Below are 281,421 nucleotides of genomic sequence, written 5' to 3'. Positions count from 1 at the left end.
GAGTAAAAGAGCAAGACAATTTAAAACCCCGGGGCATGTCTGTCAAATGGATCCTCCTGGGCTGCCACATCCTCCTAATTGATGTAGGGCTGCCACTGACTGGCTAAGAAGGAAATCTGTGTTAGCTCCAACCCTGAAAAACACGTGCTGTAGACATCAATTTAATGTCAGCAGGTGCTCTGCTGGATTGGGGCTGGTTTCCTTCACCATGGGAGAAACAAAACCAAGCAAAAAAAAAAAAAAAAAAAAAAAAAAAAAAAAAAATCCAAGCCCAAAACCCCAACAAGCAGGGATATTAGGAGCAGGGTAAAGCAAAGTAAGGAGAACCCCTCGTGGCCCTCACAGCCTGGGACTTTGGGTGGTGCTTGAGCCTGGCTTGCAGGATAGCCTGGAAGCTCTGCCCTTGATTAACTCCTTCCAAAAAGTCACTTCAAAGCAGGGACAGGGAGCAGCAGGAGGGAGGCAGAACGAGCAGATCTCAGAATTGTTTAAAACTTGGCAGCTGGGCCAGCCTTTGATAATGAAACTCCCACCACTTCACTCTCAAATCGTGACTGAGAGAAACAATGCTTATCTTCAAACCTGCCCTGCAGCCCTGATAAGGGCTTTGTGGAGCACACTTCGGGACACCAGGAGGAGGTTAAACAGAAAAAATAACCTTAAACTGCCGTTTTCTGTTATTCTTATAAGGATAGGAAAAAAAAAATAGACACAAGCTGGTTCAGGTTGGCTCCAGGCTTGCCCCAGTTGCTCGATGTGGGGTCTGGAGTGTGTTGGAGGAGCACCTGAAGGGGAGGACCTGGGCTGTTTGCCTTTGACTGGCAGCCAAGGCTTTCCTGAGGTGGCCCCCTCCCAGAAGCAGCACAAGGCTTCCAGTCTCAGCTGCAGCCCTGGTGGAGGGCAGCCTGCTGGATGGGATCCTGTGGATAGATTCCCAGATCAATCTGTCCCACAGCCAGGCTCTCCACAGCCCTCTCTTCCCTCTGGCAGCCCCTCTCCAACAGCCCTGGGCTGAGTCTGAACCCTAAACCTGACCCTAACCCCACCTCAGCAGCAGTACATGGCTGAGCTTTGGATGCTACCCAGCATCACCAGGGCTTGGGAATCCTGGCACTGCTCTTTGGGAAGGTCCCACAGGGTGTGGGAAAGGGAGAAATTCAAATATTGCTCGCTTCAGTGTTTGGGAGGAAACAAAGAGAACAGCATTTCAGAGGAGTGGGCAATGCACCCCTGCCCCAGCTCAGCCCTGTGAGGGAGCACCTTGTTGCTTTTATAGTGGCTGGAATGCCTGGAAGACTTCCCCAGGGACCAGCAAGGAATTTATGGCAGGCACTGCCGAGATGGAGATGGATCCTGCACCCTGCACCAGGGGAGAGGAGCAGGAGAACGGGAGTTAATGTTGGTAAGTGTGATAATCCTCCAGAAATGATGTCTATTGTCTGGAGGCCCTGCAAAGAGGAGCATTTGCATGGGGGTTAGGAAGAAAAAACTAAATTAATTTTTCAGATGCTTGGAGGGAATTCTCCCTCAAATCAACCAATATGCACTTATTAAGCAGGAACTCTCACACTAAAAGCAACCCTGCTCAGGTCAAGATCCACCCGAGTAGAAAAGAGCTCACAGCAATAACGCAGCCACAAAAAAGCAGCTAGATCAATGTAATTTAGTATATTAATATATAATTTCAGCTATCATCTGAATCACAAACCACATTTGTCTCAGTAACCTGAGGCCTTGCACAGCCAGGCTGCCTTGAAAGGGAATGATTTCAGCCTCAGCCCTCCCAGCAAGTGATGGCCCCTGGCAAGTGCTCCTGAATCCAAATATCTCCTGTCACCAAAGCCTGAAAAATCCCTCCGTGGTACATTGTGTCTCTGTGTGCCTCTGGCTGGCTTCTCCAAGCTGTCTGTGATTTCTGCTTCAGATCCTCATCCTTTCCTGGATTTGACAGGTGTGATACAGGCACGATGACGCCTTTTGCTGATTCTGCACTTGACAGGAGCATCAGGATTGCTCTCTGTGGGCTGGGGGCTTTTGTTATTTACAGTGGCACCTTTTGCCTTGGAGGAGGAAGGGTGACAATTCCACCAGCTTGCTGCTATTCACTGTTTGGGTTCTTTTAATGGCAGGTGAAGGTGGGGGCTCTGATATTTTCAGATGCGGGAGAGCAGGGCCTGGCTGGAGGCAGCCCAAGCATTAATGCTGGCAAAGGTTTCATTCCCAACAGCTCCCTGGGGAAGGGGTTGCTGTGTGGTCCCCTTCAAGACAAGGAGGTGTTAAGCTGCTGCATGTGAAAGGTTATTTTGGACAGCACGGTGTGGCAGGAGAAAGGTCAGAAGCCACCTTCAGAGCCGATTTTACGGTGCTCCCCCTCTTAGCATCAGATGTGGAAAAGTAATTTTCTTCATGCTCAGCACAGGGATTTTCATACCAAATGGATGCTCCTCTATATATAGGTATGTCATGATGCTTGTAGGACATGTTGGCATTACACATCCCACTTGACGTGCCCTATCAACGTGGGCTGAGCAATTTCAGGTTGTGTTTAAATAATAGCGACTGTATTTCTCCTGCGAGCACAAGTCAGTTAAAAATATCCCGTGGTTACTGCTTTGAAAATGCCTTCCAACCAAGTTACTCCTGTCAGGGCGATGTGACAGCCACGCTCCAACACTCAGCTGCACAGCCAGCTTGTCAATGCCAGCAGCCCTTGCCATCAGGAGGGGTGGGGGGCCTTTCCCTGGCCACCACTGCCACCAGGAGCTGCCCCTGCTTCTTCCTGGACTCCTGGCAAGGCATGGCCAGTGATAGCAGAGACTACACACCGGGCAGATTCTGCCTGTAGACATTGTGTGTGTGTGTATATATATTTATTTATGTAAATATTTATGTATATATTTATGTATATATTTATTTTTTGATATAATTTTATAAATTTATAATTTCTAGTGATATATATTTCATATTTTTACTGTTTATATTTTATATTTAGATATATACATATTTATGTGTTTTATATATTTATACTTGATATATTTTATACAGCTATACATTTATATGTATATATTTTATATTTGTAGTTTAGTATTTTAATAGTTTATATATATATATTTATATTTTTGTATTCTATACTATTTGTATATGTATGAAGTCCTCCTCTGGCTGACAATGAATGTACAGCCCGTCAATTGTATTTCCTGCCCTGGAACAGCTCCACCACGCACAACCAGCAGAAGTGGAGCTTGTTCCTGCCGTGCCCATGGTCACAGTCACACCCTGGGGTTTTGCCCCTCCTGTTGTGAGCACAGTCAGCTGCAGCCCCAGCGCCAGCCCTGCTCTGGGGGCTGTGTGGCTCCTCCTGAGCCCAGAGCAGGAAAGAGGGGCAGCAGAACCCTGCTTTTCCCCGGGGGCTGAGTGCCTTTGTGTCCCCAGATCCAGCCGTGCTCCCAGCTGCAGGGAAACAAGAGCCTGGCACCCCAGCTGTGTCCTGGGGCTCTCCTTGGACCCCTCTGCTCAGGCTGAGGGTGTGAGCCCAGCTCCACTGAAAAGAAACCTCAAACCTCCAAAAGCAAGGCCCAGGTGTTTTTGGGGAGGCTCGGGGGGAAGCACCAAGGTCACTGAGCAGTCCCTGACGTTGGGCTGCATCCCCTGGCGGGCTGTGTCCCCTGCAGAGATCAAGGAGAGGGATAAAGGTCCATCCATGCAGGGGATGTGAGGGTAGAGGACAGAGAGGAGGATTCCTGTGCCCTGAGGATCAGAGGTGACCCACAGCTGGCTGTGCCAGGGCAGATCTCACAGAGGGAAAATGGCACACAGCAGAGCAGCAGCTCCATGAAAACCAAACCTGAGCTTTTCCATCCATCAGGGAGCTCAGGCGAGGTGGGGGCCTGGGCTGGACAGGAGTTCCTTTGAGCTGATGCCATCAGGAGCCACGGATGGTTCATTCTGTCCCTCTGGAGTGGGCAAGGAGCGCAGAGCTCGGGGCACGCCCTGGCAGCTGAGCTGGAGGTTACATCCGCATCCTGGCAGCTCTGCAAGCCTGTCCCACACAAAGGATGACTAGCAGCTCTTAAAAAAATCACAGGAGTGGTCAAAGCCCCTCATGTCTTTGTATTTCCACACACACACACACTGGCAATTTGCACCGGACCGATTGCTTTTGACTGGCTGATTTCACTGCTTTGAGACAGCACACATATGGAATTATTCAGGAGGCTGCTGTGTGTAACACTGGGCTGGAATAATTGTTCCATTCAGCTTTATTCCCTATGCTTACAAAATCTTTGAGGAACTTAAAATACTCCTAACATTTGTATGGGCACGTTGGCATGCTCGGTTTGTGCATCTGAATGACAGAGAAAAAAATGAATGTAACGCTATACCAAAGGCAGATTCCACACAGAGGAGTCAGGAGAATCCAGATTTAATACTCTGGCAGCATTGTTCATATGCTGAAGGTATAGGTCTCCTTAAGATCCACATTTGATAACCTCATTTGGATTCAGCAGCACTTTGCTTGCAGAGTTAAGGGCTTGCTGTAGATACCAAGGGCTACATCCTGCCCACTTTGTCTGTCAAAGAGTTAAGGAAAAAAAAAAACAATGATGGTTTAATAGACAATGATGCAAAACTCAGCTTATTTATAGAAGAACAGGAAGAGGAAAATACACACAGACCATCTCTCCCGTGGCGAATTGGGATTAGGTTGTGCACAGTTGAAGAGGAAGGAAAAGGGTGTTTGCTCTTGCTGTAGATTTCATGTGCTGAATGAAGATGATGTCAGGCTGTTTGTTTGGGGTGTGTGTGTATGTGTGTGGAGGGAAGACAGAGCTCTCTTACCCTGCTTGGAATTGTTGGAGTTCCCCAATTTGTTTGCTCTTTCTTTGGGGCCCAGGGAAATGTGTCTGATCCCCAGCCTTCATTGTGGAGGGAGAAAAACTGTAAATAGCGGGACACCTCAAAAAGTAGTGTCCTGAATTTGCCAGAAAGGCCAGCAGCCGAGAGCAAAGGCTGTCCATGACAAATCCACTGGCATTTTCAGCACCCAGCACTCACTGTCACTGCAGCATTTGGCTGGGAAAGGCCTGCCCACCATCCCACCTCTAAAAACAGCCCAAGCCAAAAGGCTGGGGTATTTTTAGTTGGACAATAAAGAAGGAATGTCTGTGAAGTCTCTTAGGAGGTGTAAATTGTTCCAGTTCCTTCAGCTGCCGTGCCAAGGGAGAATGTGCCAAAACTTTGTTGGAGTTTTAACTGTCCATCACCACTGGTGCTCTGGATGCTTTTGCTCATCCAGAAGTACCCAGTTGTTCCGAGGGGTGACACGTGTCTGTGGTGGAAAGGAACTCACAAAAGGCCAGGGAAGGTCCCTTGTGCCACCAGCCCATCGCCCCCGTGCCGGTTCAGCTGCATCTGGGTTGGGAACCAGAGCAAAACCATTATTTGGTGCAAAGTGCATTCCTCATCAAAACCTCATCACCAGAACAGAAGCCAAGCGCTCCACAGCCTCCTCACAGCTGGTGGGCTCTCCCACTGCCATCTGATGAAGTACAGGAAAAGGAATTATCCCTTTTCTCCCCGCTTCTATTTCGAAAGGATTTGATTAACATTTAAATAGCAAGTTTAGCAATTGCCCCGTGTTGTGCATCATGCACATCTGCAACCGCCTCCTGTGCGAGGCTGTGGACTGTTCAACCTTTTGCCTTTCTTTTTATAGATCTCTTGGTAGCTTCCTTACCTCATTAGGCTTTTGAATCCTGAAACAAAAACTCGATGCCTGACTCCTCTGTCCCACGTCTGTTCGTAAAGCCCCTTTTGAGGACATTAAATCAAGATCAGGGCCAATAACATTCTGGTTTAGGAGCACACAGTGACTATTTAAGGTGTTTGGGACCTCCATGTGATCGTTTATCACAACATTATCCCAGTTCAAATGTTTAATTATGGCATATTTTCAAATCCCTTTTCAGGAGCTCTATAAATACCTCAGCAACATCTAAAGACCAATTTAGCTGCCAACACCTAAAACTATCTTTTTTTTTTCACCCAGCCTGGCCTATGCTTTCTCTGCTGCTGAAGGAGATTCTGTTTACATCTGTGTTCTGGGAGCCCATAAATGTTGTGTCCTTTCTCTGGCTGCTGCTTGCTGGCTGCCAGGGGCTGAATATTTTGTTTTGCGGACGTGGCTCTGTGGTTTTGCTCTTCCAGGGGGGAAAACAAAGGTCCTCCAAGGCAGATGAAGGTGTCAATCGAAGGCTTCCCACATCCAAGCTATGATCTCCACATATGCTTGGTCTTACTTGTTTTCACTGCTCAGAGCGTGGGAAAACAACTTATAAATAGGCATCTAACACATTGGCTAAGTGATATTCAGAAGATTCTGTGCTAGACGGGGGCAGAGCCATGTATATGTATTATAAAATAGTAAATTCATTGAAAAATGTGGCCTTAGTCTTTCTGGAATCATCAGTGTCTTCAGAACTGTCTGTGCCGGTACATTTATTTGGGGAAAATCCATTTATTTCAGAAAAAGATTCCTAAAATTGCTTGAAGGTTGGGAGATGGGAGGCAATTCTGCTCAAGCAAAAAAAAAAAAAAGAACTAAATTTACCCACATCCCAAAGAGTCCTTGCAATCCTGAAATGGGGAACATTTCTTATTGCAGATTTTAATGGCCTAGTTTTCCTTTTTGGTTTTTTTTCCTTTCACAAGGCCAGAAATCAGCATTTTGCTCAAGCTGAAGGCCTTTTTTTGTGCAGAAAATAATGCCTTTTTGAGGGGGTTGAGTTGTTTTTCCCCCTCGTGGAAGAAATGATTTTGAAATCTTTGATAACTTCATTCACTTCAGAGGGATTTTGAGCTGATTTGCTTTGTTTGGCAGATGTACTGAAAGATCCCTTTTATTTTCTCAGCCCTAAGCAGCATCCAGTCAGCTCTTCTGAAATGCTCTGCATCTAATCTTGATATTTGTGATAAAATCCCAGAATGGTTTGGGTTGGAAAGAACCTTAAAGTTCATCTCATCCCACCCCTGCCATGGCAGGGACACCTCCCACTGTCCCAGGTGCTCCAAGCCCTGTCCAGCCTGGCCTTGGGCACTGCCAGGGATCCAGGGGCAGCCACAGCTGCTCTGGGCACCCTGTGCCAGGGCCTCACCAACTCACAAGGAATTCCTTCCCAAAATCCCATCTATCCCTGCCTCCTGGCAGTGAGAAGCCATTCCCCCTTGCCCTGTCCCTATAATTTAAACTCTTCATGTTTACATTTTTCCCAATCTGGAAATGAAAGTGGAGACAATTTTGGTAATGAGATAACATAAAAGGGGATCTTTAATGAAGGCCCTCAGAGGCAGTTTTGGAAAGCTAAACTCAGGGGTGAGGATATTTTATATGTTTTAGGAAATCAGTATAATTGATAAAAGCCCCAATTAGGAGGACAGGTGGTGATGCAAATCCCCCCCAGGTCAAGCCCCTTCTCTGGAGCCCCACTTCAGCACTGGCTGTGCTTTGTCCATGAAATATAACTCAAAGAGCTGTTTTCTTCCTTGGTTCCCAGGAAGAACCAAGACAGCACAAGGGCCATGTATCCCACAGGTCTTGGAGCTTTGGAATTTGTTTTGTCTTTCTGCCTAGGGAAAAGCCATGGAAAAGCAGTGGGAAAACTAGTCACTAATACAGCAGGCCACAGAGCCACAAATACATGTGTGAAGAATACAGGGAAAATGTAAAAGGAAAAAAGGTAAAACATAAACAACATCATTTAAAATGGTTTTTTCAACCCCATGGTAAAATTGAGTGGGAGGCCCAGCTGGAAATCCATGGACTGGGAACAGCCCTGGGAAGAGCGATACAGCTCAACTCAGCTGGAATCAGGTTTTGGCTAGAGTTCCAAAGTGCTGCAAAACCCATAGGCGCTTGCCCAATCCCTACTGAAAAAAAAAAAAAAAAAAAAAGAAACAATTTAAAAAGCATCCCTCCTACTTCTAGGAAAATGTCAAGCTGCTCTGCTTAAAACTTTAGTTTTGTGCTGAGGACTAAGGGGATGATACCAAAGCCTTACACCCACCTTACACCAAAATACTTCAAGGTAAGTGTCAAAGCTCGGTGTGTGGGCAGGTCCCACAGCCATCACATTGCTTTGTTTTGTGATTCCCAACACTCTTTCACACACCTTTGTGAGAGTCCAAAGCCAAGTTTCCTCCTGGCTGGGTGTCTTGGCAGGTGTGACACCTCCTCTTGGGCCTGCTCCTGCTCTGTTCCTTCTTTCTAGGAACTCGCTGTGAGTTTTCTGGTCTGCTTTTCCACCTGGCAGGTGGAACACCTCAGCCCACGGATTTCAGAAAGCGAAGGAGATGTTTGTGTTGAACTGCAGAATAAAGAGAAAAAATAACCCTTGCTGGAGAGCCAAAACATGAATGTGTTGGAGTCAAGGATGACACCATCTCCTGGCCCTATTTCCACTGGCTCTGTTCCAAGACCACCCACTTTCAGTTCTTGGTCTACAGGATTGGCCAGCACACAGCAGAATTGCTTTAAACCTCTAGCCCCCTTTTTTACCCCCCAACCCTCCACCTGACAAATAGTATTAAAATTCCCATCAGTAATTTTGCAGTTAACCATAACAGTGAAGGCAGGTTCCCTTTTCCCCACGCATCTGGGGACCTGGAAAGAGCCCAGGGCATAATTCAAGCATTGTCCATTCTGGTGGTCCAGGGCAACCTGGAAATGAGGCCCCTAGTTTTGCTGCTTCCCTGAAATTCCACCCAATAAGCAGCAATTTTCCAAAAGTCTCCACCTTGACACGGGTGTTGCAAAACCTGTTTGGGGGATAAAATCCTAAAAGAGACTGCAGCAAAGGCAAAGGGATAGATTAGCATCTCATTAGCATACTGCGGTGACTTTGGTATGTACAGCTGCCTGATTGCAATTAAAAGTCATTTCTATTTCTGCTTAAGCACATTCAATGTATGATCAGATAGATACAATCAAGATTCCAAACCCTGTGGTGACTTTGAAACAACTCTGAGATATTTGGCTGCTCCAGTGCTCACAAAACTTGAGACCTGTAAGGATGCCTGATCACTGGAACTGCAAACACACACCTAAAATACCACCAGAACTTATTTTCTATTTTTGCTGATTTGGTATTATTTAATATAGCTCTGCCTTCAGAACATGCATGACTTTGTTGGATTAAACCTCCTGAAGTTACTGACTGATGGGGTAATTTCTCTTCCTCCTCCCATTGGCTATTTGATGAAGGCTCTCCTTCAGCTTTGCAATATTTTAACCAAAACTGACCACTTCCTTGGAGTGTTCCTTGTGGGCAGCCAGAGCCCAACACAAAAAAGGGCCTTTTGAAAGTAATGATGAGCAATATTAACTCTTTTGGCATTAAGAGGTCTTTTAGATTTAAAAAAAAAACCAAACCAAAACCACATGTTTTCTGAGGTGCCTTTTGGAAAAACAATGCCCTTCTACATATTTGTCTAGAATCGGAAGAGGAAAAATGTCCCGGTGCTTGTATATTTACCTGAAGTTTCTGCAGAGGGAAGAACAATGTGAATTAGAGATAGATAGATAGATAGATAGATAGATAGATAGATAGATAGATAGATAGATAGATAGATAGAAAGAAAGAAAACCAGCTGGCATATGGACCTTCAAGGGCAGGAAATGAATGCCAACTCAAACCCTTTTCCTCTCCAATTTCCTCTGTTAACGCACACGAACTGGTTGGAGCGCACAATTAGGAGGAGGCTGCCTGTTTTCAATTAGGTCAGAGGAGAGGACTTGCCTCTTTCCTAAATGAATTGCAGATAGAGCTTCCCAGGAGTGGGCCTCCTTCTCCCAGGGCTGGCATCAATCAGGGAATGCAGCAGCAGCCTGCAGCTTTACCCCGGGGAAAGCAGCAGGGTCCAGCCTGCCCCTGGGGCTCATCCTGCCCTGGAAAGGCATTGTGGCGTGGCCAGGAGAGCTCTGTCCTCCTTTTCCTCCTCACCATCTTCCAACATTTTGTGTCTGTGATGCTGAGCACAGCTGGGTTCCATTCCCTGCCTTGGGTCTGATAGGGGCTGGGGGAGGTGGTCCCTCTCTCAAAGTCCTTGTCAGGAGGATGGAGGTGCTGGAGCCGTGTGAAGGGGAAGCGTAAGTTATTTTTGTTGACAGGATTTCAACAAGTAACAGTTCTGGCTAATTACGCTGTAATTGATTTGGCATGTTCATAGAGACTTCCAGGGAATCTCGGTACTTTCTTGTCCCTCACAAAGGGGTTTCCAACTCCAGGCTGATCTGCTTTAAAAACAGAAACACATATAGAGCAATTGAAGTAATTTGCAGAAGTCCCTCAGGCACAGGGAACAAGTTAGTGCTGGAAAACCAGACACTTCCATAGGAGGAGCACTCAGCAGCTTTAGGAGAGCAGATGACCAGGGCAACTGGGCACCCAGCATTAGCAGGGCCCTAGCAGTCACCAGAGAGATTTTTCTGTCCTTTTAATGTTCTAAAAGCTTTGGTTCACAAGGATTTTTTTGTCCTTGATGATGTTTAATAGGAGAGAAAAAAACCTCTGCATTCATATGGGAAACAAAACCCACCATTTCAAATCTGCATTAGGGGGAATTAAAGTGCAGCCTCGCCCCTTCTCTTCCCCCACACGCTTCAGAACTGGGGCCAGCTGCTGCTTCAAACTAATGCCGGGAAAAACGATTTCCAAAATGCTCTAAAATCGTCCAGGCCTCGCTCTGCAGCATCTGGCATCGGTCACTCCTTGGAGTCAGGCTACAAAGGATGAACTGGAATCTGAAGGAATGGGATCCAAAGCTCTGCCTGGATGAGGATGTGTTAACATTTTTTCCTCTGAGCCTTTTGGGTGCAGTGAAAGTCCCATCTGAGGGCCTCGAGATGCTCAGCCTGAGCTGCGGGGACAGGAGCACTGATTCACTCAGTCACAAAACAGCCAAGCCCCTCACACACCTAGGGCCAGCTTTGTGCTTCCCTCTGGTAATTAATGCATTTAAAAATGGGACATCCAAAAGCTGATTTGCAGCACCCCTTACAGAGAACTGCGATTTTACCGCGGCACCATTACAAGTGAAACAAGGGGCTGATTTACCTTTTCCCTTAACTGGCACCGTCTCCCAAACGCTCCCATTTCTTCTGAGGGGAATCTGAGCCCTGGAATTTGTGGGAAGTGCAGAAGAAGCTGCAGCTCAGAGCCCTTTGGAGACCATTTGGTCCTGCAGGGTCGCCACGTACTGAGCCGAGCTGGCCCAGCCCTGTGGTAAAAGGATGGATGGCGCCCCACGGGCTGCTCCAGCTTCCAGCACTGGGTTACAGCTCACACAGAGTCTCTGGAAAGGAGGGATGGAAGGCACAGAAGAGATGACTGGGAGCTTTACGTGACTTTATGGCCGAGCAGCACTGCTAGGCCTCTCTGAGAAAGCACCCAAAGGGCGTTTGAAGGGCCTCGAAGGCCTCCAGGATCCTCTGCATGGCGCTGGATTTCCAACCTCCTGTTTTTCCCTGGCAGAAACAATGGCTGGACACGTCCCTCCAATGTTGTTGCAGTGGGGTGTGTGGTGCAGTTCGATGAATTCCTGCAGGATGGTGATGGAAAAGCCTCCGTGGAAGGAAGCGGGCTGGGAGCCAGGCCCACAGCGAGGCCTTGTCTGGAGCTGTTGCTGCGAGGGTGGGTTCTGTAACAACTGCATCATAAAACACTTTACAAAAGAGTCATGAACTCTGGGAAAGAGGGAGGCTCATATATTCTGTTTAAACAGAGTGAGGCTTATATATTCTGTTTAAACAGAGGAAGTTGCTGGGTGACTTGGCAGCCGAGCGCGACCCCCAGTTACGGGTAACCCAAGCCGAGATCAGAGAAACCATAAAAGCAGAGAGTTAACATCAAGGCTCACATCTTTCCAGCCTGTTGCTGGTTCTTGTGAGTATCTCTGAGCTGGATCTAGAGGGGCAGGAGAGGAAAATGAAAGGGCTGTGCGAGGAGGGCGACGGCCTGGGCACAGGTTTGTGCAGGCTGCCAGGTCGCCGCTCCAAATTGCTTTTTCTGGGAAATCGATACCCAAATTCCCCTTGACACCAGTGGGGCCAGAGTTTCCCATTTTTCCTCTAATAAAATGTCAGGGGGGTGAAGTGAAGTAGCTCTCACAGACAGAAAGAATGCAAACATAAATGGAGTGGGGAAAAATTAGTAGCTGACAAATATTCCTTCTTTGTTGCATGGAAGATCTGGAAATTAAAAAAATCCCCCCATTTCTTTGCATTCTGTAAAGAATAAATTAATCCCCAGGTTTCTGGTTTTGGATGATAAATAAATGTCTGAATAAAAGGAAAGAGAGGAAATGAGAGGCAGGAACACATAACTTTTCACTCAGAAGGGTCTGAATCTTGGCTAGGACCAGGCAGCAGCGTAAAATCATTTTCTTGTATTCTTGAGCCAAGGTTTGATGGAATGGAGGCTTTAGTGACAGCACTGCCTTAAATAATTGCCTGTCCTGGCCTCTAATTCCCACTGCTGAGCAGCAGCACATGGGGTCTGTGGAGAAGAAAAGCTCTGCAGGAGTGTTGGGAAGCGGTTGGGAAGATGGTGATGCCATCAGCTTTGCCACCTGGATCCCTGACCTGTCCTTGCAGGTTCCCTGGGTTTGCCTCCTTGTCCCCATCCTCCTGGCCACAGAGAAGGCTGTGGGATGGTGGGGGCAGCAGGTTTGGGACATGAGCTGTAATCAGGCTCAGGACTGCCTGGCATGCAGTTTGTGAAAAACACTTTTTATTCTCTTGTAAAGACGTAAAAAGTTGAATAAAGGACAATAGGAGATAAAGACAATAAAGTAAAGATTATGGTTGGGTGCATCTTGCCATTTGGCCAAGAGCACACTTGCTATTTTGGAAACACTCTATACTATTTCTGTTCCACAATCTTATATTAATAAACAATTTTATATATTCATAAACAATTATGCACAGTAAACTTTTCTTTAAACTAGTCTCCATGCTTTAAGAATTGTTTAGCATATTTCTTTCTTGGGTTTGTTTTTTTTTTTTTTTTGGAGTATGTGTATTTTTTGCTTGTGGTTTTATTATTACTTTTAGTTTTGGGGTTTTGGTTTATACTGATTTTAGACAGTGAGTGTTGATAGTGGGTATATCTGTAGTAGGTGTTTTTATCATATATTTATTGGATGTTATCTTATTTAAGTAGGTCTTTTAAGACAAGTATACTCATATTAGTTATTTCATTACTGTGTTTAAGTTTAATTACCAACAGAAACAAAAACTATCTCTTTATAGCAAAGTTACTTTAACACCACACATATAAAATCCATTCTAATATTTGCAAGAAGCCAGTAATATACTATGTATCTATAACAAGTTCTTCATCCTCTTTTTCCCCTATCCATAAATCCTTTTTGCTGTGCTGTGCTTGCTTCCTCCTCCATTTCTCCACCCACCCCTATTGAGTTTTTCTTAATGTGGCCCAGCTTTGCCACCTCTGCAGTGAGTCTGGTGTTTGTGGCACTGGTCCCTGGGGAATATTGTCCTTACCTGGGGAATATTGTCCTCACCTGGGTGTCATTGTCCTCACCTGGTGCTCCTGGGTGTGCCAACCCCTTGCATGGTCCTAGGGATTCTCTCCAGTAATCTGTGACTTCTGGCCACCCTCACTCAACACCTCCTTAGCCACCTGCAGAATCCAGCCCTTATCTGGATTTTCCCCCACCTTATCTGTCCTTATCTCTCAGGGCCAGCAGTTTCTCATGTCCTGTCCAGCAGTTTCCCACGTCCTGTTCAGTCACCTCAACTCCAGGCCAGGGCTCAGCCAGTGGATTTGTCAGCTGCTCACAGCTCCAAAAATAGAGGGAGGAAGAGGAAGATGGTGAGATAACGCTTCTCAGCCATTCACCATCAGCCTGGGAGACTGCCCTGAGCTGCCCCCACAAGCACTGGGCAGAACAACCACCTGCAGAGTGGTTTTGCAGGGGAAGTTTGGGTGGTTTAGTGGCTGCAGGATGAACGTGGATCAGCAGAGACCAACTGCTGAGAAGGAAGCACCCAGTGGTGAGAGGCACAGGCAGGAACACCATGAGCTAAGACCAACAAAAATAATCATTTCACACTGCTGGGTCAGGTTGTGATGATGTTGGCTGGTCTGCTCTGTTCTCCAAGAAGGATGTGAGGTGGAGGCTATTTCAAAGAGAATCGGGTCTAAAAAGCAAGACCTGTGGGGAAAGATTGAAGGGAATAGAAGTGTTCAGGCTAAAGAAAGGAAAAATGAAGGAAAAGATGCCAGTATTCTCAAAACACACAGAGGAAAGAATAAACTGCTCTGTTATGTGCTCAAGGCACAGAGGAAGCATGAATGGCCTCAAGGTTAATTGTGAGGAAAGCTTCCTAATGAGCTTTGCACCACGCTTGCCTTGGAAAGCCGTGGAAGCTCCAGCAGGGAAAGTTTTTGAGAACAATCTGGAGTAGCATCTGTCAGGGGGGTTAAGCCCAGCTGATCCTGCATTGAGGTGTGGGATTGGTCTCTTGAGCACCCTTCCAGCCCTGTCCTCAGTGAGAGATGAGGATTCCCCGCAGCACAAGGAGAATTTGCTCTGTATTTCCTCAGCCCTTCTGATCTGAGCCATCAGCAGCCAACAGAGGAGGAGAAATTGATGGTGACCTGTGACAGAAACCCGTTTGTTTGCAAAAGACAGACAAAGCTCTGTGTCACTCCACCCAGCAGAAATCCTCCAGGAGAAGCCAATTTCTTTGCTCACAGTTTTCAGGCTCCTTCCAGCCAGCTCTCAGACCAAAACTATCCCCACAGGAGATTCTGTGCACCCTCAGTGCATCTCTATTGTACCCAGGTTTTCATTTTGGGAGGGCATGCCTGCTGACATGCAGGTATTCCTTTCAATAATTGGAAGCAAAACCCTACTTGAACATGCACATTCAGAAAGATTTCATTCAATTCAAACCAATACTATGAATGACTAAAACCTGCCCACAACCTGTAAAACATACAACACATGCAGGCAACAAGAATGACTTAGTGTTAGTCATGGCCATGAATGATGCTTTAGGCAGAAAATTGTGCAGAGGAGCTTAAAATAAGTGAGTGAAATGAAAAATAGGTGAATGAAAAATAAGATATTTGTTCTTACACTGTCAGGTGCTTGAGTCCTGAAATGATGCAGACGAACTCTGCTTAGACTGGGAAAGGAAAAAAACCACACAAATCAGCTACAAAGCAGTTAATGTTCATGGCAGATGCTCTGTTTGTTTAACAAGTACTTTCAGGCTTCTTTTTGCCTGGAGAGCAGTGTCTCTTTTTTCATGTTAATGGGGATGGTTCTTTTAAAAAACACCACGTTAAGAGGCAAAGAATAAAACATATTTATTCTAAATGGAAAGGCAATTACCTCAGTGATCTTCCCCTGGGCATAAAAATCTCCACGCGCTGCTCAGTGGAGCTCCAGTAACCACTTTTGAGAGTCGTCTGCATGTAGAATTGAGTTGGTTTTAATTGCTTGCTGAATTACCTGGGTTCTAGCCCTCAGCCCTTCCAGCTGTAAATTGGTTACAAGCTGAAGTGGGAAAAGTTGTGGGTTTCAAAATAAGCCTATAAAGTGCTTTCCCCTACGTGTAAGGAACTTCCAATTGGAATTGGTGCTCTCCTGCTGGAAAAAGAAAAAAAAAAGAAATTGCTGGGGATGCACCGTGCAGACATCCAAACAGATTTTTCATTCAGGTTTTTTCCAGACAGAGGGAGAAGAGCTTTTGGATAGTTTTGACTTTATTTCCACCTATCAGAGGCAATAGATTGCCTCAATGGTGTCTGCAGCTAATAGGAAGGAACAGACTCACACCCATCATAACTACCTGTGCTTGAAAACTTCTGGCACATGAAGAGATGAGAAAAAGCAGGATTTTTAAATGGGTGGGTTTTCTTGAGTTGACTGAGGATCTTGGTTTGAATGCTGAGAATTCCACTCTGGTCCCTGCTGTGACTTCTGGGCAAAATAACATTTCAGCAGCACCAAAAATGCAATTCTGGAAGCTGGTCTGGAGGAGAAATGGGATCACCACAAAATGTCAGGAGGCTGAAATCCAGCTACTCGAGGCTGAGCTGGCCTTCACTGGTTTGTACAGCTCAGTGACTGAAACTCCCACCAGATTCCAGGGCAAAGCACCACAGATTCACTCAGCACTGCCAGGAAGGGAATCTCCTTTGCTGCACCCTGCCCTGCTCTGGAGCTGGGGATCTGGCTTCATCCCAAAGTTTTTGGGATTCTGCTGCCCAGCTGGACATTGTTGTTGTTGTTGTTGTGGTTGTTGTTGTTGTTGTTGTTGTTGTTGTTGTTGTTGTTATTATTATTATTATTATTATTATTATTATTATTATTATTATTATTATTATTATTATTATTGAAATACCCATTCCAAACAGCCGAGACAGCCGAGATTCCTCCACATTTGTTGTCCACAAGCACCAGGGTTTTTACAGAGGGGCAGAGTGAGCCCAGGTCTCTGCTGGAGGAGCACAAGCCCCACCCAGGGAGCCTGCACAGCGAGGTGCAAGCTGAAGCTGGAGCAGCCACAATCAGGTGTTGAGGTTGAGCTCCAGAGGGGCAGCCAAGGAAAATCAGTCTCTGCGTGCTGCTGGTTCTGCCAAGGCAGCTCCTCCAGCACGTGCAGCACACACAGACACTCCTGGCCCTGCCTGAGGACTCAGGGAGGGACAGTCCACTCAGCACATGTGTTACATCACACTTTTATTTTCCTTTTCCCCAGCAAATTTTAACTGGCTGCCTTTTTTTTTGTTTTTTTTTTTTTTTTTCCCTGGTGTGATTCAAATACCAGGCTGAGGAGGTCATTCAGAGGAAGGATTTGCTCTGTGCTTGGCTGGCTGGAACCCAGCATCGAGCTTCAGGCAGGACAGTGCTTGAGGACCCAGCCAAGGCACAGAACAGGGCGTGCAGATATGCTGCACAAAGCTGAGGCCTCCTCTCTCCTCCGAAGGAAGGACACAGGGTGTGTTTTTTTGTGCAGGCACAACAGCACTGCAGCACCCTCCGGTCATGACTCCTGCTGTTCACCCTGGGGCTGATGAAAACCCCAGAGAGCCTGCTGGGATGGGCTCTGAGTCAGCACAGGAGCTTGGTGGAGGGATGCAGCTGCCATCAGTGCTGGGAGCAGGGTGGGAGCCAGGCTCAGGGCTCAGTGGCTCTCTGGCAGAGGCTGTGGCAGGAGATTTCGGGTGTGCAAAGAGGATTTACTGAACGGAAGGGTCCGATGTCCCACCCCGCGGCTGGTGCCACGCGCGGGCTCTCTGCTGCGTGGTTTGGAGCTCCCAGCTGCCTGCTGCTCTCCATCCACATCCTGCCCTGCATCCAGCCCTGCAGAAATGCCCCTGTGGAAGAGCTTTCCCGCCTGTGACAGCTGGGACATCGCAGCCACAGGGCTGCTTCTAATGCAGAAAGGGGCACCAAAAATTCCTCTCTCCTTTCTAGTTATGTCTTCCTACAGGAAATTTTTCATGTGGCTCTGCTCCAGCTGGCTCTCCGAGGAAAGGAGAGCCTTTCCATACATAAACCTGCCGTGAACTTTATGATTTGAAAAAAAACCAACATTGACAAAGTTAAACATGTCAATTGTCAGCTGGTTTAATGAGAGCAGCGAGGGGAAAGAGGTTGTTTTAGGCACGTGAGGCTTCTTGTTCTTTAAAAACAGAATGAAAACTAAAACCAAACAGTGCTGCATATGGGCCCAGATGATCTCTGCAGGCAAAGGGACTGCAAATAAGGAGGGTTATTTTAAGGACTCAATAAGTAATGAAGTTCCCCTTTAGGCTGGGCTGATCACAAGCAAATGAATAGTGACTCCAACTTCAGAGGACACAGCCCTGGGGAAGTCACAGCCCTGCCTGGCTGGCCTTTAAAGTACTTGAAGACTCTCTGTGAGACTTAATTTGAGGACAAAGGGAATAAAACAGGAAGCACATCACTTTGTGGATGTGTGTCCTTCTGTTACAGAAATCGTTCTCCCACAGGGAGGAAAAAGGACTCATCTTCACTGGCACAGCAAGGCCTCTCTGCCAACACTCTCACAAAGGGGCTGGAGCAGATAGAAAGCTCCAAAATCTGTCCAGATCATCCCTGCCTTGTAATGTTTTATAGGAATGAGGACTAGAGAGAGCTCTTCATAAAGGAGCATGTAGTGCCACTGCCCCCAAAAAATAAATTACTCCCGAGGCTGCTTTTGGTGTTGGAAATACTCATTTTGGTCTTGTGCAGCAGGCACAGATGGAGTGGCAACAAAAGGGATCTGGCTGTGACTGCTGTGCACCTATCCTGGGTTGGCAGTGAGGTACTAAGAGTGGCAGAAAAAGGGATTCAGGAAAGGGCAGCACTCCCCAAAAGGGAGCAATGCCTTTCTCATGGAAACTGGGAGAACATCAAAGGGAGCCAGAGACCTTGGAGAGCTTGGAGATCTTTCCTCCACCACCCAGCAGAGCCAGAGCATTCCTGAGCTCCTCACAATGCAGATCTGACCTCCTTTTAGCCTCTCCTCTGAGGCAAACCAGCTAATTCAATCTGCAAGCCCAACTTGAGGCAGAGCATTTTGTACCCGGGTTGAGCAATAATTCAGTTGAGTTCCTGTTGGAGATTATTCCTGGAGTAAATACAATTATCTAGACATGTAACAGGAATTCAGGATGGGCACAGTGTAGAAATTGGCTGTGTTGAGTGATATTCCTGGATGTTTCTTAGCTGCACATATATGACAAAGATGTCTAATCTAGTGCCTGAGGACTTACTTCAATGTCTTCCCAAAGTGGGGGCTGACACTAAAAATTTTCAAGCCATGGAAAGCAGAGACAAATGGACAAAAATACACAATGAGCAGGCTGACAGGAATTTGTGGTAAAGCCAAATTACTATGAGCTCTGTTTTATTTTTGTTCTGCTGCTCTGCAAGTCAGATAAACGAGTTGATAGGCGCAGCAAAGCCATTTTTGCTGGCCTGTGTGCAGGTACAGGTATTGCTGTGCACCTACTAATGTACAAAACTTACCCAGAACCTGCTTCTCCTCTGAATCAGCAACCCACAAGGCTCAGGGCTAAGTGCAATTTCTATTGAAGAAAAGGATAATTACAGTTCATTAGTAGATGAGGCACTCAGTTCTCTTTAGAGAACACACTTCAGAGCCCTGCCTTTGCTTGATCTTGAAGCAAGGCAAAATCAGGTTTTAAAAAAAGGATAATCAAAAAGTGCTGTATAACTCTAAATGCCAGCAAGGAGAAGAAAACCACTTTAAAGCCTAAAGAAATCCTCTTGTTCTTTACATTCTGTGGGTAAAGCCTTGGACTTACAGAAGCCAAAGGCAAGGCTCCCACTGATTTGAGTGGGGCCAGCATTTCAACATGCTTGGTGAATTCTCAGCATGTATGGCTTGATCCCTTCTAAAGAGATTTATAGCAAGCAGGAGGAGCTACGACTCCATAAAATGTTGGCGTGTGCACATGAAGTGAATTAGTAGACACAGAAGATTTGGACACTTAAATTCGGGTTTGCAAATGGAGCCCTTTATCAGCCTGAGCAAATGCAGTGTGGTAAATCCAGATAACTCCTGGAGAATTTCTGAGCCTGGGGTCTCTGTGTTACACCCTCTGCTTGCCAAGAGCCTGGCTCTGCAACCAGCACCAGTTCTGTCCCAATAAGGACTTGATCCATCCCTGGATATTCCATTCCTGCTGTGTTACCTCCACGGACAGCAAGGGCCAATGCTAAACCTGGGACTTTTCTGTAGGGAGCTCAATTGATTTTCCATACAGACAAACACCCCCTGTACAAAAATTGAAATGCATGAGAATCACACACCTGGGTACAAGGCAGAGTTTTAAAAAATCCTACCATGAATTTTACATGAAGAGGACTGAGGAGGTCCAAAAAGTCAAACTGTGGCTTTTTAAACAAACAGCCCAGCTTTAAATTAATGTATCTGGGATTCCTCTGGCAATAAAGGATAGAGATCATGTTGACTTGACTGGGCTACACAGATGGGCTAAAATTAATCTTGAAAAGGATTTTTAAGCAACCTAAATTCTCTCCTTCCCCTCCATGGGCTCAGGGCCGGCTGGGGCAGCAGTGGGGCCATGGGCAGGTTAAACATCCCAGCTGATAATAAAGGTATTAATCTGCAGCGCTGCCTGTGCATTTAGTCAATGCTCAGAAACTGTCAGGCTGCAAAAGCAAAATGTTTTATCTAATTCCAAAGCAGATTTGCTGAACCTTAGCCCTCCATCCTGGTGGAAGGAGAACATGGTGTGTAAAACCAGGCTGCCTGACATCCAAAGGCAGAACAGTCCCAGCCTCAGGGTTTGCCACAACCCTTGTGCTTGGGGCTGCAATTAAACTTTTCAGCTTCAAAGAAGAAATGTTTCTGAAAACAAGAACTACCCTCCAAATGATCCTGACACGAGCTAGCATATTTACTTTGCATATTTCTGAAATATTCCTGGGCTTTTCAAAACAGGGTTCAAAGTGCTGTGAGAAATTTGCCACCTCCAGCATTCAGGCCCAGGCAGCGTGGGGAGTGTCCCAGTGACACTAAGATTTATTTTCTTCTGCCTGTAGCAAATGGGTTTGCTAAGATCTCAGAGCTATTGGAACAGAATTCCTAACACTTTAACAACCCAGGTCATGCATTATGTACACCATACTCCCTTGCATGTTTTACAGGGGATTAAAATGAGCAGTGGATGTCGGAAGCTGCTGACGTGAGCAGGATGTGCTGCAGATGGCTGAAAGGCACCAGCAGGAGCTGGGTTCTGATTGACCAGTGGGGTCTATCTGCCCTTTTCTCCAAGTACAGAGAAATACTTTTAGAGTTGAGGAAAGCTTTCAGCCTAATCAACTCTTAGGCTGGGACTAATCAGTCATTAAATGAACGGAACGATGAGAGCAAGAGGAGAAGCTTTTAGTGCTTGGAAGCAGCGTGGAGGGAAGGATGTTTCTGGGATGAGGCAGCAGGACAGCTGGACATCCACTCCTGGAGGCACTCCACGAGCTCACCTGGCCTGTCCACATGCCCAGAACAGGGTGGGGAAGGTGCTCCTTCCCCAGAGCCCGCCTCTGCCTCCAGGGATCAGAGGCTTAGGGAGCATAGGACACAATTTAAATCACAAAGCACGGATTTTCTTTGAAGTCTGCTCTAACTACTTGCTTCCTCCATAAATCCTTCCATATTTTTATTCCCAGGGTACTTCAATAATTTTCACTTGTTGAACTATTTCAGTTCAATCTGAGTTTAGAGCAACAACTTCTCTGTTGCGCTCCACTCCCAGTTCTTGCCCTGCCCTGGGAGCAGAAGCAAACTGTGCTGTTGAGTACCCAGGGTGCTCTTTTGGATCATTTTTGTTCCTTGTTCCCATGAAAATGAAGGGCAAACCTGCTGTCTGAGGGAGCCTGACCTGCCCTGGGCTGTGTGTTCACCTCGGTGCAAGCAGGACGCTTGCCCTCCTGTGAGTGACCAATTCATCCACTGAGAAAAGCCGGTTGCAAAAACAGTTCAAACCATTTGGCCTCTTCAAAGTAATATTTCTCCCTGCTCCTGCCAGGCAGGGGAAGAATTATGTTCCCCTTCTTATGACAATTTTAAGAGAAGCTGTTTCAAAGCAAACAGTAAAATGAGCTTGGGGGCCTTCCTGGGGGTGTCACAGAATGCTGTGCGTAGCCAGCTGAAAGAAAGAGCTGCAATTTGTAAGAATCAACAAGTGGCCCCAAAAATGAAACCCTGCACCTGACAAATCATTTCAGGTTTCCTCGGGCTCCCTCTGCCCTTCACTGCCTGGTCACATACTTGTCTCACAAAGCCTCTGAAGGAAGAAGCATTTTTTTACCCCATTTGCAGCATCCCCAGCACAAATAGGTTCCAGCTAAGGCTGCTGGGTGTTGTCATCATGGAAATAATTGCAAGGATCAGATTTACAGCGGAGCCTCCATAGCTCTTCTTGAGGTTACGCAGCAATGTTTCCCTTAGCTCTGCAGCCTGATGTGCAAACCACACTTATTCTGGGGAGTTTCTGACAGAAACTTGGCTTTTGGCAAGCACTTAGGCCCGTGAGCTGTCGCTATTACACGGGACTGAGATGCTTTCTGGAGCAGGGCTGCACTGAAGCCCACCCGTGCATGTTTTGCTGGAGGTGTTTTTTAAAGCCCCCTTCCCTGGGAGATGTGTTGCCTGTCTCGCCCCTCTCCAGACCCAAATTTGGTGTTTTTACCAGCCGGATTGTTTCCCCCCAGGTGACAGAGTTCCTCTGCGGCCTCCCAGCCACAGCATCAGTGCCTGTGGGGAGGAAGTGTGACCCCATGCAGAACGGAGCAAACTTCCTACCCTGGGCCTTGAATTAACGCTGCAAACAATTTGCATTATTCATGGCAAACGGGCCTTTCCTCAGGATCCCTTCTGCCAGCAGCAGTGGTGAAGCATCAGCTGCCTCCTTGCTGGGATTGTTACTAATATGCATCACAATGAGAAAACTGCTCCCCCTTCCTCAGGAACAGAGAGGATTCAAACATCTCCCTTCTGCAGAAAACAGGTGATTCATCTCTCTTGCTGGGAGGAAAGACTGACATATGTTGAACATATTGTACCCTGGCTTGTGAAGTTATAAAGCTTCCTCTGTGGGCAAGGATCACTCAGAGGAAAATGCCTCCCTTTGCTCTCCCTTCTCTCCAGTGGAGCCCATTTGATCCTTCCCAGGCTGTAAACAAAGCTGCCTGTGTGCCCCTGGGAAGGGCTGCTCCAGGATGGGACATGTGCAGCTGAAACCAAGCACAGGCAGAATGGCTAAATTTGATTAAAGTCATTCCCTCGCTCAGGCTGGGAACCCAGACAAGCTAAAAATGCTTTGGTCCTTTCCTCTGCCTCTGATTTTAGGCCTGTGCTCTGTGTTCCTTTCTGTTTGGTGACAGAAAATGTTATCTAAGGGGTTGTTGGGTTTTTTTAAAGGTATGTTCTAATCTGTAACCATTTGTCTGTTGAAAAAGTGCAGGTGCCCGCTTTCTGCTGGGATTATTTTAGGCTGACGTAAAAATTCTTACCCTGCCTTTTTCCAGCACGTGACACAAGCCTGATGCCATCAGCTCAGCTTCTGCAAAGAGGTCCCAAAAGCGTTAACACCTGAATTTTCTCTTTGAGCAGAAGCACTGGATTAACAAAAAGAACTCTGCTTTCCAGCAGGCTGATGCCTGTGAGTGCCACGCTGCCATCTCCGCGGGCTGCTCGGCTCGGATCTCTCTGGTTCATTTTGAATTAAGGTGAGAGGAATTCCCTAACTAGCTGAGACTCTTAAAATGCCCCTCTGCAGCTCAGCCCCACAGCCCTGTGCGATTCCCTGTGCCCTCGGGTGCGGGGGAGATCATGAAATGCAGAGATGCACCTTGACTTGTCCGGGGCTGCGCACGAGGTCACAATTAGAGCTGGGAGACAGCCCCGGGCTCTGCACGAGCTGAAATCGATCACTGGCACTGACAGCCTGACAAAGGGGTCAGGGGAAAGATTTCAAGTTATTTTCCACAGTAGTGGCTGCTCAAGTACTGAAATCTGGCTGAGATCCTGACTAGTTAATCACTGCCAGGGAGGCTTTAACCTTTAGGGATCAGAAGTGGCCACCCATAACTGGAATAATTTGAATTTATGGTCATATTACAGTGGAGAGCTTGGGGCGCCTCCCCCCAGCATTTTCATGTGCTACTGCCCCGTTGGAATCATGCTACATAAAAACTGTCAAAATACTTGCAGAGAATGGACAGGAAAAGGAAAAAACAATTGTATTTTAGAAGTATAAATACCTTAAGAAAAGAAATCAGACTATTCCAATAACAGCTGAAACTTTCAGTCTAAAGAACTTTATAACACAAATACGTCCTCCTCAAAAGCCAGAACACTTAAAGCGGGTGACTGGTTTTTTCCCAAGCAATAAAACCACAGAAAAATGTAGTTCTAGGTTAACTAAAGCTAGTCACAACTTCAGGTCAAAATATCAGACATTGCTTCAGTGGGGGAAAAAAAGGAAAAAAAAAAAAAAAGCATTCAGAGAATTTGAAATGTTTCAGCTTCTATTTCCACACTGGCATTTTCAGCTCCTCATTTCACAATGACATTTTCATTTCAAATTGACCTTAAAACAGGTTTTCAAAAAACGAGAATGAAATATTTGGAGCATCCTCAGGCAATTCCCTCCTTTCTCCTTCCTTTCTTTCCTTCTAAGGATCCAAATCAAACCCGCCAAACCACGACTCCTTTTTAAAGGAGAAAGAAATCTTCTGAGAATTGGGAATCTTTTGCATGGCAGGCACCTCATATTTTTCTCCTGAGTTACAGAAATGACTGGTGTAGCCACAGATCCAATGAATGCCAAACTCATCCGCTCCAGGATCCTTGCAGCAAATGCCAAGCCTGCCCTCATTAATATTCTGTGGAGGTTTGGGGATCAACAGTAGCATGCATAATAGCATTTAATGACAGCAGGGCTTATTATCAGCGTGATTTGGCCTCATCTGGCCTCTGCTGGCAAAATAATGTGCATAATAAGGTATGCTAATGCTGGGCTCTTTGGCAGGTCCTGGAAGATGAGACGGTGCAGCTGGCAGGACGGAACGGGAGCAGCTGGAAGGGGAAGATTTGGGTCCTACATATTAAAGCATTTGACATTTGGTGTCTGAGGGGAGCGCTGTTTAGAGCTAATAAATAACTCACCGATGATGACAACCTGTAATGACAGCTTTTATTATGGTCTGGTTAATCCTCAGACTCAGCTTTGTCCTTCCAGGCCATCTGCCAGCCATTTGTTTTCCAGGATTTTTCCTCCCGCTTTGTTAAGTGTGGCGCTCTTGGGAAGTTGTGGCCACAGGGTGTGGGGTGTGTGTCTGGGGCTCATCCCTGCCTCTGGCAGGGCCAGGAGCACCAGGGTTCCCAGGGGAAGGGCAGGAAGGGGATTTTGCCAGGGATCCTCCACTAAATGCCCGGCAAATCCGGACCAGACTCCAGAGTTTGTGTCAGCACCCACTGCAAGGTGTGCACAGCGTCCTGTGTGTGCCTTGGAAGTGACAAACTGCCCGCAGAGCTGCCACAGCGCTGATTTCCAGGTGATTTCCAGGTGATTTCCAGGTGATTTCCAGGTGCACAGACTGCCCCAGCCAGGAATGACTGCAGCTCTCAGAGCAGAACATGCTGAAGGAATGAAGGAGCAATAAAATATTATGGAAAGAGGGAAGGGTAACACCCAGAGCATCTCAGGAGGTGTTTGTCACCTTGCTTGTCATTAGGAAAGAGCCTCAGAAACTGAACCTTGCCAGGTTAGCATGGGGAAAAGAGCAGTGGAGAGGAGTTTGGAAAGAAAGCCAGCTGTGGACAGGTCTGGAAGTTGCTTTCTTCAGAAAGCAGCCCAGTTCATAGAGCAAGTTCAAACACAGGAGCCAAAAAAGGAAACACAATGAGGAGAGACTTTAGGGCCCCCTTAGAAACAGCACTCTGCAGAAAGGATTGTCCATCCCACTGGAAAGGGCCACAGCACAGACACCTTCCCTGAGCCCCACCAGGCTCTGAGGAGCAGCATCCTGGGAAATCAGCATCCAGCATAGGAGATGTACCATAAAAACAAATGCTTGAGACCAAAAAAGGAGTGCTTCTAACACTGCAAACAAAATATTCTTTAGCTTCCCTTGGAGAAGAAATTTAAAACTTCCGAATGAATGGTTCAGCCTTCATCTGTGTGGGTTCCCTTTTGTTGTCTCATGAGTAAGCCCGAGGAAGAAGTGGGTGCCCTTTTCAGACACTTTTGCATGTACCAGCCTATTTTTCCACCTGTTAATTGATTTCCATCCCATCACTCACCCAGTGATGCTGCAGCACCATCCCAGCAGCCTTGTCTGCATATGAAATGCAATCCAAGGAAGCAGCTCTGTCTCCTGATCGTGCACTTAATCACACTAATTCCTAAATACCCATACTAGGGCAGCAAGGAAATGATTCCTGGGCTCTCCCACTCCACTGGCATGGCTCTCCTGGCACTCTGGATCTGCTTCAGCATGCAAGGAAGATTCATGTGCAAACAGCCTGGTTGCCCCTCTTTCCTCCTTGTCCTGTCCCCAGCCCAATCCTTCAGGGCCACAGGGAGCCAGGAGAGCTCCCAGACCCAGTGTGGAGTGGGGGAGAAGGGGTCAGGGGTCTGGAGACAACCCCTTAGGCAGAGAGGACCCCAAGCATGCCCTCCAGCAGCATGTTGCAGCCTCTAGGACCAGCTCAGGAATTCCTTGGAACTCAGGAAAATCTCCTTTTTCATGAGGAGTAATACTTTTTCCTCCAAGCCCCTCTTTGCAAACCAGGCATGAGGTTTATTTGTGCCCAAAAGTGGTTTGAATTCAATGGAACAAGTGGAGCTGGAGCTGCTGAGAGACCCCCATCAACCCAGAGATCAAACATATTCCTGCCTCTTTACAAAGTGCTGATAAATCGTGAGACAAACACAAAAAATAATCCAGGACACTGGCGGTTTTTTCCACACTACTCATGGCATGATCATGACAGAAGCATAAGTAGAACAAAGCCTCATAGCAGATAGTCTTGGCTCTTTTATTTTTTGCACTAGATGAGCCACAGATGTCCTTTACAGAATAAGTTATAAAATACATGTAAACATTTGTCACTGTGTGGGTTTTTTTTAATGTCTCACTCCTGTCTTTCAGTGGGACTTCGATTGGACTCCTTAGGAAAAGCAATGAGAAAACCTTAATTAAAATTTTGCTGCTCCCTGGACATCTGTTGTAGAGTGTTATATAAAATATTACACGTGGTTATAAATACACATTCATCTTTTATTTTAAACACATTAGTAATTGGGTTTTATGGGGCCATGGGGAATCATTAGGCACAGGATTGCAGCACTGAAGGCACACACAGAGATGGGGACATGGATGGGATCCTGGCATTTTATAAATGTATTTGATAAATTTTGATTTTTTTTTTTTTAATTTTAAAAAAAGCTTTTTTTGGGAAAGCTTTTTGCCAGCTCCCACATGAGCAGTGTGTGCTTTGCTTCTGGGGTTCCAGCCACACTCCCCACTGCCCTGCCACTGCAAAGATGACTCCAGTGTCCTGTGAACCGAGGGTGTTTGGGGACAGTCATCACCCACAGCAGCTCTGGCCTTTTCTGGAGCTCTATAAATGGCTGTCTGCTCCCAGGCACTCCAGGGAAAGCAGCTCCTCAGGATGTGTTCCTTACCCCAGCCAGTCAGAACCAGCCTGGAGAGCTCTGCAGCCAGTGCTGCCACGCTTGGAAACAGCGCAAAGAAGGCTCTGCAGGCTCACCATTCCTTTATCCACCTGCTGTGGATGACCCAGTCCCAAAATGGCATTGTGTCTTTTCCAGAAAATTCTGAGAGCAGTTGCAATGAGTTCAAAGGTGCAGAATAAAAACCTGCCTAACAGCGTGGTTGGGAACCTCACTTTTCCTTCCACTGGCACATCAGAGCACACAGGGCAAGGGGAGCAGAGCAGCAGCTGCGTGGCTTTGTCAGGCTGGTGCCTTGCTCCATTGGGGACTTTCCCTGACCTCCCATTCCTCTTTATTTTTATTCTTTCTCCCTTCTGCACCATCCTCAGAGGTGCCTGTCGCTCTGGCCTCTCCCAGCCTGTGCAGATGAGCTCTCCAGCTCTGCATGGAAGCAGCCTGACGCTACTGACCCGCTGCATAAGGAACATTTTGTGTGAAACAAGCAGCTCCAGTGAGCTCATTACCCACTCCAGTGCACAGGGCACAGACAGGAGCCTGCCTCGGACTCCCAGCATTTCCCTGTGGGCTTGTCTCCTCATGGAAAAAGGAAATCCAGGCTGGTTCGTGAAGTTCCCCAGCCGTGCCAGCGGGATTTCCACAATCCCTTCCAGTAAAATCACAGAATCCCAGAATGGTCTGGCAGTTGCTGTCACTGTGTCACCTGGGCCCTTTGTGGTGCCCCCAGGCTTGAGTTTGGACACAGACAGTCACCCTCCTGAGGCTGATGGTACCAAAGGTGGGATGGGACTGCCCGCTGCCCTAAGGCAGAGGGAAGCAGCCCCTGGCACCGGGAATTGTCACAAGCTGAGTCCTGGCAGTGGGAGAGGTGGAGAGGATTCTCCCCCCTGGGGAAGAACACGCCTTGTTTCATGCACAAGTGGACTTGGCAAGCTGACCTACATTTTGGATGGCTCTGGTGCAGCAGACTGGAAACTGGGTGTCAGCTCCAGATGAAAAGAAAAAAAGGAAAAAAAAAAAAACCCAACAAACCAAAAAGTGGGGCAGGCTTTTGTTGGATTACGGAAATGATTAGCATGAAACACGATTCTGTGTCTTATTTAATTGCATTAATTGAACGTCCCTCCCTCGTGTTTTGTATGCAAGATGCTGCTGGATATTGTATGGTAAACAGCCACACAGAGCTGAATGTTTGGCCTGGCAGGGACAGAGAGGCTGAGGTTTGTTTTTACTCTGAAAACACAAGAATATATCTGGAATGAGCCTCAGACACTCCCACTAAAACTAGAAGCAGCTAAAGAGTGAAAAAAATGCCAATATTTGCGTTTTCACTGTCAGGTTCCAAAGGTAACAGAGTGAAATGCAGGATTAAGGCAAATTGCTGCTTCTTTGGACACAGGCAGCTCCTCTCAGTGCTGCTGTGGTTTGTGGTTTTTAACGCCTCGGGCTTTAAATAAGGGAGGAGGGATGGACACAGACATCAAGGAGCATCTTGGAAAGGAAAAACATCAGGAGAGCTTCGAGTGCTGGGCAGGCTGAAGGCTGTGATCTCTGGGAACACCCAGCTGGTCTCAGGGAAGTTGTCTCTTTGGAACCCCAGGGATGTTTTCTGCTCCTTCCTCCCCCCAGTTCCTCCCAGAGAAAAGCGCAGCCGAGCGGAGGTGGGGACGGCTGCTCCCGCACAAAGATCTCCAAAGGATGCTGACATCCTGAAGGGACAAACAAAACCCCTGGGACGTTTCCTCCTCACCATTCAGAAGGGTTCTGGGTCTCGGGGAGCCTCTTGTCTCTCCCTTTGTCTGCAGCTGGAGAGGGGCTGGGGCTCCCGTGCTGGGGAAGGCAATAATTGCTTTTCCAGCTGCATTTCCAGCATGCCCTGCTCCTCCCTGCGAACCAGGAGACTTTATGGAGCCCCTCAGGGCTCCTTTGTTCACCCAGCCGGGGCAGGGACTCACCCAGAGAAGGGCCAGGAGGAGGACACAGACTGGGGAAGGGTTCCAGGTGTCATTCCCCTCTGGGCACTTCTGAGGATGCTCAAGCACTTGGATGCAATTTCTGCCCAGAGCACAGCAACCCTTAGGGACAGGGCGTGGATTTTGGGGGGAAACACAGTGCTTGATTTGGGGAACACCTCTGAAGTTCAAATGAATGATGAGGCAGAGGCACAGCAGGAGGGAGAGGTGTGGAGGGGCAGAAGGGGAGGACACTTCTCACCAAGGCTTCCTCTGCTGCTGGACCTGGCAGGCAGGACACACACAGAGAGGTTTCCCCCATTTTCACTCCATAAAAGAAGTTCTGCTGCTGGTGAGCTGTTGAGGATTGTCTCCAAAAGAGAAATGGAATCTTTTCCTCACGGTGAACCACAAGAGAATGTTACTACATCCTGCTTCTTATGGCTTATAAATAGCAGGAGGGAAGGAATGACTGGTTAACTGTTTGACCTCAGCTTGGGAGGAAGAAACCTCCCAAGAAACCTCAGGAACTCACCCCATTAAGCAGACAGGAAAATGGCACGGATCTGGCACCTTAATTATATGCTAATGACATCCAACCAGGAAGAGAAGCTTCAGAGGTCTGAAGGAAAAATCCCTGACTGAGCAGGGTTGTGCGTGCTCACAGACACTTTCTGACAGCTATTCCCTCTTTCTTTTTGTATTTCATGTTGGTTTTACATTTAAGAAACAAAACAAAACAAAACAAAGCAGGCTGAAGGACCAGGTGAACCTTTGACATTTGTGTTTGATTTTCAGCCTCGGAGCATGAACTGAAAAGAAAACAATCCTGCTGCAGAGAGGTTTGTCCAATGTACAGACTTTCAGTGACCCTTCTGGTCATAATGTTTGCCTGATTCACTTTCAGCTGAGATTGCAAATGGTCCTCACCCATCACCTTCTGGTCAACTTGCCTGTAAAACACTTATTATTTTCCTATACATTTATTTGCTCCACCTGGATTAAAAAAAACCCCACCTAATATAAAAATGTAGCAAGTTTAAGGAAAGTATCCCCAGATATGCAATCCAAGTATCTGTTATGGTTTTTTTCGTACCTTGCTGGTTTGTTTGAATTACTATTTCCCAAGGACTTTGCATTACACCTGGGTGCTCCCAGAACCCTCTGCTCAGAGCAGCAGCTGATGATGACAGTTCCACTAACTCATATTTTAACTCATATTTACATCCATTCGCACCCGCTGCATTTTTTGGGACTGAAATTGTACCAAAAAACCCCAACCAAAACCAGTTCAAGAACAACTACTGGATGGCTGTTTTGCTTTTCATTTGATGGAATCTATGATTCTCAGCAAGGGCCGTGTGACAATCCCTTCAGGTTTTATTTCAGATTTGGGAAATAGTTCTTATACAACACTGATACAATAAACTGAGGTTTGTTTTCTCCTTTGGGGCATAAATTGGGTTAACTAGATTTCATTTCTTAATTGGATTTAAAAAAATAAATTCTAAATTACAAACTGCACTAAAAATATCATCCTTGTGTGTGTCACTGGGAGCAGCAGTCACAGGGCAGAGCAGCAGGATTTTGAGAAGACACAGAAAGGAGTTTGCTTTGTTTGCTGTGATGGAACCAACCCCGTGGGCAGAAGCAAAACCCCACAGAAGTCACTTGCAGGGCATCAGCCTGACTTTGGGATAGAGCAGCCAAATCCTTCTGTTACTGGTGGGTTTGAGGATGAAACAGAGCTGGCTCCCTCCTTGATACCTCTCAGGGCTGTCAGGTCTTGTCTGGCAAAACAAAGGCTCCCCTTTTGTACCTTCTCATGCTGGAGTAATGGAACCACATGGAATTTGGCTGGCTTTCCCAGCCTGGGATGGCTTTTTTATTAACCCCTCCCAGACCTCTCAGCAACTTTCTGTGCCTGGGGAAGAGTTTGAGGGCAGGTTTTCCTGCTACCTCCATGCCAGAGGAGGATGCTCCTCTTGATGTTCCTTTTGCCAGCTCGTGGGGCAGCCCTGTGCACTCGGAGCTGTCCCACCCACAGGGTGCCTGTGTCCAGCTGAGGATTCCCTGCTCATGGGTTTTACGGGAATGCAAAGAGGGAAAACACCCCTGGAGGTGTCTGTGAGCACGGGTGACACTGGGCTGCACACACGTGTGCACAGCCTGGATCAGAGAGACAGAGCAGCCTGCTGTGGGGGCAGCTGGAGCCCTGGGAGTGGGGGTGAGCAGCAGGAGCTCCCATTCCATGCAGACAGGCAAAAGGGGTCAGGGAAGCTCTCCTGCAGTGGCTGCTGAGCCCTTGAGCTCACCCAGCAGCAGCTCCTCGCTCACCTCTGCTCCCTGGAGCTGCTAACACTTTCCAGATGAAGGGTGTTTATTTAGCTTATTGATTAAACCAGCTGCTGCCACTGCCAGGAATCTCACATTTTTCCAGGGAGACATGAGAGCTGGCTGTGGCTCCCCTGTGCCCCCCTTTCCAGAGGGAATAACTGCTCTTTGTGACCAGGCTTGTGTTACACCAGGCTCTGCAGCTCCAGGGCCCTGAGCCTGGAGAGGAAATGAAAGCAAGTTCTGCTTGAGGGAAACCCCTAGAACTTGGGTGGCTGCTCCTTATTTTATTTTTTTAACATGACATTATTAATTTCCTTTAGTAAGGAAACTGAGATGGCATCAGAGAATACAGCCACTGCATCAGCTTGACTTACTGCAATCTTCAATTACCTTTGCCACATCCATGTGATGTGGGGCACTAAACCAAAGGCTTTGGGCTTGAATGGAAGAGGGCATCTCTCCTGCAGCTTGGAGCAGCCCCAGCAGCCTGAGGGAACAGGAGGGCTGTGGAACACAGCAGATCCCAGGGGAAAAGATGAAACGGTGACACACAGCAGATCCCAGAGGAAAAGATGGCTGGGGCTGCTCTCCCTGCTGACTGACCCGTGGCACCACATCCCCTGTGTGCTTGCACAGCTTCTGAGCACACCAAGCAGGGAGACAGCAAGCAATCCCCCTGCTGTGGGGTGCCAGTTTATCTGTAGTGCATCTGCAATTCCCCCAGGTGCTCATTTCTCCTCCCTCAGGAAGGCAGGGAGGGAGTTAGGGCTGTGCTGGGAACCAGAGTGCCGGAGAGGATGGAATTAGGGAGCAGCTTCAAAGCTCACTTCAGCAGAAGGCTCCCAGTGTTTGGTCCTTGTCCCTCTGCCACCACTGGCAATGTCCCCACTAGGTTTGGTGACAGCAGGAGCAGAGCTTCAGAGCTGACACCTTGAAAACCTCTGGCCTAAGTTAGTGTGAGAAAACAGGGACAAGCCTATGGAAAGGCAGGCTTAACCTGGGTTAAACTGGGCCAAAGGCACAGCACAGCAGAGAGAAGTAAGTGAAGGCACTGAACTGTTCAGTGCTGATGAAAATTAACTGAGTTTTGGGGGTTTTTGGGTTTGTTTGCTTGTTTGTTTTTAGGTAAGTTTTGGCAGTCTGCCTCCTGTCCTTTTGGTCAGCATCAATGTGACCTCTGGCAGAGCAGCCTCAGGGTGTCCCAGCCGGGCTCAGGGACCCATTCTCTGGAATTTCAGCTCTCCTGCCTGCAGACCCAGCTGTGGGCTCCCAAACCATGTGAGGCTGCTCACCGACACTGTCTGCTCTCAAAGATAACACCCAGTTCTGCCAAGCAGAGCAGGAAAACAAAACACAAAGTCTTCAAGGAGAAGGATGTGATCACCCCCCCAAAAGATAATGCTCTTCAGAGGAAAAGGCAGCAATTTCAGAGTCACTAGAGCTCCTGAGGCAAAAATCCTGGAGTTTACTGGAGAAACAAAAGAGGAAGCAGAAACCAGGAGGAGATTTTGGGTTAGCATTTTGGATTTGAATTAAACCTCACCAGCAGGTTCAGTATCTGCTGCCCTGTGTGCTGGCAGCCACTTCCTTAGCTGGCTTTCCAAGATGTGAAAAAGAGGGGAAAAAATCAGGGAAACAGCGTGATTTTCCTGGCATTTAAACCATTTGGGGTTTCTGTTTTCTGAGCTATCTGGATTAGATACCAACCCCATATCAGAGTTTGTGTTGCTGCTCTCTCTTTGCTTTGGACAGCTCTGCTCTGTGTCCTGCCAGGCTGGTGTGTTTCTGTCTCCTGACCAAATTTACATATACCACCGTGTTGTTTAATAAACTTTTCAAGGTGCTTTTCCTCCTGCCAGCGTTGAAATGGATCTGCCTTCTCTGAATGACAGACCCACACAGCCCTGAATTACCTGTGAACTGGTGTGATTTTTTTTTTTTTTTTTTTGTGTGTGTGCTATTTTGGTGTATTTTTGGTTTATTTCTAAATAAAACCTTTGGAGCTCACAGGCACTGCAAGCCAAGCCCCAAAAGGGGAAAAGGGCTTTGCCAGGGGTGTCCCTGAGCCCAGGGGCTGGGTTTGTACCCCAGCAAGGAGCCTAAGGAACGATTAAGGCTGGAATTTCACAGCAGCCTGTCAAGGGGGACTGGCCCAGCTAAGCCGAGCCCTCTGTGTCTCCGGGAGATGCTCTAAGAAAAGGCTTCCGAAGCAGCAGCCAGGCAGAGTTTGCGTGTTCGCAAATTGCCTCCAAGCCTTGTTAATCCCCGCTCAAATACGGAGCTTTGTAAGCTGATCCCTCCTTTCTCAGCAGCCCCGCTGGAAAGCAGAGCTCTGCTTAGGCTGGGCTTAAAGAGCAGCCAGCAAAACCCAGCGGGACTTTGAGAGAAACGCCGGCTTTTAGGGGTTTCCCCCAAATCCAGCATTCCCCTTGAGAGGAATGAGGATTTGTCTTTCCAACCAAGCTGTGGGGCTGCTGGAAGGTAAAACCAGCACTGGGAGAGAAAAGAAACCACGGGAAGGGTTCCACTGATTGATGAATGGAAAAAGAGATTTGCTTTTACAAATAAACTTTGGGTTTGCTGATAAACGAAATTGGACATTGAGAGATGAAAGAAACAATGGGGAAGAAAAACCCCTGAATTCCCTAAGAATTAAAAATGAAAAGGGAGGGTTGTACATTAGAGGGGAATCTCTGGTATCAGGTGTTCTGGGGAGTCTGAACCTCTCAAGTACCTCAGAAATGGGGAAAGAGAGAAGGGAAATGAGGGAAATTGGGATAAAAAGGAGGCTGAGTCCTCCAAAAATGTGAGAGATCCCAGGGGAATGCCCCATGGCCTCTCCCTTTATTGGAATAAAGAAAGGTCTCCTCTGTCTCCTGTTTGGACATAAACCTCTGGTGTTTGTGGGTTAATTTTCCCAACACCCTCTGGATGTGGAAACGGGAGATTGGCAAGGGAAGGGCAGAGAACGATGGGAATGTGCCCAGTGCCGAGCCCGCTGCTCAGAAATCTCTCTGTCCCGGGTGGTTCTAAGCAGCTCTGCTTTGGGTTGATGCTGCGCTGCCCTCGGGGCTGCCTGAGATTCACCAGCAGCGTTAATTCCCTGCACCTTGCCATTCAGCATTTCGGCATTTCTAGTGCCACTGGAAGCTCGGCTAGGGCCTGTTTAGAAAAGCTTTAAAAAGGCAAAGTTCCCGTGTTTCCGACCCCGCTCTGGAAAGATAGGCGGGATGGTTTGAGTTTCTGGCAAATCATGGAAATTTGCTTCTCAGCGTGGCTTAAATGAACGCTTGCTTCATTTTATTGCTTCTGCCACACGGGTCAGAAACGAGAGACAGATGTGAGCTGCCAGGCGCTCTCAGGAGCAGGAAAATCTGTCTTCTGCAGGGGTTTGGGTTTTTCACAGCGAGCATCCCGGCAATCCCGGCACGTCATCCCCCAGGAACCTCGGGAAGGAACAGATCAGAGTCCTGCCGGCTCCATCCGAACAATCCTGACCCGAAACGGATTTTATTCCACAACCCCCCTGCTTCCAAGCGGCACGGCCTCCAGCCAGCCTGGAAATCCATCCCGAGGAGCGAAGAGAGGGAGAGGGGAAGGCAGAAAACCCGCAGCATTACGTGGTCCTGAGCTGGAACATCCTCCTCGGCACTGCTGAGCAGCCGGGAAATCAATCCCTGGTGGAGATGTGCCCTCTCCCGGCCTCCCCGGGAACGCCTGCAGGGATGGAGGCGCCATAAAACTGCCCCGAGAATTATTGCGGGATGTTTCGGGTAGATGCTCAGCGTTCGCTGCCAGTGTAAAGTTATCAGTTCTTGCAGATCATAAGGACCCTGAGCAAAAAACCCATCCTCAACACTATTGCTAATTCCATCCTTCATTTTCTTTACTGAGAATTTGGACTGCTTTTCAGCAACTTCCTCTTTTTAATTAGGGAATATAATTTTTTTTAATTTTGTGAGGTGTGATAGACAAGGAATATTATGGAGGAAAAATCTGATGTAATCCACAGGGGACAAAATGAACACTTTGGGCATAAAATCTGAATTAATCTGTAGGGGAGACAATGAAGATTTTGATGTAAAAATGAGGCAATTAGAGGTCGACAGGTATTGAAAATTATGAGGGTGAAATCTGTGGTAATATCCATGGTAGAGAAGGAATATTTTGAGGCAAACTGAGGTGATCAGTAGTGCAGAGATATGGAAAATTTGGGGGGTAAAACTTGAGCAGCTCTACAAATCTACCATGAATATTTTGGAGGGAAAATCTTCTGTAATCCAGAGGGGAGAGAATAAACATTTTGGGGATAAGATAGGTAATTATGGGATCTCTAGGTCACAAATGTATGTCAAGGAAAGTGGTTTGAGCTAGGAGTGAGTGGGGAGCCCTTGGGGATTGCCTGCTTATGGTTTTGGGGTGCTCTCTGAGGTTTTGGGAGAGGTTCTGCGGCACAGCTGCAGTGACAAGCAGCACACAGGGCAGTGCTGGCTGCTTTTTTCCTCCCTCTTGCTTTGGGATTCATTTCTCCTCCCAGCAGGAGCAAACCCTTGTATTGATTTGCCCCTCAGCAGGCTGAGGCCATGGGAATTTGGAATCAATTTCTGACTGAACAGAGCAAAAGGCAGAAGTGTTCTTCTCTAAATGAATGTTTTTCACCGTGAGCTGGGTCTCACTGCCCCCTCATGGCTGGATCAGCCCACTCCAGGGATTGTTTCACCTTCCTCAGGTCCTGGCATCAAATTCCCACGCAGAATGTTCTGGCCAGCATCTTTTCATTCCAGCCTGCCTGGGATGAACTTTCCTTTCTTAGCTCCGATCATTTGCACAAATCCAGAGGAGGTCCTTGGCCCTAACAGCTGCCCAGTGGAGCAGCAGCCAGGCTGGAAAATCTCCCAGAGGAGAAATGTCCCCTCGGGCTGGGGTGTCCTTGGTGGGCAGAGGAATCTGAAAGTGGCAATATCTGAATTTGGCTTTGTGCTCAGACAGGGATTCCGAGGAGGAAGGGGAGCCTTGGCCTCACCTGCACAGCTCAGGTGGATGTGACAGAACTGGGGTGGCCTGACAAGGCATGAACGGATTTCTGGGCTCTGGAGCACCTTAAAACTTTTCTCTGTCAGGTTTTAATGGGTTTCTCCTCAAGGTTTCCTGTGGTCCAGCAACCCCGGTGTCCCTTATTTTATCCAAAGTACAATGATAAAGGATTGAGTCACTGACAGATGGGGTCTGGGACAAAAATGGTTAGAAAAAAATTGGGCAAAGACTACAGTAAGAAAAGAGAGCATCCTTTTAACGACTGGAATGGGTAGGGATGGAAATCCTGGAAATCTTTCCTTTAATTCCCCTTTTCCGGGAATGCGGGCTCGGTGCTGCCGCCCTGTGGAGACCCGGAGGCGCAGCAGGGCCGGGAGCGGCGGGGCGATCCCTCGGGATCATGGAATTAATTGTGCTGCTCAGGATGAGGAGCTGCCGCCCTTCGGACACATTTCTAAGGAGTATCCTACAACATTTTGGAGGCTGTTTCCCGAATCCCATGTGTAGCCGGATTTCATTCCAAGTGCAGCAGTCCAGGCGAGGGTTCTGACCTCTCCAGACTTGTGCTCACCTTGGTACAGCCTGGGGCTGGCTCAGGTTTTCCAGGGAAGCGGAGATCGCCGAGGAGCGGTGCTCCGTGCAGCAGGGGCTGCTGTTTGCCAAGCTTGAGATGAGCTTTGTAAGGAGCCGGGGGTGGGTTTAGGACTGGGACGGGGACTGGGACCGAGCGCGGCTCAGCGCCGGGACCGGGATCGGGACCGGGACCGGGCCGGGCGCGGCTCTGGGCAGGCGGTGCTGCCCTCCTGTGGACACGCGCGGTGCTGCAGCCCCGGCGGGACCGGGACCCTCGGGACCCTCGGGGCGATCCCAGCGCAGCGAGCGGCCCCAAACGCCGCGGCCTCACGGACAGCGGGGTGTGGGGCCAGCACAGGGACACGGGGCTCCTCCTTCCTCTCTGCTGGGGTTTACAGCCTGGCATCTTCCCTTCAGTACTGCTCTTCCCGGCACAGCCTCCCATTATTCCTTACTGGCACTGGCAATAAACCACTCCTATGGGGTCTGAGCGCAGCAGGGTTAGGGTTTCCTCCCTTTTTTGGGGCACTCTCAGCCCTGGGCTCAGCTTCGGCAGGGACAGATTCTGGGATTGGGAAAATGAAGCACTGAGGCTGCTGAGCCGTGGGTGCCTCTCTGCATCCCCCCCAAACCCTCCCTTGGCTCCCCAGGGCTGCAGAGCTGCTGCAGGGTGGGAGCTGGAGAGCAGAGACCACAGCATTTGGAAGAACTTCCCAGGCCCAGTGCTGGCTCCAAAGCATTTATTGGTGGGATGAGGGAGGGGGGAGAGGAGGAAGGCCACTGTCCCTAGGGCTGGAGGATGCTTTTCAGGAGTTTTTTCACCTCCGGGCTGAGCCTCTTGGGGAAGACGATGTCGAAGTAGATGTAGAGGTCCCCCTTGCGCTGCGGGTCCTCCGCCAGCGGCATCCCCTCCCCTGGCACCTTCTTGTAGTAGGTGGGGCTGCCGAGCAAAGGGAGGGGCTGAGGGCAGCTGGGCATGATCCCAACGCAGAGCCAGGATCCCCAGCCCTCCTGCAGAGCCCCACCTGGGTTTCCCCGGTTATTTGCTCCTCCAGCTTCACCCAGGGCCTGCCCTCCTCTTCCAGGCTCCAGCATCCCCCCACACCCAGCCCTCTCCTTGCCTCTGCTCCCAGCAACCTGGCCCCAGACCAGAAGAGTTACCCACTGTGGGCCTCCTCCTGCAGCCCCAAACCTGCTGGAAAAGGCTTTGGAGCACCCTGAACTCCTCCCAAGTGCCCGCTCAGCCCCGTTTTCCCCGGCACTTACTCCACAATGTCGTTGATGGGGATGTTGAGCAGCCTCCCATCCAGCGTCCACACGTCCAGGGTGCATCCAGTCAGTGCCTGCCGGGCGTGGAGGGGCTCCAGGAGCTGCTGCTGCAGCCCCAGAGCCCAAAGGTGAACCTCTGTCCCCTCACTGGGCCCTTACCTTTGCCAGGGAGATGCTGGCAACGTACAGGAGGTTGTTGTCGATCCTTTTGAACCTCGGGTGAAGCTTCTCTTGGACAACAAAGGTGATGTCCGCTGGAATGATGTTTGGGCCCTGATTGAGGAGAAAAAAGGCCACAGAATCATGGAATGCCAGGATGGTTTGGGTTGGAGGGGACTTTGAAATTCACACAGTTCCACCCCCTGCCATGGGCAGGGTCACCTTCCACTAGAGCAGACTGCCCCAAGCCACATCCAACCTGTCCTTGGAAACCTGAAAATTATTTGACACAGGGAAAACTGACAAATTGCTGCTCTTTTGTTGCTGCTTTCAGCTGGCTAGAGAGAAGGGAAAGGTATTTTCTTCCCTTAAGAGAAAAATAAGAGTCTTTTATCCAAGATGTCTGCCCAGCCAAGGGCAAATCCAGACAGATCTGTGTTTCTGCCAGGAAGGAAACCAGCCCTTTCAATTATTTTTAATTTAACCTGTTCTGAGGAAAATCCAGGCTCCTCAGCATCTGAGCTGAGTCTCTCTGTTGGGTCATGCTGCCAGAGTGGGAAACCAGAACTTCAGCATGGAAGAACTTTCCATGGAGTGGACACAGGACTGGATCAGCTGCTCGGGGAAGGCACAGAGTCTCCTCTCTGGAGACATCCCAAAGGCACCTGGATGGGTTCCTGCCTGGATGAGGCGGTCTCCAGGGGTTGCACACCTGGTTATTGCGCGCTCCTGTGCTCACCTGGTCTCCTTCCTTCTCAAAGGTGACCCTGGTGCCGCGCTGCCATCCCGGCTGCACGTCGATGGTCAGGATCTTGTCCCTGATGGTGCTGGTCTGGCCGTCCTCGTTCATCACCTGGCACAGGGAACACGGAGGGGCCCACAGAGGGAGGGAGGGAAGGAAGGAGGGAGGGTCAGCAGCAAAGGGCAAGCCTGGCTTGTACTCCACACCAAGGCGGCTGCGGGTACAAATAGGATCAGATCGTGGGATCATTTAGGTCAGAAAAGCCCTACAAGACCATGGAGTCCAACGTTCCCCCAGCACTAACCCATATTCCCAAGTGCCACAGCCACACAGCTTTATGGGGAATGGGGACTCCACTACTGCCTATTCCAATGCCTGACCATGCTTTCAGTGCAGAAATTTTCCCTGATATCCAGCCTAAGCCTCCCCTGACAGCTTGAGGCTGTTTCCTCATGCCCTAGAGCAGGAGAGACTCAGGGCTGGGACAACAAGGAGGGGGACAGAGGTCACCAAGGGCACAAAAAGGCGACAGAATGCAGTGTGAAAATGGAATTGTGGGAGCCCAGAACACACTGAGCTCCATCTCTGCGCTCAGCCCTCGCTTCCTGCATTGCCTCTTGTGCTGAATTCCCTTTACCAAGCCGGGGGGAGAACACTGGTTCAGCTCCTCCTGGGTTTGCTGCTAATCCCTCCCTGCCACAAGCTCCTGGGGCAGGGCCACCCCCAAATCCCCAGCATGCCCCAGGGAGAGCAGAGCTGACCCCAAAATGCACCCCCAGAGCCCCTACCCTGCGGGAGATCTTGATCTTCTTGGTGCAGCCGTGGAACAGGTCCTCGAGGGACACGTAGAGATCCCGCACGATGGGGGGGTCCCTGCGCAGGGCCCCCCGGCCTCGGGGCCCCCCAAAGGGCAGCAGCACCTCCGAGCCATCCTCGGCAAAGAACTCTGTGGGAGGGAGCAGGGGCACGGCCCTCACTGGGATCGGAGCTCTGCGCTCTTTACCTCCCACCCTCTCCCACCTGGAACCACCCCAAGTGTGCTTTCTTTCCAGGAGTGTTCATGGCAGCCTCGCCTCCCTAATCCCACTTTTGGATGGGAATCCCAGAAAGGGCCACAAGAGCAGCTGGGCTGGGGAAAGCTGACAGCCTGAGCATGCACCTCCAGGCCTCCCTAGGGGCAGTCAGGATCTGCCCTCCAAGCACCAGAGGGGTCTGAGGGCAGCTGGGCAGGGAAGCATTCCTGGAAAACTGGCAGCCGCCGGGGAATGATGGCAGCCACAGGCAGACCCCAGCCAGCCCTCCCCGAGTGTCCCAGCCTACCTGCAAAGGGGTTGTCCCCTCCAAAGAACTCCCTGAAGACCTTCTCAGGGTTGTTGTGGAACACATATCCCACGCTCCAGGGGTTGTCGCTCGCATACTCCAAAGGGATGCCGCCTTTGAGCCCCTCTTCCCCAAATTTGTCGTAGATGCCTTTCTTCATAGCTTAGGGAACAAGGAAGTGTTGGCAATGGAGGGAGAGCCCCAGCCTGAGGTCCGGCTTTTGTTGGGGTGCAGGCTGGAGAAGAGGGGTCCCGGGAGCGTGTGCCAGTTCCCAGCTGGGCTGTGGGTCATGGAGCTGGTCCTGCCAGGGATCAGGAGCTCACAGCCCCTTCCCGCCCTGCAGTCAGGGCAAGGGGACACCCCAGGAAGGGGACAGTGCCACTTACGGTCGCTGAGCACATCGTAGGCCTCGGCCAGCTGGTGGAACCTCTTGGGGCCCCAGGGCTCCTTGCATTTCAGCGGGTGGTACTTCAGAGCCAACGTCCGATAGCTGGGGGGCACAGGATGGTTCGGGTTCAGGCAGCTTTAAAGCCCATCTCATTCCCACCCCCTGCCACGGGGCAGGGACACCTTCCACTATCCCAGGCTGGAGAGGGCTTGGAGCAACTCCCAGGGATCCAGGGGCAGCCACAGCTGCTGTGGGGAACCTGTGCCAGGGCCTCACCACCCCCTGTATCCCATCCAGCCCTGCCCTCTGGCAGTGGGAGCCATTCCCTGTGTCCTGTCCCTCCATGCCTTGTCCCCAGTCCCTCTCCAGCTCTCCTTCAGGCCCTGCAAGGGCTCTGAGCTCTCCCTGGAGCCTTCTCCTCTCCAGGTGAGCACCCCCAGCTCTCCCAGCCTGGCTGCAGAGCAGGGCAGAGGGGCTCCAGCCCTCAGAGTACCCCCACGGCCCCTCCATTCCCACACCCAGCCCGGGCTGCCCCGCACACCCCCAGACCCTTTCCCCACGGTGGGGCAGGGGGAAGGCCAAGGCCAGCCACGCCCAGGGCTGCCTCCCGGCCCGGGGGGTCTCCCTGATGCCGGGGGTCCCTCACGCCTTCTTGATGTCGTCGGCAGTGGCCCCGCGGTCCAACTCTAGCACAGCGTAGTAGTCCAGCCCCATGGCGTCCCGTTGCTATAGCGATAAGACTTCCGGTCCGCGCCGCGCGGGGCATCAAGGGAAGTGTAGTTCTCATGCTCACTTCCGCACTCTGCCGGGCCCGCTCCCTCCTCACCTCGTATCTCTTTTTTCTTAAAAAAAAAATCCCCAAGTTTCCATGGAAACACATGTATTAACACAGGTGTTATCAAAGCAGAGGTTTATTTCACTCCATAGTGTGACAGTCACTTTCACTGCACCCCCTCTCCCCCTTTATTTATTGATTTGCCCCCAGTACAAACAGCGTATTTTCCGCACTGGAAATGCCACCACAACATCACTGCAACACAAGATCCTCTCTAAATTAAAAATTGATCCCAGCAGTGTAGTAGGAAAAAATATGACCTGTTACAAAAACACTGTGTGTGGAGCCTGGTCATGACAACAGCCTCACACTTGTACACACACATCCCAGGAAAATCAGCTTGGAAGAGCCTTTCCCACACGCTTCTCTTTCATTTGGCCCCTTCAATCACCTAAAGGTCAGAAAGTTGGTATCTCCTCACTATCCCATCCCTGCAGCACGTGTAGATTTCCTTCTCCCAAGAAGCCACCTGAAGAAAGTAAAAAAAAAAAAAAAAATAAAAGGGGAACAAGATGGGTCAGTCAGCACCATTGCTTTTACCCTCAGGATTCTCCCAGCACTCTTTATCCACCCTTTTTATAGGAACAGCAGAGCTGCTCCAGCTCCACCACTCCAGCCAGCTCCTGCACAACGCAGATAAAGCCAGGGAATTCTGCAGAGGATTGGTTTATGCACAGTATCAGGATTATTCAGGTAGAAAGAACAGAGATAAGCTCAGAAGTCAGCTGTGAGAAGGAAGGTGCTGAGGTGAGAAGCCTGAGGTAAAGGCAGCGCCTCCTTCCCCTGCCCACCCTCTCCTCAGGGACACCCCTGCTGCCCACCTTGTACACAGGGTCACAGTCAGCCTCCGTGAGATCCAGGACATAATCCAGGTCCTGCTGAACGATGAAGCAGGTGCCATCCCCTGCAAGGAAGGCACAGCAGGCAATTAGTGAAACCAGCCACAGACAGAAGTTCCAGTGGGAAAAGGCTCCAGTGAGTGAGACATTCCTTGGAGGGCCCGTTCTGGAGGGGTATGAGGGATGGGGAGGGTGGAAATCCCAAAGCCAAGGGGCAAGAGGACAATGCCCAGAGAGCACAAGGCTCCTTGACCTGATTCTAGGATTTCTAGGGGCACAAAACAGCCCTGGAATTACCTTGGCTGGCAATGAATCCGTCTCGGTACGGGAGCAGGGACAGCACTGGTGCTCCTGACCTGTGGATCACCTGGATCGGAGCACTAGGAAAAGGAGCAGAAACAAGGGATGAGGATTGCTGTCCAGAGCAGCTGGGGCTGCCCCTGGATCCCTGGCAGTGCCCAAGGCCAGGCTGGACAGGGCTTGGAGCAACCTGGGACAGTGGAAGGTGTCCCTGCCCATGGGAAGGGGTGGCACTGGATGGGCTTTAAGGTCCCTTCCAGTGCAAACCATTCCAGGATTCTTTCCTATGGACTGAGCTAGCAGGGAACAGCAATAAAACTCCACAGCACAGCTCCAGTCCTGTGCTGGAACGAGGATCAGGGTAAATGTCGGGATCCACAGGAGGGAAGAGAAATGGGCTGTGTGGGAGGGGGGAATATTGATGATAAGAAGCTTTCTGCCCAATTTATCTCTACGTATGTGCACACAGATTATATAAATATAAAATTATACAAATGTTTACATAACAATACAGCACATCAACATAATGCAAGAGGCTCAGGAGCTCCTGCTGCAATGGGTTGCACCCCTTGGAAGTGGCGCTGCCTGGCAGCACCCTCTGCCTGACCCTCTTTTCCAACCAAACACTGGTTGTTTGCCCCAGGCACTCACTCACTCACTCACTTTGTGTTTCTCACATCCAGCTGGTAGATGTTCCCATCCTGAGTCCCTGCCAGGATGTAGGTGCTTGACAGGAACGTGCAGCAGTTGAAGGCATCAGATCCAGTGAAGAGGAACACCTGGGGATTTGGGAACAAACCAAGTGTCAGGCACGTGGGACACCCACGAGAGGGAAGCAGTCATTTATTTGGAATACAGTACAGCTGCCACTGTTTAATTTTAAATACTGTTTTCCCTGTTCCCAAGTTAAATCCTGAGCAATTCTTACTCCTCACATAAAAATCTGTCCAGGAGGAAAGAGAGAGAGTATCCCTTTATTGCACCAGGATTTGGGCTCTCCTCCAGTTTAGGTTTAACCTGGCTCAATTCCCATCCCAGTGCTCTGACATTCCCAGATCCTTACTGGCTGCCTGCTCTGCAGTCCAACTCCTTGAAGCTTCTTGTCCTCTCGAGCCAGCAGCAGGATTTTCCCTTCTGTCCCCACCTCACGTTCACCTGGCAGAAGGACAACAGGTAATTCCAGCAGCAGCTGCATAACAAACCTTGGTGGGACCAGAACCCAACAGCTTGGATGGCCCCAGCTGAATTGTGGCCAGACTCCCCCAGATCCCAGGACACCAGGAAGGCCAGCACCCAGCAGAGCCCAGTCTCCATCACTCAGCAGCGATGAGGGTTGATAGGGCTGCATTCCCCCCGGGACTGGGGCGCTCTGTTCCCTTCCCACGGTGCTCCAAGGGCGGGGAGCAGCATTCCCAGCACTTGGGATTACTGGGGCTCAACCCAAGCAGCCTGGGCCGGGGAGATGAGGGGGTTCCAAGGGAAAGGCCCTTACTGGGAGGTCTCTCAGGGGAGCCCAGGTTGAGGGAGCTGTCAGCAGCGCCCACGGCGATGCCGTTGACGGGCGAGCCGCAGTCGGCGATGACGCCCAGGCAGGCGGACTTGCCGCAGTCCCAGAGACGGGCAGTGCCATCCCTGGAGCACGACAGCACGTTCCTTCCCCGATCCACAATGGCAGTGTCCAGGATACCTGCGGGAGAGCAAAGCCTGTGTCCATACAGACTCAAAAAAGGCACCCCGTTTCCCAAGCTCAACTCGGCCACCGTCCCCAGTGACAGCAGTCACACGCAGACAAGTTGTGCTCCTAGAAAAAGGTGCCTGTGGAAGGCAGCAGCTCCCAGAAAACCCCACAGAGTGGAACCACCATCTGGCACAAAGGGGAGGTATTATCAATCAAATGATCAGCAACACCTCACCTTGGCCCGAGCTGGTGCCACACAAAATTAACCTCTAATTTGGGCAGAAAAGAGCCTGGCACTTGGAAACACTCTCATTTCCACCCCTGGATAATCCCAAAAGCAGCATCCCTGCTGTCCAGCTACAGCAACATCCAAAGAGCAGTGTCTGCTGGCACTCAGATCCCTTAAGTACTTTATTGTACCGTGGGCTGTCAAATTTGGATCTGAAAAATGACAGTGCTTTTCTTAGCAGAGAACAGCCAGGTGGTCAGAAGATTTAATTGGCACTTTCCCTACAGAAGCTCAAAGGACAGGAGAAGCCAAGCAAACAGACTGCAGCAGTTTGGGTTGGAGGAACAAGAGTGACTAAGGTCACCTGGAGAGTGACTGGCAGCATCACTCTGACCAAGGTTCTGCCACACCATCTGGTTTGGTTAGGGGACATGGCTGCAAAAGCATTTTTAATACCCACAAACAGATTATAGAATGGCTTGGGTGGGAAGGCACCTTGAAGAACAAGTTCCAACTCCCAAATCATGTAAGAACAATGGCAGGTTCAGCACAAGGTGGGTTTTTGAGTTAATAAAGTTTAGGACAGCCAGCCACGGGGTTTATTAACCTCTCAATCAAGCCCAGCACCTCGTGGGACATGGAAAACCAGAGCCTGGACACAGCAATTGGCAGCCCAGGGAAGAGAAAATTTGGAGTAGAGTTTGGGGCATCTGATGCCACATTCCAGACATGAAACAGAGAGTGCAGCAGGCTGGCAACTGGACATCAGCCCTGGAGTGCAAGGCAAGTGCACACGCAGCAAATGAAGCATTTCAAGGGCTCTGTACCTCCTTTGTGACCTTTAAATGTTACTACACAGCTGGCATCTTCTGCTGACCAGATCTTTAGCTGGGCGTCCATTCCCCCACTGAGAACCACGAGGCCCGATGGGAAAAACCTGCAACAATTCACATCATACACATGGCCTTCCAAAAGTCTCTGGAAAAACAAAGAACTACGTGCTAGTTCCATTGTCATCGTCCTCGTGCCGAGCAGTTGTTGAGTTATGACACTGGGAAACCTGGCATTCTCACATGGGCAAAGGATTAAACCCAAATCCTCTGGCTCTGCACTGCTGGAATGGACTGGTCTGAATTTGGGGCAAAGAGGTGACTCTGGGCCTTCCCTCTGCCATTTTGAGCAGCTAATTACACAGCAAAAGATACTACATTTACTTCTAAATACGGGTTAGATGTCTTTATCCTCTGCCAAACAAGGGGCTGACAGGTCAAACTCCACAAGAAGGAGCTTTCCCCCTTTACTGGGAAGGCCACAAGCCAGGATGCAGCTAATCCAGCACCAAAATCCTTTTTCCCCAGCACCAAAATCTTTCTTCCCATGCAGAATAGGGGCTGTCAATGACCTGTTACTCCTGAGTACCTCTCTGAGCAACACCCCCCTTGGGAGAAGCCACCTTTTCCAACAGATTCGACTTAAAGCCTCCAAAATGCCTAATTTCAATTAGCTTTTCATTAAAAAGCCAGATTCTTCACAGGGTGAGGACAGCCTGACCAAAGTCATGGCCTTCAGGAACATCACAGACAACACAAAAACATCCAAGCCAAATGTTCTTACTCTTATTTCTCCATTTGCAGCCTGCCATATTTTCATGGTCCCATCTGTGCTGGTAGACACACCGAGTCCTCCACCACTGGAAATATCAAGGCAGGTAATCTGCAGGAAGGTAAAAGCACCAAGAATTAGCTTTATATAATTCTGTATATAAATATTTCTGCTCAAGAGCCTAGTTCTGTACAGGGGGAGACCTGCCAAGTACATTCTCTGCCTGTGCCTCTGCAAGGCCAGGAGAAAAAGGGATGCTGAGGCAGAAGCCTGCAGAAGCAGCAGTTGTATTCCAGGCTTATCCCAGGTGGAAGAGAAATCTGGACTTTTCTAAGAGGTCCTATAAAGAGATGAGAAATGAGAAAACAGCTCAGGGTAAACTGGCCCGACTCACAAGACGCAGTTTGAGATATTTATGAAGCCAAATTCACAGCCTAAATTTGCTGAAACACTGAACCAAAACCAGTTCTTTATACAAATTGGGGCCCCTCAGAAGGAGGACATGGAGGGGCTGGAGCGTGTCCAGGGAAGGTGTGGCATTCACATTCTCTGAACAGAGAGACAGCTGATTCTCTCTCCCAGGCTTTTTCCTAGAGAAGCACAGAGAGAAGAAGAGAAAACAATTCCTAGCTCTACTTGCTGCTCCTGTTTTTGCACATGTGAAATGTGTTAGGAAGATTGTTGCCTGAGGAGCGTTCCTAATTGGATTCAGGTGATAGTTGTTTATATTAATTAGCCCATTGAGTCAAAGCTGTGTCCTAGCTATCTCAAGACAGTCGTGGGTTTTTCTTTAGTATTCTTTGCAGTATAATATAACATAATATGGTTTTAATAAAACAGTTGTTCAGCATTCTAAATCAATAAAATACTAATAATTTCCTTTGTTTCCCTGTGTTACTATAGGAAGGGAGCAGAGCTGGGGAAGGGTCTGCCCCAGGAGGGGCAGAGGGAGCTGGGAAAGGGACTCAGCCTGGAGCAAAGGAGGCTCAGGGGGCCCTTGTGGCTCTGCACAACTCCTGACAGGAGGGGACAGCCAGGGGGTCAGGCTGTGCTTCCAGGGAACAGGGACAGGAGCAGAGGGAACAGCCTCAGGCTGGGCCAGGTTGGATATCAGCAGGAATTTCCTCATGGAAAGGTGTTTTAAGCAATGGAAAGAGTTGGCCAGGGAGGTTCAGAGGCGTCCAAAGAAGGGCTGGACGTGGCGCTCAGTGCTCTGGGCTGGGGACAAGGTGGGGATCAGGCTCAGCTTGGGGCTCGGTGATCTCAGAGGTCTTCTCCGACACTAGCAGTTCTGTGATTCTGTGAGCCGCACTTGCATTGCATTTTTTGAATTGAATTTCCAGGCTGTGGGTGGGGAAAAAAACGCCCACTACAGCAGTAAAACCCATGGACAGGAATAAGAAATGCAGATGGGCTCTAGCCGGGACAGGGTTAAGCTTTCCAGCAGCAGGAGGGGCAGGGCCAGGAGGAGGATGTTCCCTAATCCCACCTCTCCGTGCGGCGGCGGGAAAAAGTCCCACTTTTCCCGCTTCCTTTCTCGCCGGCCGGGTCCCCGCGGTCCATCCCTGTCCCACTGCTGTTCCCAGTGAGTCGCTGCCTTCGTTGCTCCGGTTCCCCTCTGCAGCCTCCCACCGAGATTAGCGTGGGAGCGCTAAATTCGGGAATACCAATCCCAAACCACCAATCCAGCGGCACCAAGGGTCGAGATAAGGACAGCTCTGCCCTTGAGCTGAGTGTTTGGCGTGTTAGCTACAGTCGCTGGTCACGATGAGGCTTAGTCAGCTCTTCGTGGAGTGGTACCTGTACAGGTTTATATTTCCCTGTGTGGTCCTGATAATGCACTTTAACAGTTTAGAGAGATGGTTCAAGATTCTTGTGTGCATGGATTTTGTGGTATCAACGTGTGGCGTCATACACTACCTCTGGGAGACCATTAATAATGGTTCCCAGTCCGTGGGGAGAACAGGGGATGAACACTTTCACAACCTTTTCACCTCCTTTAACTCCTTTAAGCCTCTTAAAGCACCTTTTGAGCTGCCTCTGAATACTGAAGAAAGCACATTGTTCTGTCTGCTATATCTCCTCCCTGCGGTCTACATCATCCTCATGGTCTACTTCATCTTCAGAGTTACAAAACAGATTACTGGGAAGGTCTTTCAGAGAGTGGATAATGATGAGTGGCAGGGAAGGTGGGAGAAAATCGGCCAGATTTTGAAGGAGTATTCGGCTCCCGTGGTTTGGAAGTTCACCCCTCAACAAATACAGGACCCCGTTAAAGCGGCAGAATATCTGAAAGAGAAACGCCGTGGTGGCTGCAGGGAGGAGCAACTAACTGCACTCTGCTGGGCCCTGGCTACTCTGTATCGGGCACTGCTGGATACCAGCCAGTCCCCTCAGGAGGAAGAGGAGGAGGAGGAGGAGGAGGAAAGCAGACCAACAAGCACTGTGGCCACTCAAACTGCAGCTGCACCAGAGGAACAACCCATGCCGGGAGCAGTTGCTCCTGAACAGAACACATCCAACACTGAATTAGTTTCCTTAGCGAGGGATGAAGGGTCCTCAGAAGAGGATGAAGAGTCCTTGGAAGAGGAGGAAGAGCCAGAGCCAGAGATAGTGAGCGAATCCCGGCGTAAGCTGCAGTCAGTGCGAGAACGTTTCACCCGCCGCGCGGATCAGTCCCTGCTGCTCTGGCTGTACGAGTGCTGGTTTGCAGGGGCCCACATGGATGTGCTGCTGGACAGCTATGAAGCCCAGCAGCTGGGATGCCTGTCCCGGGACGTGGCCATCGACAGGGGGCTAGGGAGAAGGACAGGAAGGCACAGCCTCTGGATGCGCCTGGTGGGAAGCGTGAGGGCAGCGTACACCGCCGACGAGCTGCTGCTGCAGAGGGACAGCTGGAGCACCAGGCTGGAAGGGGTGCAGTACCTGACAGAACTATCCGTGGCTGACATACTCTTTGGGAGTGCACAGAACAGACAGTGCCTGGATGATCTGGACAGAGCCTGCTGCACCTGGGACATGTGGCAGGCATTGAGGAGGAGCGCGTCGCCGCTCTACGCCGAGGCGCTGTCATCGATCGCGTGGAACAGGAACCTGAAGGTGCTCAAATTAAAGGCCTTCATCTGGGACTACAGACCGAAACCCTCTTCCCCACCACAGGACAGCTCCTCCCATGAGGAAACACCCAAGGAAGGTGCAGCCTGCGGTGATGATCCCTGCTCGATATGCCACGAGGAGCTGGGCAGACACTCGTGTGAGCTGGAGTGCGGGCATGAATTCCACAGGGAGTGCATCAGGACGTGGCTCCAGGAGCATTCCAGCACCTGCCCCATCTGCCGGGACTACGCCGTCCTGCCTGCACGCATCTCTGCAAGGAACAACTCACAGCCTTACGAAGCCAGGCCTTGGAAAAGATCAGGGTTTTAACAGAGCTCCCAAGGAAAAGTGCTGAACACACCAAGGTCTCAAAGAATGGACCGGATTGATTTCATAAGGCTTAGAAGTACAAGTGAAAAAATGGCAGCAGGAGAAAAAAAACAGAAGAATTTAAAGTCAGCTAAAAAAGCCCCTGGATACCAATGAGAGGGGTTGGAAATCCACTGGGGACAAGAAAAAGCAGTATAATGGATAAAAACACGTATCCTGAGACATTTGGGAGAGACAGCCTTTGATTAAGGGAATGATTCCTGTGCTTTTGTGTCTATAGACATAGCTGGGTGGTGTGGGATTTGGGCATGAGTGGACAGGATAGAATGGTGGGTGAGGAATGTCCTGGCTCTGGCCAGGACAAGGTTAGTTTTTACAGGAGCAGGGAGGAGCACATTTGGGATATTCAATTGCATGGGTTTTGTGTTCCTTGTGGTGAGCAGATCTCTTCCCTGTCCTGTACATTTTGTTAATTAATATTGTTGCTACTGTTGCTTTTTTAATTGCATTGCTGTTCTCAGTAAATTGTTTTATCTCAACCCCTAAACTTTGTCTTTTGTGCCTTCAATCCCCATTTGCTGCAGGGGGAGTGGGGAAGGAGTGGGATGGTCCAGGGTATTCATTCCAGTGGGAACACCTAAATTCCTAAACCCCAAGATCACAGTTCCATCTCCACTGCAACCCCTCAGACCCACATCCACACTCCAGGCCACCCCTCACTGCGAGGACACCACAGACAGGGATGTGAGAGTTGCCAGTCACACCCAGAGATTCCCACCCCATAAAGCTACTCACACTTTTCTGATGAATCCTGCAAAAACTTGTGTATGGAGCCAGGAACTTTGTGGACACATTTTCATGAGGACAAGAAATTAGGATGCTTTTCTAGGGGGGGGAAACAAGGAAAAAAAGGCATTAGAAGTGCTGTTAGTCCTGAAAGAGAGGTTGCTAAGGTAGAACTGTGGACTGGACCCAGCTGCGGGATCCCAGAGTTTGAAAATCAGTGAGGGTCAGTGCAGGGCTCATCTCCTCAGGATGCAGGTGGGAAGGGATGGCTGCTCCTGGTGGGAAGGTGGGGACCAGCTCCAGGGCTCTGCACAGCAGGACGGGACTATGCAGGGCACGGGTCACAGCTTGGGCTGTCAGAGCAGCCCCCTTTATGCATGGGGAATGTCACCAACCCCTCTCCCGCCAGCCCCGGCACCTTGGTGACTTCCCCGACCACGAATCCCTCGGAGGCCACGATGTCTGGGACGCCGTCGGAGCTGAGCCCGCGCCGGGTGACGCTGCCATACAGGGTGGCCTTCCCTGTGGGGGGGACAGCAGCCGTCAGCCCCAGCACCCACAGGGACCCCAACCTCCCGCACCCGCAAGGAGCTCAGACGCCCCCAGAATCCCTAAATGACCCCACGCCCTTTAAAACCAAAGGGATCCCCAAACCACCTCAGTCCCTTCTAAACCAAGGCACCGCAGGGCACCGCAGCAGCCCCGCTCCCTGCTAACACACAGGCACCCCCATCCGCTTCTGCTCTTTGAACACCCCTCACCCCCAGACCACTCCCGATCCTCCCTGATCCCGTCTCGCCCTCACGCCTCCCTCGAGGCCTCTTCAGGCCACTCACCGGGGCTGCGGCAGCTCAGCCACGCCTCGCCCTCGTCCCTGCTGCAGAGAGAAGAAGCGGCCGTGAGCGGGGCAGGGAGCGGGACAAGGACAGGGACAAAGAAAGGGACCGTTCCCACCTCAGCGCCCGGCTCCAGTCGCTCTGGATCCGCAGCGTCGCCGCCATCTTTGCCGAGGTAACGGCACGTACTTCCGCCTCTTTACTTCCCGTCGACCCTCGCGCGAGCGGAATGGGGAGAAACCCACCAATCAGCGAGCGGCGCCGCTGTCGCGCCACATCCCGGAAGTGCCGTGCCGAGCTCCCGCCTTAAAGGGACCGCGCTGCGCTGGTACGGGGGCTGCGCCCATCTGGGGAGGGAGGGGATCGGGAGGGGGCCGGAGATCCCTGGGGAACGGGGACCCTCGGGAGGGGAGGAGGGGGCTGGACATCCCTGGGGAACGGGGACCCTCGGGAGGTTGCGGAGGGCGCTGGGCACCCAGGGCTGGGGCGAGGTGCCCGCGGGGTGCCGAGGGCTCCCTCCCTCCGAGTGTCCCCTAAGGCACCGGGCCCCGCCGCCTGCCGCGCCCGCAGCGCCCCATGGCGAGGCCCGGGCACGGCTGGAGCGGCGCGGCGGCGGCGCGGGGCGAGGCGGAGGAGGGCGAGGACCCGCTGGACGCCAGGATCGCGCGGAGCGGCTGCCTGGAGCAGCACCGGCAGCTGCAGGAGTGCATGGCGGAGCGGCGGGACTGGCGGCACTGCCAGGAGCAGGTCCGCGCCTTCGGAGCCTGCATGGCCCGGCGGCAGCAGCAGCGGCAGCGCGGGCCCGGCCCGGCCCAGCCCCCGGACTGACACCCCGGACAGACAGCACCCTTCCTTTCCGGCTTTATTTATTGGAAAGCCGGGTGGAATTGTTGGGAAATTAAATCTGGAGTTTGTCAGCCCTCGGCCTGGTCTGTGCCAGTGGGAGGGGATGGCTGGTTTGGAGGATACAGCACCGGGCTGTGCCATGGTACATTCAGGTGGGACAAGGGGTTTTAACCGTGGGAAAGGACTGCCCAGGGAGGGCTGGATCCCCATTGCTGGAGGTGTCCAAGAATGACTGGACATGGCACTCGGGCCCTTAGGCTGGTGGCAAGGTGGGGACTGGCATAGCTTGGACTCAGTCATTCTAGAGGACTTTTCGAACCAAGATGATTCGGTGGATTCCAGCCCAAAATGTCCCAGTCCAGGGGCATTCACGGCACTCAGGCTGGGTATTGGCTCCAGAACAGCCTTGCCATGGATTTTTACTCCGTGTCCTCTGTGCCATCCTAAGGCTTTTGCCAGCAGTGATAACCTCACGTCCCACAGGATGGGATTTATCTCCTGGGAAGCCACAGAAAAACTAGGAATGGGAGAAAAATGGATTCTCATCTGACCACCACCTGCTGGCAAATAAGCCATGAGAAAGAAAATAAAATTGCTTTTTTGCATGGCTTTTGTCAGAAGGAAGGTTCCAGGCTATTTCCCAGGGATGGGGGTGCTGGGAATGGAAGCACAAGCAACACCTGGACAGCACCAGTTTGGGGGAAGAGTGTAAATAAAGGAGTTATTTTCCCTCTTTTTCACAAGCTGGTCTTTAGAAAGGGGGAGAAAAAGCCTCCAAACAAACCAGTTTCTGGAACAGTTTCTCTTGACATCCATCAAATTTGGTTATAACAATTCCTGGGACTGTTGCAGCACAAGCATTATTCATGCACAGAGATTTCTGCAGAAATTCCCACCTATCAAAAGCAAAATAGGCAGGAATTAACAAAAAAAAAAAAAAAAAAAAAAAAAAAAAAAAAAAAAAAAAAAAACAACCACAAAACAAAAAAGAAACAACAACTAAAACTGAAGGAAAGCAAACCCACATTCCATTGTGGCACCTTTGCTCCCAGTACAAACCAGTGAGATATAAACAAACACATTGTTTATTTTTATTGAGGCAAGCTGGTTGCACACAGTAGGAATGCCTCCCAAAACACAGAGTTACCAGTACAGAGCTCAGGGGAGCACCCTCTGGAGGCTGGAACAGCCCATGGATGGCAGCACACTGTTCCTCACCTCAGGACATCTCTGCCAGCAGCTCTTCCAGCTCTGGTCGAGACTTCAGCCGGCTCTTGAAATCGGCTTCCGTGTGCTGTGGAGGGAAGGAAAACCACCACAAATCAGGCTCACACAAACCTTTCCCTGCTTCCCAAAGGAGAAGCACTGGGAAGTGTAACCCTACCTGTTTCATCAACAGGTGCACCCCCTCAGGCTGGTTACTCTGAATGACTTCCAGCAGGATGGGAGCAAACGTCGAGCTCAAACCGCGGATCTGAAAGCAGAAAAATGCCAGAGCTGAAGGAGAACAATCCCAGGGCACTCTGGGTTGGAAGGGACCTTGAAGAGTATCCAGCGCCCACCCCCTGGCATGGGCAGGGACCCCTTCCACTGTACCAGGTTGTTCCAGCTTGGCCTTGAACACCCCCAAGGATGGGGCAGCCACAGCATCTCTGGGCACCCTGTGCCAGGGCCTGCCCACCCTCCCAGGGAACAATTCCTAATTCCCAATCTCCCACCCAGCCCTGTGAGTTTCTCCACTCACCCATCCCCAAACATGATTTTTCTACCCCTCATATCAATTATTCAGCAGGAAATAGATAATAAATCTTCTGCCTGAAACACAGAGCCAGGAAATCCTCCTGGGCTTCTAGTTTAGGAGCAACACTCAGCAGAAAACCTCACCAGACTTTTTGCTTCCATTTGTGCCCAAATGTTGCCTTCCATCTGTTACATGTTTGAGCAGTTTGTGGAGCCTGTGATGGGATCCCAGCTCCTACCTGGACAACCCTCTGGTGGGTGGTAAGGACTGCATCCAGCTGCATTTTGGATCCCCTCTCTTCCAGGAAGAGCACCTCGTTGGTCTTGGTGGGCATGGCGTAGCTGCAGGAGCCAGAGGGCAGTGCTTAGCACAGGCAGGATGTCTGCACTGCTGTACAGGGATGAATCACCCTCCCCAGCAGAGAATGGGCAAGGAGATTAACTTTTCAGGGGAAATTAATTATGCAAAGGATGCATCTTGCAAATCATGTGCTGGCAGAGGCCGGGCATTTTGCTGGAAAGAGATAAGGAGGAAGCTCTGCAGCACTGCTGCCAGCAAAAACCTGGATTAGCCACAAACACCAGCCTGAGAACTTTTAACTTCTTCACAGCTCAAGAAAAGCAACAGTTCTGACTTGTCTTTTGGGACAGAGCTAAAATCTGCTGCTGCAATGCACCACTCAAAATATGTTTGTACCTCAGCTTTAATGGGAATGTGACTGGGAGTGGATCAGACTCTGCTCAATGCTGAGACACCTCAGTTTCCTCACCCCCATTCCCACATCCAAGCTCCACCCTACTGCCTGCCCCTCTTTTCCCCTCAATTCCCAGTCTGAAGGGCAAATCCTTTCTTCCTCTGCACACTGAACCACCTCAGAGGGTACAAGGGAAAAGCACACATTTTAGAGTCCCCGCTGGTTTTATTCCCTGCTGGCAGCTTTTCCCAATGCCTGCAGCTCCCTGGGACCACTTCAGGCAGCAAGCGGCTGCCTGAGGAATGCTCTGACAGTGCTCAGGCATTTCAGCCAGAGGAGTGGCTGTTGGAATACACCTGGTTTGGAGAACTAGGGTGCTCCTGAAGCATCCTCTCCTAAACTGAAGTAGCAGGAAGTTCACCCAGCACCTTCAGGGCTTTCCCAAGCTGTTCCAGTTTGGACAAGCAGGGTGGTGTGCAGAGCCTGGATCACAAACCATGAAGGAAAACCAGCAGCTAATGTCAGCAATTCCCAGGCTCTGCACCCACAGGCTTAAAGCCCTTTCCTCAAAGGAAGGAGATGTAACAGCTATCTTTTTCCTTGGAATCTGTTCAAGTCAGTGCCTGAAAAAAATCGATGCTCCTAAATAAAGCATCCAAAATTGTACAGATGGACAAAAGGAGAACACAGGGCAGGTGAGAGGTTTGGATTGACACCCAAAAGGGAATCCCCCAGGGAGAGTGGAGTGTGGCCTGATGTGCAGGGGGCCATAGCCCAGAGGGACAGATTTCCTCCTACCTCTCATTGACCCGGATGGAGAGACGGTTGCAGAGCCTGTGCACATACTGAGCAAAATGCTCCACCAGGCACAGATCATAGGAAGTCATCTGGATGTTGATATCTCCATACTGGTGCTCAGTGCCAGCACTGATCTCTTTCATCTGCACTTTTTCCTTTCTCCTCTTTGGAAGCTGTTTTCCAAAAGAAAAGACAACAAGATAAAATAGAGTGTATCTGGTTTGAGCAATGCTGGGAATTAAGGCTCAGCTCTTGGATGGCCTCACACAGAAGACACACTCGTGCTCTGATTCATTTCTTCCAGAGGAAGAAAGGAAGGAGTAAAACCAGTAGAAAGAAACCTGCTGTTTATTTCAGTTCCTGCCTAAAAGGCAGCTGACTTCCTGTTGTTTCCTCCTTCCACACAAATGGACGTCTTTCCAAATCTCAAGGAGTGTGAAAAGGTTACATGCAAGTGAGACCAGCTCCCAACATTCAGGTGTTAAACTGAATTATTAATTAACCTCAGGAGTAGGGTCTTCCCTTCCAAAGCTGGAATGTGCTGGACAAAAGGAAGCATTTCTACAGGGTATTTCATGGAATCATGGAAAAGTTGGGATTGGAAGGAACCTTAAATCTCATCCCATTCCAACCCCCTGCCATGGGCAGGCACACCTTCCCCTGTTCCAGGCTTCTCCAAACCCCATCCAGCCTGGCCCTCTGGGATGGGCATCCACAGGGTTCAGGATCACCCTGGGAAGGAAGCACAGAGGGAAGTCCTTCTGCCTACCTCCTTTGGGAGCAGGTATTTAAACCTGCCAATTCCATGAGTAGGTCGGGATCTGTAGGATCTGTGGGAAGCCAGGAGTGCACCATCTGAAAATGAAAGCAGAGCAAATGTGTTTCCAGCTGCAAACAAACATCTGCAGGTCCTCTGAGGGCCCCAAATTATGGTCACATAACACCTCCTGCTTAGACAAAACAGGGCAAAAATAAGAAAATGCTGAGGAAAAAACCATATGGATGTGGAAGAGCACCTGCTCTGGTTATTTAACCAGTCCAAAACTGGCTAAATAAACTCCCAAAATGCAACAAAAATGATCCAATGTTTAATATTTATTTAAGGGAAATAATTTTTTGCCTCAAAACTAGATTGACAACAGACCTTACCTGCAGCACACAGAAGGTTTTCTCTGGCTGTTGCTGCTCTGTAGGAAAAAATATAATAATTAATAACTCTGATTTCCCTCCCTTACAGAAAAATATGTGACCAAAGGCACAGCCTGATCCCATCAGCACAAAGACTCCCCCTTTTCCCCATCCCACAGCCCTTTCAGCTCCCAGCTCAAAGTCTTAACTCCACTATTAGTGGAAAAACCAGGAAAAAAAAAGGCAATTTTTTGGTCACATATGTTTTCTCACCTGCTGAGGGCCAACACCTGCCTGAGCAACACTCCCTTCTCCGAGCACAGCACCTGCAGGGGTTAAAACACAGCACGGTGGCAGATCTGCTGGGAATTTTCTCCAGGTTACCTCACCTCTAGGATAGGACCCGGGGAAGGGCTGGAGCTGTGTCTGGAGGGGTTTAGGTGAAGATCAGGGAAAGGTTCTTCCCCCAGGGGTGCTGGGCACGGCACCAGCCTGACAGAGTTCCAGAACTGTTTGGACACCACTCCCAGGAACACGGTGGGATAGTCCATGAACAGCCCTCGGGCCTGTCCCACCTCCGCACGGATGGAGGAAACAGCTCATCCCTCGGGCAAAGAGCTTTGCAGTCGCCAAACGAGGGTGGGGGATAAACACCGATGTCCCAAATGGCTCAGTGTAGAGGGACAGGGATCTGACAGAGACCACGGAGACAAGGATTGTAATCGAGTTGGGTGTGTGAGGATGGGCAGCAGTGTGTGGGTGTCTCAGCCCCTGCTCCAGGAGCACCCAGACAGATCCAGGGCACGATCTCAAGTCTGGATCCCCTCAGGATCACCCCCACACTTCCTTCCGAAACCAAACCAGGGTCGGATCAGGGTCTCCAGCAGCAGGGCTGGGGCTGCCTCAGCACTCCCAGTGAGCAAGGCTACGCCTCCGTTCCTGTTCCTCCCCTCCCCTCTGTCCCCGCGTCCTTCCCCGTTCCCAGTCCCCTTCCCCGTGGCCATCCCGGTACCTTCGGCACCGCCGCCATCTTCCGGCGCCGCGGTCCGTCGCTTAAAACGTTCCCCCTTAGTGCCTCGGTACGCCCCTATTCAGCTCCCCCAGTTCCACTGCTCGCTCCCCGCGTTCCGCCCACCAACGCCTCCCGTAAATTCGAATTTTCGGACAGCTCCCCGCTCCTCCCACCACGAACTCCCGTAGGCGACAATTTTTGGACAACCCGCGGTACTGGCGGGGCTCTGGCGTCCTGAAGGAGGCAGCGGGAAGGACGCGAGGCTGCGGGCAGTAATGGCGGACGCCTCGTTCCTCCCTGCCAACACACGGTGGGCAGCGCCGCCACGCGGCAACGACTGCACAGCGCACCCTGCCCTGCGCCTATCACCGCGCGCCCCGCCCGTCATGGCCCGCCCCCCACCCGTCCTCGCCCACTGATTGGTCCCCAGGCACGTCCATCACGGCGCGGCGGCCATGTTGAGTGTGGCATGGCCACGTTGCAGGGCGGAGGGCGGTGCCCAGCCCCGCCCCAACACGGTGCAGCGGCCACCTTGAGTGTGGCTGCCCGGCGGCCATTTACTTGGGCCTTTGGTAGGGCTTAAAAAAAATAAAATATTAATGATCACGAAATCCTAAGCGCAGGAAGGCTGGGCTGGCGGGGACCTCCTCTCTGATTTCCCAGTGGGTGAGCAGGTGGGCAGGGGATCTGACCGGGAAGAGATGGGCCTGTGGTCCTCTAACCGCCCGGCCTGACTGTCTGGACTTGGCTCAGGGAAACACATCCCGTGACCAGCTGCCTCTTCCACACAAACCTTAATTTCCCACAGGTCCTTTTCCCTCCTCCTGGCTCCCTTCTCTCCAGTCTGGCTCCAGTTTCCCCCTTCTTCCATAGCAGGTGCTCCCTCTGGAGCCCACATCCCTGAGCCCCCCTCCTGGAGCTGTTCCCCGCCTGGGAGCTGGATTTTGAGTCGGGATTTCCCACCCTGCTGACTGCTGTCTGCTCCAATTGCTGTCAGAGCTCCTGATGGACTTTCCCCCTCCAGCTCATCCACGTGGCAAGTTCATGTCCTGCTCTGAGACCCAGCCCTGTCCTGCGTTTCTCAGTGCCTGGAGCTCCAGACACACGCTGGGCACCCTTGGTGTCCATCCCCTCTGCAATGGTGCTCGGAGGGGACGGAAGGAATGTGAGGGACAAGCTTTGTGTCTGCACCTGCCCAGCACATGGAGAGAGCAGAGGGGTCCATGGCACCTTTGCTCTTTGCTCCACAGTGCAAGGACACGTGTTCCCAGCTCCGAGCTGCGTTTTCCTGGCGCTCCCGGGACATGACAGAACTGCCCACGTGGAAGTTTTCCTGCCCTTTGATCCCACCTGGCGTGCCAGCCTGGGAATGACGCTGAGTAAGGATCACTGTGGGAGTCTGAGCTGGGTCAAGGCTGGCACTCCCACTCCAGGAAACCTGGCCTTGCCCTCCCATGATCCTTGAAGCCCCAGAAGAAACTGGGGAGGGGCTGCTGTGACTGGAGGGGGTGGCTGGTCCTGTGTTTGTAGGGAAGCTGAGATGAGCACCACGATTAATGAGGATGACTCCTGATTCCCTGCCCTGCAATGCCCATGGAGTGGGACTGCACCCCTTAACTCCCTCTGCCCCTCCTGGGAACTCACCTGTCTTCCAACCCTAAAAGGGGTAAGGCAGTAACAGACCACAGGGATTGCTGTCGTTCGTCCTCTGTGTCTCCATGAGAAACGAGTCCACCTCTCCCCCACTGAGGAATGTCTCTGCCATCTATCATAGGTGGATGCATTCTAAGGCCAAAAGGGACTGTTAAATCAGGGAATTCACTCTCCTGCACGTCGCAGTCGATAGGTTTCCAGTGACTTATGGCTTTATGGAAGCGGATCACTCGTCTCTCCATGAAAGCATCCTTCTCACAAAGGCTCCTCTCCATTTTCCCTGGATACAAAGATAGTGCTGCTCTTGGCAGCTTGTTCGGGTGGCTGAGCACCCTGTCTGTTAGGACATGTCCTCATTTCCAACTGGAATGTGCCTTTCTTTGCCTTTTGCATCATTTCACATCCCTGTTGCAGGAGCACAACTTCCAAATCTTTTTGTGACATTTACATGGAGAAGTTGAGGGGGATCCATGACTTCCTTTTCCTGCACCACACTCAAACTCTAGGAAACTCTCCTTTTTAAGGCTTCCCATGCCTTGCCTCCGCTTCTTTTCAGACTCACCCAATGATGAAAACAATCAAGAAGTGTTCAAACAGACCTCAGAAGAAAACCTCTGCTTCACATGTCTCCTCCTCTGCCTTCAGCTGTTGTTTTCCCTGGGACCCAGGGGAAAGATCCTGGAATGAACCCTGACACAAAAAAAAGGACAATGTCTGTATTTAATATTTGAGATCATGTCAGGCCGGGCTGGATTCCCTTTCTCCCCGCAGGAGAGCGGCCACACAACCAGTGTGGAAGCACTCCCAGATGCCAGGTGCAGAGCTGGATGGGAGATTCTGCTCATATCTATTAAAACTTGTTTAAATTTAATCATCTGATTAAAGACACGTTTTCCTCTGGTACTCCAAGGCCTGGGTGAAAAAAACCCAGCCCTTGGTGAAGCAGTTATCACATTGAGGGAGTATAAATGAAAGGATCAAAAATAGAAAGGCTTTCAAAACTGAACACGTAGCAGCTGCCTTTCCCCTGACTATCAGAGCAGAGATGCTCTGGAACAATCTCCTAGCCAAGGTCTAAACAGGAGGGGCCAGGATGCACCTGAAAACCTCCTAACCACTGAACTTTGAGGGCAGAGTGGGGGAAAATGGGCAAAAAATGCTGGAAGGCAAAGCTGGCCCCTCCAGCAATGGGTGGAGGGCCCTGAGCCGCTGTCAAAGGATGGCAGTGGGGATCACTGACCTTCCTGGGAAACACCACCCTGCTGTGAGGCACCTGCTCCCCGGAGATCTCCTCTGAAAGGAGTACCCATGTCAGGTTAGGATTAGGCCTTTGCTTTTAAGGACTTTGCTGGTTGCCCCCTCAGGCCCGTGCGGGCCAGGTACACCTTGCGGCCCTGGCGCTGAGGACGTGAGGGAGGTGAGGCCCTGGCACAGGGCGCCCAGAGCAGCTGCGGCTGTCCCTGGATCCCCGGCAGTGCCCAAGGACAGGGCTTGGAGCAGCCTGTGCCGGAGGAAGGCGTCGCTGCCCCCGGCAGGGGTGGCACTGGCTGATTCTCCTCGTCCCTCCCAGCCCGAACCATTCCCGGCCCGTAGCCGAGGGAAGCGCCCACAGCGCGTGCGCGGGGCGGGCGGAGCGCCGGCTCCGGGAGCGCGGGGGGGCCGAGCGGCGGCACCGGCACCGACACCGGCACCGGCACCTCACCGGGGCTCGCAGCCTTCGCCGGGGAGGAGGAGGACGAGGAGAAGAAGCGGGAGGAGGCGGAGGCGGAGAGAAGCGGTCGCGGTCGCGGGTGCCGCCGCGGGGAGCGGAGCGAGCGTGGGGCGGCGGCGGCGGCTCCTCCATCATGTCGTCGGGCGGGGACTTCGGGAACCCGCTGCGGAAATTCAAGCTGGTGTTCCTGGGCGAGCAGAGCGGTGAGTCACCGCCCGCCTCGGGCCGGGACCCCCAGCCCCACGCTCGCCCGCCCTCGTGGGGGCACGAAGGGACCCCCTCCTCAGCCTCCCCGGCATCCTCGGGGGCGTCTGTGACACCCACCCTCCCTCGTGGGGTCTGGGGGGATCCGATGGGATCCCGCTGCTCACCCTTATGGGGTGCGATGGGATCCCCCTCCTCACCCTTCCTGACACCCAGCCACCCGCATGGGGTCTGGGGGGATCCGATGAGATCCCCCTCCTCATTCTCCCCGACACCCAGCCACCTTCATAGGCTCTGATGGGATCCCCCTCCTCATTCTCCCCAACACCCACCCAGCCACCCTCATGGGGGTCTGCTGGGATCCCCCTCCTCATCTCCCCGACACCCAGCCTCCCTCATGGGGGTCTGATGGGATCCCCCTTCTCACCCTTCCCGACACTCACCCACCCTCATGGGGTGTGATGGGATCCCCCTCCTCACCCTTCCTGACACCCACCCACCCTCATGGGTTCTGATGGGATCCCCCTCCTCAGGACGCCCATCCTCTGTGATGAGAGTCCCTGACACCCACCCACCCTCGTGGGGCTCCGCGGGGTTCAGCTCTGGTTTAACCCCCCCACCCAGCAAAGCCCATCTGCAGAAACAGTTGCTGATTCATTCAGTCCCAGCTCCTCTGGTTTTTGGGGGGCAGGAGGCTCAATCCGCAGCGTTTACTGTGTAAATACAGCGTTTTTCCATAATGGAGTTATGTCTTGGCAGAGCGACGCTCTGAATATTTAATTCAGTCAATGAGGTTTTCTTCCCTGTCTTTGGAATGAAAAAAAAAAAACAAACCAAACCTAAACAATGTCTCCTCCTTCCTTAGCGGAAGGCCTCTATCTCCAATACTGCATTTCAAATTTTTCCCTTAGAAGAGTTTTCAAAGAAAAAAACAAAAAGCTCCTTTATGAGATGCTTTGTGTAATCCTGGGTAGATACTGTGAGATCTATGACATAATGAATAGGTGCAAAATATTTTCTGTCTCAGGGTGGGGTATTTGCTCCCTCAGCCACCTTTGGTCTGTGTGGTAGGAGATGATGAAATACTAGTTGGTTTTATTTTTTGACCAAATTAGTTGTATCTTGGTGTTTCCTCACTCAGATGGTGATAAGGCTGTAGCAATTATTTATCTGTATGTTGGCAATTTCCTTTAGTCTGTTCCTTCAATCATTCCCTTTTTATTTTGTTTTTGGGGTTGAAACAGCTCTTCTCGTATCAGGGATTTGGGGAGCACGAGTGCGACTTGATTATTTATTATTTTTTGGGTAAGTCACCTGATCTGCTTGGTAAGGTGCTATTTGGCCAGCCATTTTATGAGGATTTTGGATGAGGGTCATGTCTAGAAAATGCTGGGGTTTTTTTCCATTTTTTTGTTTGGTTGTTTTTTTTCCCCAGGTATTTGTTATCAGGAATATGAAATATTGGCAATGCATTTGCAAAATCCTTGGCTTGTTTACCTGTATTTCTGAGCTTCAATATCATGAAGTTTTTCAAATACATCCTTGGAAGGTTGTGGCACCTGGTGCAGATCTTAAATCTCAGCAGCTCTTCGTTCACACGTGGATTTCTTGTCTCCTCTAGCAGACATAACGTCAGATATCTGCTTCCTCTAGGATTTTTTTTCCCCTCTCAGCTAATCATCTGTTTTTATACTGGAAGGTTTTAAATAATTCCCAGTCACAGCATCAAACCTAGGGAGGAGAGAAGGGATTCTGTGGGTACAGCACAGCGAAATCCTCCTGACTGAATACTCCCAGCCCTGCAACTGCTGCCTGGGCTGGGGCTTAGGGATGGGTGGGAGCTGCCTGGAATCCAGGGCCGGGCTGGCAGCTGCAGGGTGGGCTCCAGCCCTGCCTTTGCCTTTGTCTGGGATGCTGGGCGATGACTCGGTGCCAGCTCCGTGTCCGCACATCCCGCGGGTGCTGCAGCGTGGGCATGCTCCAGCACGGCTCCCTGAGTCTGCCTCCCATGGAGACACGTCCCTTCCTCCTGGATTGAAGCTCTTCACATGTCTCTGTCATGATGTCATTCCCTGGAATTTTTTTTTTTATTTTTTTTAACTGCCCGAAGGATGCAGAGCTCTCCTTGCAAGTGGCTCCTGGAGGAATAAACGCCCTCGTGATATTTGGAGAAAACTGCGGAAGAATCTGGTGTTGCAGAAAGGGAGCTGGAGTGGGCTGCGCTCACACCTTGTTGTTCTTTGTCTGGAAGGTTAGGGCAGATGCAGAAATAAAAGTTTTTAGGATAGCAGCTTTCCTAACCCAGGAGATCTTTGTACAACTGTTGCGCTGGATTGCAGCGTTTGCTTCCTGTTCAGATGAAAGGTTCTCTGCCCTGCTGGAAGGCCATAATTAAAGATATGCTCTGGCTGCTGGTGGGGAGGCTGAGTGCTCTGACTTCATTTACATCCAGGGACTTCAGGATGACAAATGAAATGGTACAAAGGGCTGTGATGGCCATTAGCTGCCTCAGCATCCAGAGCTGGCTGATGGCAGACCTGTGCTGGCTGTACGCAGCCTCGCCACTAAACGTGTGTCTTATGGCTGAGGAAATCTGAGCTGCAGTTCCTTACTTTGCAGCCCTTCCGTGGGAGATCTAGAAACATCCCTGGGCGTTTTATTTCCATTTGAGAGTGGGATTGCCCAGTGGATGCAGTGTGAGGGTTCCTCCGCTCTCCTCAGCCATGTTGTGGGAGTTCAGTGCCGTATCCCTCAGCGTTCGCACGGCTGCAGTGGCTCTGCCTCGTGCTGTTCAGCGCTAGCTGCAGATGCTCTTTCCCGTGCTAAGATGCTGATTTTCCTCGCTCCTCAGTCCCCCAGATCTCCTTGTCCCAGGGGCTTGTGTCCCCCACGCCCCTGCCAGGCCCAGCCTGGAGACTTGCTGCGTGTGCTGTGGGTGCATCACGAGCCTGCAGCACATCATCCGTGCCCAGCCAGAAGAATCGTCTCCTCTCTTTCCGTCTCTATTTTTATTAACTTGTGCAGGGATACAGCATTGGCTGGCTAGGAGAAGGCAACTTCACCAGCACTCTCCTTAATTGAATTACTTTTCTCAATGATTGAAGATTATACAGAGTTTAGCAGTTTTAAATATGCTAATCTTTGCTAAAAAGGCAGGGAGAGCTCTCAGTGCTGAGGGATTAGATAGAGCTATTGTGTGTGAGGAAGTATGTTTCTTACTGCCTTTGATCTGGTTTTATCAGGTGATTTTCATCAGTCCTAATACCTCAGGTTTAAGGAATTCTGATTTTTGGGTCACATCAGGGAGTGGACGCTTCACCTACATTGGGATAGCTTGCAGTAAATATGACACATATTCAAATATTAATAACCTCTTTAGTTCTGCTTTGCATAGGAACACTTCTACTTCTTAATAAATGGCTATTTTTTTTGATTGAGTGGGCAGAAGTGAATGCTGGGGCACTGCAACAGAAATATTTGTTCATCACGTGAGTTTCTACTGCAGCTTTCATTGGCAAGCAGGTCTGAAGGGCACCAACGTGTACAGAAAGCAAAAGAACTCCCAGCTGTCTCTCTGTGGCAGCATTTCTGCATAAGATCTGGAAGGAAATTAGAACCAGTTGCATTTTGGTTTTTTTTAATCAGGAGCTGAGATTTTTAATATTGAAAACCCACTGATAAGTGCAGTGTAATAACTTCAGAGATATAACTGTTTGGAAAGCACTAATGAGCTGTTCTGTTGCATAACGATGTTGGTACAGGCACTGCTGAGCAGTGTGATGTGTCTCATTAGATAACTGGGGAGCTGCAGGTGCTTTGTGTGTGACATGGGGCGGGTGTAGCACTGCTCACAGCAGGCACAGGCTCATCCCTGTGCTGCCTAAAACTCCCTTGTTTCTAAGGGATTCTCAGTTTCACAAGCTCCAGAGAGCTATTGCCTTGCTGCACTGGTGGTTTAAAAGCTTATCCCCTCCCCTCTGGGTAATTTCCTAACCTTGTGGTTTTCCTGTGGCTGGGCCTTCTGATATTTGGGGTTCTGTTTGGACTGTATGAATTTTCCATGAGTTTCTAAACTTGGATTTCACATCTGGAAGTGGAATATCAGCAATGCATCCCAACAAAGGAGGAGTCAGGCAGGAACACCAGGGGGGCTGCGTGGATGAACAAGGAACTCCTGGACAACCTCAAACCCAGAATGGAAGCCTGGAGGGGTGGAAGTGGAGGCAAGTTGCACAGAAATTGTCTGAGCAGCCAGAGATCAGGTTAGGAAACCCAAAGCCCTGATAGAATTAAATCTGGCCAGTCATCAGGGGCTACAAGAAAAGCTTCTGTAGCGATGAAGGAGGAGCAGGAAAAGTGTGGGGTCTCTCCAGAAGGAAACAGGAGACCTGGTTACCCAGGATATGGAAAAGGCTGAGGCACTCAGGGACTTTCTTTGCCTCTGTCCTCGCCTGTGTTCCTCAGGGCTCAGTCATGGGATCAGCACTGTTGAACATCTTGGTTGGTGGCAGGTCCCTTCCCACCCAAACTGTTCTGGGATTCTTTCACAGTGCAGTGTGCTTGGTGTCTGCTCCTTCAAGATCTTGAGCTCCACCATTTCTCTTCTTTCTCTTCTCCATCGCTGAAAAATCCCTTCCTACAGCACCGCGTGGAAGAAGCACAGAGAAAAAGACATCAGCGTTTTGTGGTGCCTGTTTTCACAGTGCCTTTTGATCCCTGTCTATTTGTGGAAGCCTCTGAAGGAGCTGTGTCTGTTCTTGAAAGGAGGAGTAGCTGTGCCTTTCTGAACTCTGCTGTGCTTTTCTCTCTCTGCATCTCAGAAATTATCTGTGAGTTGGAAGGAAAATGATCATCTTTTTCCTTGATGTGCCATAATGGATTTTCTATCTGCAGCTCTTGGGGTGGTGGTGGTACCTGGCATGGGATCCAGGTTCTGCAAAGCAGATGCCTGAAAGCTTTTGCTGGAGCTCTAAGTGGGACTAATGGAGAAGCAAAGGCAGGGAAGCTCATCTGAGCCCACCTTAGCAGATGATGTGGCATTTGGGAATTATCAGAGCCAACAGCCATTTTTCTCAGCTTCAGTGATGGTTAAAAATCTGTCTTCTGCAATCAGTCTGTGAGGAAAGAGCTGCCTTTTAGTTACCTGCTAATTTAGTCCAGATGTTTAAAGGCATTTTGTTGTGTTCATGCATGTACAACTACCTGTTGTGTACACTAATGGTTATAAAACCCCAAGCCAACCAACCAAAACAAGGCAGCTAAACCCTTTGGTGCTTTGAAACGTGGCTCAGAAAAACCCACACATTGCTGCCTCAACATGAACACCATCAGACTTTTCAAGTCAACCTCCAGAATTTACCTGTGAGGCCTGTAACCTGTAAGAACAGTAACCTTGTGATACATGGATGTTTCTGAACAGGTATGGAAATGCTGATCCATCTCTCCCGGTTTGGAGCAGGGCAAAGACCTCTGAGATCATTGGGCCCAAGCCTTGGCTCATCAAGGATTTGATGATCTTGGAGGTTTTTCCAACCTAGATGCACTGTTTTGAAAATTAACAGATATCATCAAAATGGTGATGGGTTTGACACATTAATATAAATTATTTATGGAAGTAGTTTAACTGAAAAATGTGTGTCTTGGCAAACAAACAGCAGCCAAAATGTGGACTTGCAGCGAAAGTCAAATTTTTCAGGTCTCTTTGCTTGATTTATTTACTGAACTCACAAAACTTGACAAGCTCAATGAATTCTTTGTTTTCCCCTCAGCATAAACTGAACTCTTCTGGCTCTAATATTATTAATGGCCCAGGGACAATGAACAATTCCATCAATTATTTTATGTCAGACATTTTCCTTTTATGTTCAAACCATGTTCTGGAATATTTGACTGATATTAACTGGAAAAAAATTACTTTTCTGTGTGTTTCAGTACGATTTAACTCTTATCCAAATAAAGCCTAGTGCATCACAAAAAAAAGATAATCTGGGAAGCAAATATTGTGTGAAACTAAATGTAAATAAATTTGGTGGAAGCTCCGAGTTGTCAAGCCCCTTGCTTGCTTCTGGCTGCCTCCCGTTGGGTCTGGCAAAGAGGAGTTTTGGGAAGGAAGTCCTTATTCAGCTGTCCAGCACAATAGTACATTTAATTAATTTGACTTCTTAGAGTCAGGGTGTAACTTGCCTGTTTTTTCCCCCTGGTTTGCATTTCCTTTCTGCTGGACCTGTAAACCAGGGTGGGCATGTGCTAAAGTCACCATGGCAGCAGCTGCCATTTGAAGGAGCAGGGATTTTGGGGCTCACTTGGAGGAGTGTCCCTGCCTCTCTCCCATGGCAGCAGCTGCCATTTGAAGGAGCAGGGATTTTGGGGCTCACTTGGAGGAGTGTCCTGCCTCTCACCCATGGCAGCAGCTGCCATTTGAAGGAGCAGGGATTTTGGGGCTCACTTGGAGGAGTGTCCTGCCTCTCACCCATGGCAGCAGCTGCCATTTGAAGGAGCAGGGATTTTGGGGCTCACTTGGAGGAGTCTCTGTGCCCTGAGCAGCTGCCGGTATCCCCTGGAGATGGCACCCAGCTATTCCGAGATTCGCAGGCTCGTAGTGTTCTCTCATCCAGACATGTGTAGGTGTTACCAACACACAGAATTAAGGCTTTGCCTTAACTCTAAAGCATATTTGCCCAGAATTGAAAGAGTTGGGAAGAAATACTGGAGCAATATTGATGAGCAGTATTTTGTCTTCAGGCAGAACCAGGAAGGGGCAGCTAAACCTGTTAATGAGAAAATGTCTCAACTTTCAGTTGGTCTTTTCTCTCTCTTGAATTGTGACTCTTTAAACCTCAGTCCTATTAACATTTGCACCATATAGACGAGTGCCATTTATCCTGCTAAGTGACTTTCCTTTAATGGTTTGCTTCTTCAGGAGCAATCAGCAATTGCTGCAGAAAAAACCAACCCACTCCAGCATTTCTGTAATTAATGCAGGGGCCAGTTTATTCCATTCCACTAAATGCTTCCTGCTGTGCTTCCTGTCCATGCCCCTGTCTAGGTTTGAGTTATAGCAAGTTAATTTTCATAATGTTCTTGATATGTGCAACACAAAGAGAAGGGGGATAAAAGCTGGAATAGATGTGTAGCTAAGAGGAGAGGGGCCCATGGAGGGTGCAGCATCCCTGGCAAAGCTCCAAGCAGTGGCTGATGCAGGATTGGCAAGATCCCTGTCAATGTGGGCTTTAGTAGCTGCTGCTGGAGTTGGGAAAAGGGTTCCTGTTAACAGGTTGGGACTTCAGACCTGCAGAGGCTCTGGAGCTGCACAGGAGTGGGCAGACAGCATTGGATTAATGTGAGTGCAGCAGTGCTTCTCTGCAGCTTCCCTTTTTTTAATGGAGATGTTGCCTTTTCTGGAAGTAGAAAATACTCATTCCTGTCCTCCTCTGCTGATACAGAATTGGCTGTGAGAACCCTTGGTGTCAGTGACTGGAGGATTTTTTTTAATGGCCTGATGGAAGGAAGGCTTGGTAGAGAAATCTGAACTGGCTGGGTGGGTGATGGAAGGATGCAGTGGGTGTCTGAGTGGTGGAGGAGATGGAGAACAGTCTCTTTTGAAGGAAGTTCTGACTCCTTTCTGACTTTCCTCACAGCAGTAGGCAGGTTTTCATGCTCGAGGTTTGCTGCCTTCTTTGTCTTGTCTCTAGTACCTCATTATTTTTTTCCCCTTCCCCTTACTTGATTCTGGAGCAGCTTTTGGGCATTTTTTCCTTGGCTCACTCAAAATGGCTGAGAAGTCACTTGTGTCCACATCAAACCCAGGATGGCTTTCCTCAAGCTGAGCTGGTGCTGCTGATTGGGATAAAGCCAGTGGTGAATCCTTCAGCAGCAGCTGGACACAGCTGGAGGAGGGGCTGATGGCTGAAGCCAGTTGGAGTATCATCACAAGGAAATCCCAATCTTTTTGGTTTTTTCCTTTTTTTTCCTGACCCTGGAATGCTTTACAAACAGGTTTTCACAGGGTTGGTCTATTCCAGTCTCTTACTGCTGGGCTTACTCACCAGTTCTTGTAATTTCTTCTCAGCTTTTCCAGCTGCCCCTTAATATTAAATATTGATGTATTCAAATCATAATTATGTTCCTACTCTTTCTGTTCTTCCAGCTTCCCATTTGTCTGCCCTAGCTGAATTATCTTTGGTCTTTTCTCTGGGAAGTCATTAGAGTGGCTTTTCTCCACCACTGTACAATTGTGACCATAATTCTCTTCCACTTTTTTATTTTTATTTCTGCTTGCTCTTAAACCACAATGTGACTTGAAGAAGAGGATGGTGGTTTTTTTGGTTTTTTTTCCCTGACACTGCATAAACAGTAGGCAGATCAAACACTCGTGTCCCATAAAATTGACCTCTTTATTTGGATGCTGTCATGCAACAGCAGACTTGAAAAAGCTTTTCCCAGTGAAAAAAGCTTTTCCAATCTTGGTGTTAAAATATTTCCCCCCTCTCTGGTGAAATGCAAAGGGTACATAGGTTGCCTCTGTTTCTAGGCTTGGTGGACTCTGTACTGTCACAGTGAGCAATTTACAGTTAAAAATAAATTCCTTGGCTTTAGGAATTCTACATTTTCGCTTAAAAATGCAAGAGAGATTTAGGAAACTCAAAAGGAGCCTTGTGTGAATTACTACACATTGCCTCCAGTAAATCCTGCCATCTAGAGAAAAATGTCCCTGGGGGATTGCATGGCTGATATTTTAAATTTGGTTGTTTAGTCTGTGCAAGCCTTGCGCAGCTGAGAGCGAGGCAGAGATTTGAGATCTGGTTTTGCCTGCCCGGTTCCAGATCCCAGGAAGAGCAAAGGCTTTTTTAACTTTACCTTTTGGAAACTGGAGGAGGGGAAGAAGTGTCCTACCTGAGATGTTTTTCAGATGTCTCAGAACAGCTCTGTGCTTTTCCCTGGATTTGGTGCTTCTCAGCTGCTTGCCTAAAGACCTGAGTCCAGAGCCAACCCTGTGGTACACTTAAAGACCCCAAAATATTTTCTGTGCACATTTATACAAGGAATTGCTCAAGTCAAAAACAACACTTAGAGAATAAATATTACAATTAAATAAGAACTTAACTAGTATATGTCCTTAATATGAGGGGATTGCTCTTCTGGAAAGTACTGCTGGAGGAGAGTATTTATTTCAAGATACTGTATCCCAGGTGGATTGTAGATCATTCTTGTCTGAAGAATTTTCTGCTCCAAACCCAGTTTCTCATATAAACACTTCCTTTTTTTTTATATAGTTGAATCCTACAATTCCTTCCGGAATATCCATTCATCTAGAAAAGATCAGAATAAAACACCAGTAGAACTTGCTCCATTTACTACTTGCAACCAAATTTCTACCTTTTAAAGACTAGCTATTTTTATTTTTAAAATTCATAGAGATGAATATCAGACCTTGGGGTTGCAGACCCTTCAGGCTCTGTGGCCTCTTCCCAAGGCATTTGTGAGGCACAGCTGGGAAGGAACAAGTTCATTGTCAGCTGGCTGAAACTCCATATGGAGAGGTCAGTATCTCAGTTAGGAAGAAGTTAGAGGAAAAGGGGAAGATTTTGGAGGGAAAGTTTCCCACAGAAAAGTTGGGAATTGATGTAATGGTTTAGCATCCTTTAAGCTTGGAGTTCTTAACTTGCGGCCCAGGCAGTGCAGGTGGCAGCATCGAATGTCTGCTGGCCTCTATCCTGCCCCAGTTCCCAGGAGAAGAGCTGGGGCAGCTCAGGATGAGGATGTGTGAGGAGAAAAGGATAGTGTGGTGTCAGGATATCCTTGCATCCTTAATGCCAGGGATTTGTAGGATTGTGCTGCCTGGACCCATCCAGGTGTCTGAGGAGCCCAGAGCCTGCAGCTCGCTCCTTCAGCTGTGCTGATCTCAGTTTCCACATGCTTTGGGTTTCTGTTGCTAAAAACCAAATTGTGGTTGGGGTTTTTTTGATCCAAAAGCCCGGGATTCTGCGGTGCCTTGCCCAGTCTCTGGTGTCCATGTGCTGTGTTTTACACCAGCTGGTTTCCCTCTGCCTGGCAGGGCAGTTCCATCACGTGCACAAACCCGTGTGTGTCGGTGCAGCTCCGGTTATTTTCACAGCAGTCCCCAGGTGTTCTCCACAGCCATCCCTGTCAGCTCAGATCAGCAGATGCCTGGAGGAGAGCTGTGCTTAGTGAAGCTACTCCAGGCACTTTTTTCCTTACAAGTTGCCTCTTCATAAGCCAGGCTGCATTGACCTTAAATCAGGATTATTTTAGGATCTTGTCCAAAGTCGCTTCTGAAAGAGCACTCACCTGTGTGTCTGCCTGGAGAATGAGTTTGAGGGAGCTCCTGTGGAAGCTGTTCTGCACCTCCCGTGTGGAAAGAGCAGAGAACAGCTCCTGGTCCTTCCAGTGCTGCCCAGGAGATGGTAGCTGGTGGGAATAAGATGGAATCACTGAGGAGAATGGTATATGGAGTTCTCATCCCCTTCTTTTCTTTTCCTTCTTTTTCTTTTCTCCTTCCCCCAGCAGGAAAATTGTCACCACAGTGTGAGAGCAGAAATTTCTTTGTGGCAGTGTAGGGAGTCAGGAGAGGAGGGAGCCAGAGGAAGCATTTGCTTGTTTTGCCAGTGGGATAATGGTTCTGGGGAAACATTAGGCAAAATTTAACTGAGTTAAAGGATGGAGGGAAGGGAAGGGGATGGTAATCCCTTGCATTTTAATAGGTCTCCTGAAACTTCTCTAATTCCTCGCTGGAAATGGCTGACTTAGCAGTGCTTGTTGTGCTTTCAAGGGCAAAACATCTTTGGGAAGGGAGCAGGAGCTTGTTCCAAGGGCTCCATTTGGCCTGGGAAGCAGTGCCTGGATTTCCTCAGCTGGATGCTGGCATCTGCTGGTGTAGCTTGCATGGGGATAATGCTCAGTGCTCAAAGCAGGGAATGTTTCCCTTCAGAAATGCATCCTCAGGTGGCTGCTCCCTGCTGCCTCTCTCTCTTCTGCCTCAGGAATATAACTCTGAGGAATCCAGGAGAGTGTTTCCATATTAGATGAAGCATTAGCCTATCCTTTGCAGTTTTTTTTAACAGAAGTTACTTTTGGGAAACGTTCTGTTTGAGGATTTTTATGCAGATTTCTGTCTAAACTGCCCGTGAATATTGTTTGTTATGGGAAAAATACTGTCTTAAAGGTATTTAAACCAGATTTTCATAATTATGTTTTCACTGTCTGCTTCTTCTTTCCAAAATGGCTTGGTAGCATTTAGTTTCTGACTTAAATTGAGGACTTAAAGTGGCTGTAAATTTAGAAATCAGTTGAAGGGATCCCTCGTGCTTCAGGTGATGGAGGAGCTCTTGGTTCCTTCCATTTTTGTCCGTGTGGAATTTGTGCCTTCCAGAGCCACTCCCCACCCTTCCAATGTAATGTCTGTCCAGAGTGGCTTAATTACTTTTGCTCCTTCTCCATATGTAGAATTTTTTTTTCTTTCAAGCCTTTTACAAGCAGATAATTAGGTATTTAAAAATAAAATACTGTGTTGTAAAAATTGGATCTTATGAATGTTTAATTACTGAAAGTCTCCTGGTGGGTTTTTGCTCAGTCCTGCACTGGTTTTTAATGGAAATTTGCAATGATAGAACCTGGATGCAGTAGGTGCTTCAAAAAGTGATTTCACCCCCATGGGCTTTAACTGCCATCCTATATAAAGTGAATATTGAGCCACCCCTGCATGACCATAGTAAAACTTCAGCACTGGGCTCTGAAACTTGATAGGTCAAATTTTTATGGGAGAAACGAATGGAATGGATTGGAATGGAATGGAATGGAATGGAATGGAATGGAACGGAACGGAATGGAATGGAACGGAATGGAATGGAATGGAATGGAATGGAATGGAATGGAATGGAATGGAATGGAATGGAATGGAATAGATTTTTTTGAGGTATCTCTAAAATAATTTCATTTGTCTCACTGTTCTCACAGCAAAACTTTAATGACCTGGGATAAAGCTGAGCTGTTCTGAAATTTCAACCCAAACACTGCAATCCAGAATCCATACTTTGTCCAAAAATTGAGTTGCTGAGATGATGTTTATCTGGAGTGGTGCTGTTGGGATTATTGGAGCAATAATGAGCAGGCTGTTTTGGGACCAAGGACATAGTAAATGTCACCTGCTAGGATGTCACTAGTCAGGATCTGTCACTGTTCCTCCTTCCTTTCCCCAGTCATCCTCTAACTCCTCTGCCTCTTAAATATGCTCTTAAAAGAGTTTTTTTTCTCACAGAAATGTACTTACAAATATCACCTAGCTAAATATTGGGGATAGGACCCAGTCCAGTCGTGGAATTTGGCTTCCCAGGGTGAAACCCAGTGTTTAAAACCAGAGTGAGGAGTCCAAAAGAAGTGACTTTGCAAGAACTGCTTTAGAAAAAATCATTTCTGCGATGCAGGAGCAGCTTCCCAGTAACATCTCCTGCATGGAATGTCTTCCTCTTTCCAGTTTGTGCTCTACTTGCCAGCTGAGTTGTTGATCAGGTGCCCCTGGAATTCCCACAGCTCTGAGCTCCTTCCTCCACTCACTGTGCCTTGCTCCTGAGCAATTTCGGGTATAGATTGTGGTCACATGGACTTCTGGACTGTCAAATCTTCCTTCTTCCTTAGCTCCACAGTCATCCACACCTGGTCAGAAGATCCCTGGGATGTGCTTTGCAATATTTCCAAGTGCTGCTTTGTGTTACCAGTGTTTATGGCTGAGGGTTCTGAGGCATTTTGTGAGCAGTAAAGATAAAATCCTTTGGAGAATATTTGAAGCCTCTTTGGAAACTATTTTAAAAACCTTAACTATGTAAGATAAGAAGGAAAGGAAAATCCTCAGGCTGTGGTGAAAAAAAAAATCCTTGTGAGTCTGTAAATTTTGAAGTTTTTTTTCATTCCTGGCAAATAATGAGAGACTGCAGAGAAGTCTTTGAAATGTAAAGGTGGCCTGTGAGTACCCTTTAGTTAATTAACCAAGTGATATCCATGAAAACATGAGTGTATCCCCCACAATTCCTGTTCTCTGGTTGGTGTTAAACTCATCCCCGTGGAAGTGATAGGCATCCTAATGTGGATTTCCCTCCCAGGCACTGTAGTGTAGATGTTAGCTATCCCCTCTGCTCCCTGTCCTCCAGAGGGCCAAGATTTGTGCCCCGATGCTGTGACACAGGATGGGGCACAGCTGGGTGCTCAGGGTGTCTTTTGGCCTTCCCATGCTTTTGTCACGCTTGTCCTGCCCCCCCATAGGAGTCAGAGCTGCTTGGGACCTTTCCTTTAGGCGTTTTGTCTCATCCCTTACAGCTTGGGCAAAATTCTTGTGTCTCCCTGTTCTTTTGTTTTCCTTATCTGTAGAGCTCCTCCAAATCTTGATCTTCTGGTTACCTTATCTTGGGTTTGTTCTTCCTGATTTGAATGAAGCCACATTTACCACACAGTGCAGCAATTGGCGTGTGAGATTCCCTTCCTGCTCCTGCTGTTCCCTGTCGTGTCAGGCGTCCACCTGCATGTCTCATTTACCCCATTACAGCGTTTGGGGTTCAGATCTTCACAGGATTCCAAGGCTGCTCCTCCAGGCCAAAACTCCTACTTTGCTTGGCTATTGGAAGTTGAAGACAGTTTCTGGCTTCCACACCAGTTTAACCTGAATTAAATTAATAAGACAACACCTAGCATTCAGAAATGGGCAGGACTTTACTTCTGTAGACCTCAGTTACCCTCAGCCATATTTAATCAGAATATTTGCCCCTTCTGTACAAAATGGTGGGAGACTCAGCGCTCTGAACATGAGAAAAGGCAGCTGTTCCTCCAACAGAAAACTGGGAGTCTGGCTCCTCACGTGGCATTGTGTCACTTCCCAGAGACTTGGTGTTATCCTGGGGGAGGAGAGCTGGGATTGCCTGGAGGTCTTCCACTTGTGACACTCCTTTTGGCTCTGTTGCTTTTAGAAACCTTTCAAACTGTGAAAATAGCGCTGGTTTTGTTACAGGCTTGGCTTGGAATCTCTCTGCAGAAAAGCAAACAAGAGGTTTCATCTCTAGAACATAAGGTGTAGATTTTAAAATGAATTTTTATAGCTGTGCTTAGGAGGTAACATTTCCACGTTTTATTTTACTATACTGGCAGAGTAATTGAATTATTATATTTAATAGATCTGTTCTTTCCTGCTCAGCAGTGAGGGGTTGACTCTTGTTTATTCTTTTCTACAGTGGGATGGTAAAAAACACCCCAGTTTTTATATGAAAACTTTTCAGTGCACCATCATTGTTTAAAGGAACTCCAAGGTGTGATTTTGAGACAGAACCAGAGGCTGACCCCTTTTTACTGTTTCATTTCTTTGTGGCTGTGACTGAGCAAACAGAACAAGATTTGTTTGCATTGTGCTCTTTCATTTATTTCTCATTTTGGGAGGAAGAGTCAAGCTAATTACTGACAAAACCCACAAGAATTAATGAAGCTATTTATCACTGGGTATTTTTGTCCCTGTCACAAGGCTTGGTGCAGATCCCAAAGGAAATCTTGCCTGTGCATTAATAATCAGGGATATTGTTCTACTTTTATCAACTCCGCCAGTGCTGATTAGGATTTGCTTAGCGGGAAGGAGTTCTGAGTTTGTCATTAAACTTGTAATGAGTCTCCACACATTTTTATTGATCTGTGTGATCCTTTCACATCCCAAAATGCAAAGAGGAACCTTTTCCAGCTTTTATGTGTCCAGGCTATGCCTTCTACCTTGGGGCCAGTCATCATCCGTCTTACCTTGTGTCTCAGTTTGTTTCTGAGAAACACAGATACCAGCTAAAACTAACTGGCATCTCCCTCAAGATAAAAGTGTTGTGCTAAATAAAATAGGATTCTAAATTGCCTATACACAGCCAACAGGCTGATGTTGCCTTAGAAAAAGATGGATAATACAAAATACTCTCTTCTGCCTCTTCCTTTTCCCTTTAGCTATTGCTGAGCTTTAAACACAAGTGACAATTCTTTGCTTCTCTTGCTGGTTTTAAAATGCCCGGGGACTGCATAAAGTACATCCATATGGCACTGAATGCTTGGATCAGTGGCAGAGCAGGCTTTTTGTTTTCTGGTTGTCCTTCAATGTGTAGCTGTCAGCTGCAAAACCCTCCTGGGTCTTTACATAGTATGCCTGGGAACGGTTGTGTAAAGGGAAGAATCCTTTGGGAGAATTGCTGCTCTGCCTGTTAGAGGCAATTTCTTGTCCACTGTGATGGACCAGTAAATACCAGTGAGGCAGCTCAGCTGTCTGACTGGGAGGAGGAATCTTCAGGTGAGATGTGACCGTGAGGAACAGGGGACTTTGCCTCTTGTCACTGTCTGCTCACATCTTTTGCAGGGGCAGAAATACTGTTGGGGTTCCCTTGAGGAAGAGAAGTTCCACCTGAGCTGTTTGGAATGAAGACCCCAGCAGGGACCTTGGACAGGATGATCTTTAAAGGTCCTTCCCAACCCAACCCGTTCTGTGAGAACTCTTTTGCCAAATCTTTGAAGCAAACTGCAGTAGTGTACAGCAGGAATTAGACCAGGAAAATGTATGCTGCAGGATTAGGAATAAAATGAAAATGTTCTCATTTAAGGGAAAAGAGAGCAGGTTTTTAATAACTTTAACTAGCTCTGCATTCCTAGTTACAGAGACTAATGTTCAGCTAGATTTAATCCCAAGTGTTTGTATCTATCCAGATGTATATCTAATCTAAAGCAGGGCTGAGAGCTTCAAATTTAAGACATGAACCAGCCTTGAACTGGTAGATTTTGAAAAGCATCTCTTGGAAAGAAAGAAAATAAATCCTTGATTTCTGCATTGTGTTGAATTTGACTAAAAAGTTGGGGGGAGTGGAGTTACAGGCCCTGCTGGGCACTGCTGTCAGCAATACCCTGGGAAAAAACACTTTCTAGGTCAGAAAAGTGCATCAGCCTCCATTTCCTTCTGTCTTGGATGAATCATTGTGGAAAACAACACTGTGAATGTGCTCTGAGGTGCCCAAAGAGAAGAATGAATGAGAATTAATGAGCTTTTCAGGCTAACACATATTTTCATAGTCATCTTTTTTATAAGACAGCTACTGAAGTGTTAATCATTTGATTACTGGTTGTTGTAGATAAGGGAGTAATTGGTCCCTTTTTGTAAATAATGGAAATGCCTGACAGGAAGGGGCAGGCATGAAAACTCTTGTTTCCATGGATTATTGCCCAGAGAGATTGACTGGAACTAAAACCCCTTTGCTCTGATGACAACTGGGTGGCAACAAAATTCTGTTTCCTATTTGCTTCTCAGTAGCAAGGGCAGGTCTCTAAACACGATCCCAAATGTGTGTGAAACTTGATTTTTGGCATGGCTTCAAATGAGTTTTATGAATTTCTTTTAGAAGCCATGACAAATGAGCCTTTGGTGGTGGCCAGGGAGAAGGGCTGAGTCTCAGTGTCACTCTCCTGGGTGCCAGACTCCTCCTGCTGTTTGAGGACATTTCCCTGAGCCTTGAGGAGCTGCACTTCCCTGTTTTCCTGGGGCTGTAATGAATAGAGAAGATACTTTTTGGTATAACTCTTAGGAAAATCAAGTTATACCCTCTGTCTTGGGAAGAAAAAGCATGAGAAATGCAGGATCAGGCAGCTTTTTTCACAGCCTTAGAGTATAAAATGGTGCTCCTGTGCAAGGGGCCTGTCTCCTTCCTTTGTATCCCCGTTCTTGCAGCACGTGGGACCGAGCTGCAGCTGATCCCAGCCATTCCCAGAACAGCTTTCTGTGTGTTCATCTGCTGGGTAGGTGTCATTCCTTGTTATTCCCTGTTACATCAAGCCAGTTCACTCCACTCCATGCTTCCCTTCCTGCTGCTCTGCACCAGACACTCATAAATATTCATGTGCACTTCCCACCATCCATTTAGGCTCCTATCCCTGGCTTAGGGTCTGTTCCAGTTTGCTAAGTGCAGCTTTTTTTACCAGTGCTGAGGGCTGGCTGGGGAGCTGAAGGCTGATGTCACACTTCCTCCTTTAGGAAGTTGCTGGGATATTAAGGCTTTAAAAGGTTTTGCTCAGAAATTCTCCCATCACAAAGAGCAGACTGAAGTTCAAGGCACCTAATTGTCACAGGGTAAAAGGAAAATGGAAATTTCCTCAGCAGCAGCAAAATTCTGGCTGTGCTGTTTTTTACTTCATTAAATGAGTAAAACTCATCTCTCCACCTTCAACTCTCATAATGCTCTCATCTTGCCTTGAAAAGTCCGGTCCAGATAGAATCTTTGTAAGGACTAGGGAAATTGAATTTACAATGAGCAAATTATCAACTTTTTGCCAGGATCTCTCTCAGGGCTGTGTATAGGGGGCAGAGGAAAGAGGCCAATTTGGTTATTCCGCTGGTTCATTGACCACATGTTGGATCTCATTAAATCCATCCCCATTTTGTGTGGAGCACTGGGACAGTGCTATTAGTGATCATCTAGAAAGGGGTTAAAACCTAGGTTTTAAAAAATAAATTGATTTTAAGAGGCTCAACACTCTCCAGTGTATCACAGAATCCTGGAATGGTTTGGGTTGATAGAGACCTTAAAGATGATCCAGTTCCACCCCCTGCCATGGGCAGGGACACCTTCCACTTTCCCAGGTTGCTCCAAGCCCTGTCCAGCCTGGCCTTGGACACTTCCAGGGCATCCAAATGCTGCAGGATTACCTTGAGCTTCCAGAAGTCTCTCTTGTTCTCTGGCCAGTAGAGCTTTTAATTGTGATTGTTTCTTCTGTAAATAGTCTTTGAATAACTGTGGTGATGGCTGAGAGGAGTTACTTCTTATGGCATTGTCAACTGCTGGCTAAGAGATGGAAATGGAAAATAGGGAAAGGCCAAGTCCACCTTTCCCTGGAGCTCAGCAAGGCTGAACAGGCTGCTCTGGGAATGGAATTGGACTGTGGGAATCCTCCACTGCCAGTCTCTGGATTTCTGTGTGTTTTCTCCTCTGCTCTGTGGGTACAGGCCAGCCATTCTCAAATTGAGAGCTCCAGGCTGCCAGCAATCCCTGAAGCCAAAGTAATTGATCCAGGACTATATCAAACAGTTTTCAATAGTGTTTTTAATTAAAAGGCAAAATAAAGGCTTTGTTGTGGTGGTGACCTGAAAAGAAATGAAGGATTGGCAGGGATTCATTGGTCTAAAAAGGCCAGCTGCAGTTGTTTGACATTGTTATTGATTGTGTCTGCCTTTCTAGAGTTCCTTTTCGAGGTAGGATGCCATAAAACCTCCACAAACGAGCTGCCAAAAACCCCTTTTGGAGGTGGTTGCTCTGCTGCTGCCTGTCCTCCTTTCCCCTGCAGTCATGGACAAGCTGCTGCCAGCAGCATCCTTGTGGCTGTTTTTCATTGGAGGAGGCTCAGAGCAGGTTCTGCAGCCTGTGTGTAGGTTCTTGGAGGGCTTTGACTTATTTTGGGGCTGAGGTTTGCCACGTGGGTGTTGTTGTATAGCCCTGTGAGAGCTGCGGGATCCCCGTTGCTGGAGGGATTTAAAGCCCTGTGGATGCAGCACTTGGGACCATGGGTTAGTGACGTTCTTGGCAGTGCTGGAGGAATGGTTGGACTCCACCATCTCGTAGGGCTTTCCCAGCCAAAATGGTTCTGTGGTTTATTTTCTTGCACTTTAGAAGTGCCCTTGTGGACACTTCAAAACGTGTCCTGAGCTGCCAGAGAAATACCTAAATGGCAGTATTTGGCACCAGCACGTTGTGTGCAGGCTCCTCACTGGGCTGTGCTTCTGTGGGAAGCAATGCAGCTGCAAATGTCCTTTGTCAGACAATAAAATTTGCTGCTAATAAAAGAGAAGGGCTGGAACTGCTGGGATTTGAGGGGACTTTGTGTTCAGGGGGTGCTCCCTGTGCCCTCCGAGCCGGCGCGTTCGCTGTCCCTGCTTTCATTTCCGTTGCCTGATCTCCGTGTTTGATCTCTGCCACCAGCTCCAGGCCATTGTTTGTTCCTCTTGCAATGAGTATCAAACCCAGAATCAGCTAAAAGCAAAGTGAGTTGTTCTCTGGGAGGAATGAAATGAAATATATTTAAAGTAGAAAATGATGGAGCATCTCTCGAATTCCAAAAGCAATATAAAGCAAATCTGAATCTTTCCCTGTTTTTCTGGGTCTTGTTTCCCTGTAACTCTCTGGATATTCTACATTAATTTCCTAAACAGAATCTTAAATAATGAAGCACATCTGTATAATAGGACCACAGTATAATTTATAACCTAGATCTTTAACTAGGCTGGGAATACATTGTCTTAAAAGGGCTGTTTGAACCATTTTGTTTATACTACTTAGAGGGATCCATGCATAGATTTCAAAAGGTTTATATTTTGCAGGCTTTCTACTAATTTTTGATTTTCTTGATTTTTAAAAAAAAAATATTGATGACTTAAATCTGTAAGGAATTGGCTCAGGTGGTCCTTTGGTCTGATCTCATCTCCCATCAGGAAAGAAGTGGCAGAATAAAATAGGTTTGACAGTAGAGCAGGAGTGAAGTCAATAGGGAAAAAAATCAGGGTAAAAAATCCTTTAATTAGACCAAGGAGATGAGACCTCCTCAGCTGTGGCTTTTGCCTCTGCTCTCTGGGACTAGGCTGGATTCCATCCTCCAGGTTCCTCACTGTGACTGAGACAAATTTCACCTGACTGAGAATTCCTTGGATGAATGCAGTCTGCTGGCTGTGTTGGTGCTTTTGGTTAATGAATGAGGTTTTTGTCTTGCTTTGAGGGAGCCAGGTGAAATTTCCATAGTTTGACAGTGAACAGCAGAGGAGGATGGGGGGTGTTTTTATATTTTTTTAAAGAAGCTGCTTTAATCACTTTAATACAGCATTTGTGTTTCCAGTGCTGGGAATGACGTACCTAAAAATATTATTACTGGCTCTTACAGATCAGTAGAAGTCAGCTCTGTGCATCTTCCTTTTGGGGCTTCTTTTTAGACACAAATCTAAAAATGGTTTTGAGGCATTCATAATTCAGTATATTGTTCTTAGCAATGCTTTTCCTTTTGGTGCCTTGGGTGGATTTTTTTTTTTCACAGCAAAATAATTCCAGTGAGGATTTTGAGGTGAGCTTATCTATCAAAGAAAGTTATAGTGTCGCTGGGGTTTATCCTTCAGTCAGATCTGAAAGGAGCCATGTAAAGGGCAAGTGAAATTTTGGGATTACACAGTGAGGAGAAGGCTTTCCTTATCTTACCTCTGGCTTTCAGCAGGTCAGATCTCTTGGCCAAGGCTGCTTCTGAGAGCTGGGAGAGGCCAAGGGCAGTTTTCCAGTTGAATAGTCTGGACGTGCTGATCACTTTTAAGGTCATTTTGCTTTCAAGATAATTCTTGAGGTTTTTTTCCTGATTGCTGATGCTTTGTAAGTTCTAAACAACCACTAGGATGAAGTCAGTGATTTAACTGTGGTTTCTCCAGAAGAATCCTTGGAGGGGTTGTGAATCTTAGTATGATGTGCCTAAGAAGATGAGAGGGGCATGTCAGTCCCCTCCTCGTGCATCACACAGTCCAAGTGGCACAATCCCAATTACTTTTCCTCGCAGGTCACCACTCCTGGCTGGTGCCTGAGCCCTTTGCAGACTCTGGCAACAAACGACCTTCTAATCCCGTGCTGATGCTGCCAGGAAGGTGATTTGTGTTACCCCAGGGGTCTGGGCTCTCCTCCCCAGAGCCTCGTTAGAGCCTTCCCCAGGAGCCCACCATGAATCAGTGACACTCCTGGGGCTGCTGCTGGACACAGAGATCTCCCCAGGAGCAGGGAAGAGGCAGCCTGCGAGAATCAGATGGAGTGACCTTGGAATGTCTCCAGGGCTGCTGTGGGATCAAAGTGGCTGGAAGCACGAGATCAGCGTATTGATTCCATCCTGCAGCTGTGAAATCCCTGCCAGGCAGTGGCTCCGGGCTCCCAGACAAAGGGCATCGATCAGGGGCGCTCCATCAGCTGAAGGCTTGGAATTCAGCCCCTCCTGCTTCATGGCAATTCCACCGATGGGATCTTCACAACTTCCCCTCGATCATCTTTGGGCACTTGGCTTTTGCTGCCACAGTTCAGGTGCTGATTCAGGAGGGTGTTGGTGTTTGGGCAGCTGCTGGTTTCTGTGCTGAACCTGTGATCAAACCTTCCCTTTCAGGAGTTTCCTAATTTTATATATCAGAACAGCCAGGTTCTTCTTGTCCCAGAACATATGGGAACACTGCAGCCTTGCAGAATTCATGGGGACGGGGTGAGCAGCCAGTTCATGATGGGAGCGACCACGTCCAGATTGTTCCAGTGCTGATCCAGCTGAAGGAAACCATCTCAGCAAGTCAGATCTGAGCTTAAAGATCCCTGTTGGAACTGGATCCCTTCAGAAGTGTACATTGATAATTAGATGATAGAAGGTGCTCTGAGGGCTGGAGCCAGGCTGGCAGAGCTGGGGGTGCTCCCCTGGAGAGGAGAAGGCTTCAGGGAGAGCTCAGAGCCTCTGCAGGGCCTGAAGGGGCTCCAGGAGAGCTGGAGAGGGACTGGGGACAAGGCATGGAGGGACAGGACACAGGGAATGGCTCCCACTGCCAGAGGGCAGGGCTGGGTGGGATTTTGGGAAGGAATTGTTCCCTGTGAGCGTAGTGAGGCCCCGGCACAGGGTGCCCAGAGCAGCTGTGGCTGCCCCTGGATCCTTGGAAGTGCCCAAGGCCAGGTTGGATGGAGATTGGAGCAACTTGGGATAGTGGAAGGTGTCCCTGCCCATGGCAGGGGGTTGGGATGAGCTGGTCTTCAAGGTCCCTTCCAACCCAAAACCTTCTAGGAGTTTATAATTACAGCAATCACTTAAGCAATGGTGTGTGAGGCACAACTGTGTGATTAGGAGATGTTTGATGTGGATTTTCTTGGATGGAAAGCTGGAAGGACTCAAGAACTCACCTGGTGAAGCCGTTGTTCAGCCTCTTAATGACAAGAGAATGTCCAGAATGTCAGGCTTGGTGTTGAAACAAATGGTTTCTTTGGTTCCTCACTTATTTACTTGGCTTCCCTCCTCTTCAAAAGATGCCTTGGATGTAAATTCCTAGAGTGAAATGACATTGACAACTCTGCATGCCAAGGAAGGGAGGAGAATCCATTGCCCAGCTGAATAAGTCATTTTGAAGTTCAATTGCCTCAATTTCCCAGTTCTGTGCCCTTCCTCCTCGAATTGTGGTTGGACTCAGCTTTTAGCTCTTAGATCTTAATCTACAGAGGGAAAAGTGGCTGGAGACAACTTTCCCTGAGCAGTAAGTCACTTCTGCCCCTCACCTCTCAGCTGCTTGCTATGAACTCTGCAAGCTGCCTGCATTTTTGCCAAAAAGTTCCTTCTCAGCTCCTCAATTGTTTGAGATTTTCCCTCGCTTCCTGTAGCTGTCAGTGTGTCCAGTCAAAGCAATCCCTGTTCCCAGCATTTCCTCCCCCACCTCTGTCCCTCCAAGGATGTGATATTGACCTTTTCCTTGGATTTGTTCCAGCAGCATACCAGGAATATTTTGGCCTGCAGGATATTTCTTGCATTGCTGACTAATGCTGCCCTGGACGTACTTGTGTGTGGAAATTTTTCCAAGAGATTAAATTAACTCACTAGATTAAAAAAAAAAAACCACCAACATCTTAATGAAACAAAGCTGAAGTCTTGAGTGTCTTATCTGTTCCTTGGGCTATGACCCCGGGATTACTTATCCAGTTGTTTCCCATCTGGATTTTAAGCAGCTGGTTGTTCTTGTCTCCATGCCTTACCTCTTTCTGCTTCTCCATGCTGGGCTTCATTTGCCTCCTGAGGTCATTTTGGCATTTTCCAAGATAAATTTGAATTCTGAGTCTGTCCTCTCCCCTGCTTGCAGTCACTCCCAAATTATTGCCTTCTGAGAATTCGAGGAACATACGGCCAGCAAGGCAGAACAGAAATTAGAGATACAGTGGGAACTGTGGGCTTTCATTCCTGCCAGGATTTCTAAAAGGAGTCAGTTTGGGGTTTTTTAAAAGGAGGAATGGCAATGCCTCAGTATTCATGGAATTAAAACTGTGAGCAGTTGGTGTTAATACCATCGTGATCTGCTGCCTGTCAACATAAACCTGGGTCTGTTCAGAGAAGAAATGTCTTGGAACTAAGTCCATTAGGATGCTCTCTCCAAATGTTGGTTGAAGCAGATATTTAAATATAAACAAGCCAAGCAGTACCTTATTTTCCCCCTCTTTTACTGAAATGAGTGAAGATAGGGTAGGGAGGCTCCAAGAATAAACAGAAAATTTTTCTATTTTATGATTTGTGGACAGATCCCATCCAAGACATACTGCTCATAAGGGAAGAATTTTCTGGAACACTTCATTGTCCTTCAGGGGTTGTGAGTTACCAAAGCAAATAATTTCCTGGGTGAGACTGGACCCGTGAGGAGTTAAATGTGTCTGTTTGCATCAGTGGCCACGTGAGGAAGGCCAGCTTGTTTGTGATGCTGCAGATCAATTCCTGGGATTCAGCCTGTGCTGCAGCAAGAGGGGATTGGGTTTGCTTCTCTGTGTCTCCTGAGGATTGTCACTGGGCCTGGAATGAATCCCTCCTCCCCTGTTCAGCACATCCATGGGACAAACCTGAGTAAGGCATTCAGGAATCATTCCCGTCTGTGATGTGCTGCTTCTGAAAAACTACTCAGTGAAGGGATTCTGCCTCCAAAGCAGAATATGTTAGAAATTCACGTGGGAATTCAAATTTTGGCTTGGGAAGATCTCATCTCTCTGAGGCTGTCTGCTGGGTTCCTGTTTGTTTAGCCCTTTTTCAGAGTTAACTGAAGATGAAAATGCTGCTTAGTTGGGATACTGGAGATTTTGGTGGCACGTATGTTAAGATCTAAAACAAACAAACAAAACCCCCCAAAACTCACCCCAGAAATCACAGAATGGTTTTGGTTGGAAGGGACCTTAATCTTGCCTTAAATCCCTGTGTTCACTGGATGTCCACCCTGGCAAAGAACTGAAATCCTTGGAATATTGCTTAGAGAACACAAGTTCTTCCTTGAGCACTCTTTCTTACCTTTTATCTGCACATGCAGTGTTTGGTGTCCAACACAAGTCACACAGTTCCTCTACTCTGCCTCTGGGAGATGGCCAATTCCAGCTGCAAGGAGGTTGGAAAAAACACTGGGAGGTGATGCAGCCCTGAGAAACTTCAGTTGCTTCCTAAGTAACTGGCCTACAATTAAGAGGATTTATACACATCAAAATGAGGCAGCTGGAGATGTTCCAGTTCCTGTGGATCTTGCTGATCCCTCCAGGTGAAGATGTAGGAGAAGGAAAAAGCCTTTAAAATAAGAGTTAGGTTTTGGTCCAGCTCTGCTGTGGTGTTTGTCTTAGAGGAGTAGAAGATAGGTGTTGTGAGGATGATGAGGTCTGAAAGTGAGTAAATCCCGTGTTTTATGAGCGAGAAGAGCTCTTTGTTGCTAATAATTAATTATGGGGGCTGTTAAGTTCATTCAGTGCAATTAAAATTACTGAATGACTTGGTAGAAATCAGAGCAATGAAATTAATTTTTATCTCAAATCACAGATATTTAAGAGTAAATGTGATGATTGGGAATGATACAGCGGGGGGGAAAGTGACGTTACAATTGTAAAGTCAGGTAACTGCTCTTGTCCTTGCAGGAAGTTTAAGTGCACAAGATGGATCTGTTGGACACAGTGAACCATTTTTCAATCACTTGCTTAAACCTTGTTCTGAAATTGGTCCTTGAATCCATGGTTTTTTCTCTTCTTTTAGTGGGGAAGACTTCCTTGATCACCAGGTTCATGTATGACAGCTTTGACAACACCTACCAGGTAATGAATCCATGTTCTTGTCTTGTGTAAGACTCCTCTGCTGCCGTTTCTTCCATTGCAGGAAAAGTCATTCCAGACAAGTTGGGGCGCTGACCATGGAATTGCCAATTGTAAACTCTTAATTTTAATCACCAGCCAGGGTGGCACTTCTGGGTTGGATTCTGCTGCAGAAGTTTGCCTGCTGCTTGCAGCAGGTTGAGCTGTGGAATAGTCTAAAGCAATACCCAAGGCACAGCCAGGGAAAGCAGTTGTTAAATCTGCCAGGGTTTTTTTTTTTTCCTACCATTTTCTATCAGACCATCACAAATCTAATCCCTGTGTGTGGATAATATAACAGGTACCCGGGTCTTTTAAATAACAAGTTGAAACAAGCTAGAAAATAATACAAAATACATTAAAAAAAATTTAAGATGCTTAGAAAACAATTTTACAAAGTAGCACAGTGCAGTCCAGGAGAACAGTCAGTGTTGCCCACTCCCAGAATTTAGCATGAGCTGAAAATGTGGTGAGATATAAAAGTACTTCAGTTTCCTGAAGTGTGTCTCCTCCAAGCAGAACATGTTTCATGACTTGGTTACAGTTGGTGATGTTCTGGATACATGAAACTGAGAAAAATCTGTTCCCTGGTGCCTGGGAAGGTTTTTTTAGGGGGTCAGGAGGAGGAGGCAACAAAAAAAAAAGGAAAACGTGATTCTCCTGTTCCTCAGTGTCTAGCCAAGGATCTCATTGAACTGGGAGATTTCCCTCCTGCCTCCTTCAGTAATTCCTCCTTGCTGCTGCTAGGAAAAATGAGATGGGAAGTTCTCCCTGAGCCACGTTTCCATAGTGTGGGAGGGCTGGAGCACACATCACTGCTTCCTCCCACATTCTTCCCACTGTAATTACATGGACATTGAAGGCAGCTCTTTTATTTAAGATGGGATTTTGTTCCCCCCTCCCCATATTTTTCTTTCAGGACTGCTCCTTATTGAGTTTGTGTCCCAGTTCTTCCTTGTGGAGGTTTCACCCTGTGTGCTTTAGGGTGTCACCATGGGAAGGTGGTCTGATGTAATACATGAAATGATTGCAAAATCAGTGAGTGGCACTTACAACAGTGAGAAATCCTCAGGGCTTCCAAGGTCACTTGGATTTAGGCATCAGTGCTGCCTGCCCAGTTTGGGTGTTAATGGACTTGGGTCAGAGCCATTCATCCAAACCCCTTGGTTTTCCTGGAGTTGTGCCTGAGGTGGGGCCATACCTCCTAGTGTGTGCTGTAGCTGGAAGAAGGAATCAGTCACAAAAGCTCCAGGAATTTGGCCAAAATCACACTGTCTGGTGGTGTCAACCCAAAGCAGACATTTTTGGATGCCCAGGATTGTCTAGAGACCCCTGAGACCTCAGTACTAATGCACCTGATCATGGGTAACTGGAGCAGGAGGTGACTTCAGGGATGATCTGCTTGTTCTGGACGTTTCTGGCAGATTTTGAATGCCTATTTTTCTGAAACCTATCATTTGAACATGGGGTTTTTATGTTCAGCTGTTAAAAATAGAAAGCTGCCATTTAGAAAAATCCGTGCTGTGCATTGGATTCCTTCTGCTCACTGCTGGATGAGAGGAATTCAGCTGTGTCCCTCTGTCTTGCCAGTAAGAGCTTGCTGTGCTGTGTCAGAAACCCAAACACCTGGAATAAAACCATGTGATTGGAGGTGTTTATTTTACCAGGAGTCATTCCCCTCCTCCATGGACATGCTGGGAATGATTTCCTTTGTGCTGTGGCCCCACATGTCACATACCATGCAAGATCTGTTTTAGTAAAGGTCTGGTATATTGAGCATGCTGGAATCAGCTCCTTGATAATGCTGCTTCCCTGTTGTGGTAGGACAGGCTGGGAGAAGAGAAGGCTCCAGGGAGACCTCGGGGCCCCTTCCAGTGCCTGAAGGGGCTCCAGGAGGGCTGGAGAGGGACTGGGGACGAGGGATGGAGGGACAGGACACAGGGAAGGGCTTCCCACTGCCATTAGGATGTTCTCCAGGAAGCTCCCACTGGTGTTGGGAAGCTTGGGTGCAGCTCTGCTGCTTTAGGATGAGCCAAGCTCCAGTGAGGGTGTCTGCCTTGATCTGCCTGGAAGAGTGAAGATCCATGGAAATATTGGCACTTGGGTAGAAGACAGTGTGCCCACAGATCCTGGTTGAGCTGGGGGACACCAGTTTGTCACATGCATAAAAATCCCTGCTGCTACCCAAATAAATGCAGATTAAACTGTCAATATGCATGAACTGAAGTCAAGCTTAAAACCTTTTGTGCTTTTAGGAATTGTTCTGGTCGTGGATATATTAAACAAATTGCTTATTGAATCAACCTGTATCTTAAAAACAAGAAACCAAACCCGTTTTTCCTGCAGCTTCTGCTGCTCCCCTGAAAATCACTGCAGGTGTTCTGACATTTTTTAAGAGCTCTTGGTTTTCTCATCTCTTTACAGGCAACAATTGGCATTGACTTCTTATCGAAAACCATGTACTTGGAGGATCGAACAGTGAGTAAGATTTTGTTGCTTTTCTCTGTGAACAGTGGGAATGAGGACCAGCATCTGGTTTTGTGCAGCCCACACTTCTGAGATCACTGGGAAGCACAGGCTGAGCCTTCATCTCCCAGCTGCTTCCAGGCTGACGAGTGCTGTGGAGACACAGCAGTGGGAATGGGAAATTTGGTGTCATCCTGTGTGAAGAAAGGGATGGTACAGATAATCTGAGGGGTGAATGATGGTGGGAGTCTGGAGAAAGGGGAACCGTGCTTAACCCCTTCAGCTTTTGATGCCACAAGACAGAAAGGTAAAATACAGATTGCCAGATGTGGCTTGTTAATAGCTGGCTCCATCTTCTTAATACTCCTTGTTTAAAAACAAGGTGGCCTCTGGTAGTTCACAAATGAGACTCCTTTCCTTGCTTGGTGCAGTTTTAGCTCATCAAGTGAAATCACTCCTCTGTGCAAGCAGAGCTGTGGTTTAAAATGAGCTCAGATTCTTAATTAAGAAATTCAGCCTCAGTTGAGCTATTTGCAGAAACAAAACTGCAGTGCTGCAGAAGCTTGTGGTACCGGATGAACTCCCAATAAATGGGATTGGATAAACCCCCAGTAAATGGCATTGCATGGAAAGGGCTTCAGGGATGAGATGTGCTTTCCATGGCCCAGCTGGCTCTTGCACACCTTGCCATACACGTTGCTTTTAGTGTGCCTTGCCTTTCTTCCAGAGCCTTGCTGGTAAGAGCCATTCAGCCTCTCTGTGTGTCTTACTTTGCAGTTTAGAGTTACAACAAGCATTTTATCCTCAAAAAACTGGCATGAGTAGCTTTTCCACCAGCAACCATCCTTCATGCTTCTGGAGGTTGCCTGTGTGAGTCCTGAGGAAGGAGAGCAGAGCATGAATTTCTCCTGTAGGGAGTACTGCAGGTGAACATTCCACAGAACCACTGAGGCTGGAAAAGCCCTCCAAGATCAAGTCCAAGCATCCCCCAGCACTGCCAAGGGCGCCACTAACCCACGTCCCCAAGTGCCACATCCACACACTTCTGAGCACTTCCAGGGATGGTGATTCCACCACTTCAGCGGTAGCTTTCTAGTTGGCGCTCTCAGTTTGGAAGCTGAGCCATTCCACTCCTCCCCTTTTGGAAGGGAAGCATTTTTTGGGAAGCTGCACCCCCCCTGCCTGGTTTGGCTGCCGTTACCCCTCAGGAGACAGTGTCCTGCTGCTCCCAGTCCCCAGGCACCTCCTGCATGAGTTTCTCCTTTTTATTTAGCTATTTTTTGAAAAAAAAAAAAAAAAAAGTGAAACATTTCTTGACTCTTTTATTTTTAGTGGCAGTTTGGCTTTTTTAATTTTCTCCCACCCACAGATCAGGTTGCAGCTGTGGGATACTGCGGGTCAGGAACGTTTCCGTAGCCTCATTCCCAGTTACATCCGTGACTCTGCTGCTGCTGTAGTAGTTTACGATATCACAAGTAGGTATTTTGCACTGGCTTTGACCTTTTGTCTTATTTTTCTTGCTTGTTTGACTGATTTTGTTAGGTACGGTTGCAATTATGGGACACAGCAGGTCAAGAGCGGTTCAGGAGCTTGATTCCTAGCTACATTCGTGACTCCACTGTTGCAGTTGTTGTTTATGATATCACAAGTGAGTGGGGGGAATTCTGCATTTCTAATACTCTGCCCTTTTCATCCTCTAGCTTAGCTTTGCATGTCCTCTCACGTCATCTGCTTGGGCTTCATCCTGGCATGACAAAAACGTGCTTTCTTTGCTTGTTTGACACAAGCCCCGTGGTTGCTGCTGTTGTAATGTATAAACTGTCTCACAGAGGCCATTTTAACCCTTCCCCACCCCGTTTTCTTCAGTCCTCCAGTCCTGCCTGCTCTCGTTGCACTCTTCCATCTGCCTTTTGGTCATAACATCACCTGTGACTTTTGGTCTTCGTGTCCATGGGTATCTGAATTCTCAAACTGGAGACTTTTGTAGCTTGCTCCACCTCATTCACCCTCCCCCCCCAAACGAACTCTGGGCACGGGCTGGCGGGGAGAATGCATTAACATCACATTTTCCTTGGAATCAGCCACTCTCACATGCTGCAAGAGGCAAAACTTACTACTAAGCTCTTACCCTTTAACAATTGCTCTTTCATTCCTTACTAAGGTATGTACATTTTTGTCAACTAAAATATTAGTGCTTCTTCAGCCCCGCTCCTTCTGTCCCTCCCCTCAGTCCAGACACCCCTTAACTTACCAGTTCCTGCACTGACAAAGAGCAGAAATTCTATTTTAGGGGAGCTAAACCTTCAGACAGTTTCAGTTCTAAACTAGAATTGACTGAGAACAATGGCCTAATTCTGCACAAATGCATAAGTTCTTGTCCTTTGATTTATAAATACTAGAAGATTACAGCCAGGAATAGGGGCTTTACCTAGAAGAGCTCTAATTGTTAAAAATGGCACTTTCCTTTGAGCTAAATTTACAGGTTAGCTGTGAACTCTGAATTTTTTCCTGACCCAGCAAATTCAATATTGCCAAGCAGTAAAGGGAATTAAGACGCTGGCAAGTGATCAAGTCTTGGCTGTCTAGCATGCAATATATTACTTTGCAGTGGAAACCATTTTAAAAAAATCAATACTTTTCAAGAACTGCTGCAGAGCCCCCCCAACCCCTCCCTTTTTAAGTACCGAAACTACTTTGGCTGCTCAGATGCTCTTTGTGATACTAACTGGCAAATGCTGAGCTCTGTGGCAGCTTCCCTCCAGCTCCTTTTTCCCTGTGGGATGCAACTTCTCAAGCACCATAGAATCTGGAATTCTTACCTTGCAGCTTTTAAGGGTGTAGCATGAAGTGCCTGTGAAGAGGTTAAATTTCTGCTTCTGGTTTTATGCAAAGATTTAGGAATTGTTTTGAAGGCAAGTGTTCAGTGCCACAGGAGTTGCTGCTGTGTTGTATAACCCTGGGATTCACTAGGGAAAATAAAAAGTGATTGATTCGAGTGTACAAAATGCAAGGCTGGGATGGAGGATTTTTGAGAACTGTAGGAACCTCTGTAGGTGCACAAGCCATGAGCAGCATAGAGTGCAAAAATTAATCCCCCCTCCCAACAGAAAATACTTCATGTTGAACTAAAAAATGAGGAACACAGTGATAAGCCTTTTCATTTTAGGTGCTGTCAAAACCAAATTAAAGATGGACTCAGTTCCCTCTGGGGCTTTGAACCCACCTGTAAAGAGGCACTTGCCCATCTGAAATGAATGCCAGAGCTTCCGTGTCCTTTAGTGGGGGAGATTCAGGGTTCCACTCGCTGATTCTTCATCACCCTCCTCCGCCGACTCCACAGAAAATGAAGCTTTTCTTTCCAAGTGCAGCTGTGTTTCCTGGTGAGCTGTGAGGGACACCTGCAGTGATAACCCTCTCCACTGTTCTCTGATAGATGTAAACTCCTTCCAGCAAACCACAAAGTGGATCGATGATGTCAGAACGGAACGGGGCAGCGATGTCATCATCATGCTGGTGGGAAATAAAACAGATCTAGCAGATAAGAGGTATGGGGCAATCATCCAGCTTTCAAATCCTGCTTTTCTTACTCTGCTGCTGTTTGCTCTTATTTTAAGGAGTATATTGTAATGTACTTGGTTTTGTTTTTTCTGGAGATGGCTGTGACTAGAGAAATCTCAATTTTAAGCCCTCTTTCTTTTGGCTAAGCAAAATTTCCATCACAGGGCTGTGAACGAGTTGAAAAACCATCACCAGCTTGTACAGATGTCAGGAGAGAAGGGATTATTGACTACAGCCCCCACTAGTGAATGAATAAACTGGTTACAATATTTGTTCTTAATAATGTTCTGTTTAATGGGTGGAACACATATCCAAGGAAAAATGGGACAAAATCCCTCCCATATGAGGTGGTTACACTTGGACCTTTGTGAAAATAGTTTGGTTTTCATGATTATTTTGGGACTGTGATTGCTAATTGTTCAGACATAAAAGCACAGCTTCCTGGACAGGAATTTTGGGGGTGAACACTTGGCTTTTTTGCTGGAATGCCGAGTTCTGCTTGGGTGTGCCATGGAAGTGAAGTGGTGATACCTGTCAGCAGCTGTAGATTCCATGCAGAAAAAAAAAAACAAAACAACTTTAAGTACTTTCAGATAAAGCACTTAAAGGCTTTTCTTAAAGTGTAATAAATCTTAATTATTAAGGTATTTGTCCAGGTTTGGGTTTTGTGAAGTTTTGTTTCCCCTAACTCTGTGTTTTTTTCCCCAGACAAGTGTCCATTGAGGAAGGAGAAAGGAAAGCCAAAGAGTTGAATGTAATGTTCATTGAAACTAGTGCAAAAGCAGGATACAATGTAAAACAGGTGAGTGGCTGCAGGTAACACACCCTTCTTGTGGGAGCAGCACTTCCCTGGATCTTGGGAAGCCTTGGCAAAGGGGGCCAGTGGGAATTGTCATCCACACACAGCAAGCAACACCTCAGAGCTGAAATACTGGCTGAGGTTCAGAAGGATCTCTGGCCTTGCATCACATGATTTGGGACTTCCTTTCCCTTAAATAACAGGGGAGTTATGGAAGAAGCTTTGTGAGTTCAGAATCACACCTTCCTGGGCTTTTGATAATCCAGCTTTGCTGTTTGGACTGAGAGTGAGACACAAAGCTGGGGAAGCACAGGTCTGAGGAATGTTTGTGATTCTGTTCAGTGAATGAAACAAACCAGGGAAGGAGGAGCATGATGGCTTAAAATGCTCCCAGTGCACAGGGAGACAGAGCAACTGCTGTTCCCACTCTGTTGGAAGGCACTGGAAGTGCCAGCAAATGTTCCTGGACAACCAGAGCTATTTATTTCTAAAAGATGATGAGTTGCTTTTGAATTGGGGAAAGCAGTGAAAGGTCTTTTGAACTGATGGGGCTGCAGAAAAAAATAAGGGTTTATGTCCTGAGATGAGCTGTGGCTCTTTAAATTCAGACCTGGAGAAGACATAAATTCATCGGTGTCTCTGCAGAGCAAACACACCGGTGTGGAAAGCTGTGCTCAGCTCCCTGTCCCCCAGGAACAGAAGGACCTGGAGCTGCTGGAGAGAGCCCAGAGGAGACACCAGGGCTGGAGCCAGGCTGGGAGAGCTGGGGGTGCTCACCTGGAGAGGAGAAGGCTCCAGGGAGAGCTCAGAGCCCTTGCAGGGCCTGAAGGGGCTCCAGGAGAGCTGGAGAGGGACTGGGGACAAGGCATGGAGGGACAGGACACAGGGAATGGCTTCAAATTGACAGAATAGGTTGAGATTTGCTATTAGGAAGGAATTGTTCCCTGTGAGGGTGGGCAGGCCCTGGCACAGGGTGCCCAGAGCAGCTGTGGCTGCCCCTGGATCCCTGACAGTGTCCCAGGCCAGGCTGGACAGGGCTTGGAGCACCTGGGACAGTGGAAGGTGTCCCTGCCCATGGAAGGGGATTGGGACTGGGTGATCTTTAAGGTCCCTTCCCACCCAAACCGTCAGGGATTCTGTGTGTATGGGTGACATTCCACATATATCTTATATATGTAGTTACACAAATGGTTTCTGTGCAGAAGGGTACCAGGAGTAATAAAATAAGATTATGAACTATTTCATGTTCTAGACAGGGCTAAAGAGTCTGTTATTAAAATGTCCCTTGACTTTGCCTCTAAGTAGCAAAATGATTCCCTATATAATGGGATAATTATAGCAGTGTTAACTCAGAGCTGTTTCACTGCATCACCCACCGTGGATGTGTTGGCTTCCAGGGTCCCCCAATTATCCTGCCACAACAGAGGCTGCCTGGCAATTAAGGTTTGGATTCTGTGCTGCAATCCTTAATGAGTGCTTAGACTTGGGGGTGTGCACTGAGAGCAGTTGCCTCACTGAGAGGAGTGATGATGATGATGAAGGAGCTCTACACTCCCTCTTTCCTTGAGGGAGTTTCTGTGCCCTGACACATTTCCAACAGGTTCTGTAGCTAAGCCTGTGAGGGAGTTGTGGCTTTCAGGGGCAGCTGGAACCCTGAGGATTTGATGGTGTGCACAGACATGAGCAGATATTCAAAAAGAATTAAAAATGGATTTTTCTTACAAGTGTTGATTGGTGTGTTGCAGGTGTGGACTGGGATTCTCAAGGATTTCAAAGCTATTCTCTGTTCTAGAATATTTGTAACTCTCATTTTTTGTTAGTTTAATAAGAAGTTGTTTAAGCAATTATCAAAGGATAAGACCTTAAATACCACCACTTAGATAGCTCCCTGTTTCCTTGCAGCTTCTCTGCTAAATGGTGTGAATTTATTTTATAACTAAGCAATAAATTCCCAGTGAAATGGAAAAGTACAACAGCAGAATGGATCCCCTTCCCATAACCCATGTAAAATCCTTAATAAGCTGAATGCAAATTTGACCTTCCCCTAACCGATAACTTCTCTCCACAATATATTCTGGTCCTGCAGAAGAGCAATCACTGTCTCAGTTAATCTTCACACAGAATTTTCATCCAGAAACAGCTGAATTTCTTGTCCTGCTCGGGATGGGAATGGCTGTGACTCTTCCAGCTGCTCCTCCTCAGTGGGAATCCAGGGGACTTTTGTCCTTTGGTGCTGATTTTAGCTTCTGGTTCATCCTTTTCTGCTGGAAGAGATAAGAGGGAAGGGCACTGCCTCCAGCTCCCTGCAGCTGTGCTGCAGATCCAGAGGGCCTGCCTTTGTGCTGGGACCCCAGTAGATGTACTTCCAACAGCTAGTCAGTCCAGTGCCAGGATCTTCTGCCAGCAGAGAGGCAGAGGAGATGGTGCTGCTGCCAGGCTTTTCCTGCCATTCCCTGTGTCAGGAAAGGGGAGAGCTCTGAGGATGGCACCTCACTGCTGGCTGCTGTTGGATCTGTGACTGCAGAGCTGTTTGCAGTCCCCAAGGTCCTTCACACTTACTGTTCCTCCTCTGGCTTTGGGCAGGGAGTATTGAGGGGAAAATGAGTGGATATTAGGGAATTAAAGCGTTGGTAGTGTTATTGTGGGGTTAAACCAATGCAGCAGAGGGGAAAAGACTGGCTTTTGGATCCTGCAAAGACTGATTGCCAGGGGAGCCTTAAGCTGGAGAAGAGAAGTAGATAACTTGCTCCTTTTAATGCAGAGAGCTGTAGTCTCTGATTCATTCTGTCAGCCCTGAATAAGCTTTAAAAGACTTTATGATTCCTGCTCTGTCTCAGCACTCCGTATTTCAGGGAATCTTATTGTTAGTCTCTGGATTTCATGCCCAGAATATGTCAGGGTTCATTTTGCTGTCTTGTAGAAAGAGAGGGGAGGGAGGGCCCTTGAATTGCTCCCTGCAGCAGTACCTGGCACACTCCACGCTGGCCCTGGAAGAGCCAGGGATGAATGTGGTCCTTGGCAGAAGAACTTTCTCACGGCAGCAGCTCTCTGAGCACAGCCCCTCTGTGACCCTGTTCTCACAGAGCTGGGCTCTTTCTCCTGTCTTCTGATTCTTACCCATCTGATGGGCAAGAATTACCCTCAGAGTTGCAGAGAATGAGAATTAGGGAGAGGTTTTTGTTTGCCTTGCGTTGGGGAACAGGTTTCTTTACCAGCCTTTCCATCTGGACAGTGATCTTCCCGTCCTGTCCATACTGCTGCTGGAGTGTGGCTGAAAACTGGTTTATGCCTGCAGTCCTTTGTGGCCCTGATCTGTTGGGATTTATTGGCTGGAGTAGCAGGAAAGGCGTAGTTTGGCAAATGACTTGAAACTGATGGTGAGAGATGAGGCTTCTTTCCAGCGTTTCTATCAGGAAGCAGATTGCAGAGTTGAGCGCTGAAAGAGAGTTTGTGTGGCTTTTAGTCTTTCAGCTGCTGCATTTAACTTCTGCCTTGGAAAAAAAGTCCTGGATGCTCATCAGTACTTGTGTTTTTATACCCACACAAACATTTAAACATGTACATATGTGTACAGACACACACTGGCTCGGGGCTGACAGCACCAGGAAGCTCGGAGGGCCCTGTGGGAAGGCTGCTTTCCAACCATCAGGAAGCTTCCCTAATTGGATTTATTCACATATGCTGGGGCTGATAAGCAGAAGGTTAATAAGAAATAAAGTTGATTTTTCTTAGTTGCCAAATTCCTATTTTTAGTCCGATAATTTAGGGGAGAAATACTGCTAAAAGCATCATTTTATTCCTGGTCTTAATGTAAAGAAAGGATTACTGTATTTTAAATAGCTTTTCTGTCAGCAGTGTGGTTTAAATGCAGGAATTCCAGTTGGTTCCATCAGCTGAGGATTTTTTAAAGACTCCTCACCCTTCCTCTGTCTGGGAATCCCTGCTGTTGGTTTAGGTAGAGTTTGACATCTGGAATTTTGTTACTTCCTGGTTGGCCTATGAGGATTTCCCTGAGGTTTTCAGGGAGGCTGGGAGGTCCAGGTTAATGGCAAAGGTCCACAGAAACCCAGAGAGGGGTGTACTAAGCTTTTGTACTTTGGAACTGTTGGCTGAAATTAGGGAGTTACATCGAGTCCTGACTTCTCAGACCCATCCTTGGCTCACATTCCAGTGTGTGCCAGATTCCTGCCAAGAAAGATCCCAGACAGACCTGGGGGCTTGCTCTTGGTGGGCTTGGAGGGGGCTTTAAAGCCAGCAAAGTCACTTTAGGATGGTGGGAGCATCACTGGGACACTGGGAGCCCGAGTGGGGAAAGCCCTTGGGCAGGGACCCGCGGGGCTGGTCGGGTACCCACATCCCTGATGTAAACAGGCTGCCAGTGCCTTGGCTGGGTTTTCTGTGGAAAGTGGGTCACTGGGAATAAGTGGTTTAGCTTTGTGTCATTTGAGGAGAGGCAGGACAGCGTGCAGCAGTGGAACACGCCAGGCCTGACGTCAGAGCCGCAGGATCCGGGGCTGCCGCGCCGCGCCGGGGATGCACTGGGAACACGTGATGGAGGGACGGCATCCTGGGAGGGGGGACAGGCAGCTGGATTCGGGGCACTTCTGCATATTCTACAGGCTCCTCACCCAGAGGGCCCAGGAGATGCCGTGTGGTGGGAATTACCAGTCTGAACCTCAGGGGCAGAGGTAGGAATTGGTCCTGTTCCATCTCGCCTCCTTCAAGTAGAATAAAACCGTGAGGAGAGTTTGGAGCTCAGACCTTGCTGGGAACTGGAGGTGGTGTTCAAGTGAAAGGCTTTGGATGCCTTTGTTCTGTGCTTTATGCCCTGAATGTGGACATAGGAAAACCATGGAGTGGGCACCAAACTGAGGATTAGGTTTGGCTGCGTTCCTTTGTCTGTTCCGTAGGAGCCTGAGCCGCAGGTAGGTGAGGCTTGGGAGAAATGCTTTCCGTGCATCCCATTTTTTGACACTCTTCCATCATCAGCTGGCCTGATGCAGTGACAGGCTCCTGGATGGTGTGTTTGCCTTCATCAGCGTGTCCATGCTCCTCTGAAATCCTCTGGGGAAGTGTGAAAATCTAATTCCCACCTGCCCTGGGGAGGTTGTTGGGGTCTGTGGACATCCGTGGCAGGTGTGGGGTGAAATGCTGGATCCCACCCATCCTATTTGCAGAGGAGGTGCAGGAGGTTTGCTGCACACAGCTGTCTGATCTCCACTAACAAGAGCTGTGCTTTGCCCTTTTCTAGGAATAAAGGTTATATTTGGTGTCAGGATTTTGGGGCTGAGCAGTGTAAATAGTGCTGGGGGATGTGTTGAATCATTGTTTGAACTGCCTCAGCCGGGGGGAGCCGTTGTTTTCATCTGTTCCCTGTGTGGTTCTTTGCAGCTTTTCCGACGTGTGGCAGCTGCCTTGCCTGGGATGGAAAGCACACAAGACAAAAGTAGAGAAGACAGTATCCTTTCTGTGCCTGTGCCAGGCATTACCCTGCACCAGGAAAATCCTCTGCAGCCCTCGCTCAGCTCCTGGACATCCCAAAGAGAGGGGGAATAGGGGCAAGTAACCTGTGAGCTGAGGAAGGAGGATTGGTGGGTTGGAAGGCTGGGAGCAGGGGTGCTGAGGGTGGAGGCAGCAGGGGAAGGAATGGTGATCCAGAAGGATTCTTTGCTTGGTGTTTGAATGTGTGGAAGATGGGAGGAAACAGCTGCAAAGAAGTCTGAACAAAAACCCCTGTGGTTCTTGCAGACCTGACTGACAGAATCCAAAACCAAGCTGGTCCTGGAAAGGACCTCTGAAGCTCCTTCTCTGATCCTCCTGCTCAAAGCAAGGCTGACTCCCAAACTGAGCCAGTTTCTCCAGGTCACATTCAGGGATACTTGGGAAATCTCCGAGGATGGAGATCCCATAACCTCCCAGGGCAGCCTGGGACCCCAGGCAGCATCTCTGTGGTGGGAGGGAGAAGGCTGAACTGATTGGATCAGTCTGGGAAAGCAGGTGGCATGAGGGGTGGAAAAGGCTTGGAAAGCAGTATGGCTACACTGGAATCAGCGACCTGGCCAGGTGGGTGTGCTTGGAAGAGCTGTTTTTTCAGGGTTGCTGGTTTTATTTGCAGCAGGGATCATGGACCTGGTAAATAGAGGAGAAATTGCGCCTTGGAGGAAGGAGGTCCCAGGAACTGTGGGAGTGGGACAAGCCTGGCACTGAAATTCTGTCAGAGCATCTGATTCATGGGGAAGAGAAGGGTTTGGGAAGCTGGGGATTTCATCTGCTGAGGCACGGGCTTTGTGTGACAGGGACTTGAGTGATCAGAAATATTTCACTATGCAGGTCCCCAAAAGGTTAATGAGCAACAATCTTTAATAATGAGGGCGGGTAGAGTGCACAGGCAGGGGCTGGGGCAGGGAGTTTGATCAGCAGTCCCTAAATGGGAGTGCATTTAGGGCACTGGGAATTGGGCTTCCTGCAGCCTGCAGATAGCAGGGATAGATGGGATCCTCTCTCCCAGGCAGCTGCATTAGGATTAACAGGGGCACTTCTGCAAAACATGGAGGGTTCAAGGATCCTGACCCATTCATGCTCTGAGATGAGGCTGGCAGGGCTCATGTCAAGCATCTCCAATTTAAACACACTTTAAGCTTTATATCAGCCAAGTGGACCAAACACTGGAGATGAATTGCCTGTCTTCTGTTCCCATTTCCATGTTTATTTTCTCCAAACCTCTTTAAAAAGCAGCTTCAACCCCCTAAAGAAATAAGTTGGAAGTACCAGCTGTGTGATCTCTTTGCCTCTGTGTTCTGTGATAAGGGGAGCGCTGGAGACTTGTGGTGAACAGCTCTGAGCTGGGGATTAGCATTCAAAGCTCCTCCTGGGAAAGGCTCCGTGAGGCTGTAGCTGGAGGGCATCCGCTGGGAATTCGAGCGCTGCTGCAGAGGGAGTTGCTTATCACAGGCAGGCTGTGAGCAGCCAGCTCTGCAGTGACCTTGTGGGACATCAGCTGTCACTGGAAGGGGGAATTCAGGCTGGTGGCAGGGCTGTGCTGGCTGCTGGGGGCAGCAGAGAGGTTTAACTGAGCAGGGATTGGTGAGGGGGTCGGGGTGGCACGGCCGGGGCTCTGGGGGTAGGCGGTGTGCAGTGGTGCCCAGGAGGTGGTGGAGCCCCCATTCCCAGAGGGATTTAAAGCCAGGTGGATGTGGCACTGGGGGACGTGAGATGGTGGTGGCCTTGGCAGTGCTGGGGGAGCAGGTGGACTTGGAGATCTCAGAGGGCTCTTCCAACTTGAGTGATTCTGTGGTTCTGCAGAAGCGGTGATCAGACCTTACAGTGGATCCATGCATCTTGAACCCCGCAGCAGGAGAGCAGTGGGATTGCTGGGAAGAGCAGGCTGGTTAGACACAAACATTGGGGTGTGACATCATTTCTGCTCCGAGCTACATGTGCCAGGGCAGGAGGGGCAGGTGAGAAACCTTTGGTTTGGAGCTGGTCTTTCCCAGTATTTCAGCAGGAAGCGCTGAAAGTGCCATTCAAAATCCCGCTCTTGGTAGGGAAACAGAGTTGGAGATCTGTTTGCCTTAACTTCCTCCTTCCAGTGATTGACATAAAACTGGAAAAGCCTCAAGAGCAGCCTGTCAGTGAAGGAGGCTGTTCCTGCTAATACCATGTGGCTTCCACCTTTCTCCAGAACATCACTGCTTTCCCTCCCTGTCCTCTTCATTGACTGCAGTGTGAATATTGGCTTGAACCTTCCCCTTTCCGTAATAACGTATCGCAGTTCATCATCGCTGGCTGTCTCGTGGAGATGATCTTTAGCTTCACAAGCACACCCCCCCCACACACACACCAACAAAATGTCAGTGTCTTCATTATTTATAAGAAAAAAAAAAAAAGCCAAAATATTCCACCGTATTCTAGGTATAACTTTAAAAAAAAACAAAAGCAAAAAAAAAAAAAAAGAGAAGAAAATCCAAACAAAAAAATAGGTACAATTTCTTAATATTTGTTCCTTTTTTAATATGTTATGATATTGCACTTTGAAATGATGGCAACTGAGTAAGTTTGGAATTGGACCTAGATGAGATGTATGTGCAGAAGAAGGCTTGCAAATCTGACCCATTGGAATTTCTCTCAGAAACTGGGAATGCGTAGACAGCAGGCGGAATCACGGGGGGAGGCGGCAGATGCCAAGGGTCGAAGGCTTATCCTTGATAATTAAACACAAATTAACCCCAAGCTCTTAATTGTGAGTCTGCCTGGTGTCCAGACCCAGCCTGGCCTTAGCAGGGGTTGTTCACTGCTGGCTGCTGGAGCTGGGAATTCTCGCCGAGGCAGCGGGGGCACGTTTCCAAGGAAGCATTACTGGGAAATACGGACGGGCTCTTTGGGATGAGTGCTTCTGGAGGATTTGGGGGGGAAGGAAAGGGTGGATGTGCATTAGCAAAACACTTGCAGGAAACAGGGAAATAATGTTTCGAGTGCAAAATGAGTTTCAGAGCTTTTTTTTTTTTTTTTGTCCTTTTTAAGTAGAACACCAATGAAGTGAATTATTACTGCCCGAGAGATGGGAACGTAACAGTTCTGCTGTTTGGAAGAGAAAGCATTCTGCTTCTTTGTTTTTTTAGGGGAAATATTAAAATCAGGACTGGCACTAAAACCTGCCAAAGCCGATTGAAACCTTGGAAATTTGGGAGAAAGAGGGAAGAGCAGCTGGCTGCCCCAGCAGAGGGGGAACGGCACCCGCTTTTCCAGAGCGTGGGCATAGGTCGGTGGGGAAGGGGTGTTTACTTTGATCCTACAGAATCCTAGTTGAGGCATCTTAGATGGAAAGGGAGGGACTTGAGTAGGATGGAAACCAACTTCTGATTATGCAGATTTATGCCTTTATTTTTTAGCTCTTTTTTTTTTATTATTTTTATGTTCAGTCTTCCAAGTTGGTTTAGTTTGGTTCTCTAGAGCTGTATAGTTTGGTTAAATAATTAGTAATTTAGTTTTCTACGGAATTAGGCTCACGATTAACCCTTTTTTTCTTTGATATTTATTTCTCGGCTTTAATTTTTTTTTACTCTTTCCAGTGCTGATTTTGTTGTTTTTCTTTGGCTGAGGAATCTGTGTAGAGCTTTGCTGATGTTGCGAGATGTAGCTACCCGAGAAACACGGAATGAAACACACTAGAAGTGCACCCTTTTAATCTTTACTAGTCATTGTGAAGTTGCTGTGTAAGTTAATAAACACAATTGTAAATACATTGTTTGCTGGGCGACTCTGGCCGAGTTACAGTGCAGGAAGGAATTCTCGAGTCTGTGTTGCGATTGCGAACTAAATGGACAATTGCAAGGGAATATTCAGGCTCCTCCTTGGTTCTCTTCTGCCCCTCTCTCTACCATCTAAAATAACCACCTGGGGGAGAGGAAGGGAATCGTCCTCACCACCACTTTCCCCAGGAAGCGGGCATAAAAGAGTTGGAATTCTTCATTCCTGAGGTGAATGCCAGGCTCATGCCCTGCCCTGGGTTTCTAGCAACTCTGCACAACAATAACTTAAAGGCAGAACGAGATGTAAAAGTGCTTTTCTAATGCAATATTAAAGGCGAATTTTTTTGACGTGGCATGTCTTGAAATAAACATCAATGATATGTGACAAAGGATCATTCTTTATTTAAAAGAAACTCTCTGGGGGAAGGAAACCTGGCTGCTTTTCCTTTGTTGTACTGTTCTTAACCGTGCTGAAATGCTTCATCCTGGTGCTTCTTCCTTTGCTTTGGTTTGCTTTTTTCTCCTTTGGTTCTCCGTGCAGCTTCTGTTGGTCCTCATTTGGCTGTTCCCCACAAGCACATCGTTTTGTTTTTTTCTTGCTTCTGATAGAACCAGCCCCCTCTGCTTCCCACAGTCCCAAGCTTTTAAGCACTGGATTTAAGGAGCTGGCTTAGCCCATGAGGGCTGTGATGGACCAGCAGCCTGGATGCTTTTCCTGGAAGACCTGAGAGCAGGTTTGTCCAGAAGTCGCTGGAGACAAAGGTCTGGAGAGCAGCATTCCCACAGCTCCGTGTTCAGCACGGCCAGGGGGCTGCAGGAGCACAGTCAGGTACGTTCAGTGCATGTCCTTGCTGATAGCCTGTGCTTAACAGGGCTCACTCCTGTCCTCGTCCTAGCTCTCCAGAGAAAGCACACTTCCAAGGTGAGCACAGGAGCAACGTGGGCTTTATATTAATTTTTTGGTTTGCTTTGGGTTTTTTTGCACCATCCATCTGTCAGGTTTTAGATTTTAATTTTCTTTTACTCCGTGGGCGTGGCCAGTGGAACCATGGGAACAGATGTTCTTAATGCTGATTTTTTGTGCGATTTTCTGAGTGAAGGTCTCGGCTCTGTTTCTTTTCTCCTCCCCGCTCTGGCTTGCTCGTTGTACAGTCCATCATGCAGCTATTCCATGCCTCGCGTTTTGTCTTGATAAAAGTAGTTGAAGAAATTGTGTAAGGGGAAAAAAAAGGTTCCTTTTCTTCATGTTGGAATGTCACTGGTACCTCAGCTCTGTTTGATAATATGAACCAACAACAACAAGAGAACAAATCCTTAGTGCTTGAACTAAATAAATACCTGTCTCATTGGAAAGCTCTGGGTCTCTTCTCTCAGCACGTGCAGCGCAGGCGGGAGGAGCAGCTCCTGGGGGTGGGGGGTCTGAGGTGCTGCAGGAGGCTCTTGTGCGGGCAGGAGGGGTTCTGGGGGGCTCTGTGGCACGGGGAGGGTGTGCGGGGCTGTGTTTGCTGTTGCTGCGCTGTCTCTGCCATTGTTTCCAGCGCGCCAGGAGCGATGCCGGGGACGGAGCCCGGCCTCTGCCGGCCGAGCTGTGCCTTTCTGCTCCCTTCCCGCTCCGTGCATCCAGCTGCTGCCTCTGCTCCCTTCCCAAAGGCACCTTGTGCGGCCTCAGCACTGCCTCAGCTCCCTGGGACACGGGTGCACCGAGCCCAGCTTCCCTGGGGAGGATCCTCCTGGAGCCTCCTTCCTGCTGGAGACGGCAGCCGGGTCTGCGGGGCCGGGGAGGTGAGTAACAGATGCTCTGTGGTGAGTTACCCTCTGCTTTCCTGAGGGAGAGGGTCCTGCAATCACAGCATGGGTGGGTTGGAAGGTACCTTAAAGACCATCCAGTGCCACCCACTGCCAAGAGCAGAGACGCCTTCCCCTAGCCCAGGTTGCTCCAAGCCCCATCCAAGTAGGGAGGGGGAATTAACTGGATTTGGTGTGTGCCCAAACCTCGGTCTCTGGGTCAAGCTCTTCACTGTTAAAAGGACCATGAATAAATGGGTCGTGAAACTGGAGTGTAGTGCTGGAATTAGGGATATGGGAACAGTTGTGGAGGGGACGAGTTCCTGGAGAAGGTTTTTGTCACTGGGGGAGCTTCTGTTCCTTGTAGCCGGCACCTCCAGGTGCTGCCCTGGGTGGGAGCCTCTGCAAACACCACCTTCACCTCCTCGATCCCTCCTGGCTGCTGCCGTGGGTAGCCTTGAGGCTTTCACCTCCCACTGCTGTCCCAATTCCCAGCTTCCCTCTGGTGAAGGGGGTCTGGATTGAGCTGCAGGGACGGGGCTGCTGTGGAGCAGGGAATAGGTGAGGGACACCCACCAGCTCCAGAGGGTGCTCCTGGCCGCTCGTTCGTGGCTGCACTGGGTCGAGCTCTCTCTCCCAGCCTGGCTCTAAAATCCAGGAGGGATTATCTGACTCAGGTTGGAGGGTGCTGATGGCTTCTTTGCTCGCTGGTGGGATCAGCCCCGATTTTTCCAGGCTGGAGGAGCCGCAGCATCCCCCCGGCAGCGTCTGCAGAGCTGCTGCGGCAGCCGAGCCGTCCCCTCGCTGCAGTTCTGCTTCCAGCGCCCGACTCCTTGGCAATCGAAGTGCAAGGGCTCTCCCTACCTGCTGCAGCAGCACCTTTTTCCATGCTGGGCATGTCCCAGCCCCGAAGGAAGATAAATGGGGCGGGCAGGCTGCGGCACCGGCTGCCGGCGCTCGCGCAGTCAGGGAGGCAGCTGCAAACAGCCGGACCTCGGAGCAGCCTCTCCCTCCCATCTGCGCTGCCTCCTCCTCTGCTGCTCTCCCTCTGCCTTTCCAGGCTTGCTGGGCTTGGGCTTTCACCAGTGGAATTGTTTTTTCATCAGTTTAAGGGATTTTTCATCAATTGGCAAAAATACCGGTTTTATTTTCCCCCCCTTTAACCATTTTTCCCTTCCCCACCCTGGTCCGAGCGTGTGGTGAAGTCAAACATGGCTTTTTATAAAATATTTAGGATCCTCTTGTAGGAGCAGAAAGGAGCTGACTGCCCAGATGGATGCTGGAAAGGCTGGGCTCCCATTAATGTTGGGAATTAAACTCCTGTGGAATGAATTGCAGCTCTGCCCTTCCCAGAAGGATGAGGGGTAGGGAACGACTGCAGGCAGCTGGGTGATGATGCTCCTGCTGCCCTACAGCCCTGCCCTGCTGGTGCTGTTCCCAAATCGAATTTGCCAGGCTTGCCACCTGTTTCTGAGGGTTTGGATATAAATTAGAGCCATTTTGAGTGCTCGCTGTCGGCCACCCGGAGAGCACATCTGGAATGAGGATGTTATTAAAGGCTTGATTAAAGTTATTGCTAATTAAAGCACTGAAGTCTCTCTCCCACAGCCAGTGGCTCCTTGGGTACAGGGCAGGGAAGGGAGAAAATGGGATTTATCCGTGCTCCCAGCACTGGTGATTTGGCACTGACCTTTCTGCGTTTATCCCAGCTTGGGAAGGGGGGCTGTGTGGAAACTGGAGGTTTGATCCTGACATTTCCTGAGCTGCTCGATTTCCAGAGAAGTGGGTTTGGAGCCCAGCGAGGGTCAGGTGGCCCCCAGCTGACTCCTGTGCCATGGGATATTGTGGGATTAATTTTCCAGGGAGTTTGTGGGCATGATGGGCTCTAATGGCTCGTGCCTGCTCCTTACTGCTGGTCCCTTTTTTCCGAGGGGTTTTGGAGTTGTTCTGAGCTTTGGAGCTTCAGCAGCTCTCCCTGCTGGGAGAGAGCAGTGCTGCGAGTCTGGGTGGGAGCTGGGAATGGAATCAGCCCTGATCCCTGTCCCTCAGCACTCCTTGTCCCTCTGCTCCCACCCAGTGCCACTCAGGCACCACGAGCTCCTGAGAAGCCCCTGCTGAGTGCAGCAGACCAAGCCAGGTACTTTTGTGGGCTGTGGACCAACTGTTTGTGCTTCCAAAATTATCTGTATCATATTTAATTGCTGCTTCATTTAGCTCCCTAGTGCAGGGCCTGCCTGCCACCAGCAGCATGAAGACCCCGGGAATTGCTGCTGGAGGCTGCTTCAGCACTGTCCTTGCCTGGATTGCTCCATGTCCCTGGATCTCTGGGAGACCAGCACAGCAGGAGAGAAGCAGGAACAGTTCCAGGATGTCCAGGTACTGCAGGGATGAGGAGCATGGGTATCTAAGCTCTGGAAAAGGAGCTTTTGCAGGTCAGTAGCTGGACTTGGCATGGGAAGGACAGACAGTTTCTAGGTCATGTTGCTATTGGTAACAAGTTTCCAGATCTTTCCATCTCCCAGTGTGTTTCACCTGGGATTATGCACATTTGCCCATGAACCATAAAATGGATATTGGATTGGTAAATGAGATATTAGAGTAAAATTCTTCTCTGTGAGGGTGGTGAGGCCTTGGCACAGGTTGACCAGAAAAGCTTCCCACTATCCCACCCATCCCAGCCCTCTGGGATGGTGGTTTTCTATCCCATGTCCCCAGTCCCTCTCCAGCTCTCCTGGAGCCCCTTCAGGCCCTGCAGGGGCTCTGAGCTCTCCCTGGAGCCTTCTCCTCTCCAGGTGAGCACCCCCAGCTCTCCCAGCCTGGCTCCAGCCCTGGAACAGCTCTGGGGCCTCCTCTGGGCTCTCTCCAGCAGCTCCAGGTGCTGCTGCTGTGTCCCCAGGGCTGGGGCAGCTCTGCAGCTGGGCTCTCACCTGGGCTTAGGGGCAGGATCCTCCCTCTCACAGTGGAGGATCAGGCTGGCACACGGGGATTTTGGGATGCCAGCACACACAGCTGGGACATGTCACAGGTTGGAAATGGGGACATGGCCCTGTGTCACAGGAGCTGTTTCACTCCCGTGCCCCCCCTGCAGCAGGAGTAGCCGTGGGGGCTGGATCAGTGGCCCAGGAGTGGCGGTGCCACAGGGAGGTGCTGGTGAGTGAGCACTGCAGGGTCACAGGCACAGGGATGAGGATGCAGTGGGGTGTGTGGGGCTGGATCCCTTCTCCAGCCCTTGGGAGCTGGGCTCTCTGCTGGAATTAGCAGAGGCACGGAGGGGCTGAATGCCTGCCTTAGGAGCTGGGAGCCAGGCGTGGCTCCTGCTTTGCACATCAAGCAGAACCAGGGATTGTGTTCAGCCACCTGGAGCGGGGCTGGCAGTGCCTGACCCTGTGCTGGGCCCTTCCCAAGCAGCCATGCCTCATCCCATCAATGTGTGATGCAGAGCAAGGAGCTGCTCTGCCAGCACAAATGGTGGTTCCCTTGCACAGGAGCAGGATTTTTGGGGCAGCTTTGTCCCTTCTGTGTCCCTTCTGTGTCCCACTGTGCCACCCCCAGAGGCTGGAGGTGCGACCCCAGAGCTCCCAGCTGGAAAGGCAGGGAGGCCAAGGGGAGCTGGTGACACCCCTGGGCAGCTCTCCAGGGGGACACAATCCTTCCCACCCCCAGAGGTGGCTGAGACTGAGCGTTCCCTCCTCATCCTCACTCACCCTCAGGCCAGGGCTGGTTTTTCACTGCCTTTATTAGACTTCAAAGAGGTTTTTTTGTATTTTTTTTTCCCCTTTCCGGGAGCGGGTGCGCAGCAGAAGGGAGGCAGGGAATGCAGGAGAAGATGAGGATGGTGTGTTGGGATATCCCAATCTCCTGATGGGCACAGGGATGAACTGACCCGGGGCTCTAAAGGCAGGAGCAGGCTGGGGTGCTGGTGTCACTGGTGGTTTTCTATCCAGCTGTGGGGTTTGTAATTCCTAAATTCAATGTCAGTCATGGTTCCAGGATACCATCCTGGCTCTAGGGGCGACACTTGGCAGCTGTGCCTCACCTCTTCCATTGCCCAACCAAAACCCTGAGCTGCTGCTTGTCCCCTGGCCTGACCAGGGGTTTGTCCCTGGTGTGTCCCTCCTCAATCCCAAATCCCTGCTGTGAAGATCCTGGCTTGGCTGCCAGAAAGGCTCCCTGGTCCCCACAGAGAGCTGCCCTTCTCCCCATCCCAAAAATCAGGGGGAAACTGAGGATGCTGTGTGTCCCTCCCACTCGGCTGGAGAGGTTGGGATATTCCCTGGGCTCTTCTCAGCCTCATTCCCAATGGTTTAACTCCAATTCCTGAGGGTTTTGCACCATTTCTCCAACTTGGCCAGGCCCGGGGGACTGGTGCGCGTTGGAAAGGGGTAGAAATCCTGCAAAGGTTTTCATCCTCCCCAATCTTTTACCCACCTCTTTTGTGTCCCTGTGGTCCCTTCTGGTGCGGGAGCCTTCCCAAACAAAGCCCTTCAAAAGCCTCTGCATTGTGGGGTTCACCCAGCCAAAAAAGATCCAGCCACTTCCCCCCAAATTAAATTAAAAAAATTGAACTTTCCCCCCTTCTCCGAAACCCGGAATTTCTGCAGCCAGCTCCCTGTGGAGATTTGGGATGGGGAAGCTCTGCCAGTGGCCCAGGGAATCTTTGCCGATGGGAATGGGGTGCAGTGGGGTTCTGGAGTGGCTTTGGGGGGCTCTGAAGCGCGTGGGGGTTATTTAATGCAGAAGCTGGGGCCGGCAGCAGGGCGCGTGTGGGAGTCTGTGCCCGGGGTGCGCTGGGGAGGCTGAGGGCGCTCAGGGCAGGTTCCGAGGCAGGGCCGGGGAGCGAAGGGGAGCCGTGGCCCAGCCTGGCGGCCACTAAAACCAGCAGGGCATCCACATGAAGGAGCCCAGGGCGGCGCCGGTGGCAGCCCCGGCCAGCAGCCCCAGGGCCATCTGGTCCCCGGAGACGCGGTAGGGATCCTCGCGCACGATGACGTGGGTCACCCCGGGAGCTGCCGGGAAAACGGGCCGTGAGCGGGGGGGACGGCCCTGGCCACCCCTCCCGGGGCCACCGGGCCACCCACCTCCGTACTGGTGGCCGTAGTGGCCGGAGCTGATGTAGGCAGCCTGGTGGGAGTCCAGGGGCACCGTCTGGTAGTAGTCGTCGTCGTAGGGGTCGTACACGTGCACCTGCAGCAGCGCGCGGCGGGAGTTTGGGGTCAGCTCCCCCGGGGGGGAAACGGGGCCCTGGGGCTCCTGGGTGGGCAATCCCAGTGGCCCAAGGGCTGGGGACAGCCTGTGCTCACGCCATCCTGACTCTGCGCCTTCCTTGTCACTGTAACAGTGTCCCTGTGACCTGAACAGTATCCCTGCCACCTTAACAGTGTCCCTGCCACCTTAACAGTGTCCCTGCCACCTTAACTCTGCTCCTATTCCCTTCACCTGTCCCTGTCACCTTAACAGTGTCCCTGTCACCTTAACTGTGCCCCCATTCCCCTTAACTGTTTCCCTATGACCTTAACATCGTCCCTGTCACCTTACCCATGTCCCTGTCATCTTAACAGTGTCCCTGTCACCTCAGCTCTGCTCCTATTGCCTCTGACTGTCCCTGTCACCTTAACTGTGTGCCCTTGTCACCTTCCCTGTGTTCCACCACATCAACTCTGCCCCCGTTCCCCTTAATGTTGTCCCTGTCACCCTAAGAGTGTCCTTGTCTCCTTACTTGTGTCCCCATAACCCTGTGTCCCTGTCACCTTAACTCTCCTCCCGTCACCCTCCAGCAGTGCTCGCCATGGCTCTGTCACCTGCCATCCCACCCTCTTCCCTGTGCCCTGAGGCTGCACTGTGGGTGTTGGGGAGCCCCCACAAGCTCAGGGTTGGGGTAACCTCTTCCTGCCCAAATCCTGAATCCCAAATCCCGTGCCAGGACGGTGTCCCTGCTCAGGGGACAAAGCCTCACCGGGGTGGATTTAGCCTCCAGCACGGCCATCTTCCAAGCACTGCAAACAAAACAGAGGCACTCATTTTTGGTGGGTGCTGGAGGGGTGGGAATTGTCCCCTTCCTCCCCACGGGGACCTGGATGTGGCACTATTCTTTAATTCCCTGTTAAATGAGTGCTGGGCCAACAGATGGGATTGGGAATGGGCTGGGAGGTACCCAGTACCACAGGGATGGGCATGGGGCAATCCCTGGGAATGGCCCTGGCTAAAACAAGGGCAGGCAGGAAAATGACACCTAAATTTGGGGAGAAGAATGCATAATGGATGAATTTCCACTCAGCTGAGGTCAAGCTCAGTTGATGAAGCTCTGCTTGGCCCCAGCATGTTTCCCTCCATCCAAGTTCAGCTGAACGTTTGCCACTGATAATTTTAAAAATTCTTATTTAAAAAAATATATAATTTTTTTAAAATTAAATTTCTAAATTTTTTAGAAATAAATAGAAGTGGAACAGAGCTAAAAAGGGCAGTTTGCCTCTAGTCGGTGAGGTCGTCACATTGAGACTTTTTATTCCCAAATAATGATGAAAATCCTTCTCCTCAGTCAGGTCAAGAGGGGATTTCTTATCCATGAGGAAACTCCCCCAGCAGGAGACTGACTGCTCAAAACCAGCTGCTTTTGGCTCTGGATTATTCAGTGAGAGCCCCAAATCTCCTCCTGCACCTTTTGCCCTGCAAATGTATTTGAGAACAGGGGCTGGGGGCCGGTTTAGCCAAGGGTGGGATGGGGTGGGGGCAGGACAGGGCTCTCCTGTGGCCCGGGCCCTTTCCAGGTTGAGATAATTGGGATGGGAAAGTCGCTTACACGGCATCGTCCTCGCTCTCGGCACACAGCGTGGTCTTGGAGCCGTCCCGCAGCACCACGGTCAGCAGGCAGTCCCGGCTCCTCCCCTCGGGCGGCTGCACGTCTGCCAAGGGAAGGGATGGGGTGGGATCCAGCCTCGGCCGAGGAGGTGTCCCACACAGCCTCCCCTGGCTCCAAATTCCTCCTGCCACAAGAGCTGCTGGGTTTAGTTTTGGCTCCGTCTCTACGTGGAGGATGCAGTCAGGCTCTCGCAGGTTAAAAGCCAGCACAAGGAATGAGCTGATGGGGCAGAATCTCCACCCCCATGGCAGAAAGAACATGGAAGGGCAGCAAAATGCCAAAAATCTGCTCGAGGCCACGAGGCCGAGCTGCCTTTGCCTTGAACTTGCCAGAGCGCACCCAAATTTTGTATGAACGGGAGATGCTCATTGCTGGAGTGGGATCTTTTTGCTCCAGCAAGAGTAAAATCTTACATCTCTGAGGCTCGTGTGTGTTCCCCCTTGTGAAGCTTGGCAGGACCGTGTGGTGAGCACAAAGCTGTGGGATTGTGCTCCCACGGCCGCTCCCAGCCCGAGAAAGGCGCTTTGTGCGGCGGCGTGGGCTGCGGGGCCCCGCCAAGCTGCTGCTTTGTTCCCCTTGTTTGTGCGAGACGTGAGCGATGAGTCAGGGCCGTGGGATCCTGTTTGTTACAAGCACAAACCAGGAGGAGAGTTCCTCCTTCCTTCCTTCCTTCCTTCTTCCTTCCCTCCTTCCCCCAGGAAAAGCAATGGCAGAGACCATCCAGCGTCTCCCGGCTGCGAGCGAGGAGGGGTGAACAGGGCAGCCCGGGGGTTACTAATGGGTTATTTTGGGGGTCTGCTGGATGTGCACAGGTGGAGCCTGGTTTAAGAGGGGCGCAGCCACACGTGGGATGGGGTTGGGAATGCAGGGCTCGGGAGCAGGGGCTCGGCTCACCTTTGCACTCGCGGCCGATCCGCACGTCCCGGCAGCTGTACTTGATGTGGATCCGGCCGTCCATGTCCCGCTGCGTCTCGTCGTGGTAGTAAACCAGGCTGCCATCCAGGTAGAGCACAAACCAGTTCCTCTTCCAGCGGCGCAGGATGGAGCCTGGTGGGACAGGGAGCAGGAGCAGGAGCCCAGCGAGCCCGGTGGGACGCGGCCAGCGCGCTCACAACCTCATCCCGCAAACTCGGATCCCCCTGGGAGCCGCTGCATCCCACAGGACACCTGTGCCTGGCACGGGCAGCCGGGGCAACGTGAGCAGGTGGCTGTAAGTGGGGAAAGGCTGATGGCCAAAAAAGCCATCAGGCCCCTGGGTGCTGCCCTGCCGAGGCACGGGAGCGGATCCAGCCCCGGACGCGGAGCCGTGTGTGTTTTCATGGCAGGCAGCCCCTCTCTCCGCTGACGTAAATCCACGAGCGGCTGAGCCACAATCTCCCTGCTGCCGTGGATTACCCGCCCAGCTCGGGGTTCCTTCTGTCCCCCACACCCCACCTCTTCCCAGCAAACCTCCCCAGGTGTTTCTGGGGGGCTCCCAACCCGGGACGCTCAAGGGTGGCACTTACTCTGGCGCCAAAGCCAACCGCTCTTCACCAGCGCCATGGCTGCCGCGGGCTTCGCCGGACCTGCTGGGCTGGGAACAACAGTGGGGTTAAAACAGCAGCTCCTGCCTCGCCCCCATGGCTCCCACCTCCCCACAGCCTCCGGGGACGGGGATTCACCCTTGCTGCTCCCGGTATTTCTGGGGGACGAGCTCAGCGCCCGGGTTAATCGGGGTTAGGCAGACGCGGGATTTCGTCGTGGGAAATGCTGTGGAGGAGGCACCGCGGCCACCTTTCCTCCTGCCTTAATCTCATTGGGATTTAGGGATTATCGGCCCGTGGAGGTAAGCGCAGAAATCCGGACCGTGAAAGCAGGCAGTGCCTCCTCACAGCCCCAGTAACTTTCCATGCTAAATGACACCTACACTTGTTTATTTTCCCTGCCTGGATGGAAATTAGTCCTTAATAAGGCCATGAAGTCATCGCTCCCCAGGTCCCCGAGCAGAGCCAACACCCCAGGGGCAGGCAGGAGCAGTTCCCCGGCCACGGCCCCGTATCCACTGGGAATCCCAGCTCCCGGTGATGGCAAGTCGGCACCCTGGCATGGCCTCCAGGACCTCCCAGCAGCTCTGGGGGCACGGCAAGGCACAGACACCCCCCAGCACCTCTGTGCCTGCGTTACCGAGCGTCTGAGCCCCTGAGTATCCAGGTCCCCATGGAGTTTGCAGCCCTGCTACCATCACCCGTACTGCCACATCCCCGGGAAATCCCAGCCCGTGGATGCCCCCATCCCCTGGCACCCCCAGGTACCCCCACTGTGCTCACAACCCTCGTTACCCACATCTGCTGCCCTCATCCCGCATCCCTGACACCTTCCCCCCTCCGTACCTACATTTCGTGGCACCGTCTCTCCCCCTCGGGAGCCCTGAGCTCTGAGTGCCGGCCCCCCGGCAGTGTCCCTGCCCCGGTCCCCATCCCCGCTGCCCCGGTCCCCCGCAGCCGCCCCGCGCATCCCTCACCGGGCGGAGGCGGCGGTGCCGCTGCGGGATGCGCTGCGCTCCGCTCCCGCCGCCCGGCTCTGCCCGCCCGCGCGGCTCGCCGGGAGCTGTAGTCCGGCACCGCCATCCCGAGCGCTGCCCGCCGGGAAAAGCCCCGCTTCCCGGAGATTTAGCCCCAAAAAGCCGCTGCCCGCCGGGGATGCCCGTGCTTTATCGGGCAGCTCCCGAATCCCCCCTTTCGCGCTCTCTCCTCCCTCTCCATCCAGCACTGCCGGTGCCCTTGGAAGGGGGCTCAGCCCGAATTTGGGGGTCCGGAGAGGAGCTGCTGCCCCGCACCGAGCTGGGCACGGGCAGCGATGCCTGGGGCACGCAGGATTATGCGGAGAATGGCTCTGAGGAGGCGTTTCATGGCAAAATAAACCAGGAAAAAGTCAAGATTTAGCACCAAAGTGCTCGTCTGAAACGAGTTTCCAAGTGGAGTGAGCAATCCTCTCAAAATCAAAACTTGTCCTGGCTTCTGCTGGAATTAGAATGGTCCCGGGCTCTGGGACATGAGGTTGGATTATTTGGGGACGTCAAGACACAAATCAGGTGACAGCTGAGGCTGGGCTGTTAACAAAAGATGTTTATTGAAATACTCTATTTATTTATGTTTACATATATATATATATGTTTTCTATTCCAGCACGTTTTTCAATGTGAAGCCCTTTTCCCTCCTCTCCCTCCATCGCTGGCTTTAATTCCTTTTTTTAGAAGGAATTAAATTAATCCAGCAGCCTGCTGGATGATCCCAAAGGAGTTAAATGGGAATCACCCCCTCAGCCAGCCCACACTCACAGCCCTGTGCATCCCCCCGTGCTGGCTGTGGGGCTGCAAAGCATCCTGGTGCTGCTGAATATTCCCAAAATCAGGGAAGTTGTTTGGAAATCCAGCTGGGCCAGAGACTTTGTCCTGCCATGAGTCTGGAAAAAAGTTTCCTTAGGAAGGGCTTTGGGCTGAAATTTGGATTTATCCACTGGATTGGGCTGCCTCTCCATACAGACATTAATTGGAATTAATTGTTGTCAAAGCTTTTCCATTGTGGTTTTCCTCTTGGGAAGGAAACAGTGCTCTTCTGGGATTTGGGGGGGCTTGGTCTATAATTTTTTTTTGTCAACTAGGGTGGGATTTTTTTAATGTCAAATAGGGTAAAATTGGGACATGCTGGGTAGAAATGGTGACCCAAAGAGCCAGGAAATAATTTCCAGCCAGTGAAAGGGAATACACTCTCAGAGGAGCCAGACCCTGGATTTCCCCCCCGTTTTCCATAGCAGTTGGGGGATGTTTAATAAAATCCATGAACTTCGATGCCTCTGGTTTGTTTTTCCTCCACCTCTGCCTGCAGGTGTCTGCTGGGGATCTCCCCCATCCCAGCCGCAGCCTCGCGTTTTAGGCATTTCCAAAACTCTTGCCACCTCGCAGGAAATCCCTGTCTTCCACAGGGGGTCTCCCCAGATTCCAGGGAGCTGCGGAGGCGGGAGCTCAGGGGGTTCAGAGCCGAACGTGGGGACAGCACTCGCCGTTCCTGTCATCCCCGCCCTGGGGACGGCTGTGCACCGGGCAGAACCCCGCAAATCCCTGCGGAGCCCCCTTCTCCGGTAGCCGAGCGTGTCCCTTGGGTGCCGCTGGTTCCTGCAGGAGCAGTGCACAGGGAGAGCAGTTCCCTCCGGCCCGTCTGCCATCCCGTCCCGGGCCAGGGGAGCGGACCCTCGGTGCCGCGGCCCCTCTCCCCGAGTCCCAGGGGAGGCGTTCCACAGCCGCGGCTCGGGGAGCACGGCTCACAGCGCGGATCGCCCCCAAAACCAGCGGCGACACACACGGAACCGCTCTTGAGAGGGATCCGGGCTGGGGGAGTGTCAATCCCCGGGTGAGACCCACGGGAGGGGTTCTCCATCCCTTCCCAACACGCTCCTTCCCTGCCCCGAGCAGGGCGACCGAGGGGCGGCTGCGGCCGCGAGGAGCAGGAGGGGCAGCGCTCCGTGAGGGCGGCGGGCAAGGCCGGGCCCCGCGGCTCCCCGCTCCCCTCCGGCTCCCGGCCCAGCGCCCGCCGGGCGACCCGGGAAGGGTTTCCCGGAGCCGGGATCGGCTCGCGGGTGGCCGTGGAACCCCGCCTGGCACATCCCGGTGGGATTCCGGTAGCGGCCTTCTGTCTCCCATCAGCCTTCGCGGACTACAGCTCCCGTCGTGCATCGCTGAACTACAACTCCCGCCATGCCCGGCGGCGCTACCCCCTGCCGTACTACACCTCCCAGCACGCCCCACGCCCGTCCGGGCCCTGTCGCCTTATGTCCTTCCCCCGCCTGCCGCGCGGACTACACTACCCGTGACGCCTCGCGCGGGGCGGCCAGCGGCGGCCCGCGGCGGCGGAGCGCGGAGCATGCCGGGATCTGTAGTCCCCGCAGCGGCGGCGGCTGTAACGGTCCCGCTGGTGGTACTGCCCCCCCTACCCCCCCCATTCCCGGCTGGCGGCTGCGGGAGCAGCGGGAAGAGGAGGAGGAGGAGGAGAGGGAGAGGGAGAGCTGCTGCACCGGCACAGGGGCCGCCGCCGCCCGAGCAGCCGCAGGTAAGGCGAGGGGAAGGGAAGGGGGGACGCCCGCGGGTGACAGCGGCGGGAACGGGGTGGCGGCGTGGGGGCACGGCGGTGATGGAGGGGGGCGGCCGGGGGCTGCACGGGGAGGGGGCGGTGGGGCAGCACCCCGCAGCCCCGGGCGGGGGGAGCGGAGAGCGGAGCCCTGGGGCGGGGGGAGCCCGGCGGAGCCCGTGTTCCCCGCGTCCCCCCGGGCTGCTGCCGCCGTGTCCCCGCGGAGCCCGTTCTCGCCGCGCGTCCCCGCTCTCCGAGCCCCGGAGCGCGCCGTGCGTCCCCGTCCATCCCCCCGGCTGTGCCCCCCAGCCCGTTGCCCCCCAAAACCCGCTGTCCCCCCCGGCAGGGGCCGTGTCCCTCCGGGGCTGCTCCCCCGCTGCGGGCTCGCTGCCATCCCGGGGAAGCGCGGACGGGATGCCCGGGCTGGGGGTGCCCCCGGGATGGGCGAGCCCCCCGAGAGGAGCCCGGGGGCACGTGGGGCCGGCGGCGGAGCTGCGGGCACGGCGGCGAGCCCGCCGGCAACTCCGGGCCGGGCTGAGCCCGTCCCGCAGCCCCGCTCCGGGGAATGCCTCTGGAACGGGGCTGAAATGGGGATGAAATGGGGATAAAATGGTTAAAGGCTGCGCGGAGCGGGGGGATGTCGGCGCGCAGCATCCACAGGAATGAAAGCGGGGACGTCCAGGTTGGGAAATGCAAGGCGGTGTTGAGATTTTCTGCCTGGGTAAAATGATAAAATGCTCGTTCCGGTCGTTTTTTAAAGAAAATGTGGGTTGTTCCCCCCTTCCCTTTCTTTTTTTATTAATAAATGTCTTTTTAATAATGATCGCTCGCACGCTCTGCTGTTGGCATTGTGGCGTTCAGGGCAGCGAAGTCCATCGCTATATTGTGGGGGAATAATGCCAAAAAGGAGCTTGGTTTCAGTCCTTTATAGAAAGCAGGGGAGCCTGGAAGTATGGAAATGAAATAAATATTCATTAGCAGAAAGAGATTTTGCACCGGCTTGGGTTCCGGGGGCATTTTTGCCCCCCACTGCACAGGGTGATGGGCTTTTGGGTTATGGTTTGTATTTCCATAGGCTGCATTTTATTTATTTGGTGCTCATTATTGTCAAGTGCAGAAAAATGAGCAGGTTGAGGGTATTTTTTTTCCCCCTCTCTTGGACAAAGACATGTTGTGCTAAGCAGAAAGAAACCCCAGAAAGATTCTATTTCTGTTTTAATCAGAATATGATTTAAGATGCAGTGGTGTGTTTATTTTTGCTGTTAAAGAGTGATGGAGGAAGCCAGAGCTTTTTTTTTTTTTTTTTTTTGTGTGTGTGTTTTTTTTAAAGGAATGTGAATGATGGAAACATCTTTAGGGAAACATTTTGCTGGACTTGATTGCATCAACTGCATTATTTCATAAAATGTGAGCTGTGAAGTGGTTGTTGATTAGAACTCAAATTGAGGAGCGATGTTGAGCAATGTAAAGAAAAAGGAAATTAGTATGAAGAGGCCAAATGCTTATTTTCTTTTTTTTTTCCAGTTATTTCTGAATCTGAATTTTAACTGTTTCGTGGATTCTCCTGACCCTTATGGTTGAGTCTGTTTGGAAAAATAAAAACCCCAAACAACAACTATGATCTGTATATTTATTCTTGTTTTACTTACATAGTTATTAAAAGGACTGATATCAACCAGCATTGTGTATTTTGCATTAAATTTGTGTTAAATCCGATTAACTTTTGTTCTGTAAGTTGCAAATACCAACTTACCCTGCTATGCATCCCAACTTTTTATTTACCAAAGCAAATGTTGATGGTTTTTAGAAGGAATCTGTCTCTCCCAAATGCCATGCTTTATTTTAGGGAAGGTGGGATAAGTGTTACAGATGCTATTGTCCAGTTCTAGGGGGTTTGGGGTATATTCTTCAGCTGATTAAAATCCCTGGCTGTCAGCAAAGACACACTTCTTTTTGGACAGGTAGATATATATCCTCTGGAACAAAGGGACTGGAAGCAAAATGTGTTTGGAGTTTGTTCAGAAAATATTCCTTGGAGTGAGAAACCTGAATTGCAGAAAATTTTACGTGGAATAACCGGGATCCAGTCATTTAGGGAGAACATCTGTGGAGGTGCTTTCTGCTCCTGGTTGATAATCACCTGTCAAGCTCCACGGTGAGGGTGAGCCTTCCCTGCAGTAGGTGAACAACCCAGGGCGAGTTAAAATCTCTGAAACCAAGTGAAGTTCCCCTGGTCCCCATGATCCGAGGGATAACAGGGAGGAGCAGGGCAGGGAGGTGCTGGGAGCATTTCTGAGCAGAGTGGGAATGCTTTGGAGCAGCAGCTCTGGGAGAGGCCTGCAGTACCTGCGCTGGAGGCACGCTTAGGATGATCATTGACTCGGGGTAAATTGAATTCTGCGCTGTGCCTGGCAGAGCCCAGCTCCGAGCTGTGTGTGGGATCCAGGGCACTGCCTGCCTGCCTTTGGGCTTGGCAGGGAGGTGGGACGTGGGCATGTCACCTGCTGGCAGAGCTGTGCCCAGAATTCCCTCTGGCTCTGGCTCCAGGTGTGCTGGCCCTTCAGACCTTGCTGCTCAGGTGCTCCCAGCAGGAGAGCAGGAGCCCTGAGAGCATTCCCATCTCTCTGCAGAGCGGCTGTTGGGCTGGCAGGAGGGGAGCACAACTTTGCTGTCTCCCTCTGTGAGCTCCCTGCTCCCTTCAGCAGGGGTTGTGAGCTCCATTCGTGTCCCAGCCCTGCCTTTGGGGCTGATGGGATCCGCAGAGGCCCCCGGTTTCCCTTTCCGCAGCACAAGTGCTCCGTGTACTTTCTGTTTCCTCTGCGATTCCCAAAGTCTCTCCGTGTGCTGGGGCATTCCTCTCCCTGTTCCTGTCCCCCTTAGCTCCCTCCTGCCTGTGCCCTGATCGTCCTCATCAGCTGGGCTCAGTTTTGCTGCTTAGAATCCCTCACCTCTCACCTTTGGTCGGTAAGGATATTGGATATTCAGTCTGGAATGACTGACTAGGAAACAGCTCCTGGCATGCTCTGTAGTATTTTCTTTCTGCTGGTTCCAAATTCCAATCCCTTGGTCCCTCTGGGTGCTGCTGGATTCTCGTGCCGTGCATCCCTTCAGTGAACAGATGAAGATTTCTGTTTCAGTGACAAGAAATAAAACCTCCACCTCTCTGCTTCTTTACCTGTTGATGGTCTCTTAAGTCTCTGAAGTAAAAAAATACTAATTCTTAATCTGTCACTGTTTAAAACCGGGAATAGATTTTTAGGAATTATTTCCATGAGACTCAAATACCAGTTGGACGGACACCGTTCTCCAGAGCTGTTTATATTGTGTCACCTTCTTGTTCCTTCCACTCAGCTGAATCACTTTGTTCCTACTTTTGTGTCACAAACACTGATATCCCTAAATACCAAGGGAGGAATGTCAGTGGCAGGGCTGTGTTTATTTTTGCAAATTCGTAGAGTCCCAGAAGGATTTGGGTTGGGAGGGACCTTAAAGCCCATCCAGTGCCACCCTGCCATGGCAGGGACACCTTCCACTGTCCCAGGTGCTCCAAGCCCTGTCCAACCTGGCCTGGGACACTGCCAGGGATCCAGAGGCAGCCACAGCTGCTCTGGGCACCCTGTGCCAGGGCCTGCCCACCCTGCCAGGGGGAACTTTTTCCCAGTAGAATTTGTGTAAACCTGATTTTTGGAGGAAGTAAGGATGTGATTGCACTTCCTACTTGCCCACCTGGGCAGAGAGAGAGTAAAATCAATGTAAAAACATGCCTATGATCTATATTTCATGTTATGCTCTGCTTTAACAGTGCTCTGTTAGGTGGATAACCTTGAGGTGGGGTTTTTTGTTTGTTTTTTTAGCTCGAACGGGAAGCAACAGTTGGGAATTTCTAGGGTTTTCTTTTGCTGAGGACAGGTGTGCCATGGGCGTCTGAAGCAGGAATCCCAGACCTGTAATTAGGATCCCAGGCAGCAAAGATCCAGCTTTTAAGGCATATCCAGCATTTGCAGATCTGAAATTTGTGGGAGCTCTTTATTTTTAAGACCCACGTAGGGAAGGAGCTTCTGTTGATGATGACGGAGGCTCACAGATTTTTTAGAGCGTGAGTGGGACTTGGATAATTTTTCCAGAGCTCCTCTGGGTTTTGTTTACTATGGATGTGCAGAAAACCCTGAGCACTGCACAGGAATTTCAAGTGACTGTGCTTTCTGGGAGGAAAAAAAATGTGGGCCTGCTGATGCTCCCCAGCAAACCATTTAGGAGATTATCGTCACAGGATTTATAAAAGCTGGAAAAAAAAACCCAAAAAACATTCCCCTCCTCTGGTTTGTATTGGCTTGTGCTTCACCCTGTCTCCTCTTCCCTTCCTTGGCTGAAAGGGTTGTGTGGAAAAATGAGAAGTCAGAGCAGAAAGCTGGGGTTTGTCGTGGCCCTGGTGCAGTAACTTTCTCCACAGGAAGGCTGAAGCTGAAGTGTATTTGTAGGCTGATGGGCTTTGCCTTCCTTGTCTCAGCAAGGGTTAGAGATTTGGGAAGATTATTGGAGACAAGCTTAGAGTATTTTATGAGAGGAAAAGTACTAAACTGGAAAAAAAAAAGAAAAGAATAGATGCCATCATGCCTGCTAGGCATGTCTAATTCTTTGATAAAATGGATAAAGATTGCAGACTGCAGCAAAAGTTAAAATAGACCATAACATCTCGGGGTCCGCAGGGCTTTTCCTTCTAATTTGCTGTAGAGCTTAATAAAAAAGATTTTCCTCTTTTATGGCATCAGGCTGCTTATCTGCCACAAATTAAAGCCCAGTGCTTGAGCTTCTGCTTTCTGCTCTCAGATAGCAGCTCCCTAAATTTGATAACGAGGGGGTTTTACCCTTCTGAGTTTGCAAAATACATCCTGAAGACTCGGTGAGAAGTTTTGAGCACGGTCTTCTTTTTCCCCATTTTCCATTCAGTTCTTTATACTTGGATTTATAGCCAACAACAACTAGCTTTTTAATGGGCAAGGGGATTTTTGTGGTTATTTCAAACAAGGTCCTAAGAGCCCCCACAGTGCCATGGGCTGCCCAGGGCAGGGGTGGAGTTCCCATCCAGGGATGTGGCACTTGGGGACGTGGGTTGGTGGTGGCCTTGGCAGTGCTGGGGGACTCCATGATCCTTGAGGTCTTTTCCACTCTTACCAATTCCATGTTTCTACCTTCTCCTGCTGATTTGATGGACAAAGTAAGACCATTCATTGCAGTTCCTGATGACATTTCACCCAGGATAGTTGCCATGCCTGTATGGACAGACAGGTTCTAGAGGCTTTTCCCTGCTGAAAAGTATTTTGTGTGAAGCTCGTGAGCATTTAAAATGCAATTACTGTGGAATAGGTCCCTGTATAAACATTTGGTTCTGTAGTAGTTTATTCTACAAATCATTTTCTTCAGTTTTCTGTGTGTGGTGTCACTTAATGAGACTTTTAATGGCTTTTACAAAATGATGGCTTTCCACATATTTTTCCAGTTTGCTCTTGACTTGACTTACATTCACAACACAAGTTTTCAAGCCTTAAAATGCAGTGCCATAAACTGGAGAGCTGGGTTCTTTTTCTCTATCACAGCATCCAAATCCCAGCTGTTGAACTTTCTTGGATAGCTGAGTCTTTTCATATGGATTTGGGAGCTCAAGAAAATATTTCTTTGTATAAGAAATATTTAAAATTTGAGCCCTTGGAAAAGCAAACACGGCAGAACAGCCCGGGAGCATCTTGCCCACGTGGTTTTGCTTTCCAGGGAAGCTGTGCTGCTGCTGGAGCAGGTGCCAGGGACAGGGTGGGATCCTGGGGGATTTTTTCCAGGAAGGGTGGGACATCTCCTGCAAGCGTGGCAGAACAGGGCACGGAGAGAAGGGACAAGTTTTTACAGTCTGGGTGGTAAAACACTGGCACGGCTGATGGCCCAGGGAGGTGGTGGCTGCCTCATCCCTCACCCTGTCCAAGGTGTCATTTCAATTAATTTCTAACTATTACTTCCAAAAGCCAGTTATTGTCTAAATGCAGGTCTTTTGATACCCAGTAACTTTTCCCTTTGGAGGGAACTCTTAATTCCACAGCCCAGTGGTCTTTGGTTGTGGTCCAGTCAAACTCACGGCATTGCCTGGGGAGTGCTGGGCAGGTTCTGTTGGAGGGGCTCTGTCTTTGCCATCTTGTTCCCTAGATTCCAGCCTCCAGTGGACCTCTGGAATGGTTCTGGGCTCTGGATGAGGCCCAGCAGAACCCCACTGCAGCTCACTTTGCTGGTGATTTTCCACGAGTGGCTGCTTTTAGTCATCTGTCCCTCGGCCAACTCTGAGTCTGCTCAGCTGCTTTGTTGACACATACAGCGGTAATTTTTTAACTGGGATGTCATCCTCAACAGATTGCCTGTTACACTGCAGCACTTACCTTTAGCACCGTGGATCTCCTCAGCTTTGCTCGACAAGGCCTGTTTTCCCTAACATTGGCTGGGCTGTCATTCATTTCACTCCCATTCTTTTTAAGTGCAGATCCAATCTGATTCAGTTTTCCCTTGTTTTGTCCAGAGCTCCTGTCTGGCAAATAGGTTGGTGCTTACTTGGGTCATTTTGCCCTCTCCTGATGTGGTTGTGATGGAAATGTTTGTCTTCCAAATTTTCTCATGTGTTCTGAAAAATATTGCAAATGAGCCCTTGTGGTCTCTGAAATACTGGAGGACTCCATGGGTAAACATCCTGGGCTTCTGGGGCATCATTCCATAGTGGAATGCAGAGCTGGTAGAGACCTTGGGATACCTTCCAGTCCATTCACTCCTCGAGGCAAGCTGAAGTGTCCCTAGAGCATCCTTAACGAATGTATTTCTAATTTTTCCTTAAAGTCTTCCAGTCTCAGAGTGCCAGCCTGCTCAGGAAGCTGGCAGTGAACACTTAACCAATTTGGTTAAAAGCTTTTCCAAAATCTTAGATCTTTGAGGAAGCAGTTCTTGGCTGCCAGGGTGGGCAGGCCCTGGCACAGGGTGCCCAGAGAAGCTGTGGCTGCCCCTGGATCCCTGGAATTTTTCCAGGCCAGGTTGGACAGGGCTTGGAGCACTTTGGGATAGTGGAAGGTGTCCCTGCCCCTGGCAGGGGGTGGAATTGGATGATCTTTAAGGTCCCTTCCAGTCCAAGCCATCCTGGGATGCTGTGATCTCTGAGAAATGAAGGTGCTTTGCTGTTCAGAATAACCCTGCCCTTGTTTCTGCTGTCACTGATGGGAGCATGTCACATCCTCCTCCAGTTTGTGTTCCTGGGCTGGCACCGTCCTTCAGTGTGTTCCTATGGATCATTTTGTATCCAAATCCCTTTATTATTCCCTCAGCTTTTCTCTGTACTCTGGCGTGTTTACTTCTCTCTCTGCTCAGACTTGGCACTGCGTGGCCTTGTCAGCATTGTATAAAACAAAATAATGCTGGTTTCCACATGGTGCTCTTAAAACAATCTGAAGTGCCTTTTTTTTCTTTTTTTTCCTTTTTTTTGGCAATTCCATTGTATTGTTGACATTTTACTTGTGATCCAATATCCCCTCAGGGCTTTTTTCTCCTGTCCATCAGCCCAGCTGGGACTTCTCCACCTGCACAATGTACCCTGCCCTTACATTTGTCTTCATTGGGTTTCACCAGGCTCTTTTGGTTTGACACAGTTTGGTCTTGACTCATCCATGTGGTTTCATTTTGGCTGTATCCTGTAATTGCTTTTATGTAAATTGTTAAATAATCTTCCTGGTGTCCTCCCATTGATTGTGAGGGGAGTTCAATCTCTGATTTGCCCCAGAAGCTTTTTCAAACTTCACTCTGGAGCTGTTTCCTTTTTGATCCCAAGAGCACTTTGAAACTTAGTGAGTGGATCATCTATATGCAAATTCCTTCATTTTTCCTCTGCTGTGTTGCATTTGTGGAGAATCAAGTGATGCCAATTTTCATTGCAGTTGGACTCAGCATCTTAAAGGTCTTTTCCAACCCAGGTGATTCTGTGAGCCCCTGATTGTGTTGATATTTCGTTAAGACGATAACTAAAAAGCACAAATGTCATACAGGTTAAAATCAGTCATTGAAATCAAGACATTTTGCAATCTTGATTGAGTTACTGAACTGAGATATATTTAAATACGAGTCTGCTCTTTTTCTGCACTGTCAAGGCTTCCAGTCCAGTGATTTCTGCAGCTTTATTGCTTGTAACAAGGCCCAAATCAGTTACTTGGTGTTACAAATTGTCACCTATGATTTAGGGAAGCTAATCTCGTGTAATTACTTTCTGCATGAGAGTTCCTGTTTCCCTCCAGTCTCCTCCCTAACCCACAAGGGGTTTTTTCCCTCAGTATGGACTCACCTACCTGTCTTGGTGCTTCCCAGAGCCTCCTTCTGGCTTCACCCATTAAGACACACCAAGTTTCTGCCCTGGTTTTCCTGCAGTGTTGATAGCTGTCAGAGAGGTGAGCCTTCCCACCTTTTTTCTAGGGATACATTGCAGCCATCTCTTCCTTCCATATCTGAACACCACGGGACTAATAAATTTCAAGGCCGGTCACATGCTCATTTTTTTCTTTCCTGCTGGCCAGGATTTCATTTGTTCCTGCTTGTTATCCAGACTCCCTACATCCATATATAGCAACAGAAAATTCTTTTTTTTTTTTTTTTTTTTTTTTTTTTTGGTGAATGCTCTTGTCTGACTTTGTGCCTCATTTCCCCCTCTAAGTGTCCTTCTCCTGTGCTCAGCTCGTGCCTTTCCTGGATGCATCAGCAGTTTCATCTGGGAAGGTGTCTTATTAGTTGGAAAGGTGCTGGCTCTGCAATTCCTGATCTCTCCCTTCCCTCCAATATGGTTCCATCACTCAAATCCAAGCATTCACTCATCAGTCGTGCAGCCTTGCTCAATTCCAGGATTTTTCTGGGGGCCTTCCCTTGCACCTGGTACCAGATGCATCTTTTAGCTCGGGGATCCACGTGCAAGGAGCCTGTGGACGCAGCGTGGAGCAAACAGCGTTGCCTTTGGAGGCACTGGCTTGCAAGAGGAATTTTCAGCTTGCAGTTCCTGCCTCTCCCTGAGCTCCAGGCTCAGCAAAAGCTGCTGTCCTGCTTGGAAGCAGATTCCTGCTGCTTTGGGAGGCAGCTCCTACCAGCTCCTCTCCTGGCACACTGCAGCCAGTGGGAAGGAAAAGCCTGGCATGGCTCCACACGAAGATTGCCAAACCTTGACTTAGACTTTCCCCTGGAGCTCTTTTCCAGGATGCCTGGGATCTTTGCTCACCTGCTTGGCTCCAGCTGATGCAGTTACTTCTTGTGGCCGCAGTGATCAGCCAGTGTTGGTGCTCGTCTGTGGGAAGAGGAAATCCATGGCAGCCAGCTATTTCTTGGAGGCTGCAGTGCTGATCCACAAAGCATGTTTGCAGAGGCTGGATTTTCTGAGCACAGGCTGGAGAAAGCAGCAGGAAACCATTTTTCTCCATAATCCAAGCTCATTTTTCCTGCCAGCACAAAATACACACGTAGAGTTTAGTGTGACTTTCACCATGGGTGTTTCCCTGGTGTCCTTGACTTTCTCCTGCTTTCCTGATGCTCTTCACTGACGTTCCTGGCACTTGACTTGTGTGTTCCATCCTGTTCCCTGCAATTTGTGTATTTTCCCCTTCTCCTGACACAAAGCCTGACATTCCATGTTTGCGTTCAGCCCTTGGGAAGCTTTTTTCCCTCTGTTTGTGGCCAGAGTTTCAGGCTTTAACCAAATTCCACATAACAGAATTGTCTTCAGTGGAGCTGTTTTTGGGGATGAATGGGGCAAAAAGGGTTGGTCTGTACTTGCAGAGACAGATAAATGAAACATTGGAGGATGCTGCAGTGACAAATTCCCCCCTTCTCTGCCCCATGCAGGCATGGGAAGGCTGTGGTTGGGCTCCTTTTCTGTGCCCTTTATTGAAAGCCTTAGACAGGTTTGAGAGCCCATTGATCCCTGCCACATGGAAGTGTGTCTCGTGTGACATCAGGGCTGTGGGGACAGCTCTGGTGTCACCCTCGCTCAGGTTTGCACTTCAGGCTGCTGCCTTTGATCCGTGCAAATCTTGGTTTGAATCTTCTCTCCGTGTGAGACCTCTCTCCCCAGGACTGTGCTGGCAGGCAGGATTAGCTGGGCTTTACTTCTTTGACAATCTTGTTTTTAAATCTGAAAGGACCTCAGCAGAGTTTTCTCCTGGGGCAGGGAGGGAGTTGATTCTGGAATATGTTTCTCTTGGTGTTATCAGGATTTTCTGGCTATCAGGATAAGCCATGGGGCTTATGGGTCATGGAGTTTTCTTCCTGCAGGAAGTTGTGCCTTCAGTTTAGGTTAGGTTTTACCTGACCTTCCTATGATTTTCATCTTCTTGTGTTTTTTTTTCATATTTTTTTCATATTTCTTACTTTCTGTGGGTGTTTACCAAAACATAGTGGGAAGAGCAGTGGGTACAACAATCTCTTGTTTTTTGGCTTCTGGAGATATCGGCATGGTTCCAGGAACATGGAACATGGAGGGAGGAGAAAGCAGGGCAGGGTTTCTTTTCCTGCCTCAAGGTAGACACCAGGAGCTGTTGTACTTTTAGGGATATTGCCATTAAGTAAAGAGGGAGGGGGAAAAACCCCCAGATATTAAATTTACTTGAGCTGTGTTCTCATGAAGATGCTTGGTTGGATATCAGGGCTGTCTGCAAATCTTTTTATATTGAAATAATTTAATGGGAGTATCCATTTTAGAGTTACTGGGGAGGATCCAGAGTCTATTCCTGGTGCTGAGAGCGGAAATCTGTTTTAATTGGAGCGGTTTTCTGGGAGTTGTGTTTCCTGCCAGAGCGGTAACAGTAGGAAGGATCATCAGCATGAAGGGTTATAAAACCCCTAGGCATTTCACATTTGTTTCAAGTAGCTGGATACAGTAAAAAAACCCCAAAAATTGGGCAAACAGAGACTCTGCATAGAGGATTCAGAGACTACTTTTTAAACCTTCCCAAAAAGCACCTGAATCCGTAGGGACACAGTTACTGAGTTCCCTTCTGTGTTTGTTTTACTGAGTGGCTCATACTCAGAGAACAGATAAAAATCCACTGCTGCCACAAATAGCACTCGAGATTTTGGTGCTGATTATAATTAACCCTGATGGTTTCTGCCTGATTTGGTTCATTTTTGTGTTTGTAGGCAACACACAGGAGTGCAGGAACAAACCCAATTAACGCTGGGAAGTGAAGGCAGTTGGAGAGCTGGAAGCCTTTAAAAATAGTATTTTTCAAGAGAACTGTGTCACTCTAATTTCAGAAGAAAAATGTGTGTAGGTACATTATTTTTAAAGCCAGTTTTGTTTCCCAAAATGCCTTGAAAAATCGAGGTGATCCATTAAAATTGCTTTTCCTTCAGTGTTTCATCTTAGAGGGATTCTTCTACGCAGGGATAATTTATTCCTGCTTGGCACTGTGTCCATAATGCACATTATTAGCAAACTCTCACAATTTTGTTCTCACATGCTAAAATAAAGTGGAAAATTAAAAGATTTTGTTTCATGTCCATCATCCCAGATGATCTGAGCTTTATTTCTGAATACAGTCTTTACAGAATGGGTGAAGCCATCATTGGAAGCTAAAGACACCGTTGTGTTCTTATGTGGATTTTCACTTTGGGCTGTTTAGTTTCTCAAAACATGTGTCTCTTTAAATCCATAGATAAGGAAAGTTGTGGAAATCCATTTTCCAAAGGTTATTGATTTCAATTTACCCACTCAGGATTTTGCCCTGTCTACAATAAACTCTCTTAAAAATGTAAGAACACCCAGAGACAGCCAAACCCCAATGAATAAAGGGGTGCTTAAAGACTTGAACTCAGTCCTGTTAGAGCAGATCTGCTTCCTACTTAATTTTAAGTTAATAATGCCTAAATAGGTTGCCAGTTTTTGTCATCACTAGGAAATTAAATCGAGTTGCCTGTGCTTAAATTACTGTTTTCAATTAAGTAGCTCAAAGGAGAGCAGCAGCACTGAGAAGTCACCCTGGTCCTGCTGAAACCTCTGGGATGGATCCAGGGAAGCTCTTCTTTAAATTGTGACCTGGGAGGCATTTTAGTATCAAGTGATATTCTGATGGAGAGAACTGGCAGGATGTTGGCCAATGAATATTATATTAATTATATTAAAAATGGGTTATTGTGGTCAAGTGGATGGGTTTTAGAAGGGTTCCAATGATCCAGCAGTGGATGCAACAGGATTTTGGGAGACTGGAGAGGAGAAGTCTCCAGGGAGATCTTAGAGCACCTTTCAGTGCCTAAAGGGGCTCTGAGGAAGTTGTTTTATGAGCAGTGCTGCTCAAAGGGATTACAGAGCAGGTGGGTGTAAACACCAGCAGCGATGCTGCAACAAAGAAGGCAATTGTAAATTAATTTTTTTTTTTTTTTTTTTTTTAGTTTTTAGGTGCACAAGCAAGAAAATATTTAGAAGAGATCAGATTTCATTTCTGTATTTGGTGCTTGTGACTTTCCTGAGTATGATTTCCATTTCAGCATCCTGAAATAGCTCCTGGATAAGTTGTAGGGGAACGGAAGAAACGCAAAAATAGTCTGAGGACTAGAAAAAACACACACAGAGAAGCACAGAGCTGAGTCTGCTTGGCTTATCAGAGGGAGAGTCTGACTGCAGGAGCATCCCAGAGAAAATTCCAGGCACTGACTGCCCTCCCATGCATTCAAGGAAGTTTTAAAGGGAGAACCCTTTAAAGGTGAACTGCCTTTTGGGATGAATGATCCAAGGAAAAGAGCACTTCCCATCTCTAAAATGGATCATTTTTTGTTTAAAACTGTAGAGACCAGTGCAGGGCGTGTTCTTGTCAAGGATTAAGTTGGCTGTGGGTGACATTTTAATGATGAAACGATGACCAGGGTTTTCTTCCCAAGCAGAAAGGATTGCAGGAAGGCACCAGGCACCATTAACCCCTGGCTGTGGCACAGGGGTTGTGTGAGGGGGTGATGGAGTTTGCTGATTGAAACATTAATTTTTATTTCATGGGCTAAACTTCACATTAAAATCACCACCTCCTTGTAGTTCAGCATTTCTGTGGAGGATGGCACAGGGGGAAGGGTGGGTTTGGGATACAGCTCAAATTAACTGGAGTTGGAGACCAGCCCAAAAATGTTGTGGAGCACATGGTGAATATGGGAATGCAATTGGTTAGCTGGGAGTGAAGGTTAAAAAGATTTCTATTTATATAATAAATGTATTCCCCTGTTAAGAACCACAGAATTGTTAAGGTTGGAAAAGCCTTCCAAGACCATCAAATCCAACTCAGCACTGCCAAGGCCACCACTGACCCATGTTGCCAAGTGCCACATCCACACAGCTTTAAATCCCTCCAGGGATGAGGACTGGCTGCTGCCCTGGGCAGTTTGTGCCAGGGCTGGACAGCCCTTTCCAGGAAGGAATTTTCACATGATCCAATCTAAACCTCCCCTGGCTCTACTTGGGGCTGCTTCCTCTTGTGCCGTCCCTGTTTCCTGGGAGCAGAGCCTGACCCCACCTGGCTCCACTCTCCTGTCAGGGAGTTGTGCAGAGCCAGAAGGTGCCCCCTGAGCATCCTTTGCTCCCCAGCTTCCTCATGATATGGGAGAGTCTCTCAAAGCTGTAAAATGCCTCTGGAAGCTGGGCTGGTTGGGAATGTGATGATGTGGTGGGTCTCCACACAGGAGCAGTTAGGGGAGGGATTTATGCAGTGCGCCACCCCTATAATTGCTGTATGCAAACCATCTATAAACTTCCTTTCTCCCCAAATCAATCCCATCCCAAGTGTTCACCTCTGGCTACTGCATCCTAATTTAGGGAGCCGTATAAAATGGAGTTCTAAGTGGGTGTCAGCACCAGGTATAACAATGCAGCAAGAATGCTCCGAGCAGCAAGACAAAGCCTCTGTTGAAATGCTCTGGCTCCAGGTGATGTCTTGTGGAACCTGGATGTCTCCCTGTGATCCCCTGTGCTCCCTGGGGCCAGACTCCACCGAGGGACAGCTGGGCACTGTCCATGGCATTTCCAGGAGAAGTGCCACGTGCGCTGCTCAGCCTTTGTCTGCATCTCAGACTCATCCCTGCCAGTTCTGCCTCACCATCCTGGCCTGACTGACGTTTGAAGTGATCTAAGAATACCTCAGATGTATTGTCAGGGGGCTCAGTGCTAAATAAATTATAGGAAAGATGAGATCCTAGCAAGCGTTTGGATAACATAAGCAAGATTAATGGTTTGGAGCCTGTTTTCTGAACAGTGGGACGTGATTGATCAAAGAGAAAAAATTGTCTCTGTGGCTCCTTTGTACCAAAACTTTCAAGAGCTGAAAATGAGCAGCTGAAGTAAGAAATGCAGAGCTTAGGGAAGAACCTTGTGATGAAAAACTAGGGTGGGAGGTTATGAAAGTACAGGTTGACAGCTCTGTCCTCTTTATCAACCTTTCCCCATAGGGATCTGCTGCAGAAGATTTTGGACAGGCTGCTGTAGCCTGGATAGGTACTTTGAAATTTTTTTACAATATTTTTTAAAAATCAAAGACTTTCATTGTGCTGTGAATAAGATTTGAGTTTCTAGAAAGCTGGTTCCTTCTGCTATCCAGGGAGAAAAGAGCTGAAGAGGTGGAAAGCTGATCTCCCAGGAAAGGTGGCTGTGCCTGAGGATCTGGGGAGAAAGACAAGGGCAGATTTTCATGTGCCTCACTCCCTGCAAATAATGTTCCTTGCAATTCCTGCTCCTAAAGTCAGAATTTAGGACTTTGTTTCCATACTTGATTCTCACCAAAGGTAGAAAACTGTGGCTTGAATACTTCCAACTAATTCAGGTTGGAATGTCACTGAAACCAAGCAATGGGGAATGGGAGATAAAGGTTATCAAAGTTGTCCATACCAGCTCCCATGAGTACATGATTTTCCATACAGTTCTATAAAATGGCCCTGTGTGTTTAAGGCATTGAGGGACACACGTCCATTTTGCTGCTGTACTTGATGGAAAGGTAGTTTTTTGCAGTTAAACTTTGCTGTTCCTTTCACTGAAGCATGTAAGGATGAGATTTAGGATGATATTCTGCCTTTTTCCAGTGTCTTTCTTTAAAAGATGTTGCCCTGATTAATCTAGCAGTGGGGATGGGCTTTCATTTAGCTCAACTCAAATAGCAGAGCTGGTATAAGAATAAACATGAATTCAATATCAATAAAGGGGATTGATTTTGTAAAAACATTGCAAGGAGAAAGGTGGTTTAAACCCATTTGCTCCATCCCCAGAATAACCATGTGTAAATTGTAATCACTCTTGCACTCCAAGTGTCAGTTTTAATTTGAGTCTTTTATAAACCACTTGGTTGTTGAATATTGCAAAGAAATTTAACCCCCTTGGAAGAAATCAGGAAGATTCCTGCTATTGAGGTAATTAGATACAAATTTGAGTGGGGATTTTTTTAATAAAGATTAAATGATCTGTTCAACTGTTTCAGGCCCTGCCTGAGATACACACACCTGTGTCTAGCTTGTAGAGCATTTTCCTCATTAATTAAGAGCACTTTCCTTGTGTTATTACTTAATTGGGTATCACACAGAACCTGATGAGACAATGAAATGGTCTTAATTGCAGACAAGCTAAATGCATGGTACTCCACATGCTGGAGTGTTCCACGACATGACCCCAGCTTGTCACCGCCTGCTAATGGCCACGGTGCCCGCTCAGGGGAGAGGGAGCCCTCCTGGAATTCATTCAGCCTGAACCACAGAGCCAGGCTGGGCAGGGAATGGCTGGGGAGCAGCCCTGGGGACAAGGATTTGGGGTGCTGAGGGATGAAAAGTTGGGCATGCCCTGCCCATGGGTACTGGCACCTGGAAACCTCCACGCCCTGTGTTGAGGGGGGATTCTGCTCCAGGTGTGACCTCACCTGCAGAGCTGCCCCAGCCCTAGGGACACAGCAGCAGCACTTGGAGCTGCTGGAGAGAGCCCAGAGGATGCCATGGGGATGCTCTGAGGGCTGGAGCCAGGCTGGGAGAGCTGGGGGTGCTCACCTGGAGAGGAGAAGGCTCCAGGAGAGCTGGAGAGGGACTGGGGACAAGGATGGAGGGACAGGACACAGGGAATGGCTCCCACTGCCAGAGGGCTGGGCTGGGTGGGATTTTGGGAAGGAATTGTTCCCTGAGAGCGTGCTGTCCATGGCACAAGTTTCCTGGAGAAGCTGTGGCTGCCGCTGGATTCCTGGCAGTGTCCAAGGCCAGGTTGGACAGGGCTTGGAGCAACCTGACCTGGTGGAAGGTGTCCCTGCCCATGGCAGGGGTTGGAGCTGGGTGATCTTTAAGGTCCCTTCCCACCCAAGCCATTCTAGGATTGTAAAAATTAAGCACTTTCCCATTGTCAATTTCCCCCACTTAGCAGATTTAAGAAATTTTCCATGTTTGACAACATTCAGTTTGGAACCACCTAAACATTCTTGGCTGTTTACGTTTCCCAGGGATCTATCCCATTTCCCAGGGATGTCTGTTTCCCTGCAGTTTCAAACTGATTATTACAAAGGTAAACGACCATGTTGAAGTTATAAAAATAATATGTAAGACTTGCTTTCTGTGAGTGTACACACGTGCTTCTGGACAGCCAGGGGCTTGTGTGGAAGCAATAAATTTATTCTTCTGGGATTAATCCCTACTCTGCTTCTTCAGCCTATTCTTTTTTTAATTTTTTTTTTCTGTTGGGAGAGTGGAAACGAGAGTGAAAGAAGGGAAAAGCTCTTGCCCATGTCATGTTTGTGTGTGCTCATCTTTCCCAAGCAGCAGGTAGATGTGTCGAAACCATGAATTATGAATGGAGCTGCTGGAATGCCGCAGATCCACAGTGGAATTGACCTGTTTTATTCATCCCTCAGCAGCACTCACTGTGGGATTGGGAAAACCCAAAGCCTTCCCATTTTCTGTGCTTGGGAAGTTAGTCCTGGATTATACTGATTAAAACTTGGCAAGGAGACGCTGGAGAGCTTTCACACCTTTCCAGTATGGGAAATCCTCTTGTTCAAGAGGATATTTCAGTCTAAAAACAGTTGTCAAAGGCAAGGTTGTGTTTTTCTGTCTTGGAAATGAACTCTTTTGCAGTGAGCCAAGGTATTTTTTTTATATGTTTAAGGGGAAGAGATGGCAAGAGATGCCTTGCCATCAAGGCCAGGGAAAGACAAAAGCAGGGACTTTGCATGACACAGGAGCTGAGTTCTTGTGTGACTCGGAGCATGATCTGTGCTTTGTCTGGATTTTTGTTTTCCCAATCCCTGGAAAGGAATTATTGATATTTCCCTTGCAAGGCTGTTTTCAGTCTTCTTGGATTGAAATTTTGGAGGGGTTGATTATATGTCACAGAGGCTCTTGTAGCTTGGGGTTTGGCATGGGTGCCACTCAAAAGTAATGGTGAGAGCTGAAGGAAAAGCTGGTTTTTATCATGCTCTGAACTCCTCAAGTGCCTTACACAGTCCTACAGAGGCAGAGTGGCAGTGAGCCGACACCTTTTATCTTCTGGATGTTTGCATTTTGAATTTATGCCCCTTCCAACAGTCATCCTGCAAGGAATTTGATGGTGGGAGGGATTCCATTTCCATTCTGTTTGTTGTTGTTACACCCAGTTTAATTTTTCCTGTTGTATTCCTGTGTTTAGCCACAGCCTGCGTGTGACTGCCTTCCTGGTGGGGAAGGGTGGGAGAGCTGGATTTTACCATTTACCATCCTATTTAAGGGAGTTTTTGCCTTCCTTTTATTGCTTTCCTTAAACAATATTTTGGATTATTATTGCATTTTATATGAGAAAGGGCTGCAATAGGTATAATTTATTTTAAATACTCAATTTCTCTAAAAATTTCCTATTTTCTTGCCAAAGGGAGTCCTGGAGCTTTGTCTGCCAGGAGTAAAAATGGTTATTTCATGTAACTATTTCTGGTTTTAAATCTATTTTTTAAATCTATTGCTGATTTTATTTGTATTTAAGTCAAGAATCCCAGCTTGCTGATTTAAAACATTTGATTATAAACTTGTTTGGTTTTTTTTTTAAATTGTGGTTTTATTCTCCTAAAAGAAATTTCTACTCCTTGCCTGGTGAAATATCAGTTGTACACTGCTGTCCTTTCATTAAAATTAGAACTCCTTTATTTTGGCCGCTGCTTCTGTGCACACTTATTTAAGCAATGGCATCTAATTAGTAATTTGAGAGTCTGTTTAATTTTTTATTGTGTAACAAACAAAGAATGATACATTTCAGTGGTGATGTGTGCTAGGAACTAATGTCAAACTTCCCTGGGAAACTGGAATTCAGATTAATACAGAGTGGGGTGCACAAGTGTCTGAATTCAAAAAGAACAACTTTCCACTTGATGAATTCCTGAGAAAAGCAACAGATTTCTCTCAGAACAGGCTGGGATGTCAGCAGCAGGATTGATCTGACAGGTGTTCTCACAGAATCCAGAATGGTTTGGGTTGGAAGCCACCTTAAAGATCATCCAGTGCCACCTTTGCCATGGGCAGGGACACCTTCCACTGTCCCAGGCTGCTCCAAGCCCCATCCAGCCTGGCCTTGGGCACTGCCAGGGATGCAGGGGCAGCCACAGCTGCTCTGGGAATCTGTGCCAGGGCCTGCCACCCTCACAGGGAACAATTCCTTCCTGATATCCCATCCAACCCTGCCTTCTGGCAGTGGGAGCCATTCCCTGTGTCCTCCATCCCTCCATCCGTTGTCCCCAGTCCCTTTTTCAGACGTTTCAGAAAGTATAAGGTGTGAAACATCTTGTTTGGTGTGGAAGATAAACATCAAATCACTCACACGAACCATGTTGCTTTTCCCTCCTTTTTGTACCCAGATACTGAAGTGCTCTCTCGGTGCTTGGATTTTGTCACAACCATTTTGCACCCCCAAATCCGTGTGTGCCCACCTGAAGGGCTTTTTCTCAGGCTGTGTGAGTGGAGCAGGACAGAGTAGCGCTGAGGTCAGGGGTACCAGGCCTTGTAAAACAATTTCAGCGTCTCTTTGTAGGGATCTGTTTGTCTTGTGATCCATCAAAACCCAGCTGGGGAATTTGTCTGGGCTGATGGCTCGTTTCCTCCTTGGAGGGACCTTCAAAGGCTGCCATACAAGTAGCTGACATTCTTCTGCACAGACACATGGTTGTTCCAGGAGGTTCATTAATGCAACGCTGCCTTCAAGCTCTTTGGAAATTTAAGGGTCTCATTCTCTCGTTTACACCAGTGTGGAACCGGGTAGGAATTGTAATGACTCGAGCTTTTGTAGTCTGTGTACAAAAAAGGGAGATTGAATTTGATGGGTTTGGTGGGAATTAAGATCAGAAAGGAATATTAGATCATCTATGCTAATCGTGAGTAAATTAGACGGTGCAAATTCTGAGCAGGAAACGAAATGCAGGCTGTGATTCCTTACAGGATGAACTCAAGGAACTGATGGGTGAGAAGAGGGTGTTAATTGCTGAGGCTGCTCTGATGGGGCAGAGCTGATGTTCACTTGGGCATAGTCCCTGCGCCACACTAGGAGGGAGTGGCATCCCTTCCTCCCTGGATTTAATCTGATGCCCTGGCAAGATGCTCAGGGCTGCCTGAGAAGAGGCTCCTGCAGAGTTCACAGTCTCTGACTGACACCTTTGTAGCTGCTGTTTAAGGAGCTGCAGGCTGGGCTTAGATTGGCTCTAGTCTCCTCCTTGCCAGATCAAAGAAGTCCAGCTCCCTCGTCTGGTTTTCCCAAGTCCTGTGCTGTGTGCAGTTTGGGGCATTAATGACTTCCCTTGACTGGCCAGCCAGAGCCTTCCACTGCCCAAAGGGACTCCAGGGGAGATGGAGAAGGACTTGGGACAAGGCATGGAGGGACAGGACACAGGGAATGCCTTCCCACTGCCAGAGGGCAGGGTTAGGTGGGATATTGGGAAGGAATTCTTGGCTTCTAGGGTGGGCAGGCCCTGGCACAGGGTCCCCACAGAAGCTGTGGCTGCCCCTGGATCCCTGGCAGTGTCCAAGGCCAAGCTGAAGTTCTAACAGTCTTTAGGGTTGCTTCCAACCCATCCTGTGATTTCTCTTAACATCAGCCTGTTACTCAAGTAATCCACGGTGGTTTTGGACAAGACAAGCCCAAGTACCAGCCCTGTTTTCCTTGTTTCTGGCTGCCAGCTGGATGTGGAGTCACTTATTGCTCTCCTTTGAGCACAGTGGTCCATATTGCTTTAAACCCACTGAGGCACATTTGCTTGATTGTAATTATTATTGTAACTGCAAGGTTTTGATAGGCTTGTTCAGAGCCTCCAAAAAAGAAAGTAGTGTAAAATGGATTTATGTGTTTCAAGATCAGGAGGGGCTGGCATAATCCTCTGTTTGGATGAAAGACCCTCCTGCAGCTTAAGACTGAGCATTTTTTTTTCTTTTGGTCCTTTGGAAACAAAAGTAAAGATATTGAGTCCAAGATTTATTAAATCCTGATGGATCCTTCTGATGTGCACTTGGAAAGCTCTTCTATGTTGGCCTGGCCTTTTATCTGCTCGGTCTTCAGATGCTTCTATTTTATCTATTTCTGAACTTCCAGAGCTCCAGAAAGCCTTTCAGCCCAATTTAATATGGAATAAAGCAAAAAGCATGGTTTGATTCCAGACCAAGTCGGTCAGGCAACAGTTAGATAAGTATAATTAGACTTGTAATTGGAATGCGTTGTAGACAATTAGTTTTTGTAAATGTGTGTAATTTAATTCCAAGTAAAGGGTCAGGAGGACCTTGCTGTGAACGAGGTTAAGGAGTAACATGTATAATTTCCAGGCCTTCTGATGCTCATGTCTGACACAGCTGAAGAGGAGCATGTCCATCTTTCCAATGCCAGCAAAAAATCCACCCTCCACGAGGTGAGTCAGGGCTTCTGTTCTGCCTTTGTCTCCCAGTATCCATTCCAAGAGCAGCCTTCATAAATCCTTGGGGCATGGATGCTACAGTAGCAGTGATTTATGGAATCCCCCATAAAAACCCAAAGTCTGTGAGGGAAGAAGACCCACTCTGTGGGAGTCCATTCAGCTTTTGGGGAAGCTCCTGAGAAATGGGATCTGATCTCATCCCAAACCCTCGACTCGTGCTCTCTGTGGCAAAGGGCTGCGGGATCTCACCCGCGCGGTTACACGGTGGCACTCGGGATGTTTTCCTTCCTGCAATCCCTTTGTCAGGAAAGGGGCAGCCCTTCAGCCTCCAAGGTCAGCTCAGCAAAAGGGCCTGCTTCCCAGACATGTGGTACTCATTTGCTTGGAATTTTTGACACCACTTACTACAATGTGGCGTGGCTGCAAGTTCCCAGGCTCTCGGTTTTGGGGTAGGATTGAATGGTAAGGGAGGAATGCCCCAACTTCTCCCTGGAATCTTACAACACAGTGCATTCCCAGGATTTAACAGATCCTGCATCATTATGGCTGGCCTTTATAGCTTTAGGAAAACAACCTCAGTGTGCTGGAGTCCCCGAGCAGGCACTGGTGGTGCTGGCGACCGGCTGCACCTGGGCTTTGCCAGAGTTCTCCGTGTTATTTATGGCTCACGGGCTGCACTGAGCGTGACCCAGGTTCTGTCAGCACAGATGCTGGGGCTGGGGGTGGGTTCCACAGCTCAGTGTTAGCTACACCAAATGCAAAGCCTGCAAGAGCAGGTTCTGGTCTCTTGCCGTCTGCTGTAATAGCAGGAGCGGTGCAACCGTATGATTAACGGCGAGAGTCCGAAAGTAGCAGGATAATAAATACTGGGAATTCAAAGGAAACCTCAGCTTCTGGCAATTACAGAGTTTGTGCAGCAGAGAGATGGAGCTTCTGACTCCAGTGTTATTTGTGACCTACTTGGAAGTGAAATGTTGCAAGAGACTGTTTGTTTAATACTCAATTGCTGGTTTTTTTAAAGTTATACCGTATTCGGGGTAAATACAATCCTTTGAACGTGGTCTCAGAGATAAACATTCTCCTTAGAAAATTCCACCAGTTCTTGTTGTCTTAATTTTTACTGCCAGCAAGTGCTCAATGTGTTCCTTCTTTTTCCATTACAAAAACCCCCGCCCCGAACCTCCATAACCTTTCCTATCATGTATCCAATATTTTATAGAGCAATCACAAAGGGTAGTAAATTGAGTAAAACATACTATCCTTGGCAGGATTTCCCTCATGACTAAATCCAATATGAACAAAGAGGACAAGGGCAAATAACTTCACTTATTCAGGTCATTTTTCATAGGAATCATAAAAATTAGATAGAAAAGGCCTATTAGATTATCTCTCCTCTCTTCCATTTTGCCAGTTCTTGGTTGTTCTGTACAGTAACCTTGTGAAATTTTACTTGTCCAAATGGAAGAAAGATAATTTTTCCTGCTGGTTATTATTTCTTTTGAATGGAAAAGGATAGATGGTTTTTCCATCTGGGCTAGAAGCACTTCTTGTGCTTCTACAAAGCTCATTTTTAATTTCCACAAGTGTCTCCTCTTCAACAGTTTTATGTTCCTCTTTTTGGGCACCGTGATCCTATCGTGAAGCGTTTTCTAAGCTTGGGCCCATGTTTTTAATTCCACCCCATTATTCCAGTTGTTCAAGTATTGGAATAACCCTGAGGCCATCTGTAACAATTTCACCCCATTGTGTTTCTGCCCTTCAAGTGCTCGCCGGGATTAATGCACCACCAACAACAGATTGTTCTTGCTGTATACTGGGAAATGTTTATAAATGCTCTTCAGATTAAAATAATTTAAAATCCTCTTAAAAAATTGTTTCCCTCCCCCCAAGAGAACTGCCGAGGAAGTATATATAAGATGACTTAAACCACCCAAAGCAATAAAAACAAAGCTTCTTGCAGTGGTAAAGGACCATGAAGAGCCAGAGAGAAGCTGTCGGTGCAGCAGCTCTAGAGCTTGTGTTTAACTCACACAAGTGGTTTAATTGGTGTGCTGAGCTTCTCACGGGCTGAAGAAAGCAGTGGAATGTTTTTGACATTTGTTGCTCTAAATTAAAGGTGTGTTAGTGTCCAAAAAATGCTGAAATGAATATGGGTTTGGAAGGAGTTAATGTTTAAGGAGTGTATGTGCTTATCTGCTGCTGAAAGGTCACTGAGTAAATTCTTCAATGATCCCAGTGTTGTGGGGGTGCTGCTGAAATGAAATCTCTTGTTGTGTTTCCAAAAAAAAAAAAATCTGGGTTGGGACTCTGGAGCAAGTGGGGATGTGTCTCATTTTGCTGGGAAATAGGGAATCATTGAATTATGTCACAGAATCCCAGAATGGTTTGGTTTGAGAGGGACCTTAAAAACCATCCCGTGCCATCCATTCCATGTGTAGGGACGCATTCCACTATCCCAGGTTGCTCCAAGCCCTGTCAAACCTGGCCTTGGACACTTGCAGGGATCCAGAGGCAGCCACAGCTTCTCTGGGCAGCCTGTGCCATCCTCACAGGGAGGAGCTGCTTCCCAGCATCCCATCTATCCCTGTCCTCTGGCAGTGGGAAGCCATTCGTTGTGTCCTGTCTTTCCAGACCCTCTCCCTCTTTCTTACTGTCTGCTCCAGGCACTCCAAGGCTGCACTTCGGGGGCTGGAAATGCTCGTGGCCAGGGCCTTTTCATCTCCCAGCACCCCAAATCCTTCTTCACAGGTCTGTTCTCAACAACTTCTCCTCCCAGTTTGTTCTTATCCCCCAGCACAGTGCAGCACTAGTTGAACCTCATGATCCCCTTGACCCTCCTGCTCCTTGTGCTGGTGGAGGTCCCTCTGGATGGCCCTGTCTTTCAGGAGTGCCCCCTGCCCTGCTCAGCTGTCAGGAGCAGTGCTTGCTTGGAGTAAAGGGTTTGGCACGCTGTTGGAGCACGCACTGTGAGGTATCCTGTGGATCCCATGCCAGCAGGTCTGGGACCACACGCGTGTGTCACCCTCGTCTCCTCAGCACCTCGAGTGGGAATTGCTAGCAGTGGAATTTTGGAGGGAAAACAAGGGAAAGGAATGTGGCCAGCTCATTCAGGGGGGAATTATGTCTGTTCTCATCCTGAAGGAGTCTCAGCATCCAGGACTTGGACTTCCCTAGCGTCTGCTGGGTTCCTGAATTACTGTAGACTCCTGGGTGATGTTAGGGAAATCAGGCAAGTCTATAATTCATGAACTGGAGATATATTGAATGTGACAGGGAAAACAAAGAGAAATTAGGATCCATAGAATGAACACTTGTGACAGCAGCAGAGGATTCTTGGAAGCTGCTTGTGGCTCTTAGTGGGGCTGATGAGCTGCTATAATAAAGAGGAAAAAAACGTTAATATGTAATAAGGTGTCTTTTTTTGAGATTTGGTTTCTGACACATGTATTTGGTTATATTTTAGTCTAAAAAATAGTGTCTCCTGGTCAGGCAGATAAGAAAATGAGGTTTTATGTTTAACAACATCCATAATTGCCCTTCTTCTGTCTCTGTGGCCACATCTCATGTGTTGATGCCACTCCTGGGTATCCTGCATCCTGATCCCTGTGTGGGAGCACAGATCTGAGGGATGCTGCCCCTGTTCTCTGTGGCTCTTGTGTTCTGAAGTTTGCCTGCCTTTTAAAATGGAAGAGGGGACTACAGTCTGTGGTACCACACAGGTACCACAGGGATTTTACTTAAAAATACTCCTGGTTTTGGAGAGTGGTTTCACACTGAAATCAAACTGGCATTCCTTTGCTCTGTTCTCCATAAAATCCATGGATGGGAGGGTGGCCATGTACAGACTTGCTGTACATTAATTTTGTTTGTAAAAGCTCTGTAATTATACAGCTCTTCTGCCAATTTGGCACAGGAAGACAAGGAAAATCCCAAGCAGAATGCTTTCCCCATGAAAAGTCTTTCTTTCTGTAGGGTTTTTTCCTCCCTTAGCTTGAACATAATAACCTGATTGGCAAAGCATTTAAAAAATGAATTGCGGGGCTTCCAGCGTGAAATGATTGGCTCCATAGGAGTTATGGCTTTTGCATACGTGGGGGAAAAATCCAACTGTGCCGCCGAGCTCCGCTGGGATGTCCTCGTGGAGAGCCTGCCAGGCTGCAGTGACCTGGAATGCATCCAGCTGGTGCGTCACCTCTGCTACCAGCGCTGCATTTCTTCAGCTTTTAACTCAATTCTGGCTCTCCGTGGCAGCTGTTTAATTCTTCTGCCAGAGATAGCTTCAGGAGGGGGAGGAAAAAAAAACCCCAGTACTGCAAATAGAGGAATTGTTTGGAATATTGGGTCTAAACATAGATGAGGGCGATGGCTGGTTCCATTTTTAGCTTCCTAAAGAAACGAGGCTTATCCAGCAGTGACATCTGCTCGTCGGCTGCTTCCTCACAGGTTGTGAGTGCAGGGGTCAACTTCAGCCAAATTTTGATTAAAAACCAAGTTTTGCTCCAGGTTTTGATGTTTCCTGGATGGGGACATTTGACTTTGGAGCTCGGTGGTGATTTCTTTTGACCACTTGGCTGCAGGGCAGGGGAGGAGGGAGAGTGGGTCGTACAGAACACGGGAGCCAGGAGAGGAGGAGACGTGCTGGTGTGTGAGCTCTGATACGAGGGCAGAGAATAAAAATCACGGCCAAACCACGTTCCAGTCGCTCCCCGTCTCCAAGAGCGGCCCGCCCTGTGTCCCTAGGCAGGCTCCCACCAGGACATGTCTTCTGTTCCCCCTCTCCTTGTGCTGCCACGACCACTTGTGGATCCCTGAGGCTCAGGGAGCGTTTTTGGCCGCGTTATTTGAGCTCGGAGGAGCTTAAGGCGGCCGTGAGAGCGAAGGCCGGCCTGTCTGAGGCGCCAGCGGCTCCCGGCGCCCACAAAGCTGCTTTGCCTCAAGGAGCCCGGCTGCGGGCAGGATTATCCGGCCGCCTGGGCGAGTGCCACGCTTCCAAGTGGGCATGGAAGTGTCTCTGGGAGGAGGATCAGCACCTCAGCGTGCCCCCCAGCGCCTGAGCAAAGGTTAGATATTGTGCTTTTTAGCTCCAGTCCTCGAGGTTTCTCTCCTGCGTTAGAATCCAACAGGCCCGCTCGGTGGGAAGGGATCCTGAGGGATCGTCCGCACCCCCGGCTGACCAAATTCACAGCATGTTCTTCAGGGGGGCTGCTGACAGGCTCGAGGCATTGGCCACCTCTGCAGGAAGCCATTTCCAGCATTTGACCACCCTCTTGGTGAAGAAATGCTCCCAAATGTCCAGCCTGTGTGGCCGGTGGCACAGGCCGGCCTTGCCCGGCCCTCGGGTGCATCCCAGGCCGTGGTTTGCCCTCCCTGCTGGCCCCAGCTGACCTGCACCCCCAATTCCTGCCTGCAAGGCTCTCCAGCCACTCCTCTCCAGGGATTTGGGTGGATTTCTCCAAACATCTGCTGCACCATGGCTGGTGAAGGCCACGTTCTGCTGGCAGGCTTTGAGGGTGCGCGTTCCCGGCGGGAAAGCGGCAAGGCCGTGTCTTTGGGAATTGTACCGGCCTGGAGAGTAAAAGCTGCAGCATTCGTTTTGGAGAGGACTTCGCCCCCTTCTAGAAATGTTTTGGGGTTTAGTGATGGGGAAATGCTGTGGCTGCAGAGCTCTTTAAGGCGCCCTCCCAGAGTCTGTGGGGAGCTCTCGGCCGAGGGAAGTAAACTGGTGACCTGGAAAAAGAAAATGAAGGAAACAAGATTAGTCTGCTCGACAGGGAATGTCATAGTGGGATTTATTTTGATTCCTGTCAAAGTAGCAGCCTGAAAGACTTTATGCAGAGAAAATTTGTGTTTTGTAATTGGAGAGGGAAAAATACATACTTTTGAGACATATATATATGTATGTAAAAAATGTAGGGCTTGGTTCCTGGCTGGAGGCTCTGGGAGTGCTTTGGAGAGGCTACTCTGCATGATATCCTTTATTTAGCAACTGTCATGCCCGTTTGTAGGATCTGTGGTGATAGAACCTGTCCTGGGAAACGTCTGAAATCCAGAATCATGAAATATTTAGTGGACCGTTCACTGCTAATGGGCTCCAGCCCTGCGCCAGCACCACAGGATCAGTAACAAAAGGCTCTGTGTACCAGTGCCAAGCTGCCTGAGACTGCTCTGAGTTTGTTCAAGTCTTATTTCAGGTTTTATCAAAAGCAAAATCTGAGTCCAGCGAGGCAGGGTTTGGTTGGTTGAAACCAGCGAAAGCTTGTTTTATTTTCCTTGCTCAGAGGAAACCTGGGATATGTCATGTGTGGCATACACAGAAGTGAGTTATTTTTTTTCAGCAGTAGATAAATTGATGTGAGAAAAAATACACAGTATTGATTTTCCTTTTCCTGTGGCTTTTGAGAGGTTGTTAATGCAGCAAGTACACAAGAGCACTCATATGTCTGTCTGCACAGTAATCGCTAATAAATTGACTTTCTTAAAAACAATTTTTAGTCTGTAGTTTCAGTGACTTGATTTGTGGAGTAGATGATATCTCCTGGCACATAATTACTCATTTTTGGGCCGTGTAAAAGGGGGGAGGATAAATTTTCCTGCATTATCTGTAGCACTGAACATCTCTCCTATTACTCACACAAGTTTTTTCTCTGTGTCTTCTTCCTTACAGTAGCTGAGCAAAGAGGTTTTTAAGGATCTGAGGCTATTCTCAGCATTAAAATTTACAGTACAGACACTTTCTAGAGCTAATTCTTGTGCATTCTGACACAGCAGTGGTCATGATTGTGACAAGGACAATGATTTATACTCAGGGGACCAACAGCTTGTTTCTCTCAGTGTCTTCAGAGCAACTGCAAAGAACTTGTTTTCCTTTGGGAAAAAACCCCAAACCTGCAGTAGGGCCCATGGTGATAATCACATTAACAGTGCAGTGAGAGCAATTTGATGACACGTGACAGAATGTGACGTGCCGGGCCCTGTCAGTCTGCTGGTGGGGATGGTCTGAGGATGCTGAGGAAGGCAGTGGGCAGGAGCTGACCCATGGAGTGGGATGAGGTGTTGGTCCATGCTTGGGGAATTGTGATGGGTCTCCAGTGGAAGCACCTCTGGTCCTGATGCAGAGGTGGGCACATGGTGATGTTTTGGAATCACTGGTGTTCATGGACACTTCTGCGATGCTCTTGTTCTTGCTGTTCTGGGCTTGCAGTCAACATTTGGTGGTCGTTAATTTTCTTCCCATTATCCAGTGCGGGATTGCATTGTGTCCAGTTTCTCCTGGATATGGTCTACACAGTCAGCCTTATCTGGGAATTGTTCTAAAGCCTTGTAGGTTGCCAAGGTGGCACAGGGACCACGTTGTCACTGTTGTGAGAAGAGACAGACATTGATTATGTTGCTCTGAGGTGATTTATTCCTGATAACTCCTTGTCTTGGCAGTCATCTGGTGATCTCAGCTCTCATGACAGTGATCCTTCTTCAGTATTGTTCCTGACAGCATTTTCCTGATTATTCCCTTGGTCTTTGCCGTTGTTCTAATGTCCCACTTGTTTTTAGCCACTTTTCTGGTTTTTGGTCTCTCTTCCCATGGTGGTTCTCAAGGTCCTGCCAAGTCACAGATCTCCACTCAGGAACCTTTCTGTGGAGGAACAGCGACTGCACTGTGAGGTACAAAGTGAAATTTAGGACCTGTAATTCTTGCACATTCACAAAGCATTGCTTTTCCCCCCTACCTTATGTCCTGTTTACAGTGCAAATGGTTTCTGCAGGAGGGCTGTGGACATCTGTGTGTTTGGCTGTTTATTGCAGAAGGCTTTTAGTGGGTCAAGGAAGCACACAGAGGGGAGCTTCTGGAGCGGCCTGTGAAATGATTCTGCTTAGCTTTGTTTTAGCACTCCTTGCACAAACCTCTGCTCCCTCCCCTTGGGTCACAGCTTTCCAAGCTGTGCCAGCAAAAGCAGAGTCAGGCTCTGCTAAACTCAAATAAAGCACGGGGCACATTTAATTTGCATTTGTGCAGAGGTGCTTAATTACAAACACCTCTCCTCCTGCCACGGTACTCCTGGTAGTTCCTTGATTGCTCCCAGTAGGGAGCTGAGCAGCTTTGAGGGTGGGTGTTGTTCCCTTGGGTTTAGGATGGTTTTCCACATCCCAAGGAGTGGTGTGCTGTGAGATGGATGAGTGAAGGTCAGTGGCTTGATGTTCCCAGAGGGCTGCTTATAACAGGATATAGTCATGGAATCACAGAATATCCCAAGTTGGAAGGGACCCACAAGGATCATTGTGTCCAAGTCATGGCCATGCTCAGGACAACCCCCAAAGATCCCACCATGAATCCCACCCCAAGGGGTTCACAGTGAGAACAACACTTCTAAACTCTGTCTCTCAAGGATTTGGTAGGTGGAGTAGCATGCACCATCTGTAAACCCATGGGTGAATTGGAAGGAAAGCTTGTGGTGAGACAGGAAAAAAACCCCCAAACCTGAGCTATTGCCCGAGGAAACATGGGAATGCCCATTAGAAAGATTTAGATTAGAGAACACGTCTGCCAGGAGTTTGGCTCTTGGAATTCCATCAGGGAAGGCCCACCTTATCTTCTTCTAGAGAATAAAAAACAAACAAACAAACCACAACACCAAAAGACCCAGCAAAACCCATCCAGAAAATACATTGCCTGTCTGCTGTATTATTTATAGGCCTAGAACTGGACAGCCTCTTGCAGGGCATCCAAATCCTCTCAAGAGATGGTCCTTGCAGGTCCTACTTTGGACATGCAAGCCTTAGATCCAATTTGGAAATTGTCAGGGAAGTATTTTCCACTGAAACACAAATATCCCCTTCTCACCCCCTCACGAAACATTAAAGCCTGTTTGGAGGAGTGAAAGTGCAGTACAACATTTAGTTATAAACTGAAGATTTCCAAGCTTTGTTGACTTAGAGCATCTGTTAAACATGTCTGCTCTGCAGACAGTTTTTGTACTTGTGCTGTGCAAGCACATTTCAAACAAGCACAGCAAATGTGCTGCTGAGAACAATCCAGCGGTGCTGCTTGGGTCATTTAGATGACTTAATAGGTCTTTTCTTTTTCCTTGCTATCTGTATTAAATCAATGATTCATATAAATTATGCCAAAGGGAGTTAATTGTTATTGCATGGTATAAAAAGCTGCCAAACTGAGGGCAAAACTCTGATTGCAGTGCATGAAATAAAATGGAGCCGTGTTCTGATTGCTGAAAGCATAAAATGGCTGAACCTGTCACCCCTACCAGAACAGCCTGGACTGGAATTCCTGTGGAAACAGCAGCAGCAAAGGAATTGTAGAAGCAAATGTTTGGTGACTGTGGCATGTTTGGAGGTTTTGGAACATTCGGATGTCTTCAGAACACAAAACAAACATTAAATGTGAAATAGCCAGCTCAAAGAAGTGTGCTTCTCTAGTGCCCAGATCTGCAGAGGAATTTAGGAATTTAACTTTGCTGGTTCAGTGGGAGTTGAGCTCCTAAATATCTTGGTGAGATTGGACTGTGGTCTGTATAATTTGGTTTATTTCTTATCTCTGCAAGAGGGGCACTGCTACTGTTCTCCCTTGTGGTTCTCCCAGCACATTTTCATGGCTGTTTGAAGAGGAATTGGTGCTTCTCAGGCTTTTCTAGCTTTTCAAGGTTGGACTTGATGATCTTGGCTTTCTTTTCCAGCCTGAAGGGTTTCATGATTCTCAGAGGGAGGGTAGAGCAAGGGCACTTGAAGACAAGCTCAGGTGCTACCCTTTGCTGTGGAATATTTCTCACTGTAGCCAGTGGAGAGGCAAAAGAGGATCTGTCATGTGTTACTTAATTGTGATGTGCATTCTGCACTTAATCTGACATGGCCCTTTCCTAGGGAAGTTGCAATTTACATGGAAGAAGCTAAAACAATGAGAAGTTCATGGAATCCTGGAACGGCTTGGGTTGGAAGGCACCTTAAAGCCCATCCAGTGCCACCCCTGACATGGGCAAGGACACCTTCCACTGTCCCAGGCTGCTCCAAGCCCTGTCCAGCCTGGCTTTGGACACTTCCAGGGATCCAGGGGCAGCCACAGCTGCTCTGGAAAACCTGTGCCAGGGCCTCCCCACCCTCACAGCCAAGAATTTGTTCCCAATATCCCATCTGACTCTGCCCTCTGTCAGTTAAAAGCCATTCCCCCTTGTTGTGTAATGTGAGAGTTGAACCACTGCCTGTTGTATGAAGGAGAATGGAAAAATACACACTTCTAGGAATTGTTTGAAGCTAAGTCTGGGGTGTTTTTTCTGCAAGTAAAAGTAGTTTTCAAATAGCACTAGGAAATAAAATAGAGGAGCATGTGGGATATTTAGGTCTGGGGCAGGATGGAGGAGGACCACATCGGGGAGATGCTGGCACAGAAATGTGTTTGGAATGAGAAGGTGGATTTGTTGGAGCCAGTGGGAAAGTTCAGGAGCACCAGGACACACCAGAAACTTGGGAAATGGCAGTGCCGGAAATGAGGAAATCCACACTCTGCAGTGACTCAATAATTAATAAGGGAGCATTTCTGGCCTGCTCGGTGACCTGACCCGACTGCAGGAACTGAATGTGTGGGGTAAGGATTAATGTGCCTTAGGCAAGGTCCGTGCTGGGATTGGAACAGGAAATGATTAAAGTCCTTTGCAAAAGCTGGAGGAAAGCTCGTTATTTTGCTCTAATATTATCAGGAATTTTTATAATCCATGTGCAGTGTTCAGGAAGGTGAAGGAGTTGAGTGTTGGGGGGCTCTCCCCTATGATCTCTTTAAAAACTGGGGAATATTACTCTAAATTTTGGGTGAGTTTTCCACCAGCACTGTAATACCTGTCCCTGTGTGGCCTAGGGAATTAAGTGAACAAAAATTAAGTCTACAGTGACAGAAATTGCCAATGACTTCTAAAGGAAGGAGAGACTGGGACTGCTTCAAAGTGCTTAATAAACCCCAGTGAAAGAAATGTTGACTTAACTCATTTTTAATTGCTTTTAAGCTCTTAAGTGAGTTTGTTATTGAAAGTAATTAAAGGCCTTGAAAGATTGTGAGGAACTTTGGGAACACCTCTATGGAAAGGCAGTTACTCACCTTAAAATAATTTTTACTGCTACCTAATCTGTCTGAATTGCTCAATTAATTACTTAATGAAGTGTGGTTCAGCACAGGGATGCTGCTCAGGTATGGCAGAATGTGTGTGCTTTGGGTATAATGGGAGGCAAAACACCTGATAAACAGTCAATTGTTGCTTTGAGAGACTTTATGGATAAATAAAAAAAGACCAATCAGTTTTGTGAAGCCTTTTTTTTTTTTTTTTGACCAGGACTCCTTTTCCCAAGGCATACCTGAGACCTGCAATGGGTGAATTTTCTAGAGCTGCAAGGTTTCCTTGCAGAATCACAGTTTAAACAGTGTTTTCATCAGTGTGGCTCAGTTGTTTTTTTCAGATGGAAATAACTCCAGCAGGAAGTGTCTCTGTCAATACAACAATCTCCAAATTGATTTTGTTGTCATGTTTCCATTGAGGATGGTGGGGAAAAGATTTCAATGCTGCCTTGTGCGGCTGCAATGGAAAACCATCCTGAAGGGATCAAGGGCTGTTCTTAACCTGGAATTCAGGCTGAGAGAGAGGACTCGGCCCCTGAGGCCAGGTGAGACCCTACCTGCAGAGCTGCCCCAGCCACGGGGACGCAGCAGGAGGATGTGGAGCTGCTGGAGAGAGCCCAGAGGAGGCCCCAGAGCTGCAGCCCGGCTGGGAAATCTGGGGGTGCTCACATGGAGAGGAGAAGGCTCCAAGGAGCCCTTTAGTAGTGGAAGGGGCTCTCAGTGCTTATTTTCTGTGCTCTATTAGCAGTAGGATCTGTGTCCCCAAACTCTGCCACTCAGCAATGCACTGAGCTGAATGATTCCATTATTCCAGTTATTCTGAGTTTGGAGATTGAAGAAAAACCCTTCCCAAAAGATGGCCCATGTAAATTGAAGTAGCTTATTAAACCAGACTAGAATTTACTGCCCTTTGCTTTTCTAAACACAATGAAGTGAGAATCAAGAATGAGGGCATTTATCTTCAGTGTGTATTTTTCTAAATTATGAACTTTGGCAGATGTGGTGCAGAGCGATATTTCTTGGCAAATTGGCATGTTTGAAAGACTGGCCTTAGAGAAATGAGTCTCTTTTAAATAGAGCTAAATATAAAAGCAAACCAGCTCTCACTCTGTTTAAGTCTCTCTTATCTGCTGGTAGGAGTTCAGATTAGAGTGTCTGACTTAAATATCTTGAATCCACCCATCCTGCTGCTGCATTGACTCCCAGCTCGGCACCTGAAATCCGGGGCTTGACAGGGGCAGGGAGCCCAGTGCTGATATTTCAGTAGCAGTTGTCCTTTTCCTGCTCTTTGGCTCCAAAAGCAACCTCTCCAGTTTTCCAGGGGATTAGACTCCTCTTCTTTTTTTTTTTTTCTTTAATCAGTAACTGTGAGTAAGTAAAAATGCGGATGGGATTTGCTGCTTTTCCTAAGCTCGCTCTGCCCTTCTGGCCTTCTGCTGGCATCCTCCAAGTGGGAAAGTTATTCTAAGGATTCAGTGGAAGTGATGTCAAAGGGAGGTGTGGTCAGGGGTGACATTCAGAATCCTGATGTGTGTCACTTGTCTTTCTTAGGGGCCAAGCCAACAGGATGTTCCTGGAGAAAGGACGATGCCCAACTTTGCCAGTTTAACGCTTTCCTCACTTTTCTTGCCTCTTGAGTTCTCACTTTGATCCTGCATGTAAAAAACAAAAGAGCATCCTGGGATATTTAATATTCTGGAGTTTCAAGAACCATCTAATTTTAGAAGCTCATTGCACACCTGGAGATGTTGAGTCATTGTGTGTTGTTCCATGGAGTTTTCCTGGAGGGATGTTTTCCCATGGTGGATGTGTGCAAGGTGCTGCTGAACCACAGGCCCTTTTCACCCTCTTCCTTAAAAACTCCTTCCCCTCCTGACTGGCCAAAGCCATTGCTGGTGATTCCCAACAATTCCAGCTGAGTGTTGGAGATGGGTCTTTGGCAGGAGGAAGCTCAGGAGCTGGAGGCAGCCCTGGGAGCCTTTCCTTCCTGAGCATCATCAGTGTTTGGTGAATCCAGGGGTGAATTCCTGCTGATGCTGCCCCTCTTGCTCCATGCCAGTTCTCCTGGCTCTGTCCTGTATTTCCTGACTTGAGGGTGAAGCTGTCCCTGGGAGCCTCCCTCCTCCTGTGAGTCCCGGTGCTGGGCTCCCTGGTCTCTGCTGGTCCAGCTCTCCCAGGGCCAGCTGGTGAACCAGATCAGGGAGCAGCAAACCCAGGTTATTTTTAACGTGGATCCTTTCCCTCATCCAGGTCTCAGTACAGCTCTGGGCCACTCCTGGTGGCTCCAAGGCAACTGCCAGTTTTTAAGGAGAGGAAAGACAGGAAGGTGCTTCCAGCCAGGAGCGACCCTGTGGTTTCCTGCAATGTTCTCTGCCTTCCAAAATTATTTCTTTCCATGCCTTTATTTCCTGCTAGGTATTTGCACAGATGTTTTCACTTCCAGTTGCTCCAGGTGGATCTTTAATTTATTTTTTTCTTTAAGTGTGCCCTGAGCAGAATGGAATTCGGATCCATTCTGGATAATTTGTATACATTCATGAACATTTTGCGCTATTCTTCCAGAATTTGGGTCCTAAGTGTATTAGGCTCCATGACAAATGTCTCTGGTATCCTCTCTGTGGTGTCTCCTTGCTCACGGCTTAACACTATTGCTTTTAAATTCTATTTCTTTAATTCCATTCCCTGTGTGAATAAAGGTGTCTGAATTAACCTTCACAATGAACCTGCCAGGGCTTTTCCCAGTGTCCAAATAGATTCTCATTAATCCCTCTTTTGTAATGCAGGGAAGGCTTGTGTTGGAGTGTTTTGCTTTGATTTTATTTTTTTTATTTTTAAATAGAGGAAAAGGCCACACTGAGGCTGCTCTTACTGAAAGGTTTATTTTTATTTCTAAAACAATGGCTGCATATAATTTTTAATGCTGCACTTTCTGGAGGTTGACTGCTGTCAGTAGCACAGTCAATATTTCCTTCAATTAACAATAATCTTAGATAATGAAATTGTTTTCTTTTCATTACAAAGTAATTTGTGACTTAGAAACCCTGAGGTGCCTTATAATATATAACTTACACAAGTGAAAATAATTATTCCAGAGTCAATTCCAGAAGAAGTTTGGGAAAATTGTTGAAAATAGGCAGTAAAGAAAGTGAACATTGACTTTTGGGGAACTTTTCCCCTTTCCATTTTGAGCGGTTTGGTTGCTCAGAGGGCTAAACCCAAAATGAATAGGATTTAACCCTGCAGAATGTCAGACATTTGCTGAATGTTTTTATCTTCATTTGACAAGCAGTTGTGGAGTGTATTTGGAACCCTCTGCAATCTACCAAAGCCGGTGTTTTAGTCACCACATCCTAATTAACTCAATCTATTTTATAATCCATCTACCCAGCTCCTACCACTGGAATCCAGTTTTGTGGAAAGAAGAAGGAAAATAATGGACTAAAAGAGAAATACAGAAGAATAATTGTAGTAAGCTCATCAAGAAGTGTAGCTACTAAAACAAAAGAAGAAAACTAAATTTGGGGCATAGCAGGGAGGATAGAATTAAAAATCTTGTTTTGCTGCTTGAAATAGCACATGGAGTTGATGAAGATATTAAGGAATGAGCTTCCCTACTTAGTAGCTGCAGTAATCTTAGGAAATATTAAGGGATTTAATCTCTTTCATAGCAAGAAGAAAGTGGGAAGGGAAGGAGGAATTCTGGGCAGCAGGAAGCTGCTTTGGTGTCTTTGCTCAACTTGATAAGAAGGATGGAGAGGGACTTTTAATGGGAGCTTGTAGTGCCAGGACACAGGGAGTGGTGGCCCAGTGCCAGAGGGCAGGGTTAGATGGGATATTGGGAAGGAATTCTTGGCTGTGAGGGTGCTGAGGCCCTGGCACAGGTTGCCCCACAGGCAGGCAGGGCTGGTTTTTTCTGTGTTCTTGAAGTTTTCCCTGACTAAATCCCAGATCACACTCTTGATGAACAAGGCTGTGCCAATAGGACTTCCCAGCACTGTGCTATTTCCCTAGATTTTCCAAAGGCATACCTTCTCACAAATTCATTTGGTTTTTCTCCTTCTTTAATGAATGTCTTTGCACTTCCACTCAAAGACGCTGATTGGGACTGATTGTTTTTCTGCAGATACGTCAAAATTTGGTCAATCCTACCTGTTCCCTGCCGGTTTTTGAGCGGTGGCAGAGGGCAGGGATGTGTGCTGCCAGCTGGAGAGCCTCCTTCTCTGCAGCTTTTCACAGCTTCTCTCTGCAGCAGCAGCATCCACTCCCTCTGAACAGAATCATTTTGACTTCTGGTCAGGAAAAGACAGAAAAGGAGCCAAAAAAAAATCCAAAAAAGGGTTTATCTGCTGAGTGGCAGCACAATGCAAGCAGGTATTGATGCTGTTGCAGCTAAAGAAAGATGCAGCACCAAGGTTAATGAGAGGTGGGGAATATTCTCCTTCTCTGTAGCAGCCAGAGCTGAACAAAAGGGGGAATGTTTGGAGAATCCCTCAGCATTACAGGTTGTGGCAGTGCTGTCCTCCTGCCAAATCCTGGAAACCCTCTGGATGTTCAGCACCATTGGACACTCACCTTCAGTGCTTGTCAGCAAGAGCCATGGACTTCCTTGGTTATACAAACACGAGGATGTGAAAATATCCCAAAATGGGGACTTGGAGCAAACTGAGCTATCAAAGCAGCTCTGAAATGAAATAATGCTGGTAGAGGTGTGGGGATGGAGGTGTGAAAGCAGCAGAAGGAGTGGTTGCTGATCCTGTGGTTGATGCTGAGCCTGGTGCAGCAGGCAAGGCTTGCTTTCCCAAAATCCAAGGGGGAAGGAAGATGTGAGGGAGGCGGTTTTCTCCCCCATTTGCTTGAACACTTATTTTCAGCTTCTTACTTGCCACAAAAGGAGTAATTTGTTTAATTTTACAAAATGTTACTGAAGCTGTTGGAAGTGGAGCTGCAGCCCACATCTTCTTAATAAATGAGTGTGTGTATTCCTGGAAGGAAGTTAAAATGGGGCTGTGTTATATTTGGTACCTCCTGGAGTACTGAGGCTACTTTCAGTACAGAATGTGCTCTGAGAAAGACTAATTTGCCACTGCAGAGCTTGATGGGATGAGATTTGTCAAGTCCTTGTCTCTGCTGAAATTCACTTATGCTTTCCTCTCTCTCCTGAAGATATTTTAGGGTTCTATCTCTGAATTGAAGGGCCATAAAAACAAGTCAAAAAGCCTGAAACCAGAATTAAATTCCAAGCAATGAATATGCTTCTTATAATGTAGAAGTACTGAAGTCAAGCACCCATGGAAGCAACAGGTGGAGATGTTCCTGACCTGTTTTCCTGAGCGTGCTCGTGCTCCTGCTAGCACCAGGGTTTGGATTATTGGGCCATTGGAGCATCAGCAGGGTGGGTTTTGACTTTTCTCCAAGGATGCCATCTCTGATGGCAGGTGGTGGCTTCTTGCAGGAGGCAGGAAGAAGAAAGACTCAGTAAAATCTGAAGATTTTACTGGTTTCTGTTCATTTACAAATTCATGCTGTTTCATTAGCTGGCTGGAAGGGTCTGGTGGTGTAGTTCTACAGGGAAAGGTGGGATGTACCAGCATTCCCTAAAAAAAACCTCAGTTGTTTTACTGGATTCAATGTTTTCTGCCTCCTGTTTTCTCCCCCAGAGTGTTTTTTGAGTGAATGTAAACTAATACAGGATCAGTGGTAAGAAACCATGAAAAATATTTAATGTAAACCTTTCGGTACTGGGTTGATTAAAATAAACAACTGTTCCGAGGAGCTGGTCCTGCTTTGGGAACAGTAGGGTTTCTGTTCCTCCCTGTAATGCATAAAGCATGTGGAGTGCCTCGAGAGCTTTTTTTGGGTGCTGCACTTCATTTTGAGGGATTTCATTTTCAGTTCTCGGAGCTTTTGTGTCAGCTGGGAAGGGAGGATGTAGGAGTAACATGAAAAACTCAGGCTAAAACCTGTTTAGTCCCAAATCCTGACAAATAGCTGGTAAACAAGTATTTAAATGAAAGCTTGGACTTTGTTTTCCCCCTCTGGGAAGCTGGGGAGGCCTTGGTCTTCTTGCCAGCTCTGGTGTCCCTTCCCTCTCCTCGTACCCTGCGGCTCCAGCACTCCTCCTTTTTTTGCCTGCATTTCTTACATGTCCCATTTCTCCTTCTGCTCCAGTGGAGGTGAAGACCGCTCTGAGCTGGGAAGAGCTGCGTTTTCTTCCAGCAGGTTTTCCACAGAGCCTCACGGGTGTTTCTCTCTCTCTTTCTCTCTGTCCTTGCTGCTGCAGAGCTCTGGAATGCTGTGAAGACTCCCTGCCCAGGCACACTCCTCTCCGGATTATCTCCATCCCAAGGAAGCTCGTATCCAAGAGGTACCAATTCATCCTGTCTTTGTGCCCTTCAGTTTCAGCTGCTCCTCCCAAAACCCTTTCCCTGCTCCCTCCAGACAGGAAAGCCTTGGACGCTGCGGAGATTGCAGCTGTTGCCGTTTGATACTCTTCTTTCACTTTGCTACAGAAGCACTTTACATTTTCAAATGAGAAGTGATTTCTGGGTCAAGAAATGCATAAGCTGAAGCTCCAGCAACACTCTGTGCCTGGTGTTTTATTGTGTTGATTTAGAAAGTTAATAAATATCAGGTCTTCAGCAGCCTGACTAAAACACACAGTACTTACGTGCTGCTCCTATAAAGAATTGTGAGAAGGGTTCTTTTTTTAGTGTTTATTAGTCTTAATATCTTCCTAGTAAATAATACATTTTTGTTCTATAATTACAAGGAGACTTGTGTTCATTAGCTGGGTCAAAATCCCTGGGTTAGCACAGACACCATTCCTGATATAAACTTCTGTCATTTGCCTGGAGACAGGCAAATTGTTTTCTAATAGTTTCTATTTCTTGGGAAAAGAAAGATGGAAACAATGTTTTCAAATAGAAGCTTTGCAGTGTCATTTGGTTGGAGCAGTTTCTGTCTTAACTCCTTATTTTGGTTTATAGAGCCCAGCATGATGAGACCTGAGCAGGTCAAGCCTTTTGAGCATGTACATATATATATGTGTGTGTGTGTGTGTAAGAGAATTTAATATGTTATAACAGTGGGACAACATGATCTGCAGGAGCTGTGAAACAGGAACATATCCCCTCAGGAAATCCCTCTGGAAAGTATGCTGGGAAAATATCCCTGTGTGCCTGCCCTTCAAATTTCCCTTAGGGATTCACACTTTCCTGTTGGGCAGAGAAGACACAGGAGTGGCTGAAGTGTCTGTCTGACCCCATCCAGCTGTTCTTGTACGAGAATATGGAAAAATCAGGCTTGACTCCATGGGGGTTTTTTCCATTTTATATGTTTTGCTGCTCTCTTAATGACATGAACTTTAAATGTCAGCTGCTCTTGGGTCTGCTGCACTGCGTTGGGATCAAACCTTTGGGCACACTCTGACCCTTATCCTCACAATAATTTAGCACTCCAGCCCTGCTTTGGGAAAAACTGCCCTAAATCAATCGCTCCCTTATAGATACAGACAAAATCTGGGTATTTCTTCCTCTGCTGCCACCCCAGCTTACGTGGGATGGGACAGAAAATGCCAAGGATTTCAGAAAAGTTTTTCCTTGTTTGAGGCAACAACAGTGATCCCCTGTCCATCTCCTGCTTTGCCTTTTCCCCCTCTTTATGCTAGAAAAAAGGATAAATGGGAAAAAAAACCAAAAAGGAGAGACTTTGAAGCTGCTCCTATCCCTTTTTTTGTGTATGGTTTCCTCCATTTGGGCTGTGCAGCTTTTTTGGGATCTGAGAAGCAAAAATCCAGAGCTGTGGAAGGGGAGAGGCAAAGCCAAGGGTGGGTTTGGTGAGTGGTGAGATGGGAGAAGGGACACAAAGTAAGACTGGAACTGACGGGTGGGAGATCCAGGGAACCAGATTGTGTTTCAAGTGGGAATATGTGGAGTGTTTGCTTTGCATAAGAAAGCTCCTGCTCCAAGGGCTCCTGGTCCAATCCAGCTCCAGATTAAGAAATTTGAAGATCAAGAGTGGAACACTGTTAGACTCAGTGTTCATTCAGAAATCAAAAGGTGGAGGAAATTGAGTTAAACTTGAATGTGTGAGTGCTCCATGTCTTAGCTTACTTAGGTTGTTTCCTGCTTGGGAAATACCCTACTCCCCCACATCCTAATTGAAATTCCAGCAATTAAATAGTTAAACACGGTGTGTCTGTAAAATCCATGTGTTTCTATAAATACCTCTCTTATCTCTGTAATGGTTTGGTTTGATGTAAATATTTTTAAATGTGCTTTTACATTAGGCTGGTTTTTATCCAGTGTAAGTGAGTGGAATTTGGAACTGGGCCTGGACTTTATACTTCTGCTCCTCAATGTTTCTGAACTCATGTGGAAAATTTCTGGACTCTTAAGTCTCCTGAGAAATTCTACCAGTTTGGTGGGGTCTTCACTGGGCTGGGAATGCACTGAATCCAGAGCTGAAGTGGAGCACTTTGCCAGCAGTTCTTGGACACTTTGATGCTGTTGGGAACATCATTTAGTGAATTTTTTTTAGAGCAGGAGCTAATCCTTTTGTTCACAGATCTGAAGTTTTCCTGCATTGCCAGGTCCGTTTTGGAGAACAAAATTCCTTTCAGAGAACATGTGATATGGAAAAGGATTTCTGTCAAGCCAAGTTGTGTGCTGCATCCAACTCTGGGGCCCCCAACATCAGCAGGATGTGGAGCTGCTGGAGAGAATCCAGAGGAGGCCCCGGAGCTGCTCCAGGGCAGCAGCCAGGCTGGGAGAGCTGGGGGTGCTCACCTGGAGAGGAGAAGGCTCCAGGGAGAGCTCAGAGCCCCTGCAGGGCCTGAAGGGGCTCCAGGAGAGCTGGAGAGGGATTGGGGACAAGGCATGGAGGGACAGGACACAGGGAATGGCTCCCACTGACAGAGGGCTGGGATGGATGGGATAGTGGGAAGAAACTGTGGCAAAAACATTTTAAAAGGGGATTTTTTAGAGGAGTGGATCTGACTCAGAAAAGTATTTGCAAGATTGTTACCTAGGATGAAATGCTGGGTCATTAATCTTTATAATTCATCACCACATACAAGGAGGAAGTTTCTCTATGTGATCTATTACAGCATATTTAAATATATTGTAGAATCCCCAAAAGGTTTGTGTTGGAAGGGACCTCAAAGCCCATCCAGTGCCACCAGGACACCTTCCACTCTCCCAGGTTGCTCCAACCTGGCCTGGAATACTCCCCAGGGATGGGGCAGCCACAGCTTCTCAGGGCTTCCCCACCCTCACAGGGAAGGATTTCTTCCTAAGATCAGTCTAAACCTCTCTGTCAGCTTGAGAGAAAGCTTCACTCCCCCTTGTCCTGTCACTCCAGGCCCTTCTAAAGTGTCTGTTCCCATCTTTCCTGTAGGTTCCCTTCAGGTCCTGGAAGGTCACAATTAGGTCACCCCAAAGCTTCTCTTTTCCAGGCTGAACATTCCCAATTCTCCCAGCAGAGCTGCTCCATCCCTCTGATCACCTTGGTGCCTTGTCTGGATCTGCTCCAGCAGCTCAGCAGCAGCAGTGTGCTCTGTTCAAGGGCTCTGTGGCTGAGGTGAGCTTATGGGAAACATCCTCTCAGTCCCCCCCACCTTTCCACAGTGCCTTCCTGCAGTGTTCTCCACATTCCTGCCCTCACAAAAGCCGTGCTGGAAGCAGGGGCCTTTCTCTCAGATGTATAATTCAGCCCCTCTTCCCAGCGTGCCAGCCTTGTTTGTGTTGATGAATGAATGTTCTCTGTGTACAGCCTGCAGATTACTCTGCTCCTGGACTGCAGTCCTGCTCAATGTACCTGGTTCTGATTAAGTGCATTTGAATTTGGGAGTGTGCTTAATGAGCTACACCTTTCACAGATTCTTTTGTTAATTCAGAAAAGCTGCCTGCTCTGATTTATGGCGCCAAAAGGGGTAAACTGCCATTAAAAACATTAATTAGTCTTGGTTGACTGCACAAAGAATAGACTTGGTGTGAGCCAGTTTTTGATTTAGCCCTTTGATTTTTGCCTAAGCTTGTTAGAGGGTCTGTATCTCTGGCTGTCTCATGCTGGATTGTATAATTGGAATTTTGTGTGAAATTCTTGGGCTGAAGGAGCAAGAGCCAATTATAATCAATAAAATTGTAAGGCAATTGGGCAGAACTTTGCAGATAGTTCAATACAGAAGTGTTCCTTTTTAACATGTGGAAGTGATAACTTGGGATTGTCAGGAAGGAGATCCTGAGGGTTTGCTGTGAGCCCTGGGCACCGCTAGTAAACCTCAGGAAGGAAAATATTCTCAGGAGCCTTGGATCTGCCCATTGTGCAGTGCTTCAGCTGCATGCGAATCCCAGAATCCCAGAATGGCTGAGCTTGGAAGGGACACAAAGGTCATCCAGTCCAACTCACTGCTCAAGCAGGATCCCCAAGAGCAGGTAACCCAGGATTGTGCCCACCATCCCTGGGATTGTGGGTTTTGACTATTCCCAGGGAAGGAGAATCCACACCCCTCTGGGCAGCCTGTTCCAGCACATGGTCACCTCACAGGAAAGTTCTTCCTCTCCTTCAGGTAGAACTTCCTTCATTCCAGTTTCTTCCCATTGCCACTGCTCCTGTTGTACCACCCAGCAGAGCCAGGTGGTAGCACTGATGGTTTTTTCTTTCCCTCTACATCTTTATCCATTTTCTACAGGCTAATTGGAAAAAAACCAAAAAGCCCTAAACGCTGGAACATTGTCTGAGTTGTATCCTTGGAAGTCCTATATTATATTGATGAGTGTATTTCAGTGTCTGGTAGTTCCTGTACTTCTCAATTCTGGCCATCAATTCTCCACACTAAAGTTTGAAAATTAATTGAAATGCAAATCATAGCCTAAGCTTTCTTTCCAATAGACTTTCCATAATTATGCTTGACTGCAAAAAAACAATTCCATTGCTATAATTTTGGTAATTGCCTCTGCTCTGTTTGAGAATTAAGATTTCCCTCTGTCTGTATAAAGTTTCCTTCTCTCTTAGATATTATCACATTAACTGCTCCATAAAAAGAAGGTTGGATTGGGCTTCCATCCCAACTTGTCCTTAAGGAGCCAACAGTTGGATCCTCTAGCTCTGCCTTAATTTCCTGGCAGAACAAGAAGGTTCCTTCTCCCTTCCTTCTTCCTGCACGCCTGGAGAAATGATGGTGGTACCGTAGGACTTTGGAGTATTGAACTGGAAATATCCTCTGGATATTCAGGGAGATGGGAACTGCTTTAAAATGCATTTTTAACAAAAAATGGTTCCTAAGAGCAGCACAGCTCTGAAATGACAAATGTCTTTAGAGGCATGGAGGTATTTAAGAGCTGTATTCCCTTCCCTGAACACATCCAAGTCCTTGGGGCAGTGAGTTTCCAGCATCTGCCGTGTTTGGCAGATGGATTTTTGGGTAAGAGTGAAAGCCTTTGAGCTGCTGTTTGGTTTTTCACTCTCAGTCCGCACATCCTTGGAGAGAAGTCCAGCATGTTGGAAGCACTGGAACAGCCAGGGAGGTGTGAGCTCCCCATCTCTTCACAGCCACAGCCTGGGCTTAGTTATTCCCAGCTCCCACAAATGTTCCCAGCTTTGTCTCTTCATTATTTGTTTTCCTTTGCCATTGAAGGAAGTGGTTCTTTCCAGTATGAGAAGCATTAAATTGACTTAAATGCTTTGTTTGCCAAAGTAGCTCTTTGAAGTGGATCTTTCAAGTTTCTTATGTGATCTGGGGTTTGATGAGACACATTTTAACCCAGCAATCTCATAGTGAGGAAGGAAGGGAGGGTGGAAGGAAGAGAAGGAACCTTCAGTTCTGCCAGTTTTGATCCTAACTCACACGGTTTTCCACATTCCCTTTTAACACTTGACCTGTCCTGGAGCATCCAGACATTGCAGGATGATCTGTGGGATCAGCAGGATCTCACTGGTCAGCTTTTCCAAGCATGTCTGCAGCATTAAGTCTCAAACTGGAAAGGTAATCCCCTCAGGAGGCTTGACCTACTCTTCAAATTACTTTCTCCTGTTTTTTTGAGGCGTTGGCTTTTATTCAGATGGTTTTTTCCTCCTCATCAAGGCATCTTGTTTAATTGCTGTGACTGCCAGGCAGAAACTTCACTCTCACTCTTACAGACCTCCTTTTCTTCAGCTCCTTCATAATAAAGTGGTTTTTGGAGCAGGGCCAGGCCTTTAGCCCAAAGTGTCTTCTGGTTTCATATCAAACAAGGGACAGCACAGCCAGATTGCTTCCCTAATCCCTCTTCCCAAAGACAAAGGTGTCAGCACTGTCTAGACATTGGTGTTCCATGTGCTCATTCAAGGCTGAGGGTTCCCCCTCTCTCCTTTTCATCCCACATAATTGTCCTCAAAGCCTCTTAATCTGCCATTGCTCAGTGGGTGAAATCCCCCATACAATTTGGGATGGATGTGTCCAATTTGGTGGTCTGTGCCCCTTTGGAGAAGAGTCAGGAAAACAGGATGAGTGAGTTCTTGCTGCTGTACAGACCAAGCATTTAAAATACCTTTTTTCCCATATTCATGCTGTATCCAATCAGGAGATATAACGCAGCAGCTGTTCTTAAATTTTTGTATTTCTTTTATGGTTATTTAATATCTTTCTTTGAGTCAACATTTTGCAGCTTTTCCATGGGGGAGTGGGTCCTTATAAGCTACGGATTTGGAGTAGGAAAAGTAACAATTCAGCTGGTTTCCTGGTCCTTTGAAATTTTCCTTCTACTGATGGCCTTCTACCTCTTCTTTCTTTGGAAGCATTCTGCTGGGAAGTTTAGCTAATGGGAGATCATTAGGATCCTATTAAGCCCTGGATGTGGTCTGGTTGTGTAATGGAGAGGTTAGGTACAAAAAATTAGGAAAACCAAAGACAAGTTGACAGCAGAGCAAAATCACTAATTCGTTCTGCCCAAACTTCTTTCTCATTTTGGAGTTCCTTACAACCCCTTTGGGGAAGAAATTTTCCCTGGGAGCAGAGCCTGACTCCCCCCAGCTGCCCCCTCCTGTCAGGACACTGTGGCTGATAATTCCTTGGCACTTCAGCGTGCTCCTTGTGCCTGTCTGTCAGTCTTTCTGCCTGTCACAGCTGGCAGCAAGGAGAATCGTTCTGTTTTGTGTGTTCTATACAGCTGAGTGTGTCATTTCAAGTTAAAAATAAGACATCTTTAATGTCAAGATTGCAAAGTTCAAAAAGCAGAATGGGGCTAGAAGTCAGTAACTGCACTTTCAGTTTGTTCTATATTTATGTGAGGCCTTATCAGCAGGATTTCTGTCCAGGATTCTGTCCCTAAAAGTCATTCATCCATGGAACGTGTCTTGGACTGAGGGCTATGGCAACTGGGGGATAATTAATTACTTACAACTTGTGAGGCCACCTAAAAATGAAGTTCCTGGTTTCTTCTCTAGGCTCTTCTCTGAGTTCAGCCTGGTCTAGTGGAAGGTGTCCCTGTTCATGGAAAGGGATGGGAATGAGATGGGCTTTAAGGCCCCTTCCAACCCAAACCACTGTGGGATTCTATGGAAACAAGCAGCACTCTACATTTGTGGAGCTGCTGTTGCCTTGTCTTTGGGCAGGTCAGGTTTGAAAGGTGTTTCTTCAGCAAAAGTGCCTGGAAAAGAGCTGATTATTCATCAGAAGTTACCAGTAAAGGGGTTTGCTGTTGTTCCCAGGTACTGCTCGAGGATTATTTTGCCAGTTCATTGAAGCTTGGATAAGGATTTACAAGCTGATAGCTTTGGTCCCCTGGTGGACTCGGGCTGCAGCCCCTAAATATTTTGCATTTAACACTGAAATAAAGTGGGATTTTGGAATGAGAAGCCAATTCTCCTGTTAGTTTAGAAAGGATTACAGGCAGAGAGTTTGCAGGCTGGGGACAGTAATTGGGTGTAGCTGTGCTCTATGGGAAGACGACAGCAGCTCATTCACCATTACTGCTCCCTCCGTTTCTGCTCTTCTTGGGGTGGAACAATGACCCCAGAATGTCACAGCACACCCTCGGGCTGCCTTCCCCCAGCTGCCAGAGTGCAGGAATGGCAGCTTCCCATCCCCATGGTGCTCCTGGCCTGCCAGAGCATCTCCCTGCCGTTCAGTTGGGAATCATTGCTCCATTTGTCACGTGCAGCTCCAGCCTGGGTGGAGAGCCTTCAGTGGAATTCACGGTGCTCTGCCAAGGCGCTGCATTGTTGTCAGAGCCCCTGAGCTGATAAAGCCCATCCTGACTGCGCAGTATTGCATCCCTGGCATTGCATTCCTGCATGTGAGCTCATGAACGAGCCTAGGAATTTGTTGGGTTTAGCCCTGGGGATTACGGAGTGGGTGTGGGTGTTCTAAACTGTTAATCCATATATTTTACTGTTTGAAAAATTCATTTTCCTGAGGGTTATTTGGCACTGCAAGTGCATCAGCAGGATCTCTGTAATGCAATCAGAATATCTTCTGCACAAGAGGAAACGTGTATTCTTTTTCCTCAAACAAAAAGACAACTTGCTTTACGAGGAAAAAAAAATTTCCTTTCGCAACCTTAAAATAATTCATTGGGGAAGAAGAAAGCTTTTTGTTTTATGAAGGTTTTGTGTCTGCAGGATCCCCGCTGAATGCCATGTAGGAATTAAGTAGTGCTAGTGTTGATTTAAAAAAAAAATTGGAATTCCTTGGACATGGGAGGTTATCAGTCAAATACTGCTTAGAGAAATTGTTGTAACGTGCTGCATTCAACACCTCACCAAGGCACAGGGATGGGCAATAATGTGAGCAGAGTGGGCAGTGTAAGATCATCACTCTTCTCCTGATAATTTAACTAAATTATCAGCTAAGAGTAGGAGTATCTGTTGGTAAAATGAGAGGAGAAAATCATCCTTACACTTATATTGTCCTTGTTCTCATCCCCCTGTTCCAGAGCTTGCTGCCAGTGCAGGGAGAGCATTGCAGGATTCCCTGTGGCTCTGCCTTCCCCTGTGTGTGTTTTTATAGAGTTCCTCCTCTTGTCTGCTCCTTTGATTCTGCTTTTTCCTCAGAAGGCCACACACAGAGCTGAGCCTTCAGTTCTCATCACCATTGTCATCTTTTGTGCCATTTTCTTTATCCTTTTTCAGTCCCACCTATGAAATAGGTGTGGTTTAAAAAAAGAAAACCCAAATGCCAGGTTTATGATCCCATTTTTGTGTTGCTCTGCCGTGGCTCACAAATGAGGGTCAGCCTCAGAACAGACAAAAATGGCTGTTTAGTGGCTCTTGAATGTTTTTGCAGGCTGATGAATTTAAAGCAGAGGGAATTAAAATGTAAAGGTGCATCTCGGAAACTGTGTCCCACATCTGCTCCATGAGGCCCAGCAATGGCACCAGAGGAAAGGTAGGAACTGAAGCCCAGGAAGTTCCCCCTGGGCAGGAGGGAGAACTTCTGCCAGGGACACCTTCCACTGTCCCAGGTTACTTCAATCCCTGTCCAGCCTGGCCTTGGCACTGCCAGGGATCCAGGGGCAGCCTCAGCTGCTCTGGGCAACCTGTGCCAGGGAAGAATTCCTTCCCAATATCCAGCCTATCCCTGACCTCTGGCAATGGGAGGCCACTGCCCCTTGTCCTGTCCTTCCATCCCTTGTCCCCAGTCCCACTCCAGCTCTCTCGGAGCCTCTTTAGGCCCTAGAATTAAAAAAAAAGAAATGCAGCATTTAATGCATTTTTTAATCATTTGGCAATTTCATTTTCATTGCATGGATACAAATATTACAGCATTCAATCAAGCATTTCAGAAGCTCCATTATAAGTGATTTTTGGATAGCCAAAAATTGCCTCTAGGGGATCTTTCTAAAGCATCAGCTACTGCAATAGGAGCAGGATTTATTATTTTATTCAGCACACACACGTTACCTTGCATCTCTCAGCAGATGATTTCACTCTCTGCACTTCTCTCAGGGCTCTCTGAATCTCCCAACTTAATTACGACTATTATGAATAATTTAATCTCCACAAACATTGCTTTGTCTCTTCTGTCTCTTTCCCAGTTTCCACTGCTGGTCCCTGTAAAGGCTCTGGGAGCACCTTGCTGTCACCCTTTTGGAAGTCTGAAAATCCCATGTTTAATACAGGCTGTTTCCTGTTGCTTAACTACTCCCTAATCCATAACATTCCCTTTTCCTATTGTCCTATAACTTTAATTTTTTAATAGAGTCTCACTGGGGCTTTTGTGAGCAGCTTTTTGAGGTGGTTTATTCCCCAGTCCTGGACTCTTTAGCCACAATTGAAGGATTTGGGCTGAGTTATTTTGCTTCCCATGCTGTGTCTGTTTATCTGAGTGAGGGCACTGCAGCATTCCAGCCACTTTGCTTCATGGGAGAGGAGACATTGGCTAATTCCATGATAATCCTTCGAACACTTGTTAAAGATAAGGACAAGTCTTGTGCTGTTACATAGTGAGAGATTTGAATGCGATAAAGGATTTTCAAACACATCATGGACAGGGCATTCTGAGTTTCCCTTGACTTTTAAAGTAAACAATATTTGATTTTACTGACTTTAGCATATATTTGCTTTCTCTTCCCTCATGGAGTTCTCTGGAAATTCCCAATCTTTCCATACTTGGAATAAACACGGAGCAGATCTGTATGTGCTATTTTTACTTTCTAGTTTGTTTAAGGTGTTCTGTAGTTTTGTTTAAGCTCTTCTTGGTTTGGATTTTGACTCATTATTTTGTTTTCCACTGAGCGCCCTCCTCCCTGCTCTCCTGTTCCCCCATTTTTGGAGGTTCTCTCCCATTCCTCAAGCAGACCACAGGCAGAGTCTGATGCCTTTCATTTTCCCACCTTTGGCCTCTTCTTACATGAAATGATCCATATTTTAAATCATTCTGTGAACAGATGCAAATTTCTATGTCACCCTACTCACTTTAGAGAACACTGGCTTTTTCCCTGTCCCAAATAAGATTTTATTCTTGGCAGGGAAGAGCTGAAGCGCTGTTTGTTTGCAGAATTTCCGGATGACTGACGGCATGCTCAGCCCTCAGAGTCCTCATGGTAAACACAGCTCTTGCTATTGGAAAAACACGTCAGAAATCCCAAAATAAAGCAGGGAATGTACAGTATTCCCAAGTTAGGAACACCACGTGGGGCTTTTGGTGGCAGTTTGTTTGATTCTGAGATGTAGGAGAAGTGCAATCTTTCAGATGCGTTCCAGGGAGAGCCAGAACAGTTTTTTTCTTTTTCCTACTCATCCGGAAACACTTAGGAATGAGCAATTCCACCTCTTTGTCTTGTTGATGGCTGTTTTCTCCTGGTATAAGGAAATACTTTCCACTTGTATTAGATCATTATCTCACAGGGATGTGGAGCACATTTCCATTTGCTGTTCTTGGCTGGGAAGGGCATCATGAGAGAAATCTGCGGGAAGTTGGGGAAGAAATCTGAGAATATGAAGTGCCTTAAGCTGCTCGACTGTGTGGTCTGACTTAACCTGAAAATTCCTCTATTTTGGGGTGCCTGTGGTGAGAATAAGTGAGGAAGACACTGTGCCACTGATAGGGGTCCTGCTGTATTGTTATTTTTATTTGGGGCTGGCAAAGCCTCTTGGTGCCAGTTGGATGCTGAACCCCAGAATGTTGGGATGCCTTTTGTAATTCTACCAGTGCTAAATCCCTCTCCCACAATAATTCCCAGCTCTTTCACCTGTGCTTCAGGAAGCCTTTGAAAAAGGGAGTTGTCAGGTCAGATTGTCTTTCTTTAATAACTAGAAATCCCCTGGAATTTCTTGGTAAATACCCTGTAGGATATGCTCCTGCTATAGGTACCCAGCTAATTCTGGCTTTGGAATAGCTCAAAAGCCATAAGTAAATATGTTCTTGGAATTACATTTTAAAGTTGGTTTTCATCTTTAACTGGTTTTGAAGTTAAAACCTAATTATGAATATTAAATTCAGGTTAAAGAATCCAATTTTCTTCTAGTTCTACATTAAATGAGCTGCCAGAACTCACCTGGTGGTGACCACTTAGGAAGGAACATTCTCTGAGGTAGCATCACTAAACTGCAGATTCTAGCCTAAAACTGTACTTTAAACATTAATTTGCATAGAATGGAGTTCCTGTCTTTAAAAAAAAAAAAATTAATTGCCTCTCCCCCAGCTGGCCCTACCTATGATGAGACTGCAGTGGAAAAGTAGGATTCATGCTTTGGAAAAAGGGGTGTTTGCCAGAGTCTCATCTGAACTCTAAAGAGCAGCTTTGGCTTTGAAATGAGCCGTGAGTTCACAGTGCCCTTCTATGGATGAGTGAATGAAAGATGGATTTGGGCAGTGCTGTCTGTTTTTCTGGTCCTTTGTGTGACGTGGGCAGTGCTGGACATAAAATCCAGTGGAAAATTCCCCCATGTGTTTTGTGTTGCTGGAGGTTCAGGTTGTGCTGCTTGATTCAGAAGGGGACATTGAAACACATGTTGGCAGCAGTTAAAAGGGACAGTGTTTACTAGTCATCCCAACTGGTCTCATCCCAGGAAACATCAGCTGTTTATGTTTCTCAAACCACTGGAGCACTTCTGGAATAGGGGAGCTCTTGCAGCTGTCCCAAACTGGCACCTCAATAAAGCGCAAAGAAACTTTACCCTGTCCAAGGTGCCTTGGATATGATGTAGAAATTTGCCAGGCAGAGTGAATTCTAACAAAGCCATGACAGCCACGAGCCCCTTCTCCAATTGTAGCTGATTTCTGGGCCAGGTGACTCCTAAGTGGTGCAGTTGGCTGATTGAATATGTTTTGGTCTTGTTTTGCTGCTCTGAACCAAGATCACTGTGAAGAGAATGAGAATTAATTGTAACACCACTGGATTAATTGTACCCTGCAGTTCCTGCCCTCAGAGTTGCTAAAACTTTGTCTGGATTAGCTCAGGAGCAGTGCAACAGTCTAGTGGTCCCAAAGGCCCATATGAGGAAAAACTTTGTGATTTTGAATAAAAAATGAAAAGGAAGTAGACACACACAGCATATAAATACCCAATGTGCATCTTTTCTGCAGTCATTCAATACCTTGAAAAGATCCCTTCCAATACAAATCTGTGCATGATTCTGAGATCCTGATGGTGAGGAATGGTCAACTCTGCTGTAAATTACAAAATCTGATGGAAGCTGAATTGGTGGAATCTGATTGACCATCTTAGACTCTGCTGCCTGAAAAATTTCATCCCTCTGTTCCAAGGCTCCTGAAAGCAGTTACTCTGGAGCCATTTAGTTGTGACACGACCTGGCTTGTCTCAAAATGACACTTTGGAAGAAGTTAATAGAGCCATCTGTTTTCTCATACTCGGATTGGTCATTGAGCCCAGACAGCTCCGTGGATCCGAGGAAAGCAGGGAGCGAGAGGGGCCAGGTGTTGTGGGGCTGTTCTGAGGCTCTCGGTGTGGATTGAGACTCCATGGCTCAATATCCCATCCAGCCCCGCCCTCTGGCAGTGGGAGCCATTCCCTATGTCCTGTCCCTCCATCCTTGTCCCCAGTCCCTCTCCAGCTCTCCTGGAGCCCCTTCAGGCCCTGCAGGGGCTCTGAGCTCTCCCTGGAGCTTTTTCCTCTCCAGGTGAGCACCCCCAGCTCTCCCAGCCTGGCTCCAGCCCTGGAGCAGCTCTGTGACTTCTTCCTGTCATTTAGGAATAGCCAAATTTCTTTATTTTTCAAGGCAGATCTCTGTAATTTCCTTTGAGTTTTGCTTTAGGTTTATGGATATTTTTAGTGTGGTTCCAATGCTGTGGATCAGAACTTTTGACTTGCTAATCTGTGAATTTGCACTGATTATTGACAGAGGTGAGAAAAGGAAAGTAAATCACAGTTATCCTGATAGAGGGTGGATTCTGACCAGATACTGGGAACAAATTCTTCCCTGTGAGGGTGGGCAGGCCCTGGCACAGGGTGCCCAGAGCAGCTGCGGCTGCCCCTGGATCCCTGGAAGTGTTCCAGGCCAGGTTGGACAGGGTTTGGAGCAGCCTGGGACAGTGGAAGATGTCCCTGCCATGGCAGGGGGTGGCACTGGATGAACTCTGAGGCCCTCCCAACCCAAATTCTGGGATTCTGTATCTTTCCTTGCCCTCTTGCTGTGTCCAAACCTGGCAATGTGTTCGTAGCATCTTTGAGTGAAATATCTGCTCTTGGCACGGTGCTGCTGATCCAGCCAGCCAAAAGTTCTGGAAGACTGGAGCTGGAAAAATGACGCCTTGTTCTGCAAGTTCAGGGATCCATAATGATTCATCATCAGGCTGTCTGCAGCTGAGGGAGCAGAGCAAGACACAGCAGTTGCTGATGGTGAGAGCAGGGGAGCTGCCAAGGCACAGGCAGTGGCATTCCCTGGATTCCCTGGCAGGAAGGCTTTCCTCAGCCTCCCTGCTGAAGAGAGAATAAGTTTTTAGATGCTTGAAGGGCCTGTTCATCTGTCCTGACCTCCTCTCAACTAGACTTGGGACTTTATGTATAATGTCACTTTCAGGTCTGTAGCTTCCAGTTAAACCAATGCAGAGATCCATATTCCCCATTCATTGCATAGGTTTTCCCCAATAAAGGAGTCATGGAATAGTTTAGAAATCTGGACAAGTTTAATTCTTTGGAGCAGGTTTGGATTAACTTGAAACCTCTTGTAGTTGATGTCTTTGGATTGATTGGTGATGGCTCTGTCAGGAGATACACAGATCCATATGAAGTCCCCAGCTTCTGTCAGGAATATGTAAGATATGTGGGATATGGACCAGCAGATCACCTCATTAACCCAGTCACCCCAAAATCCTGGCCAGGAGGGCACCAAACAAACCCACCCCAGCTGCAGCACAGCTTCAGCCCTCTCCTGGGACATGGGATGTGGGCACAGACATCAGGTTACACCAAAGCAGAGCTGGGTGAGATGTGTGATTGCCCCAAGGCCGATGCTGAGAAAGAGGTGATGTGCAGCCGTAATTAACAGCCACTTAATTGAGTGATTTGCCCAGGCCGTGTAGGATGCAAAGCAGGATGTGTGAACACCCAGCCAAGGGTGTTTTGAGCTTTGCAGGAAATGATCCGAGGTCGTGGGCAGAAGCTGCTGGAGCAGCTGTGAGCCTCTTTTTTTGGGATTGTTGAGAGTTCCCAAACCTTTCCAGGGCTGCACATACTCGCTGTTCTCATCACCCCTGGGAAAGTAAACCTCGGAGTTCCTGCTGCTCATCTGAAGCCCTACTTTGTTTTTTGAGCAAACACTGCGCAGCCTTAAAAAGCCCAACAGAACAGGATGCTTTTTCTTTGCTGGTGAAAGCAAGTGTTAAGGACTGGATTACAAGATGGGAAATGGAGTTGTATTTTTATGGGGCTCTTTTGTAATTGCAGGATTATGTCTAACAAAGATCCTCTTCAGCTACACCAGTATTTCATTCCCTTTGGATGCTGGTGACCCCAGGGCTTTCCTTACCACGTTAAACTCTCTGAGATGGAGTTTTTCACTCTATATTCAAGATGGAATTTCCCTTTTCTGCTTCTTAGTATTTTGTTAACCTATTTTAGGAATGATTTCTTTGGATTTATACCAAATATAGCAGCCATGACTCAGCCTCTGTTCCTGGTTTTGGACTCAGAGATGCACTTGCTGCTTTTGCATTCCCTCTGCCTCTGTAATTTCCCCCTCTAAATTTCTAATCTGGTCCCCCTGCATTCCTCCAGGAGCTTCCTTCAGTTTACATGGCTTTCCTATTGATCTCAGGATTTTCAGGATTGTCACAATATTTTATAAAAGGGCAGTAGCAGAAGAATTCAGCACAGGGGACAGGACAAGGGTGGAATGCTTTTAAACTGAGGAAGGATGAATTTAGATTAGATATTGGGAAGGAATTCCTGTCTGGGAGGGTGGGGAGGCCCTGGCACAGGGTGCCCAGAGAAGCTGCAGCTGCCCCTGGATCCCTGGAAGTGTCCAAGGCCAGGCTGGATGGGGCTTGCAGCAGCCTGGGACAGTGGAAGGCTGTCCATGGCAGGATGGGGAACTGGATGGTTTTTAATGTCCCTTCCAGCCCAAAGTCTGGGATTCCATAATGCACCATATCCACGCTGTCAGGCTGTCACAAAGCTCTCAGCTGGCATTTTAATGTACAAGTGACAGATCTGGAGCTGCAGTGTTCTTCTGCAGCTCTGGGGAGATCCTGTTCCTGCATGTGGCACCTGCGGAGCAGAGTTCCTTGGAAGCTTCCTCCCCAGCACGGGCTGTCCTCTGCTGGAGCCGAGGTGGGGCTGTGGCCTGGCTGGGATCAGTCACCCAGGGCACACATTGTCCAGGAGCCCAGGCTGCACACAGCAGGGTGCAGAAGGCTGGAGAGGCACAGCTGGCAGTGATGCCAGCTCCGAGTTCCAAGGTGGTTCAGGGGCTGATGAGGATTTTTTTGAGTGCCCTTTTAATTGCTGGTAATTGGCAGCACAGCCTGAGCAGTTCTTTCTCGTGTTCAGTTCTCTGTTTGCCTGCTCTGATGTCTGCAGAAGATTTGCAGGATCAGATGGCAGCAGTGAATTGCAAATCAGGAGGATTAGCATTTGTATCAAATATGCTCCAGCAGAAGGAGATTACAAGTCCTGGGTCAGCAAGAGCTCAGGAGTGTAGCCGTGGAGCTGTGGTGGGGATGGGAATTCTGCTCTGTTCCTTCCACAAGGCTGCCTTGACAGATCATAGAATCATGGAATATCCTGAGCTGGAAAGAACCTATGAGCATCAAAATCCTACTGCTGGCCCTGCACAGACACCCCAACAGCCCCACGCTGTGCATCCCTGAGTGTTGTCCAAACACTCCTGGACCTCTGCAGCCTCGGGGCCATGCCCATCCCAGTGCTCCATCTGGGTGAAGAACCTTTTGCTAATAATAATATTTTGCTTCTGCCAACATGTTGTGTTCTCCTGTGAAAATGCAGAATAAAATCCCTCCAAAATGGTGTTCCTGTCTTTCAGTGTCAGACCTCCCTTTCTCTTTCCAGCCAGTGGACAGGTATTTTACATCAGATAAAAGACCAGGAGAGGAGCAGGCACACATTTCATGTTTTTAGAGCTGGTTTTAGTGTTGGCTGAGCTGAACAAAGGAGGGATGTGAGAACATCAATGGCAGCTTCACCTCAGCTCATCCACACCGAGCTGGAAATACCTGTGGGCTCGTGTTCATTTAAAAACTAAAAGCGGGAGCAGGGGAAACCTGGGCTTCCTCTGCCAAGGGCTCCAACACCCACAGAACACACAGATGAGCTGCTGCCTGTGGCAAACAGGCTGCCTGAGGGGGAAATGAAAAGTGCCACCCTAAAAGCCTTTGTAATTACATTTCCATAGCCCTCAGCCACACTGGGAGGACAAATCTGACACTTGTGCTGATACCGAAATCTGGGCACAGCTGGGTTTTAATTTCCAGAGAAAACAGAGAGGTGTGAAGTGCATCCTCCTCTCCTTGTTTTATGTACCTTCCTTTGGCATTGCACTAAGGGTGTTCTGCACGTTTAGGGATGCTGGTGGGATGGCACAGCCCCAGTAATGCCACTGAGGAACGTCTGTGCCCTGGGAAATTTATATGGAAATACTTTACGGAGTATCATTCACTGTGCTCTGATTCTAAATGCAGGCACTATTGTGTTTAAATTCACTTAGGTAAAGAAATGAAAACATAACATATATATTGCAAATGTGATTAAAGGCATATTATTAATTGAAAAGGAATAACCAGATCATTCTATGGTTATTGAAAGAAGTCAATTTGGGAAAAGCATATAGAGAAAGGGGGGACCTTAGGGAAGTGTCTCGCTGTGTAACGTTTGTTCTTTCTGAAGTGTGTATTCCCAGGCTCTCCAGATCGTACAGGTCGTGGCTACTCTCATAATATGCCCTCCTTTTCTTTTCCTCAAGGACATTTTTTTCACTCCTGTTGCCTGGCAATTCCTGTGAAGATTGCCCAGGCCCTGCCCTGTGCTTTCCCTGTGTTCCCTGTGCGGGTCACATTGTCCAATATCTTAGGACTGCACTTCCAGAGGATGCACATCCAGTCTGGTTTCTCTCCTACCCAAGTGTGTGCTGCCTCCTGGGCTGCTTATGATATATTTAATTCCTTCTAGATCCCCTGTTAGTTCTTCCTTGCTGTTGGAATCATCTCTTAAAGCTGAATTAATCAGTGAACAGAAACCAGGAACTCAGTTGCTGTTGTTTACTAAGGAAATGAAAAACATGCCACCAGTATTTCACAAAACATCTTCTGGGAATACTGAGTTTATTTTCCAGGCATGGAAAAAGAACTTGTGAATTCATTAAAAAATAGAGAGAATCTTACCAAAATTAGTCCCTTACCAGACTGGGGGTTTTATCACAGTTATTATCAATTTGGGCATTGTCAGAGGACAGAGAAATCTGGAGAAAGGAAATCTGTCTCTTGAGTAGGTGATGTGCACCTGTTGTATGATTGATAGAGTTCATTTAAGATGAAAATTGAATTGTTAGGGAAAAATGATGGTAGAAAAAAGCCTTATTATGTGCAGAGATGAGGCTTATCAGCATGAAAAGAAATGTGTCACAAATTGGTTGCAAATCAAAGGCCTGATTTTTTTCCTTCTTTTTCAAAAAGGCACAAATAAGGGTGTGCACTGTAAATCATGGAATTGCTGTGTAATGTGTGCTGGGATCTTTTGTGCAATCTAAAAAGGCTTTTTTCTCTGTAGAGTTTATAATATGAAGCTGTGAGGCTAGAGACAGCTCTGTGTGCTTAAACCAGGTGGGTTGATTCTGGCTACACCTGAGTGTGTTGTAAAATCAACACTGAATTCTAAGAATAATTAAATTATCAGTCAGAGGTACAGATATGGAATTGTTAAACTTGGAAACATCCTCTGAGGACATTGAGTCCAAATGTTCCCCTGGCACTGCACCAAGAGAACTGGACAAGGGGTGGAGGGACAGGACACAGGGAACGGCTTCCCACTGCCAGAGGGCAGGGTTAGGTGGGATATTGGGAATTAGGAATTGTTCCCTGTGAGGGTGGGCAGGCCCTGGCACAGGGTGCCCAGAGCAGCTGGGGCTGCCCCTGGATCCCTGGCAGTGCCCAGGGCCAGGCTGGATGGGGCTTGGAGGCACCTGAGCTAGTGGAAGGTGTCCCTGCTCATGGAATGGGTGGGACTGGAGGATTTTCAAGGTGGCTCCCAACCCAAACCATTCTGTGACTTTGTGATTGTTTGACCTACACAGATGCTGAAGCCCTTTTCAAGTGGCTCCTCAGCTCCTTGATCTTGCAGCCAGGAGGGGTCGATCTGAGATGAGTACAGATGTTCTCATGGGAAGGACGATATTTGCTTGGCTGCTTCAGACTAACCTTTTCCTTTTAAATATTTCCAAGACACTTCCAGGACTTTTTAAACTGTTTTTTTTACTGTCAGCACTCACTGTTATTTTAAGGAAGAAGGGAATGGGGTGATCTGTAATTTCTGCCATGCCATTCATTCTCCAAACCAGTTTTATCCCCCTGATGGGAAACAAGGAGGCAAAGCTGAGTTTTCCAGCCATCATAGGCTGGGGATTTAGTAGTTCTTTTTTTTCCTGATAAAAGCTGCAAGCTGTAAGCTCCTTCAAACTTCTCTTCCCACTCTTTAGTTTGGGAAGGTATGTCCAGAAATCTGTGAAGAGTGTTAATTGTTCACTTGCTGTAGCCTTTCAGCCCTTTCCTTTGTGCTGCTGCAAAAGCATGCCTGGTTTTGGCCTCCTGGGCTGGCTGTATTCACTGGAAACCTGAACAAGTGTTTAGGTGAATAAAAGCGCTTCAAAATCTTCTGTAATGGCAGGCTGGAAAATTTTTGGCTTTTCCAGTGGTTGTGAAATATGAATATGCTAATTGAGTGCATATTGCATGTGTTAGGGATCATGCCATACATGCACTGATTATTGGCTGCTGTCCCTCATACATTGTCTGCTGCTAACCTCTGGTAATTCCTGTATGGAATGTTTGACTTGTGTTTGAGGCCTGGGACAGCTTTACAGACATCTGTAGCTTTCATTTGAAGATTTCCGTTGCGGTCACCTGTGTAAGCTTGCTTTCTGTTGTGCTGGTTATGTGTTGTTCTACTGTGCTCTGCCTATGATTGTTATGATTTTCTTAATTTCTTAATTTGGGTTCTGTTTGTTCATCACTTTGCAGCTTTCCCCTAAACCATCACCAACTTCTTTTTCTTATTTTTCAAGTGGTACTGAGCTGCCCTGTGTATTTTCTGGGATTTGGTGGGGCACATCAACCCAGCATGAATCTGGATTCTGTTTTTCTCCTTCCATGTAGCTTGGTTTCCAAATGGGGTGAGGGAATGCCACTGTCTGCCTGTCCTATGGATGGGAAAGACTTTCAGGCTCCTGGGCTTGTTAACACAGAGCCTCTTGCCAACACAAAATTACAAAAAGACGATGATAAACAAACTTCTTGCCAAAGCTGCCTTCCTGTTGACAGATTTAGCCTAGGCTCTCTTTCATCTTCCCTGGTACTACTTTGTTTCAGAATGAAGATTCCAAAATATTGAAGGAAGAAGGGACTATTAGGCAGGATTGATACCCTCTGTTTGCACTGTTCATTTTCCTGTTTCCCAGTCTCTAAACCCGTCTGGGTCCATCCATCAGCGTGAGCAGAGGAAGAGGACAGGGAGAGATTTGCTTTGCTGCCTATGGGAAAGTGAGGCTGGAGCTGCTCCTCAGCCCTGCCTTAGGTTTCCAGTCTTGACCTGAGAAGAAATCCCAGAAGCAATCAGAAAACAGGACCTGGGTGAAGATTGTTAGAGAGCAATGAGGAACAACCGTGGCTGGAAGTGACAAATTACAGCCAAAACCTGCAGCACAGTGGATTTGACCAAATAAAATCCTCTGTGCCAGGGAAGCCTGACCCATCTGTTATTAAAAGGATATCTCTGCCCTCCTCTGATTTTAATTCCAGGAATATTGTATTGCTGATGTGCCAACTTTGTATGGTGTGATTGACTCCCAGACAAACTGAGATGTTTATCCTGTTGCAATCCATGGGAAGAAGTCATGTTTTCAATATTTGGGATATGGCCTCAAAGGGATTCTCCCATCTTGTGGGGAGTAATTATAAAAATGGAGGGAGGGTAATTAGTGGTGGTGCAAAACATAAATTAAAGCTTGTCTTTGAGGATAATGTGATGGAAAGTGGGTATTACACCTGAGTCCTGGTCCTGCCAGTATGGTCTGGTTTACCCTAGAATCATGGCATCATTTAGGTTGGAAAAGCCCTCTGAGACCATTGAGTCCAACTGTGAACCCAGGCCAAGGCCACCACTGACCCATGTTCCTATTCCAGTGGTCCCAGTGAGCCCACCCTTGAACCCTTTGCTCTCCTGCATCTTCTCTGCATCTGTAAAACAAAGCCAATGAGGTGATCAATTATTTCATATTTTTAAAGAGCTTGGAAGGGGGGAAGACTCTATTTATTAGTGTCAGAAATCGTCTTTTCATGGATTTTACTCTTGTGTCTGGTTGTTCTGTCTGACTCCTGCAGTGCAGATTCTCTTAGGAGAAGGAGCAGTGGTTGGCTGGGAGAAAGGTCTGAAGCAGCTCGAGAAGGCTCAGATAAGAAAGATAACTAAAAATATTTTGTTTTGTTTTTTGCGATGCCTGGGTGATGTTGTGGTATGGATGTTTATAATCCAGGCTTTTCCTGGTGGCTGACCCAAATCTCCCAAGGCAGTGCTTGTGGAGAGGAAGGAGCAAAGAGAAGTGTCTTCATGCTGTGTGTTCCAAGAAGCCTTTTCAGCAGAACATAATGAAGTAGGATAGGAAGACAAAAGAATGGAGATAAACAGCTGGAGGAGGCCGTGGCTCAGTCGGAGAGCACCGAGTACAAGAGTACAGCAGGGTTCATCTCCAAAGGGAAAGTCAGCAAGGCCTCAAGTTAGAGAAATTAACAGGAATATATCAAGGAAGTAGTTTGAGAACTGCTGAGAATGGTTTGGGACTCACTGGGGCAGATATGTTAGATCTTTTAAAAAATACATGTATTTATTGGTTACCTGCTGGTGAAACCCATCAGACTTGCAGATAAAAGGCTGGGAATTTGCAGCACAGAATTCATCTGCATTAAGACATTTTCTTCTCTGGAAACAAGTTAATATAACCCCAGCTGTGCCAGAATCTTTTGGTTTTTCTCATTCTGAAATTTCTTGTGGGGGAGCTGGTTCAAGGCCAGGTTAAAGGGGGCTTGGAATAACCTGGTCTGGTGGAAGGCGTCCCTGCCCATGGCAGGGGCTTGGAACTGGAGGAATTTAAGGTTCCTCCCAATCCAAACCAGTCTGTGAGTGCATGATTCAATCATTTCTCATTTATTTAGGCTCAGAGGGGTGTTTGTGTAAGCCCTGCCTAATTCAAATAGGCTAACACAATGTGCAGGTATTTTGCCACCCACATTCAGGTTCACCTGTACAACAAGTGATCCCATCTTCCTAATCCTTTTCGGGGAGGACACGGATTTCCTCTACAATATTTCAATATGCAGTCTATAATATTAAATTAATTAATAACTGAATTATCATTTTTTTAATCATCTGGCTTTTAAGCAGATTGTAAACTTCAGCAAATGAAAGGTCGAGATTTTTCCTGTCTCAGCATTTATTTTTTGGGCAGTCTGAGGTCAGCAAATTCCAAAGTCAAGAGCTGCTTTGTGCTTATAAATTATCCATTTAATATTTCATACAATGAAGACAAAAGGGCTTGTTGCTGTTAGAGATGTCAGGCTTTTCTTGATTGGAAAAGCCTGATTATTTAGCTCTTCATCTCAGAGGACACAGCAGGTGATGAGCATGTGGCTCCCCGGGGTTTTGTCTCCCAGGATGCTCTCCTGTGTCTCTGCAGTGAAGATCTGAGTGCTCCTGTCCTGGTTTGGAAGTGGATCTGACAGAAGCTGCTGTAGGACTGTAAATTTTTGGGAGCTGGGAGTGTTCACCTGGAGAGGAGAAGGCAACTTGGGATAGTGGGAGGTGTCCCTGCCCATGGCAGGGTTTGGAGTTGGATGATCTTTAAGGTCTTTCCCACCCAAACCAGTCTGGGTTTCCATGTATCAACCTGATGTGTTCACATTGTGTATATATATATGTGTGTGTGTATATATATATATATAAACCCCTGTTACATGTCTATAACAGGTTCAGTATTTTGTTTCCCATGTGAGATGTTCAATCAACTCTTAAGTTAAGGTGTGTAAAAAACCCAATAAATTAAAGAAGAAGCTGCTCATTGTGGGAAGGAATCTCTGGGCTTGTGCCCACTGTCCCAGACTTTTTTTGGGGAAGGTGGGATATACCCTTGTAACTTGCCTAAATTAACCTTTACCAGATGAATTGGAAGGTAATTTAATTATTGTTTGGTGGATCCCGAGTGAGGGTCAAGCTTCAAATGACTTAAGGGAAAAATTGTCAGAAAATTAGTGGAATTTGCATGGAGTGTAAGGTCAGGAGGCCTTTTCATGTTCAAGGAGACTTTGGCTGAATATTATTAGCATGCAATTTGTATAAAATTCATTTAAAGAGGTGATGTGCAGGTCAAGGAAGAAAAGTATCTCTTTTCTTTGTTCATACTCTCTCATGTTGGTTCTGTGCCACCTGATGTGAAATAAATTACTTTTGGCACATAGAGAAAATAGTACCCTCTCTCCAGAGTGTAAGGAATGGGGCTCTCAAAAGGCATTGCATCCCAGTGGCACAAAAAACAAGGCAATGGGAGTTTAAAGGGAAAATCACCTTGACACAAGAAATGACTTGAAAGAAAATGGAAAAATGTCTGTTGTTCAGAACAGCTCCCTTTTCCATTGTTTACTCTTTTCAATTCAGAGCTACTATTTAATTTTTGGAGAGCCTGAAAGATTCACCTGTCCATGTCACTGTTTTAAAAACCCTGCAAAATATATTTATTTCTCTGTAAAGATTTCATTCTTTGTTCTGAAAAGATAATGATAATAACTTCATTAACTTCCTGGATTTTCCATGCCTCCTTTATTCTTTTAGCTTTCATATTGGGCCAGAGGTTGGACTTGATGGTCTTGGAGATTTTTTCCAACTACAGTGATGAGGGTTGCAAATCCCCCTGTGGGGATGGGGGGATCTGGGCACAGTGTTTCCAAAGGCACCAAGAAAACCAGTGATGGGGAGAGACAGAGGGATGAGATGTTCCTGGTGTCCTGTGTCTGTAGGAGTTTGGAGATGTGGTGATTCCTGATTCCCAGGGGTTGGGGACACACTCATAGAATCACCGAGTCATTAAGGTTGGGAAAGCCCTCCAAGGCTGGAAAAGCCCTCCAAGGTTGGAAAAGCCCTCCAAGGTTGGGAAAGCCCCCCAAGGCTGGAAAAGCCCTCCGAGGTCATGGAGTCCAAGCATTCCCCGGCTGTGTCCAGGCCACAGTGACCCATTCCCACCCTCTCTTGTGGCTCTGTTTGCCCTTCATGTGGAGCAGTTCCCTGGTGTGATGGGAGCCTGTCCTGCACTTTCACAGGAAGGATAAAATAGATGAAAAGGTAACCAGGTTACAGGCACCAAGTATCCCGGGACTGTTTGCTAGCAGCTTATTCCCATGGCATTCCTGCTGGAGTTACTCCTTGCTGGAGTCTCTCGGAGCAACTGAGCGGGGCTGTCTCAGGGATTAAGAAGCACTGGAAGCTCCTGCAATAGAGCAGCACTGGTGTTTGTCTGTTTATAATTAATTTTTAGTAGTCTTTTTGTTGGGCATTCATGGCCACAAGCAAACTCTACAGGTTCTGGCGGTGCAGAAGGTTTAATTTTGCTAATCCTGTTTTATTCCCATTTCAGTGTAGCTGTTTCAATGCCACAACATGGTGCCTGCAATGAATTTCAAATGTATTTTCGGATGGCATTGTCTTGCAGAATGGGAGAGAAAATCATCCCTCCCAAATGCCGTTTGCAGGGGCTCTTTCCTGCTGTCTGGAAATCCCACCCTGCATACAAAGCAGGGAGGAAGCAAAACCTCTTCCTCACAAGCTCTCAAGCCCCCATCACGATTACAACCTTTTTATCTGGTATAAAAAGCATTTTCTTTCATCCTTCTCAATAAGAGTGTTTTGCTTTTACCGTTTGGTACAACACCTAATGCAAGCCACGCATACTCTGTCATTTTTTTTTCCCTGAATTATGATTTTTTTATACTCTTCACACACACAAGAGTACAAATGTAATGCTGCTGGCATTGAAAGGCACTTTAGAAAAGCAGCTGTGATTCCAGCCCGGTCTGGGAGCAGGTCCAGCTGTCACTGGGTGGTTTTCGGGGAAGAACAATGGAAAGGTGAAGAGTCGCCGTCCTAAATTTTATTCCATAAAATCACAGAATTATTTGGGTTGGAAGGGACCTTAAAGCTCATCCAGTCCCATGGGCAGGGACAGCTTCCACTAGATCAGATGCTCCAAGCCCCATCCAACCTGGCTTTGGGCAGTTCCATGCGTGGGGCAGCTTCTCTGGGCAGCCTTGTTTTACACTGATTTTATTAAAGATCTTAATGCTCGTAATGCTGTGTGTTAGTGAAGCCACTGATGGAATTCCGAGTCTCCCTGTCTCTTCCCACTTGCTTATAACCCTGATTTCCTTTCCTTTGAGAATGGCTCCTTCAGTGCTAACTTGGGGGTGGAGGAACAGCTAATTAATTTAGCACTAATTGTTGTCAAGTCAGTCGGTGCAAACGTGTAACGTTTGACTTGTTTACTCTCCCGAGGTAAAGTGAAAGGAGTTAATGATGTAACAAATTGTGTCCCCCATCATGAGGGACTTGTTTGGAGAGAATGGTGTTATTTATGAACTGTAAAATAACACGTTTTAACAAAACCCCCAGATTTTGAAGCAAGATGGGTTTGGTTCTGGTGTGAAATTACCACTAGATAGCTGCTGAGACAAATGCGTCGCCTAATAAAGCTTAATGACTGATTTTCCCATTAATCAGAACTGAGAATGTGCTTCATTAAGATAATTAACAGAGCCAGTTGCTTAACTGACAGTTAGGACACACAAATTCCCAAGTTACTTGATTTCCTCTTAATAAAACCCACAAGAAGCTGACCCAGCTGTGTAGTTTTTGTCGGCGAGGGGAGCACAAGGGCTGTCGAAACCTCCTCACTCACGTAAGCTCCGCGACAGAGTCTCCCTGTGGGACACGGGTGGGACCAGGGGGTGGCCCTGGCCAGCCCCACGCAGGAGCCAAGCCTTGGCCTCCAGGTTTTCACAGTCAGCTCACGCTGAAAGCTCACCAAGACTTGCCCTTCTCCGTCTCGCCAGCGGCGAATGGTCTTTCATGTGCTGCTCTCTGAAAGGTCAGGTCTTCGGTGCAGTTGGTTTTATCACCCAAGAACTGCTCGCTCTTCCAAGGGGGACAATTCCTTGCCTGACTTTGTGGCTCCTCCTCTTTGTTCATCTCAAGCTGGAAGTGGGGTCATGAGTCCTGAGCCCAGGGATGTGGAAGATGAATCTGCTCCGGGTGCATTTGTAGGCAGAATATGCAGCGCTGGAGAAGTTGTGGGAATTACCGGAGAGATCCAAAACTTGAATTATTAAATATGCTATCTGGTTGTAACGTCTGGTTGTAAATCCCTTCCTTCACAGCTGTCTGTGTCTGGAATTCTAACAGGGTGATGCTATCAGGACTCTGCACGCAGACAGCGACTCGGGAGCCAACGCAAGGCAACCGTCTCAACTCTGCTTTTCTTTTGTCCTCAGAGTTCCCGGTCTTCCACCATGAATCCTGTTTACAGCCCCGTCCAACCTGGGGCTCCCTACGGAAACCCGAAGAACATGGCCTATACAGGTAGGACAGGGGTTCTGGCTTTTCCTGGATCTCTGTGTGTGGTGGTGGCTGATCCCTTAATGAGGGAGAAAGATTTTCCCATCAGGGAGCTGGATGGGAACGTGACTCGCAGGAAAAGCCCTTCAGCAAAGCCAGCGCAGCGAGGGTGGTAAGAAGAGTTGGAGCTGAATTCATGCAAAGAGGATGCTCTGGCAGTCCTAAGGAAAAGGATCCAAAGGGCTTTTTTCTTTAGATTAACAAACTTGCAAGCAGGTGCTGGGACAGTCAAGCAGGAGGGCTCCCCTCAGGAGCTGCACGTGCTGGAATAATCCAGCTGTGGAAATGAGGATCCCACAGCCAAGAGCCCCTTGTTTGGAGAAAATCCAGGTATTGTGATAGGTGGTGACTTAAGCTACAGTATTGACTGATTTTTTTTTATATTTCAAGGTGTGCTTTGGTTGAGTTAATCCTATGTGGAAGAACAAGTCTGTTTTCTCTTTGAAACCTTCTTTAGAACTGAGTTGTCTAAAAATGTCATCTTTATTACTTGATAAATATGTTTACCATCATTATGTAACTAGTGGGGAAGCTAAAGTGTACTGATATGGAAAGAATTCATTTGGGACAGAAATGGTGCTTTGGAAAAAGAAAATCCCAGTTCAGGTGTATCTGGTTTTCCCTGTGGATTATGTTCACCTTGACTTGTTTTGATCTTGTAACCCCCTTACAAAATCAGCCCTGGAAAACTCCTTTATGTGCCATTTTGGGGAATGTAATCAGCCCTCCTGCTTTCTATTTGCATTGACTTTCACCGAATGTGTGGAATTATTTGGGAATGTGCTTTTGTGGGGGAGAGTGGTCACCAGCAGATGGGAATGAACATCAACTTCTCTGAGCTGCTTTGTGCATGGATATTCTGGTGGAATTTGGCAGCCCTTCCAGCTGATGGATCAGTGGGGCTGTGAGGAGCCCTGTCTGAGACTGCAGAGCAGAGAGTTCCTCAAAGGCGTTTTGCCCCATTTTTATTCATCCTTTCTTTTTCTCATTCCAATTTATGCAGCTGCTTTGTTGGAGATACTGTAGCTTGGGGGAACTTTTTGGTCTCACAGTCAAAGCACAAGAGGCTTGGAAAAAAAACACAATCTCTGTGAAAAAGTCTCTTCAAAAATCTCCCCATTGTGAGAGGATTGTGGACTCCAGCAGTGCTTGGGTGATCGAACGAGCTCATAAGTGCACAGTTATTTTCCTGCTCTGGAAATAACAGGAATTTTGTGGCTTTCCAGCACAAGAGGCTACTTCTCTCCCACTTTACTTTGATTTTTTTTTTTTTTGGCATGTGCTTAAAGCTCCACCTTAATATCCATTCAATGTACATTTCTGTATCTGCTTTCATATAATCCTGGGTGTCTTAGCAGCTGCTTTCTTGGCACTTGATAAGACAATTTAATTTAAATATTGAGGTGCAGATTGGTCAGAATTTGGACCTTGACCTTTCTAGAAGAATTTTAGAGGGAGAATTCTGGTTTAGATGAAGGGATTAATGGAATTCCAGAACGGTTTAGGTGGGAATGGATCTTAAAGCTCATCTGATTCCACCCTCTGCAATGGGCAGGGACACCTTCCAAAGACCAGGTTGCTCTAAGCCCTGTCCAGCCTGGGCTTGAACACATGAATTCTGCAGGACTCCATTTGGAATTAGTCAAGTGCCAACATTAATGGGATGTGGTCTTCTAAAGTAACCTGCTGGTTGATGACTGTGAAGTTCCTACTGTGCCCTTAACTCTGTAAAATTGGACTTGGCCAACTTGTGCCAGCTTTGATCCATGCAGGGATCAGGAGGATGTGGCCCCCATGGTTTCATCCCAAACCACCCTTCAGGCATTTGTCTTCCAGAATTTGTGGTAAATGCACAGAAATCAATGGTGGATGTGCAGGATAATCTTGGAGGAAAAAGTTGGAAGCAGATCAGACTGCGAAAATTAAAACAAGGTTCTCGGTTATGTCAATGGTAAAACAAATAAATGTAGGACAGCACAGCAGGAATATTCCTGCTGGATTGTTCCATTGCCCAGGTGGAAGGTAAGGAGTCAGTGGGCTGAACTCTTACAGTGAAGTCCCAAAATAGAAGTCAAAAAGCACTTAACAGAAGAGCTGCTTTTTTTTTTTTTTCTTTTCCTGGGCAAATAGTATTAGAAACCCTTTTAAATCTGAATTTGTTTGAATATGTAATGAAAGACTCAAAGTTCTATAGCAAATGAGGAGGAGAAAATTTAAATTTTAGCCTCTGTAGAGAAAAGACAGGCAACTCCTGAGGGTGGTCTGAGCAGCTATGAAAAGAGCTGTGGAATCAAACTCAGGTGGGGTAGTGGCAGGAAGAAAGCAGGGATAGTAATCAGGATACTGGCAGGTTGAATTCTGTGCTTTTGTGGGGTTGTTTTTGTGCTAAATGTGAATTTAGCTTTATATTACTTAATGTTTTTATTACTTATTGTTTTTATTTATATGATAGCTTTAGGCTGAAATAATGAGTTTTAATCTGAATTTTAATGATTTTTCTTCTTATTCTGACTTCTGTGTTGTTTCCTGGCAGAGCAGGGAGAGAGGTCCATTACAAGATAAATAATCCAATTTTTTCTGCCAGATTGGCTGCTAGGGAAAATAGGAAATCCTTGAGTTAGGGAGAATGGGAAATCCTTGGCACATACTCAAGTACTTGATGAAGCATCCGTTTATTCAGATTCTTGATTTTTCCATTTTGATCTTCCTTAATGGAAGTGTGAAGGACAGTCATTTCCTAAATCATTTTTCAAGTGTGGTCTGGATTGGCTGGATTTTCATGGGAAATAATAATTACGTTTAAAAAAAGGAAGTTTTAAAATACAGTTACTTGGGGAGATAAAATCAGGATTGTTCAACTCATAGGAGAAATCTTTATGAAAACAATCCATGTGTTTGAACTAAGGGATTTATTAAGCTCTTGTGGCTTCTCCTGTGTCTCATTTCTGGGGTGCTTAGAACTCCCAGATCTGTTGAATTGCACCCTCCTTTCCCGTTTTTCGTTGGAAACTGAAAGAGGAGGAGAAAACTTCTGCTGGCAGTGTTTCCTGCTGCTGGATGAGCAGCTGTGGAGCTGAGGGAAGGTGACACAGGGAGAATATTCTGGCTGCAGACAGAGCTACATCTGCCCAGTGCCAGCTTTGTGCTCCAAGTCCTGGCTCCTCGTGCCCGGCTGGTGACGGCTTCCACTCCGCTAATTCCACGGATTTTGGAACATCAGCAGCAGTGTTTCAGCCTTGTTTACTATTTAATTAAACCAGACTGTAATTAAGTTGGATCTTCATGTAAGCTGTTGTTTTAATTGAGGCTAATCTATTTAAGGCCTCCAATTTGCTTTTTTGTTCTTGGTACAATTCACTTTACCTGCCCCAAACGGGAGCTGCTGAAGCACCTGGTTTTCCTTTGGCACATTACCCTTGCCATTTCCTTGCACCCACTGCAGGAAGGCACCAGTGCTGCAGTAAATAGATTAGCCCATTGGTGTGGAATCAGGGATGAAGAATCAGTCTCTCCTGGAGCTTGTTTGACTTCAAGCGTGAAACTATAAAGTGTTTGTGATAGCTCACACCGTTTCCCCTCTCCCTACCAGGAGCTGATTAATATGCTGATAAGATGCTGTGATTCATGAACCTTTGCTAGGCTGACTCTGTGTTCGGTGCAGTTATTCCTAAATAATACATGGTAATAAAATCCAAGAGCCCAAGGATGCAGAGCTAGTTGGGGAATCTCCAGGGGGTTTGTGTCACGTCGCTCCAGAGCACGGCGTTTCTCAGGCCCTGCTGCGGCACCGCCTGCTCGGCAGGATGCTCACAGAATCCTGCGATGCTTTCTGCAAGGGACCTGGAAGAACATCTCATTCCAATCCCTAGCCTTGGGCAGGGACACCTCCCACAGTCCCAGGCTGCTCCAAGCCCCAGTGACCAGCCTGGCCTTGGACACTTCCAGGAATCCAGGGGCAGCCACAGCTGCTCAGCACACCCTGCGCCAGGGAACAGTTCCTTCCCAATATCCCATCCAGCCCTGCCCTCTGGGAAGCCATTCCCTCTATCCTGTCCCCCTATCCCTTGTCCCCAGTCCCTCTCCAGCTCTCCTGGAGCCCCTTCAGGCCCTGCAAGGGCTCTGAAGTCTCCCCGGAGCCTTCTCCTCTCCAGGTGAGCACCCCCAGCTCTCCCAGCCTGGCTCCAGAGCAGAGAGGCTTTCCCTGCATAGGCGCCTCTTCACACTCCTGAAGAGCAAGACACATCCCTGAGCTGGGCTGTTTGCAGCACTCCTAAGTTGAAAATTCCCAGGTTTTGTCATTTTTTCTTCCCCAAGGTGAAACCACAACATTTGTTTGGACATAATGATAAGCAGAGGGAATCTGTGCCCTCTGGCTGTTGGTTCTGTTGGCAGGACAGGAGGCGAAGGATCCTCACGTGTGTTCCTGTCCTAATCCTTGTCATTTGTGCTCATTGTTGAACCTCAGACACAACTGCACATGTGAGGAGTGACCTCATTTACTCCTGACTGTTCCCTTAATTTATTGTGATGTTGAAAGGCAGTGGCCTTCGATGTCGTAGGTGACGGAAGGATGTTCCGATAGGATTTCTGCTGTCGGCTTTTAATCCTCCTTTGCATACTCTCTGTGGGACAAAGATAATTCTAGGCTTTATTTCAGCCTTCCTTATTAACTTACAATTATAATTTGGCTGTATTCTTCTCTGGAAATGCTGAGCCTTTGGTGGCGCATCAGCTCTTAGGCCACACAAACCATGTTCTTTCACACCTACTCTGTGAAAGGGGATGAACTTTATATTTTTTCTCTTTCTTTTTGGCATTCCTCAGCATTTTCACAGGGAGCATTGAGGGACACGGGACAAATGGCAGGGTTGTGGTGCTCTCTCCTTACTTCTCCTTCTGCTCTAAGATGTGCACGCACGTCAGCCCCTTCCATTGATTGGGAAATGCCACTCCTGGATTTAATTAGGCGATCCATCGCTTACCGGGTCTGTAAAACAGGAATTCTAAACCGTGTTCAGGGTGTTGAATTGATTTCAGGGTGATTAAAAATGTATGAAGTGGATACAGTGAATATTTTTCCTCTGGCGTTTCTTCATGTTTATTAATTGGTGTGTATAGAGCAGACAGGAAAATCCTACTTGACTGGGAGAAGAATGAGCTGTGACTTGTGTAGGCTCTCATTGTTTTCATGTTTAAACGCGTGATTTTCGTACGGGAATACTTCCAAGCAGCTCGCTGAATTCCTCAGTGCTGGGAGCTGCTGAGTTTCAGCACTGAGATCAACAGTGGATAAATCACCATCTTCCTAATGAATTAACTCAGGGACATTCTTGAGGTTGTAAAAAGCATGAAGTCACTAAGGGAAGGAGGGAGGAGTAGTTTTCTGTTTGGGAGAAGGAAGCAGAGGGGTTTGGGTCAGATTAGGGATGTTTGTGAGCGGCAGAGGTTGCTCAGGGCAGTGGTGGAATCATCAACCCTGGAACTGTTCCAAAGCCATGTGGATGTGGCACCTGGGGACATGGGGCAGTGGTGGCCTTGGCAGTGCTGGGGAACAATTGGATCCGATGGTCATCCTTAATGACTCTGTGGTTCCAAAATAATTCATGACATCCACTCAGCTCCTTTGGAGACTGGTCCAACTGCCAGCCTTCCAAGGAGTTCATAGAAACTTTGGGAAGCATCCCTCGCCCCTTGTTTTGTAACTGGAGGTTTTACAGGCTTTTGAGTCCCCCTGTATTGTGAAGAAACAGAGTAGTCTCAGATCTTAAAAGCAAACAAAACTCATGTTCTGTTTTCCCAAATGACCTCATTGTGGGCCTTCTTCTCCTCCAGGCTCGGGTGAGTCCATGCAACTGCTTTATTTCTGCCTCATTTCTTGGCTGCAATATTGATTTTGGTTTTCCTCATGGTGGAAAAGAAATAAAAAGATTAAATGGCCACGCTTGAAGAGGGCTGGGGAAAAATTGTGAGGCAGAGAAGCAAAAAGCATAGGTGGAAAAAAAAAAGATGGCCTTGGGAACATGTTTTGAAGAGAAAAGTGCTCCATTTAAAGAAAATAAAAGGTGAACAGAGAATTTTCTTGTGTCTCAATTGCTTTTATAGAGTACAGGCACATCTTGTGAAGTTCTTCACTCACCTGGGGAAAAGAGAAGCTTTATTTTTAACCATGAGTCCTCCTAAATTTCTGTCTTAAATTGCATACAGACAAACTCTAACCAGTGCTTTTGGCTTTTAAGTACACATTCAGTATTAAAATTGATAACTGAAGGGGTTTTTTTTTGTATTCTTTCTTAGTGGGTGTATACCAGAGAATGAAACTGGGTTTGGCTGGCTTATTAATCTCTAGTGTGTTTCTGAGCCATCTTCTTTTTCCTTGTTTTAGCCATCATCAATTGTTTTCCATTTAAAACTCCTTTTTCTGCACATTCCCTTCACTTCCATATCTTTTCCTAAGTTCCTCTTGCTCTGCTCCTGAACAAGGAGCCTCAGTGTAGGAAGTCAAAATCACATTGGCCATTTCAGCATCACAGAATCATTGAAGCTGGAAAAGGGCTTTAATATGATCCGAGCCCAGATGTTCCCCAGCACTGCCAAAGCCACCACTGCCCCGTGTCCCCAAGTGCCACATCCACGTGGCTTTCCAATCCTTCCAGGGATGGGGAATTTGGGAACCTTTGCCACAGGCTCCATGGGGCTGGAGTGTGCCCTTATCATTCTGCAAGTTGGAGATGGGGGTTCGTAACCCAGGATGGAAACATCTCCTGGCCCTGGCACCCCACATTTCAGGGAATCTCTCATCCAGAGCTAAAATCTCACCCAATCGAAAATAAAGGCCTTTTCCTGCATATTTCTTTCTGCCACTTGCAGTTCAAATTCATATGCTGACTTGTTTTTCTCTGTTTGCACCCCACACATTGAATACCTCTTAAATCCCCAGGTGCTTCAATTAAATGATTGCAAGTAAGCTCCAAGGCTGCCTTGTGATCCATTGAAAACCCTTAATATTTGCCGCCTTTCCTTCCCCCCACACCTTTTTTTTTCATCTTTTGCAGCAAATAAGTGGTCAGATCCTTGTAATGTTTTTTCAGGCCGAAGGTAATAAATTGAAATTTAGTGGCTTGACTTCTGCAAAAATGTTTTTAGATTAAATATTGAGTTTTTCTTCCCTCCTGGTGCACAATTATTTCTCACACCGGGCGCAGTCAATGTGATCCAGCACAGAGGTTTGTACAGACAGAAACGTGAGCTGGCCCAGGCTTGGAAAAGGCTTTTATGAGCTTCAGAAATAATTCCCTGGTTTGTACCAGATCTGTTAATTACTGGCTCTGTTTTCCTACTGTGCTTTATACCTAATATCTTATTTCTAATTTAGTGGGGATCAGCTTTCCCGAAACGGAGCGCTTGAGTTTATTAATCACAGAATCCCAGGATGGTTTGTGTTGGAAGGGACCTTTAAAGATCTTCCAGTTGCAGATTTGTTTTGCTGTTCCATTTCATTAGACTTCGCCTGGTGTGAGGCCAAAGTCAGGTGTTGCTTATATGCAAATGCATTCATATACTTATTTTAAAGTGTGTGTGGCTGCCCTTCCCTCTCCCAGCGCTCGCTGGCACTCGGCCCCGTTTCATCTGATGCAGTACTGGGCTAGAATTTTAATGTCTCTGCGGCCAGCCATGATTTATTAGATCCCAAAGCCCTGGCTCTGAGCGCAGGAAGAAAATATTGCAGCAGCGAGCTGCCTTGGCACTGCTCGAATAAATGGCTCCTGAAAGACTCTTTAGTGTTGCAGCCTTTTTTCCCTTCTCCTCCCCTGGCCCCCAGTGCTCCTTCCCCCCAGCCCGACCCCTGGATTCCTGCTGATGGTGGGAAGTGCTCGTTTCCTTCTGGGAATTGACTTCTCCGGGTCCTTTTACAGGAATGGATTTGTCAACAGCCTCGTCATGTAAAGCCCTATGAATTCCCAGAATGAGCTGCTATCCTTCATCTGGAAAAAAAAATCAGCTTTTGTGGCAGGGTGCAAGGCTTGGGCTCTTTGTGATGAACTGGTGGTACAGAGAGAAGATCATGGAATTCCAGGATGGTTTGGGTTGGAAGAGACCTTAAAGGTTCCACCCTTGCCATGGGCAGGGACGCCTTCCACTGTCCCAGCTTGTTCCAAGCCCTGTCCAAACTTGGGCACTTCTAGGGATCTGGAGGCTGCCTGTGCTACAGCTCACAGGGAACAATTCCTTCCCAGTATCCCATCCATCTCTGCCCACTGTCAGTTTAAAGCCATTCCCTGTGTCCTGTCCCTCCATGCCTTGTCCCCAGTCCCTCTCCAGCTCTCCTGGAGCCCCTTCAGGCCCTGCAGGGCTCTGAGCTCTCCCTGGAGCCTTCTCCTCTCCAGGTGAGCACCCCCAGCTCTCCCAGCCTGGCTCCAGCCCTGGAGCAGCTCTGGAGCCTCCTCTGGGCTCTCTCCAGCAGAGCCTTATCTTACCTGTTCTGAGGTGCCATTTTAGCAGTGCCCTGAGGAAGGACAGCCAGGACCTCAGTACTCCCAGGAACAGGATCAGTGTGTGACCACCACCCAGCGCTGGCTGTGCTCCTCTCTGCTCCCCAGCCCCTCCTTCCAGAGAGCTGCCAGCCCAGCAGCCCTTCCTGGGAGCAGCTCTGAGGCATTTCACTTCATCAACAAAATAATCCTCAGGGACAAATGGAAAAAAGAAAAAGTTGGGCTGAAAAGATGAGTTCTGAGAAGACTGAGAGCAGTAAAGGGGAGGGTCTGGGAGGAGAAGTACAAGGAAGAAACCCTGGAACAGTAACAGGTGAAACTTTGGAGCTCATAGTTGCAAAATTCACTTTAATAAGCAACCAAAGGAAATGTCCACTTTATGCTTGATTTGTTGCCAACTATTTACATTTTAAAATGACATCTCTGTGCCTCATCATTAGAGACCTCATGTTTGGCAGCAAAGAGCATCCATCTCCAGGGAGAAGAGGTGACTCCATGGCACTCCCAGGAGATGCAAAGCACGTGGTGACTGTACATGAAATCACATAGGGGAAAACCTTGATTTTTACAGCTGAACACTGAAGAGTTTCATTCAGAAAGATGAATGTGAATGTGAAAGAATGTGTTTAGGCATCTGAACTTCTGTTTACCTCTAGTTCTTTTTATTTCAAATTAGGAGCTCTGGTGAGACGAAGAGCATTCTGTGCTGCTCTGAAGGTGGAGAGAAGTGTGTTCTGTGCAGGCACTCTGTCGTCAGAATCATTTTACTCTCCCCTTAAAACAGTTAAGGAAACAGTACTATAATGGACTATCATAGTAATTTCAGGGTGAGCAGAGCAATTTTCCACAAAAATAACAATTATGTTGTCATCAAACAAGGCATGGTTTGCTCTGAGCCCATTAATATAATTGAGGGTCTCACTGAATGCATGAGCAGCAGGTTGGTCACTTACACCCAGCACCCTCAGCTCTCCCAGCCTGGCCCCAGGGCAGAGGGACTCCAGCCCCTGGAGCATCCTCAGCCCTCCTCTGGACTGGAAATGCAGATTATTTCTCCCTAGTTTGAGTGTCTTGAAAAACTGGACATTCTCTGATGTTTAATGTGAACTCTGGTTTGAGAAGAGATTGTCAAGATGGGACTTGAACCACAAAATCCCAGACCTGTTTTGGGGTCCCTCCCTTGGTTGGGAGGGACCTTAAAGCCCACCCAGTGCCACCCCTGCCATGGCAGGCACACCTTCCACTGTCCCAGGCTGCTCCAAGCCCTCTCCAGCCTGGCCTGGGACACTTCCAGGGATCCAGGGGCAGCCACAACTGCTCTGGGCACCCTGTGCCAGGGCCTGCCCACCCTCACAGCCAAGAATTCCTGCCCAAAATCCTTCATCCATCAAAGGATTTTCCTCCCTGGGTTTTTTTCCCTCTTTTTGTTGCTTTACTTTGGCTGTGGAGTTTTAATTTTTTCTTTTAATCCCCACAGTCCTTTGTCCCTCCCTTGCTGCTCCCAAGCTCTCTGGTTCCTAGCAGGCACTAATGTGGAATTCTCCTGTGGAAGATGCTGGATCCATTATGAATAAAGATGAAGTGGAAGTGGAATGCTTTCCCATTAATTTCAAACTTTGGTTATCATGACAACAGGTTACAACTCTCTCCATTGCCATGACAATCTCCTGCAAAATTGTTAAAATGCTGGCTTATGGTTATTTTTAGTTTGTCCTCTATTCCCATGGAGACCAACTTTTCCTTGAAGTGTTTGATGCTTTGTGCTTGGAGCCTTTAATGAGCCCCACAGAAGTCTGGAAGTCAGGAAAGGCAGAGGCCTCTGAGGTCAGCCCATCCCTCCATCAGCCTTGAGGGATGCTCGGTGCAGTGGCTTTGCCACTGCTTTTGTTGTATTGTGGGCACTTCTTCTTTATTGTTATTATCATCTCTTGTGTGATTTTTAACATTTACATTTCCTGTAGTGCCCGAGCTCTCGTATTCTTTGCCCATGACCCTATTTTTTATTGCATTCTTTGCATATGACCCTATTTTTTTGCATTAAATTCTATCTGAAAACGTAACATTCTGCACAGGCCACTGGGGGGAAAAAAAATCTACAAAGGAGAGTGAAAAACTATAGAGGAGCTTGAACAGGACACATAAAGGGGTGATGTTTTAGTTGCTGGGTTTTTTTGGGAATAAAACCACACAGAAATTAACTTTTCTGTCTATCAAGAAGTTTTACTGGAGTAACATTTGCTCAATCAGCTGAACATTTACTGGCTTATAATTAATATATTACAAATCAATAAAGTGTTGCACATCACCTCAAGTAAAAAGGGAAATAAAACTACTTTGTGATCCTCCTTTGCCCGTGGGCTTTGATTTTTCCCCCAAGTCTTTCTGGAAGGTGGCTGAGACTGTGTAGACTTTTTATTTGTATCCATCAGACCCTGAATGAGGGTTTTCACTGAACTGGGGAATTTTTTTTCCACATCTAATAACTGTTAGAGGTGTTCTGTAGTTTCTTAGGCATCTTGAATTGTTGTGTCATTAATACCAGCTGAACTCTGAGCTCCACTCAACCTTCCACTGTCCCAGGTTGCTCCAAGCCCCATCCAACCTGGCCTTGGACACTTCAGGGATGCAGGGGCAACCACAGCCACTCAGACAGATAATATTTCTATCAATCATTTTAAACCTCTAGAGAGGCTCTGGAGCTTATCATTGATGGTAAAAATCTCTTTAAATGGTGTAAAATCTTTCTCTCTCTGGGATAATGAAATCCTTTTGCTGTTCAGGTGACTCTGAATCTTTTTACAGCTGGTAAGAGCAATCAGAAGAGTTTTTAATGCCTCTTGCTTGCAGAATCTCAGTGCTTATCAGAGTCCTTTTGCTCTCTGCTGTGTCTGAGTTTGCCTTTTCCATGCAGAATCCAAATAAAACATGAATTCTGCATAACACAGCCCTCATCTCTATGATTGAAAGGTTATTTTGGCAGCAGGATTCCCTGGGAAGGTTGATGGCTCAGTTCTACTCTGCAGATACAAGGGAGAGTATGAAATGTGGTGGATTTTTGTAGCACTAACAGTGGTGGTAAGATTTTTATCAGGATGTTGCTCAGCATCCTGTCAGATGCAAGGAAGATAAATCCTGATGCTGAGGCTGGAGAACTTAATTGAAATAATAATCTATAAATCCCTTTATTTTTTTGTTGTTGTTGTTCTGCTACTTGTAGAGGACGTGGCATAATTACTGTGATTTGATTGAGAGGTGTGTGGCTGTATTTGAGTGTTCCCACAGAATTCTAGCCACATGCTCTTCCCAGAATAATTCCTTTGCCCTTTCCTTGTGTGGTGAAGAGGCCATTTAGCTTTCCCCAATCACTGCTTTATTCTAATGGCTGTTAATTGGTAATAAAGGTTATAGCTAATATAATATATGTAAAGTATTGATAACACTGCTTATGTTTTTGGGATGGTGTGGGTTTTGTTCCTTGGACTTTTGTTCTTTCCACATTATTTAGGATTGCAAGGAATAGAATAGAACAGAACAGAATAGACCATTACTGTTGGAAGGGATCTCCAGCAATCATCTCATCCATCTGCCTGCCTAATTCAGGGCTGATCATGTTATTAAGGGCATTATTATTTGGTTTTTATTTGCGTGTCTGTGACCAGTGAATTAATTTTATGAGACAATGTTGGTTGTGAAATCCACCATGATCTGTTCCTTCTCCAACTTTGGGAGTAGCAGCTACAGGGAGGTGCAATGAGAAATCTCCAGGCATGGAAAAAAATGTAGTTTTCTTCTACTTGAGTAGAGCAGAAAATTCAGAAGGTAATGTGATTTTGGAAGAAAGGGGGACTTTTTTCAGATTTTCCTGTGGGAATTGCCCAGAGAAACTGTGGCTGCACGTTCCTGGGAACGTTCAAGGCCGTGTTGCACACAGCTCAAAGCAACCTGACCTAGTAGAAGGTCCCTTCTAATCCAAACCATTCCAGGATTTTGTAACTTCTCCTAAATGCAGATCCTGCTCCAATGCCTTTAGGAGTAAACAGAGACATAGGAACAAAAGAAATCTGTGCAAAATTTTTACCCACACAGAAGATTTTCTCTTTATGATGACACACTCCAAAAGCAGGCTTGGTTTCCCCAGCCTAGTTTGATATTTTAGCAAAATTATTCTGCATCAAATTTCCAGCTTGAGGAGATGTTTCCCATCCTTGGTTTTGACTCAATGTAGGATCAGCTCTACCAGGGCTTCCTAAAGAAGCTCAGAATGAGGGGCAACATTTTCACTTCTGTTTTTCCTGTGAAAAAAAGTCTTCAGGATCGTATCCCGGTGGAAAGGAGCGGGAAGAACTGGTGAAGAAGAAATTCTGGAGGCGTTTTCATTAAGCTCAGGATCAAATCCTGCTGGGCACTGACTCAACTGCCATCGATCCATCCCCTTGTTTGCCTTCCAGCTCTCACATTAAGCAATGGTTAAGTCATCCCTGGGGCTCCCTTGACTAATTGACTGCTCAAGGTGGTCCAGGTGCTTCTCGGCCGCTCCATCTGGCAGCAGCTCCAACCCATCTGGCCCTGTTCTGGCCCTGGAGAAGCCTCTCCTGCGAAGTTTGTCCCAAAATTGTTGCTTTCAGAAGTGTTTAGGGAGCAAAGTGAGGTGCAGCAACGACCAAGAATTCCTGTCAGTCTGCAGGCCTGGAACGCCTTCGACTGTGAGCAAATGCACGAGGAACAACAGGAATAAATATTACCTATTGTAAAAGCCTGACTCCTGGGTATTTAGGAAGTGTAGCTGTTCAGGCTTCTCACATATTCCTTCAGAGCAACTTTCCAAAGTAAATGCAAAGCCAGTCACCTTCAAAAGGGAGGGAATGTCACCCTGCATTTCTCTATCCACCTTTGCCAAGCGGGGGGACTTGGCATTCTCTGGAACGGGGAGATTTGATGGATGGCAGGACTTCTAATGTTGTTGGCAAGCAGTGCAGGTTCCATAGGATTTGGCAATGTTAGAGTCTGTTATTTTATTATTCCTTATTTTTAGAGGAATCTTTCAGTTTGCTCTCACTCCTGGTGTAAATCAAGAGCCTCCACAGGGAGGTGTCCAGATATTTCCATGCATGGCACACATTCCACATTCCCAGTTTCTGATCCAGTCACTAACCACGAGCCTTTCCTTCTGTGCTCTCAATCCCACACATTTTTCCAGCGAAACCAAGGTCATTTCAATCCCTCAGTTGAAGAAAAGACCTGCCCACAGTTTAAAATCAACACTGGGCACGAGGTTATTTTTAGAAATAAGGCACATCCCTGACCCCAGGCAGCCACAGGTTTATCCCTGCCTTGGCTGTGTGGGGCTGGGAGGATGCTCCAGCAGGGACCGCTGGGTTTCCTTCCAGCATCACCCTCGTTATTCCCGAGTGCCTTGGGCTCATCTGTAGGGAAGCAGATTTATTCAGCTCGTGTGAGCCCCTGTATAATCATCCTTAGCTCTGCATTAATGTGCTGAGCAAGTGGAACTGGTTAATGAGAGGAGGAGAAAGGAATCTCTTTTTGTCCCTGCGATGCTCTTGTTCCTGGAAGCGGAGGGGAATCATTAACATTCCAGCCAGGAAGCCGGTTCCTTCGGCAGTGCCTATTGATGGAACGCGGGGGATACAGGTGAACTAATTCCAGCCAGCCACAGGCTCGATGTTTAGCTCTGCCTTTGTTATATAACAAGTTTTTAGGTCTTCAAAAAAAACCCATTTCTGAGCAGAAATGACCTTCAAGGAATGGTTAAAATAAGAAAGCCGACGTCCCTTTGGTTACCGGTGCACAAACTCATCACTTACATAAACAGGACAAAGGCTTTAATCTCCCTTTGAAGTTATTTGCATCTTTATTGAGGCTTGCAGAGCCTTTTTCTTTGGGATCCCACTGATCTGGAGGTGAAGGACACACATGGCTGGAAAACCTACCAGGTTTCCCTGAGGTTCACATCAAACTGGCTTGTTAGTCCTCGAGGTGGGACAAAGTGGCAGGATTCAGCTTTGCTGTGAAATCATTAAACCAGGAACTTCTTGGTATTTCTATGCATTTTTTACTTGTTGTTCAACAACCTTTAAAGTATTTTTTTCACCTGTTATCCCTTGTTACTCTTTAAAAGAAAAATACCTCTGGGGCTTTGAAATTAATTTCTCTGTAGGTTCATTGAAATTCCTTTTCCAATATGGGATTTCAGCCGTGCTGAATGGCCCATGACCATCCCAATTAGGTTGATCAACAAAAATGACACCTCCAAGAGCTTTTTTGAGGCAAATGGTGCTGCACATTCAGAGAAGGTGTATGGAGAAGTGGTTCTACATTGGTCCCATTGCTTTGCCATTAACCCCACTGGGAGTCTCCACATCCCTGGGGTGGTTTTGTGGCTGAAGGTGAAGCAGGCACCAAGATCCTTCATGTTCCATTGGTGCAGGTTTCCTTGCTCATCCTGGATGGAGTAGCCAGCAGCAGTTTTGAGTGTTCATATTAAAAACCCCGCAGACAACCCCCAAAACAGTGCAGTTCACAAAACTGTTCACAAACATCTTGCCAGGGTGGGAATTGACCAGGCTGCAGGATGAGGAAGGTGCTGTGGAGAGCGAGGGGTGCCATAATTACATTGAACAGTGCATCTGAACATGAGCTATTGCAGTAATTACTGTTAAATGCTGGCCTGTAATTATAATCCAGCCATACTCCCAGCAGAAACCTTTGTGTGGAAGCTGTGAGGAGCTGTTCTGCATTGGTGACTTGGAAGTAGCTGGAAAAAATTCAAAACATCTTCATATAAATTACATTTTGGTCATGGTCTGCTCATCCCCAGGGCTTTGCAGGCACAGGTTCCCCTCCTCGACTCCTCCTGCCTCTGAGGCTGCTTTGAGAGCTCATCTCTCTCTTTTCCCATCCCCACCAGCAGGATTTTCCTCATGGACAGCAGCAAACTGGGGGCATGTTGGGCTCTGCTCCCAGGGAACAGGGACAGGTGGAGAGGGAACAGCCTCAGGGGAGGCTCAGTGTGGATATTAAGGGAATTTTCTTCATGGAAAGGGCTGTCCATCCCTTGCAATGGTGGAGTCCCCATCCTTGGAGGGACTGTTGTGGGTCCCCTCAAACTCAGGCTATTTTGTGGCTGTACATTCCTATAAAAACCTCATTTTTAAGGCTCATCCCCGGTCTTGCTTTGTGCCGCTCCAGCACTCTGCCGTGGCAGGCAGGGATCAGGTGAAATCCTTGGCATTAATGTGCGCCCTCCACAAAACCTGCAGGCAGTTTTGGAAGAACACTCCAGACTTCCCTTGTACATGGACCCTATGAAATTATTTTCAGGAAATTCAGAAAATTATTTTCCCTGATTTTGAACATTTCTCCTCTTTTTTTAATCATTGGCCAATTTATGTCAGAATGTCAGGACCGAGTCTGATTTAAAGCAGGCTTGAACTCGGTGCATATCATCAACAAAATGAAATGTTTCTGGATTCCCATCTGTTTGACTGGAATACACCTGGCTATTGAGACTACACACGTGCTATGCCTAAATCCAAGGCTTTAGAGATAAAACGTGACACCGGGATGCCTGACTAATCTCCTGCAGGGATGCTGCTGGGATAAGATAAGAAACTTGTTGGGAATGGTTATTATTGTCTGGGGGGGGAGCTGGCAGGGCCCAGGCTGCCAGAAACACCTGATAAGGTCCTGCAAGGCTGGCACCCGCAGCTCCTGCCCTGCTGCCATCCTGGGCTTTTGGGGGCCTGTCAGAAGAGAAACCAACATCTCTGGTTGCAAACAATCCCAAAGGACAGCAGTGCTTCCCTGGATGGTGTTCCTGATGGAAGGACTCATGCAAGGGCAGGTGGGGAGTTGTCAGGAGTTTTCCTTGGCAGGCACTTCCAGGAAAATCAGAAGGAGTTGTTATTGGGGTGATAGTTACATTCCTGTTCCTTCCTCATGCTCCTCTGCAGCTGTTTCAGGGTGCTCAGCCTTGCAGGTTTTATTCCCTCCAGTTCTATGTCCACACTGACATTCTCCTTTTTAATCCCATTGGCTGATTTTTTCCCCCATTTTTTCCCTCCCTGCTTGTGGATTTATGTCACCTTTTATAAATATTGCATAAAACACCATTTTTTTCTGTGTGAACAAATAGGATCCTCTGAAGAACAGGGCATAACATTTTAAAACTGAGATAGAGCATTGAAAATTGGCTTTTTTCCTTTAAAAACATTTCAGGTATGTTCAGCAGGATGTTGAAAAAACAAGGAAAATATATCACAGGGTAAAAAAGAAGGATAAATTTTTGTGGCCCTGATGATTTTGGGAGGAGAATGAAAGATATTTTTAGTGGGTAAATAAATCTGTTTTAATTCCAGGCTGGGTATTGAATAGTGTCTGTAGTTGTTCCTAAACCCCAAAGGGCTTAGGAAAATCCCTCTCCACCTCCTTGAGCTGCTTCAGCAGCTTTTCCAGGCCTTCCTTGTGGTCTTAGCACTGGGCTGGGGTTCCTGCAGTTCCCCATTTTGTCCCAGTTCAGCCCAGTTTTTTTCCTGCCTATTCAGCCCAGGATGCGACAGTGATGTTGCATTTCATTTGGCAAATAAACGGAAAACACAATAACAATTCCATTCTATTTAAGGAATAATTAATATTTATTCTTGTCTCAACACCCCATTTGCCTGCCAGCCAGTCTGCTTGAGTTTAATACAAATTATTTCATTCAACTCCAAATGTTTCATTTCATTCATTTATGAGGAAATTAAAGGAAGTGAAGAGGGAAGAGAGTTGCGAATTTTCATTAAATCACAGATTCCCAGGATGGTGCCTGCTCCATTTTGGGTTAACACTGGAACAGGACCAAAGTCCAAATGAATGTGCAGAAAGTTCAGTCCTTAGGATATTGAGGTTTTTTGTACCATAAATGTGAATCAGAACCCCTGGATAATTCAGGTTGGAAAGGACCTCTGGAAATCTTCAGGTCCAGCCGGGCTCAGGTTGGTCAGAGCTTTTTCCAGTGCACAGAAGTCAAGGAAGTTTTCTGGGTTTTGGCAGGTTTTCAGGTTTTGCTGAAGGAAGTTCTCCTGGCTCTGCTGCCAGCTTTTGAAAGCACAGGATTTCCAGAGGATCCAGGATGTTGTAGCTGGATATTTGCAATTTTATGTGAGCACCTCTGCCATGGAGCCAGGCTGGGAGGGGTGGGGGGGCTCACCTGGAGAGGAGGAGGCTCCAGGGCCTAAAGGGGCTCCAGGAGAGCTGGAGAGGGACTGGGGACAAGGCATGGAGGGACAAGAAAAGGGGGAACAGAGAGCAGGAATAGTGGGATCTCTGGGAATCAAATGCAGCACTTCAAAACTGGCCCCATCTCCTCCTCCATGGCTGGGCCAAAGGTTTCCTTTTAATCCTTACAAATACACAGTTCTTCCTTTACATCCTTACAAATTTCCTTGGAAAATTGTATGGCTTTTCTGGGCAGACTCATTATCCTTTGCTGCAATAGCAATCTGCACACTGGGTTGCTTGATTTTTTAATTTTTAAAATTTTTTATTTTTATTTCCCCAAAGTTTGCAGACTCTGTGGACACAAAGCTTTTGCAGCTGGTGCCACTTTTTCAATGGATTTCCACATCCTCCCAAATTCAGGGGGATGAGTCACCTGGCAGGAAGAGGAAAGGAGCAGCAGTGCTGTCTCATCCCAAACACATCCTCATTCATACCAGTGCCTTGGGGTGCTGCACGTTGTGTGTGGGGAACATTGGCTTGGTTTTGTTTTCCAAGGATGTGCAATTAGTGAGGATACAAAAAGCTGGTGCTGCTCACAGTTTCTGGGATAGCAAATCAAAGAGTAACAGCTGAGAGAAGGTGGGAATTGTAGTCGTGGGGCTGTTTGGGACATTTAAAGCTCATCTCGTTCCACCCCCTGCCATGGACAGGAGCAGCTTCCACTGTCCCAGCTTGCTCCAAACCCTGTCCAGCCTGGCCTTGGACACTCCAGGGATGCAGGGGCAGCCACAGCAGCTCTGGGCACCCTCACAGGGAACAATTCTTTGCTGATATCCAATTTAAACCCACTGTGTGTCAGTTTGAAGCCATTCCCCCTCTGGGCTCTCTCCAGCAGCTCCAGCTCCTCCTGCTGTGTCCCCAGGGCTGGGGCAGCTCTAAGGGGGGGTCTCACCTGGGCACAGGGGCAGAATTCCCCCTCTCCTGCTGCCCAGGCTGTGGGATCAGCCCAGGACTGGGTGGTTCTGGGCTGCAGGGAATAAAGAAAGGAAGAAAAGCTGCAAGAATAGCAGAATTTTCTCCCAGAGCCACCTCAGCTCTTTTGTTGGGACCCATCTGTGCTCTCTCCCAAGAGCACTGCCCAACATTTTCCTGCTTTCACTCAGCCCAGGGCACATTTTCTGGTTATCAGGGGGAATCAGGGCATCACTCAGCAAAAGCTCAGCTCAGTTTTCTTCCTGGAAAGCTGACTTGGTCTTGCAGTTGAGCTCATCTAGACTTTAATTTCCTAATTAATGATCTTCTTCCTAGGAAGCAAAGTACAAATCCAAGAAAACAGATGATGGTCATATGGTGTCCCTGTGCTGTCTGTCCAAAATAGGACAGGGAAGGCTGAAGCAGTGCACTGTGATATTGTCTTGTGTGAAATTCTGCCCTTAAAATTAAGAATCATGAGGAAGTGCTGTGTGCTCCTGTTAAAAATGCACCTCCAGGGAGTGGTGAACGTGTCCCTGTCAGCTCCCAGCTTTTCCTTCCTCACTGTGTGTGCAAGAGTAAGGAGAACAAGGAATTCTCCGTATTCTTTATTTCCACAAGGTGAAATGGAAAAAGGAATACGCAAATTTGGATCCTGATTTCACTGGAACAGGTGATACTGATGCACACAGGTGGCATCTTTGGCTTTCTGACCAGATTCCTTCTGCATATTCGACTTACTGCTTATGACTGAACCTTTGGGAAGCAGAGACCTTCTTGAATATTCATGGAATTAGTCCTTGGAACACCCTGAACTTGCATAGCTAATCAGGTGATATATTTACCTTCTTAATCCCTCCTGACCTTCTTCCCTATGTAAATGAGACAATTTGAAAGCATCTACTTCAGCACTGGGTAGGAGATCCAGCTGATTCCTCTTACAGTAATTGCAGTGCCTCTTCCCAAAGTTTCTGGGAAAAATCTTCAATCTTAAATCTCACTTGGCTGTGCTATGCCCTTGACCACTAATAAATTAGTTTTAGCTCCTTTCTGTTTCCTTTGAAAGGAACCTGCACCTGCGTTTTTCAATTCAATCCAGAGTCTGCACAAATTGCACCCAAAGAGTGACAGAAAAGGGCTTTAAAGTATTTTCTGACAGGTAAGGGACCAGCTGTCAATCACACATCTTTTTCAGCTCTTTCTTTGTAAATAGTTTTGAAACACTGAGAGATTGTTCCAGTAGTCTCCCTGGACATCCATAATGCCATATTTATTATCACAGAATGGGTTGAGTTGGGAGGGATCTTAAAGCTCATCCAGTCCCACCCATTCCATGGGCAGGGGCACTTTCCACTATCCCAGGGTGTTCCAAGCCCTGACCAACCTGGCCTTGGACATATCAGGGGTCCAGGGGCTGCCACAATTCCTAATTCCCAATATCCCACCCATCTCTGCCCTCTGGCTGTGGGAAGGCATTCCCTGTGTCCTGTCCCTCCATCCCTTGTCCCAAGTCCATTTCCAGCTCTCCTGGAGCCCCTTTGGGCACGGGAAGGGGCTCTCAGGTCTCCGTGGAGCTTCTCTTTTTAAGGCTGAACACCCCATTGCATTATACCCCATTTCCATCCCACTACATTCATTTTAGTAAATAAACATAATAAATAAAAAACCCAGCAAAAATACAAACAGGAGACAAAATAGTTATGGAATGATTGGTGCATGATGAGATTTGGACTAAAAATGCCACATCTCAGCCTACTTCAGGCAAGGTCTCTCTGTCTTGGAGAATGAATTCAGCCCTGACACTGATGTGATTATCCACTCCAATGAAACAGGTTATTGACTTACACAGGCACCGCAGGAACTGCAGCACTTCCTTCTTTTGAGCTCTCCTGCGTGGAAATTGGAAACTGGAGTCACTTTTTGGTGCCTTAAACGTGAGAACAGCCCTGAACTTGTGGACCCTGTTGCTCAGCTGCGATGTGATGATGTGGAGAAAGAGCTTTGTTGCCAGCAGTACCTGAAACCATGTTGGGAGCATCTCCTCTTCTCTATAAAATAATCATGGGATCATTGGGGTTGGGAAAGCCCTCCAAGGCCATGGAGTCCAACCATTCCCCCAGCACTGCCCCGTGCCCCCAAGTGCCACATCCACGCAGCTTTGAAATCCTCCAGGGAATGGGGACTCACCACCGCCCTGGGCAGCTGTGCCAGGGCTGGGCAACCCTTTCACTGAAGGAATTTTCCCTAATATCCAACCTAAACTTCCCCTGGCACAGCTTGAGGCCATTTTTTTTTTGTCCTGTCCCGTGTTTCCTGGGAGCACAGCCTGCCCCTTCTTCCTCAGGGAGCTGTAGGTTGGAATTCTCTTCCCTATAATCCTGACAGTGTTGGACCTCATTCCAAGAGATGATCACCAGGCAGTGACCAGTTGTAAATTTCTGCTGGAAAAGGCAGGGATTCCTTGAGCAGGGGAAGGATAAATCCCATGAAAGGAGCTGCTGTCACCTGAGATGGTTGTTCTGGAGCACAAACACCCCCAGCAAGCCGGGGGTTTATCAACACAGTCACGGAGAATTCGGGGTGGTGCACGAAGGGGATGCTTGTTGAAAAAGTGCAATGAGAATCATTAAGACAAGTCAACAGGCTGCTGAGAGGGATCTGAGGAGGGTGGTGTGAGGATGAAGAGAGGTGAAACGGGAGGTGGAAGTTTGGAAGGAAGATAAAGCACTGAAGTTGCAAAAAGCTAAATGAGCAATTTGTGCCGTTTATAAAACTTCTGTGCTGTTGCAGAAGCTTCAGGAGGACTTTTTGATTCTGCTGAAGCTCTTCAGATCTTCACTTTCATGTTCTTTGTCATAATCTCTTTATCTTTTGATTTGCCAACACCAAAAGGATCCTGCCAAGCCGTTTGAAACCATAAAGAAAGAAGTTGCTCTGTTTATTGACCTCTACTTGAAAGCTGGAAACCGTACTTCGATTTTTCAGATGTTTTCCTCATTTCACATCCTATGTTATTATAAACATTTGTCTTTCAAGCATGGGACAGGCTGAGAGCTGATGAATTACTAGCCTGGTGCAGGTCCTCAGAGTCCACCTGGTTCCTTCTCTCTGTGGCAGGAGCCTGGAAGTGTCCAAGGTCCATCCCAGACTGGTGTGGGTTGGAAGGGACCTTAATGCTCATCCAATCCCACTTCCTTCCATGGGCAGGGACACCTTCCACTATCCCAGGCTGCTCCAAGACCCAACCAGCCTGGCCTTGGACACTTCAGGTCTGGGCACCCTGTGCCACGGCCTCACCACCCTCACAGGGAGGAGTTTCTTTCCAATATCCCACCTAACCCTGTCCTCTGGCAGTGGGAAGGCATTCCCTGTGTCCTGTCCCTCCATTCCTTGTCCCAAGTCCTTCTGCAGCTCTCTTTGGAGTGTTTTTCCCAATATTTATTCTTTTACACCAGTCACAAGGGGATTTTGTTGATTGTTATTTTGCTTATTCACCAACTTTGCGCAGGTGTTTTTTCCCCTTCTATTCCTTGTGCTCTGTCTGGCCTGGCTGGTGTTATTAATGTATTGAACTGGCAGCTTCCCTATTTTCCTACTCACTTTTCACTATTAATCCATATGTCAAAACAATTTTGATGGGTTTGCTTTTCTTCCATAAGTTAGTAGAGAAGTGGTGCTACCCTGGATTAATTCAGAATTTATGGAGCATCCTCCCCGAGCCAAGGGTTCGCTGATATCACAGCACCAGCACAAATCAGCTGCAGTGGGAGTCAGACAGAAGAACACCCTGTCCAGGACACTGAGCCTGGGTCAGCTCAGGCAAGGAGCCTTTTCCCCCTGTTTATACCAGCAGGGAGCTGATATCTTTCCATGGAAGTGCCCGGTGATAGCAGCAGAGATGTCTGGAACATTTGGTGGCCGGATCCCACGGGAAGGAATTCCATCAGTTTGGAATTTAATTCTTCTCTCCTTGTTTTACCTTTTATTCCTTTACCTCCTGCCAAATATTAATTTAAATGCATTCTCATTGCACTCTTGTTTTATTTTTTTTCCTGCCAGACTGTCTGTGCTCTATTCCCAGTTAATTTTCCAGAGTACAGGGAGCTTCTTGGACAGGGAGAAAAGCTCTTCTGATGTACGAGTCTTGCATTGAATCATAAAGCTCCATTTTGTGTCATTTTCTGGCAGATGTAACTCACTGTGGGAATTGTGTTTGTGGCTTGGGTCCTTGGGTCTGAGACAGCCCTTTCCTATAAATCAGTAGGAAAGGATACAGAAGCTCTGGCTCTGACTGACAGCTCAGTCCCTCTCTCATTACTCCCCTCTGCTTTATTTACCTTTTTCATTAAGCTTAAGGGGAGAACTGCCCACATAAACAAAACATCAAGAGTGAATTAGCTTCAACAGGAATGATTAAAGCTATTCCCAAATTCTAATTTATCCCTATTAGCAGACAAATGAGCACATGCTGACTCCATGCTCTTCCTCCACCACACTCTTCCTTCCCAGTGTCACTTCCTTGACACCCCTGAGAGCACAGTGCCCAGAACGAATCCAGCACCTCTGAGTGCCCAAATTCAGGTGGAAAATATACTTCTATCTCATATATATGAACCTGTGCTCGTTGTAATTGCAAATATGGAACAAAAAGACACCAATCCAGGGGAGAGAAGGCAGAAGCAGCAGGATCTGAAGTGCAGGAGTAGAGAAAACATGAAATAGCAATTATTGAATAATTCTTTGTCAGACACTCTCTGAGTAGTAGGTACCACAATGATTTGGTCTGGAAGGTTTTGGTTTCCAGAAAGATTTGCCTGGTGAATTTCTGGGCAGGGAGTGAGGCTGATGGGCTGGCATTTCCTTTTCTGAAGGTGGGTGTGATGTTGCCCTTTTCCCAATCCATCCCCGTGACCATTGGGAGCTGACAGAGTGGCAGTGACACCAGCCAGCTCCCTTGGCACCCTCAGGCCCATCTCATCTGGCACTGTTTGTGCACATTGTTTAATTGGTCTGTAACTCATCCATCCTTCATCAACAGTTATCTCACTCTCCAGACTCTGCTCTCACTGATCCAACAGCTTTCCACAGGATCCCACTGAATAAGGCAAAGTTTGTGGAACTGGAAATTCATAAATTCCTCATTTTTGTTCCTCTCTCTCCTTCCATGGTAGCATGGCACTCCTCCTTTTTCCTAGAGTCAGTCCTATAACATTGCCTGCATCATCAAACAGCCTCACTCCCCTGCTTCTCCTGCATGTTCTCCTCTGGGTTCCCCTCCAAATCTATGGCATCCTGCATGTGTCACCCCCCTGGGACATTGAAGTGTGACAGGAACGGCACTCCTGGCCCAGGAGAAAGCACTGGTGTTGCCACATGGATTACTTGGAGTCACTGGATTTCCTGTTCCCTATGGTGTCAGTTTTCTGCCCTTTGAACTCTTGAGACATCCAGTAATGAGGGTGGTGAAGTTCCATGGGAGAGGAGGTCAGGGAAAGCATCCAAGACAGGCTGAGAAGGTGACATGGGTGGAGAAGGTGAATGTGAAACTGCAGGAGGGATAAACAGCCTGAGGGTTGCTCTGATCCAGACTTGGCTGTGCATTTTAGTCATGTGAAAAATGCAGGTTTGGGGGAAGTAGAGAGAGGATGTGGTGGAGCTTGGCCAGAAAATTGCTACTGACAGGAAAAGCTCTCTGGGCTATTTAAAGTTGCAGGTTTGGCTCCTCTGTTTTTCACTATTTTGTGGTGTTAATTTGTTTTGCTGTTGATGCCTGACTGATGTCTCGCAACGCCTACTCCAGAGACTCTCAAATTAATTCCTACTAGGATTTGTTTCACAGAATCACAGACTGGTTTGGGCTGGGGGGGACCTTAAAGCCATCCAGTGCCACCCCCTGCCATGGCAGGGACACCTCCCACTGTCCCAGCTTGCTCCAAGCCCTGTCCAACCTGGCCTTGGGCACTGCCAGGGATCCAGGGGCAGCCACAGCTGCTCTGGGCACCCTGTGCCAGGGCCTCACCTCCCTCACAGGGTACAATTCCTAATTCCCAATATCCCATCCATCCCTGCCCTCTGGCAGTGGGAGCCATTCCCTGTGTCCTGTCCCTCCATGCCTTGTCCCCAGTCCCTCTCCAGCTCTCCTGGAGCCCCTTCAGGCCCTGCAGGGGCTCTGAGCTCTCCCTGGAGCCTTCTCCTCTCCAGGTGAGCACCCCCAGCTCTCCCAGCCTGGCTCCAGCCCTGGAGCAGCTCCTCTGGGCTCTCTCCAGCAGCTCCACGTCCTTCTCATGTTGTTTATCATGGATGGGTGATGCTGGGATGTACTTTTAATAAATGTTGAGGCTGACATGTGTTGATCTTGTCCCATCAAATAATATCATCTTTCCTGACGTGTATTTTCCTTGAGGGTTCTCTGGATGTGTGAAACTTCAGCTTCTCCACTGAATTTTTGAGGGTTTTTTTCCTTCTTTCCTGAGAAAACTCTGCAGTAATAGAGCACAGAAGACTGTGGAATGCAGATTGGTGTTTGCTGCGTTCAGTTCATTTGCTGGAAGCACCTGGTGGCCATTTAGAGAAAGGGATAAACTTCTGTCAAGCCCAAAAGGAAACAAGATTAAGGCAGAATTGACAACTCCTGTTTCTCCAGCCATCATTTGTCATCATGCTTTGGTGAGCAACATCAAGAGGAAAATACTTGGTTTTGATGTGGATAGAGATATTATTTATTTGTACTGGCACAGAGTGGCTTCAGCTGCCTGAAAACACAGCAAGATGAATCAGGCCTGTTGTTTAACTCTTTCCCAGCCAGGCTCTTCCCAAGGATTATGCAATTAAATTTTGGATTAAATTGAAAATTTAATTAGATTTATTAGCTCTAGGGGGTAAATGAACAAAGTTATTGGTCCTAAGTGGGAAACACGGGGTGATGTACAGTGAAACGAGGGGCTCGTGGATTGCACGCTCCACTGCCCATCACAGCACCAATGCTCTTCTAAAAACCCATCAGGAATTCCATGTAAAGTCTGAATTCAAACCATTATTTTTAAAAAAAATAATAATATATTTTTAAAGCATTTTAAAACCCATGAAAAACTCCAAATCTCTCATTGTGTCTTAACACAGAGCCTTTTGCATGAAGGCAGCTGGTTGCTTCTCCTTGAATTATCTAGCTCTGTGGAGTAGGGAATTAAGACTTAAAGCAGCATCTGCTACCTATTAACATTTTTCCCATTGTGATATCACTGAATTAGTCCAAAGGATTTTTTTTGAGAAATCACAGTATTTTAGAAGACATCCCTGCTGGAATCTGCTTCATGTCTGTTCCAGGAAAACTCAAATATCTGGTCTGTGCTTATCCCAGAAAATCACCAGGTAAAGTCTGGTTTGCGTTTGGCTTTTGCCAGTCTTTCCAGGCAGTTCCCTCTCTCCATCTCCAGGCTCACGTGCCTCAAGGATGGAGCTGCAGGACATGGATGTCTTACATGAATGAGAATAATCTCACAGATGGGGGAAGGCTGGGAGTGAGATAAAAATTACAGTATTAATTTTTTTCCCCCTTAATTCTGAAGGACGACGGAACTTCATTATCCAATCTGCTTAAAATTGAACGACCTAATGAAATTTCACACCCACTAAATTTAATCATGGATTACTCATGTGGGATTTGAATCAGATAAAAAGGATGCTTCAGATATTTGGTAGCAATTGCATAAGGTAATAAAAAATCTGCAGTGTTCTTTGTCCTTTTCAGCAAATGTGAATTGCTTGACCTACTTTTCTTTTCTTTACTTTTTTCCTTTTTTCCTTTTTTTTTGGTGTTCATGACCCCAACTCCCTCCTGGGCATCACTGAACAGTCAGTCCCACGCTTATGTGCAAACCAATGGATCTCTGGAGTGCTTCCTCCTGGGTGCTGGGGATGCAGGTGGATTATTGCTTTTGCTGCAGCAGTTTGAGGCTGGGAAAAGAAAGAAATGTTTTACAGTCAATATCTTAGGTGGTGTATTAAAAGGCCAGGCTGATAAGAGGATCTTGTTTGTGGCAGGTGGGGGTGGGTGATGGATTAAGGTTCTGCTCAGGGCTTGGGTTGTGGCTGCAGAATGAGCTTTTGCAAATCACTTTACCCCTCCAAACCTGCCCTGTGTGGATTTTACCCCTCCAAACCTGCTCTGTGTGGATTTTACCCCTCCAAACCTGCCCTGTGTGGATTTTACCCCTCCAAACCTTCCCTGTGGGGATTGAATTGGTGTTTGACTCGCAGGGATGTTCTAACCCCCCCAGAACTGGCAGTGCCTATTCAGAAACCTTGACACAACACACGCTCTGTGCTTACAACCTGTGGTTTTCCCCTCCTTCTTCTGTTTCCTGCAGAGCTGACCAAAGGGTGAGGAAGGTTCTGGAAATAGCAGCTCTCCTGTATTTTTAGTGGGCCTTTGGGATTTGGGGCTGTTTTTCAACATCTACTTCAGTCAACATCCCAAGCACAGAGCAACCCCAGGCCTTGCCCTAGAGGCTCAGAGAAGTGGAGACTGGAGTCACTTTTGGGAAATGTCCAGTCAAAGGAGCCTTTGGAAGAGATGCTGGGTATTTAGGAGGACTTCTGGGTTTTCCTTGTGGGAAATGGAGCGCACAAAGTTGCTTTTGGATGTGCCCTGAGAGAGCAGCACAAGCAAGGCTGGGGTGCTGGGGGAACCAAGGAGTTGGTACCTCACTGTGGAAAAAGGGTGGCTGAGTGAGGATTAGTGATAGAGTACCTGGAAATAAGCACAAATTCCTTACTTTTGGTAGAGGAAAGAGAGTTAGTTAAATTGGGTAAAGGGAGAAAGGTACATGCTAAGGACATGATCTTTCCAGCAGTATTTGGAGTAGACAGTGGTGGAATAGCACATCTTCAGTCAAGGCTGAAGGAAAAGCTCTTTTGATAGTGGGGATGTGAGAGGCTCTGGCTCCTGGATGGGTGGGGAAGGCTGTGCTTAAGAATGTTACACACAAGGAGTTTGGAATCTCCCAGCAGCAGCTGAAGACAGGGATGAAGGTTTTGGTGCAAGTGACAGGAAGATGCTGGATACAATCAGTGGAAAAGTAATAGAGGCTTGTGGAGAAAACTCCTGTACTTGTGCTCCCTGAGAGCTTCAGCTGATGGATTGGCATCCCTGATGTCCATGAGGAGATGAACACAGGCTGAAATATTGTTTGGACAGGATGGCTCAGGTCTGTAGGAGACGCCACTTGAGTTTTCTCCCAGGGAATAAAGAGCTTTAAGTTCCCCTTCAGGAAAAGCTGGAGTTGGAGAAGCCACTTCTTTGATTCAGAGCCTAGTTGTCCAGAGTACAAAAAGTCAGTGGAGGAATGGCTCAAGGAGGAGAGAGAAACAGCCTTTGTTGTCAGATCTTTCCTGCTTTTGCAGAAGCATTATTCCGAGGCTTCCACAGTCCCTGCCAGGTGTCCACTGGGTGCCCTTCATCCTCAAAAAAAACCCCATGAAAAAAGCAGCTTCAGGCATATAAAAGGATCTATCAACAGACTGAACAGCAGCTTCAAATGTTTCATCAAGGAGTAGGAAATCTCATCACAGCTGGATTACCCACCAGCTTCAGGGTTCTTTAAGGTCAAAAAGTAGTAGGGAATAGCAGGAAACAAGGCCACTGAGGCCTCCTCTGGAGGCTGCTGGGTGTGAATCCTGTCTTCCACACATGGCCCACAACATTTTTGTTCTTATAATCCCTTCCCACCAACACTTTGCAGGCTTAGAGGATTTTTTTTTTTTTTTGTGCCATTCTTTTCACACAGCCAGAATTAAGGGAATTTGCTGTCTAAACGGTGTTCTGTGGTCTTTGCAAACACTTTGATGGTCTGGGGTGGTGGGGAGAGCTTTTACCACAATTCTTCATCACCCTGCAGGATGATGCCAGGGCTTTTTAAATGGAAATCTGTAATTTTTGTTGGCATCTGTACGTGCACATCTGGGAGTGATGGCCGTGATTGGGCAGGAAGGGTTTCTGGCCTTATTTATCCAGGGATGGGAATGGAACTGGAGCCCCAGGAGAGGCTGAGGGAGCTGGGAAGGGGCTCAGCCTGGAGAAAACAGGCTCAGGGGGGACCTTGTGGCTCTGCACAGCTCCTGACAGGAGGGGACAGCCGGGGGGGTCGGGCTGTGCTCCAGGGAACAGGGACAGGAGGAGAGGGAACGGCCTCAGGCTGGGCCAGGGGAGGTTTAGGGTGGAGATTAGGGAAAATTTCGACATGAAAAGTGTTGTCCAGCCCTAGCAGTCACTGCCCAGGGCAGTGGTGGAGTCCCCATCCCTGAAAGGATTTAAAGCAATGTGCATGTGACATTTGAGGACATGGGGTGGCCTTGGCAATGCTGGGGAAATGATTGGACTTGATGGTCTTTGAGGTCTTTTCCAACCTAAACATTTCCATGCTTTTGTGAAGCAGAAGCAGTGTGTTTGGATCTGTTCACTGCTACCAGTGACAACAAATCTCCTCCACTGCCAGTTTCTTAGGAAATAAATAATCAGTGGTTTAAATCAGATCGGTGCCAGTCACAGATTGCACAGCCTGTGTGAAAAACATGTGTAAGGCCAAAGGGGAAAGGCAGTGATGGATCAGGGGGAGCTGAGCCTCACACAACAAGGAGCTGGTGATGCAGGATACAGGGGAGATCTTCCCTCTCTTTTCAGTCTCCTGCTGACACGCACCTGCTTTACCTCCCTCTGCCTGGGAGACACCCCTGCCTGTCTTCACTTGTGCTGCACTTTTAAATTTATTTGAAAGTTAAATAATTTCTTGTTTAGTATAAAACCAAGACACAAGGCTGTCTCTTCCTGCATGGAATGCAAACTCTTTGTATGTGTGATGTGCCAAGGGTGTTCCTGTGCCGAGGCACGCTCAGAGCTGCTGATCAGAGGGTCAGGACACTGGGAAGTGGCAGAGGGTGGGAAATATCCTTAGGGATATTTCAGAGTCATAAAATCATAGGATAGATTGGGCTGGAAGGGATCTTTAAAGGTCATCTCATCCAAGCAGGCCACCATGGGCAGGGATACCTTCCACTATGCCAGGTTGCTCCAAGCCCCATCCAACCTGGCCTGGGACAGTGCCAGGACCAGAGCCTGGAAAAATGTGGCAAGTGGTGGAAGGAGGAACAGCAGGAGCTGGGGAAGAGGAGAGAGTGTGGTCTGCTGGAGGGGAAAGGAGGAAGCAGCAGTGACACTTGGAATGGGTGTTTTGAAATATGTTCGGAGTTAATTTTATCCAGAAGCATTTGACATGAATTTAGATTTGAAATCAGCATTTGCTCATTACCCAGCGACTGATGAATGCCAAATCAGGTCATTACTCTTGGAGTGGGTTTTTATCTTCTCCCATTATCTGGGGTTGCTCAGATCCTCTTCATTCACAGTTGTCTTTTCTGGATATAATTGGGTTTAAGCAACTAAGACACTAAATGAAGTGTTGATAACGAGAAGGATTGTTCATCTCTCCAAAGATGGTTGGGTTTTCTCCTTTCTCTCTCCCCTGGTGTGCTGAGGGCTGCTCAGCAGTAATTGTTCTAAGCTCTGTGCATTCAGATGTGTTCCATCACTGTCAGGATGTATGTACTGACCCTACCCTCCCTGCTGGAGCATGTGATCTGTAGGAATTTGCCTGCAGAGCTGAAGTTCCTCTGTCTCCATTGCTGAAGGCTGTTCCGACAGCTCAGTGCGTGCTTGGTGGGAGAACAACAAAACGACCTTAACACCTTTGGAAACTCAATACCTGGTTTGACTCAATAACACCAAGGGGAAATTGGTTTCCCTTCCTAAAAATGTCTCCTCTCCTCCTGGAGGAAGGGATGAGGCTTCCATGTATCAGAGCAGTGGAGATCAACAGGAAAATGTTACAGGGTTCCTGTGGCACTTTTAATAGAATAAGGAGGCAGTGCCCTTCAGCTGTTCCTCAGCCAAACAAAATGTTTGGTGAGCCTTGCTAATCTATCCTGGCAGGACCAGAGCCACCTAACAGCAGGAAATGTCACCATGGCCAACTGCTAAAATAATATTATAATTGTGTCATTTGTATTCCTGCGGGAGAATCTGGCCACATGCTCCAGCAGCCAGATCCCCTGGGCTGATCCCCCAGCCTGGGCAGCAGGAAGGGGGGATCCTGCCCCTGAGCCCAGGTGAGAGCCCACCTGCAGAGCTGCCCCAGCCCTGGGGACACAGCAGCAGCACCTGGAGCTGCTGGAGAGAGCCCAGAGGATGCCATGGGGATGCTCCAGGGCTGGAGCCAGGCTGGGAGAGCTGGGGGTGCTCACCTGGAGAGGAGAAGGCTCCAGGGAGAGCTCAGAGCCCCTGCAGGGCCTGAAGGGGCTCCAGGAGAGCTGCAGAGGGACTGGGGACAAGGCATGGAGGGACAGGACAATGGGGAATTACTTTATATATATATATAAAAATATCCCTATTGTACTGCTGGATCCCCACTGAATGTGACAGTGTCACTGTGTATTTTTTCTCTCCAGCACACAAAGCTGAACCTCTGAGTTTGCAGGCTTCAGTATTTTCCCACATCTAAATCGATTTTGGAACATGCCAAGCCTCGTGCTCCCACACTGTATCTTTACACTAAATATCCTACTCCCACATCTTGTCATTTTTAAAAACAGAAGCATGGCCCAAGAGGTCCTGAAGGGCTTTTCCTCTCTTTACACAGAGCTTTTGATTCCTGGATCTGTTTGAAAGTGTCTGAGGGCTTTCAAGATAAAATGCAGTTGTCTCCTTTTCACTCCTCTCTGGTAGGCAGAGTCAATGCCTTTGTTTCCAAGCATAGCTGAAGTGCTGCCACTCCATTTGAAAATCCCATTAAATCTCATGCATCCGAGGATAACATTAAAAAGCAGTACAATATATGGTTGGTTTTCCATTGTTCAGTGAACACACACGGCTCTGTGGGAACGGGGCTTTGGGGGAAGACTTCACAGGGAACTCAAGGGAAATTCCCCAGGCTTAGACCTGCCAGGATGTCCCTTTTTTACTCCTAAATCATCTCCAGTCTCCTACTCCTGCAGGCAATGCTGGCAGGAAGATGAGGATGCTGACATGGCTTTGAGTCTTTATACCCAGGTACAGAATCCCAGACCTGTTTGAGTTAAATCCCACCCAGTGCCACCCCTGCCATGGCAGGGACACCTTCCACTATCCCAGGGTGCCCCAAGCTCCAATGTCCAGCCTGGCCTTGGACACTTCCAGGGATCCATGGGCAGCCACAGCTGCGCTGGGCACCTGTGCCAGGGCCTTCCCACTCTGCCAGGGAACAATTCCTTCCCAAAATCCTATCTAGACCCACCCCCATTCAGTTTAAAGTCATCCCCTTTTGTCCTTTCACTCCATCCCCCTGCATTTATTAATTTCCCTCGAAATTCTTCCCTTCACAAAGAGGAGGAGCTGGGTGCCACCAGATTCTTTACATTTTCACCCATTAGAAATTCAGCTGAGTGGCCATGAGGAATATTTGTACTTCAGCAAGAACAGCATTGAATTGGGAGCAAATTTAACCATTGCATTAACTGCTACATTTCTTCTCAAACACAGGAAGATTTCTTTGCACCATGTGGCCTCCCTACCTTTTTTTCCCCCAGACAAACTGATGTTCTCTGTTCTGTGGGGATTTAGCTCTCTTTGTCTTCAGCTTGAACACTCCCTTAACTATATTAATCACATATTTCCATCAGAAGAGATTTTTGAAAGTCTTTAAGCATATTTTGCACAGATTGGAAGACTCAGTGAGCTGCCATCTCACTCTTGTTACTCTTCAGGTTTGTAATTCCCCAAAGATAAAGCAGCATTAGGAGCAGTCCCCAGTTTTCTCTGGAAAGTAATTTCTGATTTCCATATTAATCAAAAATAGCTTTACCTTCGTCCTGCCCTAATCCTAGGAACAACACAGGAAGAAGATTACATTCTGTAGATGTCAGAAAAGCAATTAAAATTTGCACAGAGGAATTGAAGGGGGAAGGAATCTCACCTCTTTATTTTGTGAGCCGAGCAGGGAAAGACCCTGGCCTCCAACTGTTTGTTTCTTATTGGCTCCTTTTCTTTTGAAGTGCCTGCTAGAATCATCTTTAATATTGCAAGATTAAAACACTGGGCTTTCAGTAGACTGAGAGGGTTATAGTGATGAGAAGAGACATTTAAGGAGGGTGAGGATTGGCTGTGAAGAGCCTGGAATTTGCAGTTGGGAGGTGAGTGACTATTAATAGCTCTGTCTGCAGAGATGGATTTTCCTTGATCCTCAGGGACTGGAGTGCAGGGAGAGCCTGCTGGAATATTCCCAGGCTGGAATAAAGGGAGCCAGGAGAGAGGGGCAGGTGAGGCACTGCCTGCCCTGCTGGGTGGCAAGGGCTGTGCTGTACAAGTGTGAAACTGCAGGAATTTGGGGGTGGTCTGAGAAACAAAATCTGTCACAGCTGACAGGAGGATCGTGGAGAGGAACAGGGAGAAATGTGGTGGAGATGGTTTTTGGGGTTTGACCTGTCACATGTCACCTGTTTGGGTTTAGCCAGGGTGTCCTGTGGGGGAATCAGGGCATGGGAAGGGAGGTGAGATGTTACCTTGGCTCTTTGGGATGGGGTCCTACAGATACAGGCTTGGGGTAGGGGAGGAGAGAAAGACACAACGGGATGGGATGGGATGGGATGGAATGGAATGGAATGGAATGGAATGGAATGGAATGGAATGGAATGGAATGGAATGGAATGGAATGGAATGGAAGCCCTGTGGAAAGGGCAGAGAAGCACATAAGTTGATGCTGCTGGGGTATGGACTCTGTGTGTGGAATGGATTTCTCAGGATCATGCTGTTGAGGAGAGGGGATTTTCCCAGAACTGTTCTCCTAAACATTTTTTTATTCTCCAGTTTTTCAGGTTGCTGCAGGGTGAGCACTGAAGCTGCAGATATCAATTTTTACTGACTGAACCTTTGAACTGAACCCTTTGCAGCTGGACTGATTGTTGTAGATCCCTTCCAACTGAACAATTCCATTCTAATCTCTTCTGTTCCTTCCATTCCATTCTTTCCTTTTAGTGAGCACATCTAAGTGTTCTCTGGAATGTGTGACATCATACCCCAAATAATTCTCTTCCTGAAATACTTCTTCTGTTAAATAGGCCCAATCTGGAAATTCCTTTCCTTCACTTGGCTGATAACCCCGGACCAGTCCAAGGCACTGTGGTCAAACTTTGGATCCCAAAGTCCTGTGTTTATTGCAATAAATTTCTCCAGCAGCTTGCCATGTGACTGATGACAGTTCTCAAGACTGAACTTTTTCTCCTGCTTTCCCCATGCAATACAACTCACAGCAATATGATCATGGACTGACTTTAATTCGGTGGGATATTGGGAAAAAATTCCTCCCTGTGAGAGTGGGGAGCCCTGGCACAGGGTGCCCAGAGCAGCTGTGGCTGCCCCTGTGTCCCTGGAAGTGTCCAAGGCCAGGCTGGATGGGGCTTGGAGCAGGCTGAGATGGTGGAAGCTGTCCCTTGGCTGGTGACTGGAATGAGATATTTTTAAGGTCTCTTCCAACTCAAACCAGTCTGGAATTTTATACAAAATATTCTGCCATAAAACTTTGCTTCCTATTTTATGGCATTAAAATCATTTTTAGTTGTGACTTAAAAGCCTGTGAGAACCCTTTATAAAGCTGTTTTACATGGTTTGTGTGTTAGTATATTTTTGAGAGGGAGGAAAACCTGCTGCAAAAAGAGATGATTGTCATCATGCATTGTTAAACCTTATTCAGCCAGAGCTGTGACAGTGACAAACTGGCCTCAGGTCATTTCTTCTCCTTGACATTTGCAAGTCTGATACATTTCCCAAGCTGTGGCTGCCCCATCTCTGGAAGTGTCCAGGCTGGTTGGGGCTTGGAGCAAGCAGCCTGGGATAGTGGAAGGTGTCCCTGCCCACTGAGGGGTTGGAACTGGATGAGCTTTCAGATCCTTTCCAACCCAGACTGTCTGTGATTCTGTAGTACTTTGAACTCATAGACATTTCCTGAAATGCTTCCAAAGTAAATTTAGAGAATTCCAGATTTCTAGTTAATTTGTTTTACTGGAAATTACATGCTAAAACTGAATCTTTCAATTCTTATTATATTTCCCAATTCTTTTGCTGTTGGTCCTATAATTTTTGAGAAGGGTTGGGGCAGAAAGCCCAATTCTTGATGGCAGTGCTGGGGCACTGCTTGTCTTCAGCTGGATTTTGGATCTCAGGTCTCATTTTACTTTATTTAATGACAACAGCTTGGATTTGAGCCATGGGTGACCTGGGGAAGCAGGGGGTGAGTGCCACACATTAGAATTCCCCTATCCTAGGCTGCTCCAAGCCCTGTCCAACCTGGCCTTGGACACTTCCAGGGATCCAGCTTCTCAGGCAACCTCTGCAATGTGCGATGCCATAAAGAGCTCAGAGACGAGGAATCAGCTCAGTGTTTTGTAGAGCTGAGGATTTAGAATCATTTCAATGCATTCTTTCCATAGAGCTTTTAAAATAACCCTATCCAATAAAGTAGATGCTGTTTCTGCCTGCCCTGCTTGGAAGTAGACCAGGACTTTGTGGGTGACAGGAGGTCTGCGACGTGCTGAGATGGAGTGGGAGGCACAAATCCAGGCAGAGGAGGATTTCAGGGGATCTAAAGGGAAAGCAGCACCACTGCCTACAGAGGAACTAGTGAGGGACAGTGTGCTGCCAGTCATGTTGTGCCAGGATAAATACAAACTTGGTTTATTTTACCTATTTTAGTTATTTCTGAATGTAGACACGACCTCGGCCAATCCTTTATTTCTCAACTGTTCCTGTTAACGTTTTTAGGCAGAAGACAAAACCTGCCAGGAGTTTTGGCTCTGTAGAGTAAACAGGTTGCCCAGAGAAGCTGTGGCTGCCCCTGGATGCCTGGAAGTATCCAAGGCCAGGTTGGATGAGGCTTGGAGCAAGCTGGGACAGTGGAAGCTGTCCCTGCTCATGGCAGGGGGGGAATTGCATGAGCTTTAATGTCCTCTTCCACCAAGCATTCAATGATTCTGTCCATAATCCATACCTATGTGTATATATAGCTATTTTCAGTTTCAAATGCCCCAAATGGTATTTTATGAAGTATATTTGATGCCATGAATTAATGGCAATTTTATACTGCTGGGTTTTTTTGATAACAATTTTTAAGTCCATCTGAGAGATTCCCCTGGATGCCTCTTCCCTCTCCTTATCTTCACTCCTCGCTTAAATCATCCCTCAGGTTCTGCTGGTAAAACCAAAGCCTGCTGATATTCTGAGTCCCAAACCATAGTTAGTCATCTTCCCTTTTTTAAGCTGATTTTGTTCAACCCAGCAGCCCCCAGTACAGGAGGGGGCTGATGTGAACCCTCTGATTTTATTTTGCGCGATATCGTGCCTTTCACTCCTTTCACTTCTGAGCTTTTCTCTTTTTCCCTCTCCCTTTTCCATCCCAGTCCATTACTCCAATTTGCTATTCCTGGAGGGAGCTGCTGATCTTCTTTGCTGTTTCCCAGCCACACTGGATGTGTTCTTTTTAAGGCAGCCTCCCTACCTGCAGTACGATGACTCATTTTGGATTTGCCGGGTCCCCACATTCCTGCCGAGAAATCGGCTCCTGGACTGAATTCCTGAGAGGATTGTTGGGATCACAGCAGAGAATCCCCAAATCCTTGGAGGATGTCAAAGTCACAGCTATTCCTTAAACACAACCCAGCGCTGCCCTTCTAAAATGAGGGGGCAGAGAGTGCCCTCAGGACCGCTAATTCCCCCTGTCCCTGGAAGTCTCCAAGGTTGGATGGAGCTCTGAGCAACCTCATTTTTTAAATCCCTCTGGGGATGGGGACTCCTCCACTTCCCTGGGCAGCCTGGACAATCCTTTCCATGCAATCATTTTCCATCCCCCTCCCTCGTTCTCCATCTGCCATCCATCCTGAGAGTCACGGGGGTCTCCCAGTTATCCATGGGAAATAATTGCCCTGCACAAATCTTGGGATTTTTTTTTTAACAAGCCTGCCTGCCTCCCTGCACTGAAAAACAAGTAAAAGAGGACCTGCAACAAATTTATCACTTTTTACCTGCTTGAGTAACCGGGAGGATGCACCTCAAGCATAAAATGTAATTTACTTAATTAGTAATTGCTTTGCTGAGTTGGGCCAGTGTAGAAATCCGTGTTTTAAAGCAAGCAAATGAAAACTGTGCTAAAACATCCCAGGCTGTCACCCCTCAGCTGTGGGATTTATTATGTTTGGAGTTTCTTCTGGGCTTTTTGTAAGGAATAAAATATTTACAGGATGGAGGGAAAGGATTTCTATTTGCTTTTTTGCATTTATTTTTTTTCTTCCTAAGCTTTCTGAAGAGACACTCTACCAAAACACCAGGTGCAAAAACATAACTCTAATTCAAGTATTCCCAGAAATTGCTTGGGTTTGTGTTTTTTTTTTTTTTTTTAGAACAGGGATTATAGGCCATGAGCGTGGTTTATAACACTTCTTTAGGGGTTGAAAAATTCAGTTTATGAACCAGAAGTAGTAAATTCTGCACAGCCCCATGATTCCAGTGCTGTTCTTCCTCCCTGGATTTTGGTGAGTTGGACAGGAGCTGGTGGGGCTCTCAAGGGTCAGATAGAACAGTCAGGGAATCCCATCCCAGCTCTTGGCTGGAAAATCAGTAACAAAAACCTTGAGATAAGGGATCTGTGTGGGATCACTGGATCCCTGCTGCCTTTCTGGCAGAACCTTTGCACTTCCAAGCTGGTAAAATCAGATTTTATTTCCACCAGAGCCGTTTTTCAAACAGCACTGTGGAGTTTTGCCAGTTCAAATATTAGGGATTCTCAGCTTCCCCCAAGCATAATTTGAATCCCATCTCCTGGCCCAAATACATGTGAGAGACCCATTAAGCCTTTTAACACCCAAAACCTGCTTTTGTTAATATTCTCCGTGTGCTCCATCTGCTGCTGTGTTTGTCCATAGCCAATGGATTTGAGAGCAATTCACTCCTTTGGTCTGAGGCCAAAATGTCCAAAATACCATATGGACATTTGAAAGTTAATGAGCATTTAAAAATTTCAATATCTAAAGCTGTTGTGATCCCTAAACCTGAGTCTTCCTTGAGTTTGGCCTCTTCTTGTAACCCTAAATATTTAATCATTTTGAATTTTGAGCTTTGCAAATGAAAATCACGACGTTTGTACGTTGAAACTGGCCCTTTGGGGCAGTAATTTGATTTGTAGCATTGTTTTGACTGTTCTGGAGCTGCCTATTACTAAAATGAGCTGAAAAAGGAAATTTGGGGTCCCCAGAGATGTTGTTTAGGGGTGTGAATCAAGGATGAAATCAGGAGGATGCTGCCAGTGCCAGAGGACAAAGTGGAGTGTGAAAAGCAGAGATGGGAGCCAGGACTATGTTGTGCTATAGAGAGACTTAATTAGTCAATTAATTGATGGATTACTGATTAATTGATTAATTACCAGGCAGTTTCTGTTGTGTTAATCGTTGATCATGCTCAGGGCAGTGCTGGGCACCTTTGCTTTGGCCACACACCTGGAATACCATTTTTTAGTGCAATTCCAAACCTGGCAACTTCAACTCAGGCATTTGGAATAAGAAAAACTGAAAGCCAGGAGCTTTTTGCCATCACCTCTTTCAATCCAAGCCATTCCAGGATTCTGTTTTGTACCCAGTTGTTGCAAACACCAGCTCGGCAGAAAAAAGAAATTACAATAGACAGAAAGCAGGGACAAGTTCCCATTTCCAGGACCTGTGAAGGCATCAGGAATGTGGAGCAGTTGCCTTTCCCTAGCTGGAGGCACAGAGGTTTTGCATGGACCACACTCTGTGACAGAGCAAAGAACTGGGTTTGAACAGATTCTCTTTTTAGCTCCTGGCTTGGGAGCAGAGCTGAAAAAGATGGATTGAAAATTAGCCAGATGAACAAGTGCATTTTGGACATCACAAAGGGCTATTGTAAATGTTGTAAATATTATTGTAAATATCTTGCTGTAACCTATAACCTGAGGGCATGGAGAGCACAGAGTCCTGCCTGCGTTTCCATTCCCAGCTCCTCCAGAAAGGGCCTTCTCACCCCTCTGGAGCTGCCATAAAAACTCTGCCAGAGCAGACCAGGGGCATCCAGGTGAGGCTCTCCTCACCCTCCACAAATTCAGGGAAATGGCAAATTCATTATTGAAAAGCATTCCTGGCAGTGTGCAAGACCAGGCTGGACAGGGCTTGGAGCAGCCTGGGGCAGTGGAAGCTGTCCCTGCCATGGCAGGGGGGGGGAACTTGGTGGGCTTTAAGGTCCCTCCCAACTTAAACCATCCTGGGGTTCTAATACTACATGGTCTGTTTCAAGCTGAGCACTCTTCTGCCATCTTAATTTATTTTAAATCTTCCCAGCTGAATTTTTCCCTGGGGAGCATTATTGGATAAGGTTGAGCCACAACTGAGTATTTAAGAAAAACTGCAAAGGAGCTTCTTTATCTCAGGCTTCCACTTTCTGTGCAGCAACAAAGCCTTTTATTTTATCAGTAGGGGCTGTTCATACCCTGTCTGGGATTCTTCAAATACAGAACGAAGCAAATCATTGCAAGGAGAATCAATATTGCACAACTTAAACCCTTTTCCAGAACTTCTTTCCCACATAGCCTTGTCTGAACACAGGAGAGGATGTGACACATGTCTGTGGCCCAGAAGTGATATTGATTGACAGTCTGACAAGTTCTGTCACTCTGGTTTATTTATAGTGTGTGCACTAAGCAGTCAACAATCTCTCTAATATTTTTGGACAGTTGCTCCTAGTTTTCAGGATGAGTTTTGCTCATCCAAATGCATCCCATACCCAGACAGCTGCAGTAAGGCCTGGGAGGTTTGTTTTGGATGTAGGTGGGAAGTAAAACTGAGGTGGAATTGAAATAAGAATGGAACAATCTCTTTTGTCCTACAGTTTGCAACTGTATTGAGCCTTAAAAAACTGGTCTGAAAGCAAGCATGGTCTGAGCAAGAGAAAATCAGAGCAATGTGTGTCCAAAACTGTGCTTCTGTCACTTCCTAATATCTCTTTAGACTTGTAAATTCTCCTAATTCCTGGCATGATGAAAGAAACAGCTTCCAGCTGACGTGTGGCATGGTGCAACCACAAAGTCCCATGGAAGAGCTCAGAGCTCTGTGCAAAATCATCTCTTGGCCAGCCAAATTCCCAGCAGGAAGCAGCCAGGATTCTGCAGCTCCTCAGGGCAGAGAGGCCCCACCATCCATCCATCCATCCATCCATCCATCCATCCATCCATCCATCCATCCATCCATCCATCCATCCATCCATCCATCCATCCCCTTGCCTTTGAGCTCCATCAGGGAAAAGCTCCTCCAGGCAGGCAGGACCCCATTGTGTCACCACTGTGACCCTGTGGAGTGAGGACAGACAGGCAGTGCCACGTGGCTCAGCTGTCCTGCCAGGGGCTGGAGCTCCCCATCACCCCTCTGCCACTCCCAGCCCTGCCAGCAGTGCTTTCTTGGGAGTCTGTGCAATAGAAAGGAAATGGACATCAAAAGGGAATATTCCCTGCCAGAGCCCTGTGGGTTTTGTGGGGATTTGGGGGTGCTTGGGTTTCTCTGTGGGGTTGCAGTGGCACGGCTGTGTTATGGGTGGTGCCTGTGGAGCTCCCATCCTTGGGCTCCAAGCCTTGTGCTCACCATGTAACATGTGGATAAGCCCTGAGGGAAATTCCTCAAGGAGCTGTGCTTTCACACCAATGGAATTTGATCCAGCTGTGATCCTGGGGAGGGAGAGGAAGGAGGCAGAAGGTGGTACAGACATCTTCTCACCAGAGAGCACCTGCACTCCTCCTTCCTCATCCTCTGCTCTGCAAGTCCAGAGCTGCCTCCCTTCCTGGGGAGCCTCCTCCCCCTCTGTAATGTCTTCACCATCCTGGGAGTGTGTGGCTGGAGTGATGGGATGCTGGGAAGGATTTTTTCCCTGTGAGGGTGGTGAGCTCTAACACAGGATGCCCAGAGAATCTGTGGCTGCCCCTGGATCCCTGGAAGTGTCCAAGGCCAGGCTGGATGGGGCTTGGAGCAGCCTGGGACAGCGAGAGGTTGGTTTTGCGTGGCTCTGTGTAATGAGCAGGCAGTAGTTGCTGTTTATATAAAGGGAAGGACCCTTCAGGGGAAAAAGAATCAACTGTAAAAGGTCTCCAGGAGCGAGATTGTCAAATGGGAGAGCAAATATTTTTTTAAAGCCCTTGCTGTGTCTGGTGCATCCACATTCATTTGACTGCTCCACTCTTGGGCTGATGAGGCTTGAAACAGTAATAAGGGGGTGGCATTTTTTCATGGGAACAAATGTATTTATTATCCTCAGAGCCTTCAGAAGTGCTGGATTCTCAACCATCCATTAACTTGCTCTTCAGAACAGTCCCACCCTTGCTTTCAGCTGATCCTCTATTTTTACATGCATTTAGCAGGAGTGGGCTGGAATAGTTTCACGGCAAAGAGGTGAGTGAGTGATGGGTTAGCTGTGGTTATGTGGGATGATCAGTGGGAAATGAAACCTGCTCCAGCCTCTGGGCTCCTGCAGCAGCCAGGTTCATTTACCTGGCTGCTTCTAGGGGCCTCGGGAGAGGTTTGGGTAGAACTTGCCATGGAAATGTCAAATGGATCAGTGTGATGAGGGAAGAAAGGAAAGGTTATCCCATCCTGCCTGCCCTGAGCTGGCAGAGCAGGATTCACCCAGAGATGTTTTAAACAGTTCCCACGAGCAGGGAAGGTCTGGCACTGCCCTGTGTGAGAAGGTCAGAGGTCACCTCCCTAAATCCCGTGTGCTGAGGGATGTTCCAAAAGGCAGGAGGAGATGCACAGCCTAAGCCTGGAGCTCTGCAGCTGTGAGAGGAGCCAGGCAGGCTGGGAAGATCCTTTTGGAATGAGATTGGCTGCTGCCATGGGAAGCAAGCCTTGATGACACCCCTGCTGCGAGTCCTTTGGGAAATGCTGGAGCTCTTCCTCTCTGGAGGAGGCTGGTTTCTGCTGCAGGAGGAGTTCCCAGATGTCCCCCTCAGCTCCTTTCCCCACGTCCCCTCTCCATCACATCTCCAGGCACGTTCTTTCCGGTGTCGCTGCTCCCAGCAATCAACCTTCAAGAGCCTTTCCTGCAAGTCTGGCTGGTGGAGGCTTCAGTGGAGCTGTGCCAGGGAGCCTACATGGTGTCTGCTCTCTCATTTCTCACTTCTGGGGTAATTCCTCAAGTACCAAATCCGCACATCATTCATTTCCCAACGTGTGATTTTCTGCAGCAATGAATTCCCAATCGCTCGAAAGGGAATGGATTTACAGCTGCGAGTAGTCGGAGGCATGAAGCTGCTCACGTTTTTGTCCTGAGAAGGTGCTTGTAAATCCTGTTTTTGAGGAGTTTCTGAGGGCTGGGCACTAAAGAATGAGAAATGCTGGATAGGCTTAAAATAGAACGTGAAAGTGTTTTGCAGGGGAAAATGCTTTGGCTCCATCTGGCTGACCTGAGGAGGTGATCATAAAGCAGAAATGTTCCTGGGGCTGCTGCAGCTTCAAAGCTGTCACTCAGCAGAAACAAAGGGCTGGACAGTGGCTAAGGGGGTTTAGAGGGAGGACTTTTAAAACAGAAGCACAGAATCAGGTTGGAAAAGCCCTCCAAGAGCACTGAGGGCAGCCATTTCCCCAGAACTGCCAAAGCCACCGCTGCCCCGTGTCCCCAAGCACCACATCCTCGTGTCTTCAGGCATGGGGACTCCCCTGTGCCTTGGGCAGCAGATTTACCTCCTATTTATCTCATACTATCTCAGATTTATCTCATATTTACCCACCTCAGAGCAATGAATGCCACAAGAGGGACAGTTCTGTGTGGCTGCCTGCCTCCTCCTTCCAGGGACTGCTGGTGGTTAATTGAGCTCTCAGTTGCAGCAAGTGTGGAGCTGGAGTCCTTGGCAGCTCAAGGAGTTGAAGTGTGGTTTTATAGCGCTTTGTCCTGCCCTTAGATAAGGGACTTTATCGTCCTGTAAAAATCCTTGTGACATGGCCACTCTCAGGAGTCTGTGCTGCTTGAGACTGGTGAAGGAAAAGAATGAAGGGGAATATTTTGTTTTGTAAATTAATGTCAGCTGCTCATAGCTATTAAGGCCTTGATCAGATAATGGTCAATGAAACTACTCTTGAAAAAGTGAAATGGCACATTCTGGAATTCAGTGCTGGAAGTGACGATTCCCAGGGGGTGGGAGGCTGAGACCACGGACCAAGCATGGGCTCTGTAGCCAAGGAGAAGCAAATTCTCTTTCAAGAATTTCAAGAGAACATTCAGAGCTTTAGCACTTGTGTATTATCATGGTTTGGGTGTTATTTAGATTATTTTGATACAGAAACATTTAAAATACATGAAAAATTAAAGATGGCTTTTAAATACCTACTTGATGCAGCCCCATGTGCTTTTTGCTTTGCACAGTTATTGTGTGGTGATTTTTAAAGCAGCTCAGCCAGTGCTTCCCAAAGCTGGAGTGCTGTGTGTTTTCCCTGGGGAGGAGATTAAATGAACACTGCCTTTCTTACTCCTATTGATTGTGGAGATGATATTAAATTAAAATAAGCCACAAAACAACTTTGGATTTCTTCTACGAGGAATCTAATAAATTTTGTTCAATATTTTTCATCTCATTTTCTTTCCTTCTGCACCAGTGCAAGGCCTCAAGCCCAGAAGAGACAGAGTCCTGTCATGTGCAGATCCATAGGAAGTAAAGGATATTTTCTTTCTGTTCCTGACATTATATGTCAAGTTGGTTTGAGCCTCTTGCTGTTATTTTTCATTCAAGGTGACCAGGCAGGACAGACATGGCAGGAGGGGAGCACTGTCAGCAGCAAGAACAGGAATTTACAGGAGGTGTCTTGGGTTTTCCAGGGGGAAAATCAGAGCAGGCTGCTGCACGCTTTGGTGTTGTCACCTCTCCTGAGATTATTCCTGGTTGTTGGGTCCAGACTTTGTTTGGTACCCAAGGGAATGTAAGGCATGGGGACCATCATGGGGGAGCACAGCTTTTTCTTCCATGTGGGAGCTGATTTGGAATTATTTGGGGGGTGAAGAAGAGCCAAGAAACAAATCCTAAAGGCTCAAACCCAATAGGATATAAAAATTATAGGATTATGGAGTAGTTTTGAGTCAGAAGAGACTTTTTAAAGGTCATCCAGTGTCCATGGGCAGGAACATCTTCCACTGTCCCAGGCTGCTCCAAGCCCCAACATCCAACCTGGTCTTGGACACCTCCAGGCATCCAGGGGCAGCCACAGCTTCTCTGGGCACCCTGTGCCAATGTTTTATCACCCTCATTGTAAGAAATGTCATCCTCATATCTAATCTAAATCAAGCCTCCTGCAGTTTGAAACCTTTCCCTTTGTCCAATCACAACAGGCCCTGCTAAATAAAAAATGCCTCATGTATTTTTAAACCTGCTGGATTTTGAGTGCTGGGAATTTCCAGGCATGTTTCTTCTGGCACAAATTGCCCTAGATTCTGCTACTTTCTTATTTTTCACTATGTCCAAAAAAAAGGAGCAATCCACACTAATTTTCCTGTACCTTCCAATCTCTGCTTTGCCTTAAAATAGAAAGGACAAGTTTTCTTGCTGGAGGTCAGCACTTATCAAAGTTTATGAGATCAGAGTGGAAGATAGTGCAGAGCAGGGCTCCTTTTTGCATCCAGAGCTATTAAAGCTTCCTTGATAGAAATCGTATTTATTTGAGCTGAAATGAATGCAAACCCAGCCATAACTTACCTGCAGAACAACAAAAGACACCACGGTAAGGAAGAGTCCTGCCAAGCAGAAAATAAATCCAAAAAAAGGAGACAAACCAGTGAAGTCTCCAGCCCTGGAGGGTTTTAAAATGGCTGTGGATGTGGCACTTGGGGACATGGGTCAGTGGTGGCCTTGGCAGTGCTGGGGTGGGCTTGGACCTGATGGTCCTGAAGGTCTTTTCCCAGTGAAACAATTCTGTGATTCTATAAATGCACAGTTGCCTCCATCTGCCTGAAATAAATCCTTCAGTACTCAGCTGGATGGAAAATCTTACCCAAAACCTCGCTTTTCTTGTGGTCTTATTTCAGACTCTTTTTCTAAGGTATTATCCCAACGTTGCAAACTTTGGTCTGAGTAGAGGAGGTTTTTTTCCCTGATTTTGACAGTGGGTGAGTGCTGGTGGCACCTCAGAGGGCACAGGTGAAACATTTGTGACAGTACAGGACTGTGTTTGTCATGGCTGGTGACTGAGGACTGGTAATTAAGGATTATTACCAAAGACTGCAGCAGTTTGGGGGATTTAGGCTTGTTTGGGGGGATTTTCCAGCAGCAAAGGTCAGAAGAACCTCTTGGAGCCCCAAGAGCCTGCCATCTAGATCCCTTGCAAGTGGGCAGGGGACTTCCCAACACCAGGGCACACACAGCCATCGCCATCTGTGCCCATGGCAGGGAATTGGGATGGTCTTTGAGGCCCCTTCCAACCCCAACCAGTCTGGGATTCCACTAAACCACGTGCCAGAAAGATAAAACCCCATGGAGAAACACAGGAAAATACACAATTTTAGGGAAAATACACTTCAAGAAGTGAGCTGGGGTTGGTTTAGCACCCCTGGCCAGATTGTCAGGGGGAAACAGGAAGAGTGTGGAGCAATGGATGTCCTGGAAAAGACCGGGCTGTCTTCTAATGAACTGGAGAGAAGAGATATTTCTGATTTAAGATCCTCATCATTAATGCTCTGCTTGCAATCACTGGATCTGCAAATAACTTTCTAAGGAGCTCCTTGATTGCTGAAAGGGTTTAGATATTCCTGGGTACGATGAAAACACAGTTCTGTGTATCCTAAAAAACAACAAAAAAATCTGTTAAACTGCTGCTTATCCAACATTAACTACAGCAATTTTTAATTAACCTGATTTAGAAGCCAAATATATCACTGATGAAAATGAGAGGGTAGAACATCCAGTCATTATTCCAGTACAGTGGCCATGATTGTTGAATTAGATTTATTCAAATGAACCTCAACATTTTGCCACAGAAGTCAGTGGTGCCAGGGTTTGGGAGCAGTGGGATTTGGGGTGTGGGAGGGGGGACTGTGCTGCGGCTCTTTTGGTGCTCAGAAGAGGGAAATACAGACCCATGCTGGCTTTTATTTAATAGAATAAAATATTAAAAAAGATGGGTGTAAATCCACTGCTAATTACCTCCTTCCAGCTTTGCTGGCAGCCAACAGGCAGTATCAGTGGGGCTTGGCATGGAAACACTCTCCAAGGGCCATTGCATTGGCTCTGCTCTGGGATGGTGGCCAAGGGGACACACAGATAAACTGAGTGGTGACACACAGCAGAGCCAAATTGTCCACCAGCAAAGCAGGGTTAACGTGTCCTGTTTCCTCTGCCAGGGGGGTTTACTCAGCAGCACCTAAGGAGGATGGAGTTATTCAGGTGTTGCTCTTTTCTGTAGGGAAAACCTGAAAGAAATTGAAGGAAATGAAAAGCAAAATGGTGAGCAGTGACAGGACCTCAGGGAAGAGCTGGAGCTGTACCAGGGGAGGCTTAGGCTGGATTTTAGGAAAGGTTCTTTCCCCAGATGGTCCTTGGGGTCCCTTCCAGCTCAGGACATTGTGTGATTCTGTGGGAAAGGAGCAGGCCAAGGTGCAGAGGTTGTGGCTGGGCTCTCCACAGAGGGCAGGAATTTCCAGTGAAGTAGGAGTTGGATGCTGGACACCCGCACTGTGTGGGTGCACACAGGCTCCGGGGTGTGCCACGATTTCCAGCCCCCCACTTCCATCACACAGTTCCCCTGAACTCCCTCTGACCTCTCCCAGTGAGGCTGATGCAAGCTGAAGATGCTCTGCAGCCCTGCCCAAAGTGCCCATTAAACCCTGCCTGGCTCCAAAGGGTCCTTCCAGGTGGCCTGGCAGGTAATTAGGTCCCTCCTGGGAACAGCACTTGTGCAGCCATGGGTGAATCCAAGGCTGGCATGTTTTCCTGCAGGATCCTTGCCTTCCCTTCAGCAAGAAACTCTGCTTAGTGGAAGTGCTGAGCTCTCCAAAGTGCTGCCACGCAGCCCAGGAAACCTTTCCAATATTGCTGTGCTGGTGGGCTTTTGTACATGAATTCCACGCTCAGAGTATGGGTTTTCCCAGCAGTTTTCTCCACAGCACAGTGTGCACACCTGCATTCTGCATTCTGATCCTTGTTTCCTACAGAAGTAAGGATGAAATATTGATGATGCCACATGTGGAGCACATTCATGGTCCTTCCTGTCCCCAGAGAATCCAGCTGTGTTTTCCCTCGGTGGCTTCTGTGCTCTCACAGGTTGTTTATTGCTCTTCAGGGGTGCCATCCTTGCTTGATTGATGAAATCCTCATGGCTGTTTTCCTCTCCTTTCAGGTTATCCGACAGGCTATCCCACTGCTGCCCCAGCCTACAATCCCAACATGTATCCAACCAGCAGCCCCGGCTACGCCCCAGGTAAAAACCCTGAGAAAGGCCTGAGAACATTCCTTGCTCATCCATTTCCAAGCACACTCTGCAGAAGAAAAATAATATCTCACCCTTCAATTCGACTTTTGGTTGCTTGAGATGTTTATTTTGAGTGGTGTTGCCTCAGAAGAGCTGCAGGATTTTAGCACTTCCAAATGAAGCTGCCTTTTGAGCTCAGTGTGCAGCAGAAGAGCTGCTTGCATAAGGAACACAAAGCTGGACTTTGTGCCGGTCTTGCTAAACCCCCTCTTCCCCTTAATTGCCAAGTTTTCAGTCTCCCAGTTGTCAAAAAATCAGTGGATCCCCAGGCTCAGGTGCTTTCCAAGGCTGATGAAACAGGAATGAGGGGTTTGCGGCCAAAATCTTTCGGTTTTGTCTTCTTCACATCACAGTTTACACATATTCCATAAAACTGTTTATTGTGGATGATTCTGGAAGGGATCTGTTGTGTTTTGTTTGGGTTTATGTGCTTTTAATAAGGTCTTTAGTTGCATTTCTTCCCATTAAAGCCTTGACATGGAACATGAAACAATTTTTGTTCCCCTGGATTTGTGCTGGCCACCCTCCTTTCCCCTGAAGGATAAAGCACTGGAGGAATTAAATGAAAACAACTCCACAGAATAAGAAAAAGCCCATAAATTTATTAGTAGCTTGTGCTGCCAGAGGCTGGCAATGTCCTCCCTGCTCAGCCAGGAATGTAAAATACTGCAGCATTCTGGCATTTTGGCCTGGATATTACAAAATGTCACTTGTCCCCAGTTGTGCAGGCAGCAGCTCCTCCCCTGAGTGGGCACATGGCCAAGGGAACACCCAAGTGAGAGGAAACCCCAAATCACTGAAGGGTAGGGATTTTAGGGGTTCTGAGTTGCTTCTTGTACATCTTAGACACCATTTAACAATTTCCAGCTTGGAAATCTCCTGATGTCCAGAGAGATGACAGGTCATTTTTTATGGAGAACAAAAACCTTCCAGTGGTTTGCCCAGCTAAGCTCTAAGCTAGCAAGGAAACTATGAAAATTAAAATTCAGAAATTAAAATTGGAATGAAAATGCTGAAACTTTTAGAGTGTTTCCCATAAATCATGAGGGCAAGTTGGAGAGACCTGGTTTAGGTAAAGGTGTCCCTGCCCAAGGCACAGGGTTGGAACTGGATTGTCCTTAAGGTCCCTTCCAACCCAAACCATTCTGTGATTCTGTTATAACCAATTTTTGCAGCTCTTGACATCAATACCATTTCATATCACAGCAGGATTTCAAACCATTTTAACCACTCTGGGAAGCAGGAGCAGGCTCTGCTGCTCAGGACTTCCCAACACCACACTCAGTGGTCTCTTCTCAATGGAAAGCAGACTTCCAGGAGGAAAAAAATAAGAGATTTTGAGAGCTAACTGATGGAAAAGAAGTGCCATAAAATCTCCCAGCACTGGGGACATGTGACAGAGTGACAGCATCCTCAACTGTGTTAAATGGAATTGGGCTAAGCTAATTCTGTGGTTCAGTGGCTGAGCTAAAACCTTCATCAGTACAGAGAGTGTTCCCTCAAATTGAAGGAGCTGCTGTCACACAGGAGGCTGGAAAAAGCCTGGAGAGGAATGTGCTCCTGGTGTCCTTCAAACACACTGGGAATGAGCTTGGGGGTTAAAATCTTGGGCTTCTCAAACAGCAGACTAATTCTGAATATGTTTTTAAGGGGTTTTAGACATTGAGTCTAAAAAAGAAAGAGATGCAGCATGTTCCCAGCAGAATAACTGCTCCTGAACATCCCATCCATGGACAAGGTCCTGTTCCAAAGCTCCCAGGCTGGGCAGGAGGTGGTTCCTGCTGGCAGAAATCCCTCCAGCTCACTAAAAAACAGTCACAAACCCAGGGTTCATCTGATTCTCCAGATGGAGATTACCCAGGGAATTACCAGGTGCCCCTCAGTACTGCTTGGAACAGAGGTTCTCTTGGGTGGGGAAGAGCTTGTGGTTTCTGAATTCTTGGGAGGTACCTGCAAGCAAGGTCTCTTGAACAGAGCCATTCTGTCCCAGCTTGATCACCCTCTCTGCTCCACCCTGAAGATGCTCCTGCTCCCACTCGGATGTCTCTTGCCTCAAACCTCATGAATTTTGCTGGATTCCCTGCAAAGTCTTGGCAGGAGATCAACCCCTGAGTGAAGATAATTCCAGTTTTCAAATCCCACCTGCTTTTGTCCTTGAGGTTCTCCAAACACTCCCTGATGCTTCACTGGAAGTCAGCCATGCTCATGCTCTTCTCTTGTCCTCGTGGTTCCCAAAATCTTGGGATCCACGTGGGAAATTAAATGATGTAGTGACCTAAGCTTTGCAACAGCATCAGAAAGAAACAAGGAGAGGAACTTGGAGAAGTCTGGAATCCCCTTGGTCCAGCCCTCCAGTGAGGAAAGGGAAATGGTGACTGGAGCCAGTCTTGATTTTTCCTTCTCCCAATGCCAGGTTTCTAGTAGATATTTGCTGGTGTTTGAGCCCAAAGGATGTTAAATTATTCCCCTGATTATTCCAAAGGAGCCTTGCGAGCAAGGGCATGAGTTGGACTGGATGGTCCTCGTTGATCCCTCCCAACTCAGGATGTTTTGTGATTCTATCAATTCCTTTCCATTCCACTTCAAGTCCCTGCCTCGTGTGATTTTCCTGCTGCATTTTCCACAGTTTTTAAAGGGACACAAGGCAAAACACAGCATTGCAAACTCATGCTTGCAATAAGCCTGGTTTTTCAGGACACTGTTCTTAAAAAATCCCTTTTAAGTATGCAGAAATGAGCATCTAAAATCACTCTGCTGCAAGAAACACAATTAAAAAAAAATAAAATCGTGTATGTCTTCATTATGCCTGGTGCATGTTCCCTCGCAGGCATTCTGTCTTGCTCATGGTTGTTTTGTTTTAACTTCCTTCATTAAAGCCTCCCTTTTTTATTTTCCTGAAAGTAGGACACGCACTTTGCTCGTGGAGGCTGGCTGAGGCTGGAGCTGTGTTTATTAATAATGCAGGGCAGGAGTAATGGCTTTGCCCTTACAGAGCAGGACTGAAATCAGCCTCAGAAATGAGGGATCTGTGTGGAAATACCGTGGGACAGGTTGCAGGCTCCAATCCCCCATTCCTGCTTCTGGATCCTGCCTGGAGGAAATGCTGCTTTGCAGAAGGGAGTTGCAGCATCAGCAGTGCTCTGAGCCATCCTCTAGAGGTGCTCACCGACTCTCTGGGGACACCAGTGGGTCCTCTAAGGGGCATCTTGGGGTCTGGAGAGGTGAATATCCTGTAGTGCCTCACCAGGCTTTCCAAGAATAAATGTTCTCATCATTTTGAGGCACTCAGGCACAGGACTGCTGGGGAATTAAGCTTATTGCAAACTTTGTTCAGGGCTGGAGGCTGTATCCATCACAAATGAGGTTGTTTGAGGGAAGCAAGATGTCCTACAATGCTTTGAAAGGGTTCATATTTTTATCTTTTCCACTTAAGATATGTCCTGAACATTCCCACGTTATCTAAAGGTCCTGTCAGAAAAACGGAGCAGTCCCAGTGCTGCAGAGACCCACAGCTCACATTGTTTACTCAGTTCCCACTGGTTGACTTGCCAGGGGTTAAACTGATAATTAAAAAAACTTTTTATTTTATTTATATTTAGGTGAGAGGATAAACCAAATCCAGAAGACACTGGTTGGAGGTAGCCCTTAAATGATATTAGATAGTCATGGCTGGATTGTGATCCCTGTGAATTATTGCAAAGGACCAGGAGGTATTTATGTTCCTGGAAGCCTCCTTGGCCCACCTTTTGTGTAGTTTTAAGTGATGGATTCTCCAAGGATCCGTGATTTTATAAAGAACATGCAGAGCTGTGGCAATCTCCCAGCCATCTCCAACCCAAATTGCCTTGATTTTGTGGCAGGTTTAATGTGGAGAGGGAAAACCACAGAGGAAGGATTTGTGTAACATTGGAATGAATTGTCTCATCAGTCTCAGAGATTAAAACCTCTGTGAAATCCAGAGGCAAAAGTGAATCTGAGTCTGAATAAAAGCATAAGTGAGGGAGTGTTTCTGTGGCAGCGCTGGGAGTTGCTCTCCAGTGTGATGTTCCTGAGTGCAGCCTAGCATGGAAAATAAAGCAAGGCAGCCTGGAAATCCTTAATAACTCCCAAACCTTTGGGAGAGGGCAGACACTTGGAGCAGAAAATGATCAGTGACTGAGTGGAGGAGAAATTGGTCTTGAATCTCTGACTTCCCACAAACCCCCTGGTTTTCTGTTGGAGGAGGAGGAGGGAGGAGCAGGGTTCCACATCTCCAGCAGTGGGGCAGCATCCCGGTGAATCTCACACCCGTGAGTGTCTCCCGCAGCCGCTGATGGCCAGCAAAGCAGCACTGCTGGGTGTCCTCTGTGCTCCACGTTCCTGTCTGAGTCTGGGGGAGTCTCAGGGGGGTTTGGTGGACCAGCAGACCTGCAGCAGTGCTTCTCTCTGGGAGGTGGATTTCCATCCACTGGGATGCGTCGTGCTGCTGCGGGCTGTGGCCCCAGTGCCAATTCCTCCTCAGCCTCCCCAGTCCAGAGGATTGATCCCAATCATTCCCAACTTGTACCCCTCTGACACTCCAGATTTACAGCTGTACCTTCAGAGAGGGTTAATTCAGAGTCTCAGCAGATGTGGAGGGTGTGGAACATCCTTGCTCAGCCGTGGGACTCCAGGAAGATTTCCAAGCCCTGATGAGACGTGAAGTCCCTTCCGTGGGGCTCAGCACCTCGGGGGTAGGAACCTGGAGTGAAGGGATTAACAAGGTGATTCCAGTGTGACATAAGTGTGGGAAGCTGTCTCTCATTGATCTGTGTGACACCTCTTCTCTGTCTCCACTCAAGCCACACTTCTGATGAAGCAGGCCTGGCCCCAGACCTCCTCCTCCTGTGCCACCGAGGGCACCTTCCACCTCCCGGTGGACACCGGCACCGAGAACAGAACCTACCAGGCTTCTTCTGCAGCATTCAGTAAATAAACTTTCCTTCTGGGGGGTTACTGGGTTGGTTTGTGCCCGTTTGCCTCCCCTGCTGGGGGTTGATTTGTGGACAGGGTTATTTGGGATCGCAGAATCAAAGACTAGTTTGGGTTGGGAGGGGATTAAACACCATCTTGCTCCAAGCCTCACGGGCACCTTGCACTAGACCAGGCTGCTCCAAGCCCCATCCAGCCTGGCTTTGATGGATTAAAACCATGAAGGATCGTGAAAAGGAGAGCACTGACCCTCCTGCTGCTCCTGCAGGGGAGGAATTCCAGTGGAGAAGGTGAAACCTCTTTCTTAGCTGAGTGTTTGATCCCTAGGAGCAACCCAGGGTTGTTCACAGGTGTTTATCTCCAAAGGGACATTATTCCCCATTCCCTTAAAACTGAAAGAATTCCAAAATAAAGCCTGATTTTCAAGGATCACTGTTGAAACTCCCACCTTGTCACCCAGGCTGGCTGAGCATGAGCAGGGGGAGGAGATGCCATTGAGGGATCACAGTCAAACAGGCTTTTCCAGTGCAGCCTTGTCATCTCATCCCTGAAGAGGATAAGTAGTGCCTCCAGGAGGGCTGATAAGCTCCCTGATAAACCCTGGGATGCTTTCCCTGGTATGTGGGGTGTCCTATGGCCCCTGCTTAGTCTGGGGCATGAGGGTGTGGGGTCAGAATGTTCCTCACCTTACAGCTACTCCAGAATCCTTTTTCCTTCTAAATCCAATCAATTGCACAACAAGCAGAGAGGAAGAAATGTAATTATTTTTATTCTTTTTTTTACAAAAGGACTTATTAAAAATAAATATTTTTAAAGTCTTTGGGAGACTTTCTCTTGGAAAAAGGATGTCCCTACCATTCCTTGGGGTAGGAGCTGTACAATGGGCACGGTCCAGCCCTTGGAGCAGCTCCGTGGCCTCCTCTGGACTCTCTCCTGCTGTGTCCCCGGGGCTGGAGGCAGCTCTGCAGGTGGGGTCTCAGCTGAGGGAGGCAGAGGGCAGAATTGTGGACATCCTGTCAGTTCCTTGCCCAGCTGAGGAATCCTGCATGTGGTGAAGCCTGGAAACAAGCAGCAACACAAAATTCCCCACTGAGCTCTTTCCCCCCCCCAGAAGAAGCCTTTTATAGAAAAACATTTCTGTGCAACCCAGGGCACTTGTGAGCTGCAGGATCAATAAGGCTGAGATTTCTCGAGTGACATGAAGGATTTAATGAGCAATTTTAATAGAAGCTGGAGCTTAAAGGCTCGCTGCTGCTGAACCACACAGCGGCAGCAGCACGGGCCAAGCCAGCCTAATCCTAATAAGGTGTTAGTCATAATTAGGTTTTAAAATTATCTGCCAGACAGAGAGGAGTCTCCATCATCTTGTGTCATTAAACCTTGTTTTCACATTGTTTTACCTGCAGGTTATTCTGTTTTCCCCCCAGTTTATAAACACAGCAGATTACATCTGCCTGGGTTATTGTGTTTTAATACCTTTTTAATATAGGAGATAAATTGTCCGTGATTCATCAATCAGGAAACACTGCAAGTCTTGGTATTCAAAGTGGTGAAACCACACAGGCTTGAGCAGGTCCACACCTCTAGACACCCCTCAGAAATGAAGTGTGACACTGAGAACTGGCAGCCTCTGAGGTATTTGTTTGAAAAAACAAGTTCAGAATAGAGAGAAAAATCCATTAAATGTAAAGCCAGGAGGTTGGTTGGTCTGTGGCTGACGCTGGGCTCCTGGAGGAGTCCTCATGGAGGAGGCTGCACTTCTGCTCTGATCAATATTTCAAACCTTTTCCACTTCTCATTCGAAGATGGTTGCTCTCCTGCTAAGTGAGTGAGGAAGAGAGTCACAGCTATTCCCCTTGTTAATTAACACCTATTTTTCCAATCTGCAGTAATCAGGAGGGGGTGAGATGCTGTTTGGGAGTTCCTAAAAGCTCCATGCGTTCTTCACCCTGTTTCAGTGCCTGGAGGATGACGTCGGATATTAGACTTGAAATCTTGGCCATCTCTAATTGCTGAACACTGGTGGAGTAAATAAGTTAAATATAATTGAGTTAAATATATTTGAGCAAATAAGTTAAATACATTTGAGTGTTTTGGCTGGGCTGAGCCTTGCCTTCTCCTCTCCATCTCACGCAGTCTTCAGGGCCCATTTGCTCGGGAGATGGTTTCTCCCAGCCCTCCTGCCAGCCCTGAGCAGCCATGCCAGGCCCTGACTGGCCCCCCTCTTGTGTCTGTGGCAGGGTACACCGCAGGGACTCCCTACAAGGTGCCACCAACCCAGAGTAACAACGCCCCTCCTCCCTACTCGCCGTCTCCGAACCCGTACCAGACTGCGATGTACCCCATCAGAAGTGCCTACCCACAGCAGAACCTGTACACCCAGGTAGGTGCCACCTCCTGTCCCCATCAGAAGTGCCTACCCACAGCAGAGCCTGTACACCCAGGCAGGTGCCACCTCCTGTCCCCTCAGCCATGCCCCAACACACCCGAGTCCATTGCAGTCCATCCCACCCCTGCACGCTGGTTCTTCTCCAATCCCAGCCACAGAATCTGCTATTTGTCCCATGGACCTTTGTAGCTCCTGAAAGAAAGAAGTGATGGAATAGTTGCCCTGCACCTCCTTCTCCCTTTAATTCAGACCTTCAGAGGTTCTCTAATGGGGCTTTCACTAATGCACAATAAAATCTCCCTTTTGCTAATTCAAATCCTTGGTTTTTTCCTCCCATGCCTGGTTTGCAGATCCTTACAGTGCTGCTGCCTGTCCTGGACACAGCAGCTCTCTCCCTTGTGCATCTCCTGGTGGATGGATCAACTCCTTGACTGTTGATTCCCTCCTCATGTATACCCCATATCCACAGGTTCAGGTGTCTAGGTGGTGCCTCAGGTTTTAGTTTTCATGTTTTTCAGATTCTGTTCTGCCTAGCTGTGTAGTTCTGAGCTTCATATTAAGTGTTGGTAAGCTCTCTTCACAGAGTAGGTAGACAAAACAATTCCTTTTCTAGCTGGGGACCAAGGATGATCCAAATTTCAGGCCCAAGAGCACAAACAACAGGGAAATGAAGAGAGAAAACAAGAAGGATGGGACTTAACCCCAATATTAACCCCAATATGCAAAGGGACCAGAACTTATAAAAGTGAGAGTCCTCATGACTGGTCATCCATTTTGGGACCATTTTGGTTCATCTCGGGTGCAGCCCTGGCTGGGCTCTTGTGCTGCTAAGGTGGATCCAAAGGAGATCCTTTGAATGAATTCCTACTTTAGCTCTGTCCAGCTATCACAGGCACAGGAGCTCATCCGTGGGAACACCACCCACCAGCCCTTGGGCAGCGCTCCAGTTACAGAACCGAGGACTCCTTAGGTCGTGAAAAAACCTGGAATGATGGTGGGATTCTCTTTCTCCCCTTCTCCAACAGGGAGCTTATTACACCCAGCCCGTGTACGCAGCCCAGCCTCACGTCATCCACCACACCACGGTGGTGCAGCCCAACAGCATCCCCTCGGCCATCTACCCCGCGCCGGTGGCCGCGCCCCGCACCAACGGCGTGGCCATGGGCATGGTGGCTGGCACCACCATGGCAATGTCAGCAGGTAAGGAGACACCCCTTCCCGTGGGCAAAAAAACTCCCCCTGCGTCCCAAGTGCCGCCTCGCTTCACCTGCTGGTTTTGCTCGCTGGGTACTGCTCCTGTGCAGGCAAAAATGCAGTGGTTTGCCCCAAATCCTGATCTGATTCAGCAGAGGAGACCTTTGGTTTGGCTCACTCCTGCATCCTTAGATTGTTCTGTATCCTTAAATATATTGTCCCTTCCTCTGTCTGTTCTGTAAATGAAGGAATAACCAGGTTAGTTCATCCTCAAGTAGTTGTATTTCCCTCAAGCTCTTTTTTTAAAGACACTTACGGTCATGTTTTTGTTTGACAAAATGAATGTTAACCTTGTTTTATCTCTACCAATTCCTCTACATTTTACATGCAGATTCTAACTGCAATTAATAGCACATTAAGTAAGATGGGGCTGGTTTTATTTTTTCGAAAGCCTGTATTTTTCTCCTTAACAATTCTTAGGATTGTATATTGAATTATGCCAAGAAATGCATCATTCATCCTTTTGCATCTGCATTAGCTGTGAAATAGGAATCTGTAATGGGACACAATCCCTATTCCAAGCGGAGATATTGCAGCCTGGATGTGACAAGAACCACTCTGAGAGATTTACTGTTGCTTATATTGAGAAGTGGATAAATGTAATTAATGCATGTGGCATGTGTTAGAATTTCATTAATAACATTTGTAGAGAGATACCCAGAAGCTGAGAATTTGGTTTGAGCACCCAGTTGCTCCCAGAACAGAGTAGTCTAGGGCTGTGTCCTCCCTCCCCATGAAGACACTGTGTAAATTCTGACCTAAAATCCCTCTGTTGACCGGCTGCAGACTTAAAAAAAGGCTCATCTTAATTTTCCCTGGCGATTTGTTGGGTTCTTTCCCTCATCTCCCTTTGCATCCCTCGTGCCTTCCAGTTTGTTTCAGATCTGTGCAGTGATTTGCTGTCCCAGTTTAGCCCAGTGCTTTCAGCAGGTAGATGTCAGCAGTTTGTGGCCAGCTTTGCTTCCTGTCTTTAGGGACAAGGAACGCTGGAAAAAAACCAAGGAAAACCCTTAAGGTCAAGGGCCAGAGGTAGCATGGAAAATCTGCTGGAACTTCAGCTGTTCTTATCTGTTTGTGGTGCTGGCTGATCCCAGTCACGTGGGTCCCACACCTTCGAATCAGGTCTGGCAGGCAGAAGAATTATCTGGGAAAAGGAGAAAGGGAAAAGGGAAAAGGAGGCAGCTGATGCTGTCCCTGCCACACTGTAGCCACGGACGCCAGCTCCTCTGCTCGGTGCCAAGTGTTTCTCTGTCCCTGCAGGAACCTTGTTGACCACCCCCCAACACACCGCCATCGGAGCACATCCAGTGTCCGTGCCAACGTACAGGGCTCAAGGAACCCCCACCTACAGCTACGTACCTCCACACTGGTAAACCACTGGCCAATCCATGTGAGTGCTGCCTCCAAACCCCATCCAGCCTGACCTTGCACACTTCCAGGGATGGGGCTTCCCTGGGCACCCTGTGCCAGGGCCTCCCCGCCCTCCCAGGGAGGAATTCCTTCCCGGTATCCCACCTAACCCTGCCCTGTTGCAGTTGGAAACCGTTCTCACTGCATTCCCTGACAAAGAGTCCCTCCCCATCTTTGTGTCCCTGGAATATTTCCTTTCCCCTGCTGGGAGATCACGCTGTTCATTAGCACAGGGTTGTTGCGTGCGACAGCCTGTGTGTTCCTGTCATGCCTGGGATCCCAGAAATCCCAGCTGCTTGTTCCTGCAGCCCTCGGCCCATCATGCCCAATTACCAGCACAGGCAGCTGATGGGAACACGATGCTGCCCGTGGAGATCCCATCCAGCCCCGGGGTTATCTAAAATCTCTCCGTGCCACGCAAATTACGCCCGGGCTAATCCTGCCCCTCCCAAATTGCTGTGCAATTAGCAGGGAGCAGCTCATCTGCATATTTGTAATCCTCTGCGTTGGGTACCACCAGCGAGCTGCTGCTTTCCCAGCTCCCTCTCCTGACAGATTGCCCACAGGGACGGTTAAATTCCATATGGATCAGCTCCACGTGGTGCAGGGGTGCAGAGAAGGGGAAAACATCCTTTTAACTCCCTGTTTTTAATGTATTTGCTCTCTTGCAGATCCGGAGTCAAACATTGTATGCAACTACACAAGTCTTACATCGGTGCTGCGGCCGCTGGGCTGCAGCGCCTCGTCTGTTTGCAAGAACAAAAGAAAAAAAAAAAGTGCAAGGGTCACTTTATGCATTCTTTAGTGGTTTTTGTAAAAGCTGCTTTTTCTAATCTTCTGCCTCTTTTTTTCCCCCCTTCCTCCCCCTCCCACATGAATTGTGTAACACACATACTGACACTGAGCAATAGTCGAGTTCTCTCTTCGGTCGTATCATTTGAAAGCTCAGAATCTTCACTTTTCCAGCATTGCCCAGCTGAGTGGTGCAAAGATCCCCCCACTTCTTGTTCGTTTGGGTTCTTTTTGTTATTTTTCTGTTGTCGTTGTTGTTGACAAGAGCCTAGATTTTTTTTGGCTAGTAAGAGTGGTTGATGTTCAGGGTACTATGTGAAAAGCACAGCGCTGGTAGGCAGGCTTATTCCGATTTGGTTTGGGTATTTTTAGTTGAAGAATATAAATTATTCAATCTTTCATAACATATTACAAGAAAATTGGTGTCTTCCAGATAGCTGTCGTGATAGATTATAAATGCATTATCTGCAGTGGAATTCTGAACTCATCCCTTCTTTTTGTAGGAGTAAGAGAATATAAATATAATTAGCGACGTAACACACTTGTCTTAGGAAGCACGAGGACTGGTCACCAGCGGGTCTTTGGTCTGCTTTTTCCAACTGGGCATAGGGATCATGGGTGATGGGAAGGGAGCAGCAGGAAGATGCATGCCCTGGGAGCATCTGGAACCTCTTGGGAAAACAGGATGCTCCCCCTCAGCCGTGTCCTGGGGCAGTGTGAGGGAGAAGGTGGCTCCTTCCTTTTGTGGCTGCTGTTTGCAGGCACAGATGTGCTGGGCAGCTGCTGAGGGAGGCAAGGAGTTGTCCAAAGGTTGGGCTGGAGAGCTTCTCCAGGTCCAAGGGTTGATCTGGGGAGCTTTTCTCAGTTTAGGGTTTGGTCTGAAGAGCTCCTCCACATTTAGGGTTTGGTCTGAGGAGCTCCTCCAGGTTTAGGGTTTGGTCTGAGGAGCTCCTCCAGGTTTAGGGTTTGGTCTGAGGAGCTCCTCCAGGTTCAGGATTTGGTCTGAAGAGCTTCTCCAGAGTATGGTGGTGTGGGAAAAGAGGGTGTCTGGTTGATGGAGATGAGTCTTCAAGGCAGGGTGAGGGCAAGATGGGTGGCTTCAGCTTGCACCCATGGTGTTGGCAGGGCTGAGACCAAACTACACTGCCCCCGTGGCAGTTGAGGTGTCCCCCTCCCATTCTTTGGGTTACAGCTCCAAGACTTCCAGGAGAAGTGTTCATCCAAGCACAAATACCAGCACCATGGAGAAAGGCTGGGGAGGGGGATGATGTCTGGCTGCTCTGCTTGAAGAGGTGGGAGAGGAGGGAGCAATAGCAATAAACACGTCGCCTCCTTCGTGGGAGGGCACCTGAGAAGAGGTGACAGCAGGGAAGGTGATCCACAGTTGACATGGACCAGGATGGGGGACACCAGGCACGCAGAAGCTGTGGGCATCAGGGTCATTTGGGGGGGTTTGGCTTACCTGGAGATGGGGACAGGAAGCTGGTGACATCCCCCTCGGGGTGTCCAAGTAGAGCAATAAGTCCTGAGGGCAGCAGAGGCAGTTTGGATTTGCAGACAATGCTTGTGGCCAGTTTGTTTTTAAATTCTTGTCACTAAACCCAGCATAGAAACAAGGTTTTTGGGACTTTTTTGGGCGGTTTTTTTTTAAGACAAAAGCTTGGTTGGGTTTTGATTTTTGCCTCAAGTGTGCCAAAAGTGTTCCATGCTCTCGGTGGAGTTTCCCAGCTTGGCTTGAGCTCCTGGAGCTCCTTCCCTTGAGCATGGGCCAGGTGGGAAGTAACAAGCCTAGGGATCCCAGGAGGACATTCCCTCCCACTGGTTGGTCCCAGGAGGTTTGTCAGGCTAGGTGTTGGCGTTGGCACTTCTGTTTGGGGGTCATTTGGTTGATTCTGCTGGTTTTGAAGGAAATCTAGAGCAAAGCTCTGGTTGACCTCCTCAGCCTCGAGAGGAACAAAGTGTGGGAAGACTGTGCTGTGGGGTGGGGAAGGGGCACCCTTGGGCTGCACTTTGGGGTGGTATTGAGGGAAAGAAGAAGGAAAAAAGAGAAAAAGAGCCAATTATCAGTGGGTTCCCCATTTGGCTTGGCAAAGCCAAAGATTAGTAAAGAGCAACAGGACCTTGGGAAATAACACCAACACATCATCCTTGCACTGTTTGTAGCACATTGCAGTTAAATCTGGGCCAAAAAATCCCCAGATCCTAAGAACTGAAGGCTTCTGAGATGCCCTTTCTTCCCCTCTCATGCTGACTTTGTGTTACATACCAGGAGCTGTCTGTCAGCATTGAGTCAGGTCTCCCAACGTAATGGCACTCTGGTTTGTGGGGTCCACGAGTTTTGGGATCCCATCCTGGGCTCTGCAAACAACCTGAACCAGCAGACACCATCCCACCACTGTCCCAGACACCCTGCACCACTTCAGGAACCACTCCTAAAATTTTGCCCCTGTGTGGAAAGGACATGTTGGTCTTTCTCCTGGAAGGAAAAGAAACATGAAAGGTGGGGGAGAAAGCCCCAGGAGTGGAGCATGGGATCACCCAGTGTTCCCACTGATGAGCCCTGACACGGGGCAGTTGGGTTTTAATTCCTTTGCTTGGATCAATAGCAGATGCACTGCTCCTTATCCCATTATTCCCAGACAGAAATACCGGTTAACCAAAGTGTGGAGAGGTGAAATATTTGCCACCTGTTGGGCCAGAGGCTTTAGTGAGGACATCTGGTAACCAGCCTTGAGCCGCTGTGTGGAACCAGAGCCACCACACAGTGCCAGGCTTGGGGAGCTCCTTCCCAAGGTGGGGAGATGCTCCCTGCCCCTTCCTTGATGATCCCAAGTCTTTCCCCTTGTCAAGTCTTGGCTTAACTGAGGGTCCTGGGAAGGTCACAATGGGGAACAGTGATGGGGGCCACCAGCTTCTCGAATATTTAATTCCAGCAAAGCTTTGCTGATGTTGGTTAAGGATAAGGGTTTTCCACAGTGAAGGACCACACTGGGCATCAGTGGGAAAGAGCAGGAGGGGTTAAACCGTCCTTAGCAGCCACTGAAGTGTCTGAGATTAAAATTCCAGCTAAAGAAGAAGGAAAAATAACTCTGAACCATTAACCCAGACCTTACCTTTACTTCAAAACACAAGCTGCGATGCAAGATTTGGGGGGAAATAGGATTTTAGTGGTGGTGGTGACCCCCAAAGCCCAGGAGCCCCTTGAAGCCTGAGGCCATCATGCCTCCAAGTGGCTGAACCCTCCAGGCAAGGATTCGCTACTGCAAGTTATGAATACTAAATCACTCAGTTCAGCATAGTTTCAGTTTTGGGATGTAATTCCCAGGAAACGTTATTTAAGGGGTTTGTTTTAATGAGGGATGTTCAGAGCATCAGGTTTTCCTCCAGCCACCAGCATCCCACTGAATCTGGTCCTTCCCAGAGAGATCCCCCCCACCACCGACTCTTTGCCATCCCCTCTGGGAATGTGGGGATGATGTGGTTCCCAGCTGGAGGGCATGAAATGGGATTCTGGTTTTTCAGCAGGGTGGAAAACAACATTTGAGGCTTTATTTTTGGTAAAATCCAACCAGCCAACAATAGCAATAAGAGCTGCTGGATACCCATAAATCCAGGTATTTTTGGTTTGGGGTTTTTTTTAATTGCCAGTATTTTCAGGCCCTCCAACTGTGGTGACCCTCTGCCCACCTTCCCTTCACTTCACTCCCAAGCCAGGATCATCCTCCAAATATTTTCTCTGCTGTGTGTTAGCATTCCCTTAGGGGGAAAAAAAAGAAAATAAAGCCTGTGACAGAGCTTGGGAGGGAGGAAATCCTTGGAAAAGGTGTTTCTGTGGCATGTTGCACTATGGCACTTGGAGATTCTCTGGCAATCAGGTAAAAGAACTTGAGAGAATGTTTGCAGGGCATGAATAGCAAAATTTGTGGTTTGACAGGAGCAATTCCCATTTGGAAGCGCTCGATTGTGCTGCTTGTAGGGAATAATCTTGATGCAACATGGCCACCTGCAGCCTCCCTGCATCCTCCTGCAAGAGATGGAACTGGGAGATGGAATTTTCCAGGGGGAAGAGGGGTTCAGGATCAGGGGAGGGAGTTGTAGGTAAGCATGGCAAGGTGCAGGATCCCACCCAAACCCTCCCATTCCCACAACACGGCCTCAACCCACACCAGGCTCCCACCCTTCTTTCTATGTAATTAATTTTAAATTGATTTCAACCACCAGACCAGCTCCTTTTTAAGTATTATTGGACCTCTTAAATAAAAATAAATACCAAATAAAAATTTCCCTGAAAGAACAGCAACAAAAAAAATTTAAACCCAAGAGTAACCACGTCTTCCAAGTCTACATCTCACAGGTGTGAAGGGAACATGGCCTTGGACTGATGCCCTGGAGAGCCCCACAGCCTCAGTTTGTCCATCTGAAGTGTAAATTTGGGGTTGTTTTCCCGTTTGTTTTCTGTTCTGGTTTTGGTTCTGAAGATCAGGTCGTGATCTCCCTGACAGATTTCAGCCAAGAGTTTGTAACTGTACGATATTTACTGTAAGATGTAGAACATTCGATAACTATTAAAATGTTTCCAAAAAAATTAAATAAATAAATAAAAGAGCCCGAGAGGGTTTGGTGGTTGGTTTTTCGGCACGGTGATGTCGTGGGGAGGTGAATGGGACCGGCCATAAATCCTTTTTTGGGTTGATAGTTGAGGCTGATGGTCTCCAACCCGACCTTGGGTGGGTTATCCCAGTGATCCCAACACGGCCAAGCCAGTGTGATCCCACAGAAGCAATTCCTATGGAAAGTGAAAAATGTGTTATCTGCATGGTGAGCATCACCACCGTGTGCTCCTGAACTGGGACTTTGGAGAGAGGATGGATGGATGAAGGAGACCAGCTTTGCCCAGAGCAATCCACGCCCCAGCTGGGTTGTTGGGAAGAGGGCAGTCATTCTGTGATCCAGTGCTTCATTATCCTGCGATGCTGAGTGCTGGCACCAGGTGATGGAGGGAAATCAGGAGTTCATGATGGTCCTGGAGAGTTCAACAGACCCAGAAGGAGACCATGAAATGGCATCCAGTGCCCTCCGTGCTTCCAGTGGAGCTGTGTGGTGGCATCACGGTTCCCAGAGGTGATGATTCCTGCGGCCACCACCGCCGGCATCGCAGCTCCTGGAGTCACCTTCAATGAGGCCACCGCATCGTGGCCACCATCAGGCCTCAGGGGCAGAGAGCCCTTCTCACCAGCTGAGCGAGATGCTGGATTTGCTGTGCTGCTCTTGGACACCCTGGTGGCAGGCGCAGAGGCTGAGCTGCCACCTCCAGCACTTTGCAGCTCTGAGCAGGACTGGCTTTCACACAATGCCCAGTGTCCTCCACCCCCTCCATGGGGTCTTTGTGGGTGTCACTGACCCCTGAGGCAGCCCCCAGGCCAGGTGCCTGCTGTGGAGGACAAGGGATGGACCACAGGTGAGCCTGGATTGGCCCCTCTGCACCACCCAGGGTGGCAGGAGCCACTCGGTGTCACCCATCCATGGCTGTCACTACCCAACCCAAATCTCCCCGGTACTCATTGATGAGGCTGTTACCCCTTGTCCTGTCCCTGTTCCCTGGGAGCAGAGCCACAAGGTCCCCCCTGAGCCTCTTTTTCTCCAGGCTGAGCCCCTTTCCCAGCTCCCTCAGCCTCTCCTGGTGCTCCATTCCCTTCCCAGCCCTGGGCACGCTCCAGCCCCTCCACGTCCATGTCAGGAGGGGCACAGAGCTGGATGGTCACAGCAGCAGCACTGCTGGAGGAGGGGACACGGGGCCGTGAGCGAGGGCACGTGAGCCCCTGCAGCTGCCCATGAGTCACGGAGCAGCCCCTGGCTGTGCCACCCCGTGCCAGGCCCTGCCAGCACTCTGCAGCCAGGGACACCCCCTCCCTCCTGCCTCCCTGTCCCCACACTGCTAATGTTCCATTTCCCAGCCTTCAGAGCCCCTTGGTCCAGGAAGGGCCCCAGGGCTCCCCACAACCCTCCCTCCCTCACCTGGTGGGGGCCCTTGGTGCTGTTCCATCACGGGGTCACATCCCGCTGCCGGCGGGGAGGGGACCACGGAGGGGCTCCCCTGCGGCCTCGCTCCTCAGCTCAGGGATCCGGGACACCCGAAACCTGTCGGGGACATCACGTCAGCCTGTCCCCCCTGCAGAGGGGACACACACCGGGGGGCTGTCCCTGCTTACCTGCCGATGGAGAGGATGGTCACCTCGCTGGGATGAGCGCCGGGTTTGGGGACTTTGGTGGCATTGAGCGACGGCAGCACCTCGGGCCACTTCTGGTCACAGCGGGCACACGGGGCCGGCCCCTGCACCGTGTGCAGGTGCTGCTGGTGGTGGCACCCAGGGGGAAACTGAGGCAGGAGGTGCAGCCTGGGGAGGGGGGGGAATGGGAAATGCCATCAGCCTGGGGGTGGTGCCACCATGGGGAGTCCTCGGTGCAGCCTCTTACTTATGGAGGGGGGCACAGCTCGGTGGCATCAGCTGCTGCCTCTGGTGCTCCTTCAGCAGCTCCTCCAGCGCCGCTGCATTTTCTGTGTGGGAGGACACCCAGGAGCTGCGGGTCACGGGGCTCTGGCCCAGGTCACCCCCTCCTCCCCCTTCCCAGGCACCCCCTGACCTTTCTTCTCGGTGATCAGCCGCACCAGCACCCCGATGGTGTCCTCGTTGGCATCCTCCAGCTGGTAGATGGAGCTGGCACCTGGAAACAGAAGTTAGGGAAAACTCGGTGATGGGGGATGAGGCACCCCAAGGGCGAGCAGGATGCTCTGGGACAAGAACCAGAGACCACAGGAACGGGCTGAGCAAGATGAGAGGGATGTGGGATCACCAAAGGCGTCACGGCACAACCAGGGCTCACCGGCGCCACCGGGCTGGGGCTCCTTGCTGGCAGTGCAGTGATAGCCCTTCTTCTTCAGCAGGTTGCAGACCAGGATTCCCAACAATCCCATGGCACAGAAGACGGGGACGATGGTCAGCACGGCTGCCTGCGCTGCTGCCGCCTCCTCCTCTTCCTCACCCAGCAGGGTCATGCGTGTCCCGTTGGCTCCCGCTGCCCGGCCCGGCATTTCGGGGCTGCGGGCTCGCCGCCGGCCTGCAGGGAGCACGGGATCAGCCTCAGAGAGGGGCTTTGTTGGGATTAAACCCCATTTCCACAGAAGCCCTGGACCAGGGTTGGACCCCAGCGAAGCAGAAGCCGCTTGTGTCGCCAGCAGAGGCGTCCTCAGCTGCCAGGACGTCTCAAGGGGGACACACCCTGCGACATCCCCGGGGTGACCCCTCCGGCTCCAGCACCCACCTGGGCACCCCGGGGTGCTGCGGGGAGCAGCGGCGCAGGGCAGGCACCGGCCCCGGGGCTCCCTCTCCCCTCCGGGGCTGTGAAACCTGCGGGGCGGGAGGGCAGGGTCAGGACACGGCCCCCGAGCCCGGGCGGGGCTGGGGCTCGGCGTCCCCGGCTGGGCTCACCCCGGCAGGCAGGCTCCGCAGCGGCTGTCGCTCGCCGCCGTCCCCGCTGCCACCAGCACCCTGTTCCCGGCCCGGCACTGCGTGTGAGCGGCGCAGGACGCGTCCCCCAGCGAGAAGGTGCCGGGGGGACAAGCTCGGCACGGCCCCGCTGAATCCTGCCGTGGGGGAGAGGGGGTGAGCCGTGCGCGGGTCCCGCAGCATCCCTCCGGCTGGAGCTGCCGCAGCTGGGCTCGGCTTACCCCGCTGGGCTCGGCTTACCCCGCTGGGCTCCTCTCCGGGCGGGCATCCCGCGGCGCCCTGCTCCGGGGCGCTGCAGCTCCCGGTCCCCCGGGCAGGTCCGCTCAGCACCTGCGGGGGATCAGAGCGCTCAGCGCTGTGGCTCCGGTGGCACATGCCACCCTCTCGCTTTTCCCACTGCCAGCGGATGGCCTCCTCCAGCGGGGTGAGGGATATGAACTCACTGCATGCAGCAGGACGGATGCAAACCCATCCCCATGTCCTGTGTGGTGATGGGGTGGTGCTGGAGCATCGGAGAAGCAGAGGGATGGGATGAGATAGACGAGGCCATACTCACCCCCAGGACGGTGACAAGCCACCAGTGCATCCTGCTCCTCTTCATCACCCGCTCCTCTTCATCACCTTGGGGAGACCTGCCCAAGGGGGAGCACCAGGGTCATTATCCAGAGAAAGCCCCACTGGAGAAGAAATTTGGGGGCCCTTTTCTCCCCTCTAGGACGCTGCCTAAATATCCCTACAGCAGCAGTCCTGAACCATTCCCCAGAAAGTTGTTTCGGAGATTTTATGGAATGGCCAGCATCACCCCTTCCCTTGGAGATCCCAGCTCCATCCCAAACTGGAGAGGGACCAACTTCAGCAGTGGAGTCACACCTTTCATGCAAAGAGCAGATGATGCTAAACAAAGTCAAAGATAGATTTTTCCTGCTCCAGAGGAAATCCTTTTGCATCTGCCAGAAGGAAACGCAGTCACTAAAAAAAAATTTTTAAATATTTAAATAAAACCTCAAACAAAACAAGAGGTGTTTCCCAGAGCCTCATCCCCCCTCTTTGGGCTCAGCAATTGGTTGTTAAAATTAAAATCTATGCTGACATCACACGGGAAGGAAGGAAAAAATACATAATAACCCAAACCCGGATCCAGCCTCCGCATGGAAATCCTGCTGCCTGCATGGAAATCCTGCCACCCGCATGGAAATTCCCCCCCGGTCGTCACGGTCCTGTGAGAGCCCTGGCAGAGCTTCATTACAGCCTGGGCCTGACGAGTTTCTCCTAATTAGTGGCCAGCACCACACCGAGATGCAGCTAATTACACGTGAGGGGGGTCCTGGGGGTGAGCAGGGTGCTTAGAGGATGCGGGTGGGGACATCCAAAAGGAGCAGAACCCAAAAGGAGCAGAACCCAAAAGGAGCAGAACCCAAAAGGAGCATCCTCTGTACTCCAGTTTCCTCCCAGAGCAGGAGCACTCCCACAGGATGCCAGCACGGAGCCAGCCCAGCTCCTGGATCCCCCTGGGATTTGGGATGTGCCCCTCAAGCCCAAAGGGATGGTGGTACCCTGTGCGAGCTCTCCACCCTATAATCCAATAAAACTCGAGTTTAAACCTGATGTGGAGCACTTTAATTCTCCGGGGCTGTGCAGTTCAAGCGCTTTGGGGACACACTGAGATGTCTGGGGACCAGCTCTGCTGGGGAAGAAATGGCCTCAGGAGGGGACAGGAAGGTCCCACTATGGCTGAGGGACCACGAGCATTCCAGATCAGGATAACTGGCCCTAAACACCACCAGGAGCAGGGGTAAAGCTGATTTGAGGCCAAGCTTAATCCAGGGATTAAGGGCATCCCTCAGATGAACAAAATGCTGCCATAGGGATGCAGGAGGTGCAGGGAGCAGAGGGTGCCAGCTCCTGCTTGGCACTGGAGCTTTGCCCAGGACTCAGGACCCGTTTTTGGGGGCAGCTTGGGGCCATCCCAAGTGGGGATGGGGTATGCAGGCACAAATCCCCAGCTGGTGATGCTGGGAAGCCCAGCTGCCCTGACACACTCCTCAATCCAACAGAATTTGCCCCTCCAAGAACCAGAGGAAACCAAAAAATAACCCCACCAGTGCCAGACCCGGGTATTTTTGGGGACACCCCAAGCCCCGAAGCCCACCTGACCGGTGCCAACACACCGGAGGAGGCGACTCGGTGTTGGAAACCTCCCCAAACCCCTGCGGATCACATGAGCCGTTTATTCCCAGCTCCCCTTAATAGAATCTGTAATCCAAAACTGCCCGCCGGGATTCCAGCGAGGGCTTCCCCTCCCCGCGGGGGAACAGGGTTTCGGCCGACGGCTCCTGCAGACAAACGGAGGGAAAAAGGAGCAACTGTTCGGAAAAACTTCGGGGAACAGCTGCTGGAGACAGCCCGGGACAAGGAGGGGATTGTCCGGCAGATGGAGCGAAACTCGGCATTATCGCGCTCCGGGGCCTCAGGGGAGCGGTGGGAACGACCGGGCCGCCGCAAAATTCCAGCATTAAAGTCAAACCATCCCCGGGGAGCGCTGGGGCGGCGCTCGGCCCCCGCAGCGGCGCGTCCCGGCCCCGCTCCGGGGGGCAGCCCCGCTCGCAGCATCCCGCAGCATCCCGCAGCATCCCCGGCCCCTTGGCTCCGAGCCCTGGGATTTTCCAGCTCCGGCAAAAAATAAAAAAAGGGGGGAAAAAGAAAAACAAAAGAGAGACCCGACAAGGCTGCTACCTTGTTTCGCAGGCAGCTGCTGCTGAGTATTCCTTAACCTACTTTTTCTCCCCTCCACCCCTTATTTTAACCTACTTTGGCGCTGCAGCAGCCGCACCCTCCCGGACCCGCGGGGCGCCCCCCACTCGCGGCGGGGCTCCCCCAGTGCTCAGGGATAAAGCGAGACAGAGACACCGCGCACCTTTTCCAGCGCAAAGCGGGGGTCGAGCACCCCAAAAAGCACCAGACCCCCCCTCCCCGCACAACCAAAGGCGCGGAAGCCCCAACCCCAGAGCCGCATGGGGGAAGGGGCTTTAAAGGGGAATGGCCCGAGCACCCCCGGGCAGAGGGGGTGTCCCAGTGCCGGGGGTGACCCCCGAGTGTCCCCCTACCTGTCCCCGCCGCGGAGCCCCCGGGCTCCCCCCGGGGCCGCCCCGTCGCTCCCGCCTCCTCCTTATGAATGAACCCGCGGGCGCGCGGCTCGCAAACCCCGCCCCGTGACGTGACGTCACACGGCGAGACCACGCCCCTCGGTCCCCGCGGCAGCGCCACCTCCCGGCCGCGACGGGGACTGCGGGCATTGCGGCTGGCGGCCGGGGGCGGGATTTGGGATGGGCTTTGTCCCGCCCGCGGGGAAAACGGGAACGACCAGATCGGGGCGGGTGTTACCGGCCCGGCAGGAATTTAAATCAACGAGAAAAGGGTTAGGGCTTTTTTCTTCCCCACGTGGGCTCGCATGGGGCACCCCGAGTGCTGCGCCCCGCTGTCCTACCTGTCCTGCAGCGCACCATGCCTTGTCCTGTTCCCTAGGGGACAGGTTTCCCACACCGGGAAAACCCTCGATTCCCCTCGGTTTTCCCCAGAACGACCTGGTGTCCCCTGTTGGGCCGTTTGTCCCCCCGGGGAGTGCCACGTCCCGATGCTCTGTGGCACAAGGGAGGGCTGTCCCGATATCCCGCTCGGGGTTATCCGCGACAGAATAACCGCACCCCAGGGGAAGGAAGAAACGGTTTCTTCCTCCCACCGGGGTCTTCATCACCAGTGGCACCGGTGGGTGACATTCCCGGTGACACCAAGGGGTGGTGGGAGCCGCGCCCCTCCTCACCCTGTCCCTGCCGCCCCATCCCGAGGTGAAGGACGAGACCACTCTGGGATCGTTCTGGCACGGGTGACCTTTAATAACAAAGAGCCCCCAAGTGACCGAAATCCCCAACCCCTTCCCAAAATATCCTCATCGTCCCAAATATAGCACACGCCCACTCACCCCGCTGACGGACAGACGGATGGCTCCATGTGGGATGGCAGCGTTCCTGTCACTCACCCAGCTGTGTGGGATTGGGGACACCCTGATTCATCCCTGCCACCACGCTTGTCACGTCTCCCATGGGGACAACAGGGTGTCCCAGTCTGGGAGCACTGATCCCGCCTGGATCCTGGGGTGAGAGCAGGGAAAAGGGGGAGAAAAAGGGCGCAGGGGGGAGGGCTGGTCCAGCACAGTCTCCTTTGTAGGGTGCCCCACACTGTCACCCCATTTTAGGGGTGGGGGGACAGCCCTGGTGGCTGAAGATGATTGTTCCCATCCAGAGATGCTTCGCACAGCAGCAGCGCCTTCATCCCACTTCCCAGGCCGCAAAATCCCACTGGGAATCACTGAGAAGGAGGGGAGGGACCCAAATTTCCTTCCCTCCTCCCCTCCATCAGCTCCCCCCTCCACCAGCGCGGTCCAGCTCCGCCCCAGCGGGGTCAGGCTCTCCGGGAAGTTTTAACCCCTCGGCTCCGGCGTGGAGGGACTGGCAGGGCGGTGATGGCGCCCCTGGCTCCCCCCCAAACCCCCAAATAAATAAGGATGTTTATATATATATAATATATATATATATTTAAAACAAACGAACAAACAAACAGAGCTATCTGGGTGCTGGCGATGGAGCGAGCGGGTTAGCGGGAGGCCCGGGCCGGGGGGGACACCGCGGGCGGATTGTCCCTGGGGTGGTCCCGCGGCGTGGCCGGGGGTCCCGGGGGCCGGGGGGGGGACAGACCCGCGCCCCCCCGCCCCGTGAAGCAGGCACACACAAAACCGGAGAGCAAGGCGGGTTCCTGGCTGTCGGGCATCCTCCGGCCGGTCCCCAGGGATGCTCGGTACCGTCCTCCTCCTCCGCAGCGCCTTCCCGAGCGAACCCCCGCCCCCTGCCCATCCTCCGGAGGCCCCCGAAGCGCTGCGTGTCCCCCCCGAGTCCCGTGCGGCGGCCGGGGGGGCGGCGGGGGGAGCGGGGCTCATCCCCCCAGCCCCGAGCACACAGAGAGCAGCCGGGTCGGAGATGAGAGGTGCTGGGGCGGGGGGCGGTGGGGAGGGGGCCGCGACCCCCCTCTGCACACAGGGGGGCCGGCGCCCCCCGTTCCTGGCCGGGGCGGCGGGTCACGCTCTCCAGAGCAGGAGGTGGTTGGTGCTGTCGTCCCGGCCCACGGTCTCGCTGCTGCTGGTCAGCCGGAAATCCTCGTAGCCGTCGCCGCCGCTGATCACCAACATCTTGGGCTTGGACAGCGCCAGGGCGGGGGCGCGGGGCCGGGACGGGTCTCGTTTCTCCGCCTCGCTCGGCTTCTCGGCCCCTGCCAAGCGCAGAACGCCCCAAATGCTGGCACCGCGGCCCCGCTCATCCCCAGCGGGTCCCTCCAGCGACACCTCAGCACCAACCCTCCACCGCTTTCCCAGGCACCACAGCCCGGCCCCAAAACCTCCCATCACCCCAGCAGCCCCTCCCAGCCCAAACCGGCCCCTGTAACCCAAATTGGCTCCCCCACCAACACTGCCAGCTCCCATCCCATCTCCTCCTGCTCCTCAGAGCTGGGCTGGGTGACACCCCGGGAATTTGGGTCTCCCTGGGAAATTTGGGGTTGCCCATGCTGGCAGGGGGCAGCTGAGCACCGAGTTTCTCCCACCCTCCACCGCCAGTTTTTCACCCTGGCTTTGAACAAGGCAGGAACGGAACGGGGACTCCGACCCTTCCTGGCCATCCGGCACGGCATTCCCAGCCCCACAAAGGCTGTGCACTGCTCCCGGGGCTGGGAGGCGCCAGCCCCCCACCTACCCGTGTCCCTGGGCAGCGGGAAGAGGAGGTCGAAGCCGTCGGGCAGCTCGATGGCCGTCAGGAAGCGCACGTGGCCCGTGTGGCCCTGGGACAGCCCCACCAGCGTGGGGGCCGCCTTGGGGGACACGGCCAGGGTGAGCACCACGCCGGCGCTGGTCCCGATCCACAGCAGGTCCTTGCAGGCCAGCAGCGCCGTGATCCGCAGGCAGGCCGCCTTGTGCTGCCGGATGATGGCATCCGAGCCTGCCGGGCATCCCCCCGTCGGTGCCTGCTCCTGCCCCACCGGGCTGGGACCCCCCACCCACAGGGAGCCGCTCCCAGGGGATCTGTGGCACACGGGACACGGGGAAGGGAGCTCACAACCCCCCCTGGCTGGTGGCATCACGTTGGACAAGGGGAAATGGCTTCCCACTGAGAAGGATATCGGGAAGGAATTGTTCCCCGTGAGGGTGGGCAGGCCCTGGCACAGGTGCCCAGAGAAGCTGCAGCTGCCCCTGGATCCCTGGAACTGTCCAAGGCCAGGTTGGACTTTGGGGCTTGGAGAAGCCTGGGATAGTGGAAGGTGTCTCTGCCATGGCAAGGATGGAACCAGATGATCTTTGAGGTCCCTTCCAACCAAAACCATTCTGGAATTCCACGATTCTGTGATTGTGGGATGACCGCCCTGCTTCACCATGGCATTATCCATTTCCCCAGGGGCTGCCCTATTTCCACGGGGGATTACCCAGCTGCCCAACACGAGCACGAGGCCTCGTAACTCCTTCCCCCAACCCAGCATCCTCACTGGATCCTTCAGGGCATTCCCCAGGGATGCTGGCACTCCCGCAGCAGGCACCCTTGGGAGGCATGTCACGGGTGTCACTCACCAGCGAGCATCTTGTGCACCGGGGGGGTGATGTCTGCCTCGGCCAGCTGCTCGTAGGTGGTGGCGTGGTACAGCCGCACCTGGGCACTGCCCTGCAGGGCCACCCAGACGCCGCTGCCCGCGCTCACCATGCAGGTGACGCTGCGCCCGCCGTCCTGCCCCACCTGCAGCGTGTGCTGAGGGCGACAGATGACACCGGTGATGCCACCAGTGATGCCACCTGTGATGCCACTGCCGCCCGTGACACCTCCCAGAGTGCCCTCCCACCGTACCTCCTGTGCCAGCGTGGCCGTGTTGAGGACGATGACTCGGTTCTGGCAGCCGCACCACAGCTTCCCTGCCACCGCCACCATCTTGGTGATGGGGCTCCCCGGTGAGCCCAGGGACAGGGACTTGGAGTTTTGGGGGTCCCAGAAGCGGCCTGAGAGGGTAGGGAGAGTGGGGTGGGTGGTTAAAGAGCTCCCAAAAGAAAGTCCAACTCGATATGGACAATGGGGGGTGGTGGCTGAAGAAAACTTTCTCCGGGTCACCCCTCAGAGGGGACATGAACTGGTGCCACCATGGGGTTCCAGAGGCAGGCAGGGACCAGGAGAAGGATGCCCACCTCCACCTGCCTCTGAGGGTGGGGTCTCCAGCATCCCTACAGGGATGCCACCCCGAGCATCCCTCCCCAGGAGCTGCCCAAGCCGCCCTCCAACAGCCTTGGGGCTGCATCTTTGACATTCCAAATCCAACCTCACCTGCTTCCCGCTGGTACACAACGAGCTCCCCGTTGGCCAGTGACACAAAAACCTGGTTATCCAGGTACCTGTGGGGACAAACCACCTTTGACATCCAGCTGCAGAAGCCCAAAATCCCCTGCTCTGGCCCCCCCACGGAGCTGAAAATGCCCCTTCCCCACTTACAGGATGCACATGACGGCGGCAGCGTGTTGCATCTTCATGCTGTTCTTCCTGTTCCGGATGTTGTCCGAGGACTGGTACACGTGGATGCTGCAGGAGGAGAGCAAAGCTTGAGGCTCCCCAGGGGCTGGGGCGAATTCCAAGTGGGGATTTCCACCCCGGGGGACCTACCAGCCATCCTCGGTGCCCAGCCACATGGAGCTCTGATGGGCTTCGGGGTCGAGGCTGAGGAGGTCCTCGAGGCTGCCGCGGGTGAAGGAGCCGCGGCTGGAGCGGCGCAGGGCCCGCCCGTCCGTGGGGCTCTCGCCGTGCCGGCTCTGCCCGTAGGTGCCAGAGATGGGCATGAAACCTGGCTCCTGCTCTTCCTCCGAGCTCGTCGTCTCCACTGCTGCCTCTTTGCAGCTGGGGATCTCTTCATCTGCGGAGGAGCAAGAGGAGGAGGAAGGAAAGGCTCAGACCACGACCATCCAAAGTCACGGGGAAGAGACCACGGGTGATGTCAAGCCCAGGGGATGGCACGGGGATGCTGAGCCCCAAAACCCACGAGGCTTCACCCAAAGTCCCCCCCACCTCAGAACCACACTGTTGGGCCGATGCCTCTCAAAAGCCTTCACCTGCAGATTCCCCCAAGGAACACGAGGCAGAGAGGCCAAAACAATGGAGCTGCCTGTTATTTTGGGGCTAAAAATGGTATTTCTCCCTAAGCAGGGGCTGGGGAGGACTCACTGCCGAAGCTGGAGGAGATGGTGGAGTGGCTGGCTTGGCTCTGCAGCGTCCCTGAGGGGCTGGGCGAGGACTCATCATCCGTGTCATCGCTGTCAAAGGGCACCAGCTCCCTGTTGCCGCCGTCCACGGGCTCCGAGAGCTCCAGCGACGAGCCCGAGATGGAGATGTGCAGGCACGGCTGCGGCCCCGCGTCCTCCGGCGGCGCCGGGCCCAGCTCCGCCGAGGGGCTGCCCAGCGGCTCCGCGCGCTCCCTGCCGCCACCGGGGAGGGAAGGAGGGAGAGAGGGAAGGGAGAGAAGCGGCTCCAGCACCGCCCTGCGCCCCCAGCACCGCCCTGCGCCGCGGGGCCGGGCGTGTCCCACCTGTAGGCGCGCTTGAGGCCGGGCACGGAGGCGATGCAGAGGATCCTGGCGGAGCAGACGGCGATGCAGGCCTCCACCGTGGGCTCCTTGCGGATGCTCAGCAGGCAAACCTGCCCCACGTAGCCGTCGCTGTTGCAAACCCAGACCTCGTGCGAGCTCTCCGGGCTGCCGTGGCTGGGAGAGGCGCAGGAGAACTGCGAGGGAGCAGAAGGTTGGGTTGTTCAGGAATGATGCAGGAGCTGCCAGGCAGCAAGACCACTGGGATGGGGAGGACCCGTGGGGTGCCTGAGCCCACTTTGAGTACCTGCATCCCACTCCGCGTCTTCATGATGGGGATGGCTTTGAGGAACTCCGGGTCCAGGCAGTTTTTGCTGGAGGCTGGGGAAATTAGATCGGGGGATCAAGAAGTGATGGAGGAAAGGGATCTACCAAAGTGGGGTGGGGGGGATGCCAAGCCCAGCACCACGTCCAGCTCCCCCCTCCCTGCTGTTACCCAGCTTTTTCTTGGCATCCTCGAAGGCTTGCTCGAAGCCGAGCCGGGCGTCGGGGTTGGGGAACTCGAAGATGAAGGACTCGGTGCCGTCAGCTTTGGTGGTGCTGAGCTCCACCTTGTTGGGGGGGAAGGCCATGCTGAAGGACAGGGATTGCTTCTCCGACAGCTCCCGGTGGATGGCGGCCATCAGGTCCTTGATCACGTCATCCAGGCCCTTGGGACGGGGACAACACTTCAGCCCTCAGGGACGGGCCACCACAAGCCACATGCTTGATAATCCCCTGTCCACCCCCTGGCATCCTTGAAAAGAGGCTGCCCCAACCTCTTCTGTGGCTTTAGGACACTTATGGCCACCAGCCCTGCCACAGGTTGTCCCCTCTGGCTGAGGACATCCTGTGTGTTCCCACTGGGAACGTATCCAACCAGGGGACAGCTGCAGGGCCCCCATCCCCATACCTGGTGGGGGAAGCTGAGGGTCTCTGACAGCTTGCTGACTTGCCCCAGCGTGTTGAGGTCTTCATCCAGGCGGCTGATGCTTTTCTGGATGCTCTCCCTGTTGGTGGCTTGTGAGGCACCTGCGTGGGGACACAGGCACAGCGTTAACCCCTCCCTCCCTGGCACTACCAGCCAGGGGCAGCCATGGGTTTTTTGGGTTGTGAGGTGGGACACTCCAGCAGGCAGTGACAGACCTTTGACAATGTCCACGTCCTCCAGGGGCAGCTTCCAGAGCAGCTTGTACTTGCTGGCAGTGTCGATCACACTGGCCGCCGTGTACCTGGGGGGTTGGGGGGGATGGCTGAGCTGCACCCACAGCCACAGCCCCCTAAAGCCAGGCCAGCTGGCAGGGACCCCCAGGGGGTGTCCCCACGCCTGGTGGTACTCACAGGCTCATGGAGCTGCGGCGGAGCGAGCCTGACTTGCGCTTCAGCGTGGTGCACACCAGCAGGTCCGTGAAGAGGAAGAAGGAGCGGTCCTTCTTCCCACCCACCGCCTTCTGTGGGGCAGTGGGAGACACCAGGGGCTTAGTGACCACCCCTCCTCTGTGCCAGGGCTGGGAGAGGGCCCTGCCTCGGTTTCCCCATGTGCTGCCTTGCCCTTCCATCTGATCCATCATCCATCCATCCATCCATCCATCCATCCATCCATCCATCCATCCATCCATCCATCCATCCGCAGCCTCCCACGGGCACACGGGTACCCCATGACCTGCACTCACATCCTCCCCCTGCCCCCCCAGAGGGCTCCCATGGCCCCACAGACCCCGCTCTCACCACTTCCACGACCATCTCCTGGCGCAGGAACCTGCGGAGCGGAGCCTGGAGCTGTGGGGACAAGGAGAGCCGTGGTTGGGAAGCCACTGCAGGGAGCTTTGTGGCCTTCATGCCTGCCCCTGCATCCCCCAGCTCAGAACTGGGACCCCAGTCCCTTCCCAAACTCCCAGGAGCCCACAAAGACCAAACGATAATGGGGAAAGCCGGACCAGGAGGAGAAAAGCGTGACCCCACGTACGTCCTCCATCCCTTCGATGTGGGACTCGATCTCCTGCACGATGCGGGCGTTCCTCTCCACCTCCTCGGCGCTCTTCATGCCCTTGTTGATCCTCTCAGCCACCTGCTTGATGTTGCGTTGCGCGTCGATGAGGAAGGGGTGGTCGGGGTGGTCCTCGGGCGTGTGCTTCAGCAGGTCCTGCCGGGGCACAGGGCCGGGCTGTCACCTCTGGCAGCCCCTGGACACCGGCACTGGCATTGCCCGAGCCCCTCCCACGCCCTTCTGGCTGCTGGGGACGGGAGCCAGCCCCGAGGAGGGGGTGGAGGTGTCCAGCAGAAAGGCTGAGGTAAGGGGACCGTGGAGGGGGCAGCAGGGTGACTGTCCTCGGAGCGACCATCTCCAGGAGGGCAGAGCCATGTGCATAGCTGGGGACACCAGCTTTGTGACAAGGGGTGGGAAAGGGGGGCAGGAGAGATCTGTGAGCCCTGAAAGCTGCGTGGAGGCGAGGAGGAGCCGTGGCCTCTCCGCTGCTGGTGTGACACTGCCACCCTGGTGTCACCCACCTTCACCAGCAGCTCGTATCGCGGGATCCTCTGCACGGGCTTGATCATCAGGTCTGACAGGGCCTGCTTCTCCTTGTTCTCCCGCATGCTTTGCTGCAAAACACCCATGAGGGACAGGGATGGGCCCCTAGGAGGGACACAGCACGGACACAGCTTCCCACTAAGCCAGGATCACCCGTTTTGGTCTGGGCTCCAAACTTCCACACCATCTGGAGTGACTCTGGTTCATCCCAACTGATCCTCTTTGCAGCAAAACCAAGAGGTGGGGGGGGAAATTCCCAGTCTGGCAATAAACCTGCTCCCATTAACTCCCATCCTGCCTGGCTCTAGATGGTGGCCAGGATCTATGGAGACAGGAACCAGGACCCACCTCCAGGAACTTCATGAAAGCCGGCCGGGCTTCCTTGGCGATCCTGACGGCGTCCTTGGCGTTGAGGAAGTTATCAATGTAGGCAGAGTAGATGTTCACCAGCACATCCTTGGAGAACTGGGTGTGGGGGGAAAACAGGGCTAGATCCAGCACGGATCGTGGGCACACCGGGAGAGCCCGGAGGAAGCTGCCCCAAGGGTTAACTCTGGCTCTGGGCTGGCGCAGGGAGGGCTCACCCGCTGTCCGCCCACCGCGATTTTTCAGCCCTGACGTTTGTGCTCCCGAGGCAGAAACGCGGAGCTGCAGAGCCAGCCGGGAGCAGCAGCTCCCACCCTTATGCTAAGCAGACAGCAGGCCTGGAGATCGTCTCCTGCTCTCCATCCCAGGCCTGCTTGGCCCATCCTTTCATCACTCCCCTGCCTCCTGCTCCGAAACCTCTGCTCTGGGGCCGTGCCCAGGAGCGGGCACACCCGCATTCCCGGCGGGAATCGCCCCGCCAGGACCTACCGACTGCACCAGGAGGTCGCCCACTTTCTGCTTCTCGTGCCAGTTCTGCACGCAGTCGTGGATCTGCTCCAGGAACTGCTCGTGGTGCTCCAGCAGCTCGGGGATCTGGTCGAAGATCTCGTCCACCAGCGAGGGGTCGCAGAGCAGGGAGTTCTCCGGCTGCTTCAGCGGCTTCATGTAACCCTGCGGGCAAGGAGAGGCACCGGCATCCCTGGAGGCTTCCTCTCCCTCCCCAGCCAGCTTGGATCTCTCAGCCCACGTAAATTCGGGGATGGATGGCAGCCTGCAGCAGGGGGTCCCTCCGGGGGATGCTGGGCTGTGGGAGCCATCAGCAGCACCAGACAGGTTCTGCAGCTCAGCCCTCCTGGCTCCCACGGCAGCCAGCGAATCCCCACAGCTGGGTGGGGAGGGGGACAGGTCTGCAGGAGGAGCCTGCACGGCACAGGATCCTCTGTCCCAGGGCCTTCAGAGCCACCTCTGCTGCCATGAGCCTTCCCCACCTCCATCTGCCTGACCTAGCTTGGAAATCACAGCAACACCACCCCGGGATCCAAATACCGGAGTGTTCCTGGTGGGATTTAGGGTGTTTGGAGCCAGGAGGGGCTGGACCAGCGGGATGCACCCACTGGATCATGCCCTGGACCACCACACAATGGCCACGGAGCAATACTCAGGGCCAGCAGGTCCTCAGCAGGGCTGGGTGGGGGGCTCTGCTATGAAACCCCTTTCCCCCATCCATGGGGCAGAGCTGCAGAGAGGAGGAGCGCCCCTGGAAGGGGAGAGATGGATTTGCAGGGGATGCAGTGGGATGTGGAAGGTCTTCTCAAGCCTTGCCACCCCCTCAGTCTGACCAGTACAGGGTGCTGGTGGCTTTCAGGATGTGTGGAGGACCATGGGGCTGTGCAGGGAGGACAGGACCCATCTCCAGTGGCTTCACACCTCTCCAACCAAGCTGGTCAAGGAGGAGTCATTCCCCAGGGATCACGTTCCTCAAACTGATGCCAGATATCTCATGGAGACCCAAGTTAGAAGGACCAAATCCAGCCTGAGGCTCCTAAGCTCCTTCACCTGTCCTACTGTGTCCAGCACCTGCAGCAGGAGCTGGGATGGACTGTGCCATGCATCCCGTGCTTCCCACATTGGGCAGAGGAGCATGGAGACAGCCCTTGCTGCAGCACACATGGACAGCGGGCAGGCCTTGCCCGTGCCCCATCTGGCTTGGCTGCAGGATGATGCTCCAAGGTGGTCTTCGTCCCATGCTAAGTGCCACCAAGCCATGACAAGGATCTGAGCACCTGGTCCCAGCTGGGACAGGGAGCTGGGGACTCCTGGAGCCCTCTGATCCCTGCCAGAAAGCCAGGTGGCACTGTGTCAGGACGGGTCCCACGGACAAGAGCCCGGGCATTAACACCCCGTGGCTCCCACCCGTGTCCCACCCACCTCAGAGGATGCACAGACCATGGGACAGACTCTCTCCATGCCAAGACCAGCAGGGACACCCCCCAGTCCCAAACCCTCCAAGCCAAGGTCCTTCCCTCCTGCAGCACATCTGTGTCCATCCACCCCGGGGCATCCTTTAGGGGCATTTACGGGAAGAGCCCACGGCAGTGTGGGATGGAGTGCCCCATGCCCTTGAGGACTGTCCCAGAGGTCCCACAGGCACTCCTTTAGCAGAGCTCGAGTTTTTGGTGTTTCCCCCTGCAGGGATGTGGTTGCACAAGCCACACCTCGGCCAGGTGACGTCTCCAGGGCGTTGACCACCATTAACCTGCTGAAACACCCTCATTAACATCTGAAACGCGGGGTGGACCCTCGGGCCAGGCTGCTCCAGGGGGTTTGGAACCAGCTCAGCAAACAAGCCTGAGAAAAACCTTTGGCTCAGGTCTGCGGGTGATGATCCCAGCAGGAAACGGGAGCACGAGGGAACGGGGGATTGCAGGGCTCCCCCATCATGGCAGGGCCATCGGGAGATGGGGTGCAACACGAGGAGGAGATTTTGGAAGGCAAGCACGGCAAGAGATTTGGGGACAGGCTACCTGCCAGGTGACAGCACACTGGGAATGTCACAGGCTCGCTTTGAGCGTGGAGGTAATTCATACACCCCGCTCTTGACGCTGCTGTCACAGTTCTGCTCCCGCTGTCCCCAACATGCCCACCCCGGTGCCACCCAGCTCCCGGCACAGCCCCAGCGCCAGGATTTGGGGTGAGCACGGTGCCTCTCCCCGGGGTGTCACACCGCCGCCGTGCCACCTTACCTGCATCAAGGTGCGCAGGGACTCCACGTAGGACTGCTCGGTGTCCAGCAGGGTCATGATGACGTGTTTCCTCATGTCCTGCCCGGGGGGGAAAAGACACACGGGCGTTTTGGGGTGAGCCGGGCCGGGGGAGCGGCGTGCCGGGGCTGGCTGGGGAGGCTGAACACCGGAGGAGCCCGGCTGGCGTCCGGCTCCCCTGCGCTGCCTCTGCAGCCCGATGGAGGAATCCGGGAGGATTAGGAAGTACATGACACCGAGCGCACAGACGCCTGGTTTCCTCCGCGGCCGCGTCAGGAGCCCGCCCTGGAGCTCACAGCCCTACATGGGTCGGAGCCGGAGCCCTCTGGCTCTCCAGCGGCTCCGCTCCGAGCGGACCCGCAGGAATTCGCCTCCCGCCCAGCACCCCGGGCACCCTGGGGCTGGGCTGTGGCCCCACGGGAGGCCCATTAGTGGGGTGGTGGGGAGCCCTGGGAAGCAGATGGGTCGGGGTCTGCGTGGCTGCGGGGCTCAGGGACCCCTCTGTGTGCGCTCCCTGCAGCTCAGCCTGGGGGGACAGGGCTCCTGAGCCCCAAAAGCTCTGGGTGCCAGATGCTTCAAGGCTCTGGGAGCAGAGACACCCCAGAAGTTCTGGCTGTGAAACGCTTCAAGGCTGCTGGGTGGGAGGCACCCCAAGAAATTTTGGGGAGAGATGCCCCAAGGGCCCCGGGCCCCAAAGGTTCTGGATGCAGAAATGCTCCAGAGGTGCAGTGAGACCCCAGAAGTTTTGTGTTTGGATACACCCCAGAGATTCTGGGTGCAGAGACATCCCAAAAGCTTTTGGTGAAAAGATGCCCTGGGTGCACAGGTACCCCAAAAGCTTTTGCATGTGCAGAATCTCCAGAGACCCTGAATGTGAGACACCCCAAATGTCCTCAGCCTTGTGGGATGAGCCCCTGTCCCCCGGACACGTGGAGCTGTGTCCTCCCCAGCGGGGACACAATGAGCTGTGAAGCTGCTCTGCAGCCACAGGACGAGGTTTGACCATCCTCACCATGGAGAGAGGCCACCATGCCCCTCGTGGTCCCCAGGGAGCAATGGAGAGGGATCCCGGCCAGATCCCGCTCTAGGACAGAGCTGTGCCTCAGTTTCCCTGCTCCCCACCAGGCTGCTGATGGAACCAAGCATGGAGGAAACTCTTGTCTGGAGCCAAATACTGGTGACGGGTCCAAGGCTCTCCAGGAATCAGGAAACCATGGTGATATTGGGAACACCAGCTGAGACCTCCCCACTTGGTTAGAGAGCTCATAAACACTCTCACTGCTGGATTAATTAGCTGTAATTACGGATGGATGGGCACTCACTGGAGGATGGAGCTCAGGGGAATCTGATGCCCCAAACTGCCTCAGTTTCCCCAACCCTCACCCAGCCTGTAGTTCCTTGCTGGTCCTTTTTTTCCTGGAGCTGTCCCAGCTCAGCACCCAAGCCAAGGGTCAGACCCAGGAGCTGCACAGGCTCAGCTGCACCAGCAGCAGTGGGGCACGCAGGATGAGGCCCAACTGCTGGCAAGAGGATTTTTCCCACCCTCACAGCACCAGTATTGCCCTGGCAGGGGCAAATTCCCACTGGGACGAGCAGAGCTGGGGGAAAGGCACCATCCCAGCAGGGCAAAGCCACCCGTGGGCAAAGGCAGAATGTGCCCCACTGCATTCCTCGCCCCGGCAAAGCCTCTCCGCTGGGGGGGTTGAAGATGCTCCAGCCTCCATCTGCTCTCCCCGGGGACGCCCCCACCTCACCCCAGCCTCAATCCTGCTCAGCGCCCCCGGGATCAGCCCCTGCCGCCCTGGAACCGGGGTATTTCCCACCAGCGACGCCCCCGCCGTGTAAATCAGCACTGGGGGGGCGGCGGCAGCGATGGCTCCGGCCCCCCCATCACCCTCTCCGGGCGGGAGCACCCCCGTTCCCCGCGATCCAGAGCATCCCGGGGGTGTCGAGCCGAGGATGAGGATGAGGATGGAGGCACGGTTGCCACGGCAATCGCGGCGCAGACCCCACAGGTGCCGGGTGCCGCACACGTGTCCAAGCGTGACGCATCCCTGCGCCCCCACCTCGCCCCCGCATCCCACCGGCGCCCCCCCGCTCCCCCCCCGGGACCCCTCCGGCATCACCTCGGTGCCGCCGCGGCCGCCGCAGCCCTTGTCCGGCAGCTCCTCGGCCGCGCCGCTGAGCCCGGAGGTGGCGAAGGCCGCGTCGATGCCGTCCCCGATGTCTCGCATGTCCTCCAGCGCGATGGTGAACTGCGCCAGAGTCCTCACCATCTGCAGCATGCGGCTCCCGGGGGTCGGTCCGTCCCACGCGGCCCAAGGAATCGCGCAGAAATCCCCTCTCCGGCTCTACCTCCCTGCCGCTATCCCCAGGTGTCCGCCCCGAGCCGGAACGCTGCGCCGGGATGCGGCGGGGAGGGGAATAGGAGCGAGGCGCTATTTATATCGCCGGGGTTCGCTGTGGATGTGGAACTACGGGGATGTATAAAAAGCCCTCCCGCAGAGCGGCAGCGGGCTGCGAGGCTGCGCCTGCGTCCGCGGCCACGCCAGGGTCCCCGGCCCCCGGAGCCGGCCAGGCACGGGCGGGAGGCAGAGCCGTGCCCACACAGACACGCGGGGATGCGGGCAGGGCCGGATCCCGCCGAGGGATGCTGCTGGAAAGGCTCTGCCCAGCGAGGATGCTGGGGAGGGGGGTGGGGGGAGCTGGTGCTTTCTTGGGGCATGACATTTTTTGGGAAGGGGGGAACGCACGGGTGATGCTGGGGTGCTCAGCATCCTTAGGGATTCCACTCCTGGGAATGTCCCCCTCCCTGACCTCGCAGGCAGGGAAACTGAGGCACGCCCCCTTTCCCCCCCACGGCATCATCACCTCGGCACCCACATCCCTGCTGGCCGGGTGATGCATCCTGCCCAGATCTGTTTGTAACGCTCCCCTCCTGCTTCGTTAATTAAATCTAATTAGCCGCTCACCCCGTTTCCACAGCAACGGCGTGCAGCAGGGCTGCATCCTCTCATTGCAGCCAGTAAATTTCCTCTTGGAAGTGAGGATGATGAGCACCCCACCCCGGGAAGGGTGCGTGGCAGAGAACGGATCACTCGGGGCAGGTAATGGGAGCTGGAGCAGCTGCCAATGCAGCCAGGGATCGGGGGAGGGAATGCTAATTGCACCCAGGTAATGAGGCTGCTCTCAAGGCAGCAGCAGCTCCTGCTCCTGCAACTGCAGTGCCCTGGTCACCCCAGCTGTTGGAATGCTGGGTGTATTTGGTTTGCAGTCCCAGACCTGAGCTCTTCTGGGATCCACTCCCAGACCCATTTCTGCTGTAATCTCAGATTCCTTTAGGCTGCCATCCTAGGACCAGTTTTGTTGCAAGCTTGGATCCATCTGCATTGCAATTCCAGAGCCATCTGGATTGAAAACCTGGGCTCTTCTGAGCTCCAATCCCAGATTCATTTTGGTGGTAACCCCAAACACATTTGGGCCGCAATCCCAAACCCATCTCAGTTGCAATCCTGGGCACATCCACATTGCAATCTGGAATCCAATAGGGATAAAATCCTGGGCTCTGCTAGAATCCTATTGCAAACATGCTTCTGTTGCAATCTCTGTTTTATCTGGGCTCCAATTCCAGACTAATTTCTGTTGCAATTCCAGATTCATTTGGGTTCCAATCCCAGAACAAAAGGGGTTGCTAATCTAGGTCCATCTGGATTCCAATCCCAGACCCTTCTGCTTGCAGTCCTGGGTGTTTTTGGGTTGTAATCCCAAACCTACCTGGGTTGCAGATCCAGGCCCAGCTGGGCTGCAGCACTCTGGGTTGCGATCCCAGACCCGTTTATTTGCCATTCTGGGCCCCATCTGTGTTGGAATCCTGGGCCCATTTGGGTGCCAACCCCAGACCCGTCAAGCTGTAATCCCAACCCCATTCCTTTGCAATTCCAGAACCGTTTGGGTTGCAATCACAGGCCCACCAAGGATTCCAACCTGGCTCCAGCCACACTGCAATCCCAAACCCATCTGTGCTGCAGTCTCAGACCCAACAGGGAAGCCAGCCCGGGTCCATCTGCATGGCAATGCCAGATCCATTTGGGCTGCAATCCTAGAACCACTCCTGTTGGAGTCCTGGAACCACCTGGCTTGCAGCTTTGGACCCATTTGGGCTGTAACCCCAGATCCATCTGGGATGCAATCCCAATCCCATTCCTCTTGCAATCCTGCACCCAGCAGGGGTGCAAACCTGGCTCCAACCGCATTGCAATCTCAAATTCATTTGGGCTGCAATCCCAATCCCATTCCGTTTACAATCCCAGGTTCATTTGGGCTGCAATCCCAATCCCGTTCCTTTTACAATCCCAGGTTCATTTGGGCTGCAATCCCAATCCTATCCCACCTGCAATCCCGGACACACCAGGGACGCAAACCCGGGTCCCACGGCATTGCAATCGCCAATCCCTGTGGTTTGCAATCCCATTCCCATTCCTCGGGCACTCCCGTTCCTGTCCTGCTCCCTGCCCGGTTCAGTCCCACCGGCCCCGGCGCTGCCGTGACCCGGCGGCTCCGCCCGCAGCCACTCCCCGAGCCCTCCCCCGGGACCGCCCGTCCCCGGGGCGAGCAGGGCGATCCCTCCATCGCAGCAGAGCCTTTCCCGCTCCCCGAACGCCACCCTCGGCTCAATCCCTTCATCCCACCCGGGAACACGGCAAGGGGACTCGCATTCCCGCTGCGCCTTCCTCCCGTGGGTTGGACCCCTCGCTCCCACCCCCACGCCTCGGGATGTGACAGAGGATGGCTGCGGAAGGGTTAAACCCGTCCTGCCCGGCGGAGGGAAGGAGCCGGCCCGAAGCCCGCCGTGCTCTCGGGGGTCACCCCTCCATCCCCCCGGGATGCAAACCCCGGAGCGATGCCGGCCAGCCGAGCCCGGACCCCCCTGCAGGCGGCCCGCAGCCCACAGGAAATTCCTGGGAGTGTTTGGCCACTCCAACAGCGCTGCCTATTTTTAGGGCTGTCTAAAATATGAGCCGGTTATTTTTAGCAGCGCGGCTCTTTGTAAACACCTTTAGATTTCCTTTCGGACCAGCCCCTGTTGTTTTTTTTTCCCAACCTGAGCGTTTCCTCTCCCAAAACCCCAAACCCTCCTGGGAAACGCGCGCCAGGTCCTTGGGATGGAGCCAAGGGACTCATCCCCCATCCCAAGGCTTGTGCCAGCGTGGCAAAATGCTCCTGAACACCCAAAGATGGAGAGGATCCAGCACCAGGGGTCTGGGGGTGATTCAGCAGCACCCCAAACCTGGGATGGGGGCCAAGGAAAAGCTTTTTGCCCCAGCTTTCCCTCTGGCACTGGAAATACAGCCCTGAGAAGGATGGGAACTCTTCCATCTTGATTTATTTTATTTAACTCGGCTCAGGGAGCAGCCCCATCATTGGCTTTTCCCTGAGCAGGAGTATCGATGCAGGGGGAGTCTGAGCATCCCCCAGGGACTTTAAAAACATCCTAAAACATTTGGAAAAGGCCATGGCATATTGTGTCCTGCCTCCACCCCCGCAAACAAAGAGGCATGGATGGAGGGAAGTCCTAAAACATCCATTTTTTAAACAAACAAAGGCCAAAGGGAGAGCAGGAATGTACATTCCACGAGGGATCACAGCCATCACACAGATTCTGGCCCCTGAGCCCCTGCACACATCAGTGCATGGAATGAAGATGATTCCAGCCACTCTGAGCACTGCCCCCACTGTCCCAAACCCTGGTGATTGGGTCGGTGTGGGAGGGTGTCACCACCACGTCTGGCATGCTAAAATCACATCCCATGGCAAGGAGGATCTCTGCATCCCCAGAGATCATCCCAAAATTCCCACAGCCACAGCACTCAGTGTTTGTCCCTTTCTTTGGTGTAAACTCACCCAGCCAGAGCCTGAGTGAGCTGCAGCAGGGATTTTGTCCCTGAGACAAAATATCCAGATTTAGGGGTGAAAAAGGAGTGTTTCAGACCACTTTGGGAGTGCGATTTGCTGCTCAGGGACTTCCTGCAGCTGCTGAAGGAGGAGCTAACTCTGCCTCAAACAAAATTATTCCCACCCCTCCAAAACACGCCGAAATTTTAAGAGTAAATAAATACAAGTTGTTTTTCCCTCAATTACAGCTCGTTCCTGCTGCCAGCTCCTGATGGGAGATTCTCCAGGGCGTCGCAGTGGGGTTGTGCTAGGAGCTGCCTGAATCTTGGCACCTCCTTGAAACCAGCATTCCCATTCCATTCCATTCCATTCCATTCCATTCCATTCCATTCCATTCCATTCCATTCCATTCCGTTTGAAAGAATCTGGAATTCCTGCACCTTTTCTTTCCCTGTCTGCTTGTTCCCGGGGTAGATCCCACTAGAGGGAGCTGGGACATAGTGGGAGCCACTGGTCCACGGGAACAGTGTACGGTGAATTCCCAAGCTTAACCATTTTAACACATCCTCGGCTCTATTTTCTACCTAAACTCCGGAAAGAAGGGGCTTGGAAATAAACTGGACCCGCTTCCATCCATCCCAATGCAATGAGCAAACCCCTCTGCAACAAACAGCATCATCCTGGCATCTAAAACTTCCTCATGCAGCCAGATGAGCCCCTGGCTGGCACCATCTCCCAAAACAGGATGATGCTATTCCATCCAATCCTGTATTGCCTCAGTCACTCAGCCTCTGGCAGGAAATCACTCGGGGGGAAAAAAATCACATTCTGTCCTCTTGGGAAGTATTAAAGCAGGAGGTTGGATTGGGTTTTGTGGGGTTTTCAAACCTAAGCAGCCTTTCCCTTGGGATCAGTGATGCTCTGCCCTAAGTCCCACGAGTGCCATAAAGCTGGGGGCTGGCAGTCACTGCCATCCCTGGGTGCCAATCCATGGTGCCTGTCACCTTTTTGGGGCATGTCAGCCCATTCCTGGGTGCCAACCACCTCCATCCCCGAGCACAAGTCACCTCTTTTTCCAGGCGTCACCCCATCCCTGGCTTCCAATCCCTCCCTCCCTGCTACCAGGCTCTCATCTCTGAGTAAAAGCCAGCCCATTCCTGGGACCACCGGGTCCTGGGGAAGCCACTGCCACGGGAACAGGAGGACCTGTGGCACAGCAGAGGGGCCGTGCCCGAGCCTGCCCGACGCCGTAGGGAATCACATCCGGGGCTGCATTCCCTCCCTGCCCAGCCTCTCCCTGCTCTCCCACGGGTAAGGAAAGTCCGAGCTGCTCTCCAAAGAGTAACTTCTTGAAAGGAAATAAGAGCATAAATCAGCAGCTCTGATTCAGCCCTGCTTCAGTTACTAATAATATTCCCGTGTTTATTCGCAGGCCCGGGGCTGGAGATGTTTGCTTTTCCCTCGGCCGTGGTTTTTCCCAGGCTCCCAGCTCACAGAGGAGCATTGATTTGGTCAGGGATGCTCCCATGGAGAAACCCAGCAGCACCACCTCCTCTGGGATGGGGAGGTGGAGGAGGAGGAGGAGGAGGAGCAGGGCAGCTTCAGCCCCAGCGCACGGGAATTCAGTTGTTTTCCCTTCTTGGACTTCTCGGCTGTGGTGATTCATCCCGGGAGGACACGGCCTGGCTGCAATTCTGCTTTTAAAGTGTGAGGAAAAAAAAAGGGGAGTAAAAAATAAAGGAGTTGGGGCAAGTTTTCCAAGGCAGGGTGGAAGGATGCTGGGCATCCCTGTGCTGCCCAGGGGAACAGCAGCGCTGGGAGCGGTGCCAGCGGGATGGGGAAAGGGGAGCTGCAGGAGACTCATCTCCCAAAGCAACAAAAATTCCTCCTCTAAATGCACAGTGGGGCTTTTCCTGTGGGCCTTTCACTGGAAATTTTCACCAATGGCACTGAGGTGAGGGGTTCTCCCCTCTGCCAATATTCAGGATTGTGCTGGTGCATCTTCTGCATCCTCCCTGCACTGCTGGCAGCATCCCATGGATCCCCCCTCTCCATGCCCCCCTTCCCACCCGACTGGAGATGCTCACCCCAATTTAGCCCTCCCCAAGTACCATCCATCCCCTGGCACGTTTGCAGAGCCCTTCCAAAAGCAGTGGTCCAGGGCAGAGCTGGGGGCTCGTGGCCCCCCGTTTGCTGCCAGCCTTTGCCGAGTCCTGGAGCAACTTTCACCAAATATGGAAGGTTTTTTTTGCCTCCGGTTTTCGGCACGCAGGCCACGGCCCAAGAGCGCAGCTTTCCAGATGCTGAGGTCAGCCCAGCTCTTCTTCCCTCCCCCTGCTCCTTCCCTGCTGCCTCCCAGTGGGCTTGGCCCTGCACCCACCGGGACAGGAGGAATTCCACACCCTCAACCCACTGGAATCCCTGGATGCCCCACCTGCATCCTCTGCTGCTGGCACAAGCCTCCCCAAAAGCATCCCATGCCACCCCAAAAGCAACGGTTATGAGGATTTTGGGGGACAAGAAAGCCAGGGAGAGGGGTACCCGAAGCTGGCACTCCCTGGCATCACTGCTGGATGCCAGCCTGGCACAGGTGGGGGGGAGGTGCCCTGGCTGCCTGCTGGAATGGGGCCAGAAGCCTTGGGACAGCCAGGCGGGAGCCAGCCTGGCATGCAGGGAGTGATGGGCACCAGGAGGTGTTTGGTACCCAGGAGCTGATGAGGATGCAGGTCTCCACCTGGAGGCAGAGCTCCAAGCACACCCAAAGCCAAGAGGTATCCAGGAGTCCAAGAGGATGGATGCTCAGAAGCTGATGGCCGCTCAGGAGCTACTCTGGAGTCCATGGGCACCCAGAAGCCAATGGGAACTCCCTGGGTACCCAGGAGCTGATGGATGCCCAGGATCCCAAAGAGAACTCTGGGCACCCATGGATCCACAAGCACAAAGGAGCTGAAGGACACCCAGGAGGCAACAGGCACTCACAGGCATCCAGAGCCATGGGCACCCAGGAACTGATGGATGGACAGCATCCAAGAGGGACCCAGCAGCCCACGGACACCCAAAGCCACTGGGCACCCGGAGGGGATGGGGATGCAGGAGCTGATGGATTCCTAGGATCCAACAGGAGCCAGGAGACCATGCACACTCACAAATCCAGAAGTAATCACAGGCCCCCATCAGCTGATGGCCCCCCAGGTGCCAAGCAGTACTAGGAGTCCATGGGCACCCAGAAATGTCCAGCTGCGGACAGATAGCCAGGAGCTGACAGATGGACTCTCAGGATCAAACAGGTGCTAGAAGTCCGTGGGCACCCACAAATCCACAAGCACCAGGAGCTGACGGACACCCAGAGGAGGTAGGAGACCTGAGCACCCCCTTCCATGCCCCTGCCAGGACCTCTCCTGTCCCTCCTGCCTGGATCCATGCCCGGAAGCAGCTGAGGTACAGCCACCAGCCTCCACCCAGCTGTGCCCCACAGACTCCCAGCGCCTGCTGCAAGCAGGACAGCAGGATCTGGGGAGGGGGGGGAACCACAGACCTCTCCAGGAACGCCCACAGCCCACGTCACATCGCAGTCAGGGCGAGAGGTGACAGCTTCCCTGCCCTGTCACTGTCACAGCACACCCCGGGGTGGGGGGCAGGGGGGAGCAGGGGGGGTTCAGCATCCACTGACCTGTGCCAGGTTTGGACGATGGAGGGACGAGTTCCCTCTCCGCTCACCGAGGCTCTGAGCCATCTACATCCCATCTCACCGGGGTTTTGGGCAACCCAAAAACACCAAAAGGACCAAACCCGATCCCCTACCGCTAGCGACGGTGTTTCTGCCGAGGGGTCAGGATGAAACTCTTCCAAAAAAAAAAAAGAGCAAGAAGAGGGATGCCAAATCAGGGCAGGCCAGCGAGTCTGCTGCTACTCCAGCTAAAAAAAGCAGGAAACCATATCCCAGGCTCGGAGATGCCAATCTTCCCATGCAAACAACTCCCTTTTTGTTTTTTTTGGAGAGTATCAGAGGGCTCAGGAACAGCCAGTCACAAATAGCAACTGCAGGGCACCACCAAGGAAACCTTCTCCAGCCCCGGGGACCACGCAGGGATGCTGGTGACCCCACAGTGGGATGGTGGCTTCTCCAGGGGACACCTGGTGCTGGCTGTCCCCTCCCTGGGATGGTGGCTCCTCCAGAGGAAACCTGGTGGTGGTTCCTGCCACGGGTGTCCTTTTCCCAGCACATCCATGCAGGGATGTCCTGGATGTCACTGGTGGGTGGAAGATGGTGGTGGCCATCTCCTTGTTCCCAAAAAAGGGACATGCCTGGGGTTTCTGGGAAAATGCAGGACACGGGGGTCACACAAGCCCAACATCTGCTCCCTCCAATCCTTCCACCACTCGGATTGAAGGGATTCTACTCAGAATACCCTGCACAAGGCACAGGGGAGCAGCAGGCATGGGGACAGCCCCCAGCTGCACCCAGGCATGGCGGTGGTGAGGGCAGGGACTGGGATCAGCCTCCCGTTCCCCGGAAGCTGAGCGGCTCCAACGGGAATTCGCACAAAGAGGGAGTTACTGGAATACTTTTACCCAGATGCTGATTTTCGTTCTCCTTCCCATTGGCCAGGCTGCAGTTCCCAAAGAACCAAAAGCAAACACACTATTTTTAGAGAAGAGTTCATTTACTGGAGCCATTCCCTTTGAAATTCCTCACTCATCCTCTCCATGGAAACCAAGGGAGTCCGGAGAAACAGCCCCACCGGGACCAACCATCAGAGAGCTTTAAAAAGAGCCACACTGAGGGAGAGGGGGTGGAAGTGGCTGATTTCTCTTCCCTGGACACATCCTGGCCTGGAAGCACCATGGTGGAAATGGCAAGGCTTTTGTTTTAGAGGGCTCTGTGTGTGCGAGCCTTCAGGAGGAGACATCGTGGAAGATGGACCATGTTCTCTTGGAAAATCATGCCTGGAGACTGTTGTCCTGGATAGGTGGGGAATGGGTGGAGGGGGATGGATGGATGGATGGATGGATGGGAGCATGGACATGGATGGAGGTTGTTGGAGATGGGAGGAGATGGATGAAGATGGGTGGATGGATGGATGGATGGATGGATGGATGGATGGATGGATGGATGGACGGATGGATGATGGATGGATGGATGGATGGTGGATGGATGAAGATGGGTGGATGGATGGATGGGTGGATGGGAGTCTCCTTTTCCCTGTTTTCCAGGGCCTGCCCTGAGAGAAGAGGAAACTCTACTGGCCAAACCTGAGTGCTGCCTTGCTGCACCTTCCCTTCGTGTGAGGGCACCTCCTTCTCCATCCTGGATTTAGGAGAATCCTAAACCCTTCCTGCTGCAGCTCTGAAGCTGTGGGATGCCGCATGGGAACTGCTGTGACCAGGTGAGGGAGCTCAGCAAGGGGAGACCTCAGCACACCACCTCTCTGGACACTCCCATCACACAGGGATCAATATCCAGAAATTGGATATCCCTCTTCAGAAATATCCCTGGGAAAGGCTCTAAATCAGAGAGTGAGAGAATCACAGAGTGGTTTGGACCAGATGGCACCTTAAGTTCATCTTGTTCCTACCCCCTACCATGGGCAGGGACACATCCCAGTAGAACAGGTTGCTCCAAGGCCCACCCAGTCTGGCCTTGAACACTTCCAAGGATCCCACAGCCCTTGCAATGATGGATTAAGGCTGCAGGAACAAGGCCTGGGAAGCTTTGAGCTTCCATCCCAGCTGGGTTTGGCAGGAGGTTACCTGGAGGTTACATCACAGGGAGGCCGACCTGCTGCTTCCCTGGCAAGAGCAGATGGAAGAACAAGGCCACCTCCTCCCAGAAGCTTTGGAGGCATGTGATTTTCCATGGAAAAGCCCAGGCATCTGTGCACAGATGCAGGCAGGGTGCAGGCAGGCTGCCCAGGGCATCTCTGAGAATACATCCCAGCACCAGGGCCCTCTCCATACCCCCATGTGTGCATCCCTGCACCAGGGACCTCTTCCCTTAACAATATTAATTATTTGGAAATGCCACGAGGTGCACAGCCTCATCCTGGGGACCTGCCAGTGTCCCCAAGGCAGCACCAGCCAAAGCTCCAGGAGGTTCCTCATTAACCCATTTTAATTATAATGATGGTTTCACAGCACTTCTCAGCCCACGATCAGAGAAGACAAGAGACTAAACCCAAACTGCTCCATCAGGCAAAAAATGCTGCCAAATTCCCCCCAAATTCCCTGTGTGAGTGTCCCACACACACCTACATGTATCCCTGTAGCAGGCCCTCTCCCTACACCCTGGATATGCATCCCTGCACTCCTGGACTCCCTGGGCAGGGATGCAAATCCACAAAAATTCCAAGGATTTCCCTGGACGCACAAGCGCCGGAACCATCCTCTCCCTGTGCAGGAGAGCCCCTGGTGCATCCCAGCCGCAGGACTGTGGGTCCCTCCAGAGGCTGGGAGCCCATTCCAGCCTCCCACCCTGGCGGCAGTGCCTGGATCCTGCCAAGAGCCTGACCTTTGGATCGGGCAGCCACGGGCCAAGGCCAGCCCCCAGCACCAGCTCAGCCCTGGGCTATCCCTGCCAGCCCAAGGCTGGATCCTGCCCCACCAGCACAGGCCACAAAGGATGCACATCCCACGTGGATCATCCCCCTCCCCCAGTGGAGCTCGCTGCCTAATTAATTAGAGGCTTTTAATTAAAGTGGGGGGGGACAAGGGACAAAGCAGCGCTGTTCAAAGCGCTGGCAGTGAGGAAGGGAAGGGGCAGAAATGGGCAGAGTTAAGGGGATTTTGGCACCTGGGGAAGGAAGAGACAAAAATGGGCAGAGATAAGGGGATTTTGGGCACTGGGGAAGAGTGAAAATTGGGCAGAGTTCAGGGCGCTTTGTCAACAGGGAAAGAGAAGAGGTATAAATGGGCAGAGTTAAGTGAATTTTGGCATTGGGAAAGGAAAGAGGTAAAAAATGGGCAAGGATAAGGGATTTTGGCACAGGGGAAGGAAAGAATAAGAAATGGGCAAAGATAAGGGATTTTGGCAGTGGGGAGAGAAAGAGACAAAAATGGGCAGAGTTAAGGGGATTTGGGCTGGGTCACCCCCTGGCCCTGTGCCACTGATCCCAGGGTCAGTCCATGCCACTGACAGGCAGCATCACCTGATCCCAGCCAACTTCCCCCCGCTCCATCCACATCCCACCTCTCTGAAGGGCTGCCTCAGTTTCCCCCCACTCCAGCATTTCCCTGAGCATGGCAGATCCAGGGACACAAAACCCGGGCAAACCACTGGAGCAGGGAGAGGAAAGCCAAGATTTGCCCATTCCCACCTCTCCCCTGCAGCTGCTTTAATTAATTAGAGATTTCCAGTAACACCAAAAAAACCAAGATAACTCCCAGCCACAGCCCCAAACCTGGGGATTCACACAACTGGAACGGAGGAAAACTGAGCCCAAAGATGACAAACTCCAGGAATATGAGGGCACTGCACGGATCCGACCTCTGAGCCGTCCCCACAGCGAGGAGGAGCTTCTGGAGGAGGGGGGATGAGCCGGGAGGGAGGATGCTGGGGAGGAAATTTACGCAAGCATCCCTGGGAACGTGACCCCGCCGTTCCCTGCGGGATCCCCTCCATCCCTGATGGCTTTTCCGGGGTGCGGCCGCCCCGCGCGGGGACCGGCAGGTGGGGAAGGCCGTGTTCCCACGACTCCCGTGCTCCCCAGAGGTGCTATATTTAAATCAATATTTTCCTGTTTAATCCAAGCCCTGCCAAGTCAACAAACACAGCAGGACAGCGAGCATACCTAATTTTCCATCCCCAGATGGATTCAGCCACGGGGGGAAGAGAGATCCGAGGGGTTGCCGGTCTGGCATCCCGAGCAGCAAATGGACCCCAAATCCCCAAAGCCGCCCATTCCAGCAGCTTTTGGGATGCTGGAAGCAGGGAAAAGTCTTTATCTGGAGTTTTGGTTTTTTTTTTTTTCTCCCACAGGATCCACCAGAGTGGGATGTGCTGCTAATGATCCCTGAGGAATTAAAAGCCTGGCGCCCATCATCAGACACAGGGTGAAGGAGTTCTCCTGCACCCAGGATGAACTGGATGGCTCCAGCCCCATGGATAATTGCTGGAAAGCACCCAGGACAAACAGTGCTGCCCCCGAGGGAGAACACCACATCACCTCTCTGGGTGCACCTCTGCCAAAGCCACCAACAAACCATGGGAGCTCGGAAAATATCCTGGGGGAACGGTGCTGCAGGGATACTCAACCCCAGGGGAATATCTTGAGGGTGAAAGATTTTGGGAGAGAATATTTTAAGGGAGCATCACCCCAGAGGTGCCAGACCCCATTATGAATCCCTTCCCAGTACAGTCTGCTGGAGATGGACACCATCTCACCATCACCACCACGACAGAAGACGGATGCTCCTACCCCACAAAATTCCCAGGTGGATGTGGCCATTTTCCCATACAGACTCACAGCCTCCCAATGCTGGCCCTTTCCATTGAGTTAGGGAGGGGAAAAATATCTAAAAGTAAAAAATAAAGGAGATTTCTTCTCTGCTGGTCTGGGATAAATCCCTGTTCCCAGCCAACCATCCCAGTGCCAAGTTATATCCAGTCCTTGGTGCTCTCACTTAGAATTAAAGCAACCCCCTTGCAGGGCTCGGTCCCCCTTGGCCCCCCCAGGCAAAGCTGATGCCATCTGAAATAAAACATCCCAGCTCCACCATCTAATAAATCAAAAGGAGAAATAAAAACCCTGGTTTCAGTTAGGATATGGCTGGAGCACAAAGAAATCCCAAGGCAGGAGAGAGATTTGAAGATACAGCTGTGGTGTTGCCCTTAAAAGGGAAAATTCGCACCCTGTTCCCCAGGGCCGGAGGGTTCAGGCAAGGTGAAGAGCAGCATCCTCAGGGTCTGCTTCCACAGGGTGGCCCATCCACCTGAGGACATGCTTGGCCAAACAGGGCTCCCAGCTGGTAAAAATCCAGCCAAAATTATCCCAAAGTTGGGATCAGACCAGGGCTGGGGGTGTATCGGGGTGTGGGGTCAGCAGAACATCCCTGATATTGGGGCCATCAGGTACCGGCCCCAGGACACCACGGGGACCTGCCTGAGTAAGAAATAAGTCTCTATAAATTATTGAGATAAACCATATATTATATAAACTAAACATATTAATTATTCAGAAATGCCACTAGGTGCACAGCCTCATCTTGGGGACCTGCCAACGTCCCCACGGCAGCACCAGCCAAAGCTCCAGGAGGTTCCTCGTTAACCCATTTTAATTATAATGCTCAATGGTTTCACAGCACTTTTTAGCCCACGATCATAGAAGACAAAAATCTAAACCTAAACTGGTCCATCAGGCAAAAAATGCTGCCCAAAAACTCACCCCAAACATCCTCAAGGATGTTTCACACAGTAGCCAAGAGTGGCCACCCTGTTCTCAGCCACCAATGGTTGTTGTCTGGCAGTGGGGACAACAACAGGAGAAGGAGCTGGATGGGGAGCAGAAATCCCTGGAGAATATTTTGAGGGGAATGTTGCTGCAGGGATGATGGATAACAAGAGAATAACTTGGGGGAATGATGCTGTGGGGATGCCAGACCCCAGGAGAACCTCCTGGGGATGATGATGCTGCAGGGCTGCTGGATCCCAACAGAATATCCTGTGAAGAGGATGCCAGATCCCAAGAGAATACCCCAGGGGGAAGGTGCTGGGGGCTTTTGGGAGGATCCAAAGAAAATCAGCCTCTCTCTGCCCTGGCCAGCAAGGGTTACACCGCCGGGCTCAGCCCCGGGCACTTCACGCTTGGCTGCCAGCGGCTGCTGGAAGGGAATGGTCCAGCCCATCCTCTTAAATCGGCTTGGAGCAGGGGAGAGAGCCCTGCCAGCATCATTCCTGCGAGCTCTCGGCAGATCCCCCACGGGAACGGGTATTTCTGGGCTTCTCCCAGAGCTATTAAAAGCCCCCCGTGGGTGCTGGCACTGCTGTGCCGCAGCAGGAGGTGATGCTTCCAAGCCCTTCCCGGCACAAACACCCGGAGTGATGGGAACCCAAGTTCACGTTCAAACAACAGCCAAGGGGCCAGCGATGCCAAAAACCCATCCCAGGAAAGATCCCAAAGCACACAGCTGTGCTTCAGGCTGAGCAGAGCACCTTCACATCCCCCAGACTGCACCAATTCTTCCCCATGGAGGATCAAACTTTCACCTATCAATCAAATATTCAATGCATGCACAAAAATATTTTCCCCCCTTTTTCCCACGCACCAGCATGGCAATGCTCATGATCTCAAGTAGAGGGATGACGGTTTTTAGGGGGGAAAATGCAGTTTTGCTCAATAAGGGGTGTACCATTTGGATTCCCAAGCAGAAGGATCGTTTCCCAGCTTTCCCAGCCAAGGAAAAGGCAATTTTTGGTTCAGCATCTCAGAGATGGTCAATATTTATCAGCACCTTATATAGCACCACTATAGATGTTATATATAAACATAATACATTTCTAAAACCCTCTTCCACCAAAACGTGGTGCCATTTAACCTGAAAACTGCTTTTTCCCATCCAAAAATCGCCTTCTCATCAGGGAGGTTGCCCCAACAAACAAGAGCTCATCCCCTGGGGACCACCGGAAAGGGCTGGGAGGGCTCTTGGCCATCCAGCAGTGCCTCTGCAGATGGGAATTTGTCCACCACAAGGGACACATGACAGACCCCAAGGCCGCCAGTGCTTTGGCTGGATGGTGCACCCCAGGAAACGAAGGTGCTTTCAGGATGGATGGGCACTTACCACCTGTGGCTTGGTCCTGGGGCCGTGTTCGTCGGGCAGCCGCGAGCACCGGGGCAGCCGGGGCGGTGGGGCGGCGGGTGGCGAGCGGGGGCCATCCGCAGGACTGGGGGACGTGTCACCTGAGTTGAGGGCCAGCATGTACCGCTTGGTGACATCCTCCAGCGAAGGAGGCTGGAGGGTCGGGAAGGATTTCCCGGGTGAGCGGCCGGCAGCCGGCGCGGGGAGGTGGCCGTGGTGGCCGGAGGGGACGAGCGGCTCGGGGACGGCGATGGGGACGAAGGTGGCGGGCTCGCTGGTGTGACGGACGTGCTTGGTGGCCGGGCGGCTCTTGGCGAGGACGGCGGGCGCGGGGGGCGGCTGGTTCTCCTGGTGAGCCGCGCGGTTGGAGCGCTTCTTGGAGCTGCGGCGGGCGATGCGAGGGGACAGCACGTCGGCCAGCTTGGGGTCAAATCCGTAGCCGCGGCCGGTGCCCGGTGCCGCGGGCTGCGCCGAGAGGATGGGCTCGCTGCTGGACGGGGGAATGCTGGGCTCCAGCTCGCTGATGGCCTCACCGGGACCCTCGAAGGCGCCGGGCGCCAGCTCGCTGCGGCGGCTGGGGTCACTCAGAGACTTCTTCTTGATGGTCTTGCCGTTGGCCTTGTCATCGCCCAGCTTGGCCATGGCGCCGGGCTGGCTGACGATGGTGCGGATGAGGCTGCTGTAGTCGCGGGGCCCATCGCTGCCCAGGGACAGGTCGCTGCCCGCGCTGCCCGCGCTGCCCGCGATGGCGGCGGGCTGGGGGATGCCCGCCTTGGCGCTCAGAGAGCCCAGCAGGTTGCTGTCGACGGAGAAATTCTTGGCCTCCTCCGCCACCGAGCGTCTCCGGTGAGGCATGGGGTCGCTGAGGGAGCGGTAGGGCTCGGTGCCACCCTCGCTGCCGCCCTCCATCCCATTGGCGCCCGCTGACGGGAACTTACGTCGGCGCCGCAGGCTGCCAGGGGTGCTCGGCGTCTCGGCTTTGCCAGCTGGAAGGTCTTCGACCGCCGCCACAGGGTGAGCGGGCAGCGGCGTTTCGGAGCCACCCGCCGCCGGCCCGGCGCTGGGCAGCATCCAGGCGTCCACGGCCTCGTGCAGGTCTTGGAAGGGCATCCCCACGGGCTCGGGTTCTGTGACGATGCCCTCGTCCGTCACGCTCGACTCGTGACCCGACAGCTCCTCCACGGATTTACTGTGAGTGAGGTTCTCCTCCAGCTCCACGTCCTTCAAACACCGCGTGCTCTCCACCTGTCCCCGAAGGGTCGCGTCCGTCGTCGGTGCCACCACCTCAGCGCCCTCGACACCTCCGCTGTCCTTCTGCTCGGCGGCAAAGCCGTAGTCCTGCTGGGAACCCATCCTGCTGATCTTCTCAAACACCTGCCTCGCCTCCTGGATGTACTGGTCCTGGATGACCATGGGGAGAGGATCCTCGTCCCCCCGCTGTCCCCCACCTGGAGCCACCCGGTCCTGGCTGTCCGTAGAGGCCAGAAGGAGCTCGGAGGAGCTCTGCTTCATGGCGCTCTGCAGGAAAAGCCGCCGTGTCCCGGATTTTTCGGAGCAGGTGAAGGACTTGGCGCGACGCAAAGTGGCCGTCAGGTCCTTGAGCGTTGGCCGCTCGCCCGGCGCCCAGCGGTTTTGGGGATGAGCGGCACCGCAGCCGCCTGGGGAGGGGCTGGCACCGCCGGAGCATCCCTCGGAGCCCACGTCAAGGCCGATCCTCACGCCTTTCTTCTTCACCTTCAGCTCCGAGAGGTCTGATTTGAGGAAGCTGAGCAGAGTCAGGGTCTCGGTGGCAATGTCGGGGTTGGACAAGGACTTGCGGTGCTTGGCCCGCTCCCCTTCCAGCCCCGGCTGGTGCAGGCTCTCGCTCCCATAGTCCGGCTTCGCCTTGGCCACGCTCTGGGGCAGCTTGGGGCGGACGCGGACCCCCGGCTGTCCCCAGGCCAGGCCGTCGCTGGCCCCGAAACTGGGCGATCGATAGATACCGTAACCTGCCTGCAGAGTCCGTCCTTGGCCGGGCCAGCAGACTCCAAACTGCTCCTCTTCCTTCAGCGTCTCCGTGCTGGAATAACGACTGCTGCTGCGTGACCCGCCGGGGCTGCCGAAGGGCAGGATGTTCACCTTGGAGACGCGGGCCACCATGGGCAGCGGGTGGCGGGGGACCACCCTAGCGCAGCCTTCGGCCTCGGCATCGCCATCCGCCGTGCCCTCCTTCTTCTTCTTCCGTGCGGCGCGGGGCCGGAGGGCAGCGCTCTGCCCTTCGCCTTCGCTGCCCGATGAAGCGCGGGGAGAACGGGCCGCCGCGGCTTCATCGTCCCCGTTGGAGCGGGGTGATGGGGAGGAGGAGGGTGGTTGCGGTCGAGTCGAGTTATGCCAGGAATGCGGGCCGGGCTCCGGCGGAGCTCCGCGGGGAGAGCGGAGCGCCGGGTGCGGGACGCGGCTGCGGGGCGGAGGCGGCGGGGGAGCTCCGCGGGCGCTCCCGCTCCCGCTCCCGTTCCCCATCCCATTCCCGGTCGCCGCCGTCGGCTGCCGGCAGCTTTCCCCGAAGAGTTTCCGCATCGCCGGGACGCTGGGCCAGCGCGGCGGCTCCGCGTTTAACCCCGGGCCCGGCGGCGACGGCGGCGGCGGCGGGGGCGGCGGTGGAGCCGGGGACGGCGGCTGAGCCCCGGCATGAACCGGGCCCGTCGGCTCCGGCTCGGTGAAACGAAGCGAAAGCTGCCGTACCGACGGGGCCAGGCTGCCAAAAGCCCGGCCCGGTTGTTGCTCCGCGATCGGCGCTGAAACTTTCCTACCCGGGAAGAAGAAGGAGGAGGAGGAGGAGGAAGGCGGGGAGGAGGCGGGCAGGAGGCACCGAGCCGCCGCTACCCCCCGGCCGCTGCCCCCCTCCGCCATTGTCGGTGCCCCCCCGCCGCCGCCGCCGCCTCCGCCCGCCCCCCGGCCCCGCCGCCGCCGCGCCCCGGCCCCGGCCCCGCCGCAGGCACCGCCCGGCCCCGCTCCTCCTCCGGGCTGCCGGCGGGCTGCATCCCTCCCGCTTTGTTTTCTCTCTCTCTCTCTTTCCCTCCACCCCCCCACCCCTTCTTTTTTTTTTTTTTTTTTTTGGCTTTTCCTCCTCCCTCACCCCCTGCTTTTTTATTTGTTGCATTCAAATAAACTTTCCTCCCCGGAGGCGGGGTTTGCTCCCGCAGAGGGGGAGGGTTAAAGTTTTGCTCCCTTTTAAAAATTATTTATTTAATTTTTCTTTTTTTTTTTTTCTTTGGAGGGGAGGGGGGAGGAGAGGAAGGCGGCTTTACGGCTGCCCTCTCGCTCCCGGGCTAAGCAGGAGCACCTCGCACCCCCCTGCATCTTTCACCCCCTTCCTGCATCCTTTGTTACCCCCTGCATCCTTTCTTCGACACCCCCCCGCCCCCAGCATCTTTCATCCCCCTTCCCTTTTATAAAGTGGCTTATAAAAAAGTGGGAGAGCAGCTTTTTATATGGGCAGATAGCCATAGGATGAGGAGGGACAGCTTTAAACTAAAATAGGGGAGATTTAAGTGGCATATTGGGAAGAAATTCCTCCCCGTGAGGGTGGGCAGGCCCTGGCACAGGGTGCCCAGGGAAGCTGTGGCTGCCCCTGGATCCCTGGCAGTGTCCAAGGCCAGGTTGGACAGGGCTTGAAGCAACATGGGACAGTGGAAAGTGTCCCTGCCCATGGCAGGGTGTTGAAATTAGGTGGTCTTAACAATCCTTCCCAACCCAAACCACTCCATGATTCCCTCCATCCCTTCCCAGCTTTTTCTTCTTAGGGGGAAACAGGACAAATTACCAAAAATGTGAGTGCCAGTGAAAGATTCTTCCCATTGCAGCAGATTCCTCCAGACCCTGCTTTGCTGCTCATCTCAGGGAGGAGAGAACACCTTGTTCCCAACTTGCCAAGCTCTGCAGGGAAGCACTGCCCCGTGAACAG

At 49.6% G+C, this 281,421-nt stretch overlaps 9 protein-coding genes across 12 annotated transcripts; 3 read left to right on the top strand and 6 right to left on the bottom strand.

Moving 5' to 3' along the window:
- Nucleotides 1–37,981: 37,981 nt before the first annotated feature.
- Nucleotides 37,982–40,847, bottom strand: DNAJB13 (DnaJ heat shock protein family (Hsp40) member B13; the record flags this gene model as incomplete). Its single annotated transcript, XM_084225608.1, has 6 exons — nt 40,686–40,847; nt 40,154–40,311; nt 39,363–39,476; nt 38,624–38,737; nt 38,462–38,538; nt 37,982–38,135 (listed from the first exon to the last, which is right to left on the bottom strand). The coding sequence occupies exons 1-6, from the start codon at nt 40,843–40,845 to the stop codon at nt 37,982–37,984; spliced, it is 777 nt and encodes a 258-aa protein (XP_084081734.1). The 5' UTR covers nt 40,846–40,847.
- A 1,196-nt stretch (nt 40,848–42,043) lies between these two features.
- Nucleotides 42,044–51,774, bottom strand: PAAF1 (proteasomal ATPase associated factor 1). The gene is made up of 12 exons (XM_084226638.1): nt 51,723–51,774; nt 51,605–51,645; nt 51,187–51,290; nt 50,778–50,867; nt 46,569–46,667; nt 45,782–45,932; nt 44,540–44,734; nt 44,111–44,202; nt 43,711–43,826; nt 43,045–43,127; nt 42,730–42,812; nt 42,044–42,377 (listed from the first exon to the last, which is right to left on the bottom strand). Exons 1-12 carry the CDS (start codon nt 51,767–51,769, stop codon nt 42,300–42,302), a joined length of 1,179 nt encoding a protein of 392 aa, XP_084082764.1. The 5' UTR covers nt 51,770–51,774; the 3' UTR covers nt 42,044–42,299.
- Nucleotides 51,775–51,858: 84 nt separating this feature from the next.
- On the top strand, nt 51,859–52,718 carry COA4 (cytochrome c oxidase assembly factor 4 homolog). The gene is made up of 2 exons (XM_084226205.1): nt 51,859–51,932; nt 52,175–52,718. Exon 2 carries the CDS (start codon nt 52,181–52,183, stop codon nt 52,430–52,432), a length of 252 nt encoding a protein of 83 aa, XP_084082331.1. The 5' UTR covers nt 51,859–51,932; nt 52,175–52,180; the 3' UTR covers nt 52,433–52,718.
- Nucleotides 52,719–52,924: 206 nt separating this feature from the next.
- On the bottom strand, nt 52,925–58,105 carry MRPL48 (mitochondrial ribosomal protein L48). The gene is made up of 9 exons (XM_084226641.1): nt 57,824–58,105; nt 57,085–57,137; nt 56,833–56,870; nt 56,453–56,538; nt 55,684–55,856; nt 54,430–54,532; nt 53,835–53,924; nt 53,669–53,744; nt 52,925–53,346 (listed from the first exon to the last, which is right to left on the bottom strand). The coding sequence occupies exons 1-8, from the start codon at nt 57,839–57,841 to the stop codon at nt 53,670–53,672; spliced, it is 636 nt and encodes a 211-aa protein (XP_084082767.1). The 5' UTR covers nt 57,842–58,105; the 3' UTR covers nt 52,925–53,346; nt 53,669.
- Nucleotides 58,106–61,133: 3,028 nt separating this feature from the next.
- On the top strand, nt 61,134–103,621 carry RAB6A (RAB6A, member RAS oncogene family). 2 transcript variants are annotated; one of them, XM_084227064.1, is made up of 8 exons: nt 61,134–61,390; nt 86,181–86,239; nt 88,700–88,753; nt 90,284–90,389; nt 92,175–92,286; nt 93,008–93,101; nt 98,490–98,556; nt 100,688–103,621. In XM_084227064.1, exons 1-8 carry the CDS (start codon nt 61,321–61,323, stop codon nt 100,750–100,752), a joined length of 627 nt encoding a protein of 208 aa, XP_084083190.1. In that variant the 5' UTR covers nt 61,134–61,320; the 3' UTR covers nt 100,753–103,621. The 2 variants fall into 2 exon arrangements, with proteins under 2 accessions (XP_084083190.1, XP_084083189.1); XM_084227063.1 differs by lacking the exon at nt 90,284–90,389 and adding an exon at nt 90,111–90,216.
- Nucleotides 103,622–109,000: 5,379 nt separating this feature from the next.
- Nucleotides 109,001–112,529, bottom strand: PLEKHB1 (pleckstrin homology domain containing B1; the record flags this gene model as incomplete). Its single annotated transcript, XM_084227131.1, has 6 exons — nt 109,001–109,137; nt 109,210–109,315; nt 110,085–110,124; nt 110,928–111,030; nt 111,882–112,034; nt 112,493–112,529. 6 exons carry the CDS (start codon nt 112,527–112,529, stop codon nt 109,001–109,003), a joined length of 576 nt encoding a protein of 191 aa, XP_084083257.1.
- A 3,425-nt stretch (nt 112,530–115,954) lies between these two features.
- Nucleotides 115,955–243,548, top strand: FAM168A (family with sequence similarity 168 member A). 3 transcript variants are annotated; one of them, XM_084226242.1, is made up of 10 exons: nt 116,009–116,068; nt 136,889–136,971; nt 154,365–154,448; nt 180,777–180,864; nt 228,018–228,098; nt 232,970–233,095; nt 235,340–235,482; nt 236,514–236,688; nt 238,003–238,132; nt 238,824–243,548. In XM_084226242.1, exons 4-9 carry the CDS (start codon nt 180,795–180,797, stop codon nt 238,113–238,115), a joined length of 708 nt encoding a protein of 235 aa, XP_084082368.1. In that variant the 5' UTR covers nt 116,009–116,068; nt 136,889–136,971; nt 154,365–154,448; nt 180,777–180,794; the 3' UTR covers nt 238,116–238,132; nt 238,824–243,548. The 3 variants fall into 3 exon arrangements, with proteins under 3 accessions (XP_084082367.1, XP_084082369.1, XP_084082368.1); XM_084226241.1 differs by lacking the exon at nt 136,889–136,971 and having other exon boundaries at nt 115,955–116,068; XM_084226243.1 differs by lacking the exons at nt 136,889–136,971; nt 154,365–154,448 and having other exon boundaries at nt 115,978–116,068.
- Nucleotides 243,549–244,978: 1,430 nt separating this feature from the next.
- RELT (RELT TNF receptor) lies at nt 244,979–247,050 on the bottom strand (the record flags this gene model as incomplete). Its single annotated transcript, XM_084226745.1, has 9 exons — nt 244,979–245,082; nt 245,154–245,339; nt 245,419–245,500; nt 245,587–245,667; nt 245,827–246,060; nt 246,265–246,350; nt 246,432–246,586; nt 246,690–246,779; nt 247,006–247,050. 9 exons carry the CDS (start codon nt 247,048–247,050, stop codon nt 244,995–244,997), a joined length of 1,047 nt encoding a protein of 348 aa, XP_084082871.1. The 3' UTR covers nt 244,979–244,994.
- Nucleotides 247,051–251,067: 4,017 nt separating this feature from the next.
- On the bottom strand, nt 251,068–280,367 carry ARHGEF17 (Rho guanine nucleotide exchange factor 17; the record flags this gene model as incomplete). The annotated part of the gene is made up of 21 exons (XM_084227069.1): nt 251,068–251,765; nt 252,245–252,487; nt 253,111–253,285; nt 253,382–253,530; nt 253,850–253,917; nt 254,015–254,101; nt 254,183–254,429; nt 254,738–254,988; nt 255,099–255,292; nt 255,403–255,476; nt 255,592–255,805; nt 256,048–256,166; nt 256,281–256,366; nt 256,476–256,585; nt 256,863–256,913; nt 257,101–257,277; nt 257,643–257,735; nt 258,013–258,129; nt 258,520–258,702; nt 260,775–260,852; nt 277,461–280,367. 21 exons carry the CDS (start codon nt 280,365–280,367, stop codon nt 251,575–251,577), a joined length of 5,814 nt encoding a protein of 1,937 aa, XP_084083195.1. The 3' UTR covers nt 251,068–251,574.
- Nucleotides 280,368–281,421: the final 1,054 nt, after the last annotated feature.

The sequence above is a fragment of the Fringilla coelebs genome (assembly GCF_963513975.1).
Source record: "Fringilla coelebs genome assembly, chromosome: 2".
NCBI classification, from domain to species: Eukaryota; Metazoa; Chordata; class Aves; order Passeriformes; family Fringillidae; genus Fringilla; species Fringilla coelebs.
Note: the sequence above shows the minus strand (reverse complement) of the source record. Positions and strands in the feature narration are given on the sequence as shown.

Coding starts and splice junctions, on each gene's coding strand:
- FAM168A (XM_084226241.1), top strand. CDS start 180,795: ATGAATCCTGTTTACAGCCCCGTCCAACCTGGGGCTCCCTACGGAAAC. Junction 228,099..232,969: donor CAGCCCCGGCTACGCCCCAG/GTAAAAACCCTG, acceptor TCTCCACTCAAG/CCACACTTCTGATGAAGCAG. Junction 235,483..236,513: donor AGCAGAACCTGTACACCCAG/GTAGGTGCCACC, acceptor CTTCTCCAACAG/GGAGCTTATTACACCCAGCC.
- RAB6A (XM_084227064.1), top strand. CDS start 61,321: ATGTCGTCGGGCGGGGACTTCGGGAACCCGCTGCGGAAATTCAAGCTG. Junction 86,240..88,699: donor GCTTTGACAACACCTACCAG/GTAATGAATCCA, acceptor ATCTCTTTACAG/GCAACAATTGGCATTGACTT. Junction 92,287..93,007: donor ACAGATCTAGCAGATAAGAG/GTATGGGGCAAT, acceptor TTTTTTCCCCAG/ACAAGTGTCCATTGAGGAAG.
- COA4 (XM_084226205.1), top strand. CDS start 52,181: ATGGCGAGGCCCGGGCACGGCTGGAGCGGCGCGGCGGCGGCGCGGGGC.
- MRPL48 (XM_084226641.1), bottom strand. Junction 56,871..57,084: donor CAGGTGTTGGCCCTCAGCAG/GTGAGAAAACAT, acceptor TTTTTCCTACAG/AGCAGCAACAGCCAGAGAAA. Junction 54,533..55,683: donor TCCATCCGGGTCAATGAGAG/GTAGGAGGAAAT, acceptor TGGCTCCTGCAG/CTACGCCATGCCCACCAAGA.
- PAAF1 (XM_084226638.1), bottom strand. CDS start 51,769: ATGGCGGCGACGCTGCGGATCCAGAGCGACTGGAGCCGGGCGCTGAG. Junction 51,291..51,604: donor GCTGAGCTGCCGCAGCCCCG/GTGAGTGGCCTG, acceptor TCCCCCCCACAG/GGAAGGCCACCCTGTATGGC. Junction 44,203..44,539: donor CTCCCCTGAGAGACCTCCCA/GTAAGGGCCTTT, acceptor TCCTTCTGCCAG/GTGAACGTGAGGTGGGGACA.